At 40.7% G+C, this 278351-nt stretch overlaps 7 protein-coding genes and 2 non-coding genes across 10 annotated transcripts; 4 read left to right on the forward strand and 5 right to left on the reverse strand.

The window, feature by feature from the left end:
- The first annotated feature begins 17613 nt into the window (after positions 1 to 17613).
- On the forward strand, positions 17614 to 17685 carry TRNAC-ACA (transfer RNA cysteine (anticodon ACA)). The gene has a single exon. It is a non-coding gene; the product is annotated as a tRNA-Cys (tRNA).
- Positions 17686 to 40098: 22413 nt separating this feature from the next.
- PPP1R36 (protein phosphatase 1 regulatory subunit 36) lies at positions 40099 to 60138 on the reverse strand. The gene is made up of 10 exons (XM_068992154.1): positions 60089 to 60138; positions 54102 to 54188; positions 53128 to 53225; positions 52962 to 53028; positions 50969 to 51067; positions 46092 to 46226; positions 41603 to 41645; positions 41098 to 41276; positions 40817 to 41008; positions 40099 to 40282 (listed from the first exon to the last, which is right to left on the reverse strand). Exons 1-10 carry the CDS (start codon positions 60136 to 60138, stop codon positions 40099 to 40101), a joined length of 1134 nt encoding a protein of 377 aa, XP_068848255.1.
- Positions 60139 to 68727: 8589 nt separating this feature from the next.
- Positions 68728 to 70714, reverse strand: HSPA2 (heat shock protein family A (Hsp70) member 2). The gene has a single exon (XM_068965615.1). It carries the CDS (start codon positions 70712 to 70714, stop codon positions 68804 to 68806), a length of 1911 nt encoding a protein of 636 aa, XP_068821716.1. The 3' UTR covers positions 68728 to 68803.
- A 4627-nt stretch (positions 70715 to 75341) lies between these two features.
- LOC138074783 (small nucleolar RNA SNORD2) lies at positions 75342 to 75410 on the forward strand. The gene has a single exon (XR_011144591.1). It is a non-coding gene; the product is annotated as a small nucleolar RNA SNORD2 (small nucleolar RNA).
- A 2236-nt stretch (positions 75411 to 77646) lies between these two features.
- On the reverse strand, positions 77647 to 86601 carry ZBTB1 (zinc finger and BTB domain containing 1). Its single transcript, XM_068964789.1, has 2 exons — positions 84691 to 86601; positions 77647 to 77683 (listed from the first exon to the last, which is right to left on the reverse strand). The coding sequence occupies exons 1-2, from the start codon at positions 86586 to 86588 to the stop codon at positions 77647 to 77649; spliced, it is 1935 nt and encodes a 644-aa protein (XP_068820890.1). The 5' UTR covers positions 86589 to 86601.
- Positions 86602 to 112607: 26006 nt separating this feature from the next.
- On the forward strand, positions 112608 to 116892 carry ZBTB25 (zinc finger and BTB domain containing 25). Its single transcript, XM_068965514.1, has 2 exons — positions 112608 to 112780; positions 115758 to 116892. The coding sequence occupies exons 1-2, from the start codon at positions 112608 to 112610 to the stop codon at positions 116890 to 116892; spliced, it is 1308 nt and encodes a 435-aa protein (XP_068821615.1).
- Positions 116893 to 132842: 15950 nt separating this feature from the next.
- AKAP5 (A-kinase anchoring protein 5) lies at positions 132843 to 134129 on the reverse strand. Its single transcript, XM_068992106.1, has one exon. It carries the CDS (start codon positions 134127 to 134129, stop codon positions 132843 to 132845), a length of 1287 nt encoding a protein of 428 aa, XP_068848207.1.
- A 7801-nt stretch (positions 134130 to 141930) lies between these two features.
- Positions 141931 to 203014, reverse strand: MTHFD1 (methylenetetrahydrofolate dehydrogenase, cyclohydrolase and formyltetrahydrofolate synthetase 1). Of its 2 annotated transcripts, XM_068965513.1 has the most exons (28): positions 202897 to 203014; positions 188154 to 188238; positions 177500 to 177559; positions 177030 to 177083; positions 176022 to 176158; positions 175800 to 175900; positions 173739 to 173875; positions 172743 to 172854; positions 167566 to 167693; positions 166969 to 167066; positions 166645 to 166818; positions 165870 to 166006; positions 164016 to 164062; positions 163319 to 163426; positions 163112 to 163186; positions 161394 to 161496; positions 159453 to 159529; positions 158698 to 158838; positions 157185 to 157253; positions 156817 to 156928; positions 156584 to 156723; positions 154083 to 154124; positions 151458 to 151558; positions 150128 to 150305; positions 147687 to 147794; positions 147009 to 147161; positions 143520 to 143613; positions 142008 to 142136 (listed from the first exon to the last, which is right to left on the reverse strand). In XM_068965513.1, the coding sequence occupies exons 1-27, from the start codon at positions 202935 to 202937 to the stop codon at positions 143524 to 143526; spliced, it is 2808 nt and encodes a 935-aa protein (XP_068821614.1). In that variant the 5' UTR covers positions 202938 to 203014; the 3' UTR covers positions 142008 to 142136; positions 143520 to 143523. The 2 variants fall into 2 exon arrangements, with proteins under 2 accessions (XP_068821612.1, XP_068821614.1); XM_068965511.1 differs by lacking the exon at positions 143520 to 143613 and having other exon boundaries at positions 141931 to 142136.
- Positions 203015 to 211428: 8414 nt separating this feature from the next.
- On the forward strand, positions 211429 to 241919 carry LOC138096073 (coiled-coil domain-containing protein 170-like). The gene is made up of 8 exons (XM_068992168.1): positions 211429 to 211566; positions 218369 to 218497; positions 225868 to 226124; positions 229566 to 229701; positions 232322 to 232636; positions 239336 to 239563; positions 240229 to 240444; positions 241758 to 241919. The coding sequence occupies exons 1-8, from the start codon at positions 211429 to 211431 to the stop codon at positions 241917 to 241919; spliced, it is 1581 nt and encodes a 526-aa protein (XP_068848269.1).
- The last annotated feature ends 36432 nt before the right edge of the window (positions 241920 to 278351 follow it).

Consider the following 278351-nt stretch of genomic DNA (forward strand, 5'->3'; position numbering starts at 1 on the left):
AGTCATTCTGTTATTTGTTTATTTCGGCTGGGCTGGGTCCTGGTAGCTGCACAGGCCTTTCTCTAGCTGCAGCGAGCCGGGGCTACTCTTCGATGTGGGCTAGGACTTTGCATTGTGGTGACGTCTCTTGTTGCAGAGCACGGGGCTGTAATTCAATAGGGGCACTGCAGGCTCAGTAGTTGTGGCGCAGCCGCTTTAGTTGCTCCTCGGCACGTGGGGCCTTCCCAGACCAGGGATCCAACCTGTGTTTCCTGCATTGGCAGGCAGACTGTTAACCACTGTACCACCAGGGAAGCCCTCTAGTCATTCTACTGAGTGTGTTATTATATACAGTGTTTTTTATTTAACATTACATCATGAGTATTCCCCATGATAATAAATATTCTTTGGAAACACCATTTTCTGTGGATGTGTTATATATCATTATATGGGTGACCCATATTCAGGTTAAGTAATTCCCTCTTGGTGAACATTCAGCTTATTTGTTGTTTACTCCATAAACAATGCTGTTAAAACATCTTTATCAGAGTAAGTGGTTATTTCCTTAGGATAAATTATTCAAGTAATTCTTTCTTATGGTATAAAAATTAGTAAAATACAGAAGCAGAAGGAAAACATCATCTACAATTTCACCACTGTGAGAAAACCATTTTCACAATTTGGGGTACAATCGTCCAGCTAACCAGCTAGGACTTTTGAGAGTCCAATATTTTTTTTTTTTTTGTTCACTGCACTAAACTGCATCTCGAAATAAGGTTAATTTTCTTCAAAGCTATGTCCATTTGAAAAAGTTATAAAGGATCATAGTGGAGAATGAACTTTTTTAGTACTTGATACATATTGATACATGCATAGCATTTTGGTGCAAGAAAAAGGGATTCTAGCATTTCATCTGTCCACTGGGCAGATTTGGATGTTCTTAATTGAAAGGATCTGGCACCTGGTCCCATCACTTCATGGGAAATAGTTGGGGAAACAGTGGAAACAGTGTCAGACTTTATTTTTGGGGCTCCAAAATCACTGCAGATGGTGATTGCAGCCATGAAATTAAAAGACGCTTACTCCTTGGAAGGAAAGTTATGACCAACCTAGATAGCATATTAAAAAGCAGAGACAAAAAAAAAAAGCAGAGACATTACTTTGCCAACAAAGGTCTGTCTAGTCAAGGCTATGGGTTTTCCAGTGGTCGTGTACGGATGTGAGAGTTGGACTGTGAAGAAAGCTGAGCACCAAAGAACTGATGCTTTTGAAGTGTGGTGTTGGAGAAGACTCTTGAGAGTCCCTTGGACTGCAAGGAGATCCAACCAGTCCATCCTAAAGGAGATAAGTCCTGGGTGTTCATTGGAAGGACTGATGTTGAAGCTGAAACTCCAATACTTTGGCCACCTCATGCGAAAAGTTGACTCATTGGAAAAGACCCTGATGCTGGGAGGGATTGGGGGCAGGAGAAGGGGACGACAGAGGATGAGATGGCTGGATGGCATCACTGACTTGCTGGACATGAGTTTGGGCGAACTCCGGGAGTTGGTGACGGACAGGGAGTTCTGGCGTGCTGCGACTCATGGGGTCACAAAGAGTCGGACACGACTGAGCAGCTGAACTGAACTGAACCTTAAGGATAATCACCTACCTTAAGGGTGTGCGTGTGTGCTAGGTCGCTTCAGATGTGTCTCACTCTGAGACACTATGGACCACAGCCCACCAGGTTCCTCTGTCCATGAGATTCTCCAGGGAAGAATACTGAAGTGGGTTGCCATGCCCTCCTCCAGGGGATCTTCCCGACCCAGGGATTGAATCCTTGACTCCAGCATCTCCTGCATTGACAGGCAGATTCTTTATCACTAGCACCACTTGGGAAGGCCCACTGTAAGGGCAATCCCCTACAAATCTCAGGGCAGACTCTAGAGATATTACCTCTAAAAATCTCAATTGAGACTTCGCTGGTTGTCCAGTGACTAAGACTCTGTGCTCCCAATACAGGCGCACGGGTTTGATTCCAAGTCAGGAAACTATGAATAGATCCCACATGCTGCAGGTAAGACCTGAGGCAGTAAAAAACAAAAATAAATATATTTTATAAAAAGAATGAACTGCTAGACACACCGTCTCTGGACCCAGGGAGAATTTCCTAAATGCTGGAGTTGTACTAAAAGCAGAGAGGCTCTGCTGTACCATGGAGACAGGCCCTGACAAGCAAATGTCTCCAAGCCTTCAGGCTGGTGAGCATGCAGGGGAGGCACGAGGCAAAAACCACCACTCTCCAGAAGGGAAGAGGGAAGAGAAAAACTTTGTGTTTTTTTTTTTTTTTTTTTTTTTGCCATCCAGGGGTTATAGCCATAGGAGTATAGCGACAAGCAAGCACTTAGAAGCAACACTTAGAAAATGTACCTGTGTTGCCCCTGTGACTTCCCTGGTGGCTCAGACGGTAAAGCATCTGCCTACAATGTGGGAGACTCGGGTTCGATCCCTGGGTTGGAAAGATGCCCTGGAGAAGGAAATGGCAACCCACTCCAGTACTCTTGCCCGAAAATCCCATGGATGGAGAAGCTTGGTACGCTACAATCCATGGGGTCGCAAAGAGTCAGACACGGCTGAGCGACTTCACTTTCACTTTCTGCCTTGGTACTTCCTACGTGCTAGGCACTGGATTCAATGCTTTATGCACATTTACTCCCTCAATATTCAAAGTGACTCTATGAAATCATTAATACTTTAACCCCAAGTTTTTAGACAAGGAAATAGAGGCTCAGAGAAATTAAGTCACTTGCTTGAGATCACACAGCTTATATGTATGGCCTGAGGCTCTCAGACCAGAGCCCTAATTATATGGACCCACACAGTCCCGTAATTCCCAGCCCCTCCCCTGGCTCTCGTACTTGGCAGCTCTATGACCTGGGCCACAGTCATACCGCCTCTGCTCTGTTCATTGTATCCATACGTGCATCTGCACTGGTCACACCGGTACTTTAGAAAGTATAACAGCAGGATGGAAGAAATATGAGCGATTCTCCCAGGGCTCCCAGGTGAGGCAGGCAGCATTGTGTGGCACAAAGGGTGCGGGCCTGGGGGTTAGAAGGACTGAGTCCTAACCCGAGACCTGCTGTAACAGCCTAATGACCATGGGTAAGTCACGTAACCTCTCCGGATCTCTGTCAGTTTCCCAGCATCATTTCCCCATTTGATTACAAGGCCTCCCTCAGGGTCCTTGTGGGGACTAGCTGAGACCATGTATTTTTCAGTATGAACCCCCTGGAGCTACTCAGCTGCCAGAGCAAACTGCTTGAATGGAATCCATGGTCTGTCCACTTGCTGGTTGTGGAATTCTAAGCAATTTAACTTGCTGGGCTTCAGTCTCTCCTCTGCAGAATGGACCCACCACATAGGGTTACTGTAAGGTCCAAAGAGATGATGCCTGGGACAGAGTGAGCAGTACATACATGCTGTGATTATATTAATAACACTGTAATCTGTACCTGCCCCTACTTAGGTTGGTTTTTCCCCTGTCATGTAAGCCCCCATTCTGCCTGTGTCACCCATGATGACGGCATGAATTTCCCACAGGCCTCTGGTTCTCTTCAGAGGTTTGCCACAGGGCAAGACATGCTTGGTGTTGTGGTTGGAAAGTGTTTAAACACAGAGCCAGGAAGAGATCTGACTCCTGCTCATTGAGGTGAAAGCCTCCTGTCTCTTTCTTCATTGCTCAGTGATTTTCTTATCATGGGCAAGATGCTGTCCCAGAAATACTTCACAGCACAGTAGTGTCTAGGAGGCTTTTCAGGTGGTGCCAGTGGTAAAGAACCTGCCTGCAATGCAGGAGACATAATGAGAAGTGGGTTCGATCCCTAAGTTGGAAATATCCCCTGGAGGAGGGCCTGGCAACCCACTCTAGTATTCTTGCCTGGAAAATCCCACAGACAGAGGAGCCTGGTAGGCTACAGTCCACGGGGTCTCAGAGAATTGGACATTACTGAAGTGACTTAGTACACACGCACAGTGTCTAAAGTGAAATTCTATTGTGTATGTGTTCCCTCCCTGAAACCAGGGAAGAGCTGGGGCTGCAGAAAGAGTGGGAGCAGGAGGGGAGGGCACTGTACAGACATTACTCATATGCTCTTCATTGTAAAGACTGCTGAAGTCATGGTATCCTTGCCCCTGTGTTTTAATAAAATAGCCTCAGTGGCACATTTCCTCAAAACCTGCAGGCAAATCACACTGATTCAGACCAGATGGACTTTGTAAAATGTCAGCATTTTTGACTTTGCATTCAATTCAAAATATTTTCTAATTTCCCTTGTGATCTCTAGTTTGACCCATGGGGTACTTCCAGCAATCTTTCTTTTATTGATTTCTAGCTTAATTTCACTGTGGTTAGAAAATATACTTTGATGTCAATTATTTTTAAATTGCGAAGTTTTGTTTTTCGGGTCCAGGTTATAGTGGGGTATATTTCATGTGCACTTGAAAAGAGTGGCTAACCACTCGTGAGTGGAGTGTCTTATAAAGATCAATTAGGTGAAGTTGGCTAATAGTTTTGGTCTTCTCTATCTTTCCCACTTTTCTATCTGCTTATTCTTTCTTGCTACTAGAGAAGAGTCTTGAAATCTCCAACTATAATTATAGATTTCTCTAGTCTATCAGTTTTTATTTTAGATATATTCAAGCTCTGTTATTGGGTGCTACACATTTAGAATTGTTATGTCTTCTCAATAAAATTTTTATCTTTACGTAATGTACCTCCTATCCTTGGTAATATTTCTTATTTTTTAATATATCCAGCATTCTTTGGATTTATCCTTCTTTATCCTTTTACTTTTAAACAATTTGTATCTTTATATGGAAAGTATGTTTCTTATAGGCAGCCTACAGTTTGATCCATCTTTTTAATTCAATCTGATAATCTCTGACTTTTACTAGGGTTGGCTTAGACTATTTATACTTGATGTAATTATTGCTATGTTGGATTTACATCTATTATCTTGCTAGTTGTTTTCCATTTGTCACAACTTGTCTTCATTCCTTTTTTCTCTTTTTCTCTCTTCTTTTCTTAATTTAGTATTTTAAATTATTTCATTTTACCTCCACTTAAACCATCTTAATTGAAAGTGTTCTCATACATACTGAAGTCTTCTGACATACTGATTCATTTGATGCATTATATATTTTTTTCAAGCACTGCTGCTGCTGCTGCTAACTCGCTTCAGTTGTGTCCAACTCTGTGACCCCATAGACGGGGGCCTACTGTCTCTGGGATTCTCCAGGCAAGAACACTGGAGTGGGTTGCCGTTTCCTTCTCCAATGCATGAAAGTGAAAAGCGAAAGTGAAATCGCTGTCATGCCCGACTCTCAGCGACCCCATGGACTGCAGCCCACCAGGCTCCTCCATCCATGGGATTTTCAAGCACTAGGTTTTATTTATTCATAGCTGTGCTGGGTTTTCATTTGTTGAGCAGACTTTTGTCTAGTTGTGGTGACTGATGGCTCTAGCTGCAGTGGCGTCTCTTGTCATACTCTTGTAGAGAACAGGCTCTAGGGCACAGGCTCAGTGGTTGTGGCACACAGGTTTAATTACTCCATGGCTTGGGCGATCTCTCCGGATCAGGGATCGAACCCAAATCTCCTGCATTGGCAGGCAGATTCTTTACCACTGAGCCACCAGGGAAGCCCTATTTTTAATTTTTTTTTTTTTTGGCTGCTCTGGGTCTTTGTTGCTGCATGTGGGCTTTCACTAGTTGCAGCGGGGACTTCTCCCTAGTTACTGTGTGTGGGCCTCTCACTGCTGTGGCTCCTCTTGCTGCAGAGCTTGGCCTCTAGGTGCAATGGGATTCAGTAGTTACAGTGCTGGTGTTCACTAGTGGTGGTGCACAGGCCTAGTTGCCTTGAGGCACGTGGGAGCCTCCCAGACTAGGGATCAAACCTGTGTCCCTCGCACTGGCAGGCAGATTCCCAACCACTGAATCATCATGGAAACCGCCCTCCTTCCCGCCCCCGCCTTTTTATTTTAATTGAAATAACAGTGGACTTTGCAATCAACCAAACCTGAATTTGAAACTTGACTCTGCTAACCTGACTGGCCATCTGGCCTCTGTCAGCTTAATCTCTATAGGATTCAATTTCCCCATTTGTAAAAGTGGATAATCATTACTACTCTTCTGAGTACAGTAAAAATCAAATGAAAAAATTTTACAGTATCTAATGCTTACTTTTTAAAAAATGCACAATTTGAGAGTTGTAAGTTAAGTTTTATTTGGGGCGAAATGAAGTAATGCTCAAAATTCTGCAAGTCAGGCTTCAGCAATACGTGAACTGTGAACGTCCAGATGTTCAACTTGGTTTTAGAAAAGGCAAAGAAACCAGAGATCAAATTGCCAACATCTGCTGGATCATCGAAAAAGCAAGAGAGTTCCAGAAAAACATCTATTTCTGCCTTATTGACTATGCCAAAGCCTTTGACTGTGTGGATCACAATAAACTGGAAAATTCTGAATGAGATGAGAATACCAGACCACCTGACTTGCCTTGTGAGAAATCTGTATACAGGTCAGGAAGCAACAGTTAGAACTGGACATGGAACAACAGACTGGTTCCAAATAGGAAAAGGAGTACGTCAAGGCTGTATATTGTCACCCTGCTTACTTAACTTCTATGCAGAGTACATCATGAGAAACACTGGGCTGGATGAAGCACAAGCTGGAATCAAGATTGCTGGGAGAAATATCAATAACCTCAGATACGCAGGTGACACCACCCTTATGGCAGAAAGTGAAGAAGAACTAAAGAGCCTCTTGATGAAAGTGCAAGAGGAGAGTGAAAAAGTTGGCTTAAAGCTCAACGTTCAGAAAACTAAGATCATGGCATCCGGTCCCATCACTTCATGACAAATAGATGGGGAAACTGTCAGACTTTATTTTTGGACTCCCAAATCACTGCAGATGGTGACTGCAGCCATGAAATTAAAAGACGCTTACTCCTGGGAAGGAAAGTTATGACCAACCTAGACATCATATTAAAGACCAGAGACATCGCTTTGCCAACAAAGGTCCGTCTAGTCAAGGCTATGATTTTTCCAGTAGTCACGAGAGTTGGACTGTGAAGAAAGCTGAGTGCAGAACAATTGATGCTTTTGAAGGGTGGTGTTGGAGAAGACTCTTGAGAGTCCCTTAGACTGCAAGGAGATCCAACCAGTCCACTCTAAAGGAAATCAGTCCTGAATATTCATTGGAAGGACTGATGTTGAAGCTGAAACTCCAATACTTTGGCCACCTGATGCGAAGAGTTGACTCATTTTGAAAAGACCCTGATGCTGGGAAAGATTGAAGGCAGGAGGAGAAGGGGATGACAGAGGATGAGATGGTTGGATCACATCACCAACTCAATGGACATGAGTTTCAGTAAACTCCGGGAGTTGGTGATGGACAGGGAGGCCTGGCATGCTGCGGTCCATGGGGTTGCAAAGAGTTGGACACAACTGAGCGACTGAACTGAACTGAGGGGTATAGCTCAGGAGATAATATTTCAGATAGCTCTGAGAAATTGCTCCAAACAAGAAGGGGAAGATCAGTATATATGTGATCTTGATGAAGGGGAAGTATATGAAATCAAGCACATAGTTTTACAGAAGGTTTCTGCTCGTCACAAATATCACCATGAAGGAATTCAGTGCTTTTCTAGATATGAGGAGGTGGTAGAATTGGGCTCATAAAACCAGCTCCTGAAAATATCTAACTATCTTAAGACCTGTCCTGCCAGTTTTTCCAGAACACAGTGTGCCTCATTTCTGCTCTCCACCCTGAACTCCCTTCAAAGGGTGTTGAAAATCAGCAGCTGCAGCAACACATGATTTAGTCCTTGTAGATGACAAGTGCCCATGGCAAGTGACAATTTCCCACTGATTCTAGCATAGGTCTGGAACACAATAAAGGATGAATTAATGTTATTTACTTTCATTGTATTTGTTTTCTACACAGCTCTGTTTCTAAAAGAGATTTGATCTTTATTAAGGAAGCAAATGCATGCATGTGTGTTCAGTTGCTCAATTTGTTCTACTCTTCTCCATCCCATGGACTGTAGCCTGCCAGACTCCTTTGTCCATGGGAGTCTCCAGTCAAGAATTCTGGAGTGGGTTGCGATTTCCTGTGTCCCTGGAGGGAATCTTCCCGACTCAGGGATTAAACCTTACATCTTCTGCATTGGGAGGCGAATTCTTTGCCACTGAGCCACCTGAGAAACCAAAAGGAGAAAATACCTGGCCTATTTACCACCACTCCTGTATCTTCTTCAAGCCCAGCATAGATGTTGCTAACAAATCACAGTGCTGTTCTAAATAAACAGCGCGTCCTTCCTTTTTTCTTTTTAATGTGTAATCTTCCCTACTGTGTCCATCAGTTAGAAATGGGCCAATATAGAATCCATCTACCACCAGGGACTAATCAACCCTAAAGTCTTTTCAATACATTTATCATTTTAGTTGGGTTAAATCCCCTCTTCCTCTGATGACTTTTTATCTTTATTTATTAAACATTTTGCTAACGTATTTCAAGGGAAAACTTTAGTTAGTTCAGCTCCAGTGATTTCAAATGCTGAATCAATGAAGTTTTTATTTGGCGTCTGTGAAACCAGACACCGAAGAAGAGACGGAGGAGAAAGTAGAGTTGTTGGCCAGATGTCAGGGGCAGGACCTCAGGCAGGCCCATCAGGCTCCGTTTAGAGCCTGACACAAGCATGTGATGAGGGCGTGGCGTCTCGTGATGGGCACCAACTATTCCTCCTGGGGCCTCGGGTGTCACTTGGCTACAGATGGACAAAGAACAATCTGTCATTTGCTTTGAAAAAAGCCTTGACCTTGCACCATAGCAAAGCACCCAACAGTCCTCGTTCAGCTGCTTCTCCCCCACCCAGCCCTGAAAATAAAGCCTTCCTGTTAATGGTGCCAGGCTGTGTGCCATTCCAGGGACTTGCTGGTGCCCAGAGACAGATATACAGCTCTGTCCCCTAAGGATCCTGAGTTTACTGGGTGGGGACCAGCCTGGTCAGCGGCGCCACCGCTGCCCTCCTTGTAACCCCAGGAAGGGCCTATCTTATAACAGGATTCAGTTATTATCGAAGAAAACATCAGCAAGAGAACAAACTCACTGCCTGGAGGGAGATTAGGAGAGACCCCTGGAACCCCGGCTCGACCTCACTCCACAAGACACCTGTGTCCTCCTTCATGCTTTTCTTTCTCTCTTATTTCTTCTACTCTCCCTGTCATAGAAGCCTTCAGAATGAAACCAAGCAGGACACTGTGGGGTTCCTGGGGCCTGGAAGCCTTTCTGTGTCTTCTGTTTTTTGTTTGTAGGTCAAGGGGTACATATAAAAATACCTTTGAGCTCTTCTGCAGAACTAAAACCCACAACAAATGGAAGATGCTAACCACTTAAAGTCATCTTCAGAGAAAATCAAGAGACAACCTGCAGTCTCTTAAACCACAGAAGCTCACCAGAAGATCACCTAGCCAGATTAAAAAAGGAAAACACGCCCTGCACACACCCTGATCCTTATCAGCAACCTCACCCTTGAACTATGGCTACTGATTCTTTGCAACCCCATGGACTGTAGCCTGCCAGGCTCCTCTGTCCATGGAGTTCTTCAGGCAAGAATACTGGAGTAGGTTGCCATTTCCCTCTGCAGGGAATTCTTCCCAACCCAGGGATCGAACCCAGGTCTCCTACATTGCAGGAGGATTCTTTACCATCTGAGCCACAATATAAAACTCCTTACAAAATGCCCCCAGGTTAGGACACACAGATTTTGAGGCAGTGCCTTCTGTGTCCCCCTTTGCCTTGCAAAGGAATAAAGCTATTCTTTTCTACTTCACCCAAAATTCTTTCTCTGAGATTTGATTCAGCATCCGTGCATAGAGGTCATTTTAAGCATCAGTAACAGCATGCAGACGGGTGAGATTTCTGGACATTTCCCTTATTATGTGTAGAGTATTCTATGCTTTCCCCAGTTTGCACCATAATGATAAAGGGGAAGAGTGTCTACTCCTCATACACTCCTATGATTGGGCAGATGTGACCAGAACCCTTACAAATAAATGAGAATCCAGAAAGAGTGCCTTCTCTTCTTATTTATCACAGACAGGACTTCTTTCTCTGGCATTTCCTAGTTAAAAATTGTTTTGGTCCAAACGTATAAGAATGGCAAAAAAATAAATAAATGCATAGATGGATGCACACACACAAACCAAGATTCTTTTTTAAAATATTTATTTTGATTTATTTGGTTGCACTTCAATCCTATATTTCAAATCCTAAAAGATGATGCTGTGAAAGTGCTGCACTCAATATGCCAGCAAATTTGGAAAACTCAGCAGTGGCCACACGACTGGAAAAAGTCAGTTTTCATTCCAATTCCAAAGAAAGGCAAAGCCAAAGAATGCTCAAACAACCACATAATTGCACTCATCTCACACGCTAGCAAAGTAATGCTCAAAATTCTCCAAGCCAGGCTTAGCAATACATGAACTGTGAACTTCCAGATGTTCAAGCTGGTTTTAGAAAAGGCAGAGGAACCAGAGATCAAATTGCCAACATCCGTTGGATCATCGAAAAAGCAAGAGAGTTCCAGAAAAACATGTATTTCTGCTTTATTGACTATGCCAAAGCCTTTGACTGTGTGGATCACAATAAACTGTGGAAAATTCTTCAAGAGATGGGAATACCAGACCATCTGACCTGCCTCTTGAGAAACCTGTATACAGGTCAGGAAGCAACAGTTAGAACTGGACATGGAACAACAGACTGGTTCCAAATAGGAAAAGGAGTACGTCAAGGCTGTATATTGTCACCCTGCTTACTTAACTTCTATGCAGAGTACATCATGAGAAACACTGGGCTGGATGAAGCACAAGCTGGAATCAAGATTGCTGGGAGAAATATCAATAACCTCAGATACGCAGATGACACCACCCTTATGGCAGAAAGTGAAGAGGAATTAAAAAGCCTCTTCATGAAAGTGAAAGAGGAGAGTGAAAAAGTTGGCTTAAAGCTCAACATTCAGAAAATGAAGATCATGGCTTCTGGTCCCATCATTTCATGGGAAATAAATGGGGAAACAGTGGAATAGTGTCAGACTTTATTTTGGGGGGCTCCAAAATCACTGCAAATGGTGATTGCAGCCATGAAATTAAAAGATGTTTATTCCTTGGAAGGAAAGTTATGACCAACCTAGATAGCATGTTAAAAAGCAGAGACATTACTTTGCCAAGAAAGGTCCATCTAGTCAAGGCTATGGTTTTTCCTGTGGTCATGTATGGATGTGAGAGTTGGACCATAAAGAACGCTGAGCACAGAATTGATGCTTTTCAAGTGTGGTGTTGGAGAAGACTCTTGAGAGTCCCTTGGACTTCAAGGAGATCCAACCAGTCCATCTTAAAGGAAATCAGTCCTGAGTGTTCATTGGAAGGACTGATACTGAAGCTCAAACTCGTCAATACTTTGGCCACCTGATGGGAAGAGCTGACTCATTTGAAAAGACCCTGATGCTGGGAAAGATTGAAGGCAGGAGGAGAAGGGGACGACAGAGGATGAGATGGCTGGATGGCATCACCGACTCTATGGACATGAGTTTGGATAAACTCCAGGAGTTGGTGATGGACAGGGAGGCCTGGCATGCTGCGGTCCATGGGGTTGCAAAGAGTTGGACACGACTGAGCGACTGAACTGAACTGAACTGGGTCTTAATTGCAGCATATGAGATCTATTTCACTGATCAGGGATCAAACCCCGGGCCCCCTGCATTGGGAATGTGGAGCCTTAGCCACTGGACCACCAGAGAAGTTCCACACACCAAGATGATTACTCTGAGTTGTTAGCGGTGCTTTTGAAATCTTTCTGCAAAGCAGAGGTACAACTTAAACCCATGACCTCTGAGTTCTTTGCCTCAAATACTGGATCATGTTCATGTCTATCTAGAAATGTCACTGATCTGTGCCAACTTGACTTAGGCAAAGTATTAATGGTAATGTATAATGACAATCCCCTTGCCCCTGGATCCAATAGAAACTGTCACTGTCTAGACCTCCTCTCAGCCTCACCTCAGAACTTCTCTCCCCTCCCCTCTTTATTCAAAGTTCACTTAAGTGTCTGGGTTTCTGGGAGCCTTTGGTGATTCCTGGTGGCTCGGATGGTAAAGCGTCTGCCTATAATGCCTACCATGTGGGAGACCCGGGTTCAATCCCTGGGTCGGGAAGATCTCCTGGAGAAGGAAATGGCAACCCACTCCAGTATTCTTGCCTGGAAAATCCCATGGATGGTGGAACCAAGTAGGCTACAGTCCATAGGGTCGCAAAGAGTCAGACATGACTGAGCGACTTCACTTGGTGACTCCTAGGAAAAAAATCATCAATCAGGCTCTGTTCCATGGCAGTTTGCACCTGAAACATGCCTTCTGTCATGTAATATTAAAATGAACTCATTGTCTTCTTTTTCTTGTTAGACTGTGAGATCTCTAAAGGCAGAGAACAAGAAGCAGTTTGTCATTCTAAAGGCCTAGCTACATCCTTAATAATGGTTACTTGAACTGAATGGAATTTATTTGAATTGAGTTAAAATGGTTCATTAACTCAAAATTTGGATATGACTTTATCTGTGGCTCAGCTGATAAAGAATCCGCCTGCAATGTGGGAGACTTAGGTTCAAACCCTGGGTTGGGTAGATCCCCTAGAGAGGGGAAACACTACCCACTCCACTATTAGTCCATGGGGTCGCAAAGAGTCAGACACGACTGAGTGACTTTCACTTTCATTTCACAGTATGGCAGGAAGCCTATATGATAATATACCTGCAGTATCAAAAGAACAAGCAAGGAGCAAACATTCTCATGCGCCGTGTCCAAGTTTGCTGCCCATGTGATTGTACATGCGTACTGTGGGCAAGACGGCCACGTTGAATGCACAAGATTTATAATTGTGAGATACAAGAATGTGATAGAGTGAGGCAGTTTTGAAATGATGGCAAAAATACTGGGTGAGATGTTTTGCATAGACACCATGTGTTGTTCACAGAGTTGTCTCAAACTAGAACCATAAATTTAACCGTAAGTTTGAGACAGCCTCAGAAAAGATTCATGGATCCCCTCCAGGTACATGTTCGAGAAGTTTTACTATCCTTAGTGGTCAACCAGTAATCACACCCTTCTCAGGACTTTGCCTGCATCATCTCATACTGTCCTCCCCACAACCTCATGAGGCAGACAGTATTGACCTCTCGCTTCTTAGATGGGCAAATGGAGGCAGACTGAGGGTAAGTCAGGCTCATAGATATTAAGTGGCGAAGCTGGGATCTAAACCCAAGCTAATTCCAGAGTCCACAGTCTCTATATTCCAGGTGCTAAACACAGCTACCCAGTACAACTAATCTACCTTAGCAAACATGTCCTTGCTTGCATGCATGCTAAGTCACTTCAGTCGTGTCCAACTCTGTGTGACCCTATGGACTGTAGCCCACCAGGCTCCTCTGTCCACGGGATTCTCTAGGAAAGAGTACTGGAGTGGGTTGCTATGCCATCCTCCAGGGGATCTTCCCAACCCAGGGATCGGACCCACATCTCTTATGTCTCCTGCACTGGCAGGCAGGTTCTCTATCACTAGTGCCACCTGGGAAGCCCAAACATGGCCTTAGATTAGATCCAAGTTAATCCAAATTACTGAATGTTTACCTCTTGATTCACCAACTCGATGGACATGAGTTTGAGCCAACTCCAGTAGTTGGTGAAGGACAGGGAAGCCTGGCATGCTGCAGTCCATGGGGGTCACAAAGAGTTGTACACGACTGAGCAACTAAACTAACTGACCTCTTGATTTCCAGTTGTGTCTTTTGTGCAAAAAAGATATTTAGCACTCTATAATCACACCATGAATATTTGAAGAGGGTTCTAAAGTTCTGAGTTTTATTTCTGAAGTTTAAATTAGCTTAATTTTCCTCCCAGAGATTTCCCTTCTTTTCCTGTTTTATAAGTCACCCACATTTTTCAGGGCACATCTTAATTTTTTTTTTTTTTTTTTTTAGGTAGACTTCCAAATTATGAAGGCCCAAACTGGATAGGAATATTTTCCAGTTAAGGCCTGATCAAGGCCATATGTGGGAAAAGTATTCAGTTTTGCTTATCTTTCCTCATTAACATTCCAGCATCATGTTGTTTTATTTTCTCAATAGTTTCTCTACTGCTGACTAATTCTGTGCTAGTGATATAGTTGCTAACTTTGAAAATCTCATCATAATTTTTTCACTATAGCTCTTGTGAGCCATTTCTCATCTTGTATTTGTGGTATGCCTCATTTTTTTATAAAATGTGTCAAGGCCAATTTAAAAGGGTCATGGTGAGTGAAGTTCTCACTATTTAGGATGTTAGCAACTCCACCTAATTTGGTATCAGCCACCAACACAAGATACTTATTCTCAACTCTATCATGTGGGTCACTGATAAAGTATTTATATAAGTCTTTTCCCGTAAATATATTTTTCTGGTTTCCAGATTGCTTGGGAGTGTTGAACTGAGTTCACGTTTTAATCCTTTCCAAGAACTATACCTGATTATCTGAGCTTTTTGTTGACTTATGAAAAAAAAAATCATGATTTACTTCCAAATCTGAAGAAATACTGATGTTTGGCCACTGTCAGTTCCTGGAAGACAACCAGAATTGAATTTATTCTAAATACAGGAGGGACAGCAATGTTCTTTGGAAGCAAAAGCTTGGCCTGTATATCTGGAACTTCTTGTGAGGGCTCTGCTCTCATTTTATTTCTAGATTGGCATTCCTTTTAGTTATTGCTAAACAGAGAAAAATTACAATCTGGTAGCAAGCCAGCACGGAGAAGGCAATGGCACCCCACTCCAGTACTCTTGCCTGGAAAATCCCATGGACGGAGGAGCCTGGTAGGCTGCAGTCTATGGGGTCGCTAGGAGTCAGGCACGACTGAAGTGACTTAGCAGCAGCAGCAAGCCAGGGCAACTATAAACTTAAGGATTGGAAGTCTTTAAACACAGGTTTTTATATTGTTTACTTTATATATTGTGTCCTAGAAAGGAGAACACAGGCCTTCTTTTATAAAGGAAATTTTATGGCTTTTTCTTTGTTTTCATGTTTGCAGGGTCAACTGATGCACGGGTCATGCCAATAAATCCCAGACCTGGAGAACCACGTGGAGAGTTTGGAAAATTCACAGGACCAACTTCTTATATTTCCTGAATCTCCATCTTGTAGGTGGTGTGTTTTTTGAATGTTTCTGTTTTCCTCTAGTTTTATTGAGATGTAATAAACATACGGGTTTCCCTGGTAGCTCAACTAGTAAAGAGTCCACCTGCAATGCAGGAGACCTGGGTTCCATCCCTGGGTTGGGAAGATCCCCTGGAGAAGGGAATGGCCACCCACTCCAGTACTCTGGCCTGGAGAATTCCGTGGACTGTATAGTCCATGGGGTCGCAAAGAGCTGGACATAACTGAACAACTTTTACTTCACTTTCAAATATATGGCACTGCACAAGTTTAAGGTAGACAGCATAATGACTTGACTTACATACAACATGAAAGTGTTATCACAAATTTAGTGACCATCCATCCTTTCATGTAGCTACAAAATTCAAGAAGTGGAAAAAAGTATTTTTCCCTAGTGATGAGAACTCCTAGGATATACTCTCTTAACTTTTACATATAACATATAATACCGTTAATTACATTTATCAGGTCATACATTACATTCCTAGTACTTATTTATCTTGTAACCTGAAGTTTGTAACTTTTGACTACCTTCATCCAGTTCCCGGCTTCAGCCACCCTACCCACCCCCACTCTTCCGCCTCTGGTAACCACAAATCAGATCTTCTCTCTTATGGGTTTGTTTATTCATTTTTGAAGTACAATATTTTGACCTACAACACTATGTTAGTTCCTGGTGTACAACATATTGATTTAATATTTCTATATATTTCAAAATGATAAACAAAAAATAACCACCATGAGCAGTCTAATTACCATGAGTCACCATACAAAATCTCAGGGTCTCTGGCTGTGGGACTGAAGGTCCCAGAGCTATTGCTGGCCTGCTGGTAGGTGGGGTCAGATCTGGACAGCTGGCCACAGGGCCGGGGTCCCGGGACTAGCACTAGCCCTCTAGTGGGTAGAGCTGGGTCCCAGGATCTCTGGCTGTGGAGCCTTGGGAATCCTAGAGTTGATGTCGGACTGCTGGTGGGCATGGCTGAGGCTTAGGGAGGCCCAGGGCTGGTACCCATTGCCCTCTGCCCATTGATGGGTGAGCCTTTGTCCCAATGCTAGTAAGCCCAATGACGGGCAGGGTGGGTCCCTGGGTGGCTGGGGGCTCAGAAGAGCCTGGGAGAGTTGACCTCCTGGTGGGTGGGTCTGTGTTCCAGTCCAGCTAGCTGTTTGGCTTGGGGCATCCCAGGACTGGTACTGGGTAGGTCTGAGTCCTGGGCTCAAGAAGGAGGATTCCAAAATGTCAGTTGCCAGCACCAGCATCCTTGAGACAGATGAGCTCCCAAAATGACTGCTGCCAGTGTGTCCCCAGGGGGAGACCCACTTGTCTCTTGTCTCTTCGGAAGGCTCTCCAAGGTCAGCAGGTCAGATGACCCAGGCTCCTTTCAAATTCCTGCTTCTTCCCTGGGTCCCAGCATGTGAGATTTTGTATGTGCCCTTTAAGAGTGGAGTCTGTTTCTCACAGCCCTGTTGATCTCCTGAGAGTAAGCCCCACTGGTTTAAAGCCAAATGTTCTGAGTGCTCATTTGCCCAGTGCAGAACCCTCTGGCTGGCACCCAAAGCAGGGTTTGGACCCTTTACCTCTTGGGAAGAACCTCTGCAATTGTGATCATTCTCTCATTTGTGAGTTGCCTACCTGCGGATGTGGGTCTTGACTATACCGTGACTCCAACTCTCCTGCCCATCTCCTTGTGTCTCCTTTATATTTTTAGCTGTAGAAGATCTTCTCTGCTAATCTTCAGGTTGTTCTCATTGACAGTTGTTCTATAAAGAACAATTTTGGTGTGAATGTGGAAATAAATGAGCTCAGGGTCTACTTCGGAGAAGGCAATGGCACCCCACTCCAGTACTCTTGCCTGGAAAATCCCATGGACGGAGGAGCCTGGAAGGCTGCAGTCCATGGGGCCTCTTAGAGTCGGACACGACTGAGCAACTTCATTTTCACTTTTCACTTTCGTGCATTGGTGAAGGAAATGGCAACCCACTCCAGTGTTCTTGCCTGGAGAATCCCAGGGATGGGGAAGCCTGGTGGGCTGCCGTCTACGGGGTCGCACAGAGTTGGACACGACTGAAGTGACTTAGCAGCAGCAGCAGGGTCTACTTACTCTGTCATCTTGGCCACAGTTTTGCAGGTGGTATTGAGATATGGGGGAAGGACATCTCTATTTTTTAAAACCTCCCCAAACTGCTTAAATCATTTATAGTTAATCTATGTAATGAAGCAGTCATTTGAAAAGGGAATAAATCTACATGTACATATGCAGAAAGATCTTACATTAGCCACACAGAGTGAAGTAATTTCCCATTTGACATGAAATTTGTCCTAAATTTTTGATGTTTATATATACTTATATACATACACTTCCCTGGTAGCTCAGAGGGTAAAGCATCTGCCTACAATGCAGGAGACCCAGGTTCAATCCCTGGGTTGGGAAGATCTCCTGGAGAAGGAAATGGCACCCCACTCCAGTATTCTTGCCTGGAAAATCCCATGGACAGAGGAGCCTGGTAGGCTACAGTCCATGGGGTCTCAAAGAGTTGGATACGACTGAGTGACTTCACTGTCACTTTCATATACATACACTTACAATGTATACTGTGTACATTAAGATGCATCACCAGAGGTACCTGTTAATCAGAAAGAATACCACATGTAGTACCAGAACACCTGTTCCTAATGTAACCAGTGAGATGATGGGTTGTGGGGAAGAGAGAGGGTCCGTCCCAGGGGAGGAACCTGGAAGCCTAGCATCTCAGGGGGGCTGGGAGCAGTGCTTATTTATCAATACCAACTGGCACGGAAGTATTTCATCATTTTCACAACTGGATGGGGTTTAGTCTCACATTTTCATTCATAAAACAATCCTGGAGGGATTCCTAATAACTTGAAATAAGCAGTCTATCAACCAACGCTGGCTGATTCAAGTAGAAAGAGAATTTACTAGGAGCATATTAGGTAAAATTACCAAGAAGACTCAGAAAATATCAAGAATTAAAGAATGGGCAACCAGCGATAACCACAGACAAGACTACACTGCTGAACCAGTCCAGCGAGCCCCCTGCTGCCACTGCCCCTGGTCACTGGAGGCTGCTGCTGGCACCGCACCGCTTGTAGACTTTGGGATAGGACTTCACACATCATCATTTGACATCACCTTTCCCTCTCAGTGGACTGTGATCCCCATGAGCGTAGGAACAGCATCTTTTTAATCTCCCAATTTCCAGTCCCCACTTCAGTCCCTGGCATAGAGGGAACAAAATGTTGAATGAAATAAATGAGCAAATAGAATTTAATTTGAAACGAGTCGCCAGCCCAGGTTCAACGCATGATACTGGATGCTTGGGGCTGGTGCACTAGGACGACCCAGAGGGATGGTACGGGGAGGGAGGAGGGAGAGGGGTTCAGGATGGGGAACACGTGTATACCTGTGGCGGATACATGTTGATGTATGGCAAAACCAATACAATATTGTAAAGTAATTAACCTCCAATTAAATAAAATAAATAAATTTATATTAAAAAAAGAATTTAATTGCCAGGTATTAGACTAATATAGGCAGAGAGGGTGAGAATTGTATCCACTGTCTGTGTCACTTTAGAGCCTCAGAAACGAACAGGTATACATGCGTTTTTACCCTTCATTCCTCCATTATGGTTGGTTGAATGTGGCTTCAACAAAAACACATGGCTTGGGTTTCATGGTAGATTCATTTCTGCCTCTTTCTTTAAAGTGAGCATTCTTTTTCGCAGAGATTTGTATAAAACCACTGTGTCATGAAGTTGTTATCTTAATTTCAAATGTAAGAGTCCAGACGAAGTGATTTAGGAGTCAGTTGTACACACATGAAGGAATATCCAGCCATATCTCTGAGCCTTTCCTAAGCAAGCAACTCAAAACCAAATACGGTTCATGTCGACCAAAATCCTGGAGAGAGGAAGAAGAAATAAACCCTACCTGAAGACCCGCGCAGTGATTTTCATAGTAGCCACAAAAAGCCAGAAGTAGAGAACACATATCAGAATTCAGTCTCCACTGGACCTGCAAATACCCTATATAACTCTGCCAAGCTTCCAGGCCATGAGAAGAGTTGGAAGATGAAGGATAATAACATGATAACGACAATCACGATACAAAAATAGTAGATGGTCTTTTATTTACTTATGATTGTATACTATCCACTCACAGAAAAAGATCTGATACAATTAATTATAAAAAGTATAAGCTTAGAGAAATGAAAATTTATGTTCAAACAAAAACTTGTACATAAATGTTGATAGCAGCTTTATCTGTAATAGCTCCAAGCTGGAAACAACTCATATGTCCTTAGAAGGATGAACTAAACAAGCTGTGGTACATCCATATCACAGGATACGACTCAGCAATAAAAAGAAACAAATTAGTTTTCTTTATTTTTATTTTATATTGGAGTATAGTTGATTTCAATGTTGTGTTGGTTTTAGGTGTACAGCAAAGTGATTCAGTTATATATTTGCATATATCTAATTTTTTCAGATTCTTTCCCATATAGGTTATTACAGAGCCTTGAGCTGGGTTCCCTGTGCTATACAGTAGGTTCTTATTGATTATTTATTTTATATATAGTAATATATATATATGTTAACCCAAACTCCTAATTTATCCTTCTGTCCTACTTTCCCCTTTGATAACCATAAATTTATTTTGTCTTGTAAATAGTTTTACAGAAGAGTCTGTTTTGTAAATAGTTTCTGTCTTGTAAAAGTTCATTTGTATCATTTTTTTAGATGCTGCATATAAGTGATATCATATGGGATTTGTCTTTCTCTGTCTGACTTACTTCACTTTGTATGATAAACTCTAGGTCCATCCATGTTGCTGCAAAAGGGATTATTCCCTTTATGTCCAAGTAATATTCTATTGTATATATCACATCTTCTTTATCCATTCATCCATCCCTGCCTTGGCTATTGTAAATAGTGCTTCAAAGAATGCGTTATTGATACATGCAACGTCCTGGATGAATTCCCAGAAATTATGTTGAGTGAAAAAAACCAATGCCCAAAAGTTAGCTACTGTGTGACTCCATGTATATAATATTCTTGAAATGACAGAATTATAGAACTGGAGGACAGATTAATGGTTGTCAGGGGCTGAGGGTGGGGACAGGAAAGAGGTATGTGGTGATAAACAGGCAACGTAAGGAATGGAATGTTTTGTATCTTGACTGGATCAATATCAGGATCCTGGTTGTGAAACTGTACTATAATGTGCAAGACACTACCACTGAGAAAACGGGGTAAAGGGTTCACAGGATCCCTCTGTACTATTTCTTACAAATTCATGTAAACCTGCCACAAAATTTCAAAATTTTAAAATTTAATTTTAAAAAGGAACAAAAGAAAAGATATAAGCAACACAAAATTGGGAAGATAGACAAAAAAAAAAATCTGAGAGACTGAAGCTCTAAGTTCTTATGATTAAGCAGCAAATTTATTTCTGTGCTTCCTTGAAGCAAAAGATAAAGAGGAACCCATGATAAGTTAAATAGTCTTGTTCTGTGATGAAAGAAATCACAGAAAAATTTTAGAAGAGACTGTCTTTTCCCTGGCAGTCAATTCTAGAAGAGAAATGAACTTAATCTTAAAATAGAACCTACAGGGCACAAAAAAACATCTACAGAATTGAAGCTGACTCAGAGCTCAGGTGCTGTTAATTTTTTAATCCTTGATGATCCATGACTTGGTTAAGAAATCTTAGAGGAAAAAAAAATGATACAACTTTCCCAGCTGGTCTTACATAGAAGTGGAGTAGATGATCACCCAAAAAGTGTGGCTTCAGGGAAACCAAAAAGACTTCCCAGCGCAGCTATGTATTCCCTTCCTATGCAGTGTCTGAAAGTCCACCATTTAGAATGCACTTTGGCTAAGTGTTTTTGCTAAGTAAGTCTACTGAAAATTCAGAGACTGTACCTTGCTCAAGTAGTACACACAGAAGGGGGCTCTGGGCATCTAAGGTAATCAAAAGAACTTGGGGAAAGAGTGTCACACCCTCTGATTTCCCTCCCGTGACTCCAGGTGCCTTTCCTATTAAGAGCAACCCCCAACCCTTGCTTCACATCCCAGCCCTCAAGGTCTCAGCTCCTACAAACATCCCCTTCCTCTACCGGATAGTCTGTATCAGACACATTCCAGACTCCATTCTCCATCTCCCACCCTCAGCCCATCTGCTGTCTCTAAAAAGCTGAAATCCAAGAGAAGCCAACAATAAAACTGCACCCCCTTGGTCCTGCTTCTCCTCACGTATGCTGCCGCATTTCTTTCCTCCCCTTCACAGCAAACCTTGCATTGTCCATGCTCGTAGTATCCACTATCCACTTTCCCACCTCAGCCCACTTCAAGGGGGCTCCACACCTTAAGTCTGCACAGTTGTCCTCCCCGTCCCCAAGTCTGACGGTCGCCTCTCTCTTGTCCTCTGATTCCTTCTGCAGCATTTCTACCCAGCTGCCTGCTTATTTCATGTCACAATTTTTCCTCTGGTCTTCCATGACTTTTCCTCTTGCCTCACTGGCTGGTGGCACATTCTGAAGTTGAGTTTTGTGGCTGGAGCATGGAAGGGTTTGCTGCATGTTGCTTGCTCCTCCTCTAACCCCTCTCAGCTGGAGAGTGATCTAAGCTGGTCCTTTGTCTTCTCCAGCTTCATTCTCCTTAGGTCATCTTACCCAGGCCCACAGCCAGTTACCTCCAAATCCGTATCCCCAGCTCTTCCCAGAACTCCTGATCTCTACATCCAAAGGCCAACTCATATCTGCATAGATGGCTGGTTGACATCTCAGATTTAACATTCCCAAATAGAATTCAAGATTTTTGCCCTCAACCCATTCCTTGTACACTCTCCCCTGTGGAAGCACCAAACACCCAATTGCTCAGGTCAAAAAGTTTAGAGGTTTCCTTGCTTTCAGTTTTCTCATCCTTGACATCCAACCCACCAAATCCTGTCACCCCTTCCTTATCTGGAACCCATCCCTAGTTCAAGTGGCCATCTTCCCTCTCCAGGGCCGCCTCTGTAGCCTCTAATGGGCTTCCCAGCCTTCACTCTCCATCCTCCACTCCAGCCCCGTTTTCCACACCGTGGCCACAGCAATCCTTTCAAATGAAATTGGATCATATTACTCCTTTGCCTAAAAATTCTCCATCTGATTCCTATCCCAATTAGATAAAGTCCCAACATCTTGCCACAACCCACAGAGCACAAACCATCTATTCCCTGCTGCTGCTGCTGCTGCTGCTGCTGCTAAGTCACTTCAGTCGTGTCTGACTCTGTGCGACCCCACAGACGGCAGCCCACCAGGCTCTGCTGTCCCTGGGATTCTCTGGGCAAGAACACTGGAGTGGGTTGCTATTTCCGTCTCCAATGCATGAAAATGAAAAGTGAAAGTGAAGTCGCTCAGTCGCGTCCGACTCTTAGCGACCCCATGGACCAGGCTCCTCTGTCCTTGGGATTTTCCAGGCAAGAGTACTGGAGTGGGGTGCCATTGCCTTCTCCCTAACTCCCTGCTCACTCCCTCTTAATCCATCCTCTGTCAGGAAGGGCACAGACTATGTCTGCCTTGTCATGGAAGTATCCTTAGGGCTTTGTGCAGAAGTACACAACAAATATTTGTGAAATAATTAAGCAATGAGTTGGGCTTCCCTGGTGGCTCAGACGGTAAAGAATCTGCCTGGGATGTAGGAGACCTGGGTTCAATCCCTGGGTCAGAAAGATCCCCTGGAGAAGGGAATGGCACCCCACTCCAGTATTCTTGCCTGGGGAATCCCATGGACAGAGGAGCCTGGAGGGCTAGAGTCAGACATGACTTGAGTGACTAACAATAAATAAATGCAATAAAATAAAAGCAACGCTTTAGTAAGACAAACTGACAATTCTAAACTGGTAACAACACTTCTGTAACTCAGGATCCTGGCTTGAAAAGCCAGCAGTGTAACCCCCATTCTTCCTGGTTTGCTGTGAGAACTAACGAAAAAGTTTTCTCCAGCTCTAAAACCCACGCACTTGTTCTTTAATGGGTACGTGTTAGTGTGCGGCGCGCGATGGCATTCAGGGCTCCCGGCGCTTTCTTCTCTGTGCACAGCGACACAAGACTGTCTAGTCCTCAAGCAAACGCTCCATTTGTGCCTCATAGGTCTGCATCAGTGTGTGATTATCGGCCATGTTGAGGCATGTGTGTGAAGGAAAAAGGCTGCATGTGGGGGAGGAGATCATTAGTAAAAGCAGCAGCGTGCGGGGAGGAAGCTGCACGTTGATCCAGAGTCGGTGGGCTCAGGGAAGTCACATGGAAGAACTCACGCCGCTGAAGGAGGAAGCAGCTCTAAACCCACTGCCCTGCTGTGGCAGGGTCTCAGGTTGATCCCTGCTGTGTGGGCATGTCATTGATTCACTGCTTTTTGTTACTGCTTTCCTTTTCTGGAAGGTATGTTTTGGTGGTTCACACATGGTTTGGTCTGCACTCATTGTAAAGTAACAGGACTGGGGAAGATGGTATAAAAATCACCCTGCAGTCACATACAGAGTTGATACCTGCTTGTTTTTTTCTCGATTTCCTTTCCACTGCCTGCCTTTTTTCCCCCTTCTATAAACATTTAAGTTAATGCCTCTAAAAATGGAGTGTTAGAAAACAATAACACCAAAACAAATTTACCAAATATTCTTCAATATCAAATATCTCCTTAGTAAATTTCCCTTGTACATGTACATATGTATACACACATTATATATAGTATGTGTTTCTTAAACTGTCTTATTCAAATTAGGATGCAAGCAAGGACCTTAGATGTCTTCTAAGTCTCTTTTTTTAACCTAAAGTTTCTCTCCCCTTCCTTTATTACCCTTTTCATTTATGGAGGTTATTTTTCATGTATATGTATGGCTGAGTCCCTTCGTTGTTCACCAGAAACTATCATGACATTGTTTGTTAATTGGCTATGTGTTTGCATGTGTGCTAAGTCGCTTCAATTGTGTCTGACTCTGTGCAACCACATGGACTGCAGCCTGCCAGGCTCCTCTGTCCATCAGATTCTGTAGGGAAGAATACTGGTTACCATGCCCTCCTCCAGGGGACCTTTCCCACCCAGGGACTCGCACAATCGGCTATACCCCAATACAAAATAAAGTTTTTTAAAAAGGGTATTTTTTTTCTGTAGTTTCATGCATTTAAAATTTTTCTGATGCAAACTCTGTCCTACTATTTAGCATATTTCTCCTCCCTTGAATTTCCTATAAATCAAATGTTAGATATAGAGGCTCAATCTGCTTTGGGTTTTTTTTGGCAGGAACACCTCATAGGTGGTGGTGTATCTTCCCATCTGGGCATCTGAGGACCAGATGTCTCTCATGATGTTAACCACTTCTGATAATCATTGTGGGGACTCATTATTCCATTAAGGTTTTGCAAGATGGTAAGATTCTAACTCTATCATTCCTTCTACATTTTTTACCTGAAATATTTCTATACAGAGAAGTTTTTCCCTCAATCAACCATTTGGGTTGCCCTGAGTTACACCTGGCTTGCCAGATGGTGCTAGTGGTAAACTGTCCCCCTGCAGATGCAAGAGACGTGGGTTTGATCCCTGGGTCGGGAAGATCCCCTGGAGGAGGAAATGGCAACCCACTCCAGTATTCCTGCCTGGAGAATCGGAGGAGCCTGACAAGCTACAGTCCATAGGGCCACAAAGAGCCAGACACAACTGAGCATGCATGCATGAGGTACACTGTGAAAGAAAGCAATGCCTGCCAGGGAAAAGGTCAGTTCAGTTCAGTCGCTCAGTTGTGTCCAACTCTTTGTGACCACATGGACTGTAGGCTTCCCTGTCCATCACCAACTCCCAAAGCTTGCTCAAACTCTCGTCCATCGAGTCAGTGATGCCATCCAACCATCTTTTCTTCTGTTGTCCCCTTCTCCTCCTGCCTTCAATCTTTCCCAGCATCAGGGTCTTTTCTAAGGACTCAATTCTTCACATCAGGTGGTCCAAGTATTGGAAAAGAGGCAAATTTAAATGCAGTAGCTACGCTGCTTGATAAGAGTGTTCATAAGAGTGCTGGTTCAGGAGGAGGTGGAGAGACCAGTGGACGCGAGAAGTTTCCACTCCTCTCCAGGATCCTCATTGTTTCTGCACAGATGATTCTGAGCTGACTCATTGCTGAGCCTGTAGTCTCCAGGTCACAATTTCACCCTACCTGCGTGTTCCCTGCTGTTGTTATTAAGCTCCGTCCTGACTCTGCAGGTCAGCTCTGAGGACAAGGAGTTTACGCTATACTTGAGTCCCTGATAAACCTTGCAAGGCACTGAGCCCTGAGTAGATTATCAGTAAATGACTGACGACCCTCTGTAAATTTAAGAAAAGTTCTTTATTTTATCACTATCATAAGCATCCTTAAAAGCACTTCTGAAGTGTTTATCTGGTCACAGAGTTGCATGGAAAGACAGTTTCACCCTTCAATAAGCTTTTTTTTTTTTTTGTTTGGAAGTGACTTTTTTTAAAGTCCTTATTGAATTTGGTACAATATTGCTTCTCATTCATGTTTTGATTTTTTGGCCAAGAAGCATGTGGGATCTTAGCTCCCAACCAGGGATCGAACCCTCACCTCCTTCATTGGAAGGCGAAATCTACACCACTGGACCACCAGGGAAGTATCCACACTTAAATGAGTTTTAAATCAGTGATGGACAACACCATCACAAGTTGACATGAAGGAGTCAGATACCTGAACCAGCCCTAAATGTATACACAAAATACACAAATATACTCAAAAGGTAATCTGTTACTGCCAAATTGCCTTCCGAAGGCTCATACCAGAGTATACTCTCTCATCAGTGTATGAGAATGCCTACTTCCCCACCCACTTGCCAAGATTAAACATTATCACTTCTTGGACTCTTTGTCAATTCTAGAAGTGAAAATGGAATCATATGTTCTAATTTATACTTCCAATCAGTAGTGAGAATGAATACCCTGTCACATGGGTCATTTGTCTTTCTCCTTTTGTGACTGATTACCTATTCATAACTTATGCTCTAGACACTCCAGAGCACTCTGCACTGTACTCTGCTGGATGAGGTAGATGTCATCACTCTGCAAGAAATCAGGGACACTTTTGGGAAAAAAAAATCTATTGTTAAAAAAAACAGAAAATACATGTTTCAAGAAAAGTCACACATAATCCTACTTCTCAGAGAGAATCGCTATTAGTAATTTAATTCTTTTATTCCAGACTTTCAACATATATAATGATATGTGGTTTTTACACACATGAGATTTTACTATCTGACAGATTTTACTAATGGAAGCAGAAGATATTAAGAAGAGGTGGCAAGAATACACAGAAGAACTGTACAAAAAAGATCTTCACGACCCAAATAAACATGAATGTGTGATCACTCCCACTCACCTAGAGCTGAACATCCTGGAATGTGAAGTCAGGTGGGCCTTAGGAAGCATCATATACGAACAAAGCTAGTGGAGGAGATGGAATTCCAGTTGAGCTCTTTCAAATTCTAAAAGATGATGCTGTGAAAGTGCTGCCCTCAATATGCCAGCAAATTTGGAAAACTCAGCAGTAGCCACAGGACTGGAAAAGGTCAGTTTTCTTTCCAATTCCAAAGAAAGGTAATGCCAAAGAACGCTCAAACTACCACACAATTGCACTCATCTCACATGCTAGTAAAGTAATGCTCAAAATTCTCCAAGCCAGGCTTCAGCAATATGTGAACCATGAACTTCCAGATGTTCAAGCTGGTTTTAGACAAGGCAGAGGAACCAGAGATCAAATTGGCAACATCTGTTGGATCACTGAAAAGGCAAGAGAGTTCCAGAAAAACATCTATTTCTGCTTTACTGACTATGCCAAAGACTTTTGACTGTGTGGATCACAATCAACTGTGGAAAATTCTGAAATAGATGGGAATACCAGACCATCTGACCTGCCTCTTGAGAAACCTATATGCAGGTCAGGAAACAACAGTTAGAACTGGACATGGAACAACAGACTGGTTCCAAATAGGAAAAGGAGTACGTCAAGGCTGTATATTGTCACCCTGCTTATTTAACTTCTATGCAGAGTACATCATGAGAAACACTGGGCTGGATGAAGCACAAGCTGGAATCAAGATTGCCGGGAGAAATATCAATAACCTCAGATATGCAGATGACACCACCCTTATGGCAGAAAGTGAAGAACTAAAGAGCCTCTTGATGCAAGTGAAAGAGGAGAGTGAAAAAGTTGGCTTAAAGCTCAACATTCAGAAAATGAAGATCATGGCATCCGGTCCCATCACTTCATGGTAAATAGATGGGGAAACAGTGGAAACCGTGGCTGACTTTATTTTTCTGGGCTCCAAAATCACTGTGGATGGTGATTGCAGCCATGATATTAAAAGACACTTACTCCTTGGAAGGAAAGTTATGACCAACCTAGATGGCATATTAAAAAGCAGAGACATTCCTTTGCCAACAAAAGTGTGTCTAGTCAAGGCTATGGTTTTTCCAGTGGTCATGTATGGATGTGAGAGTTGGACTATAAAGAAAGCTAAGCTCAGAAGAATTGATGCTTTTGAAGTGTGGTGTTGGAGAAGACTCTTGAGAGTCCCTGGGAATGCAAGGAGGTCCAACCAGTCCATTCTAAAGGAGATCAGTCCTGGGTATTCATTGGAGGGACTGATGTTGAAGCTGAAACTCCAATACTTTGGCTGCCTGATTTGGAGAGCTGACTCATTTGAAAAGACCCTGATGCTGGGAGGGATTGGGGGCAGGAGGAGAAGGGGACGACAGAGGATGAGATGATTGGATGGCATCACTGACACAATGAACATGGGTTTGACTGGACTCTGGGAGTTGGTGATGGACAGGGTGGCCTGGCGTACTGCGGTTCATGGGGTTGCAAAGAGTTAGACACGACTGAGTGACTGAACTGAACTCAACAGCTTTTTGTGAACTGTTTTCCTCTCAGGAGCTTTTGCAATTTCTTCAAAGAATGACAAATCAATAAAAGAAAAACAGAGTCCATTAATAGAAAAATAAGCAAAGGATATTAATAGGTTAATGATCAGGTTCTTGTGTTCATATTGTTTTTCTCCTACCACTACCAGCCTGGGGAGCTTCCCAGGGGACTCAGTGGTAAAGAATCTGCCTGCCAACACAGGAGATGTGGGTTCCATCTTGGGTGCGATAGATCCCCTGTAGAAGGAAATGGGAACTTGCTCCAGTATTCTTGCCTGGGAAATCCCATGGACAGAGGAGCATGGGGTCAGAGTTGGGCACAACTGCACCCACACAGCACAGCAGCATACCAGGCTGGTGGGTCAGAAGTTACTGAAGCAGATGGAACTCCTATCATAAGTACCTAAAAAAGTGTTTCAACAGATTTAACTGGGATCTGCAAAGCATTCTGAGATTCTGAGTCAGAAGATGGACAAATAGATTTTATCAACTAAGAACAAACACCTAGAGACCATTCACCTTGACCTAGAATTTATGATAAGGTACTGTTATTTTTATTATCTGATACTAGAACATAATTCCTTGGGTTGGGCAATGCGTTTACTCTAAGAAATTCATACATCCAATTATTTCTGTGATAAATCAGAAAAGGGGACGCACAAATGACCAGTATGAAGAACTATTCATCCTTCAGTTCAGTTCAGTCGCTCAGTCGTGTCCGACTCTTTGCGACCCCATGAATCGCAGCATGCCAGGCCTCCCTGTCCATCACCAACTCCCAGAGTTCACCTAAACTCATGTCCATCAAGTCGGTGATGCCATCCAATCATCTCATCCTCTGTGGTCCCCTTCTCCTCTTGCCCTCAATCCCTCCCAGCATCAGGGTCTTTTCAAATGAGTCAACTCTTCACATGAGGTGGCCAAAGTATTGGAGTTTCAGCTTCAGCAGCAGTCCTTCCAATGAACACCCAGGACTGATCTCCTTTAGGATGGACTGGTTGGATCTCCTTGCAGTCCAGGGGACTCTCAAGAGTCTTCTCCAACACCACACTTCAAAAGCATCAATTCTTCTGCACTCAGCTTTCTTTATAGTCCAACTCTCACATACACACATGACCACTGGAAAAACCATAGCCTTGACTAGACAGACCTTTGTTGGCAAAGTAATGTCTCTGCTTTTTAATATGCTATCTAGGTTGGTCATAACTTTCCTTCCAAGAATGAAAAATGTAAAGTAGAACAAACATATGATTCCATTTTTCACTACCATAGAATTGGCAAGGACACAAAGGAGTGGTAATGCCCAGGTGAGGGGTGAGTATTTTCATACGCAGACGGAAGTAGCATGCTTTAGGGATGGCCTTGGGGGGGAAATTTGGCAATCATAAGGTCTAGAGAAGGTGTGTGATATTTGAGGCAGCAATGTCATTCGCAGGCCTTTATCCTAAGGAAAAAAGCAGTATGTGTACAAGAAAGTAGGGGAGGGACAGGGACACAGTGACCTATTCATACCATAGACCATTTTTGTTTAGCCACGAAGTTGTGTCCAACTCTTTTTCCACCCCATGGACTGTAGCCGGCCAGGCTCCTCTGTCCATGAGATTTTCCAGGCAAGAATACTGGAGTGGGTTGCTATTGCCTTCTCCAAGGAATCTTCCTAGCCCAGGGATCGAACCCACATCTTCTGCATTGGCATGCAGATTCTTTACCACTGAGCCACCAGGGAAGCCCTACCACAGAATACCACAGGGTAATTAAAATCATGTTTTAAGGGGACTTCCCTGGTGGCTCAATTCCTGGTCAGGGAACTAGGTTCCACATGCTGCAACTAAGACCCAGCGCAACCAAAACAATAGAATATTTTAAAAGTAAATGATTAAAATGTTTTAGATGGGTACTGGCTGACACAGGAGAATGTTCCAGATGTATCACTTTGTGTAGGAGGGAGGTTGCAGACAAGGGTACACAGCATGACCTCATTTTCGTTTGTACATATATGCACACAAATGATTGAAAGGAGGTTTACCTAAACATTAATGATGAGTTATCCTGAGTGATGAGATTATGGGCATTTTCTTTCTTTGTGTTTTCTAAGGTTCTTTTTTTTTGTCCTGAACAAGGATTAATTATGTAAATTAGGCAGGTGGTAGCATTAAAAACCATTCCTAGAAGAAGTACAGGTTGATATGGGGCAACTACAAACAGACTTTGACTCTAAATAGCTCCAGTGTTCTGACACTGGCCACCTGGGGTGGGACAGGTGTTCCCTGCAAAGGTCCTAGGTGTGGGTGGCCATCTTTGTGCCAGGTTTCAGTGTGACCTGAGCTCTTGGGCCCCAGGGCATTCTCCTATTGCTCTGCTCAGGCCTCTGGGTTAGAGACAGGAGAAGTAAAGGAAATGAGATCAAACCATTCTGTACAAAGAGGATGAGAGGGGTCAAGGTACAAAGCAAGTGGTACAGGACATCAAGCCACTTGGCATGGCTCACCCACCTAGACTGCCTCAGGCACTGCCCCACAGACAGAAACTCTAGGCAGAGAACAGCAAACCCGCTGCCAGACACAGGCACCCTTCAAAAACAAGGGCATACTTCACCCTGAAACCGCTTGCTTTCTGCAACCTGAAACTTGCTCAGAGGGAGGAGAGCTGAAGGGCAATGGTCCTGGAAGAGGCATATTTATTTTTCTTTCTTGGTAAAAAAAATCAGCTAGAGTTCTCTGTTGGCATTAGTGATAAAGAACTCGTCTGCCAATGCAGGAGATATAAGAGACACGGGTTTGATCTCTGGGTCAGGAAGATTCCCTGGAGGAGGGCACAGCAACCCACTCCAGTATTCTTGCCTGGAGAAACTATGGACAGCGGAGTCTGGCAGGCTACAATCCATGGGGTTGCAAAGAGTCGGACCCGACTGAGCAACTTAGCACGCACACCCAGGTGGCCTAGTGATTAGGATTCTGGGCCCAGGTTCAATCCCTGGTCAGGGAACTGAGATCCTGTAAGCCTTGCAGTGCAGCAGCAAAAAAAAAAAAAAAAAAAATTAGCTAGAGACCAGAATGCCATATGCCAAGTTCTAAGTAGGGTGATTTGTATCTATGATGGAACTGAAGCTCAAAACAGAGGTAAGGATGGAAATGCTGACATGGTTGGCCAGGCTGAATCCTAGAAGACGGTGACGGTTCAAATGTTACAGGAGCCTGCAGGGGTCAGCCTGAGAACAAAGACTGAATAGAAAACATTTCGGAGCCCTTGGAAAAGGTTAAGAAATAACATGATTTTTCCTACATGAAGAAGTCTTCACTGCTTCCCTAACCAAGCCCACAGCCCAGCTTAACTGCACAAGGCCCCATTGCCACCTGGTTTTCGGGTCTGAACCCTGTTAGAATCCCAGGAAATACCCCCTGATACTCCCACCCCATCTCTGCCTATCCAGACCCCTCTCATCTTCCAGGGGTCTTGGAAGATGTGCTCCAAGACCAATGCTCTATGCTCATCTCCCAATCTCCTGACCTGAAAGGCTCTCTCCTTTAAGACCTATTGATAGTGTTTCTTGATTTCTGACTTCTAGACTCCATTCTGTACATGTGCTTATCTTATCCTTCCACTTTTGTCCAGAAAGCAACCTGAATAAAGACCATATGTGGTCCAGCTCTATGCCCACATGTCAGGTTTGACATAAGTATCTGCTGCTATTTTAAAACAGTTTTTAAATTTTAGAAGAGTTTTAAAGGAAAGTAGCAAAGATATATAGAGAATTCCTGTATCCCTACATCCAGTTTCTGATTATTAACATCTTATATTAGTATGGTACATTCGTTATTACTGTTGCTTGGTCGCTAAGTTGTGTCCAACTATTTTGCAACCCCATGGACTGTAGAGCACCAGACTCCTCTGTCCATGGGATTTCCCAGGCAAGAATACTGGGTTGGATTGCCATTTCCTTCTCCAGGTGATCTTCCTGACCCAGGGATGGAACCCACGTCTCCTGCATTGGCAGGCGGATTCTTTACCACTAAGCCACCAGAAAAGTCCATGGTACATTAAGGAACCAATACGGCTACATTATAATGAACTATAATCCATATTTCATTAGGATTTCCTTAGTTTCTGCATAATACCCTTTTTTGATGTTTGTTTCAGGATCCTATCCAGGATACTAGATTAGATTTAGTCACCATGTAGCAATTTCTCAGACTTTCCTTGTTTTAATTAGGATATAATTCACATACCATAAAATTAACTCTTTTATCAGGGATGGTCTATTGACAAAGTTGTGTAAAATTAGCATTATCTAATTCCAAGACATTTACAATCACCCCAAAAGAAACCCTGCTAGCAGTCACTCCCCATTCCCTCCTCTCCTTAGTGTCTGGCAACCACTAATCTACCTTGTCTTTATGGATTTCCCCATTCTGGACATTTCATACCTTTATAATCACAGAATATGTTGCCTTTTCTGTCTGGCTTCTTTCACTTGGTGTGATGTTTTCAAGCTTCATTCACTTTGTAGCTTTCCTTTTTATGACTATATAATATTTCATTCAGAGAAGGCAATGGCACCCCACTCCAGTACTCTTGCCTGGAAAATCCCATGGACAGAGGAGCCTGGTAGGCTGCGGTCCATGGGGTTGTGAAGAGTCGGACACGACTGAGCGATTTCCCTTTCACTTTTCACTTTCATGCATTGGAGAAGGAAATGGCAACCCACTCTAGTGTTCTTCCCTGGAGAATCCAAGGGATGGGGGAGCCTGGTGGGCTGCCGTCTATGGGGTCTGCATGGATATACATATTTTGTTTATTCATTCACTAGTTGTTGATCATTTGGTTTGTTCCACTTCTTTGTCCATTGTGAATGATGCTTCTTTGAATATCTGTGGGCCAGTTTTGATGTAAACATATGTTTTCAATTCTCTTGGGTATATACCTAAGAGTGGAATGCTAGGTCACATGGTATATGCTTAACTTTTTGACGAACTGACAGTTTTCTTAAGTGGTTGCAACACTTTACATTCCCATCAGGAATGCTGTAAAGATTCTGATTTCTCCACATCCTTATCAGCACTTGTTTTTCTCTAGCTTTTTGCTCATAGCTATCCTAGTGGGTGTCAAGTAAGATTTCACTGTCAGTTTAACAACTAAAAATGTTGAGTGCTTTCTCATGTGCTTAGTAGCCACTTGTACATCTTCTCTGGAGTAATCTCTATTCAAACTTTTTGCCAATTTTTAAATTGAATTACTTTTTATTGTCAAATTATAAGAGTTTATTATGTATTCTTAATACTAGACCCTTATCATATATAGGAGTTGCAAATATCTCCTCCCATTCTGTGGATTGTGTTTTCACATTTTTCTCTATAACAGCTTTATTGATAAAACAAACAATGTATATATTGAATTATATATTACTAACAGCTTTTTAAAAATATAATTCACATGCCATGAATTCATCATTAAAATGTGTAATTCCATTTTCTTAGTATTTTCAGAAATTGTGGTACAATCATTACCCTAATTTTCTATTTTATTATTTTTATTTGGCTTCACTGGGCCTTAGTAGGAGTGTGTGGGATCTAGTTTCCCAAGCAGGGATTGAACCCAGGTCCTTTGCACTGAGAGTGCTGAGTCTTAGCCAGCAGACCAACAGGGAAATCCCCCTAATTTTCTTAATGTTCTCTGAGGCACAAAAGTTATTAATTTTGATGAAGTCCAATTGATCAATTTTCCTCTGGCTGCTTATGCTTTTGATATTATTCATATTTAAGAAGCCATTACCTAGTCCAAGATCAGGAAAATTACTCCTACCTTTTAAGAGTTCTCTAATATTAGCCCTTATTTTTAGGCTTACGGTTTGAGTTAAATTTTACATACAGTGTAAAGTGGAGACCCAACTTCACTCTTTTGCTTGCACATATTCTCTCACTTGTTCACAATGATAAAGTCAGCTGGCATGTTGTAAGCTTCTTTTGGAGGGACTTTCGTGGAAAAGGACCAAGGAAGGCCTCGGGCCAACAGCATGCCAGGAACTCAGTCCTGCCAACAACCACTTGAGTCGTGCTGGAACCAGATGACCTCTCTTTTGCAGCATTCCCCACCACTGCAATCAGTTATCTGAATATTCGATCCCTGTCTTTCTTCCCCAAGACTGTCAATTCCAAGTCAGAACTGGCTATATCATTTCTATACTGAATTCCCAGCACCAAACATGGTACCTAGCACAGAGTGAATGAAAAAAATGAATAAACAATGGAAGGAATTAATAAATGAAGGACAATAAAGCCTCACAGGTCAGAAAGAAGGCAGGAGGAAAAAAAAAAAAAGCCCAGTGCCTTAGTAAGACAGTTATAAAAGTCTCAAAATTTCCAGGATTTACTTTTTAAAATAAAAAAAAAAGAACCCATAAAAATAAAACCATGTCAACATGTTCCAGGTAAAAATTTGTTATGACACAGTGCATTATAACCAAATTCTCTATGTAAATAAAAAATTCCACAAGCATTAGTTCAGGATTTTTTTCTTTTCTCCCTGCCTTTCCCCTGCCCCAGGATCCTTATTTGAGAAAAACGTTGCAATTTTAACAGGAGTAACTGGAGCTGATCTGGAACTTAAGGGATGACAGTGAAGCCAGGCTGTGTGTTGCACAGAAGATGCCCCACACGATCAACAGGCTGGAGCTGCTGTTCCTCTGCTCTTGATATTAAACCTGGGGAACCTTTAGCTAAATGCAAAAAGGAGGACTTTTGAAATTTGAGGATAAACCCGTGGCCACAGGAAGGTAAATTCACCAGTTGTTTTAGTTGGTGAAACTCCTACAGGACTTTTTAAAGGATAATACTGTATACAATCAGCGGTCAAAACACAGCTTCCTCCAACTGGCTCCCTTCAAAGGCACGCAGGGCTCGGCTCCCCTTTGCAGTCCGCTCTTCCTCCTCTCCACCTCACACACCCTCCCCCCTGTACACCCATGACTCTTGCCATCCTTGGTCACAGGATATACCTTTTCATCTCTGTGCCTTTGCACACTGTCTTTTTTTCTGACAGGAGGCTCCTGTTTAGTGCCACCCCGTCCCTGCAACACCAATTTCAAAATCTGAACACTCCTGATTCCTCTGGAGAAGTGAAAACTGACAGTGAAAGTCACTCAGTTGTGTCCCACTCTTTGCCACCCCATGGACTATACAGTCCATGGAATTCTCCAGGCCAGAATACCAGAGTGGGTAGCCTTTCCCATCTCCAGGGGATCTTCCCAACCCAGGGACCAAAACCAGGTCTCCTGCACTGCAGGTGGATTCTTTACCAACTAAGCTATGAGGGAAGCCCAATTCCCCTGGAAGTGAGGGCTCTACTGATCTGTCCTCAAAGGGCACCTGGATTTATCTCTTTAAAGGTCTCTAACTCATTCAATGTTGTATCACTAGCAGGCATGTGTTTTACTAATCCTCTCTTTACTACCCAGACCAGAGGATATGGTCTCTGTCTCGATGATCTTTTTTCCTTACATAAGCCAGCACAAGGCTGTGGATGGAGCAGGGGCTTGAAACATAAGTTTTGTTTAATAAACAAATGAAAAAAATGAATGAAATGTACATGCTAAAAGGCCTTTAAATGAGTCAGATGTACTTTATATCCCAATGCCAATAATAATATAGCCATAGAAAGAGATTTAATGTTAAAAATATTTTATTTTGCCTTTTTATGATATATTGTTTTCAGATGTACCAATTACTCTCTCTCATAAAACAAAATGGAACTCAAAAACGAAGAAACAGAATGTTTCTTCACTAGTCCACTAGAACACTGGCTAAACGTCCTAATTGTTGTTCATTTCCTAAACTGTGTCTTACTCTTTGTGACTGCAGCACATCAGGCCTGCCTGTCCCTCAACATCTCCCAGAGTTCACTCAAGTTCATGTCCATTGCATCAGTGATGGTATCCAAGCATCTCATCCTCTGCCTCCCTCTTCTACTTTTATCTTCAATCTTTCCCAGAATCAGGGACTTTTCCAGTGAATCGGCTCTTGGCATCAGGTGGTCAAAGTACTGGAGCTTCTGCATCGGTCCTTCCAATGAATATTCGGGGTTGATTTTCTTTAGGATTCACTGGTTTGAGCTCCTTTCTCAAAGGACTCTCAAGAGCCTTCTCCAGCATCACAGTTCAACAGCATCAATTCTTTTAAGGTGCTCAGCCTTCTTTACGATCCAACTCTTACATCCTTCAGTTCAGTTCAGTTGCTCAGTCGTGTCCAACTCTTTGCGACCCCATGAATCGCAGCACGCCAGGCCTCCCTGTCCATCACCAACTCCCAGAGTTCACTCAAACTCACGTCCATCGAGTTGGTGATGCCATCCAGCCATCTCATCCTCTGTCGTCCCCTTTTCCTCCTGCCCCCAATTCCTCCCAGCATCAGAGTCTTACATCCTTACATAACTACTAAAAAGACCATAGCTTTGACTATATGGACCTTTGTTGACAAAGTGATGTCTTTGCTCTTTTTTTTCCTTTGTTTTTTAATATGCTATCTAGGTTTGTCATAGCCTTCTTTCCAAGAAGCAAGGGTCTTCTAATTTCAGGGCTGCAGTCACCAGCCTGTGATTTTGGAGCCCAAGAAGAAAAAAGTCTGTCACTATTTCCACTCTTTCCCCTCTACATGCCATGAAGTGATGGGACCAGATGCCATGATCTTCATATTTTTAATGTTGAGTTTTAAGTCAGCTTTTCCACTCTCCTCTTTTACCCTCATCAAAAGGCTCTTCAGTTCCCCTCACTTTCTGCCATTAGAGTGGTATCATCTGCTTATTTGAGGTTGTTGATATTTCTCGCAGCAATCTTGATTCCAGCTTGTAACTCATCCAGCCCAGCATTTTGCATGATGTACTTGGCATGTAAGTTAAATAAACAGAGTGATAATATATAGCCTTGTCATACTCCTTTCCTAATTTTGAACCAGTCAGTTGTTCCATGTAAGGTTCTAACTGTTGCTTCTTGACCCACATACAGGTTTCTCAGGAGCCAGGTAAGAATGATCTGGTATTCCTTCTCTTTAAGAATCTTCCACACTCTGTTGTGATACATACAGTCAAAGGCTTTCATGCAGTCAATAGAACAGAAGTAAATGTTTTTGGGGAATTCTCTATGATTCAGTGAATATTGGCTATTTGATCTCTGGTTCCTTTGCCTTTTCTAACACCGCACACAAAAATAAACTCAAAATGGATTAAAGATCTAAATGTAAGACCAGAAACTATAAAACTCCTAGAGGAGAATATAGGCAAAACACTCTCAGACATAAATCACAGCAGGATCCTCTATGATCCACCTCCCAGAATACTGGAAATAAAAGCAAAAATAAACAAATGGGATCTAATTAAAATTAAAAGCTTCTGCACAACAAAGGAAAATATACGCAAGGTGAAAAGACAGCCTTCTGAATGGGAGAAAATAATAGCAAATGAAACAACTGACAAACAACTAATCTCAAAATTATACAAGCAACTTATGCAGCTCAATTCCAGAAAAATAAACGACCCAATCAAAAAATGGGCCAAAGAACTAAATAGACATTTCTCCAAAGAAGACATACGGATGGCTAACAAACACATGAAAAGATGCTCAACATCACTCATTATCAGAGAAATGCAAATCAAAACCACAATGAGGTACCACTTCACACCAGTCAGAATGGCTGCGATCCAAAAATCTGCAAGCAATAAATGCTGGAGAGGGTGTGGAGAAAAGGGAACCCTCCTACACTGTTGGTGGGAATGCAAACTAGTACAGCCACTATGGAGAACAGTGTGGAGATTCCTTAAAAAATTGCAAATAGAACTACCTTATGACCCAGCAATCCCACTGCTGGGTATACACACCGAGGAAACCAGAATTGAAAGAGACACATGTACCCCAATGTTCATCGCAGCACTGTTTATAATAGCCAGGACATGGAAACAACCTAGATGTCCATCAGCAGATGAATGGATAAGAAAGCTTTGGTACATGTACACAATGGAGTATTACTCAGCCGTTAAAAAGAATTCATTTGAATCAGTTCTGATGAGATGGATGAAACTGGAGCCGATTATACAGAGTGAAGTAAGCCAGAAAGAAAAACACCAATACAGTATACTAACACATATATATGGAATTTAGAAAGATGGCAATGACGACCCTGTATGCAAGACAGGAAAAAAGACACGGCTGTGTATAACGGACTTTTGGACTCAGAGGGAGAGGGAGAGGGCGGGATGATTTGGGAGAATGGCATTCTATCATGTATACTATCATGTAAGAATTGAATCGCCAGTCTATGTCTGACACAGGATACAGCATGCTTGGGGCTGGTGCATGGGGATCACCCACAGAGATGTTATGGGGAGGGAGGTGGGAGGGGGGCTCATGTTTGGGAACACATGTAAGAATTAAAGATTTTAAAATTTAAAAAAAAAATAAATAAATTAAAAAAAAAAAAAAAAATAAGTGACCAATACAAGAGCCAAAAAAAAAAAAAAAAATAAACCCAGCTTGTACATTTGGAAGTTCTCCATTCAAGTACTGCTGAAGTCTAGCTTGAAGGATGTTGAACATAACCTTACCAGCATGGGGCTTCCCTGGTAGCTCAGTTGGTAAAGAACCCACCAGTAATGCAGGAGACCCCAGTTCAATTCCTGGATTGGGAAGATCCCCTGGAGAAGCGATAGGCTACCCACTCCAGTATTCTTGGACTTCCCTTGTTGGCTCAGCTGGTAAAGAATCCACCTGCAATGCAGGAGACCTGGGTTCAATCCCTGGGTTGGGAAGATTCCCTGGAGAAGGGAAAGGCTACCCATTCCAGTATTCTGGCCTGGAGAATTCCATATACTGTACAGTTCTTTGGGGTGGCAAAGAGTTGGACACGACTGAGCGACTTTCACTTTCTTTCACTTTACTAGCATAGGATGTGAGCCCAGTTGTAAGGTGGTTTGGTGTCTCAGATAGTAAAGAATCTACCTCCAATATAGGAGACCCAGGTTCGGTCCCCAGGTTGGGAAGATCCCCTGTAGAAGGGAATGGCAAGTCACTCCAGCATTCTTGCCTGGAGAACTCCTGGGACGGGGAGCCTGGCAGGCTATAGTCCACAGGGTCACAAAGAGTCGGACATGACTAAGTGACTTTCACTTTTAACATTTTTTAACACTGCCGTTCTTTACAATTAGGAAGAAAACCGACATTTTCCAGTCCTGCGGCCAACGGTGAGTTTTCTAAATTTGCTGACATATTGAGTGCAGCACTTTAACAGCATCATCTTTTAGTATTCTAAATAGCTCAGCTGGAATTCCATCACTTCCACTAGCTTTATTGGTAGTAATGCTTCCTAAGGCCCACTTGACTTCATACACCCGGATGTCTGGCTCTAGGTAAGTGACCACCCCATCATGGTTATCTGGGTCATCAATACCTTTTTTGAACAGTTCTTCTGTATATCTTTGCCCTCTCTTCTTAACCTCTTCTACCTCTGTTAAGTCTTTACCATTTTCGTCCTTTATCATGCCCATCCTTGCATGAAATGTTCCTTTGATATCTCCAATTTTCTTAAAGAGATCTCTAGTCTTTCCCATTTTATTGTTTTATTCTACTTCTTTGCATTGTTCATTGAGCAGTATAAAAAGTCAAATGTCCTAATACATTACTCTAAACAGTCATGTAAAGCCAAGGAAGTAAATTATTAAATATAGGAAAATGAGCTTTTCAAAAGCTTCCTAGAATTCTTTAGTCTACTGTTGGAACTTTTAGCAAAATAATTTGTATAAGCTTTAAAGTTTAATAATAAACACTAGTCTTATATAAAGTGATTAAGTCAAAGTAGTTTACTTCAAATATAGGAATTAACTACAGAAGTGGAATGTATAGATTATTTAGGGAATGTTGTTTGAGAGGACAGTGTTCTCATGACTAAGTCCAGTGTATCCTGAATCCTCATGTTATTTCTTTCTATCAGGGAAGACGGTTTTCCAGACTTCATGCTTTCTTCTGGATCAAGGGGGATAAGGGTATGGGGGTTGAACTGACATCGAGGCTCCCCCAAGATGCCAACTCTGTAGAAAGAATTATTGGTATAGATGAATCTTTGCTGAGGTCAAAGACTAAGGCATATGGTTGTGCTTTGTATGTGTATAAAGCTAAGACTGATAAACACACACACACACACACACAGATTTATGCACCTATTTTTTTTTAAGCTTTCCCTATTTCTATGAATCACCACTGTAGTCTTAAATATGGGTCCAAAAACTTGACACCTAGCAAGATTTCATACATTTCCCAAAGATTATTCTTCTAATGGGAAAACCTCAGTCTTACAAAGTCTGCTATTTACTTCACCAAATTAAAACTGTCTGAAGTCTAATATAACTTTCTAGTTTTTTTTCTAGCCTACATGCGTATACCAAGAGCTGATCTGGAAAGAAAACAGATGGACAGGAGCCAGGGATGGTAGGAAGAGTGTGTTTCCACCTTTGTTTAACTTTCTGGCAGAAGCACTGTGTCTGAGCCCCTGCCCCTCCTGGGTCCCAACTAGGAAGTGACACACAACACTCCGTCTCTCCTTCCTCTCCCCTGGGGCCACTTACATTGGCATGTGCAAAGACTCCAGAGTTTCCCTGGGCTCTTGCATCTGGGCTGGGAATTTCGCACCTATTTGGCGGTACTTTTTCTCAGAGACATTCTGAGCTTTTTCTCTGAGAGAGGGCAGCAGAGTGGACATGACTGGAGAGCGCATGTTAATGGCTTTTTTAATCGCTGGGCGTTTTGCCATCATTCTCCTGGCAGGGAGAAGCAGGGATGACATTCAGGTCACATGATCCTGTTTCCTAGCAACGTCCTTGAACTTAGGAGAGTCAAAAGGTCATACCTGAATTGTACGAAAGTCATGCGCTTCTTTTCCCCTCCTGACTCTTCATCCTCACACTTCCTTCGAGGAATGTTGAACATGTTGGAACGAAAGAGCCTTCCTATTTCTTCCTCAATCTCTGTGAAGTGTTGACGTCGGAAGACAATCCAGGCTACGTATGTGCAGAATGTATAAAAGGACTACGACAGACACAGACAAGAATCACAGTCCACAGCTATGACATGAAAAATGACATGGGAAACTCCTTCTATGGAACACTGCTAAGGAGATGCAAACCAAGATGAGCCACTCTCTCCACATGCCTGCAGAGCTGTGGGAACTTATACACGTCCTCACTTTTGCAGGAGGAAAATCAGACCAAAGATTTAAGGAATGGCACACAGCTTATTAGTATCCTTTCTAGAAGATATTTACTAAATATATGTGCCTGAAAAATAACTATTGGTTATCGCTATACTTCATGTTTCATGTCAAAGAGCAGAGTCCCCAAAGGTAAGTGACTCACCTCAAAGAATTTCCAGTCTTTTTGTGTATCTGATATTTTCCCCCTGAAATAAAACAAATTATTTTAAAAATAAATTTTTTTAAAATTATTTTAAATTATTATTTTTTTAAATCCCTTCTTTGAAAGGGAATTTCAATATTTCAGGGATCTAGGCAATCCTTTATCTTCAAAAGGCCTCTTTGCAGATTATTACCAATGGTCTCATAACTATTTACTCACATAAATGCTATCAAAAAGGCACTGTGAGTGAGTGCCAATGTCTTTTTCTTCAACTTCCTAGGTTACCCAGATCAAAAGCCCTAGTGTTTGGTTAATCAATATATCCTGTGATAAATCATAATGGAAAAGAACATGAAAAATGATGTTTATGTGACTGAATCACTTTGTACAGCAGAAATTAACACAACATTGTAAATTAACTACACTTTATTAAAAAAATAAAGTGGGACTCATAAAAAAAGCTAAAATAAATTAATAGAAATTCAAGATATACACAATCAGTATAAATCCAGGATAAACAAGCCAACGAGGAAATGTATTCTTCCAAATATATCTGGTAAAGTGTATGTTAGGGAGGTGAGGAGAGGGGAATGGTGGTGAAGAGGTAACACAAGGCATTAGTAGGAATGGAAATAAAGAACTAGAGACTGAGTTTAAAATAAAGAAAAAAATTCTCAAACAGCGGTTATGGCTATTGGATGCAAAAAGGATCAGAAACAAAACAGACACAGGTTGATAAGAGCGTAATCCAGCAGAAATATACAACCCACAAATGTGACTTAAAACCTTCTAGGAGCCACAGTATAAAGAAACAGGTGATATTAATTTTAATCATATACTTATTTTACCCCCAAATATTATCATTTCAATATGTAATCAATATTGTAAATTATCAGTGAGTTATTTTATTCACTTTTAAACTTTTTGTACAGTGCACATCTCACACTTACAGCACGTACTAATGTGGATCAGCCACATTCCAAGCACTCAGTAGCCACAGGCAGTAAGTGGCTGCCACGCTGGTCAACAAAGAGGCCTTACACTTGCCTGTGAGGGTGGAATCCAAAGAAAAGAGAGGGAAGCCAGGCTGTTGGTAAACTCAGAGGCTGTCATGGTCTGTTATATAGTTTCTTTTTCCTTCCTGCTAAATGAGACTCTTAGCTCTAAACCAAATCATATTTTCAGTCATTCCTGAAGGGGTATAAAGCCTAGAGCCAGACATATGGGGTTCTGGGTTGGGGAGAGAAAAAAAAACTGTTCCCACTAGGCCCCCTGCTGCCTTAGGTTTAAAAGATGGTCGAGGCCTGCTCTGTACAAGGGAAGAGAAATTTCAAAGGCATGTGCTTGGGGGAGGGAAAAGAGGCCTTGGTGCAAGTGACTGAAGGTAAGGGTTGGGGAGAAGGACTTAAAGATGACTTAAGCACCTGAGCTTCAAAGAAACCCCTTTGTCCCCATTCCCATCCCCACCGCCAGTCTCTTTGGTCACCGGTCAGGGGACAGCTGCACTGACAGCAGAGGAGGAGGGCATACCTTCCAGGGTAGAGGTGGGGTTGGAGCCAGAATTGGCCATAACCAAAGATCAGATCCAGTTCTATGGGTTTGTGCCATTTGGGGGTTTTCTTACTTATCCCGGAAAACACAGAGCAGTTTTACTCAACAAGTTCATCAAAATTTTGCTGAAGATTTTGTAATATCAGGATTTCACAGCAGTATTTAGAACAGAAAGACATGTCCTCCTACTTCTCAAGAATCATGAAAGCACTAAATTAACAGCCGCTAAATCACTGGTTCTACTGAAATCTTTATCTCCAGAGATAAACAGTAGAAGGTGTCTAGTCCAACATTAAGTATGCATACATTAGAAAGAAAAGTCAGAAAATACACGGAAGAATAGAAGCTTCTTCACAGCAGGAAGAAGTTAAAGAATGATATGTTAAAATCAGGTCATAACTCATAACTGGCAAAAACATTGTCCTTATCTTCTCTAAATAAAAACAACCAAAAAGAGCAATATAAACTTCATGCAAGGATACAATCAACTCCCATGTCCAATTAACAACTTTTTCTGGTAAAGTCATGTTATAATCTGTTTTACTCAATATTCATTGTTCAGCAATTTGGCCTATATAAACTTTGTTATGTGAATGAGGGTAGTGAGCTAAAAAACTGATTATTCTCCAAAGCAGGTGACATTGCCCACAATGGCAGAAAGACCAACATTTCCAGGAAATGTACTGAGGCAATCACTTATAAACATGAGTTCTTTTAAAAGTTTGTATAAAAAAATACAATGTAATAAAAATGTATTTAAAAATGTTTTTTAGAGTATGTGTTTTTTTAACCTTGTCATAGACAGAATGCGTCTTTCCCCCACCATAATTCATATGTTGAAGCCCTTAAAACCCCTCCAAAGTGATGATAATTGGAGATGGGGCCTTTGGGAGATAACTGAGTTTAGATGAGGTCAAGAGGATGTGGCCCCATAATGGTATTAGTGTCCTTTTAAGAAGAGGAAAAGACACTAGGGAGCTGTCTAGATTTGTTACATTTTCCCTTTCAACTCTAATTCCAGTTCCTATGGGATATTGTTCTTTACAGCATTGGACTTTACTTTCACCACCAGACACAGCCACAACTGAGTTTCTGCTTTGGCCTAGCTACTTTATTCTTGATAAATCTAGAGAGTATATTAAAAAGCAGAGAAATCACTTTGCTGACAAAGGTCCACATAGTCAAAGCTATGGTTTTTCCAGTAGTCATGTACTGATGTAAGAGTTGGACCATAAAAAAAGCTGAGTGCCGAAGAACTGATGTTTTTCAACTGTGGTGCTGGAGAACATTTTGGAGGGTCCCTTGGAGAGCAAGGAGATCAAACTAGTCAATCCTAAAGAAAATCAACCCTGAATATTCCTTGGAAGGACTGCTGCTGAAGCTGAAGCTACAATACTTTGACCACCTGATGCGAAGAGCTGACTCACTGGAAAAGATCTTGATGCTGGGAAAGATTGAAGGCAAAAGGAGAAGGGGGCAGGAGAGAATGAGATGGTTAGATGGCATCACCGACTCAATGGACATGAATTTGAGCAAACTCTGGGAGATAGTGGAGGACAGAGAAACATGGAGTGCTACATCCATGAGGTGGTAAAGAGTCAGACATGACTCAGTGACTGATAACAACAACAACAAAACAGCTCAAATGAACAAAGTTACTTATATAAAGATATTCAATGTAAAAACTGTAAGCGTAAAAACTGAAACTACACAAGTGTGCACAAGAGGAAAGGTTACGCAAACTGGTACATTATATGACAGAATAACCACAGTTGCTATTCAAAGTAGCAGGTGAGATTATATAAGCAGAATACTAGAATAAGGTTCACAGAAAAAAAAAATGTGGAACACAAAAAAGTATATACAATACATATATTGGTATTTTGAAAAATGTGGGGGAATGTGCGGAAACAGAAATTATGTATCGGGTTCTTTGCCAATAAAGTTTAAAAAAATTTTTAAAGTCTGGCCATGACCAGAGATGGGTCTTGAGCCTGTTGTGAAATTAGTACTGTTGTGATGTTGTGAATGTTGGTAACGTTGTGAAATCAGAGAGGGAGATTTTGGGTTAAGGATTGGAATTTTCTCTCCTGTGATCCCAAACTTTCCTGTGATACGACAGTTTAAATTTTTAATTATATTAGTTATTATAAACTGTCGTCCTAAGGTAAAAAATATCCTTCCACAAACGGGGTCATTTCACTACTCCTAGCTTACTCATACCCACAACTGTTTCTGAAAGGCAAGCAGCACAAGGGCAGAGGACACACCCAATACCCCTTCAACACTGGCCCAGCATTCGGCTTCTCACCCAGCACAGCCAAGCAGCCTTTGTCTGGCAACAGGAAAGCAAGATTTCATCGAGCTGATATAATTTGAGAGAATTTTTTTTTTAACTGTTCTTACTTTAATTTTTATTTGGAAGATAATTGCTTGATAATATTGTGTTGGGTTTCTGCCATACAACATTGTGAATCAGCAGTAAGTATACATATGTCCCCTCTCCCTTGAACACTTGTCCCTGCTCATCCCACCCCTCTAGGTCATCAGAGTGCCAGGTTGAGCTCCCTGTGTATACTGCAACTTCCTACTAGCTATCTATTTTACGTATGGTAATGTATGTTGCAATCCTATTCAATCTGAAAGACATTTTAAACCCAAGTGGTAGCAGGCTGTTAAAATATCTGTCACACCTGAAACTAACACAGCATTGTAAATCAACTTTAATTGAAAGAAAGAAAAAAAAATCAGCTGAGATTCTTCCTAGACTCACTTGGCTCTCTTCAATACTACATCACATGAGTTTGGGACAGTCTCAGTTGAGCCCACTTATTCTGTACAACAAAGAATAAGTCTTTCTCAAGGGTACCAAAAGTCAAAGTTAAGGGTCGTAAGGATGTGGATATACACACAAGTGAAGATCTAAATGAGTGCTTACTTTCCACAGCTCATGTGATGCTTATCAGGCATTCCCAAGCCCAGGACGAGGACACAGTACTTCTGTGCCAAGTATTTCTGTGCTGCTTCTAACTTACTGATAATCACTTCTATTTCTTTTTTCTCTACAAGGCCCCTGAAAAGAAAAACAATAATTTGGATTAATTTGGTAAATGTCTTTATCAACTAGTGAAAAGTCAGAAGTATAAACTATTTTGAAACAGAAGTAACACATCTCACTTATCATTTCTTTTTTTTTTTTACTTGAGCTGCAGCAGAGGAAGGTCCTCCAAGTCCTTTGACATTTATCATTGTAATCAGCATCTCAATTTATGCCGAATATTATTAATTTATTTATTTTTGGTTGCACTGAGTTTTCGGTGCTGAACACGGGCTTTCCCTAGTTGCAGAGGGTTACTCTTCCATTGCAGTGGCTTCTCTTGTTGTGGGGCACAGGCTCTACAGCGTGGGCTCAGTAGTTGTGGCTCATGGGCTTAGTTGCTCTGCAGCCTGAGCGATCTTCCCAGATGAGGGATCAAACCTGTGTCCTCTGCATTGACAGGCGGATTCCTATCCAGTGTACCACCAGGGAAGTCCTGAGTATTAATTTTTTAAAGATTCTTTATATATTGTGCTATGTACTCCTGAGTGTTCATTGGAAGGACTAAACTCCAATACTTAGGCCACCTGATGTGAAGAGCTGACTCATCTGAAAAGATCCTGATGCTGGGAAAGATTGAGGGCAGGAGGAAAAGGGGCCGACAGAGGATGAGATGGTTGGATGGCATCACGGACTCAATGGATAGGAGTTTGAGTAAACTCCGGGAGTTGGTGACGGACAGGGAGGCCTGGCGTGCTGCAGTCCATGGGGTCGCAAAGGGTCAGACACGACAGAGTGACTGAACTGAACTGATGTACCCTTAATTTTATACACAGACAATCCTAATTGAGAACAGCTCAACTAACAAATTCCCTATCCTAGTTTCTGAGGCAGTGAGCAGCCCACTTTGCTGCTGTTTTGCTATAACAGCCATGGAGACTTTTCTCCACCTTAGCTTCTTGAGGGTTTTCTGACGTTACTACTGTGTTTGGGGGCTCAATGTCTGAACTGCTCAACGTTTGCCCACCCTCAGTTCTTTGTTTGCTAAAAAGGCACTAGTGAGGAACTACTCTGGGAACTTTGGCATCAATTAGAATCACCTCCCTGCTTCCCTGTAAAACACAGCCCCATCCAATTGAATTGCAAATATACTTTCTAAAAGACAATCTGTTTTTAGGTTACGGCATGTCTGAAGCCTAACTTTAGAAGCTTCGCAGTACAATATAGCAGGAAACAACATTGCCAACAATATATTCCAATGATTGCTATTGAAAGTGGCACTATCTTGTTCTTGCCCTTTTGTTTTCAGAAAGATTTAAACCAAATGAAACGCACTTTAAACAACAGGAACAACATACTGCCCCTTCTGTTGCTAACCACTAGACTAACCACAGGAGGATAAGCTGTGGGGGGAAGGGAGTGGCTTTAAGGATAATATAGATGTCTCCAAGCACAAAACTTTATCACACATGGTGAGAAGGCCTGTGAGTCATCAGAATAACATGAGCTTCTGCAATAGATAAAAGTGGGTTCCAACTTTAAATGCCCAAATATCATATAACCCAACACATACTCTCCCACGAGCACCCCAATGACCATCACTCTTTCCGGCCTCCCTGTTTCCTTCAGAAGCACCACCTGCAGCCTTCACCTCTACTTTTCCAGATCTGCCAATAGTTAATCTCTCCTGCTGCTGCTGAAAACAAAGCAAACCAAACAACAACGAAGAAATGGTTTGAAATGTTTGGGCAAATGGTTCTTAAGTCTTAATAAGTGTAAAAAACTTCACCTGGGGTAACTGCTAGAAGTCCAAATTCCCAATGCCAACTCTTTCAGATTTTGGTTCCATTAAGCCTGGGTAGAGCCTGGCATTTAAAACAAACCCAGGTATAATCCTCTGGAAAAAATTTTGGTAATAATTTCAAGTGCCACACAATTGGTCATAAGTTTTGATCCAACAATCTCTCCTGTAAATTTCTTTTAAAAAAATCATCCAAAGTTAGGGGAGAAATGTAATACATGAAGACATCAATGCAATTATTTATGTCTATCAGAAAACCTGGAGACTCCAAAAATATATAAAATAGAGGGATAATAGGAATAGTAATACAGGCTATAGTAACACAGCCAGTTACTGTTTAAGATCTTGACAAGGATCTAACATAAGAGTTCCTGTGGGATTTAAGCCAGGCACCAAAGTCTGTGCTGTTATCACTATATTACATTGCTTCTTAACAGGCAGATTTATAAGTCACTAACATATAGTGGCTTGAAGGAACATTATGCTACCATTAAAAATTATAATTATGAAGCTTGTAACAACTTGAAAATATGTATGATGTTTAAAACTGCACACATAATTGAACCTTTGTTCGGAAGCTATAAGTCCTAATTACAAATGGATAACCTTAGCAACAGAAAGCCAATCTGACTAGTAAGGGATGAGAGCATACCACACAGACATAGACTGTGGAGTTAAAGAGATGTGCATTCTAGTCTCAGCTCCACCACTAACCTGGCAGGTAACATTCAGCCAGCTATTTAAATTGTCTGAGCCTTAGCTTCATCATCTGTAAAATGGGGATAAGACTTCTTCTTCGGGAATGAGGTCTTTTATTCATCTAAGATCATCAAAGTGTATCTTTGATATCTTTCTCTATCTCTTCCTGCTCTCCTGTCACAGGTTATAGGCTTTCCTTCCAAGTGCCAACCACTAGGTTAGGATAAAATGCATCATCTTATCTAATCTGGACAATAACTGAAAGTGAGTGCTACTATTATCTCTATGTTAGACCTCATTATTTTGACTGAAATTAATTTTTAAGTTATGCCCAGATATCTCAATTTAATTTGCTTCAATTATAATAAATAAACCAATCAACTAGTGGAGACTTGAAAATGAAGTTATGCTTTTATAGAATCACACCACAGAACCATTACTTTTAAGGCTTGAACTTTTCAGTCATTCTGTAACTGATTCCTTCTATGAAAATATACAAATACCACTGAAAAAAAAGTGAGTGTTAGTCGCTCAGTTGTGTCTGATTCTTTGCAACCCCATGGACTGTAGCGCCCTCAGACTCCTTTGTCCATGGAATTTTTCAGGCAACAATCCTGGAGTGGGCAGCCATTCCCTTCTCCAGAGGATCTTCCCAACCCAGGGATTGAACCCAGGTCTCCTGCACTGCAGGCAGATTCTTTATTAGCTGAGCCACAGGGAACCCCCAACCAAATATTAGTGGGTTCTATAATTTTAGCACATTTCTAAAAATAACTAAGAAACCTTTCTTGTCTGTTACCTATTCTTACAGATTAAGAACTGAAACAATGTCTCTGGCTTGAGTAGCAATAACCTGCAGAATTTGAAAACACCATACAAAATAAAAGCTAATATGCTACCAAAGTCTAATAAATTTTGTCTTTGGAAACAGTAAGACTTCTCAAAGTTTCTGAGCCCACAGCTGGCTTGAGTCCCTCTGCTACCATAGAAACACTTCATGATCTCTGGCTGCTCTGGTGGATGTTGCATATTATAATGGCTTTACTGGAGTAGCAATGTTTGAATTATTTATTTGGTTCCTTAGAAAACTGCTATCCCAATACATTCATCTGTCCACAAAATGTTTCTCAGGCTGCTTGTTTATGTGCAAGGATTTTGCATTTTGAAAACATTCCACAGCAACAAACTGATGACTCTTATCCAGCATTCCTAAGAGCTAAATCATTGGGTTGGTTCCATGCGTACTGGGGAGGGCACTGGGAAAGTTTCATGGCTTGCAAAGGTCACCATGCCTGAGAGGCATTGTTCAGCTTGGGATGCTGAGTTCCCAGATTCTTGCCCTGTATAGCTCTGAGCCACCTCCACCTAAAGTGATTAAATTCTTCATATGTAGCCTACGAAATCTTGTTTCCTTCTGTGATGTGGAATATCATTTGGGTCATACCTATTAATTTTTTTTAATTCTTAGTTTTTTTTAATTAGATGCTTACAAACCCTTTAGCAAGAACTTTGTAAGCATGAAAAACAGAAATAATATCTATATCCACATTGTTCAATATGGCTGAGAGCCACCTGTAGCTGCTGAGCACTTTGAGCAGCTAGTGCTCAGCTATTCCTCAATTCCTCTGAATATTATAAAACAGACCTTATTTCAAAAACTTGCTAAATAAAAGTAAAGTATTTTATTAATAACTTCCTAACATTGACTACACGTTGGAATGATTATATTTTTGAGTCATTGGGTTAAATAAAATACCTTGCTAAAATTAATTTCACCTGTATCTTTTTGCAATTTAAAAATATAGCTATCAGAAAAGTTTAAATTACGTACATAGCTCTCAAAAGTTGAGCATACTCTTCTATTTGGCATTGCTGGTCTATATTATTTGGAATATTTCATTAACAGAATACCTGTCTGAATTATTCAGTGAGCGTTAAAACTGGAGAACTCCTCCCTGTAAAATGTTTAATAATAATAACCATTTTTTTTATCTTATAAGAGAAACATTAAATAAACATTTTATCTTAATAACCCAAGATTTCTCAATTTCCATAGTCTCTTTAGCCTACACAAAAGTTAGTTCTAATACTGGCAGTGATAAAGCTTTAAAGTGCACTATGGGGAATTTCCTTGTGGTCCAGTGGTTAGGACTGGTGCTTTCACTGCCAGGGCCCTGGGTTCAGTTCCTGGTGGGGAACTAACATCCTGGAAGCCCCGAGGCTTGGCCAGAAATAAATAAATCGATTTTTAAAAAACGCACTATAAAATTCTACTTACACCATATAGCTTTTGGGTTTCTTTTCCTGTGAGATTTTTTCCAAGTAATAATATAAGTAGTACAACAATGCCATAAGGAAATTGTCAAGATTCTTATTCCTATGAGGAGATTAAAATGAAAATGTCATTAAAATAATGACAACATATTTCAATCATGAAGCTAGTCATAAAAAAATACATGGGCACACAACACAAGAATAAGTAGAAACACATGTCAGCATACCCATCACACAACTAGTTTACATTTAAAATTCTACATACTATAACTGTTGAAAATATAAGAAATCTGACTTTTGTAAACAAAACTTTTTAGGGGGTCACAGTTGAATTACAATTTTGCTTATCAGTTAGTTTTCATTTTAAAAAAGTTTTTATACTATAGGTAACTTTGTTGTTTAAAAGATGTACACAAATGTACGAGGTAAAAAGACTCTCCCCTTGCTCTTTTGTCACCATCCTACTCCTTAATGGTACCCACTGTTAAGAGTTTGGCATGAATCCATCCTAACCTTTCTAGAGCACAGACAATCACATATAAGGTCCTCCCCTACCAACACACACACATATGCATGAATATATGCCTGAATTTTTTTGGTAACAAATGGGACAATGCTGTATACACAAGTCTTTGCAACTTGCTCTGTCCCTTATCTGTGTAGGATGGACCTTTCCATGATACCATGTATAGATTTTTCTCATTTTTTTAAACAGCTGGATAAAGTATTCTGTAGCTCATAATTTAATCCTGTACTGATAGATATTTAGGTTTTTTAAAAAATATAGACATTGCTGCAGTAATCATTCTCATAGCCACATTTTTGAGTAACTTCCTAGAAGTGAAAATGCTAGGACACAGAAATCTGTAAAGTTTCATAAGTTTTGCTTTCTAAAAAGATTGCATTGATTTACAGTCCTACATCATTTGTTTTAAAACTAAAAGCCTTTGTTTTCTTTCCAAATATTCTTACAAAATTTTTGCTGCTTCCTTTCTAGCCCCAGATGGAAATGTTTACTATGGCATGCTTTCCTTAAGCATACCTTGAGAGCAAGATGAAGATGAGCAGTGCAGACTTTTTTTCCCATGATATTAATAATTACCTGTCCTAGGCTGGGTTCTCTCAGAAACGTGCCATGAGACAGATGTGAGAGTAAGTAGTTTACTTGGAAGTGATCAGAGTAAACATCAGTAAGAGAGCAGAGAGGTGAGATAGAAAAGGGGTGCTAACAAGTTTATTATCACTGTGTAGTTCGGTCCCATGGGGGACTCTGGGAGACAGTGTAGAAAACTCAAGAGTTATCCTGACAGGTGGAAGGTGGGCTATTGATCTGCCAACTCTCCCTCCAGCACGTCACTGACTGGAGGCTGCTTCTGGGACGCTGACATCCTAGTGCCCCAAGCTTGCCCTGTAGTCTGGCTGAGTGTGCTCCTGCTATAGAATAAAGCATCAGGCAGAGACTCTCAGATGTTTCCCATAAATGGTCTTCACTGAATGCTGAGGGAATCTGAGGGCGCTCCCACAGTTCAGGATACCCATTTTCCACCTGCAGTCGCAAGTGCAGCTGTCACGTGGAGCACCTTCCACGAACAGCCACCTGAGACAGCAGGATTTCCAAACTTGTATCTGAGGAAACTGACGCTTAGGAAGGACAAGAAGCTGTGCCAGAGTCACACACCAAGTACTTGGGGCTGCCAGACATAACTAGTGGAGAACACTGATCTTCCGAAAGTGAGCATACCCTTTAACTAACATACACACAGTGCATACTCACTGGAACTCTGACAATATGCTCTCCATACTCCTTGACTTTATTTTGGGCTCCTGTGACCTGACTTTTTCTCCCTTTGGTCTCAGTCTTTGAAACAGAATCCTGAGAGGATGGCTAGCACAGAGCCAGCTCTTTCTGCTAAACTCAGATTTTTCATCATTTATCAGATGGAATGACTTCAAAATAAAAGATAAAGGATCTAAAACGTCTCACAAGCATTACATACCTCATAAACGTTGTAAAGGAACAGATACGCGGCATCTCGGTATCTTGTAGCAAAAGCAAAGCCACAACTGAAGGGAGAGAAGATGGACAGTTGAAAGAGGGACAAACTGCTGCCTTAGAGGCTGACACCAGGGAACATATGTAAGGATGATGACACAGTTACTCACATTTAGCATCATGCAGTGTAACGTTGCCCTGCTGACTTCGTTTCTCTAAGCCTCTGGGTGACTTATCGTCTCTTAGAGCAAACCTTTTATCTGTCAACCTGTTAGGGGATATGACAGTCTCTAGTAGTGCTTTAAATTTTTTTTTTTAAATTTTTGGCTATGCTGGGTCCTTGTTGCTGCAAGGGGTTTTCTGGTTGCACAGAGCAGGGGCTACTCTCTAGTTGCGGTGAGCAGGCTTCTCATTGCCATGGCTTCTTTCGTTGGGGACCATAGGCTAGGGCATGCAGGCTTCAGCAGTTGCAGCTCATGGGCTCAGCAGATATGGCTCCCAGGCTCTAGAACGCAGGCTCAACAGCTGTGGCACACAGGCCTAGTTGCTCCACAGCATATGGGATCTTCCCGGATCAGGGACGGAACTCGAATCTCCTGCACAGCAGGTGGGGTCTTTACCACTGAATCCCCAGGGAAGCCCTTTAGTAGTACTTTGAAAGGTTTTAGTTGTATTTAATCTATCCTGAGGCACAGAAAGTATTTACTATAAAGTAAGAAGACCCTGAGTGTTATGCGTGGGTTTCATTTAATATAGGATCATTTTGGAATATATTTTATTAAACATTGTATATACTGTGCTAGGGATAGGAGGAATGCATACTGCCTGACATAAAATGAAAATACCAATTTCACCCAAAATAGAACATTTAGCTCATCTGTTTTTGGCATATCTATCATTTTCAATTCTTTTTACAAGTATAAGAAGCTGAAAATTCATTTGTAGCCAAATTGTCACAAGGATACTCTATTGGGATGACTAGCTCCTATCATAATTGTGAAATAGTGCATGTTCTTTCCTTGATGCATATTTGCATTTCAACTTAAGATGATGGGAGTGATATTTTCTTAAGAGTTTGTAGAGGCTTAAGCCATTCTGCTAAGAGGCGCTATTAGCAACACTGCCATGGTGGTAGTTAAGCTACCTGTCTGAAGCTGGACCATCAATTTCAACAAAGTGAACTGCTTTGCCTTTCTTTCCTCTTTCCTTGGATTCTACTGCAGGTGTAAAACTGTAATAGAAATGAGAAAATTAGGAACTTAATCTTTTTTGGGAGAAACTAATCAGAGCATTGCCACAGCTCATGGAACCTTAGGACTGATACATATTGTGAGTGTCCTGGAGAGAATCAGAGGCACATCCACTCTTAATCCATGTATTCACATGCGGAACAACCACCTAGGAAAAAATGAAAAGATCGGACTTTGTATTCAGTATCTACGTATCACCAGCCCCCAGAATACCACCATAAACAAATCATTTCATCTGAAAATCCAGCTGTAACTTCACAAGAAATAGAAGGCTTGTGATCGATTTGGAAGGATTTTTTTGATTTACTGAGTACTTGTTACATGCAAAGTCCTTTGAAGTATGATCTTATTCAATCCTCACAGCAACTCTATAAGGAAAATATTGCTACTGTCACAATTTTTCCATTAGGAGAAAGACTGAAGTTTAGAAACAGATTAAGTAAACTGATCAAGATCACTTAGCAAGTGTCAGAGCCAGAACCAGGGCCAGTTCTCTAGCTACAGAGCCATGTGCTTACCCACCAGGCAGTCCTGCCTCCCAAGCAGGACTCAGTTGTCATCGCTGTGGACTCTTCTAAAAGCTTGATTATCTGTAAGAAGGTTTCAGGACCCTTTACTTAACTCAGGGTTTCTTAGACTCTTTAGTTTGTGAACAAGTATTATTGAGCAGTAATGGGCCTAACAAACAATGGACCACAATTAAGCAACAATAAATATATACTGAGGCCATACTCTGTGTCAGGCATTGCTGTAATATCAAAAATAAGTGTTGTCTGACAAGAGTGTCCACTTTCACTACTATTATTTAACATAGTTCTGGAGGTCCTAGCTACAGCAATCAGAGAAGAAAAAGAAATAAAAGGAATCCAGATCAGAAAATAAGAAGTAAAGCTCTCACTGTTTGCAGATGACATGATACTGTACATAGAAAACCCTAAAGACAGTATCAGAAAATTACTTGAGCTAATCAATGATTTTAGCAAAGCTGCAGGATACAAAATCAATACACAGAAATCATTTGCATTTCTATATACTAACAATGAAAAATCAGAAAGAGAAATTAAGGAATCAACCCCATTCACCATTGCAATAGAAAGAATTAAATATCTAGGAATAAACTTACTTAAGGAGATAAAAGAATTGTACACAGAAAATTATAAGACACAGATGAAAGAAATCAAAGATGACATAAACAGATGGTGAGATATTCCATGTTCCTGGCTAGGAAGACTCAATATTGTGAAAATGACTATACTACCAAATGCAATCTACAGATTCAATGTGATCCTTATCAAATTACAATGGCATTTTTCACAGAACTAGAACAAAAAATTTCACAATTCATATGGAAACACAAAAGACCCCAAATAGCCAAAGCAGTCTTGAGAAAGTAGAATGGAGCTGGAAGAATCAACTTTCCTGACTTCAGGTTACACCACAAAGCTACAGTCATCCAGACAGTATGGTAATGGCACACAAACAGAAATATAGACCAAAGGAACAAGATAGAAAGCCCAGAAATAAACCTATGTACCTATGGGCACCTTATTTTTGACAAAGGAGGCAAGAATATACAATGGGGTATATTGTATATATACCTCTTCGATAAATGGTGCTGGGAAAACTGGACAGCTACATGTAAAAGAATGAAATTAGAACACTTCCTAACATCATACACAAAGATAAACTCAAAATGGATTAAAGACCTAAATGTAAGACCAGAAACTATAATACTGTTAGAGGAAAACATAGGCAGAACACTCAATGACATAAATCAAAGCAAGATCCTCTATGACCCACCTCCTTGAATAACGGAAATAAAAGCAAAAATAAATAAGTGGGGCCTGATTAAACTTATAAGCTTTTGCACAGCAAAGGGAACTATAAGCAAGGTGAAAAGACAACCCTTAGAATGGGAGAAAATAATAGCAAATGAAACAACTGACAAAGGATTCAGTTCAGTTCAGTCACTCAGTTGTGTCCGACTATTTGTGACCCCATGAATTGCAGCACGCCAGGCCTCCCTGTCCATCACCATCTCCCAGAGTTCACTCGAACTCACCTCCATCGAGTCGGTGATGCCATCCAGTCATCTCATCCTCTGTCATCCCCTTCTCCTCCTGCCCTCTATCCCTCCCAGCATCAGAGTCTTTTCCAATGAGTCAACTCTTTGCATGAGGTGGCCAAAGTACTGGAGTTTCAGCTTCAGCATCATTCCTTCCAAAGAACACCCAGGGCTGATCTCCTCTAGAATGGACTGCTTGGATCTCCTTGCAGTCCAAGGGACTCTCAAGAGTCTTCTCTAACACCACAGTTCAAAAGCATCAATTCTTCAGCGCTCAGCAAAGGATTAATTTCCAAAATATACAAGCAGCTCATACAACTCAATGCCAGAAAAACAAACAACCCAATCAAAAAGTGGGAAAAAGACCTAAACAGACATTTCTCCAAAGAAGACATACAGATGGCTAACAAAGATATGAAAAGATGCTCAACATTGCTGAAAATCAGAGAAACGCAAATCAAAACCACAATGAGATATCACCTCACACTGGTCAGAATGGCCATCATCAAAAAGTCTACAAACAATAAACGCTGAATAGGGTGCGGAGAAAAAGGAATGCTCTTGCACTGTTGGTGGGAATGTAAATTGATACAGCCACTATGGAAGACAGTATGGAGATTCCTTAAAAAACTAGGAATAAAACCACCATATGACCCAGCAATTCCACTCCTAGGCATATACCCTGAGGAAACCAAAATTGAAGAAGATACATGTATCCCATTGTTTGTTGCAGCACTATTTACAATAGTTAGAACATGGAAGCAACCTAGATGTCCATCAACAGATGAATGGATAAAGAAGTTGTGGTATATATACACAATGGAATATTACTCAGCCATAAAAAAGAACACATTTGAGTCAGTTCTGATGAGGTGGATGAACCTAGAACCTATTATACAGAGTGAAGTGAGTCAGAAAGAGAAAGATAAATATTGTATTCTAACATACATACACGGAATCTAGAAAAATGGTATTGAAGAATGTATTTATAGGGCACTGGTGGAGAAACAAGACACAGAGAATAGACTTATGGACATGGGGAGAGGGGAGGAGAGGGTGAGATGTATGGAAAGAGTAACATGGAAACTTACATTACCATACCTAAAATAGATAGCCAATGGGAATTTGCTGTATGGCTCAGGAAACTCAAACAGGGGCTCTGTATCGACCAAGAGGGGTGGAATGGGGTGGGAGATGGGAGGGAGGTTCAAAAGGGAGGGGATATATGTATACCTATGGCTGATTCATGTTGAGGTTTCACAGAAAACAACAAAATTCTGTAAAGCAATTATCCTTCAATAAAAAAATAAAAAAAAAAACATTCTCTGATTACAGTCAATGCACAGACTCTCAGGATTATTAGGAAATGCTTAATAGGAAAACAGAAAAAAAGTCTTTTAAAGACCAGTAGGATGCGGCTCCTGCCTTATAAAGAGTGTATTTTCTAAGAGAATTGTGGTGTCTACCAAATACATTAGTTTGGCAGCCATTGTGGATTATGATGTTTATTTTTCTGCCTGAAATAATGCCACATTGATAACAAGACCTAGAAGTTTAATCTCTGCCCACAGTTACAGGTCTCTTTGTTAAGTTTAAGTGTGGATATAGTAGATAGTAGCACTTTCCCCCAGACTTTAATCATTCTCTAAGCATGCACATACACTCTTACCATATCGTTGTCAACATAAGTTTTGAAACAACTTCCTTTACATTTTTTCTGGCATTGGTTGCCCACAAAGTCATAATTTTAGAGAAATACCTGCCATGGGAATAATAAAGTTAATCAGTTTGGTACTTTCTTCTTCCAGGAGTTTCTGCCAACATCCTGGCAATATTCAGATGGAAAACTAGGTTAGAATCTAAAAGCTTGTATATACTTTTAAATATGTCACCTCAAGGGAATGACTTTTTTCTTTTTTCTTTTTTTTCAGAACATTGGCACCAAGTTGGTTAGCGGATGATTCCTGAACTTTTCATTCTTTCTTGACCTCTTCTTATCACTGGTCTCCATGGATTGGGTATTTAGGGGGAGGGTGTGCTGAAGTACTGAAGGAATGGTGAGAAAAAAAGAAGTGAAAGGATACCAAATGGTGATAGTGGCTATCTCCAGAGAGAGATGGAGATTGGATAGGATGGAGAGGGGGTTTGGTGATGAAGGGAGCTATCTTCCCCAGCTGTATGCTGTTGTATTATTTGAGGTGGTTTTTTTTTTTTTTTTTTGTAATAACAAGAATTTGCGTCATGTGCATCCTGCCGTGTCTGACTCTTTGTGACCCTTTGGAGTGTAGCCTTATAGGCTCCTCCGTCCATGGGATTTCCCAGGCAAGAATACTGGAGTAGACTACCATTTCCTCCTCCAAGAATAAAAAGGATGTACTGATATATTACCTGCATACCTTAAAAAATGTTGATAGAGGTATAGAGGAAGAAACAGCATGTGGTCAATACATTCTATTGACAGACCATTTAGATAGTCTTTAACAAGATGGTCAATTCCCCTAAACATTCAGACATTTTCTAACAGCTCTGTGAAGTCCATTCTGCTTGCTGGATATCTAATGTGCAGCATTGATATTAATATAACCATCTTAAACAAGAACACAAAACTGTTTTCAGTTTTCCCTTGGACCATCAAAGTGTTTTGGGCACTTATAAGCCATTGGCTGTTAACTGTCCCCCCAGGCTAAAGAAATTTCAAGTCACCAGCCCTTCCCAGATTCTCTTCTCTAGAAGATGAGAGAATACAGAAACACCCAATCTCAGTTAATGACAAATGAAACTGTTTCCCTCCTAACCTTGTTTCAGATCCATCCCTACAATTCAACATTTCTTCCCCTATTAGTTTGCCTGAGTTAAACTGGAGATGAGAGAGCCTTATGGTAAGGAAAAGGACCCATTTGTGATCTTACAGATCAGGTCTGTGAACTAAGTCAAGTGAACTTAGAATTATAAAGTCATAAGATCATAGAATTTGGGGTTAGAGGACATCAAAAAGATCATCCAGTACATGGATGTCATTTTACTGATGGAGAACTAAGGCTCAGAGAGGCTGACCATGTCTCAGCATTTGAAACTTGTGGCAGTGCATGCCCTTAGCCAACAGTCTGACATTTACTGCTAAACCTTCATCTTTGTTTTTATGACCTCTGGACACGTAACACCTTCCCACACTTGCCTGAGTGGTTTTTAACTTGACTAAAGTCATCCTCTGGTTCAGATGGTGAGATGGATTCCTCCTTGTGAGTGTCCTGCCATAGCTCTGAAAGCAGCCTATGCTCACAGTGCTTTTGGAATCACTAAGCAGCAGCACTAGTAATAATTGAAAATTGTCCCTTAAATTGCACCTCTGATTGGCTCCCAAACCACAGTCTGACCTAGATCTATACTTTCCTCCAATCTTCACAGTTTCCCCTTCAATCTGGCAACCTATTTAGACCACGTTGTGTTGATGTGCTTTCCTGATATTTCTAGAACAATCATGTCATTTTCCTTTGCCCTGAAACAAATGAGAAAAAACAGTCATATTTTTTCCTAGAACTCATCACTAAGATGCAGAGGGTTGGACCACTCTTGGCTTCCACACCAGTTAGAGCTCTTCAGGGGTTACTAGAGCCTTTTCTTAGGCTATGTTGAAAAATAAATCCAAGGCTTCTGGAGGTGTAGTTTCCTGTGCGTCCTCAGGGGAGTCCATGACCTTAGCAAATACTCAGACAGGGGCTGATTCTCTCTCAGCTGGAAGAAGAAGGCACCTGAAACATGAAACGAAAAACTACAGGCACTCTATCAGAGAGATGCATGTCTTGTGGGCCAACTCACCTGTGAATAAAGGTATTCCTTTTTGTAAAAGATTCTTTGATGTGGACCATTTTTAAAGTCTTTATTGACTTTGTTACAATATTGCTTCTGTTTTATGTTTGGATTTTTGGCCCTGAGGCATGTGGTATCTTAGCTCCCTGACCAGGGATTGAACCCATGCTCTTCATTGGAAGGCGAAGTCTTAATCACTGGATAGCCAGGAAAATCTCCAAGGTATTCCGAGGGAATAAATAAGAAAGAAATGGGCATGCAAGCTGATGAACTACGCAATGCCCTCATTTACTCCTCAGAAGGCATTAATTTTCTGAATAAGGTAACTTATAATTAACAAGGCTAAGTAACTTGACAAATTATGACCACCAAATTACTAGCAGAACCAGGATTTGAACCCAGGTCTCCCTCCAAACTACTCTCCATGGTCTTTTTCTTAAGAAATAATGACCATCCTTTCCCTGCCCATTACTGTGTCATTTCATGCATAGAGGTAATGGGTATACTGCTATATTCGGATACAGTTATCCTCCTCAGGGTATAATCTGCAAAGGTCAGACAAACTCTGCCTGGGAATAGGCCACTACTTCTCTGAAAGGTAAGAGTCCCAGTGTCATTCATCCAGGAAAGATGCCAGGAACTGCAAGGTGGGGGAGAGGGAAAGGGGTCATCTTCTTTTGACCTGAATCTGAGAGTACCTAGATGTCTATGAACTCCTGTTGGCTACTGGGTGTAAAAGGTGGCCTATCTACCCTAGGTGGAGGGAGACCAAAACCATGGAAGAAATTTCCAAGGTCTTAAATTGATGTGCTAGAACTTGAACACTCCTGAGATCAAGCTGTTACTGTGCAAAGCAGATTATCTGGGTACATGACACTCCAAATTCCCTCCCACAGCCCTCATGTCCTCACTACAGTATGCACTTGTTCAGTGCATTTGGTGAATGCCTACTCTGTGAAATTCTGGAGATGGTTTCAGGGATGTGAAGATGATTAAGACAGTTCCTTCCACTGAGGGCTTACAGTCTATTGGAGGGAGATACTGTTTAAAGTAGAAAGGACTTTGGCATCAGATAAATCTTGGTTTGAAATGTCAGTTCTGCTGTTCTGGCTGTGTGACTTTGGCTAAATGCTTAATCTCCCTGAACCATGTTTCTTCATCTATGAAGTGGAGAGGAGATATTAACACTCACTTTTCAAGGCTGTCTTAAGAATCAGAAAAATATGCAAATGCCTGGGACATAACAGGTGCATAGCAGGTGGTGGCTAGTCTTGTTAGTTTAGCAAACACTTTTAACGGAGTCAATATTTTCCCAGTGGAGAATTAAAACTAGTTCTAATCTTCCCTAGCAGCTCAGTTGGTAAAGAATCCACCTGCAATGCAGCAGAACCTGGTTCGATTCCTGGGTAGGGAAGATCCGCTGGAGAAGGCATAGGCTACCCACTTCAGTATTCTTGGGCTTCCCCTGTGGCTCAGCTGGTAAAGAATCCACCTGCAATGCGGGAAACCTGGGTTCCATCCTTGGGTTGGGAAGATAATTGGAGAAGGGAAAGGCTACCCACTTCAGTATTCTGGCCTGGGTCACAAAGAGTGAGATGTGACTTTCACTTTCTTTCTTCTATTCTAATAATTTTACCTTGTAAAATTTGCTGTCTATTGTAGCAGGTATAACATGATCTCATTAATGTAAAACTCTATTTCTATAACTCAAAAAAGCAATTTTATAAAGTAGTTAATAATAGTGTTAACCAAGTAGACCTAGATTTAAAACATCTGAGCTGTGTGATATGACCAAGGCTGTTAGCATTCCTCATACTTCTTACCCCTTTGACATCAGTTTCTTCATATGTAAAAGTGGATTAACATGCAGCTGTTTCAAAGAGTTGATAAACTGATTAGCAGTTTCTGGTACATAGGAAACAGCTGATAAATGTCATCAGAAAGTGATATCTGGAAGGCTGCCAAAATAGTTATCTCTAGATGGTGAGATTTCAGGAGACATTCATTTTATTCTTTGTACTCTTCTGTATTGCTTGAATTTTTTTTATACAAACACATGTAATTTCCATAAAAGCTATAATAAAATTTTGTTAAAATTTACCTTCTGAATTCAAGTGTTTTGGTTTCATCTTTCCAGTACCACATCCCTAATCGCAATCCCAATTGCTGTAAAATGAAATGATTGCAGCAAAAATAATTAAAGGTTCAATTTAAATCAACATGTCATAATGAACTTTTAACAATAATTCTCACTAGTTGCTCTTTAACGCTATAGAGCCTTAAACTTTCTTTTTTTTAACTTGATGCCAGGATTTTAAGTTATTATTTCGGGTTGTAGTTTCAAGTAGACAGTAAGGGAGGAAGGTAGGGGAGAAAGGAAGGAAGGGAAGGAAGAGCGGAAGGCTAAAAGCCTGCAACACCTCAAGGCTCACCATAGCAATTTACCAATTGGGACTTAGACCACAATAAACTGGTGCCCAAGGCAGCCCCCATCTTTCAGAGGGGCTACACCTGTTGTAACCCTGATCCAGGCCTTCAAAAGCAAGCGAGCGTACTACAGGTTCGCACTCTCCAAGGCTACGTAGCTACCAGCTCGGAGCCTTTCCTCTCCGGGGATCCCAGCCGGACCGAGCAGGACTGCTTCCTCCGAGGGTTTCTTATTTTGCAGACAACCCATCAGAGGTGGTGAGGTAGAAATTTCCCACATCTGGATATCAGCGTGGGGAGCCGGAATTCAATTCTGACCGTTTGCTGAACATACCTCCATCATCTGGTTTATCGTAGACCACTTTGCCCAGGTTTCGTCGAGTGCGCCTCGCCCCAGGCTACGGCGGAGCCCCGCCCGGGGAGCGCGGAGGGCAAGGCCGCGGCTGAGGCAGTGGAGGGCGCCGCGGCCCAGCCACCGAGCCCCGTCGGGCGCCGGAGGTGGGCGGGGGCCGCGGGGTGGGGTCAGCCGAAGGGGCACTTACATCCGACAGGGCAGACTGCGAGTCCAACCGCCGCCCCCTCGAATAAAACTCCCCAACAGGACTCACGGTCTCTCGCTGGCCGCTTCAGAGCGTCGCCTGGAAACCGTGACTGGGGGCGGGGCCGGGGTTGGGGGCGGGACCCTGCTTCCTACGCCGCTGCGGCTGATGGACTTAGCTCCCGCCTCTGCTGACACCCTGGGCTGCCTTGGCGCGCTGGCGTCTCACTACGAAGCTGCCCGAGGGTTTTTTGCTTAGGGGTCAGTCCTTCGTGCCTTCCCACCGAGAAGCCAACCACGTCACTGGCTTTTTGAATTAGAAAAACTAGATTCAATTCCACAGGGAGGCTCCCTTTGTTCCCAAGTTTGATAGCACGAAATGAAGTTTAAATCCAGGTTGGAGAAACAAAATCCAGGCTGGGACTAAATTGATTGGGACGGGGTCGGGGGTGGCGTGGCGTGGCGTGAGTGGCGCAACCGTGGAAATCAAGGTTTTTGATGTGGAAGTCGTTTGAAGATACCCAAATGATCGGTGTTTGAGGATTTTTAAGGAGTGCTGCGATTCATGGGGTCACAGAGTCGGACACGACTGAGCGACTGAACTGAATGTATGTAAAGAATCACCCTGAATTAAAGTACTGAGAATTAATGTTGCAGAAAGCAAAGAACCTTGGTTTGTGTCAGTGGGTATTCAACGGTGTCTCTCATTTGTGTACAACTCTTTTGCAACCCCCCCATGAACTGTAACCCATTATGCTCCTCTGTCCATGGGATTTCCCAGGCAAGAATACTGGAGTAGGGAGCCATTTCCTTCTCCAGGGGATGGAACCCCCTCTCTCCTGCTTTAGCAAGTGGATTCTTAACCACTGAGCAACCTGGGGAAGTCCACGTTCAACTTCATTCCTGCATTTACTTTTCAAACCATGTGTCTTGTAATTTCTTCTTGCAACTGAGTTGATAGGCAGATTGTTTGGTATTTTCCCCCTTCTAACACTGATGGTAAGCAATGCTAAATGACACTATATGACTGGGAATGCCTCATATTCTGCTTTTGTTTTAGCCCCACAACTTAATTAGCATTAAATAGATGGTCAGTAAATACCTGATTTTATTTTCATATAAACTTATGAATCCCACATTGGTGGGATGGGTAATACCCATTTATTAGTTGGTCTCTTTTTTTTTTTCGGCTGCACCCTGCACACATGTGAGATCTTAGTGCCCCAACCAGGGATTGAATTTGACACCCCCTACATTGGAAGGTGGAGTTTTAAACACTGAGGAAGTACCTCGCATAAACTTTACAAACAAGAGCAATAGACACTCCACTGCTTCCCCTTAACCCCACCATCCTAGTCTACTTGGTAACACACAATCACTGTTCACAGTAGTATAAAACTGTAAACACCTAGATTCATGATCCACTCGAGTCCACTGCTGCTAACTGCTCCAATTGGCTCAGATATAAGGAAGCCCACCAGTACACTGGCAATGTTGCTTTGAGGCTATGGCCTTTAAGAGGCTGGCTTATTATAAGATGAGTCATTTGAAAAGAATTCACCAAAATATCCCAGTCATCAAAAGCTTTTCTCCAACCTGGGTATTTAACTTTGGGTGGGAACAAGAAGAAATAATGAGTTGAAGCTCCAAAAAGGAACAAGGAAGAACAAGGACTCTCGGTGGTACCCATTTATCACACTTCCAGGCAATCTCTTCAGTTTAGCTAAATGAGTGAAGAAATGCTAATAGAAAACCAAGGACCTTTTATACTTTACCGTGTTTAACTTTAGGCTGTCTAATATGCAAAACTAAAGGCAAAAATAAAGGAATTGAGAACCCGGAATAATGACCTACATAAAAGTTACATGACAAGTTACCACAGCTGTGCTAAAGGGCCATGTTAATACTTAGAGGAAACCCTGGATAACTCTGAAGGTACCATCTTTTATTTCTGTGTCACTAGACCCTAGCGAAAGAGGGAGTAGAAATTGTTTTTATGACTCTAAATAAATCATTATTTTTATTTTTTATTTTTTTAATCATTATTTTTAAAGTGACCCACTCATCTATTAGATTTTCCACCAGTTAGTTTTTTTTTTAATGACATTAGAAACTCACAACCTAATATGGAAATATAATTTTCTCTTAAAAAAAAAGTCATGATGCAATGAAGTAGGGGAAAGGTGCTGTCTAAATATTTAATAATTTCAAATGTCCTATAAGATTTTTTTTTGCCTAATTAAGTTCTCAAGATAAGAGAACTAAGAGCATATGACATAAAACTAAGTTGACTGTCTCAAATTTTAGGCCCAAGATATTAATTGGATATTATGCATATTTATACTATGAAAAAAATCAGTGGACAGATTTTCAAAATGTTATGGTTCTACTTTTAAAACTAATATATAAGAAACAGCAACACTAGTATTCGAATTAGCAACTCCATTTCTGGTGCTTATTTCTCCAATCTTCAATTCAAACATCCTAATCTGTACTAAAAGGGATGGAGGAAGAGTCTGACTTTTTCACTTGTTTAAGAGAAAAACATTTCAACATTAAGTAACACTACTAAATTTTAGAAATACATATATCCTAAAATATCTCCATCCTCAAAGCTGTAAATACTTGTAAAAAGAAATACTGACCTCTTCTTCTAAAGATCTGTAATTTTTCTTGAAGGATTTAAATTTTATATCTAATTTTAATGCTTAAGGATAGTCCTTCAGAACAGTTGTCTCATACATTAAATATACAGAAACAATTGAATATTACTGTTCTATATACATATATTCCTTTAGCAATTGTCTTGTGGTCATATGGATTTGAGATTCTTTAAAACTTCAGTTCCAGTATTCAAAAGCAAGAGAAATATGCCTCCCAACTTTTATAAACTACATCCAATTGAAATACCTTATCATGAGCCCCAGTATTTGATGTTCATGAGAGACCTTTTGATTTCATCTAGATAGTCAGATTATATTCATGTTTAAAATTATACACAGAATAAAGATTTTTAGTTCTCCTTGACATACAGAATATATTATGTATTTTAATATGCATGCTAAATTTAAAGATGTAAAGAGCACTAGTATCTCCTAACGCACAAGTCAGGTGAATTAACTTCCATTATACATATAAATTAATATGATAAATTTAGAGTAATCTTGTTTTGAAATTTCATACAACCGAAATACTCTAAACAATCTGACAGGTGTCTAGATTCATTCCCTCAAAACAGGGACAATTATGTTAATCAGACATTCAAGAAAGAAGAAATTAAGTCCCCGTTCTGAGAAATGTACTTTTTCAATCCCTAAGCATTCTATACATATTTCATTAGCTGTAGTCATGACCACTAGTCCCTAGCATAGTATTACTTTCAAGGGCAAGTGATGTTAATTATTCCTTAAACTGTAATTTAGCCTCATCCTGAACTCAAGTACTTTTTCCATTGTCATTTGACTATGGCTGATCTAACATCTGCTAAAGGGTTCCCATGAGTTATTGAGTTACCAGCTTTAACTGACCCTGGAAACATGAATGGCTACTTTAGTGGCTTTTTATCTTAAGCAATATTTAGATCTAGGTAAATTTGAGAAGACAAAAGCACTCAAGAGTTTTACAAATTACTTTTCAAAATAACAGAAAATGAAGTATCTACATAGATTGATGTTAGTGTTACAGCAAGTTACCAGAGGTCAGGCTATAGGATCAGAGAGATTACCATTTGGCATTTTTCTGATCCTTTAGAAACTAATCTCTTCTAAAACGAGGTCTCAAATGAGTCAAACTAATACCAAACTGCACTTAAAGACCCCCATTATACTTTGTATACTTTAAAGTTAGAGCAAGGGATAAACACTCAATAAAAAACTAACAAAAGGTTAACAGAATGAATATTACCTTGGTAAAAACTCAGGTGAAACGTCACTCTAAGGCTACTAATTACCAAGGTAACTTATCAAATATTTATGTGATGTTATCTGCAGTCAGTGAAATATCCTTAATGCTTCTTTGCTGATAACTTTCCACTCTGGCAACAGCACTGAAAAACTCAAGTTATGTTCACCTTTCAGAGTGTAAGGAACAACTACCTTTTAAAAAAATGTTTATTTTGAAGCAATTTTACAACTGCCTTTTTATCTCCCGCTTCCACCCAAATGAGACTTGTTAAAAGAAAAAAAATTCTATGTACAAAGAGTCAGCTCTTACGTGAGAGGACTGTGACCAAAGCTCAATATTTTTAGGCTATTTTGTTCCCTAGTTTTTATATTTCAAAAATTCCTCTCTGTGCTAGATATGGAAGAGTCCACTACTAAGTTTAAAATTAGCTTCTATATGTCACTGTTATCTTATGAACAACATGAAGTAAATCTACATCACCTGGAAGGAGATATTAAATTGTACGGTGAAAACATTAGATTAACTATGCATTTTCCAATCAGCTTTACTGAATTTCTTCCAAATTCTCCTTAAAGAGAATAAATCAGTACAAAGCAGATGAGTCAGTCCACTAAAATATAAACATGAACCCCCTTCTTCCAAGGATGTGGATTTTTAAAACTTAAGCCCAGGATAGTGGATTTCAAAGGGTTATATTTCTATCTGTAACAATCTCAAATTGGAAATATTGGAAAATGAACAAGTTGCATGTTGACAAAATATAGGACATTGCAGTTTATCTTTTTAAAAAAAATATATTCTAGTGATTTAAGGCAGGTATTGAAAAAGCACTATGATCCTCAAATCAGAACAACAAAAAACTATTATCTTCCTTTACCATCCAAGTAATTTAAGTGCTGAAAACATATTCTTCTTGAATTTGCCATATGCCCAGAATTTGAACTGTTTTACTAGAAAAAGTTAAAAGTTTGACTGAATTTGGGCTCAATATTAAGTGGCTTTAACCTTTGTCTGTTGGATCTTGTTTCAGATACCTGTATGCAGCAGAAACCAAACTTGTTTCATATTATGTTAGGCTATTTTCAGAAGACAACTCCTTTTGTTTACAGAAAATCTTTTTGTACTTAACCCTGGAATACAGCTTATTTTGCTGGAATATTCAGGTGGATTTTCACTTGAACATTTATGCCAACTCTGGTTTCTGTATTAAAAGGAGGGTAAAGTTTACCCAGATCTTCTCCCCTTAAGTTGCTGGTAATTCAAAGCAGGAAGCTCATCTGAGAATTAGATAAGATTGAGTTAGACAAATTTCACCCTATACTAATACCTTACTTAAAGACCTACATGGGTAAAACAGTAAAAAAAAACAAAATAAAAAACTCCAAGACAGTAATTTTTAGATCAATTTCAGCTTTTTACTTTTAAATCTGTATTTATGCGTTTGCAAAAAGTATGCCTTTCCTTAACATTACTGCAATGTTCACCTTTCTCTTCAAGTAGTACATACAAATAAGCAGTTCAAGCTTCTATGTATTTTATTGTTACCAAACTTCAGGTTTCCCCTCTCAAATCTCCATGCACAAACTAAGATAACCAAAAAACATTCAAGTCAGCAAACAAGCAAAATGCATTAAAGAGCTACCTCAAATAATGTTTCTAAAAAATCAAACTTTAGAACTAATCTTTTATCATTCAACTAAGTTGTTGCACCTTTCCTTTCATATGCATACACTGGTTAAACACTTCCAATAACAGATCTCGTATTTGGCACAAGGACATTTCAAAGAAGAAACAGAAACAAAAGGAAAAAGAAAATAGAAAGGAAAAGAGGTTTTTACGCTGTCTTGAGTGCAGGTTTAGTCCACTTCCTCGATGGTCGGTCCCCCGGATGCTCCAGAACCGCCACCGCCGCCAGGGCCGCCTTGGTATAGTTTGCTGATGATGGGGTTGCACACTCTTTCGAGCTCTTTCTGCTTGTGTTCATACTCATCTTTTTCCGCCATCTGGTTCCGGTCGAGCCAGTTGATCACCTCCTGACACTTGTCGAGAATCTTGTTTTTGTCCTGATCGCTAATCTTGCCCCTCAGTTTCTCGTCTTCCACCGTCTGCTTGATGTTGTAGGTATAGGACTCCACAGCGTTTTTGGCGGCTACTCGGTCGCGATTGGCCTCATCTTCCGACTTGTACCGCTCCGCCTCCTGCACCATCCGGTCAATGTCATCCTTGCTCAGACGACCCTTGTCGTTGGTAATGGTGATTTTGTTTTCTTTACCGGTGCTCTTGTCGGCGGCGGTGACGTTGAGGATGCCATTGGCGTCGATGTCGAAGGTGACCTCGATCTGGGGGACCCCGCGGGGCGCTGGGGGGATCCCGGTCAGGTCGAACTTGCCCAACAGGTTATTGTCCTTGGTCATAGCCCGTTCGCCCTCGTACACCTGCACCAGCACGCTGCTCTGGTTGTCTGAGTAGGTGGTGAAGGTCTGTGTCTGCTTGGTGGGGATGGTGGTGTTCCTTTTGATGAGCGGAGTCATGACGCCGCCAGCCGTCTCGATGCCCAGGGACAACGGGGTCACGTCGAGTAGCAGCAGATCCTGTACGTTCTCTGACTTGTCCCCGATGAGAATGGCCGCCTGCACCGCGGCTCCGTAGGCCACCGCCTCGTCGGGGTTGATGCTCTTGTTCAGCTCCTTGCCATTGAAGAAATCCTGTAGCAGCTTCTGGATCTTGGGGATCCGAGTGGAGCCGCCCACCAGCACGATCTCCTGGATCTGACCCTTGTCCAGCTTGGCATCGCGCAGAGCCTTCTCCACCGGCTCCAGGGTCCCGCGGAAAAGGTCGGCGTTGAGCTCCTCGAAGCGGGCGCGGGTGATGGACGTGTAGAAATCCACGCCCTCGTAGAGCGAGTCGATCTCGATGCTGGCCTGCGTGGACGAGCTCAGGGTGCGCTTGGCGCGCTCGCAGGCGGTGCGTAGTCGCCGCACTGCGCGCTTGTTGGGTGCAATGTCCTTCTTGTGCTTGCGTTTGAACTCCTCCGCCAGGTGGCTCACCATGCGGTTATCGAAGTCCTCCCCGCCCAGATGAGTGTCGCCAGCCGTGGACTTCACCTCGAAGATGCCGTCCTCGATGGTCAGGATGGACACGTCGAAGGTGCCGCCGCCCAGGTCGAAGATGAGCACGTTCTTCTCGCCTCCCGCGCAGCCCTTCTTGTCCAGACCGTAGGCAATGGCTGCCGCCGTGGGCTCGTTGATGATGCGCAGCACGTTGAGGCCCGTAATGGTGCCCGCGTCCTTGGTGGCCTGGCGCTGCGAGTCATTGAAATAGGCCGGGACGGTGATGACCGCGCTCTGCACCTTGCCCCCCAGGTAGGCTTCGGCGATCTCCTTCATTTTAGTGAGGACCATGGAGGAGATCTCCTCGGGGAAGAAGGTCTTGATCTCTCCTTTGTACTCCACCTGCACTTTGGGCTTCCCTCCCTCGCTCACCACCCGGAACGGCCAGTGCTTCATGTCTGACTGCACTGTGGCGTCCTCGAACTTCCGACCGATCAGCCTCTTGGCGTCGAAGATGGTGTTGGTGGGGTTCATGGCCACCTGGTTCTTGGCTGCATCGCCGATGAGGCGCTCGGTGTCGGTGAAGGCCACGTAGCTGGGGGTGGTACGGTTGCCCTGGTCGTTGGCGATGATCTCCACTTTGCCATGTTGGAAGACCCCCACGCACGAGTAGGTGGTGCCCAGGTCGATGCCAATAGCCGGACCGCGGGCAGACATCCTGACTGAGACAGGCAAGCGACGTTAGACGAGAACAGCTGGGGCAGAAAATCTGCGGCCTCAACTAACGGTCGCCTAGCACCAGACTCCGCGAACGCAACCAGCGTCTCACTCCCCTCGCTCGGCTCCCCACTCTTATAGTCGCCTCCCCGCCGCCTTTTGGAAACTCTCAGAGCCAATCCGCTCTCGGGACCGCCCGCCACAGGCTTGCCGGGATCGGAGTGACCGGCCTGAGGCCCAACAGACTTCTAGATGGATGAGGGGCGGGATTCCGGGCCACGCTAGGACGCGAGGGGCGGGCGTTATGCAAATGAGACCCCTCCCACGTGTCCGAGGCGGCCCGCAGTCCCCGCGGCCCCAGAGCGGCCTGCAGCTTGGGGGCGTTAGGCTCGCGCCTCAGGCCAGGTGTACGCGCTTTTTCTCAATTTTCACCTTCCCTGAGGCAGGATTCGTCGACGTCCGTTGGATTGGCAGGGCACGCAGGCAATGAGTAGCGCGGATTCCCAAGTAGGGCGGGGAGGAAAGGATTGGGGCGTGGCGCTGGGAGGAGTCGCGGAAGCAGAGCCGGGAGAAGGGCACCTATACGGTTTGCTCAGTTCTTAATTCCTGAAATGTCGATCAATTACTAGTGTCTCGGCCAACCTAGCTCGCTGGGGCGGGGCAATTCGTTCTGAGTTGGTGGCAGCAAAGAACTAGGGCCAGAGCTGGCTTTTTTCTTCTGCCCGCTTGTGGGCGTTGGCTTGGCGGGGCCTGGGCGTGAGGGCGGCTACAGCCCCGGGAGGAGGAGCTGGGTGGAGGACTAAGAAATGAAGATGAAGTTTCTAGGACGGGCCGTCGGCCTCCCGTAATTTAATTTTGCGTGCTTCGCAGAGTCTTGGTGTGAGCTATGGATATCTTATCTGGCGGGCGGGGGCAGCAGGAGACTGGGAGAGCTACGGGAGAGGCTGACCATTTTCCCCTGCGAGCGGAGGCCTACAGCGTGGGAGGGAGGCATGGGCGTGGTTGCAACTCTTCCCCTTTCTTGATCTCACTTTCCGTTTACCCTGCTTGTCTTACCACTTTAAGCTTCCTAGTTTCATCTCCCTGTTCTCTCGCCACTGCTTTTATTTTCCGTTTCAAGTGCTTTATCCGCTGCTTTGAGTTCTCCGGGAAGTCTGTAGTCAAACCCCACACGTTGAAGTATCATAAAATAACCCGGTCTCACGCCTCTCAGGATTCTCTTAACCCAGGCTATCGTAAACTCAGCTGAGTGAGAACTCTCAGAGGAGGTAGATAGAAAGGAGCGCAATTCATTCTGTCGTGTTTAAGAGGAATATGGGATAGGTGATAGAAGCAGGCTCCTATAAATGGGCTCCGGAAGGAAGACAGTAACAAAATAGCGGTAACACTTCACCTTATGTGGGGAAGCTGGAGACATTCATTCAACTTTAACAAGTCCCAGGATGTGAGAGTAAGACGACGAGTGCAATAGTGTGTCTTTATGAGGTTGACAGCTCAATAAAGAGCTAAAAATAGCTCAAGAGAAGTGCTATGGGGAACACAAAACAGGGAGCGCATCCAGTCGGGGAAACTAATGTTCCCGAGGGCTTCCTGTAAGAGGTGACATGACAGCTTCTGACCTTTGTCATTCTTTGCATGGGTTGTAGCATGGGCAAAGATAAGAGCAGTGTGTGCTGGGGGCAACTACAAGTTGAAGGTTGGTGTCAGTACATGAGGAGGGATACAAACAAGAAATAGTCTCTTCAGGTGGACGGGATATGCCATGATCTTTTCCCTGAGGCTATGGAGGCGTGGAGAGAAACATCTTTTGAAGGAAGTTATGAGACAGTGCTGGAGAAAAGCTTTTGAGAGTAACAAAAGTTATCTATAATTTAAAAAATAACGGTGACAGAATCCTATAAAGTTAACCAATGGATATTTAAGTTTCTTTTATCTAGTTGTGTATGTAATTTCGAATTTTTAAAAGTACATTTGCTATTAATTTGTTAATCTCACTTCACAATTCCCATCTCTTTTTCCATTAAAGAAGTTAAGGAAAAAACTTTAACTAGGAAAACTTTTAAAAAATTAGGAATATAGGGATCAAACCAAAAATTTCTATTGAAGTTGCCTTAAATGGTAAGTACGGATTTCTTGATTTTATTCTTAGAAATTCTTGTCTTTTGTGCAGTTAAAAAAGGGAGTTCAGGGAATTAGTGGACTGGAGAGCAATACACAGTCTTTATAGAACTAATGATATGTGATTTAGATATAGGGCCCAACTACAACTGAAAGCAGAAGAGAACTGTGAGAAACACTGACTCTACAGATCTGTTGTATTCAGTCCTCACACACCTCCAACAAAGCAAGATTGCGAAAAAGCAGACATGCCAATTCTTACACACAAAAACCAAAATTAGAGTTTCAGAGGGAGAGGTTCTTTTGTATAGTAACTATGTACCATCTCTCTGCACAGTTATTACATCTTGCCATCTAACTACCACATTCATCATTAATACAACTTTCTGAAACCACAGTAGCAATTTTATCTGTATTTTCATTAGCTGTATGTATTTTTTTGTTCTAACTTTTCACTCAGTAAATTGATGTTTCATACTTAAAATGGCATCCTGAGTTTGTCCCAAAAAGACACAGTGTTTGCATTTTTATTTCATATGAAATAAATTTTTGCAGTTCTGGAGCATTATCATATACTGACCTTTCTTGGATTTTTTAATGTTTTTCTCGTTTGTATGGATTAAAAATTTTTTTTTCTATTTTATGATTGTGACTAATAATTCCTTAAACTTGTGGCACATTAAAAATGATCAAACTTAGCAAACTTAAGATGAAATGATATTCATCAACCTCAGTAATGGTGCAGCAAAACAGGTAAAGCCCTACCTACTGGTGGGAATGTAAATTAGTACAGTCTTTCTGGAGGACTATGTGACAATATTTTTTCTTTAACTTAAATATGACCGTACCCTTCATTTAGCATTACTCTGTGGGATTTATCTTAAGGAAATAATGGAGCATGCAGGTATATTATTTATGATAACAGTGATAAAGGGGAAATGGCTTAAATATCCAACAATAAGAAATAATTATTTGACCTATAGTCATGAATTAAAAATTGTTTACAGGATTTTTAATGACGCAGGAAAATGTTTTTGGTATAATTAAGTGGAAAAATTAGATACAACAGTTTTGTATCATCTTAACCTCTGTGTAGGATAATCATATATATGAGAATTGCATCAAAATTGGTTATCTCTAGAGAGTAGGATTATCAGTAATTTTTCTAAATTTTCTTTTTTACAGATGATTTTTAAAGCTTGGCTATCAGCATTCAACTGAAATACAATTCACTAATCCTACTATTTATGTAGAAATTACTACTGATTTTCAACAGGTGAGATTTATTTGGCAGATTATAAATAGGGTGTTTCAAAATATTTTTAAAATCCAAAGACTGAGATTTTACACAGTCTGAATAAAACAAAAACTATATGTGTGTCAAATTTTCTCTGATGAACTCCCCAAATCCAGAAGAGTACCTGGAACACAGTAGTAATTCACTTGTTCAGTGTTTATTAAAAGTGACCCGAGACATTAAAAACTGGAAATAATAACTTCACTTTTTCCCTATATAAGAGGAAGATTCTTTGCTTGCCTCTTACATTTCTGTAGTAAATAATACTGCAGAGACCAAAAATTGAAACAAATTCACATCTGAAAATACTTGTACCTAGAGTTACAAAGATGAATAAGATGAGGTCTAAAACTGTGTGCTTGTGGTAGTAAGGCCTACCCTAAGGAGATTACCTGAGCAAGAATACATTTTTTCCAGAATTACTAGTAAAGAAATTTATGGATATTCTGAAACCCTCTCATTCCCTACCCAGGCACAACCTTCATAAAGGTTGTGGATTGAAGAGGTAATGTTGCCCTGAAGCGAGGAGTAGTCAGTAGCAGCCTGTAATTTGAGAACCTATCAGCAAACTGGAGTTCAACTTATTATATTTAAGATCTCTATGAATACTGCCATTTTATAATTCTTTGGATGTACCCAGTCCCAAAATATTTCTCCAATCACCTGTTACTAAAATTTCACCATCTGCTTCTTTGAATTTTGAAAAAGTCAGTCTTTAAAAGTTCTATTTGAATTGTAGATACACAATAATTGGAATACGACACTACTTTGCCTTGTATGGAAGGCTAAGGCTCCCAAACCTGGAAGAGAGACTTTTCTAGAAAAGTGAATCTGTGTAATAGCAGACAAATTGTACCTTCTTCAGTTTTGTAGAGTGCTAACCTTGAAGACAAGACACTCTTGTAGAATACTCTGAAATAATTTAAAAGAAGTAAAAGAATAATTTAAAAGAAGTCGCTTAGTTGTGCCAGCTCTTTGCAATCCCATGGACTATACAGTCCATAGATTTCTCTAGGCCAGAATACTAGAGTGGCTAGCCTTTCCCTTCTCCAGGGGATCTTCCCAACCCAGGGATGGAACCCAGGCAAATGTATAGTCCATCGGGTCACAAATAGTCAGACTCGACTGAGCAACTTTGAAAAAAGTGAAGCTGTTGTCTTATATATGGAGAATCAGATTCAATATGCCGTCATTGCTAATACTTACTAACTTCTGTGAAATTATTGCACTTATCTTTCAGAACTTACCCGAAATGAAGAGAAAACTCATTGCTGATCACTTGAAAAAAGAAAAACAATTTTTTAAACTCTCAAATGGAAATTTAACAAAATGAACTACATTGATAACATAGCTATTTCTCTGAATAAATTGTTATTTTGAGAAATAGATTAACCCTCTAAAAGAACTAAATACTATGTCAGTTAATTTTTATAAATAATTACCTATTTTTATATTATGAGGAAACCTAATTTGTTACCATCTGTTTGCCATGAGATAGTACTCTTCTAGTCATTCTGTATTGAAAGAAACCAGGATTTGGAAAATAAGAATTTTAGTTAATTCTTTGTGCACTTCTTAAGGTGCTCAGGAATACTATAATTAGCTATATCAGATACTTTATTATTCTGGTATTATAGAATGAAAGGAACAGATAACTTTTCAGTCAAATAATTTTTTAAAAAGAGCAAGGTTAGAAAAGTATAGTATAAAAAAAGTAATATAAAGACATTTTAAATTCTGAACATAGAGGAGGAAATTTTATTAGATAAAGCGTGGATTAAAAAATGTAACAAAAATTCTCTATATAACCCAATAGTCCATTTTATACTAATATACAGAAAGTAGTCACATTATAGAATGCATTTATATCATTTATAATTATTATAATTTATTACATTTGTAGTTTAGTACAGTCAAAATTTAAGTCATATTTCTGTTGTAAATCTAATTCCACCAGTAATCAAAAATTGTTGAGTTTCTACTATATTGATCTAGCACCTTGAATTATTGATAGTATTCTTTTATCTTTACTGTTTTGTTTACTTGTTAGAAGTCTGCAGTTCCATATGCTTGTTCATATTTCTAGAAGAAACTGGCTATAGTTTTTGGTTTTTAGACTATAACACTTCTCTAAATTTATTTATTTCTCTTAAAGCAGATGAATTCTTATGAATTTGAAGTCTTTAGTGGATTTCTCATCTCCCTTCTCACCGCTGTACCCAGTATCACATTTTAATTAACTTTTTCTGATTTTTTGTTAGTCTAATTATTAGAATATTCATGTTATTATCCTGCTTTATATCTAGAGATGTTAAATGTCTTAAATTCTGCATCTGTTCTTAAATATGCTCTTAAGTTAGATATCTTTGTGCAACTCCCTATTAAAACATTTGAAGGCATTGGCATAAAAACAAAACCATTTCTGAATATATACATCTTGATATTGCAGATGAAACAGTAATGATTATGATGATGATATTGAGTTGACTACGCAGTTAACCAAAACTACAGATATATTCACAATATGCAAATAATATGGCTGTAAGATTAATATGGTTGAGAAATGTATGTATATCTATCTTCAGGTTAAAATATCATCAAACATTTCATTTTCCCATGAAAGCTTTTTTAAACATGTTAACAGTGGTTTCATTCAATACTTAGTTGAATTTTGTCTTGAAATTTGAAAACTGAGAAGCATGGTATTATGTTTTAATACCAAGAATAAATGTTTAACAGCTTATTCTGCCTATTAGGTTACATTGCTAAATTGAGAAGAAAATGTGACTTGATACATTCTTCTTGGTTGTCTGTGATCTGTGAATATATACCACCGTGGAAGTAATACCACTTCTATTTTTTCTCAAAGCAACAGACTTAAAAGGGAGCCTCATTAATATTAATAATCAAGATTTGTGACTGGTTATATACAGTTAAAAAAAAGAAAGGCAAATGTCACATTACAGTAAGCAATAACTAGATTATCTTGTTAAAATATTGGTCTTACACGTAACTTCTTTGTACCCACATCTTTTTATTTATAACCTAAACTACAGAATTGGTATGTAATTTTTGAAACTAACTACCTTTCATGATATATAAACTGTAATTCCATTTAAGTTTAGAATTATATGTGTTTACACAGATAGGTGATTTTCTTACTTTATAATGTATTTCTAGTAGCCTAACAAGCCCTTTTATTTTAGGAGGGGCTCTTGAAGATAATTAGCATATAAAGTTTCATTTCAGTGTAGCTTTAATCACTGATGTTGTTTTCTTTAGCAGATTTTTTACAAATAATAGAGTCACTGTGAATCGATTTTGTCACAACAAAGTGATTCCAAAGTGATCTTTACTGAGTTTTCTTGGATCCTTGCAACTGGAACTTTTGGGGTTGATGAGGTTTGTCAGAAGACAGAAAAGATGGTGTCACTTCAGATCTGATATTCCTGGGTCTGGACTTAAAGATTATCTGTTGATGATTGATTCTTCCCCATGTCCTCTCCAAATTCAGATCTCACTTCTCCAGAGGTTTAGAAGGCCCTATTTGACCACTGCCACACAGAAAAAGACAAAACTCAAGAAAAATAATATTACAAGTTGACTGCTCTACAAGATACAACATAAATCTTAGGTCAGAATTTCATCACTTTTGGCACCAGGCCAGCACACTGTTAATTGAACAAAAAATGAGAACAAAAGCACAGATCCTAAAACTTAATTTCTTCCCTGATGTAATTCACTATACCCTTTAAATATAAGGTATTCTTTTCACCAATATAATTTTTCAGCTATTGGGGCAACTTTTTCTTACAAGGGCTAACATAGAATGGGTAGGACTCATAAATATGAAACAAAGAGGAGGATAGTCAGGTAAAGTAGGGAGGAAGGAAGCAATTAAAAAGTATTTTCCTTCAAATAAAATAATTTTACAGTGTACTTGTTAATATCAAATCTCTGAATGAAACATACATCTAACAAGTTCATGTTCTTTTTATGAGTGCCTTCAGCCATCAGGCTAACATTGTTCTCTTCAAATATTGTTTTACACTCTGCAAATGGAAATAAAGTACACCCATACACAAAAATGAGTGTTCCTTCAAATTCCTAAGTTCATAGCATTCCTAACCTGCCCCAGTGATTCTGGGTAGAATTTTATTTTTTGCAGCAATGATTTGCCCTAATTTTGTAATAAAAGAAATTTTTCATTTTTTCCACATCAAGGAGCAGATAAGCATTTGAAAGAAACAATGACTTTCATAATCGAGATGTTTATACTTCTGTCATCTAAAAATGAGCTCTGCTGGTTCTGCTATAAGCAATTGGTTTAAGTAGAATAAAAACAACATAGTAACTTTCTAAATAAAGCTTAACTGGGATTCATGAAATGTCTACCCATTCTTTTCTCAAATAGGTAAGTACAAAGTTATTCAAATGTTCCCACATAAAATTACTACTATTCCTGACTCATGAAGTCATGTTTTTTTACATTTTTGTCATCTTTCAGTCCTAGAGTTTCCTGTGATTTTTTACTTATTACAGTGGTGATTAGTACATTGATACATTTAATTCAGAGGCAAGTACTGAATTATAATCTTCATAGTCTTGCCAGCAAGTAAGATGATAAAAAAAAAATTATAAATGGCTTCCTGCCCACTAGTGATCTGTGGTAGAATTTGATAGAAAAGATAAACAATTTTGTCACTAATAATGGACCTTAGTGATTTGGTTCTCCTAAATATAGTAAGGGAGCAACTTAAATGGATTTAACTTCTTAATGCTAAGTCAACTAAGCATATGCATATGTTATTAAACTAGTTTAAGATTAGCATGAATTTATAAGCTATTGTCATTTAGTTATTATTTACCAATATTTAGAGACACAGACATTCTAAATCCTTGCACTTTTGCCTCTTGCCAGCATATAAATTTATAAGTAGCTAAATTTCACTTGGTCTAGACTCAACCCATGTTGGGGCTTTCCTGGTGGCTCAGTAGTAAAGAATCCGCCTGCCAATGCAAGAGACACTGCCTCAATCCCTGGTTCAGGAAGATCCCCTGGAGAAGGAAATGGCAACCCACTCCAGTATTCTTGCCTGGGAAATCCCATGGACAGAGGAGCCGGGAGGGCTACAGTCCATTGGCTCACAAAAGAGTCATGACTTAGGGACTAAACAGCAACAACCCGTATGTTACCAAGGAATAAGTCCTTGAGTTTGATAGAAGGCAATGAAAGTGGGCCACCTAAAAGATTATATATTTTGTATGGAATCTTCACCATCTTCTAATCTCACCTTAAAAAAAAAAAATATTTGGCAGAGAGATCATTAAAGTAGTAGGCTTTGTTAAGTAACAGTAAAACCTATTGTATAGGTTTTAGAAATCAGGCAATAGATGCATGAAATTAAAATCTGATTAGATGGGGAGGGGTGTTGTTTCACTTAAACCAGTAGACTATTCCATTTCTTAAAAGTTTGCTGCTAGGTTAGGGTGGACAATTGTTTCCTGAAATTATCTTTCATTTACAAGTAAGGTTGTAAGTTTACACTAGGAATACATAGATATTTCTGGCAAATTGAATTACAAATGGCTAGAACAACTTGTTTTTAGAGATTGCTCTGTAAACTTTAATCCTTACAAAATGATAATTAGGGATTTTGTTTTTTTAGCCAAATAAATGAATTTCTTATCCACATCACCTGCTAAGGCAAAAAGAGGAAAACATTCTGGGGTCCTGATTTGAGGGGGCCACAATGGAGATTTTCAAATGATTTATCACATAACCAATAAAAGGAAATGGTGACTGGTCAGAGGTTAAAACATAACAATCAGGAATAGGGAAAACAGAGGCAAAACATCACAGAGGTAGAAATATAAAGGAAAATTATGAGTATTTAATATTCATTTCTAAAACATCATTCTGAATGATCTACTCAAATAAAAATGTTTTGCTTCTGATATATTTTCACATTATTCAATATGTTCATTAAGGTACCACTATTACCAGCTATCTTACCAGGCACAGTAGATGACAGATGATGAACAAGGAGCACAGAATCTCCTAGGAGCTTTGTCATACGTATTACCTGAACTGAAAAGGCTTTTCTTTGTACTTCTTGGTTGTAAAGTATGTTGCTTAAGTACAGGAATGTAGGAATCAAGTAGGCCTAGTTTCAAATTTCAGTGCTAGTATTTAGTTTCTGTATGATCTTAGGAAAAAGACTCAGTCTCACTGAACCTCAGTCCCCCATCTGGAAAATTATTGATAGAATACTTACCTCATAAGGCCGATGATTCATTAAAATTACATCTGTATCAAGTGTTTAGCAAAGTACAAAAAGTGTTAATGAAATGGATGATGGGATTACTGAGAGCCCTGGGATGGGTAGTTCATAGACTTCCAAATCTGGGCCACAAGTTCTAACACCAAATCTAACTTTACTTGCTTCAGTTCCCTGGCATTCATTCTATCACCTTGTTTACTGCACCTCAGGTATCAGGAGATGGGAGACATTCCACAAAGTTATGTTCCCGCAGAGCCTTTGGTATCCTGGGATCTTAGGCATTGTCAAAGCCTTCTATCACTGAGAAGCATATGTCACAAAGGAGGTGGGGGTGGTGACAAATGATGAGCTAATCAAAGTAGATTAATGGCAAAAAAAAAATGTGTAACTCATAAAACCCATTTAGAATTAAGAAATATACCAAACTACTTTATTCTCAACTATGTATGCTTATACATATTCAAGCTTTTCTCTTCTAGTTGGTACTAATTTAGTGTTTTGTTAACAAGTTTTATGTTTAACTTAAACTGTTACACTGGTTCTTTGGGGAATTTTCCACAGATCTATTAAATACAGAAGTTCAACTAGTGATATATAGGAATATGTATTGTTTAACCAGAGAATGTTACAAACCACCACCAGCTTCTCTTCCCACTTTTTATAAACATTGGAATATTATCTCACATTTATGCATATCCTCGGCATGTTCATAAAAGCTGTTTCATTAGGCATTCTGTAGCTCTGATGGAATTAACCATTATTTTAGCCTATCAAATTCTATTTTTACTCACCTCACTTTTTTTTTACTCAATGTTTTTACCTGGCTCATTTTTATTCTCAGCCACAATTCTTGTGATTTTTACTTAGCCTATAATTTTTCCTTTTAATTGGTGCTGACTGCTCTAGAAAACTCTGTCCTTATTTTAATTCTTTAATTTTTGTATCTAGCCCTTGGAGTGCTTCTTTTTGTTTATACTCAAACTTTAAACATTAGCCATTTTACTCACGTAAGTCATTTCTCTGAATATTACTTTAAAAATACAGGATTAAGACAAATTTTGAGTCATAATCCACTAATCTCTGAGATTCTTAGTCCTGTTTACTAAAAATTATAAACATCTGAGCTGCGCTGGAATTGGTGGCAAGCTTGCTAAGTACTGACTCCATTCCCCCAAGATTTTTTGCTGGAGAACAAAAGGCCCTTTAAGAGACCGTATTTGTAAGAAAACACAATATTCCATATATAACGATCTAGATTTCCCCTTCATTTTCACATTTGGAGCCTAATCACGTAAACTACAAAGACAGTAGGATGGAGGCAACATCCACAACCTTGATTCACTGTCTTCATATCACTGGAGGGCAAGAAGCAGTATTAAGTAGCCACAACTCTGTAGCTCCACTCCGGGAGAGGGAAGCGAGAGAAAATGGCTAAAGAGGTGTCGGATTGATTTCAACCCCCCCCCCCCGCCCCCCCCGCCCAGTTTTAAAAAGAGGCATGTAGTCATTAAAAGAACTCTTTCTTAATGAGGAAAACTGTACATAAAGAAGCTTGTACTGCTGTAGCTGGCTGCAAAACAAAAGGCGTGTGCTGTATAACGAGGAAAACGCATCCTGCAGTGTGGCTTTGTGAAACTATAAACATCTCAGTTATGTAAAATTAGAGATTATCTTTAATGTTTATATATTTGCTTGCTAATTGGCTGTTAGTACATGTGTAAAACTAAACCCCTTTCCCATTGTGTTAGAAATCATTTTTTACAGAGTGGTAGTATTTAGAAAGGCTTCCATTCTTAAAGGCTTCCCAGGTGGCTCAGTGGTAAAGAATTCACCTGCCAATGCAAGAGACATGGGTTCAATCCCTGGGTCAGGAAGATCCCCTGGAAAAGGAAATGGCAACCCACTCTGGTATTCTTGCCTGGAAAATCCCATGGACATAGGAACCTGGCTGGCTACAGTCCACGGGGTCGCCAAAGGAGTCGAACACAACCTAGGGACTAAACAACAAACTTGTTCTTTAATGGTGGGAAAGCCATTGCAATAGAGGCTTTGAAGAGGGTCATGGAAAAAAGTGGTTCCAAAGAAAGTGATGTCTACTAAGATGCTATCTATATACTTTGGAAATTCGGTTTGAGATCTTTTCTCTGTTCTCTGATGGTCTCTGGATTTGTTACAGAACTTTTATCAGGTTTCTATTAGTAATGTATATACATTTTTAAGTTGCATTTCAGATTTAATAACTTGATAAACGAAGAACTAGGATGAATCATTTTTCTTGCTTTTTCTGCTATATGGCTTTTTAAAAAAAATCCTGATTTCTCACTTGTCTTTTTGTGTATTTCCCCCATCTCTACTTCCCATTATTTTGTTCTAATACTGTATGGCTCCTGTACTATTTCAATTCTTAACACCTCAACATGTCCCCACAAATCTCTGAGCACACACTGTGGTCTTCTTCTCTTTCAACTAAATCTATGCCAGTCAATATGTCTCTCAGTTCCCCTGGCAAACTTGTTCTTTTATGCAAATTGTATACAAAAATATGACTTGCATATCTTTAAAATGTGATATAAACAAGAATAATACTGTTAAATTACTGTTCATAATCACAAAATTCTATTTTTAAATATAGGAGTTATTTAAAATCCCTTTCATTATGAGAAGGGTATTACTATGCAAGTAATTTACATTAAAACACATTCTATCCAACAGATGTGCTGATTTGTGGGCTGGTTTTGCCAGTTTTAATTCACATGTAATTCATGTAGACCTCATGTCAGCAACAACTAACAGTAATATTACTTTATCTAAAAAATAAACTTTCCATTTATGTTGTTATTATTTTATAGTCCTCAAATTTTATAGTCCTTTACAGAAAAAAAAAGGCATGTTGATAAACTGTAATTTTCCATAACACATTTTCTCCAAATCTTAGTATAAAACACGAGACATGTTTTTTTTGCACACTCTACTTTTATAGAACAACCAGATTTGTGATTGATTTCTTTATTTTATTAGATTTATCAATATACATGGCAGCTTTCTCAAATCTCAAAGTAAGTTCCAAAAGTATGTCATTTTAAAGGTGAAAAATCATTTTCCTTTAGATGTCATCTTCCTAGAAAGCTATTAAAGTCTATTTATAAACAAAAATAATTGATAAACTAACACACTTTAGAAATCAAAATATTTTAAATTATTTTAAATGAATACAAGATATGCTTTTTTAATTAACTATCATAGTTAAATTTAATCACAAAACAAAATGACTTGTCCCCACTAATTTGTCAAGTGGAGTAAAGTCATTGGGTTTTTACACTTAATATAAGTTTTAAATGTGATTATTAAATGATAATATTTTATCAATTATAGGAAATATTCATTTATAGGAATTTCCTTAGGTCCATCAATCTTTTTAGGCCAAGTTTGAGCCCATGTCAACCTTCAAGGTTAGATTCAGCGCACCTAACCTGCCTACTAAGTTTTCAATTTAAGAATATGAATTTCACTGGTAAGACAGGGAAATAAACAGTGGCTAAATCATTGTTCAACTTACAAAAAAAAAGAAGCTAAAGTAAATGGGATAGTTTTAAATAACTACTTAAAAATTATTTTTTAATTTAAACAGGAATGGCCAATGATATTGGGTTTAAAATTTCACAAGGTAGCCTTAAAAAACAAAATAAAATAAAAATTGTGACATCACCACCTTACTGATTAAAAAAAACAACCTATGCTTCAACAGTCACTGAAGGGGTAACAACCACTTGTAATCTACATTTAAAAGTAATTTTAATCATAGCTAAAACAAACTAAAAACAAATAATTCTATTAAGAAATAACAAAAATGATAAACATTTAATAACACCTAAAATGTATATACTTAAGATCCTAAACAAAAATATTAACGGTAAAAGGGCCTTGAAAATTTTTTTCAACAATTCCATCTTATAAAATCATTTCTAAATAGCTCATATCCTTTGCTTTGGTGTTTTGTCTCCTATCAGCTAAACATTTTACAGTAGAAAATCACTTATGTTCTTTTCAAATGCTTGGCATTATAATGTGATCTCATATCTTTCCTCAAGTTAAATTTTGCTCCACATATTCCACATGTATACAGATGAATATCCATGTGCTGCTCCAACTGTTCATTATTTGGAAATATCTGAAAGCAGACCTGGCATATAGTCTCACCAGCAGATAAATGAGAAATCATATGCCGTACATGGTCATGTTTTCTGAAGTTGCCTTGATCACAAATGGAACAGACATACCTGGCCATGCCTTTGTGCATGTCATTGTGCAGGCGCAACTGACGTTCTCTTAAAAACTGCTTCCCACATGTCTGACAGACAAACTGTTTTTCCTTGGTATGAACAGTATAGTGTTCTCTTAAGTGACACCGCTGATAAAATCCTTTCCCACACAGGTTACAAAAATGCTTTCGTCTGTGATCTCTTTCATTCTCTTCCATGATGGCACTCTTAAACACATCTTGGTCTAGGCAGCTAGACATATGTTCAACCACTAGATTTTCAGTTTCAAATCGCTGGCCACAATTAGGACATCGAAAAGGACAGGCAGAATGTTTAAATAACTGCTTCTTTTGGATACTGTTCATCTGGAAATGATTGTCTCTAAAATCATCCAACATTTCAACAAACATATCCCTTATTTCTGACTGTTCATCAGGATTCTCTTCCATATCCATCTTCTCCTCGGCATTTCCTAACCCGTTCATTGTTAGATCTTGGGGCTCTCCACATCTCTGGGCATGCTCCTGAAGCTGTCTACCCTTCACAAGTATTTGTCCACATTTGCCACATGCACAGATATTTTCGATGTGTTTGGCCAAGTAATGAGATGACAGGTCCTCCTCAGTTATTGTGAGCCCACACAGCTCACAAGAAGCATTTTCAGTATCCTCTTGTACAGGACTGCTATTGTTCGGGGGCCTCATATTTTCTAAACCACCTCTTTCATCAGCATTTATTGACATCCGAGGTTTTAGAGTTTTCCTCCCACTTTTTTTAATACTGACATCTTCTTCAACATAGTATCTATAAAATGGCTCTTCAGCTTCGTCTTCTAACTCATCATTGTCAGTGGACTCATTACAGTCTTTATCAGTAACTTTAATAATGTTAAAGTCTTTCAGTTCATCTGTAGGAATATCCTCTGGTTCCATCTTAATGATGATTCTTTTCCTCTCAGCGGCTCTGCTCTTTTCTTCACTGGCTAGTTCAGACTCCACTGTGCTACTTTTTCTGCTTCCAGTGGTTGAAGCTGAGTCATCAGCAGCCTGGCTTGTGTCTCCTCTGTATTTGTCTGTCTGTGCAGAAAAGGTTTTAGAAGAATCCTTTTCACCAAATTCAGCTTTGATATTACTGTCTTTTCCATCTCTAATATCCACTAATCTATGATAGGATCTTGTGTTTTGGTATGAATGTCTGTTAGTACAGGTTAGCACATGCTCATCTAATAATTTTTCACAGCTAAAGCCAAATCCACAGCTATCACAGGTAAAACTCCGTCCAAAGCGTCGTGATACACGTTCTTTTGGAGTAGATAATTTGGACACAGAACTCTTTTTACATACATCAAATAATGGCTCAGGAAAATTACCTAATTGCAACGACTCTTCATCAGGCTCTCTATTATGTGGTGTATTCACTGTTGAACTTGGCTCTGCACACCACCTATTAGCTTCACTGCCATTTCTAGCCACAGTGTCTTCATACATTCTCACCCCAAATATCATTTTGCTGTTCTGTTTGCTAGAAGCAGAAGATGAACATTTTGAACTAGAACAGTCTGCATCCTGTATGTCTTCTAAGCAGTCAGGAACATTGTACAGCTGTAGGTAGTTCATTGCCACTTTAAACTGTTCAAAACTGGAAGGAGCTGTCATAATTTTTCCTAAATACATGAACTGCAAAATGAGATCAAAACACTCAGCACTAATTTTCATGTTGCTGAGATTCAGTTGTGCAGTACTATGCTGATGGTTCATGAAAAACATTCTAAAATAGGAGCTACAAGCAGCTAGAACTGCTTTGTGTGCTTGAAAGTAAATGTCATCAATTGCAATGCAACAGTCACAGAGAAAACCCCATTCCCTTTGGTTGTTTAGCTGCTGAAGGACGTAGCTGCTGTGGCTGGGCTTTGCCATCTTCTATTAATTAGAGACCTATGTAAAACAAAAACATTAAAATCAGACAAGAAATCAGAAAAGCACTTGAAAAAAAAGAGCTGTCCATTCTAATATTGTAAAACTCAATTAATATATACCTGAATCACTTTTAAAACTTGAAGATACCCAGCCATTTATTCAAGCGTCTCATTTTTAAGAAATACAAGCAAAGTTATCAAAAGCAAAACCCATCATTTTGGTTTCATTACAACTCTAGAAGGAAACATGCAATTTCAAACTAAATTTGAAAAGAAAAAAGACACTAGTTTTAAAGTACTTAAAGAATACAAACAGTGAAAGCAAATAAAATAGCAATTTGAATTGAAAGTAATTCAATTGCTGAATATTAAAAAAAACTCTTCAGGTGATTGATATAAAGGAATTATTGCTCATCCTTAAGTGTGATGCAGGAATTCTGGTTGTGTTAAAAGCATCCTATCTTTTAGATACACATACTGCTGTGTTTACTGATGAAATGATACATCTAAGATATGCTTGAGAATAATCCAGTGGGGTGGGTATAGGGCTATAAATGATACAAGATTGGTCCTGTGGTGATAACTATCGAAGCTAGGAAGTAGACATAATTCTATTTTTGTATGTTTGAAAGTTTCCTTAGAAAAATTCTACTCACTAAAGCTTATTAGACTACATGCAAATGTCACTAAGCAAATAGGTTTGGTCAATGCCTGTTTCTTAATTTATTAGAGAAGGAGTAATTCTGTATAAAGAAACAGGGGACCTATTTGGGAAGGAGTTATCTGTCCTTAGATTGTAAATTTTTCTTCATTTTTCAATCATTAAAAAAAAGGTATACAAAAGTAACACATGCTTACTGAAAAAAATTAAAACATAAAAGTACATAAAATAAAAACACACCTTAGGTCACATACCTCTTTCCAGAGATAACCTCTCCAATTATTTATCTTCAAATCTGTTTATATGCATACATACAGAGTCAACAGCTATTGAGTACCCACTAGATGCCAGACAAATAGTTTTGCTTTGGTTTAAAAAAAATTTTTTTTAACCTAAATGATATTGTACTGTATATACCTTCTACAACTAGTTTTCTTCACTTATCAACATATAAATATTTTTAATATACAGAGCTGATGCTGGATAAAGACAGGAGCACTGTAAGTCCGATTATATTACAAAGCTAAAATAAGATCCAATTTCAGCCTTAATTTTTAACCTGTATAAATAAACGTTCAGAATCTATCTTCTACTTGAAAACAAGTTCCTATGCAATTTGACTGAACATAAAAAGAACAACTGAACAAGCTGTTCATAGAAATAAAACATTCACATCTCAAAACCTTTTAATCCCTGCAATGATAATTAGAAATTATCTAAATTTACTTACTTCTACTTGCTTTTTATCTGTTTGTCACAAATCACATGTGGGTCACATACCCCTTTCCCCTACTGCCTAAAGATCACCCTGCTTGTTTTTTTCCTGCCTGAAATCAGAGTTACACAGTAGGGACGTGCCCCTGGTGAAATGAAGATCGCTTATGAGACCTACAGCCATCTTTAAACTGAAACGTCTGGCCTTTTCTGTAAGCCAGATCAAATAGTATTACAAGTAGGTACAATATTTCAACCTTGTATAACTTAGATATCTGTACCAGAATTGAGTCATGTTCAGTATGTAGCTATATACAAAATGCAATGTATGCTCAGGTATTTATCAGTGTTATTTATAACTCGAAATGCGTGGTAATAAGGGAGTTGTAAGTAAACCAAGGTAAATCCACTTCCTAAAATTCACTGCCATGTGGCCTTTATAAAAATTATATTTATGAATGAAGGCTATAAAAGAAAATGAGAAAAGTTTTCAGGATGGAAAGTCAAGTAAATAACCACAGACTACGAAGTTTTAAAAATTACAGTAACATGAAATAACAACAACAAAACCTTCACACACTCACACACAAATATTGACCCCCTCCAAGCCCATTTTATGTAGGATGAGATCTCTAGATCTATAGACATTTTACAGCAAGGGTCCCCAACCTCCAGGATTTAATGCCTAATGATCTGAGGTGGAGCTGATGAAGTACATAATAATAAAGTGCATAATAAATGTAATGCGCTTGACTCATCCCAAAACTACCCCCCTGGCCCCAGACCTTGGAAAACTTGCCTTCCACGAAACCGGTCCCTGGTGCCAAAAAGATTGGGGACACCACTGTTCTACAGGATTCAGAGAGACCTTTAATGAATAAAGAGGTAGAAGGATAGATATTATCTCAAATTTTCTTCTAATAATAAGAGTTGTTAAAAAATGAAACTCATCTAGAGGATAATGATTGTCCCATTTAGAAGCAGGGGAGAAATTCTGTTAAGGACAGTGCAGTGAACAGGGCACAGGCTGTGGGTCAGACAGGCCTGAGTTCCAACTTAGCTTTGCCACCTTAGATGACTTGTTTGTCCTCACTGACCCCAAGTTTCCTGAACTGTCAAGTGGGGATAATTACACCTCAAAAATGGTATCAAACATGAGGCTTCACAGGAGCCATGTATGAAATGTTCAGTGCTTGGCACGTGACAACTAATGGAAGGAATAGTGGCAGTTGTAATGGTAGTGTTGCTTCCTTAAGCACAGGAGGGAAGTCTGACTGTTGCTGCTGCTGCTGCTAAGTCGCTTCAGTCATGTCCGACTCTGTGAGACCCCATAGACAGCAGCCCACCAGGCTACCCCGTCCCTGTGATTCTCCAGGGAAGAACACGAGTGGGTTGCCATTTCCTTCTCCAATGCATGAAAGTGAAGTTGCTCAGTCATGTCCGACTCTTCGTGACCCCACGGACTGCAGCCTACCAGGCTCCTCTGTCCATGAGATTTTCCAAGCACGAGTACTGGAGTGGGGTGCCACTGCCTTCTCCGGGAAGTCTGACTAGACAGTCTTAAAATTTCCTTCTAAATAAGAGCCCATCCGTATGAAAGCCAGCAGTTTATCTGTTAAAACTTTCAGGTTTAAATGTCTTGTGCTTGAAATATTGACATTAAGAGCTTAAAAGTTCCAAAGACCTTTGTAATCTAAAGGAAAAGCAGTTTTATGGTCAACCAAAATGAATGCAGCCACATAGACCAATATGATAGGCACATCTGTAGCTACAGTTATAATTCACTTAGTGAACATACATTCTGTGTTAAACAAAACACTGAAACAAGTAAGAGAATCAACAGCATTTTAACACACATTAACTCAAAAATCGAGTATTTTGGTGTACCAGGCACTGTATAGAGTACTGAGAATCAGCAACAACATAGGTATCCTATAATCTCAAGGATACATCACTGAGGGCAATTTATTGTTCTAGATGAGTTACTTTGCTCAACACATACGTACTATGCACGAAGGCAATGTGCTGTGATGGACAGAACAAGGGCTCAGGGTCCAACAGACCTGAGTATGAATCCCACCACCACCATGTCTCTGTATTTCTATCTTCCCCTCATACAGCTGGAAGCTGAACAAGTACCTTTTTGTCAAAAATTAATGCTAACACTACAGCTCTTAGGCTGATCTAAAACTGTAGTTTCTACAACAATACAACCACGTTCTGAGTAAAGCTGATTTTAGGGAGAGTAACCTTTACTAGCAATCATTCACACATTAGCATGAACAACTCTCTCCTTGTTACACCTCATTCAGAAAAGCTTTAAGGTGGCTTAATAACACCAAAAAAAAAACAAACAGAAAGGCAGAAGGTGGAATCATGGGTGAAGGATCTAAATTCCTGTGAGACTTTTTAGTTTGAAATAGTTTAACCAGCCTTCTCAAATTCAAAACCAGCTACCAAGCACATTAAGAATATTCAGTAATTTAGATATTCAGAGGCTTTTAGAGCTTAGAGATCTAATCTGGTCCCACAGGCTTATTTCACAGGACAGTGATGTAGTGCTGTTAAAACAATGTATCGAGGAGGGTTAACTGCGGTAAAGTAGGAACTGGGATTCCTGACCATCCAGATGGTACTAACCACTAAACAGTGATTACTACATACTCCTTGCAGTGTGCCCTTCTGCAAAGAACAGTCAGCAAAGATTGGGTATGAGTCCTTAACATGAGATTTATTAAGATCCTTGCACAAAAAAACTACCCAGAACTCCATGTGTAATGTGGCTGTGTCTGTATATGTGCATCTAATCTTATTCAGTAGATGTGTTCCCTAAATTATATTTTAAGCTATTTCAGTAAATTTCTCACTGACATAGTAAGGTTTCAGAAATACTTTTCCTTCATTGCTAAATCTCTTAAATGGAAAAAAACAGTTTTGCTTGATGTTTCTGTTGCCCTGCTGCTGCTGCTGCTGCTGCTAAGTCGCTTCAGTCGTGTCCAACTCTGTGCGACCCCATAGACAGCAGCCCACCAGGCTCCGCCGTCCCTGGGATTCTCCAGGCAAGAACACTGGAGTGGGTTGCCATTTCCTTCTCCAATGCATGAAAGTGAAAAGTGAAAGTGAAGTCGCTCAGTTGTGTCAGACTCTTAGCGACTCCATGGACTGCAGCCTACCAGGCTCCTCCATCCATAGGATTTTCCAGGCAAGAGTACTAGAGTGGGTTGCCATTGCCTTCTCTGATAAGGCGAATAACCACCCTCTAATCTGTGTCACTGACTTGCATTACTAAGAACACTCTTCTGAGAACCATTTGCATAGCTCAGGGCTTCCCAGGTGGCTCAGTGGTAAAGAATCTTCTGCCAATGCAAGAGAGGTGAGTTCAATCCCTGGGTTGGGAAGATCCCTGGAAAAGGAAATGACAACCCACTCCAGTCTTCTTGCCTGGAAAAATCCCATGGACAGAGGAGCCTGGGGGGCTACAGTCCACAGTGTCACAAAGAGTCAGACACGACTAAGTACACACACATACGCAGTTGAGTTTACAGTTCAGCATCCCAATCTCTGAACTACTAACAATTACCTCTGGGTCTCAACGGTAATTGTTAAGTACATACATTCATTTCCTCATATCTATTTCTATGTCTTATATGATAAATGTATATGGACTTGACTTGAGGGCTATAGACTAGATTTTAAGCCTGAAATATAGTGAAAGGATTCTCTTCTGCTTATAAACCAGAATATCAGAATGTATTAAACACCCACAATGTTCCTAACAGCATAAAGCACTGAGGTGGACGGTGGAGAAGGATGGTATACAGTAGAGCTAATTACATATGAGGGATTACATTTTATTTTTTTATTTTGCTGAGCGGTGCAGCTTGTGGGATCTTAGTTCCTCAACCACAGACTGAACCCGAGCCCCCCGGCAGTGAATGTGCAGGGTCCTAAATCACTTGACCACCAGGGAATTCCCTGAGGGATTACGTTTTAAACCAAGAAACAATTTGAGAAAAATACTAAATTATATTCAATAAAGTTCAGTAAGAGTTTAGAAAGAGAAAAGCATGAATTGTACTAGAACGGTGGCCTTTAGGAAGGATTTGACTAAAGTCTCCATAAGTGAGGATAAGAAAGAAAAGTAGACAGCAAGGGGAAAGACATTTCGGATATCTGCATTGGTGTGTATGTAAAAAATTGGGGAGAGGTACACATCAGCAAAAATAAAAGCTTGAAAATGTAATGGGAGGGAAGATAAATTTGTTTCACTAGCCTTACTATCAAGCAGATGTGTGTGTGTGTAACATATATCTGCTTAAACTGGAGCCTGGCAAGTCAATAATAGTAAGACATATAGTATTATATATAAAACATGTATATGTGCATTTAAATATGTATATCATTTTATCATTTAATCCTCGTAACAATCCTACAAAGTATGTTCTAAGACCCATTTCCAGATAAGAAAACAGAACACAATGTTCTCTAACCTTCCTAAGGCCACAGAGTACTTGGTGAGATTAGAACACAAGAAATACGACTCTTGAGCTTGATATCATAGCCTTAATGACTTTGCCACCTATAAAAATAAGGTCACCTTGGCAAAGTTCTTCCTAGAATACCATTTTCCAGGGTATACAGTGCTCCAATCTCTAAATTTAACCTCAGTAAAATTCTTTAGGTTTTCTCCTTGAGATTTCCAGGAAGAACTGGTTATACAGGTTTGTTTCCTAAAGAGAACAGGTTTTTATTCAAGGTACTGAAACTGGACAGTCATGATCAAGTTTAGAAAATTTTATTCACTTTTTAGAACAGGCATCCTGACTGATTATTAGACTGCAAATTCAGTACTTAGTACAGGAAGTTCTGAAATTATACTGGGTTATGTTCCAAAACTTTAAGTTATTTGGAACCTGAAACATATTCCCATAGAAACAAAGCTATAAATGGTGGCTCCATTCTGTCTTCACACCATAAAGTCTTTAAAAACCCCAATGAGGCTGTGTATTAGTTCATCCTAACTGTGCAGTGCATGCCATGCTAAGTCAATTCAGTCATGATTCACTCTGTGTGACCCTATGGACTGTAGTCCGCCAGGCTCCTCTGTCCATGGAAGTCTCCAGGCAAGACCACTGGAGTGGGTTGCCACGCCCGGCTCCAATGGATCTTCCCCCCAGGGATCGAAGCCACGTCTCTTAAGTCTCCTGCATTAGTAGGCAGGTTCTTCACCACTAGCGCCAACCTGTTCTATAGTAGTATTAATACTTGCACCTTTAGCACTAATAGAGGGACTATATAGCAATGCCTACTACACTCAGCTCTCCAAGACAGGGACAAGGCTTAATGGATTTTGTGTTCCCTGTGCCTAGCACAATTCCCATGGAGTTGGCACTTAATGCATGCTTGTTAAATGAAAATATTAAGAACCCAGGGAGCAGACACTGATAGATTTGAATACCAGCCCTACTACTTACCCAACTACAAATTTTCTTCACCTCTCTGAGCCTGGTTTCTCAACTATAAAACAGAGATAACCATACTCCTCATGGAACTCTTATATAAACCAGAGATGAAAACTGTCTTTCCAATCCAAGAGCAATGGAATTTTTCTTAAACATTAGTATCATCATTGTGAACAAAATTCACAGAATTTTACCAAGTGATCAAGTTCAACCTGCTCCTTTATAGATGAGAAAACAAACTGAGGCCCTGAGAAATTAAGTCATATACTCAAAGTCATATCTAATTTTTGTAGATGACAGGATAGGGCCTTGGTCTCTTTAATTCTGGTCTGGGGCTCCTCCTCCAATTCCAACAGCTGCCCCCCACATACAGCAACACCTGGCTGGCTACTAGCTCTTCTGCATCAGTTTTTTCTGAAAAATAGGAACTGTTCAAATTTGCAAGGTTTGTTCGCACCTACACAAAATGGCCTGAGGCTGTTAACACTTTTGGAGAGTATAGTTTGTGGGGTGGTTAGTATTTTTCTGTCTCCTTACTTGTCCAGGCAACCGCTATTACTTCTAAAAGGTCTGTTGATCTCCTGTAGCCCAGCACTTCTGTTATGGGTTATGAAATTCAACAAAAACTCATTGAAACTGAGTCTACAGAAATAATTTAATTTTCTGTGAGGACCTAGGGAAGTGTCCTATGAGTATGATAAGGTTTTAATTCATGCACTTTGTTTAACCTATCTTAATTTTTGATAGGCAACAAACTGCCTTACTCTTTGCTGAGGTTGTCAACCAAATAACTTCTGAATAACTGAGGTGTTACTGTAGTCAAGGTGCTAGGTCTAGGAAATGAATTTATTCACACAGAATGCAAAGGAAACATAGTGACTCCTGAAATTCTCTCTCTCTCCAGGAGTGGAAGAGGAAAAGCATTTAATTCAGTCTACATTTTGATCTGTTCATCCTGAGGGGGCAACATGGCATCTTCTGACCACCAGAGGGCACTGCTTGAACAGAAGGCTTGTCTCAGCAAAAGGAAGCTTCACCAGGAAGTCCCTTTTTGCACGTGGCATTCGTATTCTTAGGGTTCATTTTGTGGAACCTTATTCTTCAACATACTTACTCTGTGACTTTGTCTGGGACCCACCTAAAACGCTCTTCCCCCGCCTCCATCACGCACTAACCACCCAGGATACTCGTGAGTCACCTAGGACTTCTGCCTCACAGTTAACTAAGTCTTGCCAATTTTCTCACTAAATATTTCTCAAATTTGCCCCTCTATCCCATCCTTACCTTTCCTGTCCTTTGAAGCATCTATCTTTACTCCTAAATTATTACAATAGGCTCCTTAACTGGTCCCTCAAATCTATCCTTCACACTCAGATGATTCATAAAGAACAAAAATCAGACCCTGTCATTCTGCTTCTTTGAGTCCTTTCACATACCCTCAGACTGAAATGCAAACTCCTTAAGGAAAGCATACAAAAGCCCTTCCTGTCCACCCATCTAGTCTCCTACGTGGTTACTTACTGCTTCACACTTCAGACAAGCAGCATCAAACTGCTTGCCACCTCCCCCATCCTCCAACTCCATATACTTCACGTATTTCTTATCTCCATATTAATTCATGCTAACTGGTTTTTAACTGTCTGTTTTCAGCTAACTGTCTAAACCCACCACATATCTTTTAAGAATCAATCACCTCCAGAAAGTCCTCTGGAGACCTCCCTCTCCCACTGATTTAGGTTTTGATATTATTGTGTATTATCTCCTTATTTTGCACTGACTATGCTATTTTTTAAATAATCAGAACAGCAACATAAAGCAGATGTTAATGCACAGACTAACCAGACTGCCTGGATTCAAATTCTGGCTCTGTCACTTAGTAGATGTATGAACTCAAGCAGGTTACATCTAATCTGTGCCTCAATTCTCTCATCTGAGAATGGGGATGATAATCCTCCCTAGGGCTTCCCTGGTGGCTCTGGTAGTAAAGAATTTGCCTGCAATCCAGGAGACCTGGGTTCAATCTCTGGGTTGGGAAGATCCCCTGGAGAAGGGAATGACAACCCACTCCAGTATTCTTCTCTGGAGAATCCCATAGACAAAGGAGCAAGGAGGGCCACAGTCCATGGGGTTACAAAGAATTGGACACAACTGAGCAACTAACACACAATTTTCCCTAGGGTTTAGGGTTACTATAAGGAGGTGTGTCATGGAGCAACTGCTAAATAAGAATCAGTTACCACAATTATCCATATGTTGGTCTCCCAACTAGACCGTGAGCAACTTGAAGGCCAGGACTTTGGCGTGTTCGAGTCTCTGCAGCATGGTGTGTACTCAGTAAATGTTGCTGAATGAAAATTGGCGAGGCAGCTCTAAGATGATGGGAGGGACTATCCAGCTTCTTTCTTTCAGCAAGTCCACATATATTTTTAAATTGTATTGTTTTCAACTGTGTAGCTCCAAGTGTTAAATTTTTAATTCTAACCAAAATCCTGAAAACTTCACACACCTTGAAACCAATAAAAAGAGTATCATAAAAAATATGTTCAGAGGCTTCCCTGGTGGCTCAGTAGTAAAGAATACGCCTGCCAGTGCAGGAGACTGCTTCAACCCCTGATCTGGGAAGATCCCACATGCTGCAGAGCAACTAAGACCACGTGCCACAACTATCGAGCCTGTGCTCTAAAGCCCAGGAGCTGCAACTACTGAGCCAGTGTCCGAGAGCCTGTGCTCCACAACACGAGAAACCATCCCAGTGAGAAGCCCGTGCACCACTACTCGACAGTAGCCCTGCTTGCCACAGCTAGAAAAAAGCCTGCAGCAATGAAGACCCAACACAGCCAAAAATAAATAAATTAAATCATTAAAAACAACAAAAAGCACCTGGCCTCCAGAATTTCGAAAAAATTAAATGAAAAAAAAGGTATGTTCATTCTAAGAAGCTTAACTCCATTTTTAAGTCTTAAGTCTATTTAATATTTCCCCTCATCTCAAACTAACAAAGCAAACACCTTTGTGCTTCCATACAAATAATGTATCATTCAAACTGGGATGCTCTATCACCACACTCAATGGCAGGGATTATTATGATGTGGTTCCCCTGCTTCATTGTAGGCTACCTGAGATCAGGGCACTATCTTAGTCATCTCTGTGTCCCAAGCCTCTAACAGTTGCCTGACATTTAGTTGGTATTTGATCAGTTTTTGAATGAATAAGTGTTGAAGAAGGCAAGTTTTATTTTGCTTATGAACTTTTTGCATTATTTCAATTATGGCTACTTTTATATAATAGTCAAAAATTACAATGTGATTTCCCATACGTTATGCAACTGATTTTTACAACAGCCCTGAGGTAGGTATTTTTACTACCCTCATTTTGTGAATGAAGAAACAGGTTCAGTGGTTGATACTCAAGTGCTCATCTTATAAGATGGGACTCAAACTCTGACTCTTGATTCAGAGCCCTAAGTTTCAGTGTTTTCAGCCAGAAAACACTCTTTCTGGCAATGACTATTAACTGAAGTGTCCCTTTGGACATTCTAAGCCTCCCAGAGTCACCCCAGTCTTAGAAAGCCCCATACTGAAGGCAGAATGCCCTGCTCTCCCCATTTCCTATTCCGTCTGCTGACTCCCACTACCCATCAAAGGAAGCCCTCCTCTAATACAAAAGATTTAAAGTGAGGATGATGGAGCTCAATTATCTCTAAAAATGATCACATCTCAAACAGACAACAGAAAATCTGATTGGAGATTTAATTCTTTTAATTTTCCAATTTTATTTTGAAAGTGATTTTAAATTCAAATCACAGAAAAAGAAAAAAAAAAACACCTCATGTCCTCAACACTATCAACCAATGTTGTAATTTAACTTCTATGTACTATTTCAGCAATTTGTTTTCAGAATATCAGCTACTTCACAGCTTACTCTTCTTGAAAATACCAGGCTAAGAAATAAGTGATTCTGTACTTTTAAGACTTCTTATATGTGCCACAAAATGAGTATACTTAGAAATATAACTTAAATATGTACTGTCTCCTTCTAGGCCACATCTGAAACCCACAGTCATTAATCTTCTTCTTTCCTCTAGTTTCCTTTCCTTGATGTTTGGCATGTTACCTCTGAATACAGATCCAGAGGGACCTCTCACCCTGTATCAGCACAGTGGTATCTTGGCAGTGGTCTTAATGATAAGTATAACTACTCCTCCCCAACTATAAATTATGAAACTCTTTACAAATGTGAGGGTTTGGTTTTGCTTTAATGAGTTTGACCAGTATAAATCAACCCATCAAAGGCTTGACACCAACATTAACATTCAAAGTGTGAGAACTAGTCTGCTAAGCTACAGTAAGTACTTCATAAGGACAAATCTAAAATAGCAGCCCTGTTATATTTAAACTCTCATGTCTTGTTACTTAATCATAGAATTTTAAATCACTCTAATGCAAAACTTTCCCTTTTTCTCTACCTCGCCAGTTCTCACCAACCAGAATAGTGAACAGAGAGCATGAGTTCATGAGTCCATGAATCATCACGGCTGTCCCTAGCCAGGGTGAGGTACACACAGCAGCAGAGTATGACCAAATGTTGCCCTCTCTCATTTTACACAAGGAATTGACTGTTAACAGTGATTATCTCTAAGGAGTGGGAGTCAAAATTACTTTCATTTTTGTTTTTTATGTACTTTGGTATAGGTTGAATTTTTATAAAGAAAATGAATTTTATATTTTAAAAAAAGCATTTCTATTCTGAGGGAAAAAAAGAGACATGAACCAGTTTTAATTTGGTTCCCATAAGAGTATTAGAATAATTTCAATTTTTATGTAAGAGATAACAGCACAAGAAAATGTCAGGAGACAAGCTCCTACAGGGACCAAAGTGCCCTCTCAAGCAAATTTTTTTTTGTTTTCAAATGTATCTCAAGTGTTTTGGGCAAAAGGAAAGACAACAGATTGTAGCTTAAAAATAAAATTTATGGAAAATTTTCTGTATTTTTATCTCAAATGGTTCTCTCTCCCCTTTGGACCAGAGCTTAATTGCAAAGGCTTAGCACTTCTCATGGATGGAGGAGAGGCCTGAAAGCAGGCACTTCTTTTCTCTTGCACATTAGACTGGTTATTCTGCAAGGAACAAAGAGATACCCTTAAAAAGCTCCATGAACTATATCTTCCCCAGAGCCTGGCAAAAGAGAACGAGGAAACAGTACAAAAATTTAGCTGCATTAAAACGAAATCAAACACAAGGTCAAGAGCAAGTGTCTGAGACTGCTCTGCCCTGCTAGGGTCCTGGTTAAATATGGTTTCTCTTTACTCTGACAACGATGCATCAGGGCTCCCCTCTGCCTCCAATTTAGGCCATACTGGGGTACGAAGAATAGAAAGGCTTCAGGTAAGATTGCTTAACTCGAGCAGTTATTATTCTATACCATGAAAATTTCATTGTAATGGAGAAACCTGCTTTTGAAATGAATGTAAGATGCTGATTGAGGGTCCTACTTGCAGACTATCATCATTTTATCAATCTCTGGGAAAGTATTTCACCATCACTACGGTTCAATTTTTTCTGTTTAAGATAAGGAAGCCTCATCTAGCTTCTTCCAAATCCATTCAGTTATTACTGAGACTTTATTAGATATCTAGCAAGTGACTCAAAAGTTTTGAGGTTCTGATGGCCAGCCATCATTCAAGCTTCATCGCTTTGTATTCCAAATCTCATCATATCCATTTGCAATGACAAAATTTCCTAATTTCAAAGGAAAATGTCGTGATTGCTTAGTAGTTATCATGAGAACGGCATCCCTCACCAAATCTGTTCTGGAGTGCCTTGAACTTGAGCTCAAACGACTGATTCCAAGTCTCAAAGAGCCTGGGACCACATCTTGGGATCGAGTGTCAAAGGGGAAACATTTCGTTCCTGGCATAGTTTTCCTGACGTGATACATATTGCATGGGAATACTTAGGCCAGTAAAGAACCTGCGCGTGCCTACCAGTTTGATTTAGGAATATTACATACAAACGCCGTACTGTCCCTAGAAAACATCAAGGACTTTCATCTACATCTCCCTGACGCTCCCAGCTTGGAAAATGTCATGTCAGCCTTTCAGATCACGCAGATGCGCTGCTTAGGTACAAAGGAAGACGGGGTGAGTGGCTGAGCTCAGACCCAAACCTACATATTTTAGTGTTAACTGCTCCCGATCTACATCCAACATATTTACCGAACACTAACAGAACTCTAGTAAGCGCCCACCACTGGAAAGGAAAACACTTTCTACCCAGGAAACATCTTTCCACTAAAAATTCCCAAACCCGAGACCTACCACTTTTTACTGAACAAAAAAGCGAGTGTGACGGCAAGAGGGGGTGGGAAAAAGCGTGGCAAGAATTTGCACGGTTCTTACGCCTCCTCCCTCGGAGCGCGCCCAAGTCTGCGGCCTCGGGCTCCGGGACACTTCCCCTCCCACCCGCCAAGGAGCCGCGGCTGTAAGTTGAGAGAAGCGGGCTCTCGGCACGTCAATCAACCGGCTCCTCCCGCCTCCCGTCTACACCTCCCCTCCCCTCCCCCCTCAAAAAAATAAAGGCAGAGAAAGAAAGGGAAAAGAAGGTAACTAATTTGGGAACTAGGCTCCGTGGGGGCTTCGCCTCCGACCCAGGGAGGCCGCACGTCCCCGACTGGGCGCGCTGGCGGGCGGTGGGATCAAGCAGGCGGCCCGGCAGTCACCCGTCACCGGGTCCTCGCCGTGCGCCCGCGGCGCTCCGGCTCCCCGCACGGGTCGGCGCCGCTCCGGTCCCGCACTCCGCCAAGCCCGCCGCCCCCAGCCCTGCGGCCCGGGCCAAAGTTGCGCAAATAGCCCCATAACTGGCAAATACTCACCGGCCGCAGCAGGAACCGGGGCTGCGGAGATTTTAGGGAGTTTAAGGCAAATCGGCAGCGGGAAAGGCAGGCGGAGGCGAAGGGGCCGAGAGCTGCAGTGGCGGCGGCGCGCGGCGCTCGGGCTGGGCTGCGCGGAGAGGCTCTGGCTCTGCCAGGGACTGCGCTGCAACAAAGGACTTCCGCTGCCGCACAGCCGCGCCTGCTGCACCGCACTGAGCCGGCCCCGCTTACGCGGCGACTCCGGGTCTGCCCACCAGTTCGCTGCGGCGTCCGCCAGCCTTCCCCTCCCTCTCGACCGCCCACCCACTCCGCCGCTGGCTGCTAGGGGCACCCGCGGTCGCCTGTTTGTTGCAACAAGTTTCTGCGTCGGGCTCCGAGGAGGCTGGCGCAACCCGCACCGCGGGGGCCGGCGCGGCGGCGGCCTGACCACCCCTCTCGCCCCTTTCCCAAGGGTAGGCTTGGGACCTCCTCCTCCTCCTGTTTGCACAGCTGGATGGGACTGGGCTCCTCCCGGCTCCCCAAGGGCAGGCTGCTGCTTTCCCACTCCGTCCAGATGTCAGAGCCCGGCCCCAGAGGGCCCAGCAGCTGGGACCCTCCCTCACAGTACGTTCCTAGCGTTCGGGGGGCGCCGGAACCCTCGTCCCGTCCCGTGCGCTACCAGTCAGTTCAGGGTCGCCCATTCCCCGCACCTCCCCCACGCTTGCCTTCCGCGGGCCTGTCCGCCTCTGGCCTTGAGTCACTTCCCCCGCCATGCCCCACCCCGCCCGACCGCCTCCCCTCCTAGGCTACCGGGGCTTAAGCTTCCCTGGCCCCGCGCCCTCACTCCTCTTCCCGCGAAGACGCGGGTGCACCCTTTCCCGCCCCCATCTCTGAAATGAGGTGGTGCCTGTGTTTTTGCACACCCTGGGGAAAGTCCCCGGGTCACGCGGTTGTGTGTGTGTGGGAGCCTGTGACGCTCAGGCTGGTCTCCACGCTTCCGCCTACAGAGTCACGACTAGCAACCGTGGCGAAGGCACCCGGAGAGCGGGCCGACCCCCGCCAAGCCAGTTGAGCTGGCGGGCGAGCGGGCGGGACGCCGCGCACGTATGCACGCACGCACGCACACTTCAGCCCCCGCGCCTCTGGTTCCTCAGCTACGAGGGGCGCGGTCACGTGGGGCCCTTCGCCGGGCAGCTGGCGCGGGAAGCCGCGCGAGAGCGGGCCGCGGGGTGCGTGAGCCGGCGCTGCCGCGTGACGTACGCGGCGCGGGAGGCGCCCCTCCCGCACGGAGAAGTCGGCCGCCTGCCTGCCGCGGCGGCCTCTGGGTAAGCGACGCGGCCCGGCCCCTATGGGCTGCCCCGGGCTCAGTCCCTCCCGCCGCGATCCGCCTAGGGCGGCGGCCTGCAGCTGCGCCGGTCGCGGGACAGATGCAAGTAGCTGGGGAGATGGGTGTTTCTGGTCCGTTTGAGATGTCAATCAGGGTACTGGAGGAAAATGGCAACCGTCAGTGAAAGCTGGGCGGAGAATGTCCAGAGCGGCCTTTCTCTGACGCAGGCCGGGACTGGGCTCCGGGGCGCTTCAAAGGGACGGAGACCTTCCGCCTGGGGGGCCCGGGCCGACCCGGCGCGGGAAGCCCCCACGGGCCTGCGGCATTCCCCAGGCTGCTGCGCCCCGGATCCCTCTCGCCAGTGGGCGGGTCTCCAGGTGTCACTGGCGGAATGCTGCAGGCACTGTCCTCCGTCTCCCCTCCACAGCCCCGTTTGTGATTACCCCTTCTCTAGGGCCGGAATTCCCCCTCATCTCCATAATTCTTTTTTCAGATTATGTTAATCTCATTCTAAATCAGTTTTACTTTTTAAAGCCTGCTCCATCTATCGCTGCCTTCTTTAGCACTCTTTATTTGGAGAAATCAAGCTGTTGTCAAATTGCTTAGGCAGTGCCTGGCGCCGTACCTGGAAATTGACAGCAGCTAACATGTTTCATAAATTAACGCCCCGGTTCCCCCCAGTGGCATGCATTCTTTTGAGACTCCTCTTTGGCAAAGCTGTTATTCTCACAAGATTTTGTGAAGTATGTAAAGTACACCTTAGAATCACAAGTCTTAAAGCCGAAAGGGGCCTAATAGAAAATGCAGTTCATCCCTCTCATTTTACAGGTGAGGACACCAGGCCAAAAGACTAGCTTGATCGGAGTCCCATATCTCTTCAATAACTAGACTCCAGGGCTCACCACATCAGGAGTGCGATGCCAGTTTAACCCACTCACTGTAGAGACTTATCTGCTAGAGGTGATTGTACTTGATTCCGGTTATTGAGAAATCAGACTTGGCTAGTGTGATAACTCTGGCCTCTTAAGGAATGTGGTTGGCACTATTGCTAGGTGGAATAGACTGCCTATTAATGCACTTTGAGCTCAAAGCTCGTCCCCCTCCCCCGCACAAAAACATTCAGCTCTGTTTTCTGCAAGAATAACCAAGATGTGCAGCATTAGTTGCTTCCTTGGGTAAAGGCACCAGAGATCACTTTGGCAATCTGAATATGCTTTAATTAAGAGTGAACTATTAATCCATTATCAGACGTCAGCTCTCTAATAGGGAACAAAACACTGATGGGATAGGAAGCAGAATAGGTGACTTCTGATGGCTGGGAGGTTTTCAGGAACCGATAGAACATCACAGGGATAATTAGCAAGATGACAGGAGGGGACCGCACATAACTTGCTACACTTTTGCTCCCAGCGCAGCTCTGAATGTCTTATTTGGAGGTAGCAAAGATGGATTTGGTCCTGGTTTATTGAGTAAACAGCCCAACAGCAACCTGCAATGGCCCGCTGCTCTTTCATAGATGAATTATGAATACTTACCAAAATGGAGATAGTATTGTCTCCCATCTTACAAGCAAGGAAACAGGCTCAGAAAGATTTACCTGGCTTCAGTGATGCTGTCATTTGCAGTAGAACTCAAGGCTAAATCACTTTATCTCCCAAGTTTGGTCAGTGCTCTTTTGCATTAGATCTTGCTACCACTTCAAGCCAGGAAGGGGATGAGTGAATCGCCTGTGGCTGATTTATTGGCGCCTGTGGTTGCCCAGAGAGGCTGAGCAGGACTTTCAGCTGCCCTCTACGCCTTAGAAAGTAGAGCTGAGTGCTTCCACCCTATCTCCTGAGGGGAGTGCGGAGGAGCCAGGCTGTCTAGCTGGGGAGGAGGGGCCCAAGTGCCTTGCCCATAAATTATCCTGGTCAGGGCTGTGCTGGGAAGTGTTGCATAATGCCCTCCCCAACACTGAACCAAAGTGATTTATTTACTATGGTCCGTAGATGGTGCTTGACCATCTTGTTAAAGAAAAACTTGTACATTTTAGTAATAAAGGCCAGAAAAGAGTTGGGGGTTTCATATTATTGCAGGTGTTTTCCTTGTCTTAAAAAGCTGTGCAGGTGCTCTTATCTTGATAAATTATAAAGTACTTCTACACCACTTCCTGTGCCCCCTTTCTGCTTATTTATTCCAAATTGCATGTGCACTTCAGTCTCTTGAGAGAAGAATGCTAAGAAAAATACTGTTTCAGTTTATAGTTACCAGCACAGGCTGTGGAGTCAAATATAGCTTTTGATCCCACTTTGTACTATTTGCTTGTTGTATGTCCTAAGCCTAGGTTTTTTCTTATCTGTAAAGTGGAAATAAAAATAATACATATAGTCATGGTGAGGATTAAAAGAGATAGTGTACATAGAGCATATAGCACAAGGCCTTACACATACTATTTACTCTATAATAATAGCCATTAATAACTGTAACAATATTTCCTCTAGGCTAGAAAAGATATTGCTGCTTGAGCTTGCTTAGGGAGAGTGGAGGAAGAGGAAAGAAAGTGTTTGAAGCCAACAGTTTCAGGATTATTGGTTGAATTTATTAACAAATCTGTTTTCCTTTTCTAGCAGGAATTTTTTTTTTCTTAATCTTACCTGGAGAAAAAGTGTTTATAGTGTTATTTTTGAATATTTTTCAATTCATTATTTCCCTGGTTACAAGTCAATCATACAATAACTCTTTAATTCCTCCTGAGAAATCCTAGGCACTTTAAGCAAAGGGTTTCATTAACGCATGTGGATAATGTGTGTGTGGAACATTGCGTGGCAAAGGAAGCATTGGTTCGCCTATATTCAGAAGTTATAATCATTCTTGTTTGTACTGTGTTCCAGGTCTGTACCAGCGTTGTTGTTTTCCAGTTTTCTCCAGCCCTGTCAGTGGTTTGCTTTTTCTTTCAGAAATGCAGACTTAATTTTTTTTAGTGGACTAAGAGGAAGCTTTTCCTTTACAGGGTTCTGATATTTTTAAGATCCAGTAGCAATTTGCACTCACCGGTGTTAGCTTTCATGTTTGCCTGGCATTGCGGCTTTAGCAGGCATCCCACGTGTTGGTTAGATGAGAGTAGAGAGGCAGCAGGCTGGCTGTGTCTACCAACAGGCAGCAGGCCCCAAACTAACGTTTCCCCTGTTCCGTTAAAGGTTTCTAGAGCTTAACTGCTCTTCCTGTACCAGCTACCGCGTCTGCTCCTTACCCTCTTCTCTTACATTTTCAGAGATAATTTCATTAGCAGATGCCTAGAATTACTGCAGGGTTTACCTCACACAAGAATTTTCACATCTTGAATTTCCATGTCATTTTCAGATATTATAAAAATAGATATAATAGTGTCTGAGAGAGTAAATATACCTCTTTTTCCTAAGTACTTTTGAAAAAGAAGTTTGAAAATGGTGTGTTCTTCATCTGCCCCCAAGACCCATACTACTTTGGGAATATTTCTGTTTTTTGATCTGGCAAATTTTTAGTTTACAGTTAAAATTAGAATTACAGTGGTTGATTTTGGTTCATTTAATGTAATTCGTATAATTCCCACATTTTAAGCCCTTCTTGTGAAATAGCTTTTCTCTGTAATTTTAGTGTGTGAAATAGTCTCTTGGATTCCCTGGGTCCCTTGTTCTTCTAATGCAGTGGTTCTTAATTGAGGCATTATATTAGAATCACCTGTATGTTAGTCGCTCAGTCGTGTCCAGCTCTTTGTTACCCCACGGGCTATAGCCTGCCAGGCTCCCCTGTCCATGAAGTTCTCCAGGCAAGAGATACTAGAGTGGGCTGCTGTTACCTTCTCCAGGAGTCACCTGAGGAGGTTAAAAAAGGCTCTATGCCTCACCCTCAGCAGTTCTGTTTGGGTTAATCTGGAGTAGGACTCAGACATCAGTACTGCTCTGCATAGAAGGTTTTACAGTGCAGTTAGAGCCACTATTCTGGGGTAAAATGATTTCTGCAAACATTCTTTCTCTTGGTTATAAAACATTACACTGCCACAATCATGTGAAGGTAAATTAAAAAGTTAAAATCATTGTATAAAATCTTAGTAAGTAGCACTTTGGATATTTCTGCTTTTACCTTTATATTTATAACCATGAGTAAGTATCTCAAAAAAGCTGTACACATTCCTAGGCCAACTTTCCTGTCTCCATGTCTTAATAATTAATAATAAAGTTATAGTGGTGGAAACCACAAAGAAAATAAGTGTTTTCCAGAGAAATGGATGTCTTTCTCCTTTTGTCTATTCTTTTATTGAAGAGTCTTATAGCCTGCCAGAATGAAAAATTGCACATTGTAGGGCATTATTCTGGCTGTCATAGGTCTGAGAGTCCAGATCTAAGAGTCTAGTCTGTCTATTATAAAACATTTTTTTAAGTAAATTTAAAGATGTTGGATATCAAGTTAACATTGGAACTGTTCTAGCTTACTTAGATTGAGCTAATCCAGAGTTATTACAGTCTAGTAAGTAAACAATTTTTTGTAGTCTCTTAAATATCAGTGCTATTATTATTAATATCGCTTTGATAACAGATAAACTGTTTTAAGATGTAGCACCATTACATTTGGCTATAGCATTTGTAAATATAACAGTAAGTTATTTTACTGCAACCTCTCTCACATTTTAAATCTCCGTGAAAATTTCTCACATGTAATTTCTAAGATGTTTCTGTACACAGAGGAAATTTTGACTATTCCACATACTAAAGAAAATCAAATGAGTAGACAAAAAATGATGAACAAAGGCTATATTAAAAGCCTCTCTAATAATTTGTAAAGTAAGTTGTATTAGAAAACGTCCTGAATTAACTATGTGATGTTTTGGTTCTATTAACATGAGGTAAAGTCTGGTTGTGCTGCCTTAAAACATGAAATGTCTATAATGCAAACAAGTTTGAATGAACTTATATATGTATATATATATATATATGACTTTTTATTTAACAGGTTTGAGTTTATTTCATTTTATAAACTTGAAACATTTATCCCTTTATTTGATTCAATATATTTGCAAAATCTGCCGTCAGTATATATGTTGATAGGTCTAGATGGGGATTTTGAAGAAAAGGTACTGAGTTTGAGGTCAGACGTGAAGTTCTGTCAATACCGTTTAACAGGTAGTTATCTGATTTTGGGTGCCTTTCCTGCCTTCTCTGAGCTTATAGTTTCTTAACCTGAAAATGGAAATAATACAGGATCTGCTTTAGTACCTCACAGGATAAAAAAAAGATAGTGTAGGAGAGAGGTTCTCAAAGTGTGGTCCACGGACACCTTGAAGTTTCCTGAATTTCTTTCAGTGGGTTTATAATTATCTTGCTTTTGCCAAGGCAATTTCTCTTAATACATTTGAACCAAAACATCATGTGGCAATAGATTGATTGAAAAGGCAGAGAAAAGAACCCAGCTATAGTTTTTAAAGCCAGGTATTAAAGAAGATTGCAAAATATAAGTGCTACCCTTCACAGTGGATGAGAATCCATTTACCCAGTATAGGGGACACAAGTTCAATCCCTGGTCTTGGAAGATTCCACGAGAGTTCAGAGTGACCACATAGGTAGAAAGTAGGGAGGAAAATCCTAGAAAGGTTGTTGAGGGGACCCCCAAATACTGTGTATAAATTCAGCTGAAATCTCTTGCCAACCCTGAAATGTATATGTGTGTTGAGCAGCCTCCAAACAGCACACCTAACACACAAAAAAACCCCAAACCATAGTGGAGGCAGAACTTGGGAGTTTAAGTTCAGCCTAGCTAATTTGCCGGAGAAGGCAATGGCATCCCACTCCAGTACTCTTGCCTGGAAAATCCCATGGACAGAGGAGCCTGGTAGGCTGCAGTCCATGGGGTCGCTACTAGCTGGACACGGCTGAGCGACTTCACTTTCACTTTTCACTTTCATGCATTGGAGAAGGACATGGCAACCCACTCCAGTGTTCTTGCCTGGAGAATCCCAGGGACGGGGGAGCCTGGTGGGCTGCCGTCTATGGGGTCGCACAGAGTCGGACACAGCTGAAGCGACTTAGCAGCAACAGCAGCAGCTAATTTGCAAAAACAAAACAAAAAAACATTGGTGCCGTTTGGAAGAATATTATAGTACCTAGAGTCCTTAGTAATGACAGTGTCTAAGATTTTATCCAAAATCATGAGACACATGAAGAAATAGGAAACTATCATCCTAATTGAGATTGACCCCAAGATGACCCAGAGGTTGAATTTAGCTGAGAAGATTTAAAGCAACTACTGTAACTGCTGAAGGGTGTAAAGGAAAATAAGGTCATGATATGTGAATAAACTGGAAATCTCAGCAGAGAAATAGAAACTTAGAAAACATGAGATGAAAATTTTAGTCCTGAAACTATATCTGAGATAAAAAATGGGTTAACAGGAATGATGGTGAACTTGAAGATAGGTAAATGGAAATGATCTGATCTGAAGCAGAAAGAGAGATTACTGTGTGTGAATGTTCTCTGTAAACTTCAACACTCTATATTAACATCAAGGATTAATGGGTTTCTTTCAAGGCCTAAACTGACCTCTTTCCTCTGCATATGGACTGACATCATAGTTTGTAAGTCAGTGCCATTGAAGAATACTCTGAGATTCTTCTCCTTACTTCAACCATGTGCTTTCCACAATCAAAAAAAAAAAAAAAAAGATTTCTTTTCTCTACGGCTCACTGCTGCACTTATACTTTTGATTCTATTCTTTCCAGCTTCTAGAGATTCTACCCCTCTTCAGCCTGGAAGTCTTTGATCTGCCGTTCCCTCAGTGTCCTGTTCTGTCTGTACCTATCCTCAATGGCCTCTGCTTTCTAACATTCTAACATCCCCCTGCAGTCAGATACTCTACTCTTTCCCAGAGTGTTGAGAGAGGTCACCAGAAACCTCGGTCAGCACACTTGGCGGGTGTTTGTAATAGGTCTCATCCCCATGTTTCTCAGCCATTCCTCCCATCAAGGTTCTTGCCTTTTCTTGTGTTGTGTTAGTCGCTGCGTCGTGTGACTCTTTGCGACCCCATGGACTGTAGCCCGCCAGGCTCCTCTGTCCATGAGGTTCTCCCGGCAAGAATACTGGAGTGGGTTGCCATTCCCTTCAGAGCATCCACTTTTTCTTTACCTCCCTCAATAACAATATATGTTCTTATTTCTCTTCGTCTGTCCAGCTGTATCCGTGTTTCTCAAGGATTCATTTTTAGCCTTTTTTTCTACTTTTTTCTTATTTTATTTGGTAACCCCATCCATTCCTGGTGACTTCAGCCCAGTTATTTCAGAGGACCTCCTCTCCAGCACTGCCCATTCTACTCAGATGTCCTAGGGTGGACACCTCAAACTCACTGTGTGCAAAATGAAGCTTCTCTTACCAAGCCAGCTTCTGTGCCTCTCCTCTGGCATTCTGCTATACTACCTGTATATCAGTACCTTGCACATGGCAGTTACTCTGCAAATAGGATCCTGAGGAATGAATGAATTCTTCCAGTTGCCCAAGCTGGAGCTCTGAAACTCACTTTTGACTTGATCTTCTCTGTGACTGAGCACATCCAGTTCTCTGCCAATGCTTGTCAGTTCTCCATCTTGTATATCTTCTTGTATTCCTTTCTTCATTCCCACTGCCATTATTTAGATGTTACAAAAGACTACTTACTGGTCTTTATTGCCCCATGCCTTTTCTTTGTTAATCTTTTATATTTGTTGCTACTAGAGCAGTCTTGATTCTCAGGCCTAATGATGATGATTTTACTCATTCTGGTTTTTTTTCTGCCTGGAATGCTATGTTCACCATTTACATATTCATCTAAATCCAGTTCAAATGGCTTATTTCTCATTGGGCTTCCTGTTTATCTCCCCCTCATGCTGTCCAATTGCTCTTATGGCACTTACCACTTTTGCTTCATGTCACAGTTGCTCTGTTTTATGTTCTGTCTCCCCTATTATCTTATTGACTGCAACATCATTGTAATTTTTTTCTGTCCCTGTGCCTTGTATGGTGCATGCTTTCAAGTACTTTCCTTTATTAAATTTCTCTTCACAAAATATTTGTTTGATAAGTGAATTTAACTGTTACTCAGACCATTAACCACAGATTTTTATATATGTGGCTTTTTAGTATGTACCATTTTCATTTCTACATGGTTCAATAGTTCACTATACTAATGCACTATTTATATACACCATATATATATATATATATATATATATATATATATAGAGAGAGAGAGAGAGAGAGAGAGAGAGAACTGTTGAAAATGTTTATGATCCAAGGGGGGGTGTTTTGGAGATAATTTGTAAGGCTGGTTTAAGGTACTTCAACCTTAACTATCTTATTGAATCTAAGACTTGTTTTTCACATATTGAAATATCTAATATAGAATTTTAATTTGGTTTTTTAATCTCCTGATAAATTGGTGGTATTTTAGAATCAGGGAAATGTGGTAAATACAATAAATAATGACTTTTGATTAAATGGCCTTTTGAAACAATACCCACAACTTGGATTTTTGATTATGTTCCTAGAGGATAGGCTCAGGTCGCTGTAGCTTCTGTTATCTTAATTTCTTATTTTCTTTCTGCTTAAAAGCTTTTAAAAAATAAGATAGAAAGGGATATGTGTTTTGTTTTGTTACTCGAGGGAGGACCAGGGGAAGCTATTATGTTTGAATTAGAAGAATTTTTTAAAGTAGTGTGTGAATATAGAGTTAAAAGAAGTTTTAGGATTCCTAAAGTATAATACTATTCATATAAAAACCTTCTTAAAGGATATATGGGACTTCCCTGGTGGCTCAGATGGTAAAGCGTCTGCCTACAATGCAGTAGACCCAGGTTCAATCCCTGAGTTGGGAAGATCTCAGAGAAGGAAATGGCAACCCACTCCAATATTCTTGCCTGGAGAATCCCATAGATGGAGGAACCTGGTAGGCCACAGTCCATGCGGTCCCAAAGAATCGGACACGACTGAACGACTTCACCTTCGCTTTCAAGGGATATATACATATGCAGTAGAAATACGATGATGTACAGTGGAGTCGTAAACACTAAATCAAGATGGCGGCTGCCTTTGGAGGCAAGGAGTAGGGGGTGGTAGGGGATAGAATGAGGGAGAGATGCAGTGGTTTTCTTCCCTATTTGTGGTTGTTTACTCTCTGTGCCCCGGGCCAGGTGGATGGGAGGTGGGTGCTTGTTACATTGTGCTCTTTATCTACTTATCTGTCTAAAATACTTCAGCATATTCAAACAGGATAGTTCCCCCCCGGCTACCCTTAACGCCCTGTTCTCTAGTTTCCCTGGCAGAAACGAGAGTGGTTTCTTTGAATCTTTCCAGACATGTATACATAAACAAGAATATATTTATGCATAAATTCTCACCCAACCTTTAATAATAAAATAACCACTCTACCACTTTTTCATAAATAGTAGTCTTCTCTACACAATTTTACATTTTGCTCTTTTTTTACTTAATATGTATTGGAGATTATTTCATATTAGTACATTAAATACGTGGTTTTAACTAAAATAGCTCTAACCTTTTATCAGTAATAATTGCTTTTGTCTTTACCAGTTTTAAATGTTTATTTTGCTGTGTCACATTTGCTTAAGTAGCAGGAATCTGGGTTTCTCCCTGATTCTTCTTTCCAGGTATTCCTCTGAGACTTCCCAGGGTACTTGATGACTGTTCCCTCTGCTCCTTCAGTTGGTGGGTTGTGTCTTTTTCTGGGAGGTGGAGAGGGAGGACCCTGGGGGTCTGGAGTCCAGTGGCCAGGTTTGAATCCCCAGCTCTGCATCTCACTAGCAGCATGATCTTGGGTCAGTCAGCTCTCTGCTGATTGTTTCCTCACCTGTAAAATGGATTGATTATTTCCTTTCTCACAGAATTGTATTGAAAATTAAATGAGTGAAAAATTCCTGACACACAGGAAACATTATAAACTGTTGATTTTTATTATCCCTCACTCAGCAGTTTGCAGCCCAAGCTACTGCCAGTCTCCAGACAGCTAACCTCCCACTATCATCACTGACCTCCTTAAGACTTTGATCTGTCTGGTTAGTGAGAAAGCTTCATTCTTTTTTTAGAACCTGCTCTTTTAGAGACGGTTCTCCCAGACCCCAGTGGTGCCCTTTATACCACACCTGCCTTCTCTTTGAAGCACCAGGGCTCTCTGCACAGTTGAGGTGGAGAAGGTGGACGGAGAGGATGGCCCAGCCTCCTGCTTCCAGGGCGCCCTCAAATGTTCTTGCTGCTCTGCTCACACTAGGCTTCTCCACCAGAATTCTTTTGCATGTTCTTCCCGAGGCATGATTTCCGCTCCCCCTGAGACCAGTGGTCCCATCCAGCATTCTACTTCTTCGGGAACTTCCATGCTTGTATGTGTCTGAGTCCAGTTAAGGTCAGGGCTTAGGTTCTTTCCCACTGGGCTCCAAGCCCCATGTGGCTTGACATCTATTTTAAGGGCTTCTGTGACTGATAAGTTCCCCAAACTTATATGATAGTTAGGCGGCCAGTGTCCCCTGAGTACACAGAGGATCCCTAAGGAGCAGGGACAGCTCTTGCCTAGCCAGGGCACACATTTAGAGTTGACATTTGAACAGTAGTTTCCATTACAAGGTGCTTTTCAGGTAACTTATCTCATCTGGCCCTGAGGCAAAGATCAGTACCTCATTCCCATTTTTGCCAGTGAGGAAACTGAGGACTAGAAACATTGTGGTCACATAGATAAAAAAGGACAAACTTCCTCTTTCACATCGTCGGCACCCACGACAAGTCACTTTCTTACCAGATTGTAAAAAGGCCATGTATTACCTTTTCAGTACAGTTGATATCAGTTATCATAATTTAATGTTAGCTAAGTTTAGGGTTAGATTAACAGTATTGAAAAATGTTGAGTAATTTCATTTAGATTTAGGTCTCCCTGTCCTCTGTAGGTTTGTGTGAACTATAGCCAATTTGGTAAAAAAAACAAAACAAAGCAAAAACTATATTGTCCTTTTTCTCAGAGCCACAATGGACACAGCTAGCCATAGCCTTGTCCTTCTGCAGCAGCTGAACATGCAGCGAGAATTTGGTTTTCTGTGTGATTGCACCGTTGCTATTGGAGACGTCTACTTCAAAGCCCACAGAGCAGTGCTTGCTGCTTTTTCTAACTATTTCAAGATGATATTTATTCACCAAACAAGGTAAGGAGGTGCTTTTGTAAATCAGAAGAATTTTTAATACCGTGATATAGTTAAGCTTTATTATGACATCATTTTGGGTATTCTTTTTTATGGGATCACCTTAGGAAATAAAAAAAAAATTATCATTTTTTTACACATCTGTAATTAAGCTCTGTATAGGATCCATGGTGGAAGATAATGAAAACAATAATAGGTAAACTTTATTTATTTGTTTAATCCCATAACCAACCACTAAGAATTTATCTAATGTAAATTCTACCATTATCCATATTTTTTTTAAGAGAAAAAGAAACTGTGATTGAGTTATTAAGTAACTTGTCCATCTAGGATTACACGCACAGCTAATAAATGAAACTCATGCAAATCTGTTCTCTTAGTTACTAAGTTGTTGATTTCTGTTCCTTCATACTTTCATAGCAAGATTTCAATGTCATAACTTCACCCACCTGGTGGCAGCAGAGGAGCCCCGCCGGTCGGTGGGGCAGTCGGTTCCACCCTTCTTTCCTCTCTGGGCTCCGCCTCTCTGCGGGCTTCGGTGTCCTCAGCCCCAGTTTCTCTGGCCATGCCGCCGAATCCGACACTGGGTCGAGTGGCGCCGTCCCCACGGAGGGAGGGCCGATATTCCATATTGTAATTCAAAGGTCATTTGTTTCAAATATTTTTTCAAAAAATTTTTTAAAATTTAGATTAACTCAACATGATAGGGAGAGGGGTATAAAATGGTATCCAGATTCTGAGCTCTTGGTAAAAAATAGCTTTAATGCATGTTAGGTTAAAAGTGATGGAACACTATGCTTTTTTAGAAGACCTTACATTTGGCGTTTCTCTGGCAGTCCAGTGGTTAAGACTCTGTGCTTCCCCTGCAGGGGGCGCAGGTTCGATCTCTGGTCAGGGAACTAAGATCACAGGCCAGGTGGCTTGGCCAAAAATAGAAAAAAGACATTTATAGTCCAAGAGAGAGGTAATGCATGTAAGGAAAATAATTGCAGTGTAATTGATCTCTTTGTGCCTCAATTTCCTTCTCTGTAAAACACTAGAATAGTATATCTACTCCTATGATGTTGAGAAGATTAAATGGATTAATAATATTAAAATGTTTGGAACAGAGCTTTGCACTGTTAGCTGCTGCTATTAAAAGTTTCTATGATGTGTATAGTCGAAGTGCTGCACAAAGTAGACTGGAGTGTCAGCAGCCTTACTTTGAGAGGGTTAGAACAGGTTTTACAGAGGCTCTGAATCTTAAAGGATCAGGAGGAGTTTTTCAGATGTTATAGAGGAGTGCCAATAATTGCAATTATAGGCAGAGGAAAAAATGCAAGAAAACATATGCAGATATGAACCAGGCTAGCACATTCAAAAAATGGAGTAAATCAGAATGATTGGCATATATGATAAAAAGGGGAGAGGAGATTAGAGTCAGGGACAGGTCATGGGTAGGCTTTTCTGTCACACAAAAGTTTCCTCTCCAACTTAAGTGTCAATGTAGAAACTAGATTAGGAACCCTACCTTCACATCAGCCTCATTTGAGAGCAGTAAGTTGTTTTAGCTCTTAAAGCACCTGTTGTGTACTAGGCACCATGCTAAGCTAAATTCAGGAGATGCACAGGTAACAGGCCTGCTCTGTGATATTTCTGCTGAGTAACTAAAATTCCTCATTTAAAAGACCTCTGTGCTGATATTAAAAAAAAAACAACCCTGCCACAGACCATGGCAGTGAGTGGGTCAGAGGTAAGAGTGAAACCCAAGAGGGAATCCTAAAATATCAGGACTAAAGAAATGGATTGCTGGCATTCAGACTGCTTTCTGATGTGTTGAGGCAAACTTGCGTTTCAGGGAAGGTAAGTCCATCGACTGATTCCATTGTTCCTTGTTATCCAGCTTTTCCCTCAGGTTCTTGTTACACAATTATTTCCATCTGTCTTCTGAATCCTAGATTCATATGTGAAAAATTGGGCTTGAGATTAATTTAAAGCTTTTCAGAATTACACTTGTATTCATTTGTGATCTAAAGAGTAGATATATTAATATATTTGGAAGCCAAAATAAGGTGAGTATAATTTAAATTCTATATGGTCCCAATTCCAATAAGCCCTTTGAAATTTTAAAATTATTTTTTATTGTGGCAAAATATATATAAGCATAAAATTTGCCATTTTAACCATTTTTAATTGTACAGTTCAAGGGCATGAATCATATCCACAATGTTGTGTAACTATCGCCATTACCTATTTCTAAAACTTCATCACCCCAGAAAGAAACTAACCATGACATAATAACCCCCCATCCTTTCCACTCTCAAGTTCCCAGTAGCCTCTAATCTATTTTCTGTCTCTGAATTTTCCAAATCTAGATGTTTCTTACAAGTGGCATCATATAGAATTTGTCCTGTTGTGTCTGGCTGATTTCATTTAGCATGTTTTCAGGATTCATCCATGTTGTAGTGTATATCAGAACCTGATTCCTTTTTATGGCTGAGTAATGTTCCAGTATACATATATACTGCATTTTGTTTCTCCATTCATCTATTGGTGGATAGTTGGGTTGTTTTCTGCTTTTGGTTAATGTAAAATGCCATTGGTTTATGGATTTCCATTGGAGTCCTTGATTTCAGTTCTTTTGGTTATATACCCAATAGACTGTTAAGTTCCTTAAGGGCGAGGTATCTGTTTTATTTGTTTTTCTACCCCCTGCATGCAGTTTAAGTGCATATCACTTAGGAGTCACTAAACGTTGAACTAATCAGAATATCTGTGTTTCTTAACTTTAGGCAGTAGATTGAATAAGTGAAGACTTGGTGCTGGGCCATAAAACTGGTATACAATGAAAATCTGAGCTTTTGTTGCTGTGTTTCGTCAAGGCAGATTGTTAAATTAGAAGTTAGGAAGACACTGCTTTAGCCTAAGACTGTATGCTATTAACTAAAAGGCCAACTGGGTTGTTTCATTCTGTGTGGGTCTGTTTTTTTGTTTTTAACAGTGAATGCATAAAAATACAACCAACTGACATCCAGCCTGACATATTCAGCTATTTGTTGCACATTATGTACACGGGGAAAGGGCCAAAACAGATTGTGGACCATAGTCGTTTGGAGGAAGGGATTCGATTTCTTCACGCCGACTACCTTTCTCACATTGCAACTGAGATGAATCAAGTGTTCTCACCAGAGACTGTGCAGTCCTCAAATTTATATGGCATTCAGATCTCAACGACCCAAAAAACAGCTGTCAAAACAGGGCTGGAGGTCAAGGAAGCTCCTTCCAATAACAGTGGAAACAGAGCTGCTGTCCAGGGTGACCACCCCCAGTTGCAGCTTTCTCTTGCTATTGGGCTGGATGATGGCACTGCAGACCAGCAGAGGGCCCATCCTGCCTCCCAGGCCTTGGAAGAGCACCAGAAGCCCCCAGTGTCCATCAAGCAGGAGAGATGTGACCCAGAATCTGTGATCTCCCAGAGCCGCCCCTCACCCTCATCAGAGGTGACAGGCCCCACTTTCACCGAAAGCGGTATCAAAATACACTTATGCCATTACTGTGGGGAACGTTTTGATTCCCGTAGTAATCTAAGACAGCATCTCCACACCCACGTGTCTGGATCCCTCCCATTTGGTGTCCCTGCTTCCATTCTGGAGAGTAATGACCTTGGTGAAGTGCATCCACTTAATGAAAATAGCGAGGCTCTTGAATGCCGCAGGCTCAGCTCCTTTATTGTCAAGGAGAATGAGCAGCAGCCCGACCTCTCAAACCGGGGTGCCACAGAGCCTTTGCAGATCAGTCAAGTGTCTTTGATCTCCAAAGACACTGAGCCAGTGGAATTAAACTGTAATTTTTCTTTTTCAAGGAAAAGAAAAATCAGCTGTACCATCTGTGGTCATAAGTTTCTCCGAAAGAGCCAATTGCTGGAGCACATGTACACACACAAAGGTAAATCTTACAGGTATAACCGGTGCCAAAGGTTCGGTAATGCATTAGCCCAGAGATTTCCGCCATATTGTGACAGCTGGTCTGACATCCCCCTGAAAAGTTCTCGTTTGTCGCAAGAACAGTTAGATTCATCTTGTGCCTTAGAGTCAGAACTCACACAAGAAAATGTGGACACTATCCTGGTTGAGTAGCAGTTTCTCCTTCAGAGTTTTTATATCAGTTCTGAAAAAGGAAATCCACATGTGTTTTTTTATTCATAAATTATTTTCCTCCTCAAGTTCTTTACCATTTATCCAAGTTCTAAGGTTGTATATACTACATCTTTTTATTGTAAAGATATATCGATACATTGCTGCCAAAATGTAACCTTCCATTAGGGCTGTCTTTTCCTCAGTTAAATCACTATTTACAAATGAGAAATCAATGTGGAAGTATGGAAGTTTTTTCAGGTTGTAGAATCTGTAAAAGCAAATTGAATATGAAATAAGTGTAATCTTTTTAAAAGAATGTTCTAAACTATCACTTTTGGTAAATGTTCCACATGAATTAAGCCCCTATGAGGATTATTTTAAAATATTTTCTGCCATATAGGAAATTAATAGTTATATTAGTATATAAATATGTTATAATGTATAAAACATTTGTTTGAGGGCATAACTATACCAAATCACGAGTAGTTTTAAATTACTGTTTATTTGCTAGTTCTGCAGCATCTTGCATGCATGTGTGTGCATGCTCAGTCACTCAGTCAGATCCTGGGGTGTGATTCTTTGTGACCCCACAGAGTGTCTGACTCTGACCCCATGGACTGTAGCCTGCCAGGCTCCTCTGTCCATTGGATTATCCAGGCAAGAAAACTGAAGTGGGTTGCCATTATGTGACTTTATTTAACATTGAGCATACCTCATTTTCAATAAAAAGTATTTTATTTAAAAGACAGAAAAGGAGAAGAGTCAGAAACACACAAAAACTTAGAGAGTCAGTAAGATACGTACACGTAGGTAAGCGTAGATGCCTCCAGTGTTAGAGACAGCAGTTCAGACAGATCTGTGTGGACTGACACCCTGGTGTTGTTACCTTACTCTAGTGTTTTCTTAAAGAAATTAAGAGCAGTTTGAGATTTATATGACAAGAGGTTTATATGAGCTTAAGAGGAAAATGATAGAATACAAATTATCCATACTTCTCTCCAGAGTATCAGAAGATTTTATAGGCTGTTTGAGTTGACATTAATTTCCTTTTTTTCCCCCTTTTTAGCTAAGGAATTTATTTTTTTAATATAAATTTATTTTAATTGGAGGCTAATTACTTTACAACATTGTATCGGTTTTGTCATACATCAACATGAATCCACCACAGGTGTACACGTGTTCCCCATCCTGAACCCCCCTCTCAGACATTAATTTTCTAACAAAAACCTGAAAAGGTACTTTTTCAGTGGCACAGTTTTCATTTTTTCTGGTACATAAAACCAGCAGAGTAGATACAGTCAGTGTACTAGAACTATGTTTAAAAATCATGACCAGCCTTCCCTCTGTGAGTCAACTTAATTCCCCTTTCTAATAGTGAAACTTACAAAGCTAAAACTCCAGAAAAATTAAAACTGATGGACCGAATGACAGATTCTTCTGCTGTGTGTCGCTGGGAAAAAGCTGGTCAAACTTCACCACAGAGGACAGATCTAAATTGTTTCTGATATGTTTAAATTTTAAATCCTAGATAGTCAAGAATAACCAAAGAGAGAGGCTTTAGAACACCCTCGTCTTTTTTGTATGTTCCCCTGTTAAATTCTAACTCTCACAAGTATTTTAGTAAATTTAATAAATTTGGTTTCTACAGCTTAGAATTTAATTGGATACAAAAACTCCTTAATCTCCCTGATGACTGCACACTTCAGAGCTCCTTACGTGTCTGAGTTTAGTCAGGAAGGAGCTCAGAGAGAAATCCATCTCATTTTAAGGGTGCAATGATTTCTCTGAGTTATCAGTGAGTTCAGGTAGATTATGAAGTGGTAAGTTTTCCTTAAGAAGTGAATGAAGAAATCCAATGGGCATTATCTAAGGTGGTTGAACTTCTGTCCTAGACAAGGATGTGAAGCCTCATGGGGTCAGGATTAACGTGCTAAGAACAAAATCTAAGTAGCTATTGATACAGAGTCAATTGTATCAGTCAGTAGTTAAAACAAATGTATTGCTCTTTAGTATCAGAATTTCATCTAATCATATTCTTACAGCATTTCAGCAGTTATTCAAACTTTTGCTGTCCTCAATGACTTCATCACATAAGGTGAACACAAATATTAACATTGATTTCATGTATCTTAGGCTATTCTGGATATATTCCCTAGCCTCCTTCAAGTAAAAATTTTATTTTTTCTTGTTTAGATAAAAATTTTCTTGATTTTTCTGTTCTGTTTTCTTTCCTACTTGCTCAGTCATTGGTCCTTGACACAAAAAGTATGTATAGCTTAAAGGGTGGGATTTAGGGTACATATGAGTTGTGGGTAGGACAGCAGTTCAAGGCAAAGTCTGGATGAGGCAAGAGTTTGCTTTTGGCTGACTATCCATAATAGACAACATTAACTTAAAGCAGACATTTATCTACTTTGTTAAGGAAGGAGTGATTAACTGTATTTTTATTCTTAGTCATAGGGTTCCTTTTAATATTAGGAATTCAAAGCAAGTGTTCTTTCCTTCATCTTCATAGTATTATGTCTGTATTAGGAAGTGGGAAAATGAATACTGCATTTTATAGGAAAAAATCCCCAAACCTGGGTTCCAGAGAGCCAGTGAGTAGTGGTATGGAGAATGGTTCCAGTTTTATCTTTTTCATTTGTTCAACAAGAATATTGTAAAAATTATTTTATAACTAATATTGTGCCCTGAGTATTTTTAAAGACATGATTCCTAAGAAAATCTACCTTGTATAAAAAGGTTCCTCCAGCCAAACACTTTAATTTTGACTACATCGTTTATGAAACGGAGCTGTCATCTTAGCCATATAGTGTGGTCTGCATGATGATTGTCGAACTCTTAAAACTGGAAATGCTGCGCGCTCCTTAGTGGATCAGGCAAGTCCTAAACAGACATTTCTTCTTTGGATCCGCTTAGAATTTTCCCTTTTTCCTAGATCCCACATATACTTTTTTTCTGGAGGAAAACTGACACAGTATTTGTTCTTGTTAGCATCTTGTTAAACTCAGTATCTGATAAGTGCAGTCTGCCTTATAAGAAAACCAACATTTCTGGATTTATCTCTTGAAATTATTATTTCTTTCTCTGAATTATTATTCACTTTCCCATCTGTAAAATGTGTGAAAGCAATCCCTACCTCACAGGGGTGTTGTGAGGATTTGTTTTAAAACTGTGGTAAGTTATATCAGTATTATTGATAAAAACCAACCATATAGGGACTTCTCCAGCGGTCCAGTGGTTAAGACTTCACTTCCCAATGCAGGGGGTTAAGATCCCACATACCTCATGGGTCAAGAAACCAAAACATAAAAACAGAAGCTGTACTGTAACGAACTCAGTAAAGACTTAAGAAAACCAACCATATAAAGAAAATTACATTCTGCATTTTTTATGTAGCTAAACCTTTAACTTTAGTATTCCAACTCATAAATTCTAGAATGTCTTCAGAAGCGGTCGTGTACTATTTAATACTCAATAATTAATTGGCAAAATTTTTACTTTTTACAAACACTCTAGAAACAGCAGAGTTGCTAGAATTCCTACTCTACCTTAGTTTAATCCTAAGTATTTCTTTTTAACCTTTAACAAGAAAGATAGTAATTCTTTGGTATTATTGGGAATGAAAACTTTCCAAGTTCAATGTTATTGAAAGTTCCCCCAAACATATTGTTTATATATAGGAAAAGAAACAAAAACAGTGGAGAAAATACCATTTTCATTTCTTTGATGTAGATCATCTAAAAAGTAGATAGAGACAGGGACTAGAGTAGGGATAATAACATAGTAATTTATTATGTTCTATCAAAATAGTATTGGAAAAGGCTTCACTTAAAACTGAAGGAAATACTTATTAATCATGGGAAAAGATAGTCTGGAAAATGTATAATTCCATTGATGTTTATTTGCACAGGTGAATTCTTGATGTTGTAACTCAGATCCTTGAGAAGTATCCATTTTTTGTCTTAATTGAGGTTAAAAATAGGCAATGTGAAGAAATTTCATAAGGTAACTTGTATCTTTGTATGTTTTAAACTAAATGTAGTTCTGTGGTATTTTATTATAATTAATTTTTAAATTCCTAAGAATGAAATCTGTAAATTATTATTCTTTGCTGTACTTCTGTATTTGTATGGTTGAAGACTGGTGAGATTATACAGTCCTTAGCCTGTCTGTCTTAAATGTAAGGAATTACAAACTGTGATTTTTGTCTTCAAGACCTGAAGAATCCTTTGTGCTTCAGTGTGTATCTGTCCACACTTGATTACTTAGTAGATATTGTTCCAGTGCAATTGGTGGACTGTCATCAACTCTTCTGTTTTATGCCAAATAGTCATTTAGTCAGGTTAAATCAAATATCAGCTTAAAATTCTTTCAAAGAAACTTGGACTTTAAAAAAAAGGAAAAGGGAGATTTCCTGGTTGTCCAGTGGTTAGGACTCTGCGCTTTCACTGCTGAGGGCCTGGGCTTGATCCCTAGTTGGGGAACTAAGATCCCACAAGCTGTGTGGCACAGGCAAAAAAAAACCGAAACCTGTACAACGAAAAGGCCCCTGAAGAAATCGTCAAAGTACTCCTAACACATAGAAACGTATCATGCAGGAGACGGAAATCAGTAATACATTGTATAAGCTCTTCCACCTAATGTATTGTGAGTTTGCTTCAGAAATATTCTTTCAGGAAGTTTTGTATTCTCCATTTGGAATGAAAACAGTGAATTTCATGTATTTTATCATGACAAATAAATTAATGTGGCTTGATCATAAACAAAACTTTTTATTAGCTCAGCTTATAGAATGTGTTCTTATTTTACAGCAGTGTCTGCCAAACATTGTCTTCCTAGTGTTGAGGTAAGTAGTCTCTGTATCAGGTAACATTTTGGATGTGTGATGCAAAAAAATGCATCAGTGGGTCCAATTCTTGTCAACAATAATCTGTGTTAATAGAAAAGTTGTGTCCTCATCAAGTGCTTCCCAGCTGCCATCTCTGGAAAGAAAGATAGTATCTAGTAATTTCCTGGAAGTTTCTTGCTTTGCTCCTTTCTTTCTTCCCTTTTTACTATCCCTCCAGTAGCGGAATCTGCAACAGTGATTCTTAGCTAGGATGTATTAATTGGGGTTCTCCAGAGAAACAGACAGAGAAGGCAATGGCACCCCACTCTAATACTCTGGCCTGGAAAATCCCATGGACAGAGGGGCCTGGTGGGCTCTAGTCCATGGGGTCGCTAGGAGTCAGACACGACTGAGCGACTTCACTTTCACTTTTCACTTTCATGCATTGGAGAAGGAAATGGCAACCCACTCCAGTGTTCTTGCCTGGAGAATCCCAGGGGCAGGGGAGCCTGGTGGACTGCCATCTATGGGGTTGCACAGAGTCAGACGCGACTGAAGCGACTTCACTGTGGGTGAATGTGTATGTGTCTGTGTTTGTGAGAGAGGGAGAAAGGGAGAGAAAGAGATTGATTGACTGGTTGATTATAAATAATTGGCTTATGCAAATATGGAGGCCAAGTCCCAAGTCTGCAGGTGGCAGGCTGGAGACCCAGGGAAGTGGGTGAGGTAGTTCCAGTCCAAACTTTACAGCTCGAGACTCATAAAGGCAGGAAAAGACCACTGTCCCAGCTAATTGGCCGAAGTTCCATTATTCTCAGGAGGGTCAGCCTTTTTGTTCAGTTCAGGCCTTCAGTTGATTGTATGAGGGCTACTCACATGAGAGAGGAAATCTTCACTCAGTCTACTGAATCAAATGTTAACTCATTCAGAAACAGAGACACACCAATAATAATGTTTGACCAAATTTCTGGGTATACTGTGGCCCTGTCAAGTTGACACATAAAGTTAATTATCACACTGGGTGATCCCCCCTCACCATGGTGACATTTAGCAGTGTGGAGGGATTTGTCACAACTGGGTGGGGCTAGAAGAAGGTTGCTGCTGGAATCTAGTGGGTAGATAAATCAGGGGTACTCTGAACATCCTACAGCACAGAGTATAGCCCCCACAACAAAGAATTGTCCAGCCAAAATGTCAGTGGTGCCAAGAATTAAATTTCTATTTGTATTAACTTTATCCCATCTTTTCAAAGATAAAAATGTGATTATTAAAAATTGTAGATGTATTAAGCAACAGGACAGTCTAAAATCTACTCATATAATCTTTGAAAAACAATTGTGTCCCTAATAAGTTCTCTGTGAAATTAAAAATGTGATAAGTTGTAATTTGTATAAATATTTAATTTGGCCAAAAGGTGGCACCAGTGTACCTTTTAAAAGTCTTTCACATAGCTTTGACTAGGCTGATAAAGGTCCCTCTAGTCAAAGCTATGGTTTTTCTGGGAGTCATGTATGAATGTGAGAGCTGGACTATAAAGAAAGATGAGTGCCGAAGAATTGATGCTTTTGAACTGTCCTGTTGGAGAAGACTCTTGAGAGTCCCTTGGACTGCAGGGAGATCCAACCAGTCCATCCTAAAGGAAATCAGCCCTGAATATTCATTGGGAGGACTGATGCTGAAGCTGAAACTCCAATCCTTTGGCCACCTGATGCAAAGAACTGATTCATTGGAAAAGACCTTGATGCTGGGAAAGACAGAAGGCAGGAGGAGAAGGGGACAACAGAGGATGAGATGGGTTGGATGGCATCACTGACTCAATGGACATGAGTTTCAGCAAACTCCAGGAGATGGTGAAGGACAGGGAAGCCTGGTGTGCTGCAGTCCATGGTGTCGCAAAGAGTCGGACATGACTGAGCGACTGAACTGAACTTTATGCTTAAATTTGGCATCACTATTTGTTTAAATCACATTTATTTGGTACTTAGCTTCTTTGGGATTTTGTCTCACTTTATAGAGTCATGATTAATGAGAAGCTTCCTAGCATTCCATAATAGGTAATATATTAGGATTCCATAATAGGAAATATGTTGACATCCTGCTTTGATCAAGATGCTCCCAATTTACCTGTATTAGCAGCAGATAACTTGAAAATATCATTTAGTATGCTTCTTATATCAAGAATTTCTGAGGATGCTTGTAAGTCTTTAACATTAAGTGAAAGTGTTGTTCACTCAGTCGTGTATGACTCTGCGATCCCATGGACTGTAGCCCACCAGGCTCCTCTGTCCATAGAATCCTCTAAGCAAGAAGACTGGAGTGGGTTGCCATTTCCTTCTCCAGGGGATCTTCCCAACCCGGGTCTCCTGCATAGCAAGCAGATTCTCTACCATTAAGCCTTAGGCATTTTAGTCTCAATCACATTTGTTCCTTTTATCAGGCATCAAACTCAGTTTTTAGTGTTCTGATGGGTTAGTAGATAAATCCAGGGACATATGAATAAATACTCCCTAGTTTCTTACCTTTTGTTTCTTTCCTTCCTATGCACAGCGTGAGGTTAGCCTGTATATTATTTTCTGGAACTTACTTTTCCTTTGAACTGTGATTTAACAACTGACTTTCTAAGCTGGTGTTCTTTTTCCATCTTCATTTGCTTCCTTCCAGCCAGTTTCATTCTCTGAGTAGGCTGAGAAGTTCTCTCATAGAGTTCTTGTGCCTTCCAGTGCTGAGTGAATGCAGGCTACCCTTTGCTCTCCACCGACTTTGCTTGCAGTAGTACTATTATCCTCGGGCTTTGTGCCTCATCGCTAAATACTTCTCTTACATTTATTTTACAACCGATTAACCAGCTTGGACAATGAACCTGCTTCCTCCCAGATGAATTCTCTTCCAGTGTTTATTTATATAATGTTGAAACTTTTCTGTTGAAACAACTTGGTGATATTGTATCAAAATAATGGAAATAAAAGATCTTCCTTTAAGCTGCTAGAAATCCTTGGTGTCCTTTCATGTCAGAAATCTGAAGGAATATCAGTGCGACGGGAGGGCTGCTCTGTACAGCTGGTCCTGGCTCTCTCGGGAAGTGGAGAAGAGGCTTGTGCAAGAAGGAGGCCTTCATCATCTGAAGTCACCTGTTGTATGATCTATGTTATTACTCACTTTCGAGAAGGTTCATGTTAGATTCTTGTGGACCAAACAGGCCCTTGAGGAATGAGATCTTACGAATTTAGCTCTGCCACATTTTTCTATAAGGGAAGCCATATGGTACTTGGTCCAAACCATATGTAGGTTAAGTTTCTAATTTTTAAAAAATCGTTTTTTTGATAACTGGCATTTGTACCAAGTGCCTTGTAGGGAGGAAAATCTAAAGAACCTATGGTGTGGTTCTTTAGGAAAAGGATGCAACATTTGCAGAGATAAGATAAAAGGTTTTGAAATGCAGACCAAAGGTTCCAGTGGAGTGCCTCTCAAAAAGATTTTTTTTTACTGGACCAGTTCTCATTTCCCACACTGCCCTTCTTTTACATATGTGCACACAGTCCATGCTATGAGCTCAGTGGTACCTGTCAACTATCACAGCATTTCAAAATTTGGGAGGAGAGGCATATAAATGGAGAGCACCTTTAGAAAATGCTGAACGTCTCCTGTTTCACTGTTAACTACAGTTTTTCAGATTTCTCCAGTTGGTGGTTAGCTTCAGACCCACCATGTAGAGCCATGCAAATTATGCACAATAACACGAATTGCATGCACCACTCATCAAATGCATGCTTCTGGTGTTAGGCTTGCACTTTGCACAGCTGTGCGGAGCAGCCCTGTCTTTCCTTATCCTGGTTTAAATGTTGAATTTAAGAAGCCCTTGTTTTGAATTTCTGCAGCAAGTGACAGTTCTCACTTGTGTAGCCAGGAAATTAAAATACACAGGTGGTATAAAGAACAAGGAAGAAAAAATGAATACTCCTTAGGTGACTCAACCATGTGTCTGTTAAAATTTGTAGAACTGTGCACCTGTAGAACAGGGTGGATTTTACTGTATGTAAATTACACCTTAATGAAGAAAAGATTAAGACCACCCAGATAAATATAGAAAAGTCTTAAAGTTTAATGAGCCATAATGATTATCATTCACTATTAATCCTTCCATGGGTCAGAAAAAAAAAAACACCATCTAGACATTAAGAGTTGGAGAAGGCAATGGCACCCCACTTCAGTACTCTGGCCTGGAAAATGCCATGGATGGAGGAGCCTGGCAGGCTGCAGTCCATGGGGTCGCTAAGAGTCAGACACGACTGAGCGACTTCACTTTCACTTTTCACTTTCATGCATTGGAGAAGGAAATGGCAACCCACTCCAGTGTTCTTGCCTGGAGAATCCCAGGGGCAGGGGAGCCTGGTGGGCTGCCGTCTATGGGGTCACACAGAGTCGGACACGACTGAAGTGACTTAGCAGCAGACATTAAGAGTACAGAGAAAAACTCATGAAACTAAAAAGGTGATTCTGAAATTCACTCTGAAATCAGACAAATTGCTGATGAGGCTGTGGCACATCTGGATAAAAGATCAAAAACTCAGGTTGAGTTTTTCACCTGAATTGAATTGTGAGTGACCAATTATTTTGGCATTTGGTGCATCTCAGCTTTATACAGAGGACAACTAGTCATTCTGATTAGGGAGATAGAAACACTAGTTTCAGTTGACCTGTTTAAAGGAGAGGTGATACTGTTTTTATACTGTTCCACATGGAACCTCTGCATTGTAATTTATATATGAAGATACTTGATTGACTTGAGCATACACACCTGTAGCTGCATTAGTCATGACTGTGACTGATCACAGATGTGGTCCAGAGGCCCCCTTGTCACTGTACTGACCAGACCTTCCTGTGACCTGCAGATACAATATGGATTTGGGATTCAAAGGTTTGAGTATACAAGTGACAAGTATACAAATGACTGCACCTGCTTTTGTCACTCCTAGAAGGAAGAAATGGCTATCCACTCCAGTATTCTTGCCAGGAAGATGCTATGGATAGAAGAACCTGGTAGGCTATAGTCCGTGGAGTTGCCAAGAATGGGACATGACTGAGCATGCACAAACATCTCCCAGGAGTACAAAATTGGAAGACCTGTTTTTTTGGCCACAGTTATAGCTGAGAAAAGTATAGGAAAGGTTTAATCCCTGCCCCAGAATTGCACTGTCATAAAGATCAAGATAGACCTTCCCAGGTGGTGCTAGTGGTAAAGAACCTGCCTACCAATGCAGGAGATGTAAGAGACATTGGGTTCAGTCCCTGGGTTGGGAAGATCCCCTGAAGAAGGACTCGGCAACCCACTCCAGTATTCTTGCCTGGAGAATCCCCATAGACAGAGGAGCCTGGCAGGCTACAGTCCATAGGGTTGCAAAGAGTTGGACATGACTGAAGTGACTTAGCATGCATGCAAAGATCAAGATAAAGCCAAAGTCCTATTTGAGTCTAGCAATGAAACAAATTGTGAAGAAAGTGCATCTGGTCTTGTAAAATGCAGAAACTGCTAGACACTGCTACCATTGCTGTTACGATAAGTTAGAGAGTTTTAAGTTTAGGAGTTTTCCACCCTAGGAGGCATCCTCCCCTCACCTAGGTTTTTCTTAACTGTTTGTGGTATCTGTGCCCAGCTTTGCTGAGGATTTTCTGAATGTATAGTGTGCTCATGTACAGATACATATTTATTCACTCTTTTTCCTAAGTTCAGAAACTTAGCCTCCAATGATCTCAAGCTTCAGGGAAAAAAAGGTATGTACTTCACACAGTGATTGGGGGCTCCAGATTTAGCATAAAGGGCAGAATTGCCTGTGAGGACAAGTGTTGCAAAAGGTTATGTCCTATTCTCTTAAGTTAGAAAGATGTGACAATAAAAAATTTTAATTCCACAAAGCATGAAATATTAAATACCCTATGTACAGTGTACATTAACAAGATATTTTACTTCAGAACAAAGTTTAGTTTTAGGACTTTTAAGATGTTATCCACTTTAAATTGATCCCAAGGTTTGGAATGCACATTCTTTTCTAGAGCCTAATTATTGTCATTGGTCTGTGCTTCAGGAAAACAGGGCTGTCAATGTTTAGGGAAGAAAACTGGTGTCTTAGTAAACGCAGAACTTTTGAAACATCCAGCTTTAGCAGGCACCATCTGAATAAGCTTTTTTTTTGCATCAAGGTTGCTTAGTTATTTGGTAACCATACAGATTATTAACAATGGGTCACTTAATACAGAAAAAGCAACTTGAGAACAGCAAGAGGTGAGGAAAACAAGCGCTTCTATCAGGTTCATAGATGGCATCAAAATCAGAATTGTCCTTTAGGTGGAATTATTTCAGTGAAATTGAATTCAAGTTCAAGGTGTTTTCTTTCTGTTTCCTGGAGGTGGGCTCTTTTAGGCATGTCATCATAAAATCTGGCCAACACTCAGCAGAGCAAAACTTTTGATGGTGCTAACTCAGTTTCAATCTGTGATCTTCATGGTTTTAGGAAATTAATGTACTATATACCATGTTTCTCTTAAAAGACCTGGGTAAATAAACATGAACCAATATAACATTTATTTTATATTAATATTCAGTACATATATTAATTCAGATTAAAACTTTTTTACAGAGTATTATTTCTTTAATATTTGCATCTGATCCACAGTAATATAGTACTAATTTTAATGAGAAATACAAATTAGAACTTTTGCTTTCATAATAGCTCATCCAATTAACATTTTTACAGACAAAGAACTACTATAAATATGTAACATTATGCAGGCTTTTCTTCTGCACCTGTTCACAAATCAGAAGGAATATACTTTAAAACTACTTAGAAACCAAATGCTATCAAGCTGCCCCTGTATTTATATGACCAGCTGCCCGTGCGTTTATATGACCATCTCCCCACACCTGGCAAAATGAATTCCTGTCTCTCGTCTCCCCCGCAGTGCATCACAGTGCTGCGTCCCTGTGGCTCTTTCTTTAACCCCTGTCCCAGTTTCAGTTGCTGCTGTTTCCCAGATTGGGCTTTTCAAGGGCAGACAGCCTGTCCCCTTTATCAGTGTTTGGGATGTGTCATACCCAAAACATTGAATAAATTGAGTTCAACCTAAATTTAAGTAGTTGCTTTCTGTTACATTTTTTGTTAACTAAGGATTACAAAATAATCTTTTCAAAAATGTACCATAAAATGTACTATATACTGAAAATTTGAATTCTGTATAATAAGAAACTAAGTTACACAATAAAACATCACAGGAAGTTTAACCTAAAGAACTCTAAACCTTAAATAAAGATGTTTAAAAATGCAGAAAGGGCAGCAGAGGAGTCTACCCCTAATGTATTGAGTATCAGGTGAAATTAAAAAGCAGACTTCACACATCTGAATAAAGTTGACATTAAAATGATCTTTTCAAACAATGGGATTCTGAAACCTAACAATTATGTTAAAAATTCTGTAAACTGTCCCCCCTTCAAATTAATTCTTAAACTATAAAAAAATAAGGCAACTTGAAGTTAGAAACTTACAGATGAAGTTAACTCTGGATTTTTTGCAGAAGCCAGATTGGACTGGTGCCCTCTCACAATCTGTATTTCTAAAAGCCTTTAGCAGGAAGGTGAGTCACACATACTGGTGAAATAACGTATTCTCTCAAAAATACATCAATCGAGTGTCTAAGGCTTCACTAAATAGTAGACCAATTAAGATCACAAACTTCGTGCTGTCAAATAGATTATCTTCAAAGAAAATTATGCAGACAGTTTTCTGAAGAACTCCATTTGTGCCACATGCTTATTGTTCTTTGAGGTGGAGGAGGTGGCAGGGAACCTAATTTCTACTTGAATGTTCTTTTGTTTCCTGCTGCCTTTACTTAAATGTTACCAGGGACTATTTTTATACCCTATAAAGTACTTTGAGAAAATGTTAAGTGGCTAGTGCTACACCAAATGGAGGATTTTCTTATTCTTGTTGTAAAGCAAACAATAACACAACTCTCAAAAGGGGGAATGTAATGTGCTGAAAAATCATCTGATAAACCAACTAGCCTTGTAAAATTCTGAGTTCAAGAGAAACTGAATCCCAGCTAATTGATGAATATTCATTAAAAGCATTTATACCACAGCAAATTTAAAGGAAAATTAATGTGTTATTAAATTGCATTTTGTGATATTTTAATACTATCAAGTGGATGTGAACTGAATAAGAACATATTTACATTCACTTCATGTCTTACATATAAGGTCAAATTGCTTAAAATAAAAAATATTTTATGAAAGACTCCTAAGTCATCTGATTCTTGATTATTTCTATAAGAGCAAAACAATTTACATCATCTTAGAATTCACAGTAGTAGAATTTGGCCATGTAGCAGAATAATCAGATTGAGACCAGTGCATTTCTGGATTCCTTTTTCAAACTGGAATCCTACTTACTTAATTCACCAGATATTCTCAATAGAAAAGATTGAGGAGAAACCATTTAAGAATGAATGCAAATAAAGTACACATTTCATCACAAAAACACTCAATTATAATACATTCTAACCAAATATGTATTACACCACAAAGGGAAAAAAAAAACAATAGAAACCTAGGACTACTTAGTCTTAAAAAATATTCATTACACATATTTATCTCACATGTTTTTAAAACTCCCAAATAAATATACCTAAACACTTGAAAATATTTTCAGTAACTGTAAGTGCTATACTTTTTGCTCATTCATGAGAAATTACTAAAAACTTACAATCAAGTATATTGGCTTGAGCCATCCTTGCAGTAAATGAAGGCAGGATTCTTCAAAACTGTAAAACGCACCAACTTTAGTCAGTTTTTTAAAAAATTGCTCACTTTTAAATATGTAGTTGCTGGTAGCTGTCCAAGTCCATTAGCACCACATATAGTGAATTAAAAAGTATTTTTAGGGAGGATGACTTAGCAGTCTTTTGTTTACGAATTATATAATTAAAAGAAATTGATCTCTTGGGTCATGTTTTGAAAGATCCACTTTTCATCTTGCTAAACTGAAGGACTGGTAGTTTCCTTCCCTGCGCTCCCCTCCCCACAAGGTTATAAGCATGAAGGGAGGAAAACCTGGGGAAATACTTTTACACTTCAACAAAGAATCTTGCTAATAATATCTGTTATCTGGTTCAGTTCCAAAGTCACATTTTCTGCCAGAGGTCTCAATAGGTACTTAAAGGAAGAAACTAGATTCTAAGGGACAAATTAGCACATACTTTCTGTATGCAATCCATAAATAATGCAGGAAGTCACCAAATCGTTTTAAGTCAACTAATGTACATTCTTTTCTTTAAGAACATACGAATACCTTTAACAAGTACCTTACAACTCAAGTGAAACTTCTTTGCTATTTCATCTACTTTCAGAGTGACACTGTTACTCAATAGGGGACTGTACAATGTGAACCCTGACCTGTGAGGTAGGGAGTGTATTGCAGTCTTATGGCCATTTCACACAAGGAAAGGTTGAAACAATTACTTTTTTCAAAAAATATGGCTATCACTGAGATCAATGATTTAAATAAATAAAACACTAGCCCTTCTTGCTATATTAAGTTCATTTTTTTGTGTAAGGGATTAGCTGGACTAAGTACTGATGAAAAAGTAAATTTTTAATATTTATGTAAAATGTTTACTGGTGTCTCTCAACACATAGGCACAATGAAGGAATACTAGCATTTAAAATATAATGTACTTTAGTAATAACTTTCCACTTTCTATTCAGCTATGTGTTTGGCTCATTCTTGAGCAAGCATGAGTAATATTTTCATTAAATTATTGTGATTTCCTAATAAATCACAATCCAACCAGTCCATTCCTAGAGGAAATCAGTCCTGAATATTCATTGGAAGGGCTGATGTTGAAGCTGAAACTCCAATACTTTGGCCACCTGATGCGAAGAGCTGACTCATTTGAAAAGACCCTGATGCTGGGAATGATTGAGGGCAGGAGGAGAAGGGGATGACAGAGGATGAGATGGTTGGATGGCATCACCGACTCAATGGGAGTGAGTTTGAATAAGTTCCAGGGGTTGGTGATGGATAGGGAGGCCTGGCGTGCTGCAGTCCATGGGGTCTCAAAGAGTCGGACACGACTGAGCAACTGAACTGAACTGAATTGATTGTGATTTCCTAGGACTTTTACTGCCAGGTTGGCTTTGAATCCACTCTCCCCTCTTCGAGGAGAGATTGATGAATATAGTCTCCAGAGATTTAATCTTGCAAAATGAATCCTGTGTTACCTGTGATCACCTGTTACTTGGGAAGTTTGTCTTCTCCTGGATGGAAAATAATATTCCACTTTTTGTTTTTGTTGTTGCTTTTTTTAGGCTTTCAGCAGGTGATCTTGCACAAGTGGATTTACACAAGTCTATCTGGGGTAGAAGAAAGATGGAGAGGGAAAATGCACTCCCTGTTTCCACAAGGTAATTACTTGCCTGTTTGAAGTAATTTGTGAATGGCTTTTGTAAGGAACTTGAGCAAGACTAGAAAACCACTCATGTTTAATCAAACTATATATATATATATTTTGGTTTGCAGTATTGTTTTGAGGTAAGGCTACTGCCTAGGAGTGTAAGTCCTAGGCAGTAGTCTTACTTCTATAAATCATACATTCACAAAAATAGTTCACCATATTTATCATTTCAAATAACATAAAAGTACACTGTAAAAAAAAGTTGTTGAAAACAGAATGCAATATTAACCTATACACAGTGTTGAACTATCAAAGAAAACCAGGCTTTGTGACATCAGAGGACATGAAAGAGCTTACGGCATACTGCAAGTACTCATTAAATGTATCTTCTCCCAAGCACTCTAATCTCCAGAAACCATTTTAGCAACTCCCCTGATGTCACTTTTCATTGTAATTTGTACTGACTTCCTCCAATCCAGAAGTGGCTGCATTTCAGTGGTAGGGAGGGTTTTATAACTTGATTAATTCTTCAGCACTTGACTTCTAGGTTGGAATTGTGTTGGGTTAAATTCCAGATGCTAAATCTCTCATTTGTTGCTGAAAAAAGAAATGCCACGAATATGTAAAATAATTAACCATTAAGCTTTTGTTTTTCCCTCCCATGATCTAGAAATTGTCACTGTAGACGATTATTTATTGTATTATCATCAGAGGCCATTTCATTAACAAGCTGTTCTATAGACAACTGGATAGCATTCTTGACAAGAGAAGAAGCTGTTTCTATTAAGAGTGTTTCATATTGTTCCGAAGTTCTACCCTCAAAACCACTGTCATTAGCAAAAACCCCTACTTGCTCATTTTCAATTGAAATTAAGAATGGCTTAGGGACATTTTTAGATTTCTTAACATCAAATTCACTGATTTCAGTGTCTGTGATAATAATAGCAATTGGCTCCATTCTTTTGCTTTCTTCTGGTTTGGGTTTTTCTGCAGTGATCTCATTTTCTTGAAAATCCAATTCCTGGCTCAATTCAGTATCTTTTGGCTTACTCTCCTCAACAACAATCTCTCTACTTCCATGCTCCTTCCAATCTGGTCCACTTTCTAGGACACCATTTCTGGCTTCTTCCAGAATTTGTTGATCTGGGACTGCAGGCGAGGGAGGAATCTCAGAACCCACTGGGAGCTCCTGTTCTGTGTCCGAAGCTTCCAGTGGGCTCACTTGCTGAGGTTGAGTGCTTTGTTTTTCCTCAAGCATTTCAGTATCTTTTTCAAGGATTAGAGTTCCTGTTTGAATAGCAGAATGACCCATATCTAACTCAAGTTCTACTGAAATCACTTTCTCTCCAGGAGAAGTTATGCTGTTGTTCACATTTGATTCACAGACCTCATCATCCCCTTTCTGTGAGACAGCTTCCCTTATATCCTGGGGCGACTTGCTCTTTGTTGTCTGGTCATCTGATTGGGTCAGAGTTTTTGTAACCAGATTTTCAGCCTCTTGGACTTGGACACTGCGGTCTGAATCTTCTATGATTTTGGAGTGATTACTTCTTTTCTCTCCTTTTGAGAATTTTATGCAGGGAATCTTGAGTCTGGATTTTGCCTTTTTCTTAGAAGGATTAGCATCCTCAGCATTGATTTCCGATTGCAGTTTAGCGTCAAAGGGCTTTTGCTGCTTTGAAGACTCTGACCTTTTCCTGCGTGTTACAAGGCGTTTGATTGAGGCCCAGGCCCCGCCAGGGCGCTGTGGCTGATCAGAAGCTCCTGCTTCTGGAGGACACTTCCTTGTTGCATCAGCAGCTTTAGAGCTGGCTTCGGGCTTCATTGCTTTGGCTGCTTTTTTTCTTCTCTTGAAGCAGAGCATCGATGCATTTTCCTCCTGCCTCTCATCCTGACGTCTAACTTCTGCTGATCTCGTCTCATCCTTGCTTTCTACTTGTATTTCAGAAACTGTGATCTCCATTTTCACATTACACTCTTTCTTCCTCTAGAAAACTATATCGTCTCTTCGTTAGCAGTCTATTATGACAAAAAAGTGGGCAAAAATATCACACTGAGTAAAATTTCTTCCAGATGTAATCACTCCTTTCGTCTTACTCCATATAGTCATTTTAGGTGGTTTCTCCAGTTATACAAATGCCTGCATTCTCTATTACTTGTAATTTTGCTAATTTCTTCATGAAAGCCCTTTTACTGGATAGATTTTTGTTTTATTTAAGGAGCAACCTGATAAGAGAAAAGAGGGATATTTTATTTCACCATCAGTCTATTGTTTTCTATAGAGACTATTTCAGTTGAATGCATATGATTCTACCTGGCATATTTCCCATAAACTAATTTACTGAAATGACTGGAGAATAAAAATTGGGGTTTATTTTTGCCCTATCCAGAAGACTTCAGTGTGAATTTATTTTACTCTCTTTTCTTTGTTAAAACTTCATTTTGAGTTACTCTGCAGATCTGTTATTATTTTATCAATTCTGGAGTTGTGCTGTTTCTTTGAATTATGTAATTCTCTGAATTGCAAGTTAACAAACAAAAATCACCATCACCACAAAAAACAACAAAAACAATGAAGAGTAGGGTGATAAGATAATGTAATTTTTTATTACATGCAATAAAGAGTTCTGAAGTTGCAAAGATCTTAGAGATTATTTGAGATTATTCAAGTTGAACCAGGTGAAAAAACTGAACTCCGGCATGGGCAGCTGGCCTGCTGAAGGTCTCACAGTTAGATGAAGTCAGAGCCAGAGTTAGAACTGAAGACTTTGACTCTCTAATGCTCTTTCCAGTATACCATAAGGTTTCTGTTCTAAAAATGTATGTTCCATGAAGGAGGTGCTACTTTTCATACATGCTCGTGGGAAATTTAACATACTGTCATTCTCTACTTGTAAATTTGTTTGTATAATTTTAACATTTTTTTCTAAGTATCTGCTGTTCAAACATTTTCTATAATGAGCACATAGTTGAAGGTCAGAGTGAATAATAACAGTTGACATTTATTGAGCAACTCCTATGTATTAGGAAGTGCTAAGCACTTTTATATACATCTCTAATCCTCCCACATTACAGAGGAGGTGGTGCTATCACCATCTACAGATGAAGAAATTGAGGCCTAGATAGGTTAAGTAACTTGCTCTAGATTATACGGCTAGTTGATAACAGAGCTCAGATTCAACCCAAGATTGCCTGTTTTCAAAGCTTGTCCTCTGAAACTGGGCTTTAAGAGTTTCATCAGAAAAATGAACTGTTTGGAGATGCTAATCTGCACTAGACTCACTAGTCAAAAAATTTAAAAACTGCTTAATGGTCATGTAACCATAATGTAACCCATCGACTGATAACTGAACCAAGACTCAGAATGAGTTCTTGCTATTTTAAAATCAAGCTTTTGAAATTCTTTGTATTTTATTATCTTGGCTCTGGAACTAATTTGAAAGCCAAAAGTAAGTTGATAAGATAGGCAATTGGCAAACTAATTAGTGACATAAATATAAAGGTATATTTTAAAATCAATCCACAGAGTGGTATGAGGGTACCAATGAACAGAGATGTGAGGTGGTTACCTAACAAAAATCCTATGAATTTTAGATGGATGTCCTAAAATAAGCAAAAGGACTCTTTCTTTGTACTGGTTTTTGTTTGTTTTTTAATGTAAATCCTTCAATGTTGAAGGTTTATTTGGGTAGCCCTTGATTCCATGAGCCACAGAAGGAACTGGAACTCTCAAAATCAGTTCATCATCTAAGTAAATATCCCCTTAGGTTGGGTCTTACATACTCCATTCCTCTGACAGAAAGACAAAGTCATCCTAGAACAATGACGAAACTAAAATATGAACATTTTTACAATGTCCCTCCTCATATGCTTCCATAACACAAGAACCACAGCTGATTATAGCTCTTTAAATCTCCTCCCTTCTTGTGAATTCTCAGCGCCTGGGAGTTTTTATTAACCAGAGGATGTAGAGCCAATAGAAATATTGAAATTAGACCATGTTTAGAAATGTATCATTTGAAATTATCCTAGATTGCCCAAAGACAACTGCTTGAGAAGCTCACTTGAATGTATATCAGATGAAGAAATACAACAAATATCCACATAAAACCTAACTGAAACGGGGAAGGTGCAGGGCAGCAACACTAAAACTTTGCATAACACTAAGCTGCAAATGATTTGTCCTTAACCTGCGCAGACGGTTTTATCGCCTCGGCAATCTCAAAGTCCCTGTTATAATTTCCTGATAGAACCGCAAGTTTACTGCCACAGAAAATACCGCTCCCCATATTCCCGTGAGCAGAGAAGCACAGAGGCAAAAAGCAGCCGCTCTCTGGGGAAAGTAGTGAGTCTCTCCCATCTCCCGGTGCGGACCGCCAAGCTTCCTCCGGGAGGAAGGCGTCTCTCCTTCGGCTAGATTGTGCGTTTGGCAGGAGCCAGAGCGAAGGAGAAAGTACTCAAAACGGAAAATGCTGGGGCGTGGAACAGGTAACCCAGCTTCAAGTTCTCTGCACAACGATAATGGCCAGGAACTCCACAGCGTATTTCCCCCCAAAAGGGCAAGGAATGAAAAAAAGCTATCAGCAACACCTGCTCCTAGGAGATGTAACACGAAGAGGTGGGCAGACAGAGCCGATGAGGGTCACTCTGGCTGAAGATGTCTGCGGGCAAACGACCTTCCTGATTCTCACCCTGGCCACCTTGGGTGGTCAAGCGGGGACCTCCCGCCTACTCTGCCACACAGGCTATCAGCGGACCGGACACCTACCCGCACCCTCTCCCCCGCAACCTCCTCGCCCTCCTCACTTACCGAGGGGTCCCTGGCAGAGGCAGGGCTGGACGCCGGGGCATGCGGGAAGCCACGGTCGCACCGGGAGCGAGCAGCCCTCTGCGGAGGGACCGCAGCCCCGCGGCGCCCCCTCCCCAGAGCGCGGGGACCGACAGGCGGCAGCACCAATGCGCGCGGAGGGGGCGGGCGCGGGGCGGGGCCGGGCTGGGGGCGGCGGGTGGAGAGGGTAGCAGATCCAGATCTAGATTCCATCTAGCAGTTCGCCCGGCCGCCGAGGAGCCGACCGTCGCTCTTCCAGCCTGGCGGCAATCCCCGCCGCGCCGACCTCATACGAGAGTGAGCCGGCAGATGGGGAAGGGACCAGGGTCGAAAGCCTCCTCTTTTTTTCTCAGAGCAAAGTAGTTAAATCCAATTTTAAATGACAGGCATCCCATTATAAATCCCCCCACTGAATATTTAAGTCACAGCATACAGCACATTTTAAAAGTAGGATTCAAAACTTTGCAGTGAACCTTGTTTGGAGAGAAAATGACATTATATGAATTGATAGAGAAAGAGAAAAACAAAACAAAAACCTCATTACACCCAAACCCACTCCTGGGAAAGTTTTGGATATCAAGGTTCACGGCCAAAGGGTTTCAGAACCTTAAGACATAGTAGGCTCTTCTCTCCCTAAATGTCTAGAAGGCGGGTAGAAATGATGCAATCTGTGTGCCGTCGAGTTCAGAACCCAGGAACCCAGCTCCACCCATCATTTATACCTTGTATAGATTTCCAAGATTAAGTGACTGACAAATTACCCACGTTTCCCTTCAATATGTTCCTGCTGCTGCTGCTGCTAAGTCGCTTCAGTCGTGTCCGACTCTGTGCGACCCCACCAGGCTCCCCCGTCCCTGGGATTCTCCAGGCAAGAACACTGGAGTGGGTTGCCAGTGCCTTCTTCAATGCATGAAAGTGAAAAGTGAAAGTGAAGTCGCTCAGTCGTGTCCGACTCTTAGCGACCCCATGGACTGCAGCCCACCAGGCTCCTCCACCCATGGGATTTTCCAGGCAAGAATACTGGAGTGGGGTGCCATTGCCTTCCCTCTCAGTTAAGTGGGGGGTGGAGAACTGGAGCCGTGTTCCTCACAACTCCAGTCCTGATCAGAGGAAGGGTACTGGCATTATCTACTCTCCTGCCTGACTGGAGGGTAGATTCAGCTTAAGTATTGTGTATTTTCACACATTTCGAGTCTTTATTAATAGATTCTTAAACTTTAGTGAAAAGCATCGTAAGCATTTATTTGTACACGTAATCCATTGTGTGCTATACATTAACACCAATGAAAGGTGTTGCAGTGAGTGACTTGCTTTGGGTTTAATACGACCTACAAAGGCACTCCTGGGAGCTCCAGAGCTGAGGTCCTCCAGTATGCTTGGCTCCTCTCTCCTCCTCTGGCCCCTCCCATGCACACCACCCAGATGAAGAACTCATTAAGATGGAGGGAAGAATTTCTGAAAAGTAGTTGTACTTATCTCTTTTCTTTTATAGGATCATGATACTTTATAGGTAAACCTCAGTTACCCATTTGGGAATGTTTTTCCAGGTATATATTTTACCTTTGTTAAGATTCTATAGCTTTATCTGAGACTTATTAAGCAAAGAACTATTAGCACACAAAGGTAAAGATGAATCTTATCTGTCAAGATCTTAGAGACAAAAGCTGTAAAATAGGAAAATCCATAAGCATCCAATTTATAGTAGTTATAATTAAGAATTCAATTTATCTTTGTTTATTCAGCAAATATATGTGAAGATGTCTCAGATGGGTTACTGACCCTGCTGTCACTTTTGAACTTTAAACAAATCAAAAAAATCTATGCCATTCATAACTAACTAAGATGCTATTATTGAGATACAAATTTTCTCAAATCTAGCAGATTTGGGAGTCTGCAGCAATTTCAAGCAAAAATAAGATGAGCTTATCTATATGAAGACAGGGTAGGATAGCTGTCTTATTAGGAAGTAATTGGAAATGAAATAAGCAACAGATTAAAACAATAAAGGTCATCTTAATGACATAGATCTTATTCCATCTGCTTTTCTTAAAAAAAAATTACTGAAAAGTGGTTTGGGGTAAGAGGGGAATTGACTTTGTATTTGAAGGGCAGATTTAAGGTATATTACATATAACTCATCTCCAACCTCCAAGACACACATAGTATAGAATCATAAATAAAATACTGTAGTGTGGTTTTTCTTTAGGATGTAACTAGAACCCAATGCAAAACAAGTTTCAAAAAATATATCCAGTACCTCATACATGAAAGAAACCTGTCATCCTTGAACTCATTTAAGTGACAGTTAGTAAGCTATTACCCATATCATTGTCTGCTATTCCATTAGTAGCTTTTTATTATATAATGAGAAACAGGCTCTAAATATATCTTCAATCTGATGAGAAATTACCCTACCTACAGCTTATCTTGTTAATATCACCAGATACAGTGTGCCAATAAAATCGCTTGCTTATTTATCTGATCTCTACAGATACCATTTCTCCCATTCTAGTCCCTATCCACCCACAGCCTGGGTCTGCAGTTACCAAAAATGGTTTATAACTCCTTGGTCATAATTCTTACATGTTATGAGACTTCCTGGGAATAAGCCCTCCACTTCCCTTCCCCAGTACACCATTAAATGAATATGGCTGCAGCTCTCTGCTGGTCTGATCTGTTTCCAGGCACCACCAGGGTTCCCCCAGCCAACGTAAACTTGACACTAATTCGGCTGCAATCTGCTTTACTTGACAGCACATAAACATTTTCTTCCTTTAATTGAGAATGTATATACATCTTCATTGCACAGCAAGCCTCTGAGGTGCAGATCTGAGGAGATGCAATCTGTTTATCAGTAACATTACGAATATAGGGAGGGAAGCCATTAACCACTCAGGGTCAGAGCAGGGACAGGGAGGTCGGTGATCTTGAAGGATGCCTAGGCTCACTAGTCCTTCTCTGGCCACACCGACTATTCCAAAGCCACTAATGCTTGGCAGTAAGTCTTGAGTTCAGGTCTTCAGAGAGCCTGCAGTTATTTTTTGTTCTTTATGGCTTCTCTTGAGCTTGGAATACTGGGTAAAAAACTATTTATTTATTGTATTCAAAGTAAGTCACTCAGTCATGTCATACTCTTTGTGACCCCATGGACTATAGTCAATGGAATTCTCCAGGGGATCTTCCCAACCCAGGGATTGAACCCAATTCTCCCACATTGCGGCTGAGCCACCAGGGAAGCCCATTTATGTATTAGGGCTTTGCTTATAATCTTTGTCTTCCCACCAGTTGGGTTCAGTATTTCTAGAAATATTAAAGATTAAGCCCACATGGCTGGGACTTCCCTGGAAGTCCAGTGGTTAGGACTCTGTGTCTTCCACTGCAGGGGCCACGAGTTTGATCCCTGGTCTGGGAACTAAGACCGCACAAGCTGCGTAGCACAGCCAGAACACATATATGACAAACAAAACCCACATGGCTTTTGGTGATATGAGAAAGCCTAAATTTTTAAAGATGATCTTCAGGGCACTTAGACAATACACTGCTTTACTCTCCTGTTTACCAACTGAATTCCCAGCAGATCCCATTCCAGATGAGGTTTTATAGGACAAAAAAAAACAAAAACAAAAACCACTGGAAATAGTGAACTCTGTGCAAACGGCCCCAATGATGCTTTCGAACAGGAACTGACAACATCAGTGTGTGTGTGATGTCCCAGGAAGCGTACAAAGCATGATGGAGCTGGGGCTCTTGCTTTGATCCCCTCTGCCATATGCCCACTGCTGTCATTTCTTTAGACTGTGAAACTGACAGTATTACAACACTGATATGAACAACCTAGGGGATTAAAAATAATAAAACCAAGGACACCAGGAAAAACGCTGCTCTGCAATGCTAACTGAGCAGCACTGGCACCAGCGTGGATGTGACATCTTCTGGAAGGGCCCAATGCAGGACGAGAGAGGGGAAAGAGAAGGAAAAATGGCAGAAGAACCGAGATGGACGATGAACAAAAAGAGAAGGGAAAACATTTGAGGGGAAAAAACATCCTGTAGGGAGGGCTAGGGAGCTCAGGCACAGGGCAGAAGCTAAATAATCATTCTTTGAGTCAACAGAGCCATCCTACGGTTAATACTGGATAACCATCCTTCCTGAGGACTTTTAAAAATGAACGGTGCTGGGGACTTCCCTGGTGGTCCAGTGCCTAGAACTCTGAGCTCCCAATGCAGGGGGCCCAGGTTTGATCCCTGGTTGGGAAACTAGATCCCACATGCTGCATCTAAGACCTGGCACAGCCAAATAAATAAATAAATAAATAAATAAATAAATAAAAAATATATATAAAAGAATGGTGCTGAAGCTGTGACAGCAATGGGAATTCTAAGGAAGTTCAGGATAAAAACCTATATAAGTAATACTTTCTCAGAATTAAAAAAAAAAAAAAAAAAGCAATATTTTGGACTTCCCTGGTCAAGCTTCCAAAGCAGAGGGCATGGGTTCAACCACTGGTTGGGGAAGTTTCACACGCATGCAGTGTGGCAAAGAAAAAAAAAAAGTAGCTCCTAAAAAACTAGACTGACTTATTGACCAAGGCAATGAGGCCAAGAACGCATTAAAAAAAAACTATATATATATATACATATATATATATGTACATGACAAAAAGGCATGTTCTCCAAATTCCATTTCTCCCTGAGCCCTCTAAGAAGGTCTCCTTATTACGTGTCCTCCCAGAAACACACAAGTACGCACGCATCATTCCCCCTTTAAACACAACGTATCCTAAGGTACACACTAGGACTTGCTTCTTCTGTTGTGGCAGAGGTCTCCCAGATCACACGGGAAAGCAGAGCTAAGGCAACACAGACTTAATGCTACGATTTCTATTTGAACGCGGAGACTGAAAAATTATTTACTTTTATTCTATGGATTCTGTAAGGTAATTAGACGTGTACATGATTCAGGTTAATTTATACACAATGATGCAAATTAAAACTGAAGAAAGGCTTCTGGGGAAACTCCCGCTACTCATTTCAGAAGACCTTTGGGGCAGACTGACTTCTCTTCATTTCCCCACACTTCCTGACAGGAGGCCTGAATAAACACCAGCCAAACTTTCAAAACAGCTTCTTGAAGGCGGACAATCTAGAAAGACAAAGAGACAAGAAACGCACAGTTTTCTCTAAGCACTGAAATATCTCCTCTTCCTGTCCACGCCACACCATCATCTACCGCTGCTGAAGTTAACAGTTACCTCCTTTCTCACCATCAACACTTCTGTGCACAGACTTGAAAACAATGTATAGGATTTACACCATGGCTGTGCGAATACTGTCTAAGTCCAGACCAAGGATGTGTAAGTCCAGACCAAGCAGGTGCCACGATGACATTTCCAAGGTCACACATGCCTCCTGAAGAACAGCGCTTCCCCAGCACCAAGCCCAGGTGTCTCTGCTTCTGTGACAACCATCCGTACAGCTGCCTGGATGATAGCCATGGTTGGCTTCCACCTGGACCCTGACTTTCTTAGACAATGTGAGAGCCTTTCTTTGGCATAATTACCCTTTTGACACCCTTGTCTTAGCTCTCTCCAGTCTTTCCTCCCTCCTCCTATTCCATGTGGGACTTGAACTCTAGGTCACTTGCACTTCTCGGGACTCCCCTTCATTACAGTCCAGATTAAGATTTGATCTTCTGAAAACCAGGTCTTCCTTTGCCCTGGTATGGTCCTCATTTTGCTGGAGTAAACTGCCAAATCCCTTCCGAGGAAGAGACGTGGGAGCAGCAAGCTTGCGCATGTCTGAAAACACCTGGACAGTTTTAGTGGAGTGTAAATACAGGTGGAAAGTCACCTTTCCTCGTGAGTGTGGAGGGCTTTCCTCCACTGTCTAAAAGCCTCTTACTACTGGGAAGACAGGGGTTCAGTCTAATTCTCACTTCTTTCACAGGCCAGCCATTTTTTCTTCTCTGGAGAAGGGTTTTTAGGATTTTCATCTTTACTGTCTTTGAGATTTCACCTGGTATGTCCAGGGCTGGCTCATTCATTGTGAGGAGTATTTTGGGGCCCTTCATTTAAGACCCCAAGAATTCCTGGACTGCTCCTGCTTCCTTCTTTCATCTACTTTCTAGGACATTTACTCACTCCTGCCTGCCGTCCATTCAGAGTATACAGACCTTCAGCTGCTCCTGCCCTCCAAGGTGCCATCAGCTCCAAGCCCAGAGTCTCCTGGGGGTCCACAGAGGTCTAACCTTCACTGGGGTCCCTCCACAATTCATCAGATGGTGCCTCTCCTCTTGATGCTGCCAATTTGTGATGAACCCTGTTCTTCTTCCAAAAATGTACGGAAGTATAAATATTTCACTTACTGGGTTCTGCCAATGCTCGCTACTACCACCTCTTCTCTCACTGATGTCTGGAAAGGGATCTTAAATTATGAAATCTTCATTTTCATAGCTTTAGATGGAACCTGATAATTCATAAATATGTCTCATAAGGAAAAAGCAAAACTTTTGCCAGTAATAACTTACCTGTTTAGAACAGCCCATTCACCTGCTCAGTTTCAGGGTCCAAATCAATATCATAGAAACAGGGCCGAGTAGGGAGTCCAGGCATGGTGCTCATCTAGATGTGAAATAGCATTAAAAACAAGCTAAACTAGGTCTTTTCCTTCATGTTCCTTTCAGTTAGAAAGCCCAAGACACAATATTATTTTACAGTTGTCCATAAAGTAGCACTCTTCGTGTTATAAATTAAAAACCAAGTCACTGATTCTGTTATGATCTCAAGAGAAAACCCTCGAGTCCTCCAGCAAACCCCTCGCCAGTATTCCCTCTGGGCTCCCACACAGACAGCTGCAACAGGAGGCTGAGGGTGTTTGCACCTTCGTCCCACAATGGCAGGTGCCGGGAGGCTAACCCAGTTATTCACCCCCTTGGTTCTCACACTGGAAGACCAAAAGGAGGTGCAGGCTTGTCTGCTATTTAATTTGTTTCAATGAGTCTTGAGATGATACTGGTATTATTTTTGCTTCAGTAACAAAAGATTAGCAATCAGTATCCTTTAACTTGGGCCAAGATGTTGCTGGACACAATCTAGATGGTTTTACAATCACTGTTACTACTGGTCCAATCGGGCTTTCTAAAACTGAACTTGCAATGCTTGTGGATATTATTTATACTTGTTTCTTCTAAAGAGTTGGCTTTGACAAATACCTACTTAGATATAAATTTCTAAAGTCTTGTCAGTGAAAACTTAGTATATTTTAACCTGTAACAACATCCTTTATAAAGAATACATACATACAAGTTTCAAATCAGATCCAGACAGGAGGCGAGACTAAATGGAACTTCTACAACTTTACTATAAAAGTGTCATAGAAAAGGATGAGTCACCTTCCATAACACAAAATACATATACTTTAGAAAACTTGATTCTGACATCTGAGTGTCAGTCAACACTCCTGAGAACATACTATATGGAGCTCATGTTGGTCTTTAGTCTCAAATTCTGTAAGAGAAGCACGTGCTAAGTGTGGGGATGAGGAAGAAAAAGGGAGCCTGAAGATGACATTATAAAGATGAAGGCCAGGTGCCCACTGATGTAGACACACATGTGCAAGCTGGCAGAAAATTCTGAAGATGTTCCGCCAAATAGTAATTAGCCGGATTTTCAGTACTTTTATTCTTTTCCAAGTAGGACTTTTTACCCTTAGATACTGGTCATATTGATAATCAAAAAACATTTTAAAATAAGATTATATATATACATATAGGAACTTAGGTTAAAAAAAACAACAAAAACCCTCCAAAAAGAAGCCACCACCCTGTGAATTAGTACATAAAATGCTCAAATCCTCTGAGCCTCATTCAGGCCCCAACAGCAATTAGAAAGCAGGAAGAACAGTAATCATCGAGCCTTCTAGATTTTGTGTGGAAATGTGTTGGTCCAAGTGGGCTTCTAATGTGAGTTTGTTCTAGATGAGACTGTCGTGGAGCTGGGCAGGCTGTGTTCCTCTCTGAACTGCAGGCCTGACACTTTCAGTTTTGCTTTTGTCTCTACAGACACCCTTCTGCGTGCACACATCAAAAGTGACAATACTGCTCTGCTTCTTCAGCTGCTGACAATTTCTCCAGAATCAATGTACATTCTACAATATCCAAGGTGCGGGATAAATGGTTTAGAGTTCTTATTAAAAGGGGATTTCGACAAACCCTGAGCACTGATGAATGTCATGATCACTGAGGTGATAGTGAGGCCTCCTGCCTCTGGAGGGGCTGAGGGACACTGGCTTGCAGGCCCGTCTGGCCACCACTGTGGCATGGTGATGCTGCCCAGAGCGCTGCGAGGAGCAGGGCTCACACCTCTTGTTGTTTAGTCGCTCAGTTGTGTCCGACTCTTTGTGACCCCTTGGACTAGCCTGACAGGCTCCTATGCCCATGGAATTTCCCAGGCAAGAATACTGGAGTGGGTTGCCATTTCCTTTTCCAGGGGATCTTCCCAATCCAGGGATCCAACCAGTGTCTCCTGCTTGGCAGGCAGATTCTTTACCACTGAGACTCCTGAACTTTCCTGAGGCCCAAACCAGCAGAGCTGAAAGTGGATTTGGCTTTAACGTTCTGTACTTCTGACTGTAATACTGCCTCCTACCGCCTTCTGACTATACTGAAAGAAGCTCCAAAAGGAGATGTATTGATTTCTTTTACTTGCGTACTGGCTTAGTTCACTATTTCAATCCTGTTATTGCAGGTAAGAAAAAGCTGCAGATATACTGGTGGGCCAGAAAGTTCATTTGGGTTTTTCTGTACATCTCAAACGAATTTTCTGGCCAACCAAATAGGCTACTGGGCAGATCTGTGGGGGAAACCTGGGCACAGGATCAATGCAGACTTCGGGCCAGAGTCCAAACTAACTAACAAAGTCAGTCCAAATCATGCCTGTAACCTTTCCTCTACTTCCCAATTAGCAATTTTCCTCCTAAAACATGTATGAAACCTGTAAGACAGGAAGGATCTGAAAATTAATTCATCTCAAAGCGTAAATAATCAGCCATAAAAAGGAACCCATTTGAGTTAGTTCTAATGCGGTGGATGAACCTAGAACCTATTATACAGAGTGAAGTAAGTCAGAAAGAGAAAGATAAATACCGTATTCTAACACACATATACGGAATCTAGAAAAATGGTACTGAATAATTTATTTACAGGGCAGCAGTGGAGAAACGGACATAGAGAACAGACTTAGGGACATCGGGAGAGGGGAGGTGAGGGTGAGATGTAAGGAAAGAGTAACATGGAAACTTACATTACCATATGTAAAACAGATAGCCAATGGGAATCTGCTATATGGCTCAGGAAACCCAAACAGGGGCTCTGTATCAACCAAGAGGGGTGGGATGGGGAGGGAGATGGGAGGAAGGTTCAAAAGGGAGGGGATATTTGTATACCTATGGCTGATTCATGCTGAGGTTGACAGAAAACAAAATTCTGTAAAGCAATTATCCTTCAATTAAAAAATTAATTAAAAAAAGAAAAAAAGGCAAAAATAAGCCACCTTATCTTTCTTATCTATAGGCTTCATTTACACTTTAAGGGGCAAATTCTTTACTCAAGGATGGTTAATTACCTGAATTTCAGGCATAAGCTCCAGGCCTGTTGATAAGACCCAGGAGGTGCAGAGCCTCAAACAGGCTATTGGGAGGACTAAGTTAGTCTGTAAAAGGTGCCCAATAAAAGTCAGCTGTGATTATATACAACAGTACTGTACATAGCCTATGGATTAGGCCCATTCGGGATTCAGACAAGGTCACACTGCCACCGGGAAACAATTATTATTCAGTACAAGCAGTCATGGCATCATCCTTGAACTGAGACCAAGATGGTCCACAGCAAGACAATTTATCGTAATGGGTCCGACTCCAGCTTTCTCCTCTGCTAATTAGGCATTTGTAATGTTTGCAGTAATCGATTTAAGAAGCACTGATGAACAAGCGGTCCTCTCTGCTTGCAGCACTCACTCACCGTTCCCACCAGAGGGTACAGAAAGCCGGCCCCGACGCTGGCACGGATGTCGCGAATGGGCAGGACGAAGCCAGTGGGCACGCCTTTTAGCTCTGGGTTGTGAGACAAGGACAAGTGTGTCTTGGCCATGCAGATGGGCAGATTCCCAAAGCCCTGGGGAAAGATGGGAACAGAAGTGGGAGAAGTGAAAGGCTGGCAATGCAACGAAGAACATCTGGGCGCTGCGCTTCTGCAATTTACCTGAAACACCCAACTCCCTTTATGTCCATGTCTACGTCACCACTCTCCTCCAGTTTAGTCATTATAAATTAAAAAAAAAAATCCTTGTTGGGCAAAGGAGTGCAGCCCTCACAACTATATCCCACAAATGAATATTTCACTTTCATTTATATAACCGATTAAAATGATAGTATGGAGCAGACGTGAAGATTCGACTCAAGGCAGGCTCTCAGTGCTTTAGTAAGACATTTCATGTTTCCTCATGACTTTTCCACACTCACATACCACCTCAGGGAAGATAAAGAACTTGGGACTGGACCACCTAATCCATGCTCAGTATTTAAGAGGGAAGACGGCTGCCGCCCAGAGAAGGACAGCAGTGCCTGGCGGGGCTGGGAGAATGCAGGCATTCTGCCTCCAAGAGTTGATGTATAAAAAGAGCTGAAAGAACACACCCACCTGCTTTGTGTAGACTTCTGCTTTGTGCTGGGCTTCAGGGAGCAATTCGATGTCGTCAGCTCCATAGATCTTCTGTGCAATAATCCTGATTTTGTCCTCGACTGGGAGCTAATAAGAGAGAGAGGGGAGGGCATGACTAGACACCCGTGAGGACATGAACCTTTACTTACAGTGGTATTCCAGGTCAGAGTCCCCAAAACGGCCACAGGTGTTTATACATATACAAGGATGGGCAAATAGTTCGAGGTTTACTGGATTAGAAATGTTTTTTTACTACAAGGTCCCAGATTTTATAAGTGGAAACTGTCCCCCAGGTGTCAAGTTGCTGTGTGTGTGTGTGTATGTGTGTGTGCGTGTGCGTGCACATGTGTAAGATTTTACTAGGTACATCATAAACAATACTGCTCAAGAGTAACTCTTTCTTCATAAATAAAAATAATGCTCTAATACTGACAATCAGTCTCCCATCAAAGCAGACTTGGGATACTGTTTATGAAATAAGACAACTGATACCCATTCACAGAACCCCCAGTGTGTATAGATGCTACCTTTAACACAAATGACTGTCAACTGCTGTTACTTTGGAAATAGTTATAAAAACAAAATCATCCACATATTTAAACAACAATCTAATGACTTATACGATCAACATACAACAAGGATGGTGGGAAAGGATATGTTTTTCATGGCACTTGTGTAGCGGACAGAGGCCAGTGGTCCAACCAGTGACCTCCGGGTCTAATGAGGAAGCCCAGGGCTGCTTCCTCCAGGGCAAAAACCTTCAGAAGTGGCGTCTGGCCTCTGAAATACTCTTGCAGCCCAGCTCAAGGCACTAAAATTCAAGAGCAAACAGCACAAGGAGAAACTGCCCAAAGGAAATGGGAAAGACAGCTACTCTCACAGGTAACCTGCGTGAGCAAATCACTTAAATTGGGCAGTATGTGACTCCAGGTCCCCTAGCAACTAAGGCTAACATTGGGTGAGTTTTGCTTTCTGAAAAGAATAATTACCTATGAAAACAAGCATTTCCTTTTGAACTAAACTGTGATCATTTACGAGGGGGCTTTGTATAATGGACATGAATAAAGTGAAGCTATTCAATTGTGGCTTTATAAAGATCCAATAGAGATTACTTTCATATGCCTCTTATAACTGGAGCTTTATAAATGCCAAGGTACATTCAGAACTTCTGAAGCAAAAGTACTTTCGTTGAGGAGTGATTTACAACAGACGCTGAATAAGACAAAATGCAACAGCTTCCCGTCTGTCAGATACAAGTTCCAAGTAGAAACGGGTTATGAAGTCCTCATTATCCTACTTCTTCCAGGCCTCCTTCTCACCTCCAAGGACTGGTGTTCCTCACTCAGGCACGGTGGATGCGGGCTTAAGAGAGGGTGTCTATAAATGCTCTGTATTTGTGTGCAAATTTCTCTGTATGGCATTTCCCCCAAAGACAGTTGGTTGAACAGGTTTTCAAACCAGTCTATAAAACTAAAGCTCAACAGGAAAATGTCCATGTCAACAGAATATTAATTAATTGTAATTAAGATATAAGCAGATCAGATCTGCGAGGGGCAACGAAAACAAGAGACTGTTAAAATTCATGAGTAATAGGGTTTGCTTTCTTCTACCTTTTTATGGCTATTTTTGAAAGTCTATCATTATCTTCTAAAAATCAGGCCAAAAAGCGGCTTGGATAACACAAGCAGAACCAGCTGCAACGTCCATGTCATGCTCCTAACGAAGCTGGCAGTTGTTGCTGTGGGCAGACTGCTTAACGTCCAATTGCCTTCTGAAGTACACGGACAGAGAAGTGACAGCAAAGTACAACCCTATAGTAAGAACAACCATTTTGTGAACTAACTTTATTGTATCCCAGAATAAGCAGTGCTTCTGCCTATGCCAGACGTATCATAATTTACTCAGTGACAGAAAGGACGCTAAGCCTGCCAGGGTGCTCTGGTTTCGCGCCTGAGTGCTTCTCTGAACCCCAGGCAGCCCCGTACCAGGCAGGGTGTGCAGAACCACACTGCTTTCCCCTATGCTGGGAAGCAGTCAGACGACACTTGTGAGCTTGAGGTAGCCCAGTGCCAGTTTGCAGTAACATGGCTGGTGCCCTGGTTTAAAGGCTGTGGTTCTCTATGTAAGCCTTTCTCCTGCCAGAAAAAGGGGCTGTACTGTGAGCCTTTTCCAAAGTTAGGACGTGAGCCAACCTCCTGGGGTGTTCTTGTCTGGATGCCCTTCTCGGTCAGAAAGCAGCAATGCACGTTGTTAAGAAAGTTGTCTGGAGTTGGGAGTCCAGGCTGTGGTCATGTAACTCACCTCCACGAGATGCAAACCCACAGGCTGAAGCTGCTAAACATGGCTCCAAACAGAAGCCTAAACAGAAACCTCGTTGTGCTTTTTTTGGTTTATTTTTTTGCATACAGCAGTTAACCCACCTTGAGGTCGTAGAGGAGCTGGAAGCTGCTGGGGGCCGCAGCTGCCCTCTGGACGGCCTCAGCCAGCGCCAGGGCACCCTTGCCCCCTTCTGCCCAGTGAGTGCACTTCACGGCATCAAAAGCACCATGTTCTTTGGCGAGGCGGCTGACGAGGTCCAGCTCGGCCTCTGTATCTGTCCTATAAAGGCAGAACTTCATGTTAAAGCACTGAGGATGGGGGAGAGGACAGAATTTGTCATGTTTTTGGCATAAAAATCCATGTGCATTACCCACTGATAAACAGAAACTAACAGTAACACTGCTTGGGTTTGAACCCTGACGCCACAATTTACCAGCTCATGACTTGCCATGTCTTAGGGTCCATGTGGGTATAATCACTGCATTTCATTGGGATGTCATGAGGCTTAGATGGCAAACACACGCAAGGCAGAACATTCCAGGCACATCATAAGGAATCAATAAATACTAGCGTCTCAAAATTTTTGTTTCCTATTTTGCTGTGGCTACACCATCAGAATAAGATCAAAACCAGCATGAGAATAACTAAACAACCCATGCAAGTTCTCTTACAGGAACATTTCCAGGTCACTATGCTTAACAAACTGTCAAGACACTATCCCACCAGACCTGGAGAAATAATGGAACTATAGGCAGTACTCTTGCCTGGAAAATCCCATGGACGGAGGAGCCTGGTGGGCTGAAGTCCATGGGGTCGCGAAGAGACAGACACGACTGAGCAACTTCACTTTCACTTTTCACTTTCATGCATTGGAGAAGGAAATGGCAACCCACTCCAGTGTTCTTGCTTGGAGAATCCCAGGGACGGGGGACCCTGGTGGGCTGCCGTCTATGGGGTTGCACAGAGTCGGACACGACTAAAGCGACGCAGCAGCAGCAGCAGCAGCAGACCCATGACCTTATCTTAGCACAAAAGGCCTTTAGAGACCAGAAAGAACATTTAAGTTCTGGCCTGTGTGTTACTCACTTCACCTGGTGAGGATGGGCACCCACAGGAGCCAAACCTGACTCCGCACCCTCAGCAGGGAGGATGACAAGTCCCCTGTGACATATGCAGTTCCTGTCATATGGCAGGCTCTCGTCAACAACTCCCAAAGCAAATGCTTGATAACTGACAGCAACAACTGAAGAAAAGAACAAAGCTAAGAGCTGGGCTGCACATCCGCTCCAGGAGACGTCTGCTGGCCATTTCCTACAGTCTCCCTCAACTCTTTTTTTTTTTTAATTTATTTTTTAATTGAAGGATAATTGCTTTACAGAATTTTGTTGTTTTCTGTCAAATCCTGCCTCAACTCTCACACCCCATACTTACTTGAAGGCATTCACGGCCACTACCACTGGCACACCAAACATCCTGGCATTTTCAATTTGCTTCTTCAAGTTACTGAAGCCTTTTCCAACCAGCTCCAGGTCCTGTAGAAACAACAGAGGAAGGTCTGGAAGGTTAGAGAGCAGAAGTTAAAACAGCTGCAGGTTCTTCTTAAAAGAGAAACGATCTCCTTGAGCCAGCAGCCACTTGCTGTCAGGACGAGCCGACAGAGCGCAGGGGCGGTGATGCGTTCCCCAGGTGACCGAGTGACCTGCAACCCTGGAGCGAGCTATGCTCCTGGCCTGGCTGCCCTGAAAGCTGAGGTCTGCCTGTGCATCTGCCTCACCACGCCGCATCTTAAGAGCTTATTTGCTGTTTGAAGGGACTCAGATGCCCTTAAATAAGTTATATTTACAACCTGTTTTATAATAGATTGTACGTACTTCTATGGCACAATGGTACAAACTGACTGTTCAGGATGGCACAGATGCTGCCGTCAGAAGACAGGGCCTAGCATATGGTGCACAAAAGAGTCAAAGTGTCAGTCACTCAGTTGTGTCCAGCTTTTTGCGAACCCCATGGACTACAGCCCCCCAGGCTCCTCTGTCTAAGGGATTTTGTAGGCAAGAATACTGGAGTGGGTTGCCATTTTCTCCTCCAGGGGATCTTCCCAACCCAGGCATGCACCCTGGGTCTCCCCTACTGCAGGCAGATTCTTTACCGTCTGAGACCCCAGGGAGCCCTGTGCATGGTATCTGTCAGAAAACGTGGAGTCATCAGGAATGCTGCAAAGGCTTAAATGAACTCAGCCATAATAAACCTTGTATCAGAAATGAGATAAATATCATCTTTAAGAACCAAATACTATGAAATTGAAAGGAAAGTAATTAAGGAAACATTTCAAAATATGCTTCCTGGAGCACTGCTTGCAGCATAAGACTGCAAACAACACACACCTCCTCCAACAGGGGACTGAGCCACTGAATTATGATATACACACTCAATAAATATGTATCATGCACATGTCAGAAAAGTGAGATAATCTGTATTAGCACAGAACCTCTCAAAGATGTACTAAAACTGTGAAACTATGAAGAGCTTAATGAATGCTATTTTTGGACAAATACAAAAATACATGTGCAAATGCAGGAAATTTTAAATGTTGAGAGAGATACACTAAACAGGGGACTCATGTCATATATATTATAATCTTAATTTTTTTTTTACAAAGTGTATGTTATTATATAAGCTTAAAATACATTAATTATTTTAACAATGAAAATATCATGGTCTTGTATACAAATATGTACCCAAGATCATGGATAAAACCCAGCAGTAGTAGTGCTTGGTTTTTACTCCATAAAACCATGGGAGAAAGGGTAAGATACAAGCACAAAACACCTGAGATCATTATAAACATGATTTATGGTTTTTTTTCTCTTTAATCATTGAAAACTGAGATTAGAATTTAGTTGACATTCTAAAGAGCACAGCTAATTCTTTACCTCTAGTCACATGAAAACCAATTAATATGTAAGACTGATTGAGAACAGTTTTAAATAAGGCGAATTTCTTAAATGAAGACACCAGCTGGGCCAGTGAGGGGCAGTCACTCTAATTAGACACAGGAAAGGCTGCGGGGTGGCAGGAGGGCCAGAACTGTGAATTCCCCTCCTACGCATGAATCACACAAATGACCATAAAAGGCAAATCATAACTCAGAAGACAGGCAAGCTGAAGGCACCAGCAATGCTTTGCTAGCTGCTTTTGAATTACTTCATTTGGGGGCTGAAAAGTGACCCTGTACTGTCTGACAATTTAAAAGCCTCCAAAAAAGGCAGAGCACTTGAATCAATGGTGATAGCCGCTGACCTTACTATCTCACATGGTGCCCCCACCTCTCTTAAGACCACCCCAAACGGCGCCAGAAGATGCTTCTCGATGGTAAATGATACGATCATGAGAAGCTGTATGCTCACAATTCTTAGAGCCCCTGCTTACTGCTATAAACCATATCAGTTTATGAAAACCTTGCTTAGGAAAATAACCAGGGTGCTGATCCTATCTTGGCCCTTGACTATGAATTTAAATCTGCAGAGAAAAAAGCATTTGAGAAAATCCCCCTACTTGCCTCTGATGTGAATGGCATTTGCGAATCAACCGGCCAATGCAGGGAAGACAAGGAAACTTCCACTAGATGAGTGCATGGTTCCTTATTTCTTTGTAGTGGGGGGGTATCCTACGAATCATAGCACCCCTCTTTAGCAGCAACCCTGGCCTCTACGCTCTGAATGCCAGTAGCACTCCCCACCTCCAGTTGTAACAATCAAAAATAAATGTCTCTAGACACTCCCAAATATCCTAGGATGGAGAACTGCTTCTGGTTGAGAATCAACCACTGGTCTAGGGGAGTGGTTTTACCGATATCCTATGTGGGCAACTGTTTTATGAGGCATTTCTTCCCTGTTTCATTTAGTACAGTTGTTCAGCACACTATGGGCCCCTTGCTCCCAGGAACAGCCCTGGGTCATATGACAGCCCACTCATTTCCAGATATGCCAGGCTGAGAAATGCTGATTCGGAATGTGGTGCACCCTAGGACAAGCGATGAGAAGCGACTGAAGTTACCTCCTCTATGTAGGCCTTGGGAAGCGGAAGTCCAGCAGTAACCTGGAAGATAAAGAAGCAACATCAGAGGCATTTTTACTTACAGTAAAATTTTAGCTTCTAACGGTGCTTTGCCATCTGTTCAAAGCCAGAAGCTGCATCCTTGGGGTGGGGGCTGGGGGGTGAGGTGGAGGATATACAGCAGTAGAAAGCGATTTCCTGCCATAAGGATTTAGAGCAAATGACCAAAACTACAGCACAAAACAAAAGTCACCGCTGTGAGCAGGGTGGGAGACCTTCATGAACTGAATTAAAGAGAAGGGACGAATCTATGAAGGCGGGCGGGGGAAGCGATGTGTTTCCCTGCGAGTGAAGCACACAGCAGCGGGGGTGGAAGTAGAGCTGAGTATAGGGAAAAAGGCAGCTGTCAGCCCTGCAAGAGCCACCCTGAGACGTCCGCTGTGGAGTCTGAGATGCGCCCAGCAATGTATTCAGGAGCTGGTCCACCAAGCCAGCCCACACCTTGTGGAGCTGAACTCGGTGCGTGGGGGCTGAACTGGGGCACGTGAGCAGTACAAACAAGAGGGAAACAACACACAAGGATTTTCTTCCTCTACGGTTACAGAGGTACCTGGTGGGACCCACTGTGTGCACAGGGAAGTGTGTGAGGGTGCGGGCACCGGTCCCAGGGACCCCGCTGGGCAATGGACTAAGAAACCTTCCGAGTGCTCTGCTCCCTTCCCTCAGAGACATCACGGTGGTCCAACTCCAAAAGGGGCCTCAGAGAGGCGGGGCACGAAGCTGGGACCTGATCCCACGCTCTGGGCCTCACGTGGCTCCAGGAGGTACAGGAGCAGCGGGCCAGCCTCCTGACAGAGCTGTGTGCAAAGCTCTTCTCTTGGTGCGGCCAGGTGCCACACCCACATGATTCCTCAGACCGTGAGATCAGGAGGAAGGGAGGCGCAATGGCGTGAGGATGAGTGAGGGGATGGAAGAGCAGAAACGCTGGTTATGATGGGGAAGAGAAAGGGAGTCCGTCCTGCAGCCCAGCAGAAAGGGACGTCCTGGGTTAGGAGGGCCACAGGACGCGGAGGACCGGAGAGGTGTGCTGGGCTGTGGCGGTGGTGGTTCTCCCCTTAGTGGGGACCTAAACCTTTCCTGGGGTCCAAGAGGTCAGGACTACTTCCATAACCCTAAGGTATTATGGCTCTTTCACTCTCATTCCTTCAGGAAGTCTACAACAGATTTGCCCACAGATTATGTGACATCACAACAGATCAAATGCTGAAGATGAGAATCCAGCAGTCTTTGATTAAGCCAAACACTGAAGAGATCTGAAAAACATACAATGCCCACATGTTGTTTTGGAAAATAGAGTAACTTAAAAAAAGTATTTATGTAAGCATTTAATTATGTTAATATTTGTGCTAAAATTTAATTCCTACTTTGGTAAATATCAATAGACACAACTCACCTAAACATAAGTTCTTTTAGGCCTTTAATAATTGTAAGTGTGTCAGGAAGGTCTGAGGCCAACATTCTTGAGAACTGCTCTATCAGGAAAAGCCCTGATCACTACACTAAGAAACAATGATTTTCTTCTGCAGATGAGGGAGGTCTTACTGCTCAAGCTACAAGACCAGCTCCCAGAGGATAGGAATTTAAATACTTCATCAACTAATTCCTGAAAAAGAGAGCCACATCTTCACATGTACATGCTGAAGAAAAGGTTACAACAGTGATAGTGTTAGGCATTCAGTCGTGTCCGACTCTTTGCTACCCCACAAACTGTAGCCCACCGGGCTCCTCTGTCCATGGGATTCTCCAGGCAAGAATACTGGAGTGGGCAGCCATTCCCTTCTCCAGGTATTCTTCCCGATCCAGGGATCAAACTGGGTCTCCTCGTTTTCAGGTGGATTCTTTACCGTCTGAGCCACCTGGGAAGCCCGATAATAGAGCAAAAAGTACAATTTCTAAGCAGTGTGAATAGAGGAAAGCACAGTTTCAGGACAGCCGAAGGAAAACCGTGCTCACCTGTTTTCCCCATCACTGGAGGGAGTCCCAGCATACCTGCCCTTCTCCTCCTCTTCTCCCCAGCCCAGGCTGTTATCAGTCCTGCCTGGCACACTGACCTCCATCTCAAGCTAAATGGTTTGGCTGGCTAGCTGCCAGCAGCACCATTAGAGGGAATGGGACTCAGATGTAAAAAGAACAGTCCAAACAGAAAGGAGTTTTTCAGTAAATATAGCCAAGCACATGTCCTTGGAGGGGTTTGGATATCATTAGGTGTTTTCCTCAGAAAGGTAGGCCACGAGGCCAAACTTGGCCCTCTCCAAGAGCTGGGACTACCTGTGAGTGATGAGACGGCCAGCACAAGAGCCATCTGGATGTGCCCTGCTTTGGTACCCTAATAACCATAAGGGTAAGAGCAGCTTAATGAAGGAACAGGCAGGAGTCATCAGCTTCCCTTTAGCCTTCAGAACAAGTCTGAGAATCAGACCCTTCAAATCCCTGATTCTCACCGTGGGGCCACCTCCGTGCATTTTCAGAGCCCTGACAGTGGCGACAAGCACCACCACGTGCGGGCGGAGACTAGAATACCGGCATTTGATGTTGAAGAACTTTTCCATTCCAATGTCTGCTCCGAATCCTGCTTCAGTCACTGTGAGCACAAAAGCAACTGTAAAAATGCTACCCCAACTCCCTTGATGCTGAAAGAAAAATGGTCTATCACTGATTTTGCAAAAGTACTTGCCTACAAACCCTTTGGGACCGACAAGCTTGAGTGCAATCCTGTCTGCAATGATGGAGGAATTCCCATGTGCGATGTTGGCAAACGGCCCAGCGTGAACAAACACTGGAGTGCCCTGTGGAAATCAAGACATCGTGAGCGAAAATGCCAATCCTGCTTCAAAAGGGATCATTCGGTCAAGGGGAACCAAAATCAGTTGGCATCCAAAAGAAAAAGGGCAAGTATGAAGCCACCTCTTTTTATATTTCAGTGAAGTCCCAGTCATAACTGTGAGAAGAATGGGAATAAAGAGACAATCAGGAAAAGAAGTGTCTCTCTAGGGGCACTGTGCTTTCCAACCAGTCCAGGACGGCGGGAGTCATTCTGCTCACCTCTAATGTCTGCATGAGATTGGGCTTGATGGCGTCCTTCATAAGGACCGTCAATGCTCCACTCACTCCCTACAAAACAAAGGCACGAACGGTTAATTCCCGCCAGGAAAAAACCTCCCTTTTGAAGCCAAAATTCAACATTCTTAGGTCTTCCATTTTTGGCCATCTTGGACTAATGATTATTTTTACCTAAACTAGACCAGTCATTCATGTACTTATAAGCTACCAATTACCTTAAAGGAGAATAGAGACTGAAAATGACATTCATATGTAAGTTCTGGAGAAATATGTAATCCTGGAAACAAGCCTCTCAGTGAAGCTCTGGTTACTGATCCATGTGGGGAATCCATTTTAGACAGCATGAAAACGCTAGTTCCTAGAATGCTGAAGTATAGGTAACTCTGTGGTGTCTGGACTGAAATGGCTGTAAACCAAATTTAACGTGTGTCTTGGGGCTTCTCCTGTGGCTCAGTGGTAAAAAAAAAAAAAAATCTACCTGCAATGCTGGAGCTGCAGGAGACACGGGTTTGATCCCTGGGTTGGGAAGGTACCCTGGAGAAGGGCATGGTAACCCACTCCAGTCTTCTTGACTGGAGAATCCCATGGACAGAGGAGTCTGATGGGCTACAGCCCATAGGGTTGCAAAGAGTTGGACACGACTGAAGCGACTTAGCATGCATGCACGTCCTGTACCTTAAACTGAAATTTACCCATGAGTTCAACATCAACTCTTATATATCAGGACCCTCTTTTAAGCCATCCAACCATGGATGAACAAACTGGTATCAATGTAAGATAAAGCTATAGATTTCAATTTCCATGAGTTTGTAAAAATTTAAAGGAATTTTTGTTCTTACATACAGAAACTGTGAAAACAAAAAAATTAGTATTTCCCCCTTTTTCTGAATTCATCTGACATACCACTAACTGTAGACCAACCATTCTGGTGTGTGTCAACACAAATAGGCTTTTTAAAAATTAATCTAGAGATTATCTCATTTCAAACTTCATATTACCATGTAGACAGTTCAGAAATAATCCTGACATGGACAACTAGCCAAGTAGGATCATTAGAAGACCTGGTTGAGCTGTTTCCAATATGGTCATCAGTGTGGATATGGGGCCAATGAGCCTCATGATGAGAGGTCTCTGTGCAAGCAGGCCTGTTGCGGGGAGGGGCCGGGGTGGGACTCTAAGCTCAGCTCTAAGGGACTTAGACTTGGGACTGCTGATGCTCTCTGAAACTGAAGTCAGACACCCTGTCTTGGAAATATTCACAGGTTGAATATAAATGGCTCAGACCACCTGAAAACTGTGGTCTGCTACTGGAGCACACTGCCTGTCACTCTCTGTGGAAGTGTTTTTTATGAACTTCGTATTTATTTACTAAGTAAAAAGATCATATGACTTCATTAGTTAATTGCAGTATCTTAACTACACCATAGTTTGTGTTATCGGTAGCTGCTGACAGAGGCTGGGAATACAGACCCAGAGGAATCACCCCAGGACCCACCAGATCCTCAGTACTGATGGGCTCCCCTTTCTTGCTGGACGCCACCACCATTTTGCCCAGTCTCTCTCTCATGTCTTCTAGAGAACTGGTCAGAGCCAGGACAGCCATGATTTCACTGGCCACAGAGATATCAAACTGAGCCTGTTGGCAGGGAAAAGACACAATAAGGAAAACTGTGTTAAACCCAGAAGCGTGGATTCTCTTTACATCCTAGGCTTAAACAAACAACTTAAAAGGACAGAATAAAAGAACGGCATATGAAGAACTTGATGAAAATAAATAATCCCCTAAGAGCAAAAAAGTTTGTAATTAAATATTCCAAGACTTTGAATAGACAGTTTTTAGAAATAAAAGTCCTAGAAGGACCAACAATCCTTCTGGAGGCAGCTTGTGCTTATGTGATTATGGTTTCCCTAATATACAAGGACTGACACGGAAGCTCTCACACTAAAGAAACGTACTGTAAGAAGGCCACAAAAAAGAAACAATTTTAATCAGTTTGTGTGCAAGGATATTCACTGGGGGCTCTCCACCTCTAGGAGAAAATGCTAGGGGAAAATACACAGGTGACACATGGGATTTACTGCAAAAGCTGTCAAGAGCGCTCAATGCCACACACCTACTTGCTCCCACTTTAAAAGGAAGAAGGCGGAACAACACCCGGCAGAATCAATCGATCGGGAAAGGACGGAGGAGGAGAGAAGCAACAAGGATCCAGTCCCCATTAACTAATCTACTTAGAAAGGAACAGTTACCGTCCGTGAATGCCCCTTCTCCGTTGGAGCCTGTCCGATCGTGATCTTCCTCAGGAATCTATCATTGGTATCCAGCACTACAGGAGAAAGGGAAGACGCAGAAGAAAGATACAGTAGGCACAACAGAAAGGAAAAAGGACCATAGAGTTAAAGGAACTTGCAGAATTGTAAAGCAACAAATCTAACTTAATGACTATTTGATTTCAAATTTTATGGTAAAGCTAGAATATGGGTTCAAGTTTAGAAATGATGTTCACGCACGGTTAATGTGCAGTAATCAAGGACAGGATTATAGAGTGGCTGTGTCTACGCTTTCTAGAGAATTCAAACAATTATTAATAACTAGAAATCTGGACTCTGTTTCAAAGCATACTCCAAATTCCACAGAAAACAGAGCAGGTCACTGTTTCAAAAGGCCAAGGTTTGTGCTGTTCCATGGGATGACTCACTGATTTTACACAACCCTGAGAACCACAAGGGCCATAAACACAGGGCAAGGGCAAGGCCTTTTGAAGCAGGCTGGGTGACACACCTGCTCTTTCCTTAGTATGTGTAGATGGAATAGTTTCCATTCTGATGACACAACATCGATCCAATTGCATACCCTTGGAAAACATGGCTTAGATCAACCTACTAACTACTCTTAATCCCACCGCCTAGGTCTAACTATGGTGAACATTTTAATGTATTCTCAATTTTGTTTTTTGTACGACATGCCAAAAATAGCAACAAAACACAAAATCAACAACAGTGGCAAACCAGTTCATACTTTTAGGGTGGATCAGAGGAGAGGCATTTTTAAGGTACTTGATAACATGCTCAATTTTTTCCCATAATACCATATTTAAACACTAAAAGCAGTGTCTTGTACAGCACTTGGAGACACACACACAACCCCATTTTGACAGTGAAGGATGTCATGAGTTGTTGGAGCTTATCCTTTTTTTTTTTAATGGTGTCAAGTTCCTTGTATCTAATTTCTATGTAGAAAACAACCAATGGATATGATCTATTTTTTCCCTTGTCTATTTCTACCTTCTCAGAAAGCATGAAATTACAAATAAAGCAAAGGAAAAGTGAAGGAGATACCAAATTTTCAAACTGGATCTTTATTCCTCACAAAGTATTATACATAGGGTTAAAGCTACTGAAACAAAGGAAGAGAAATATCAGTGTAGTTTTAGATGTTAAGAGTTACCTTAAAAATGCCATTAGCTAGCACAGTTATTGAGCCAATGACAATGAAAAAAACAGTCAATAAATTACTTGTTAGCTGCATTCTGTGCACCTGGATAAAAATTCCTTCTCAGCAGTGATAGAGTTTGGATGGATGCACTGTTGGTACAAAATAAAAAACTAAGCCATGCTGGCTGATATAAAGAAAGGCAACATATGGCAGGGAAACCAGGCAACTCACTCATCAACTTGCTAAATGTTTAGACCTTCAAGGCTACCTACTTTGTTAAAACAGAGTTTAACAAAATGAGGTAAAAATGAGTTGGCAAGCTCCAGAGCTACAAGAAAAATCAAGTCACTTATGCCAGACAAGAATTCTAAGAATAAAGGGCAACATGATTCAAGAAGTGATTAAACATTACTTCTCTACTTCATGACACCAAAACTTGCTGTATAAAATGAAACTTGCAAAAATGTTACTTCTGGTTTATACATGAACTTCCTTAAAACCATCCTCACACCAATGAACACTGAAGAGCCAGCAAAATGTCCAACTGACCAAACAAAAGGAGGTTTGATTACAGCTAAAAAGGAGAGAGACCGGTAGAGGTGGCCAGGAAAAGGAGTAAGTTGCCATCTTGGTCAGCCCTTAACCATGAACACAAGAACACCCAAGCTCTGGACCTCCCGGTTTACCACCTTTTAGGGAGGGCATGGGGTGTGCAGCATAACTGAACCAACGGGGCGTACGCCCTGCTCTGGTACCTCTTTGCCAAGTAATAGTGTCTGGATCAATGTCCAATCTTGCAAATCTGTTTATCTCTTCATATGTCAGTGTGGCAGGGTCAGTCTTTTCAATGCCCAGCCTCTGAAGAGATAAAAAAATTAAAAATAAGACAAAGCAAAGCAAATAAAATTAAAAAAAAGATTTTTATCCCTAGCTCCAGGTAGGGTCCCCTCTAGGAAATATAAACCATGTTAAATTCAGAAGGGCAAATTATGATCCCTTTAGCTAAATCTTTATTAATACCACTCACACATGTACCAAGGCATTAGTAACACATTTGTCCCTATTACTGAACACCAGAGGCATTTCCCTAAACCAAAGCCTTATGTAAGCACAGTGACCAAAACATGTCATATTAATTCACCATATGCAAACATATTGAAAAGAAGTGCAAAGCTTTTTCAATCAAACAACTGAGAAGCCCAATCAAATGCAAAATCAGAAATGGCCAAAACAAGTAACAATCAATAAAAATCAATGGAAATCACTTTTAATGTTTTTTTAAAATAATAATATGCTAATCTTTTGAAATATATAAAGGCATAAATCATCTTTTCAATGCAGAGGAAAAGACAAGACATCGCTCTAACACAGTACATGCTTTTGAAGTAGCCCTATTGTTTACTGCCTTCTTACTGTTTCAAAAGGTACAAGAAAGCTTTGTCTCTTCCTCCCCATGGAACTTGGAAATTTGTCTATTTACATTGTGTACCGTGGTCACATCCTGAAATGGAAAATTCCTTTAAAACATACTCTCCTTTTCTCATAACTCTTAGTAAAGCTGAGTGGCCCCAGCAAGCCCTACTCCTCCCACAGTTTCCTTCCTATGCCAAAAGGACTTTGTTTTCAAACCTCAGGTGTGTTTTCAGAGTTGGTGCTCACCGGCTTGTCAAACAGCCTCACAAGCCTGGAACATGATATTGTTTACAAGGGTCAGCAAAACCCTCAGTCACTAAGTTGAGAATCTGCTGTTGATAATCCACTCTTATTTATTTATTTGGTTGCATTGGGTCTTAGCTGTGGCATGCGGGATCTTTGATCTTCATTGTGGCATCTTTGGTTGCAGTATGCAAACTCTTGGTTGCAGCATGTGGGATCTAGTTCCCTGACCAGGCATCGAACCCAAATCCCCTGCCTTGGAAGTATGGAGTCTTAGCCACTGGACCACCAGGGAAGTCCTGACAACCCACTATTGGGTTGTTTCTAGATTTTGCAGATTATTAATAGAGCTGCTAAAAAAATTCATGTTTTTATATGAATACACATAAAAGTTTGCATTTCTTTTGAGTAAATACCTAAAGTAGAATTTCTGAGTCATACAGTACAGTGTATGTTTAATAACTATATATTTGCATTAGAGATTCAAATAAAATACAGAAGTAATAATCTTGCTAAGCTCCCAATGCTGCGATGAGTAAGTACTGAAACTCCAGAAGCTGCCATGCTGGCATCCTGACTCCTACACCCATCCTGTAAAGGAAGTGTCATTCTTTTTCTTAGCTGAGGGCAGGCTGTCAGATTTCTGCTTTTTTCACTAAAAACTCACAGAAAAATGAGAAATAACCTCTGCCACCAATCTCCACTTGTATATCATGACCTTATGATTACTAAATGAACCGGTCCCAAATAGGCTACTCTAAGGAGAACATCAATCACCTAATTTCACATAACAAAAAAGAACAAGGAAAAGGCTTACCCACAACCTCCGGATTTGGATATCAGAGAACTTTCTCACTCCATTTACTGATGGCACCAAACGATTAAAAAGAGCCTTAAAGAAAAGGAGCGCAAGAGTTTTTAAGTGAAAAGAACCCCATTGCCTTGCTACCTGCATTATCAGCACCCACTGGCCCAGTATTAATTCAAACCTTCTGCAAGTGTCTGTGGGGTCTGAGCAGCCTACCTTGTCTGTCTGGGTCTCTTCATGGAACATACGGGCATCGATGGCTGCGGCCACAAGGTTATTAGCTGCAGTGATGGCATGGATGTCACCAGTGAGATGGAGATTAAACTACAATAGGGTGGAAGCCACATCAGTCTTAAAACTTCTTTGTATCTTTCCAACAGTCAACCTATCACGACCAAACCTATCCCTATGGTAAAGCCAATGGAAAACTGATGGGGGCACAGCTAGTGGGCAAACACCCAACAGCCCTCGAGAGCAAATGACTATCTGTCCTCAGAGGGAACTGTGACCTTCCCTAAGAGACCTGGGATCAACAGCGACACGGGGTGAGAAAGGACACACTCGTGAGCTTTCAACAGTGAGCAAGGAGTGCACTGGAGCTCCACTCCCGTATGCTGCTCCCACTTCTGTGGTTATCACTTTGAATTCACTGCATGTTGCTTTTCCCCTCTCTCACGCCACATCTGATCGCTTGCTTAATGTTATTTCCACTGAAAGCCAGGCTTTGAAGTCCGTGTCATATCAAAAAGTAAGCTGTTTAGAAGTTTACAAATTAAGATGTTTTTCTTCTACGTGTTGCTTCTGCTGAGCAAATGAGTCATTTGTCTACCAAGATCTCTGCGACAGACTTTAATTCCAAGAAGGAAAAACTATAACAAAAGGTCTGATTCAGCCAAATCCTGGACTGCATTACCTCTTCCATAGGAATGACCTGAGAGTAGCCACCGCCTGCAGCGCCACCTAGAGGACAGGTCAAGGGTGAGAACTCATGTTAAGCACGCTTCTTCACAACTTGAAAATCAAATGAAAGCAAATTGCTTTTTGTAACTGCCTCGCGTATTATTTACTTACTTTTTACAAATATTTGGACAGATTTGAACAAGTGCTTCTTAATTTTCTTTACCAAGTATTATTTGTTTACTTTTTACAAACATTTGGATAGATCTGAACAAGTGCTTCTTAATTTTCTTTACCGTATTATCTATTTACTTTTTACAAACATTTGGACAGATTTGATCAAGTGATTCTTAATTTTCTTTACCAGACTAAACCACTTGCTCTTGTTCATGCTGAATAGTCTCTCAGCTGAAATGTGACTCTAACTGACAAAACCATGAACACATACATACCTACTCATTATCTTTAAAAACAGGTTCCCTGTGATTCCTAACATTTGTTAAAAAAACCCAGCCGACGGTTACATAAAGACAAACCTGTTCAATTTCCTACCCTCATAACTGCTATTCTGGCATTTTAAAAAAAGGAATATTTAAAATACACACACCAACATAAACACAGAGACTGCAGTTCTTCCTAAATAGGACACATATGGTGGAAAACAGCTTAAGTGCTAGATTTTTGCTGGCCCATACTGGGTTCAATAAACAGGAAAAGGCTCATTCTGAGCTAAAAGGGAGTTGTTAAGACAAGCTCAAAAGCAGAACTAAGTCAACGGACTTACAGCTAAACAACAGGCTGAAGAAGGGCAAAGGTGTACCCATATCAACATTTGTAGTAATCATGAGAGTAAGGAGAATATATGATACCCTATCACCAAGCAAATGATGAAGCTAACTCTGAGCTAACCCATTATAATTAATAAAAATATAATTTTAATTATAAGAACATGTTTGGAGTATTGCTGCTACCAAACACTGAAAGTGAAATACAGTTACTGATGTTGTGCTTTCATTTCATCAGAAGAAACACTGCGTTGATGGTATTATCTTAGAGCTTGAGACAGACGTGGGGGCTCTCCCTGGTACTCGATGATAGTGCTTTGACCAAGCGCCTCTGAATTCCAGCTGTCACTGTTGTAAGTGGTGATAAAACTATCTTACAATAGGCATAAACTGCTCAGCAAAAAACCTAGCATGAAGCCTAATACTCAACAAGCGGAGGCTTCTCTTATTCTCTCAGCGTGGAACATCTGTAGGGTTTGTCTTTGTCTCCAGAAAAGTCAGCATGGTGATCAGCAGTTGTGACTGTGTGCTCAGTTGCTGTTGTCTGACTCTTTGCAGCCCCATGGACATTAGCTAGCCAGACTTCTCTGCCCGTGGAATTATCCAGGCAAGAGTGGGTTGTCATTTCCTCCTCCAGGGGATCTTGCTGACCCAGGGACTGAACCTGCATCTCCTGCATCTTCTAAATTGGCAGGTGGATTCTTTACCATTAGTGCCACCTGGGAAACCCCTGGGAAGCAGTTATGATTACCTTTACTTGTTACTATGACAATCGACTATCAGTCATATAAAAGCACTCCTGGCTATGTATCACCCAATCCAGGAATCCCTGTGTGGTGTCAGACAGTGATAGTAGGAATTGGGGTGAAATGATGAAAGCTTTCAGCAGAAGTACCATGATGGAGGTGTATGAAGCCCCATCTAGTGTCTAAACGAGCTGAAGACCACCACCCCCTCAGATGTTCATGGGCCAAGGGGGCCAGAGGACTAAAGGAGAGGCAGGTGCCCTCTGGCCACCCAAGTCCGGTCCCATTTATACATTTTATTCTTCCTCCAACTGAAAATAAAAAATTTTTTAAAAATACCTTTTATCCCAAAGGTGGGCCCCTGAGAAGGCTGTCGCACACACGCAAAGACATTCTGATGGAGATGGGCGCCGAGGGCCTGCACCAGGCCAATCGTGGTTGTGCTTTTCCCCTCTCCCAGGGGTGTTGGAGTGATTCTTCAAGATTAAAGCAGAAAAGGAAAATTAAGTTTATATAAATTAAATTCATGTGTATCAGTAGGTCAGATCTAACAGATCCTAGAGAATGACTCTTAGTCTGAATAATCAGAAAGATGAAAGACACAAAAGGGATCTTTTCCAAGAATCTTAGTTGTAACTTCCTCCCAGTTTAAAAAAAAAAAAAACCTCCTGCATTTTAGCTCTTCTGACTGTGAGGGGCAAATATACTTTACCTTGTAAGAGACACTGCTATAATCTTACATAATTTCTCAATTTTAGTCTCAAAAACTAGCTTTTAACTCAGTAAAACAAAAATATAGATGAATGCTCAACAGATCTAAGGAATTAATGATTTGGGGCTAAAAAGAAAGGCACTTTCATCTGAAGATCAGGTTTTAAGACTCAAACCTCTTCCACCTACTAGATGAATGACTTTTACAAATTTTCTCATCTCTGCAGGGTTATAATCTACTCTTAAATCACAAGGTTGCTATAAGGATCAAAGCAATAAAGACATATGAAAATGCCCAAACCAAATTAAAAGAACCTCCACAAATACACGCTAAGTGCAAATGCAACCTCTGGCAATAATAATCAGTATTAAGATTCAATTGGCAAATGGACAAAAGTCATACCCGGTTACCACCACATATTTCCCATCAGGCTGGTGCTTCAGCCGTTCCAGCGCTGAGAGCCGAACTTTTGCCTTGGTTTCACCGTACAATTCTACCTCTTCAGTGTGCAGACCAATTTCTCGAGCCAGGTTACCAATGGGCTTTGGCTTGTAAGACCGTGATATATCAATGTCACTTAGAAGAAATACAGAAAATACGAATCAACCTTTATTAATCCCATCGTAGTAATGACTCACTCCAACCCCCTTCAGAAGGGGCATACACATTAACCATCAGTTAAAAACCTAACAATCCACGGAGTTTTTAAACAGTAAACTATTTTACCTTGGCACGGGTGTCTTCAGGTTAAGTCTGTTATACTCGATGATCCACTCCCCTGGCTTAAAGTTCTCCAAGAAGCGCTTTGCACTCTCTACTGTGCTCTAAACAAAACGACACAGACGGAACTGAGAAGAGGTGATGATTTTTTAACCTCCACCTCAATTCTTAAACCTGGTCACTCAAGTTCAATCACAAAATGAACAGCTTCATGATCCGATTATTAACACGCTTCAGTTGTAGGCTAGAGTCTACGAGCAGCCGGGACGCCCTGGGCTGTGGGCCTCGACCCCTTCAGCTGGTGTGTGTTACGAAGGGCAATAAGCCGAAACAGACCGAGCAAAGCCAGGGTTTTTATACAGTTTTTTCCCCCCTGAAGTTATCACATTCCAGAGGAAATCAGAATCGTGCTATCCCTGATTCCCTTTATTCATATGCCTGATTCTACTTCTTTGGTCTTTCATTTCCTTTTTTCTTCAAAATAGTCACATCCTTACTCAGATTTTGAGTAGGTTCTATGACATTTCTGCTTGAAGAGAAATGCACTCCCTAGAATTCTATCAGTTTTGTACAACTATTATAGAAACTTGCACCCACACGCACCTGCATTAGCATCGCCACTGTCATGGGCCCGACGCCACCAGGAACAGGGGTGATGAAGCTTGCCCTCTCCTTGGCTTCCTTGTACGCTACATCACCCACAATTTTCTTCCCACTTGGTTTTGTATCATCTGGTCAAGGAGGTTTAAAAAAAAAAAAATCAAAGGCCAGCCTCAGAATCACAATCCTGGTGTTTATTTCTAAGTTATGTGATCAATTATTATGAAAATAGCTTGTTCCAAAAACTTAGTTGAGTTTAGGAGTTGCTGTCCCAGATTCAGAATCGAAATCCTGGTGTTTATTTCTAAGTTATGTGATCAATTATTATTACAATAGCTTGTTCCAAAAACTTCGTTGAGTTTAGGAGTTGCTGTCCCATCTGGGTTAAGTGCCTACTTTACTTTTAAAAAGCTGTGGGGTAACAGGTATTTGCTATTTCCTAGGGAGAGACTTACTCTACCTGCAAAATTCCCCAAGATGCTTAAGTGGTTTTTCAGAACCAGGAGAATCCTTTTGTCATCTGTCAGGTGGCAAATAAGATACCAACTGTTTTGTATTCTTACAGCCAACCACCCAGTATATAATAAGCACCTTTTAAAATGTTAATTTGCCAAGGCCTTCAAAGGAATTTTTTGGGTGCACAAAGCTCCAACTATATCACAGCTGCTAGATACGGTTTCTACAGCAACTGTCAGCATTTGGTAAGCTCCAGGCATGAGCTGGAGGAACAATTCAACATCCAATTCCAAAGACGAGCAGCTACTTAAATGTATGCAGAAAGCAAAAAATATAATTACACTCCCCTTAAAAGGATACAAGAACAACTACGAATCTCAGCAGCAAAGAATAGCTATTCAAGAGAACAAAAATCCCACGATGCATCACTGCTCACACACGAAGCACATCCTACACTTGGCTTCAGAGCACTTCTGGGAGGGGCTGGGGACAGGGCTAGACCTTGAGGCTCTAAGGCTTACAGGCAGGACCTGGTAGGATCTTAGCCATTTCATCTTTTTGAACAGAACACCAGAAATAAGAAAGAAAGCCTTGCTGCTGCTGCTAGGTTGCTTCAGTCATGTCCGACTCTGTGCGACCCCAAAGACAGCAGCCCACCAGGCTCCCCCGTCCCTGGGATTCTCCAGGCAAGAATATTGGAGTGGGTTGCCATTTCCTTCTCCAATGCATGAAAGTGAAAAGTGAAAGTGAAGTCACTCAGTTGTGTCCAACTCCTAGCGACCCCATGGACTGCAGCCCACCAGGCTCCTCCATCCATGAGATTTTCCAGGCAAGAGTACTGGAGTGGGGTGCCATTGCTTAGGTTCAGCCGAAAACCCAGAATTAAGTGATCTCGGCTCTAGGATCAACTCTTACACGAACCTCGAGTCCTCAGCCCCTATGGGCTCCTGACTCATGAAAAGTCTGAAGGGGCAAAGAAGGATGAACACTACCTATTTCAGAGGCTTGTGAAGACTCAAGAAATAGTGTTTCTTGAAACTGAAAAAAAAAAAAAAATTCTCCAAACATAAGGGTTTCTCTTCCCATTCTAGATGTGGCTGTTGGTTTAGTCGCTAAGTCATGTACGACTCTTGTGACCCCATGGTCTATAGCCCACCAGGCTCCTCTGTCCATGGGATTCTCCAGGCAATACTGGAGTGGGTTGCCATTTCCTTCCCCACCCATTCTAGATACATATTTTCTATACATACTCTAAGGAGGCAGGGGACAGAAATCCTTGCAATGGTTTCAGGTTTCTAGATTATAAGGCAACAAGTTATGGCAACAGGAGAACATTTCCTACCATAACCACAAAGGTTGTTTCAAGATGCCAAGGAAATACAATTCAGCACTGCCTTTTGTATAGGTTTCAACTTTCTAACACCAAAGTCAGCTAAAAATACCCCTACACCTCCTTCTATCTATGAATGTTAGTCCCTTTCTTCCTGTGTTTCTCCATACATACAGGAAATGTATCAATGACTGAACAACTTAATGCTGAACTGGGTGAGCTCAGCTCTGCTCCTTCTTCAAACACTATCAGGGCTGGCTTGAGTGCCTCTGATATATGTATGGGCTTCCCTAGCGGCTCAGATGGTAAAGAATCTGCCTGCAATGCAGGACACCAGGGTTTTACCCTGGGTCAAGAAGATGGACAGGGTTTCATGGAGGTTGTAACGTGGTCAGTGGAAAAGTGACGTCTCGATCTAAGCGTACCGCTTCAGTAACCAACACACATTTTGGTTACTTATCCCAGCCCCTGAATTTCTGTTTCATCGGGAACTATTAGCACAAAACTACTTAAGATCAGCTGAGGGAATTCCCTGGAGGTCCGGTGGTTAGTACTCTTGTGATTCCCCTGTAGGGGCACAGGTTCAGTCCCTGGTTGGGGAACTAAGATCCCACAAGCCTGACAGAGTGGAAAAAAAAAAAAAAGACCCAGCTGAACCTTAAGTCCTTCGTGTGTAATTTGGGGATCCTAGTAACAAGGTTCAGCATAGAACCACTACACTAAATAGACTGAGACTGGATGGGGGGGCAGTGAGGAATCTGTTCCCACTTTTAGAACCCTGCCAAATAAAGCACTATTAATCCAGCCCTTCTCAAACGGTCTTTAGTAAGCCAAGCAGAAAGAACACTTTCACATGTTTCTCTGCCCAACACTTTCTTCTCTACACTTGAATCTTAAAAAAAAATATTCCGTAATAAAACAACAACGCAACAGCAAAAAAACACATACCTTAATTCATCCTGAATTTGGAAAATGATTTAAGACATTATCCCTGAATGGACAATGCAAATGATTTAAATAATCAAAATATGAGCTAAGAAGTGGCCTAGCTGTGGAACATGGTGCTTTAAGAATGAACATTTGCAAATGTGGTCACTTTTCCACTGACCACATTACACCCTCCAGGAAACCCTGTCCATCTTCTCGACCCAGGGGTAGAACCCTGGTGTCCTGCATTGCAGGCAGATTCTTTACCATCTGAGCTGCTAGGGAAGCCCATACATATATCAGTCTTTAGGTCCCCCTGCTCATCCATGGATTGGTAACAGCAATCCTGCCCTCCTTGGGGAACAGTAACATCCAGACTTGTGGATGCTTATTCACCTAAATGCCCAGGACCAGAAAAAAGTACAGGCGACCCGGAGGAAAGATACTGCTTTGACTATTCATATTTCACCTTCTATGTGAGGAATAAATGTGAACAGGAGGTAAGTTTCATGTGTAAGTCAGCATTTCATGCCAAACTGTGAGACTCAAGAACCCTACCCAGGTTTTCTTCTTTCATCATCTCTCAAATTCAGTCCAAAACAGAAAAAAGCCAACAGCAGAACTATGTTAGAGAAAATGCAAGGTTTTAAATACAATGAGCCTGAATGTCACATTGCAAGTACTGAAAGTGAGGAGTTATAGGAGAGCAATTTCTTTATCACTCGTCAGATAATTACACTACAAGACAATGAGTGATCAATTGTGAGCTACTGTCTTAAAATCATGGGACCGAGAGTGGGAGGGAGGTTAAAAACGGAAGGCTTGACAGTGACTAATGTTCCTGGCAGCTTAGTGTCAATACTTCAAACTTGAGCTGGGAAGGGAGAAGAAAAGAATATTCTTGCTATAACCCTCTTCAACAATCCAACAGATGAGGGCCTGCTGTCAGCAAGCCCAAGCTGGACATGACACCGCAGAGACCACTGCCCCGAGGCACCCATGGGCAGACAAGTGGAGAAAAAGTAAGAGACACATATGATGAGAGAAATACCAAGTTCTGTGGGACAGGAGGGAGAAGAAAAGCACTTTCAAAGGAGAGATCCTCTTTTGGTGAAGGGAAACCTTCCAAAGGTTTGGAAGGAAGAATGGACATTTCAGACAGAGAAGGGGTGGGCAGGAAGTTGCTGAAAATGAAGATGACAGATGAGTTTTATTTGACTGTGTAGCCCAAGACCTGGGGTGGTGCCTGCCCAATGCACAGAAATGATCGCTTGATTAAAAATTGTTCCTTTTTTAAACTCAGAAAGTATGTACACAAGTATCACTAAACTGTCCTTTCAGCTTTTATGTTTGAAAACTTCATCAGAGAACAGCCTGTTCCACTAAAGACGCAGAGGAGCTGCAAAGGAAAACAGGTATGTGTTGGGGGTGGGGGGCAGGCGGGGGACATGGTCCACTTTACAACAGTTAAGACAGGTATTCACAAAGTGCATGTGAGAAAAAAGGCCACAGAGGTGGCTGAAACTAGCATGGGGCTGAGGAGTCTGACAGGTGACCTGGGAGAAAGAGGCTCACAAGTCCACATCAAGCCCCCAAAACCTGGCAAGAGCACGCAGGTGGACCTGAGTGGGAGGCAGCTGGCAGTAGGGAAGCCAGGGAGATATTCATGGCAGCACATCCGGTGGAGAGGGGGACACTCAGTGGTGACATTGAGACCATAGAAGGGGAAAAAAATTCATAATATTTAAAAATGGGTCCATACGTGGAATGATTGGGAGGGAAACTGAAAGGTTTCAGGCCTGCAGGAAGGAAGAATGGTGATAATATTACTAACCAAACAGGGCCATGGGGAGTAATTTAGGGATGAGGATTCAAGGACAGTTACAGACATGACTATAAAGTTAGCATTATCCTTGGTCTAGAAAAGGTGCAGGTCAAACACCTCTGCAAAGCCCTAACTGGAGGTCTCTGGGCACTATGTATCCCTCTCCTGGAGTACTTTCAGAGCAGTTTGTAAAGATCACACTACACTTTAACTGTCCTTTGCTAAAATCCACTCAAGGTGAGGCTTCCCTGGTGGCTCCAGTCTATAGAGAATCCATCTGCAATGCAGGAGACCCAGGTTTGATCCCTGGGTCAACAAGATCGCCTGGAGAAAGAAATGGCAACCACTCCACTATTCTTGCCTGGGAAATCCTATGGACAAAGGAGCCTGGTGGGCTAGTCCATGGGGTCGCAGGAGTTAGACATGACTTAATGACTAAACACCACCCCACCTCTAGGTCATCTTGGGACTGCACGGCACAGTGGCTAAAACCACAGCTTCTTCCTGCCAAGGGGCAACTATGCCATCTACTAACTTCAGGCACCCAAGGGCAGGCTAATCGCTCTGAACCTTAACACTTCAAGCCTAAAACGGGACAAAAGGTTCTTGCTTAGGCTTCACCTTCCTCCCCGCAACACTCACCTGTGACGTAATTGATTCCACAGTCGATGACTATCGCCCCAGGTTTGATCCACTCCCCTTTCACCATTTCAGGTTGACCAGTTGCAACCACCAGGATGTCACCTTTACTTATCTAGGAAAAGATGGTTCTGACTTCAGAAACTTAACAGTGACACATTAAAAAAAAATGTAGACGCGGAAAGGACACCCCTAAGTTTTACACGACTTTCTTCGTCATCTGCTATTTTATGCAGGCCGCAAAGTCTCTGACAGCTCTTTGTATACTGTGCTCATTCCTACACATGTCAAAACCTCCCCTTTCACTAGATATTTTACTGAATGGGGAACCTGATGAGAACCTGCAAGGTAGGGAGGCGTATAGGCTTAGAGCCACAGGCCTGAAACAACGTCCCTGAATTCCATGCCTCTTCCCCAGGATGTGGGAACTACCACCTTCCACAGAGCATTGCTTGGGGAGGATTAAAGAGATGCAGGGCCTCTCGTGGTCTCTCCCCACGTTTACGAGACTGCACTGTCAATGGGATGTGTCTGTATGAGAATTTCTGAGCCCAGGTGTCAAGAACAAGCTGTGACTGAGGTCACAAGACCACTGTCCACATCCTCCTCTAGACACCTCCACCTCTGAGGCCACCCAGTCACATATCCGGGATCTGGCAGCCAGGGGTCAGTCTCAGTTCCTATCCTGCTAACCGCTATCTACTGCGGGATGGACTGGTGGAGAAAAATAGTCAGAACAAAATCTGTATAAATTTGGGCAAGTTTTAAACTTGAATTTGTTTCTTCATCTTGTAAAATAGACAAGAATCATAGAATTGCTAGAGAGGTTAAATGAGATAATGAGGTAAAGTACACGACAATTTTTGGCACTAAAATGTTAGCTATTCCCACTACGCAAGGACCCCTACCACACATGGGAACATGCATGCAAATGTGAGCACATGTGAGTGCACACACACACACATACACAGCCCTTGTACTCCACTCTGGATCCCTTACCTCCTCGTTCAGATTGGCAGTCTTGGAGTGGCAGGTGGTCACTGTGGCATGGTTCCATAGAAGCAAGTCATGCATTGGGGCACCAACGATTTTACTGCGCCCGACCACCACAGCGTGCCTTCCGGCAATTTGCACCCCTGAAAGACAAGCCAGCGAGCATCAGAGAACTGGGGAAGCTGCCCTCCTTTGCAAGCCACCTAAATGGGAAAATTCAGAATAAGTGCACAAAAACGAGTTCTGAGCATCAAAAACAAATCTTCCTAAAACCATCCCTTCTTTGTCAACTCAGGGTTTCAGCTACAAAATTGGGGCTTGTCCATGTGGCCTTCTTGCAAGTGGGTTTTTGAGCAGGGCTTAAGCCAAGATTCATTTACTGAGTCATAGCGGAGTGGGAAGAAAACCTACACTCAAAGCAGAAAGAAACCCTGACATGCTTAACAGCCATATGGAAGCAGAGAGCAGATTACATTACCTGGGAAAAAGTTATAAGAAATAGGGTGCATGTTAACGGAGTGGAGGAGAGAAGTGAGGGAAATTAGATTATATCAGTAATTCTTTAGTTCCTCATCCAAATTTCTCTTTTGGCTTAGGGCCTGGGCCACAGGGTTATTTGCAGAGAAGTGATAAAGGGGAACCTAACTGTAACATAAAGCTTTCTTTTTGTTTACTGAGCTCCCAGTCTTCTGGCACTGTTCCAACATCCCTCAGGACCAACATACTCTCCGCAGTAGAGATGATGTGGGTGAGGTCCCAAGTGTGGACAAATGACTGTATTTCATCCCCTGGCCAACAAGAGCCGCCCCATCACTCTTAGGCACCAGGATGGAACAGGCTGGAGCTGCTCCGGGAGACCAAGTAGAGCTGAGAAGGAGCTGCCACGCAAAGGGCAGCAGAGATGAGGTCTCTGCGGAGTCCCTACACCCAGTGCCACTGAAGCCAACTCAAGGCAGTCTGTGTTCAAATTATGCTTCTTGTGTAACAGTAACTCTATCCAAAAATAGGGAAGTTTCTATATAATGCTAACATCATGAACATCTAGAAGAAAAGCCCTCAAATTGTGAAGTGCTTATAAGGTACCTTTCTATACTTTTTAGGGTTCAGCAAAGGACTTGAAACTGTACTAGGGCAAATGGTTGCTTCAATATCAACAAGAGGGAATATCCCTGGTGATCCAGTGGCTAAGACTCCTCACTCCCATGCATGGGGATCTGGGTTCGATCCCTTGGTCAGGGAACTAGATCCTACATGCGAAAACTAAAGATCCTATAGGTTGCAACTAAGACCTAGCACAGCTTAAATAAATAAAAATTAATTAATTAATTAAAATCAACAAGAGGAGGTGGAGGCCCTACAGCTGCTGCAGCCTAAGGTACTGATTTCCATTGAGTTGTAATACACTGTAGGCTAAACAAGCCATAGAGGATAAATTTAGTTGTAGGACTGATCAGCAATAGCTGTCCCAAGGGTTATACCTTGACCTTTCCTTGCCAGCCACAGAAAATTTTTACTTACGTTAGCCAACACTTTCCACTTGAAATTTCTGATCCACTTCCTCTAAAAAGGGTACACTTCCTTGTAAAAAAAATAACCTTTGCTAAAGAGTATTCATGATGAAATTAAAATGCCAACATGCTGACTAGGTAATGGGGGGTTGGTTACTCAAGGGATCCATTTGCTAGAACTACAGTGGTTTGGTAGCCCATTTTGGGGTGGGGACTTTTCACCCTACAGACAACATGAATTTGTATTACCAAATCGGTTATTTTTCCACACAAAAATAATCTGCTTTGAACTCAAATAACTCTGAGTTCAAATCTTGGCTCTGCCGCCTCTTGGACGAACTCCTCAATCACTCTGAGAATGTCTTCTCAGCTGTTAAACAGTAAGAGCACCTACTTCATACGGCTGTTGAGAACATTGAGAATTTAGGTCAAGAAGCCCCTAGCATACAGGTCCTTGTGCCAATCAAGCCCGCTTCTTTAGGGCCCACAGCGTATCTCCCCTAAACCTCCAAAGGTATAGACCACGTTCCCCCAAAGGGTGCTTTGTTTCTGTTTTTACCTGTCTCCTTGATGAGTTCCAAGCATCCTTTGGGTGTACAAGGGATGAAACAGTTACTAAGGTCCCCTCTAGCAAGTTTTCCAGCACTGATGCTATTCAGTCTAAAACAAGGAAAGTGATAGGTATTTTTACTCTTTAGAAACAAAATGACATGTTCCTCAAATAGGAATATACTTTAATCGCAGTCAAGCAACGTGGTACAGAAAGCCAAGCCACACTCACCCGTCCACATCTTTTTCGGGGGCAATAGCATTGACCAATGTTTCAGTGTTAATGGGATTCTCTGAATCTAAAGGCAGCTGCACTATGAACCCATGCACAGTGAGGTCTTCGTTCAATGATGTGATGCACTTTAACACCTAAAAATCACACCACATACCAGTTTATATACCATGGAGAAATCAAGAGGGTAGAGAAACACTTCCCAGGTGACCTCATCCCTGCTCCCCTGCACACACCGAGAGTTTAACTGTAGTTCTCTTGCCTTGCATTCTAGAGCAACTCCACCTTAACACAGAATGTCATCTTCAGGTGTCTGGTAAGAAACCCATCAAATAAAAGAGCTAAGAACTTTAATAATCTATTGCTACACAGTAAAATTCATGTTATCATCATCTAAACCAAGACTTTTGTGATGACAGAAATGCTCTATAATCTGTACCTTACAATAGTGGCTTCTGAAGTACTTGAAATGTGGCTAGTTCAACTGAGGAGTGGGAGTTCAAATTTTATTTCATTTTAGTTAAATGAGCACATGGGGTTAGTGGCTCCCCTGCTGGACTGTGTGGATGTAGAACATATCCATGACCTCAGAAAGTCCTTCTTCCCTCCTGTCACGTCACAGCCAATCCCCCACCTACCAGCAACCACAGCTGCGACTTGACTCACCCAAGATTTGTTCTGCCTATTCTTGAACAGCATGTAAATGAAATATATGTTTTCATTTTTAAAGTACACAAAACGACAGGCCAGTGATCAGTTTTTAATAAACATCGCAAGTGATTTGGAAGCAAAATACGGGCAATCACACTGCAAGTACCCAACATTCACAGCTGGCACTGCCCCATTTACTGATTTTCAAAGATTTTCTGGAGGCTGAGTCTGCAGAGAAAGAATTATCTGGAGGTCTCTTGTGTGCTGACTGTATCAGCCCCCAAAGTTCTCTGAAACTAAAACCAGTGAGAAAAGCACTTCAGCTGCCCTCTTAACAGCTGACTCCTAACTGCTCACCTCAGATTCCGTGGCCGTTCGGGGTAACTTAATGTGCGTGGCTTTGATCCCGATCTGCAAGAATGAACATTTAAAATGGGTACATGGCAAAAGGACTTGAGACATGGGCCTGTTTCCTCTGCAGATGTGACTAAACCAAAGCAAGAGAGGCAGGCATCATTCCACCCTCACATGTCCTAAAGAATGAGTCTCCTGCTTTGAGCCCCCCATCCTTCGTTAACTGTCACCGCCGAACTGAGGCACGTTTATGTTCTCTACGCCTGCTCAGATCACTGATTCTAAACACTGGAGGGCCAACTACAGGCTGAAGCTCTGTCACCCATTTCTAACTTGCAAAATAGGTAAACCGAAGTCTGCTGCGGGTGATGAAAGTTTTTGTGGGAGGAGTGCAAGGGGTGACAGACAGGACTCAGAGAAGGGGAGGGGTGGGAGCTGAGGTGGGGTGTTGGCACCATTCTTCTGGGCTTTACCTCCTCAGCAGCCTTCAACTTCACATTTATATAAAGATTAGAGTCATCTCTGTTGCCAACCTGGAATAACAAAGACATGCAAATCGGATGATTAGGGAAAGGCAAACTGTAAGGCAAAGCTTCTAAAATTTCAGTTTTGATAAAAGCAATGTTTAATTATGAGACTCCTGCTCCCGAGAACTTTTACAGGAGAATAAGGAGGATGGCGGGACAGCATGGAGACGCGAACACAGCAGGCAGTACCAAACAGAGCAAAGCACGCCTGACCCCCACAGAAAAGACACTTTAGCACCCGCTCTGGGAACTAAGTGAGGGAGCAGTGGCCTGCCTAAACCACGGGGAACCGCTGCTTGCCAGTAAGCGTATGAGCCAGAGCAACAGTGCAGGGGGGCGGAGGAACTGGCAACATGCAAGAACGCATGGTAGCTCTGATAAGACATCTGCGCCCTCTCCCCACCTCTGGGGGCAGGGCAAAGCTCTCAGGCTCAGCCACAGAGAAGAGGAATCAATGAGGGTGAACCGAACTGTTCCCAGCTCACACACAACACTTGCCTACGCCAGGCAAAGGGCAGTCTGCTGCCCTCAAGACAGAGAGGAAAGAGTACCCAGAAGCCAACTTCTCTGACCCACCATGCTAGGTTTCAACATGGTCCCTGTTTCTTTAATCATGGATATACATAGGTTTTCACTGTAATCACTTACCTAAGAAATTTCCTTTACAAATATTTCCCCACCCACGTATCAGTGCTGACATTTGCTCTTTTCAATAATGAAATGTCCTCTCGGGGTGATTTATCACAATAAGTTTGGTTTCTCCCCAAACTGCAGGGGGAAAAACTGTAGGTCCCTTGACACCAGAGATAAGTGATATGTGGCTACTTTACACAGGACAACTCTGGAGAAAGCAGCTGGCCCTAGGAACAGAGTAGCTCCAGGCTTAGTCACCTGATGCTGTTCCTGGAGGCTCTCCTTAGGTTCACGGAACATAGGTTCACGGAACATGGCCTCACTCTTAGCTGCAGGTGTCTTTCTAGAGAAGTCTCAGTTTTGCCAGTGCTAAACTGAATTTCAAGATAGCCAGAGAAGTCCAGTGAGGGGTATTTGGTTTTCTGCACCTAAATGCATTAGCTGCTTACTGGGAGGATTTCCCTAGGATTTTAGGGAAATTTAGGGATTTTAAGCTCATCGTTCCTGTCCTTTTCACATGTATGACCTTTGCCCCTATCATCCAACCTTCATTGATTTGGTTACCAGATTTAATACCTTCCAGGTTTTTAGATCAAATAAGAAAGGTAGGAGTATTTTGTTTTTCCTTATATTGTAAACAAAGAATGTCTCCTGCCATTCCAGTTCTGTAAGGATCATGTCAGTAGCCACCACAGTCACGGACCTGCAAGTCCACCCTGAAAGGAATGCAGGTTGCAGTATTCCATGTTTTGGATATGTGGGCCCCTGAGACAGTTCAAATGTGTATCTTTAGGAAGAATGTCAATGACCCCAGATTCATGCATCTTCTCACACACAGAAAAGCACCAAAATCACTGAGATATCTGATCCCGGTGCCCGCAGTTAACCTTTCACTGGGATCCTGACTGCCTGTATCCCCAGTCCACACTCACCGATGCATACCGGCTCCTCCCCCGACCTCTTTGGGACAGTTTCTCTGAGCAACTGGAGAGACTACTGCTGTCTCCTGGGGTACTGCCCTCAGTTAGACACTGAGCAAACAACTCACAGCTCTTAGGTTGTACGTTTTTTAAGTAGACCATATTCATAACTACAATTAGTTATTTCGACTTAACTCTGAGATTAAATGGTTTTTTATCACTCCCTGCTGTTTTTTTTAAAATAAATTACAACTGTTCTATATTTTATCTTCATCTCTGATGTAGCTGAGATACAACTGTAAGTCACTTTTCTGGAAAGGTGTGGGCAATTCTCCTGAGTCCATGTGTACCTGAAAATATCTCTCTGCCGTCTCTGCACTCGAAGGACAAATTTGGTCAAGTTTAGAATCACGACATTTTCCTTCAAGGTTGCTGTCTTTGGCATTTAATATCACAAAAGTCTGAAGTCTTTTTGTTGTTGCTGTTTCTGTCTGGATGTTTCTGAAGGAATTTTTCTAAAACTCCAAAATGACCACTCGTTTTTAAAAAAAAGCTTGAGAGTTATGAGCATACATCAAAGTCTGATTGTAATCCTAAGGCAAAGGAAAACACCTCTTAGGATCCAGTTGAAACACTCAGTATAGGCATCTAATAGGGAAAATGGTTACACAATCATTCTCAAACTGGACGCAAAAGGAATGTTTAGTTGAAGAACAGTAGATTTCTTGACTGACAGTCAAGTGGGTGGATGGCAGACTGGTTTCCCAGAACGAATCTTAATCCCATTATAGTTTATACCAAAAAAAAATCACTTAAGCATTTTATCAGAAACACCAATTTCTTCTTTGAAGGAGGTCAATTACATCATCCAAAAAAGGTCCTATTGAGACAAAAGGGAAGGGGGGAGGGCATAACAGTTAAAAGAACGACACAACCGTTAAAGAACAGGATACCACAAAAATCAGTTAGAATCCATTAGGTACAGGATGGCAGTAGAGCCATCTACTTCCAGTAGAGCCTGATTATACGCTCACTGTAATACATTAGCAAGCTAAATGACACACTTACAGGCACCATGACAGTTCCCAGGCTGACCATAAAAGGCCAAAACGTGGGCAGTGGCCCAGTTCCTGGAAATCCCTGCCACTTCTCCAAAGTAACTGGAATAATCTTCCTACTTCCTAGCCTAGGAAATTACCCAGCCCTGGGCGCTGAACAATCGATGCTTCGAACTGTGGTGTTGGGGAAGATTCTTGAAAGTCCCTTGGACAGTAAGGAGATCAAACCAGTCAATTCTAAACAAAATCAACCTTGAATATTCATTGGAAGGACTGATGCTGAAGTTGAAGCTCTGATGCAGAGTTGACTAACTGGAAAAGACCCTGATGGTGGGAAAGATTGAAGGCAGGAGGAGAAGGGGATGACAGAGGATGAGATGGATGGATGGCATTAACGACTCAATGGACGTGAGTTTGAGCAAACTCCAGGAGATGGTGAAGGACAGGGAAGCCTGGCGTGCTGCAGTCCATGGGGCTGCAAAGAGTCAGACACAACTGAGCGGCTGAATAAATCAAATCAAATCATAACAACAACAACAACAGCACATGAGCTGAGAACTTCCAGACGTACAGCTGGATTTTAAAAAGGCAGAGGAACTAGAGATCAAATATCTGCTGGGTCATAGAAATAGCAAGAGAATTCCAGAAAAACATCTGCTTCTGCTTCATTGACTATGCTAAAGCCTTTGACTGTGTGGATCACAACAAACTGTTGAAAATTCTTAAAGAGATGGGACTACCAAGCCATCCTACCTGCCCCCTGAGAAACCTGTATGCAGGTCAAGAAACAACAGTAGAACCAGACATGGATCAATGGATTGGTTCAAAATTGGGAAAGGAATACATCAAGGCTGTATATTGTCACCCTGCTTACTTGACTTATATGCAGAGTATATCATGCAAAATGCAAGGCTGGATGAGCATAAGCTGGGATCAAGATTGCTGGGAGAAATATCAAAAATCTCAAATATCAGATGACACCACCCTAGTGGCAGAAAGCAAAGAGAAACTAAAGAGGCTCTTGATGAAGGTGAAAGATGAGACTGAAAAAAGCTGACTTAGAACTCAACATTCAAAAAATGAAGATCACAGCATCCAGTCCCATCATTTCATGGCAAATGAATGAGGAAAAAATGGAAACAGTGACAGACTTTTATTTTCTTGGGCTCCAAAATCACTGAGGATGGTGACTGGAGCCATGAAATTAAAAGACCCTTGGTCCTTGGAAGAAAAGCTTTGACAAACCTAGACAGCATATTAAAAAGCAGAGACATCACTTTGCCAACAAAGGCCAACATGCTAACGAACACAGTCAAAGTTGCGGTTTTTCCAGTAGTCATATACCGCTGTGAGAGCTGGACAATAAAAAACGCTGAGCACCGAAGAATTGGTGCCTTCGAACTGCGGTGTTGGAGACGATTCTTGAGAGAGTCTCCTGGACACCAAGGAGATCAAACCAGTCAATTCTAAAGGAAATCAACCCTGAACATTCACTGGAAGGACAGATGTTGAAGCTGAAGATCCAATACTTTGGCCACCTGATGTGAAGAGCTGACTCACTGGAAAAGACCCTTTTGCTGCGAAAGATTGAAGGCAGGAGGAGAAGGGGACGACAGAGGATGAGATGGTTGGATGGCATCACTGAGTCAATGGACTTGAGTTTGAGCAAGCTGCAGGAGATGGTTAAGGACAGGGAAGCCTGGCCTGCTGCAGTCCGTGGGGTCACAAAGAATCAGACATGACTGAGCGACTGAACAAGACAAAATGGTCTTCCGATTCCTGTTTTACAACATAAAATATCCTGGGAATTCATTAGTTTTTCTTCAGCTCCAGGGAAAAGATTTTATAGCAAGACTTGGGTTGAGAGCAACAGAGTGTGTGACTTTCTTCAGATTGGTTGGTGGTAAGGAAACAGGGAAGTGCTCTAGGAGTCTTGTGCTCAGCTTGAAGTTATCATCCTTCACTTGTGTGGGGGCCTTAGTTGTGAAGAATAACTCAAAGCTACTTTCATGTATATTCCCTGAGAAGGAACCGGGACCCTGCCCCAAGGCTGTGCTCTACTATTGTTTCCAGACAGTCCCTCTCCTGTATTTCTACATCCCCTCCCTTCCCTGATAAGCAACTGTGTGAATCTGCCCTATGCGAGGCTGAATGGAGCCTATTTCTTACAAATGAGAAATGGGGGACACAGGAAGGATTTGTACCACATGGGACCCCACAGGCTCCTGCTTGGTTTCATTACTGTGTCTACAAGAAGACAGCTCCCATCCTGTAGTCGGGGGATAAGATAAAAATGAGAACAACCAGAAATATATACAAATCACTTGAACTATAGAGACATTACATAAACAGTACTGTCATTCTTTTTGCATAGGATGGGCAGTGTGTGTGGCTGGATTGTGTATGATCAGATTTGCGTTTTGACAAGGGTGGCATCTGTGGGTAAAAGGACAGACTGGAAGCATCCAGATCAGAAGTTTGTAAGCATGTGACTAGTGCCCTAGTGGGGTGGGAGCAGAAGAAATCAAGAGGAGGGAAAATGGACTTTCCTGGTGATACAGTGGATAAGAACCCGCCTGCTGATAGAGGGGACATGGGTGTGATCTTTGGTCCAGAAAGATTCCACATGCTGTGGAGTGACCAAAGCCTGTACGCCACAACTATTGAGCCTGTGTGCAGCAACTAATGAGCCTGTGTCCCCTAGAGCCTGTGATCTGCAACAAGAGACGTCACTGCAATGAGAAGCCTGTGCACTACAACGAGAGAAAGACCAGGCACAACAACAAAGACCCAGCACAACCAATAATAGTAATAACCATAATGATAGTAAATTAAACAAAATGATTTTCAAAATAAATAAATACACAAAAGGAGGGAAGAGATCTCAAGAGCTTATGATGTGGAGAGCAGAGAGGACAAGACACAGCTCAGGTTTCTGCTCTGAGTATGTGGGGAAATGGTGGTGCCAGTCACCAGGATGGAAAAAAAAACACAAGAGGTCTGAGGTGGCACAGATGTGATTACAACATAATCTGTGAGCATTGCATCATAGAATGATATTGCTCCTGGTGCTAAAGTACAAGATTAAAATATTCAACCACTGTTTTATTGGCAAGAGCATAGGAGACAAGTTACAGAACAGCATTTATGTAACAAAAACACTTTGCAATCAATAAGTTTAAAATAGGAGCTTGGAAGCCAATTTTAAAAACAGGAAAAAAAAAAAAAACCTTCGCTACTGCTACAAAAAAGGGCTTTACAGAGACAGATTTCTTGTCTATGACATTTACTCTTCATACAACAAACAATTCACAAGAATAAGCCAAGAAATAACTGGTCCCACATATGTACCAAGTGTACACCCACAACATATACCTTTGATTCTTAGCAATTTGTAAAAATAAAAAAGGAAAATCCACCAAAGCACAGAACAGACCAGGCAGAACGACAGGCCTTTGGTGCTTTTCTTCTCAACTAAGGCCTTTCAGATAATGTATAGCAATGGAGCGGGGGCGGTATTATTCACTCTGAAATTCTTGGAGAACATGGAACAGAACTTAGCAAGGAATTAAACGATATATATGGAGACACACATACAGAGAGAAATGAGACGTGAGGGACCAGGTGTTTCTGAACGGAATTTCAAATGCAAGCTATCAGTTTCTTGTTGTCCCAGGAAACCCTTTAGCCATTCATTTGTACATCTGTCCACATGACATGTATTTATGAAATATCTTCTGCCTTTTTATTGAAGGCCTCTTACGGGATGAACCTGGAGCTCTTGGAAGAAATCTTGGCTAGGAAGTATTCTCCCAAGCAGCCACGGGCCTGGGGGCTCACTTACAGAAAGAATAAGGTAGAAAAGAGGTCTGAGGGCTGAGCATTGGCATTTAAATGGTCAAGGTAACAGGAACAGCAAGCAAAAAGATTAGAGAAGGGAGTGATGTCCTGGAAGCCAACAGTCTGGAACTCAGAAGAAATCCAGGTTTACAAGTTCCTGACCTACAGCTGATATCTGGGGGTCAGATGAAATTGTGCAGGGCAATGGTTCCCAAAGTGTGGATCATACACTCTTGGGGAACCCCAACACCCTTTTAGAAGGCCTGCTAGTGCCATCATAATACTATGTCATTTGCCATTTTCACTGTATTGACATGTGTATCGAGGCTGCAAAAGTTATGGCGGGTAAGACTGCTGATGACTTAGTAAGAATTAAGACAATGGCACCAAACTGTACTAGTCATAAGGATATCCTTCACTGTCACACACGCTCAGTAAAAAAAAGAAAAAAAGAAAACAACATAGACACCAATTTCACTTAGAAGTGCTCTTGATGCAGTAACAATTATTTTTATTAAACCTCGATCCTTGAGTACATGTCTTTTCAATATTCTGCATAAAGAATGGGGAAGCAATCATAAAGCACTTTGACCATAAACAGAAGTGGCTGTCACTAGGAAAAGTACTTGTGCTTTCTTGCCTTGCAAGCAGAACTGGCCAGTTTTTTAATGAAACACCAAATTTACTCGAAAGAACAACTGACAAACAATGATTACTTGGGCTTGAACATTTGGCAAATATTTTCTCAAAATTGGATAAAGCGAGCCTGCTACTGCAAGGAAAGTAACTAATGACAAAATTGGAGCTTTCAAGCAAAAATTGGTATTTATGTACTCCTGTGAGCTTGACAACTTCCCAACACTTGCAGGCTTTTTTGATGAGCTTGTTGGTGACAGTAATGATTATGATTTTTTAAAAATCACGTAATAAAATGTATTAACATTTGGGAGATCTGTATAATTCAGTGAACCATTATTTTTCAGATGAGGAACGAAGAACATAACAAAACCACACACAGGTAAATATCCATTCAAACTGTAACATAAAACAAGATTCCGACTTAACAAAATACGAAGGTTCACTGATAACAGTTTCAGATTTCACACTGCAACTACCTTTTTGAAACTTCACTTCAGTCAGTTCAGTTCAGTCGCTCAGTCGTGTCCGACTCTTTGCGACCCCATGAATCGCAGCACGCCAGGCCTCCCTGTCCATCACCAGCTCCCGGAGTTCACTCAGACTCATGTCCATCGAGTCCGTGATCCCATCCAGCCATCTCATCCTGGGTCGTCCCCTTCTCCTCCTGCCCCCAACCTCTCCCAGAATCAGAGTCTTTTCCAATGAGTCAACTCTTCTCATGAGGTGGCCAAAGTACTGGAGCTTCAGCTTTAGCATCATTCCCTCCAAAGAAATCCCAGGGTGTTGGAGAAGTTCAAACGCATCAATTCTTCGGGGCTCAGCCTTCTTCACAGTCCAGCTCTCACATCCATACATGACCACAGGAAAAACCATAGCCTTGACTAGACGGACCTTAGTCGACAAAGTAATGTCTCTGCTTTTGAATATGCTATCTAGGTTGGTCATAACTTTTCTTCCAAGGAGTAAGCGTCTTTTAATTTCATGGCTGCAGTCACCATCTGCAGTGATTCTGGAGCCCCAAAAAATAAAGTCTGACACTGTTTCCACTGTTTCCCCATCTATTTCCCATGAAGTGATGGGACCAGATGCCATGATCTTCGTTTTCTGAATGTTGAGCTTTAAGCCAACTTTTTCACTCTCCTCTTTCACTTTCATCAAGAGGCTTTTTAGCTTCTCTTCACTTTCTGCCATAAGGGTGGTGTCATCTGCATATCTGAGGTTATTGATATTTCTCCCAGCAATCTTCATTCCAGCTCGTGCTTCTTCCAGTCCAGTGTTTCTCATGATGTACTCTACATATAAATTAAATAAGCAGGGTGACAATATACAGCCTTGACGTATTGAGTCCTTATAGTACTAAAGAAAAACATCCACAATTATGAGAAGAATATCAAAAGAACGCTTCCTTTTACAACTATATGTCTGTATAAGGTCAGATATATATGAAGGTTCTTCACACATTTCAATCAAACCTAGAAGAGCAAGAGACTGAAAAGTGGACAGGAATCCAGCTGTTCCCTATTAAGCCAGACAGTAAAGGGTTTTGCAAAAATGGAAAACAATGCCCCTCTTCTCACTCCATTGTTTCTAAGAGTTACTAAGCCATAAAAATATTACTTAATGGAAAAGGAATACGTCAAGGCTGTATATTGTCACCCTGCTTATTTAACTTATATGCAGAGTACATCATGAGAAACGCTGGACTGGAAGAAACACAAGCTGGAATCAAGATTGCTGGGAGAAATATCAATAACCTCAGATATGCAGATGACACCACCCTTATGGCAGAAAGTGAAGAGGAACTAAAAAGCCTCTTGATGAAAGTGAAAGAGGAGAGTGAAAAAGTTGGCTTAAAGCTCAACATTCAGAAAACAAAGATCATGGCATCTGGTCCCAACACTTCATGGGAAATAGATGGGGAAACAGTGGAAACAGTGTCAGACTTTATTTTTTGGGGCTCCAGAATCACTGCAGATGGTGACTGCAGCCATGAAATTAAAAGACGCTTACTCCTTGGAAGAAAAGTTATGACCAACCTAGATAGCATATTCAAAAGCAGAGACATTACTTTGTCGACTAAGGTCCGTCTAGTCAAGGCTATGGTTTTTCCTGTGGTCATGTATGGATGCGAGAGTTGGACTGTGAAGAAGGCTGAGCACCAAAGAATTGATGCTTTTGAACTGTGGTGTTGGAGAAGACTCTTGAGACTCCCTTGGACTGCAAGGAGATCCAACCAGTCCATTCTGAAGGAGATCAGCCCTGGGATTTCTTTGGAAGGAATGATGCTAAAGCTGAAACTCTAATACTTTGGCCACCTCATGCGAAGAGCTGACTCACTGGAAAAGACTTTGATGCTGGAAGGGATTGGGGGCAGGAGGAGAAGGAGACGACAGAGGATGAGATGGCTGGATGGCATCACTGACCTGATGGACGTGAATCTGAGTGAACTCCTGGAGTTGGTGATGGACAGGAAGGCCTGGCGTGCTGGGATTCATGGGGTCACAAAGAGTCGGACACGACTGAGCGACTGAACTGAACTAAACTGAATGCTAATATATAGTGAGCTTGCTGCTGCTACTGCTGGTAAGTCGCTTCAGTAGTGTCCGACTCTATGTGACCCCGGCGGCCCACCAGGCTCCCCTGTCCCTGGGATTCTTCAGGCAAGAACACTTGGAGTGGGTTGCCAGTGACTTCTCCAATGCATGAAAGTGAAAACTGAAAGTGAAGTCGCTCAGTCGTGTCCGACTAGTAGCGACCCCATGGACTGCAGCCTACCAGGCTCCTCTGTCCATGGGATTTTCCAGGCAAGAGTACTGGAGTGGGGTGCCATTGCTTTCTCCGAGTGAGCTTACTATTGGCATTTTAAAATATACAAATATCTTTAAACTTCTTAGTTTTCATTTCTAATATAGTAAAATATCAATGGATAAATTCATATAAACAAAAGTTCCCTAAGTCTTAAATTTTTTAGTGTAAAGGGGTCCTCAGAGAAGGCAATGGCACCCCACTCCAGTACTCTTGCCTGCAAAATCCCATGGACGGAGGAGCCTGGAAGGCTGCAGGCCATGGGGTCGCTGAGGGTCGGGCACAACTGAGCAACTTCACTTTCACTTTTAACTTTTATGCATTGGAGAAGGAAATGGCACCCCACTCCAGTACTCTTGCCTGGAGAATCCCAGGGATGGGGGAGCCTGGTGGGCTGCCGTCTATGGGGTCGCACAGAGTAGGACACAACTGAAGTGACTTAGCAGTAGCAAACGGGTCCTAAGACCAATGATCAAGAGATGCTGGATAAGGGAAAAGTATCCACAAAGAATAGCCGAGAGCCAGAGCAGGTCCACATGCAGAAGTTGAGCTGAAGAGGAGTAGCCTGCACAGAGAAACTGCAAAGGTCTGAGGACTCACAGAAGCCAAAAAAGAGGGAGAACCTTGATGTGCTTGTTGTCTTAAGTACTACTGAGAGATTGAGAAAGGAAGAAAGATACTAGTGGAAACACACTATCATAATACCTGTAAAATTGCCAGGCCTGGTATGAAACCAGGTACTTCCTCCTTCATCTGAATGACTTGGTTCTTCAGTCTCTCCTTTATTTGCCTGGAGAAAAAAAAAAGAGTTAAACTGGAGTTAAAACTTAATGCTTCAAGTCACAAATAATATGTATTATTAGATACATTGAAATTGAAAAAACACCTTCACTAAACAGACATTAGGAGAAGGCAATGGCACCCCACTCTAGTACTCTTGCCTGGAAAACCCCATGGATGGAGGAGCCTGGTGGGCTGCAGTCCGTGGGGTCGCTAAGAGTCAGACACGACTGAGCAAATTCACTTTCACTTTTCCCTTCATGCATTGGAGAAGGAAATGGCAACCCACTCCCGTGTTCTTGCCTGGAGAATTCCAGGGATGAGGGAGCCTGGTGGGCTGCCGTCTATGGGGTTGCACAGAGTCGGACACGACTGAAGCACGACTTAGCAGCAGCAGTAAATGGTAAGAATGTTTAGTGATACAAGAAGTTAGAACTAGGACTGCAAAATCTTGTAGCTAGTAGCCTTGTTTTTTCAAATCCAATATTCTACAAATCATATGTTCAACACAAGTATCAACTGACTATTGGATTTCTTTTACTGAGATTTTAATGAACAGAGGCACAATTCTGCGCTGACATAAGACAACAGGAAACACTAGAGTTGCCAAGTCCTCCCTGGGCTCCCGCTGAAACTCCCCCGCAGCTCCAGCCAGAGTGGTTTCTCCTGCCCTAGGACTGGAAGTGCTGCCCAGGTTGCTGCAGAGAACAAGTCTCCACTCTCTGCTCTCCCCTTCCTTCCCGCAACCACTGTCATAACTAACACAAAGTGCCAGGCAGAGGCTTCTACTGGTTCTCCTTACCCCTCCCCACCCAAATAAAACCCACAGTGCGGAAGGGAGTCTTAGGAGGGGTAGGTGTTAAAAAAAAACAATTCCTAGCACAATGTGAGACAGTAAGGTGAACCAACAGTGAAAAGATGAACACATCTGAGACTCAATAACCCCCTGCGGTAGGCAAGGGAGAAAAAGCGTTCTTATTCCTGTTCACAGATGCACACACAGGCGCTAAGCAGTCAGGACAGGTGCCTCTCCCAGGGCCAAATTACAGAAAGAACAACAGGTGCAAAAGGCCCCGAGTGGGTAAATGAGGTCCAAGAGGAAATAGTAATCAAATCAGGTAGATAGTCGTTTATTCTGAATGTTATGGGAAGCCATTCAAGGGTTTTCAGTGGGGCTGACGTGATGGAACTCACTTGAAAAAAAATTTTTTTTTTGGCTGTGCCCTGTGACATGTGGGATTCCAGTTCCCCAACCTGGGATGGAACCCTCACTCTCATTGGAACAGAAGCATCTAGACCACCAGGGAAGTCCTCAGCCTTACATTTTTAAAGGATTATTCTTGCTGCTGAATTGGGAATACACCCAAGGGGGAAAGGTGAGAATTAAGGACATCAGCAAGAAGTTACTGCAACTGTAAAATCCAGGCCAAGAGGTGGTGGTAGCTTGGATTATGGTATCAGAGGTAAGCTGGCAAGAAGTATATATTCCAGATATACAAAACATGAAACACAGAGGAAATACCAGGAATACAGGGGACTCTGAAGTTTGAGGGGGTTGTGAGATGGAGCTGGAAAGACTGATGGTACAAATATTTTAAAGACAGGACAGTGAATTTATTTACCAAATCTTATAAGGATTCTAGAATAAGGAAGCATTTGAGACCCAAGGAAAGAATCTAGGGACAAATAAAAATAATACTTAAACTCAGCAGGTAGTAAGCTGCAGGAACCCAGTACTATAAGGTAGTCGAGGTGGAAAATGTTGTTTCAGCCCAGGAAGTTAATAGCAAAGAACAAAATGTTCTTTATTTTCTATGCTATAATTTTAATGGGTCTAAGGGTGCATTTTTTTCCCCCTAAAAGAAATTATAGCTTGAGATCACTTATACTGCCTCCCTTAAACTTTCTCTAAGAAGCAGGATCATTTTAAAATTTGCAGGGATAGTTTTCCAAATACAAAGCTCTGTTGAAAAGTTAACACTTAGGCCTCTTTATGAGACATGATCAGAATATCAATGAGACAGTCTAACATGCACATAATCCACAGTAAGCAAGAACTAGACAGCACAGAACACTAAAGCATCAGGTGGAAAATCTGCCCTGGTGAGGGGGGCGGGGCGGGGGTGGAGAAATTAAGATAGTTGTAATTAGGTCTCCATAAGTCCCTTAAATTTTTTTTTTTCCTGCCTGGCTTTCTTGTTCGGCCAGAAACTGAAGTACCTTAAAATGAAAAGTGGAAAAACAAACCCAAGTGTCAGGTATGTCTGAAGTTGAGACTGTAAAAGAAAAAGATGGAGAGAGAAATTAACATTCCCTCCCTTGTCTACCTTTATTTTAGGGTCATAAAGCTGTGATGAATTAAATAGGGGGAAGCCCTTTACTTTTTATAGCTCATTTTTAGAAAGTTTAAATGTATAATGGAATAACTTTCGAATCACTGAAGCTTCCTAAATCAACAGAAACTTCCTTGATTGCAGATACCTCTCATTTCTATCCATGGCCCTGCAAGTTACATCATCCTGGTAAAAATTTTGGGAGCAAAGCGAGGCAAAAGTGGGCATATGGAGAAACATCTCTGATCCCTGAATAGAACTACACATGCTGGTCACACCATCTTCCATCAGCATACCCTAAAATCTGAGGGAAGACATAGCTCAGTCTTGATGTAGGAAAAATCAGAACTAAACCGCCACTGACATTAGCAGGACAAAGTAGCAGTAAACCATTGACGTCTCTCTGGTCCTGAAGGACAGATACTAGTCCTGAGCCGAGAGTCATAGCCAACTAAACGTGAATAGACACAGATGCAGTTTAACTAAGTTACTACTGGCATCTAGTGGGTAGATGCAATTACATACCCTACAATGCACAGGACAAAGCATAGCGAAGAATTACCCAGCCCTCATGGTAACAGTGCCCAAGGCTGAGAAACTCTGCTGCTGGCCGATAAAATGCAATGTTTGGGGTTACCTTTTCTTTCTAAGCTGCAAAAATCAAGGTGGAATCATTTATAGCTCAACCTGTCAAAATCTGTTTGAATCTCTATGGATCTGCATGACTTATCAGTTTTTTCCAAGCTGATTTCTCCCACACCCAAGTGTCAAAGACCCTAGTTAATAAAAGTTAAAGGTGTACATCCCTATAGAATCTTATTACTCTTGAACAGTCCTAGTCAAAGTCTAACATCCCTAAACAGTCACCTAGATCTCTTGCCTCAAGTCTTGTACAATTACTCTTGAAAAACTCCATTACAAGTTTCAACTCATTCTGTTTCACAGGAGGGCCCATTTTTAAATTTTGGGCATTTTATGCCTGAGAAAAAAAAGCACTGCCAAAATATAACCCTAACAAAGACATTTCAACAGAAGCTATAGGCAGGAAAAGGAGGCAGAAAAGGATATTTAGCTACGTGGCTAAGAAATCTACATGATGAAAAACAAGCTGCCCAGTCAACAAACACTGAAATGTTAACATAGGCTTAGAGGAATTTGCAAATGATCCTTAAAAGGTCCACAGAATAGGCCTTTAGTAGTTGATCAGAGAGAAAGCAAGAACATTCATCAACATGTAGGGCTATTCTAAACCAGGACACACATTTCTCTTTTTCCCCTCAAGGAGGTTGTTGTTTCAAGATTTTACAATGCAATAAAACACAAATGTCTGATTTTATTTGTTTTATTTTCATTTCGTTCATTTGCTGTTTTATTTTTCACTGAACCTCTCATACTGCTAAAAAATTCTTCAAATTTTTGGGAAAAACATAACATGTAGTTCCTTGTAAAAACAATTGAGGCCACCTAGTGTTCCAAGAAAGGTATATACTTCAAATCCCAAATTAGTTTAATTGAATTAAATATTTTTCTTGTTAAAGAACATATTTGCAAATGATGTGACTGACAAGGGCTTAATTTCCAAAATATATAAACAACTCATACAACTCAGTAACAACAAAAAACAATGCAATCAAAAAATGGGAAGAAGACCTAGACATTTCTCTAAAGAAGACATACAGATGGTCAACAGGCACATGAAAAGATGCTCAACGTTGTTAATTATAGAGACGCAAATCAAAACTACCCTGAGATATATCACATCACGCTAGTCCAAAGGGCCATCATCAAAAAGTATAATGAATGCTGGAAAGGGTGTGAAGAAAAGGGAAACTTCCTACATTGGTGGTGGGAATGTAATAAATTGGTGCAGCTACTATGGAAAACAGGGTGGCAGTTCCTCTAAAAACTAAAAATAGAGTTGCCATGTGATGAAGCAATCCCATTCCTGGGTAGACAGCCAGTGTGTGTGTTGTTAGTCGGTCGGTTATGTCTGACTCTGCATCCCCATGGACGGTAGCCCACCACGCTCCTCTGTCCATGGGGATTCTCCAGGCAAGAATACTGGAGTGGGTTACCATTTCCTTCTCCAGGAAGATATCCAGATGAAACTATAATTTAAAAAGATATTCATGCACCCAGAATCTGCCTGTAATGTGAGAAATCCAGGTTTGATCCCTGGGTCAGGAAGATCCCCTGGAGAGGGAAATGGCAACCCCCTCCAGTATTCTTGCCTGGAGAATCCCACAGACAGAGGAGCTTGGTGGGCTACAGTCCATGAGGTCGCAAAGAGTCGGACACACCTGAGCAACTGTACTTTCACTCTTCACAGCAGCACTATTCACACTAGCCAAGATATGGAAACAACCTAAATGCCCATCAGCAAGTGAACAGATAAAGAAGATGTGATACACACACAATGGAATGCTACTCAGCCATGAAAAAGAACAAAATAATGCTGTCTGCAACAACATGGACAGACCTAGAGATTATCATACTAAATCAGAAAGAGAAAGACAAATATCGTGATATCACTTATATGTGGAATCTAAAACATGACGCAAATGAACTTATCTACAAACCAGAAACAGACTCACGGACATAGGACAGACTTGTGGGTGCCAAGGCAGGGCAGGTTGGGGAGGGATGGATTGGGAGTCTGGGAGTAGCAGATGCCAACTATTCTCTATACAGAATGGATAAACAAGATCCTACTGTACAGCACACGGAACTATAACCAGCACCCTGAGATAAACCATTATCGAAAAGAATATGAAGTAGAATGAGTGTGTGTATGTATATATACAGACACATACACACACACACACACACAGAGAACTGAATCACTTTGCTATACAGCAGAAACATAACCCTGTAAATCAACTATATTTCAATAAAATAAATGTAAAAAAATTACCTTGTTGATACATCATTTTTAGTGATAATATCAAGCACTACATTTTATCAGTATACATATCAACCAACACCAGTACTCTTTTATTATGTTTAAGAACAAAATATTTACAACGATTATAATTTTACACAAATATTTACTAAACTTGACAGGTACCTCAAACATATATTTGAAAACTTAATATGAATCTATTTTAGGCTCCAATGAAAATTTAGAACGTAAAATTCTTCCATCCAATTCTCTCAAACTCTCTCAAAGACCCAAGGGAACAGTGACTTACCTGATACTTATGACACGAAAACAGCTAACTGGTGTAAAGTTGTAATAAACCTCCAAATTCTCAGTAAGCGTAAAGGTCATCATTAATCCATATACACAGTGACAAAATAAATGCTTTTGAGGTCTCCAGATCAGGGTTTATGGATCTCAACATGACTGACATTTGGATTGGATAATTCTATGTTGTAGGGACATCCGTGCATAGCAGGATGCTCAGCAGCCCCTGGCTTCTCCTTCTAGATGCCACCAGCAGCCAGCCACTCGCCACATGACAAGCAAAAATGTCTCCAGACATGTCCAAATGTGGCCATGGAAGGAGGGACAAAACTGCCACCATTTAAGAACCACTGACCTAGAGGAAAAGACTTTGATGCTGGGAGGGATTGGGGGCAGGAGAAGAAAGGGACGACCGAGGATAAGATGGCTGGATGGCATCACTGACTCGATGGACATGAGTCTGAGTGGACTCCGGGAGTTGGTGATGGACAAGGAGGCCTGGCGTGCTGCGATTCATGGGGTCGCAAAGAGTCGGACATGACTGAGCGACTGAACTGAACTGAACTGAACTAGAGGAAACAAATGGAGCTACAAACTAGACTGAATTGGTGGGGAAAGGCTTCGGAAAGGGCTTCCCTGGTGGCTCACTCAGTGAAGAATCCACCTGCAATGCAGGAGACCTGGGTTCGATCCCTGGGTTGGGAAGATCCCCTGGAGGAGGGCATGGCAACCCACTCCAGTAGTCTGGCCTGGAGAATTCCATGGACCGAGGAGCCTGGCAGGCTGCAGTTCATGGGGTCACAAAGAGGCGGACACAACTGAGCTTTATAAAAGGAAGGATTTTAAAAGCAGACTAAAATTACATTAACTTTAGAGAAAGGTCACACAGAGGAAAGCACGGTCAGAGAGGGTGCACACTGCCAGGTAGTCCCACCTTCCCCCTGCCCTCACACAGGAGTGGGGGCAGCTTCTTCTCAGACCCAACACATCTGTGATGCTGAATCAGAGTACAGTATTGCTGGACTTTACATGTCTTTCAAAATGTCAGGCGACCATGTGTAATTAATTAATTAATTCTTATGTGTAATTACACACTGTGTTGGGAAGTAATCCAATTTTTAAAAATAAATCTGCAAGCCCAACGAAACACAACTGCATCTGGCCTCCAGGGTACCATTCTGTAATTCTCAGCTGGTAGCAAGAGTTAAGAGATGTGATGGAGTGGCTACAAGTCTCAGGATCTGCAAGCAAGGGCCCAACCCCCAGAATTAGTCCTATTTCAGGACTATCTAACCACAGATCTAAATGTCAGAGCAGATGACATTCAGCAGGCCTCTGGGTCAGCATCTGAGGGGAATGTAGAGAGTGTAGAAAATACTGGGGTCTCCACCAGGAGAAGAGGAGAGGCCAACAGCTCTTAGCTGAGAAAAGGCTCAGAGACCTGGCCTTTCCGCTTTTAGAGAAGACTAAAGGACAGTCTTGGAGAAGGCAATGGCACCCCACTCCAGTACTCTTGCCTGGAAAACCCCATGGACGGAGGAGCCTGGTAGGCTGCAGTCCATGGGGTTGTGAAGAGTCGGACATGACTGAGTAACTTCACTTTCACTTTCATGCGTTGGAGAAGGAAATGGCAATCCACTCCAGTGTTCTTGCCTGGAGAATCCCAGGGAAGGGGGAGCCTGGTGGGCTGCCGTCTATGGGGTCGCACAGAGTTGGACACGACTGAAGCGACTTAGCAGCAGCAGCAAAGGACAGTCTTGGGTAGGAACGGCTTAGGTCCAAAAGGCTTCTTATTTACTAAGCAGGGGTCAACATCCAAAGGAAAAATCATTTATCTTAAATCATGCAAGGCGGTGGACCCTCCTTCCCATAACACTGGCAGGATCATGGCCCCACCTCCTTCAAATCTTTATCTACAAGTCCCTTTTACAATGAGTATGAGGTTAATTTCCATATTCGAAATTATAATCCCTGTGAATCATAAGTCTGCCCCTCTTCCCTGCTCTGGTTTTGAAAGGCTCTGGCAAAACCTTTAACAAAAACACTCCCTATTTCCTGAGGCGCATTAAGCGTCAGCAACCCAAAGCTGTACCTCTCCTGCCCAGGCTTGAAGGCAAGAACTTTTCAGCAAGGGAGGGAAAAAAAAAAAGTTTAGCTAACAAAGGAGGGTGATTTGACTGGTCTTCAACCTGTCAAAAATGACTGTGACTCTGGAAATGATTTTCTGAGGTGACTCAGTTTGATTCATTCAACTCTTAAAAGGGAGAGCCAAATCTAGCCAGTAAAAGATTGTAATTCTTTTTAGCAAGCAAATAAAAAGCCCTTGGAGAGGAAGGAAAATACACTGATGAGGGTCTGCCACTAGCCTTAGAACTCTTGGTCAAACAAGTCACTTCTGGCTGCAGTTTCATAAACTGCAACATGGAGGAAGCGGTGACCTGGGTAGCGGAGAAACCCTGACTGTGGCACGGTTAGTTGGCCTCTCCCTCAAGGTCAAAGGCTTACATACAGGGTGCCAGGAGCCACCTTATGCGAAATCATTAAGGTGGGGGAAACTGCACAAAGCAGAGATGCAATGGCTTTCTGCCCTGTGGGTCAGATGTCAGAAGGTATAGCTGTAACCCGAGAAGCACAAAGGACTGCTTCAGAGAACCTCATATACTCATTTAATCCTCTTGGCAACCTCAGGAGATAAACACCATCATAATTGCCCCCACTACACAGAAGCGGAAAGTGAGGCTGACTGACTTGCCCAAAGCCACACAAGGCTGTCCAGCCTCTCCAGGAGTCAGCTGGAGAAGGGACCCTCCCCTGTGCCAGGCCACTCTGATACCCCTTCTTCCAGAGGCTTCTCCATGCAAATAGGGATATAAACCGGGACTACATACCTCTACTCAAAGCCCCTTGTCCAAATTTCAATCTGCCTTATCACCCCTCCTGGTGGGTGAGGACAGATACATTTTCTGGGATGATAAGCCCTAGTAAAGATTTTGGCTGGTGTCATGGCCACATAAATGACTGCCAGTCCAGACTGCCACAGTCCACCTACAACACACCCAACAGCCTGATTGGGTGGCCTAGTGAAGAATCAGTGGAAGGTCCCACTTTCAGGAACTCCTGCTTGCTCTCCTGCACAGGCTCTCAGACGCAAGCCAAGGTTGAGGTTGACAGTCACCATTCCATGGACCTTCCAAAAGGCCCACACTCTGGAACTCATTATAGGTAAATCTTTCCAAGCACAAAAAGGCCTACAGGTACTTTATCTGCAGGACAAAATGAAAAGCTTATCAATTTCACTGTGGTGAACCAACTCTTCTTACAGAAAATAGTTCTTCTAGCCCTGTAGCTAAACATATAATCAAGGTTCCATTTTATCTTTGAACAGTAGCATACATTCTAATTTTAAGGCTCAAGATGATAAACCAGCATTCACAGGTATGGTCTGGATAAATACAAACACTATCTGTTTATTCAACATGTACTAAGTACCAATTTATTGTAACTTAACTGTGTGTCAAGGACTGCTCTAAATGCTCTACAAGTAATGACTCATTTAACAATCCTATGAATTAGGTGACCAATATACGGATGAGGGGGCTTCCCAGGTGGCATCAGTGGCATCTGAAAAGAATCCACCTGCCAATGCAGGAGACATGAGATGCAGGTTCAATCCCTGGGTTGGGAAGAGGTTGCCCTGGAGGAGGGCATGGAAACCCACTCCAGTATTCTTGCCTGGAGAATCCCACGGACAGAGGAGCCTGGTGGGCTACAGTCCATAGGGTCGCAAAGAGTCAGATACAACTGAAGTGACTTAGCAGGCACTCATGTATACAGATGAGGATGCTAAGGCAGTAGGTAAACCAAGTCGCCCAGTGATCCTGGAGGGAGCACTCCGTGACCAGCTCTGTGGATACCTCCCACAGGAATCTGTGTTACCGGCACATCAACAGGGTCTGCTCCACCCATAACTCAGAGCACCTTCTTTAGGTGGCCTGACAAATGGCAAACCATCTGTCTCTTCACAACCGGCTTTTTTAGAAAGAAGGCTTAATCAAGAGACTTAATCAATCCCTCCGGGGAAGTAACAGGCTCAACTGCAAAAGGAAAGGTCAAACAAATTGTACAACACTTCATTAGCCCCCTTTGAAAAGCGAATGGTGGTTCGCTTCTGGTCTAACAGCTGTTATCAGGGTAGTTTTTCTGACACGGTCTATTTTCCACCCTCTGTATCATTTCTTTAGGAGTTCCTCCCTGAAGCCAGGGGGCGCTCTCACCACCAAGGCCAGTGCACTTTCATTCAGCCTCCCCACTCACCTTCAGCTTCTCTGAGGCCGTCACTGCTGACCCCAGGGCAGTCATTAAATAATAATAACTGGCAAGGTCAAAGTTCCACGGCACAGGCTGTGTTTCTGGTGAAGAATCCTCTTCTCTGTAACACTGGCAGGCTCACAGCCCCACCTCCTTCAACCTCTCCCCATAGGTTCCTCTTACACTCTCATGTTCAAAATTACAAACCCCATATCCCAACGCCTCAGAAATCTCCACCCCCTTCCCCGCACTGGTTTTCTCTTTGGCACTTCTCACTACCTCACACCCTGCTTTAACGATTTTTACCACCTTCATCTACCCATTAGGACACAAATTCTACCAGGGTAGGGATGTGGGCTGTCTTGATGACTGTTATACTCTTGTGGCTTTGAAGAGTGCCTGGCTAGTTGGAGGCCCACAGATATTTACTGAATGAATAAATATCCCCAAAGACACCTTGGTCCCTAACCCTCAGATCTCCCCCAGTGTTCAAATCCAGGCTACAACTTTGGAAACTCCCCTAAGGAAGAAATGGAAGTGTTCCTTCCAAAGAGACACAACTGGCAAACAGATCCAGGTTTCCCACAGGCAGAGAAGACATCTGGAATGATGAACTCTGCCCAGTCCAGGCTGCCAGAAAGGGAGAAGAAGTAAAAGTAGACAAAAGTCTAGGATGGCCTTCTCAGCAGAATGGGAGGCATGGCAATGAGAGGAAGACTGGTGTAAAGAAAAAAAAAATTGCTTATGAAATTCCTTTTAGGAAAAGTAATAAGCACTTGATGGTGAGAAACACCATGTACTGGATGAAGACCCTGATTCTAAATCAACCTCTGCCACTAACCAGTCAAGCAACTTTTGGCCAAATCGTATCACTTTTCTTGCCTCAACTGTTTCCTCAGCTGCAGGATAGGATGGGTGTGAACTCTATTTTAGAGAATTTCTCACCATGGTATTCTTGATCTGCCCCATTCTTCCTCCCCCTTCAAAGAAGAAAGCAAAGTGTTATAATTCAAACAATACATCAGGACAGAATCTGCCCAGGGAACTTGATGTTTTGCAAGCTTGTCCTGAGAGACTCAACAGGAATCTGATCTGCAAATCTGGGGAATGAGGAACCCTTCTCCTGGACCCCAGGAACCCTGGCTGCACTTACCTTTCCTCTGAAGAGTGTCCCTGGCCCAGGAAAAGAGGGAAGGTAGGGAAACCCTGCTGGAGAAGGAAATGGCAACCCACTCCAGTACTCTTGCCTGGGAAATCCCATGGACGGAGGTGCCTGGTGGGCCGTGGTCCATGGAGTCGCGAAGAGTCAGACACGACTGAGCGACTTCACTTTCACTTTTCACTTTTATGCACTGAAGAAGGAAATGGCAACCCACTCCAGTGTTCTTGCCTGGAGAATCCCAGGGACAGGGGAGCCTCATGGGCTGCCGTCTATGGGGTGGCACAGTCGGACACGACTGAAGAGACTTAGCAGCAGCAGCAGCAGCAGGGACACCCTACAGCCCCACCAGCTCAAACTCTAAGACCCACCACCTTCCTGTTCAGGACGCCCCCCTGGGCCACAGCCAAGAGTCCGAGGCCTGGCCCAGCCTCAGCACTTGGAGCTGAGGGACTCCACTACTGCATGAACCAAGCAGGCTGTCCCCCCTCTACAGCTTCTCCTTTCTGCTGTGAGCTCTACCTGCTCCTGGATTCAAGCTCTCCATGAAAGTCAAGGTGCTATGGCTGCGTCTGAAAGAGCCATTTTATGAGTACATTAAAGAAAACTCCTCTGTAAGCAGAGTCCTTAGTCTTAGTGCTTGTTTATGAATTGTATTAGTTGGAACTATCTGATTGCTCAACCATGAGGCAGTGTCAAAGGTCAGCTATGTGACTTCTGAGCAGACGAGGGAAAGGAATCCTTCCAGTACCTGGAACAGTCATTTCCAGATCACTGCCATTCTCCTCTTCAACTATGAAACTTGGATTTAAGAGTTAAAGTGAAGTCACTCAGTCATGTCCAACTCTTTGTGATCCCATGGACTGTAGCCTACAAGGTTCCTCCATCCATGGGATTCTCCAGGCAAGAATACTGGAGAGTGTTGCCATTTCCTTCTCCAGGAGATCTTCCCGACCCAGGGTTGAACCTGGGTCTCCCGCATTGCAAGCAGATGATTTTACCGTCTGAGCCACCAGGGAAGCTCAGCATAAGAGTTAAGGGTTTAGATAAGTGGTCAAGATGCTTTAGAAGCACAGGATGAGATTTTAAAAGATTTTTAAAATGTTGAGTCCAGTGGTTTACTGCTAGCAACTACAATTAAATCAGTCTAGTGTAGGTACCAAGCATGGAGTGGATATGTGGAGGTGCTCAGTTGCTCACTTGTGTCCTACTCTTGTGAACCCATTGACGGTAGCCAGCCTGGCTCTTCTGTCCATGGGATTTCCCAGGCAAAAATACTGGAGTGGGTTGCCATTTTCTCCTCCAGGGGATCTTACTGACCCAGGGATTGAACCTTTTCACATACCTGCACGTGCACAAAACTATCTTGGAAAAGATTGGCAATTTCTACTAAAACTGTTCATATATGTGTCCTATCATTCCGCAATTCTACTCTTAGGGATCTAACCAACAGAAATGTATATATCATATGTTCCACCAAAAGACATGTAAAAGAATGCTCATAGCATTATTCAATATTCATAATCAACCAAAACGAGAAACCAAAATGTACGTGAATAAGTAAATAGTGGCATATTCACACAGAATACAAAACAGCGATGAGAGTTAATGAACTACAGCTACACGTAACATGAAATAATTTCAGAAATACAAGGCTGATTGAAAGAAACCAGACACACAGAAGACTTTATACTACTTGATGTCATTTATATAAAGATCAAAAACAAGCAACACTAATCTGCAGTGTTGGAAGTCAGACAGCGATTACCTTTGTTGGAGGGTGGTGATGGGATGGGAGTGAGAGAGGAGTTTCTGGAGTGCCAACAATGTTATTTCTCGCTGAGTGCTACTGAAGTTTAGCAGTGAAAAACTCATTGAGCTATATACCTATGACAGGTGCACTTTTTTGTACGTGTCCATATGTAAATAAAAAGCAATAACAAAACCAAAAAGCTCCCCAATTGATTTTTATGTGCAGTTTATATTGAGAACCACTAAAATAGGTCTCAAGGCAACTATCACTGTCAAAAGATACTGAATCTTGAAACTGTGAAAAAGATAATGAATCAATCTCTTCTGTATATATTAACTAATTACCAATTGTTAACAGCTAACATGTATTGAACGCTTATTCTGTACCAGGAACAATTCTAAATTCTCTTCAGTTAGAAACTCATTCAGTTCTCTTAATAATTCAATGGCCTAGATATTATCTTTATTTTACACTTGAGAAAATTTTGGCACAGAGAGGTTAGCTAACTCACTTAATGCTAAAAAACTAGTAAGGAGTGAAAGGTTTCCAGGTGTTCTGGATAGACAGAAATAAGATGATGCACATATTGGCCCTTATGGAGCTTACAAACATGTTTAATTTGCTCTCTACTCAGACCAAAACATATCCAGTGAGCACCTATTCTCAGTAGCCTGCCAAGAAGCAAATCTAAATCATCTCTTCAGTCTCTTTAAAATGAAGATTTCATCAAGAAAAGGCTCTGATTAAGGCAATGGGTTTGAATATAAGCAACCAAACAAAAAAGATCAAGCACGAGCAATGCAATTTAGGAAATCACCTGCAGAAAAGAGCTCAAATGTTAAGTATTGCGATTTCTAATCTAGAAGTTCTGGGTTCCTCTTCACCACTGTGAGAGATTCACCATCATCTAAATTACATCTCACCTTCTTTGTTCACTTCTACCTTCCAGGAAACAAATCATTATGGCCGAAGGTGGGTTTCACCACCAGTGACTCTATAGAGTCAAAACCTGTACACACAAAATTAGGGCTTCATGGGGCAATTATTGTTGCCAGCTGCAGCTGTTACAAAATAACTGGTAAAGTCCAAGGTCCCAAGAAAAACCTGCAGGTGGATCACAGAAAATATATCCTTTCCTCTTCTACTTTCATCTCTCCCCCTCACTCCACTTCGGTCAACTCTCAAAACAAAAAGCTGCCAGGTGTTACTCCCAGGGAATTAAGGCTGGCAATCATATCCACTAATTAAGCATCCAGATTTCCCCGTGGAGTAGAAATGGCAGAGGTCAAAAGGAGTGTAAAATATTGTCAGGACTCAAGAGCCAAACCAGAAAGTAGCTCTAGGGTCAGGACACAGGAGATAGCTGTTAGAGGAGCATGAAATTGAGGGGGAAAGAAATGTTTATTAGATTTCACTTAGCAAATGATGACTCTGGTGTAGTAGGAAAAAGCTATGATTTTGGATGGAGACCCTCTGACCCTAATCAGCCTGGTAATAAAGTCTTGCTACCTCATTAATATCAGTCTCCTCCCCTCCAAATTACGGCGGAAGGGAAGTAACTGGATTTCTGAGTGGGATGCTGCAGGCAACTCAAACTACTCTTCTGGCAGCTGCACTTCTGGGAGAATAGTTGTCGGGCTGAGGAAGAGAACTTGTCCCAGAAGCACAGAAGCCAGCAGGAACGGCCACCAGGTACCCCATCTACAAACGCAGATCATGTCCGGGGCGCCTTTTTTTGGTTGCAGAGACCCAGTCTTCAGGTGTGAGGGGTTCAAGACAAAATCATCGCTACCCACTCCGCTGGCCTGACTCTTGCGCTACAAGTCTCCCTCCCGCGAAAAAAAAAAAGTCATTGGGAACCTGCACACCCTGCTCACAGTCCTCGCTTGCAAACCCAACACGCCCTAACAACAAGGACAGGTGCTTACGCGGAGACCACCTTCCCGTTCAGGATTTCCGCCGGGGCCATGACCTTTAAAAGTCCGCCGCTCACAATGGACACCAACAAAATAGAGGTTCGACTCTACTGCTGCACGGAACAGCCCAACACACGTGTTTAGCGACCGCCCAGGCCGACACTTCTACTGCGCCTGCGCGCCCGCCTCCACACATAACGGATGAGAATGCGCGTGCGCAGTCCAGACGGACGGAGGCCCCTTAGGCAAGCTTAGAGCTGAGGAGTAGAGGGTCTGAAGTGCCGCGGGAATATGAGGGACGTCTGTGTAGACTGGCTGGAGGACATGATTGGCTGCTGGAAGGATTTTTTTTTTCCCAGAATGCGCCATCGTGTGGGCGGGGATCCAGCTGAACTGGGAATCAGCCTAGAATCCAGACCTTAGGGGGCGGAGTCCAGGCACAGGCTAGCGGGAGACCAGTTTGGCGGGCGCGGGAGAGCGGCGCCGGCTGAGGGCGTGGAATCTCTGCTGGAGGATTCTTACCGGGTCCCAGCGTAGGGCGCTTGGAGGCGCCGGGCTGGCTTGCAGCGGGTAGACGTGCGGAGTGTGGGGCGGCGTCCGGCGTTCTCGCACCCCCTCCCTCATTCCCCCCCCCCCCACCCCGGCGTGGTCAGACTGGGGTCGCAGTCCCCACCCTTATACTGAACCGGAGGGTCTGGGTGGCGCCCCTGACTGCTTTTCAAGTCTCAGGCGAATCGGATGCTTGGCCAAGGTTGAAGCCCAGCCCGCTGTTTCAGACCCGCGTAGCTGGAGCGCCGTGTTGGCTCCCTCAGGGTCCGGGTAACCCCAGGACAGCCGTTGCAGGGAGGGTGGTCAGCTTTGCAAGTCTAGGTTTTATCAAATGCCCCCACACAGATCTGGGGTTGGAGAAAGGACATGGGCCTTGCAAAACTGGATAGCCTTGTGACCTCAAGGACGGACACTCCCTCTTGGAAGGCAACTGGGATGTTTATAACAGATGCTAAAGTCCGCAAGTGCTTAAGTCCGTTATAAAAAAAACAGCGTAGTATTTACGTATAACGTAAGCACATACTCCTGTGTAAATTACATCATCTGTAGATTACTGATACCGTGTAAATGCTATATAAATAGGTGCTGGTATGCTGCAAATTCAAATTTTGCCTTTGGGAACTTAATGGAACTTGTAAAATTTTTGACCAGGCTTGGCTGACTGAGCAAGTGGAACCCAAAGATACCAGAGGGCCAACTATATAATAACCTAAAAAATATAAGGACCTCTGAAGGCGTACTGTTACGTTATGTTCCATGTGAACAACAGAGATTAAGAGAAAAATATGTTGCCCGTAAATTACGGGTAGTGAAAGTTTGTTTTTATAATGCCAAATAAATATTGACTGCAACTGTCTGGTTTGCTGAGAAAGATGACATAAACCCCGAATTGCAGATTGAGAAATAGACTTTGAAGGATAACTTTTTCAAAACTGCATAGCTGTTGCTGGAATAGGGACCAAACCTGATTGTTTCAAATATGTTGCTTTTGCCACTCTAACAGCCTGGTTTTCAGCTATGATGTATCTGTGTGACCTGTACAATTCATTCACTGAGCAAATAGTTATTGAGTGGCTACTGTGTCAACAACAAAGAGACACTGCTCTAGGTGCTAGGGGTACCACGGTGAACCAATTAATCCCCCCACCCCCACTTCCCAGCTAATATTTTGGGAGTCAATGATCAATTAAAGAAATCTGTACTCTAATTTTAGATATTGAGACATACCATGTTTTACGAATAGGCAAGCTAAGAGGATAGGGAATGGTGGTGGGAGGCAGGAGAGTGCTGTCTTAGAAATGTGCTAAGAGGAAATTCCCTCTGGGGAATCTGAGGTGCAGAAACCTGAATGAAGAGAGGACGTTAAAGTATAAGAGAAAAAAGCAAGGATTTGGTTTGAGCAACTGAAAAAATGAAGTTCCATTACTGAGCTGAAATAAGTTTTTAGATGCATCTTAAATGTCTGATATTTATATAAATGAGATCTGCAATATTTAAATCCATGAAATTGGAAGTGTGCCCAAGACAAGAACGAGTGTAGGTAGAGAGATGACTGAAGACTGATACCTAGGACACTTCAGTGTTTAGAATTCAAGGAGATATGAGGAGAAACCAGGAAGGAATACTGAAAAGAGTCCAGCATGTTATGAGGAAAACTTTGAGAGCATTCAGCCTTAGAAGATAAAGTGTTTCACAGGAAAAGAGGTAACTAATTCTTCCAAATATATTGCAGATTGGTCAAATAAGATAAAGACTGAGAATGGATCATTTCACAGAGAATAAAAAGATAACATATTTTTATTCAAATGCTGTTAATGGCAGTTGCTTGAAAAAAGGTGGATCCTTTCTGCAGAAGTTCCATTTTTACAGAAATACTGAGGGTTATTTGAGAATATCTATCAAAACTTTAATGTGGGCCTTCTTTGATCTTGTAAGTCCACTTCTAGAAATTTATCCTAGAGTAATAAGTACATGTATACACAAAGATGTATATATAACAGTGTTCCTCACAGCATCAGTTTAAATAGTAAAAAGCATATCTCCATCAGAATGGATGAAGTTGTTAAACAATGGATATACAGCTATAGATGCTGTGTAAGATAGATTTCACAAATTATTAAATCATCAAGGCAGGTTATCCAGTAAAATGTGTAATATGATTTCTATTAATATATTCAAAGCAGACTGTCTCTGATTACATTATCAAAAATGACCCCTCACTTAGCTACTTGTTACTTTATCAAGATAGCCTATTTTATTCACAGCACTTATCACTATCTAAAATGATTTCATTTATTTTTATAGCTGTTTGCTATCTTTTCTTTTTCCACCAGAATTTTAGCTTTATTAGAAATTTCGTGTCTTGTTCATGATTATGTTTCTGCTGCTTCGGGATGTAATTTTTAAAATCTAGTTTTGGAGGAAAAAAGGATATTTCTAATTTTCCTGGTTTAGTTATTAACTCTTACTCTCTAACTTATTAATACTACTTATTTTACCCCTACCTCATTTTTATTCACACTAGGATTACCTGTGTAGATTTTTAAAAATATTTATGCTTAGACTGCACTGTAGACCAATTAAGTCAGAACTTGGGGTAGTGTCAGAGTACCAGTATTTTTTGAAGTTGTCTTTGAGATTTTAATGGGTGGACAGGGCTGAGAGCCACTAGATTAGGTGATATTTGAAGTATAATTGTAGTGATTCTAATATCAAAAATACATAATAGGGACATGCTTTCTTCGAATACCAGTTTTTCAAACAAATCATATTTTGCTTTTACTACATTCCATAGTAGATGGAATCATAATTTTTCTCCTCCTTTCAAAGTACTTCTTTCTTTATTAGGTGTAGGTGTTGACCTATTCCAAGAATTTCACAAAAGACAGACCCAAAATATAAATTTCACCTTTGCTGGAATGTTTACTTTTTGTGGGATCACTTTCCTAAGAGTTTGTTAAGTTCTCTCATGCTTGATGAAGCCACTTGATGTTTTTCACTTCATTAATTAGGAAAATAAAGACTAACAGGCCTTACTTTATCACTTTAGGAAGTCCCTTTGCTATTCCCTTGACCTCTGTGATGTGTTGACCTAGCAACAGCTCCTTTGATGTACAAACATTCTTTTGGCAAATAGTACAGGGCAGCCCCTCATATTGAACAATTCAGATTTCTTCTGGGAACTGAACTTGGAATTGGAATTTTCTCTTGTGCCTGATATGGTAAACATTTATGGTTTTTACTTTCTACTAAATGAAGCATAGCATACTGTATTTTTCTAATGTGAATATTGATAGATCTTATGAATGTTGTTAAAGAATTCAGTAGTTATGTACAGACCTAAAATCATAGAATAATTGTGTCATATGGCTGTATTTTATTTTTCACTTCAGACTTCCATTATATTTTTATTATATTTTTGGAAGAACAGTATTATCACTTATATGAGTTAACTTTGTATTTAAGAGTGGTGTTTTGTCTTTTTTTTTTTTTCCTGTTGGGTTATTTAGTTGTTCAAACTGTATTTTGGGGGCCTAGTATGTTCAAGCTGGTTTTAGAAAAGGCAGAGGAACCAGAGATCAAATTGCCAACATCCCCTGGATTATGGAAAAAGCAAGAGAGTTTCAGAAAAACATCTATTTCGGCTTTATTGACTATGCCAAAGCCTTTGACTATGTGGATCGCAATAAACTGTGGAAAATTCTGGAAGAGATGGGAATACCAGACTACGTGACCTGCCTCTTAACAAATCTATATGCAGGTCAGGAAGCAACAGTTAGAACTGGACATGGAACAACAGACTGGTTCCAAATAGGAAAAGGAGTACGTCAAGGCTGTATATTGTCACCCTGCTTATTTAATTTATATGCAGAGTACATCATGAGAAACGCTGGGCTGGAAGAAGCACAAGCTGGAATCAAGATTGCTGGGAGAAATATCAATAACCTCAGATATGCAGATGACACCACCCTTATGGCAGAAAGTGAAGAGGAGCTAAAAAGCCTCTTGATGAAAGTGAAAGAGGAGAGTGAAAAAGTTGGCTTACAGCTCAACATTCAGAAAACGAAGATCATGGCATCCGGTCCTATCAGTTCATGGGAAATAGATGGGGAAACAGTGGAAACAGTGTCAGACTTTATTTTTTTGGGCTCCAAAATCACTGTAGATGGTGATTACAGTCATGAAATTAAAAGATGCTTACTCCTTGAAAGGAGGGTTATGACCAACCTAGATAGCATATTAAAAGGCAGAGACATTACTTTGTCAACAAAGGTCCGTCTAGTCAAGGCTATGGTTTTTCCAGTAGTCGTGTATGGATGTGAGAGTTGGACTGTGAAGAAAGCTGAGCGCCGAAGAATTGATGCTTTTGAACTGTGGTGTTGCAGAAGACTCTTGAGAGTCCCTTGGACTGCAAGAAGATCCAACCAGTCCATTCTGAAGGAGATCAGTCCTGGGTGTTCATTGGTAGGACTGATGCTGAAGCTGAAACTCCAATACTTTGGCCACCTCATGCAAAGAGTTGACTCATTGGAAAAGACTCTGATGCTGGGAGAGATTGAGGGCAGGAGGAGAAGGGGACGACAGAGGATGAGATGGCTGGATGGCATCACTGACTCGATGGACATGAGTTTGAGTGAACTCCGGGAGTTGGTGATGGACAGGGAGGCCTGGCGTGCTGCGATTCATGGGGTCGCAAAGAGTCGGACACGACTGAGTGACTGAACTGAGCTGAACTGAGTATGGAATGATAGAGATAAACCAGAAATAGATTCTGCTCTTAATGTACCTTTAATATAGTAGGAGAGCTCAGATTTTTACTCATACGATACTGAATGAGATAACAGAGGAAATGCATAGATCATATACTCTTAAGAATTAGGAAGAGAGAGAGATTATTCTCACCTTGCATAAATCAAGGAAGGAGATGGTACTTGAGATACTGTAAGATCAGTTCATGCTTCTGTGAATATATTTTGGCCCACACAGTAGCTTGTTTCTTAGAAGCAATATAAATGAAACTCGTAAGTTGTTTTTAAAAGAGCATAAGATTCATAAAATGGTAAAGAAATTTCAAAAATAGCAGAGGATGGAATTCTTAAGAAGACCTTTGTCTCTAGTATGATCCTTGTTCCAGGACTGAGGAGCAGTTTATTCTTCCTTTTCAGTTCACCAAAACTTAAGTCAGTTCAGTTCAGTTCAGTCGCTCAGACGTGTCCGATTCTTTGCGACACCGTGGACTACAGCAAGCCAGGCCTCCCTATCCATCGCCAACTCCCAGAGTTTACTCAAACTCACATCCATTGAGTTGGTGATGCCATCCAGCCATCTCATCCTCTGTCGTCCCCTTCTCCTCCCACCTTCAATCTTTCCCAGCATCAGGGTCTTTTCAAATGAGTCAGTTCTTTGCATCAAGTGACCAAAGGATGGGAGTTTCAGCTTCAACATCAGTCCTTCCAAAGAATATTCAGGACTCAGTTCGTTTAGGATGGACTGGTTGGATCTTCTTGCAGTCCAAAGGACTCTCAAGAGTCTTCTCCAATGCCACAGTTCAAAAGCATCAATTCTTCGGCGCTCAGCTTTCCTTATAGTCCAACTCTCACATCCATATATGACTACTGGAAAAACCATAGCTTTGACTAGATGGACCTTTGTTAGCAAAGGAATGTCTTTGCTTTTTAATATGCTATCAAGGTTGGTCATAACTTTCCTTCCAAGGAGCAAGCATCTTTTAATTTCATGGCTGCAGTCACCATCTGCAGTGATTTTGGAGCCCCCAAAAATAAAGCCTGATACTGTTTCCCCATCTATTTGCCATGAAGTGATGAGCCAGATGCCATGATTTTAGTTTTCTGAATGTTGAGCTTTAAGGCAACTTTTTCACTCTCTTCTTTCACTTTCTTCAAGAGGCTCTTTAGTTCTTCTTCGCTTTCTGCCAAAAGGTTGGTGTCGTCTGCATATCTGAGGTTATTGATATTTCTCCCGGCAATTTTGATTCCAGCTTGTGCTTCTTCCAGCCCAGTGTTTCTCATGATGTACTGTGCATAGAAGTTAAATAAGCAGGGTGACAATATACAGCCTTGACGTACTCCTTTTCCTATTTGGAACCAGTCTGTTTTTCCATGTCCAGTTCTAACTGTTGCTTCCTGACCTGCATACAGATTCAAGAGGCAGGTCAGGTGGTCTGGTATTCCCATAGAAGAATTTTCGAGAGTTTGTTGTGGTCCACACAGTCAAAGGCTTTGACATATTCAATAAAGCAGAAGTAAATGTTTTTCTGGGACTCTCTTGCTTTTTCAATGATCCAATGGATGTTGGCAATTTGATCTCTGGTTCCTCTGTCTTTTCTAAATCCATCTTGAACATCTGGAAGTTCATGGTTCATATACTGTTGAAGCCTGGCTTGGAGAATTTTGAGCATTACTTTGCTAGCATGTGAGAAGAGTGCAATTGTGCGATAGTTTGAGCATTCTTTGGCATTGCCTTTCTTGGGGACTGGAATGAAAGCTGACTTTTTCCAGTCCTGTGGCCACTGCTGAGTTTTCCAAATTTGCTGGCATATTGAGTGCAGCACTTTCACAGCATTGTCTTTTAGAATTTGAAATAGTTCAACTCGAACTCCAGCACCTCCATTAGTTTTGTTCGTAGTGATGCTTCCTAAGGCCCACTTGACTTCACATTCCAGGATGTCTGGCTCTAGGTTGATGATCACACCATCATGATTATCTGGGTCTTGAAGGTCTTTTTTGTATAGTTCTGTGTATTCTCGCCACCTCTTCTTAATATCTTCTGCTTCTATTAGGTCTATACCATATCTGTCCTTTATTGTGCCCATCTTTTCATGAAGTGTTACCTTGGTATCTCTAATTTCCTTGAAGAAATCTCTAGACTTTCTAATTCTATTGTTTGCCTCCATTTCTATGCACTGATCACTGAGGAAGGCATTCTTTAAGTCTATTCTTTGGTTCTTAGAAAAGGAATTGATACAGTAACGATTTTAAATATCAAATAATTAAAATAAGGCAGAGACTAAAGTTTCATTAGAGATATTTGTTCTTTAATTATTGTCTTCAGTATTAATAAATCTAGAATAAAGTAATAGAGGCATTTCAAAATAGATTTCCAGGGTTAGTAAAGAAAACCAGGGCTTCATACTTTCAGCTCAATATTCTTCAGCTCACACCCTCCTGATATTTTTTGTTCTGTAACTGTTCCATTTTCTGGGAGATACCACCAGCAAAGGAAACTCATACCTTATTTGCATGCAGCCCTTTCGGTGCACAGCTTCTAAATACCGGATTTCCCCCACTAGAGTTCATTCTCTGATCTTAAAAAAGAAATCTCCATCTTATTGCTTAATAAAATATATGGATAATAATTTGGAGGGTGTCTTTCTTCTATTTCTCTTATTGAAAAGAAAGATAATATGTGAATTGAACCGGGTAGGGAAAATGGATTTAAGGCAGTATTGAGTTCTTAGGAAATTGAATTTATAAAATTCATAATGTGAGGTTACATTTTATGTTCCTCTGGGACAGAAAGAACACTATGAGCTATCACATGTTACATTAACTCATTTTGGATACTAGCTTTTGACTGAATCTTGAAGGATATAGTTATATTTCCTATAGATTCAGAAATTGAAGGAAATTTGCAAGTCATGTATCTAAAGATATGATTCACAAGTAGCATTTAAGTATGATATTATAAGTGCAAATGTGTATATCAGCAGGCTATTTTCAACCAGGTATAATTTAAGCACTGTTTTGATACTGCGTTTAGAAATTAGATCTGTCTTATCTCCAAGCTACAGGTTCAGCGGGCAGCTTCTTCTGAGGTCTGGCTAAACTGTAAGGATCTGACGTGGAACCTTCGCAGAGACATTGTTGAGGACGCTGGCCAGTCCTCAGCATCTTTTCCTGACCACTCTATGAAAACTCTTCTTGGAAGCACCTTGGTTCACCATTAGTAGATCTGGTTCATGCTTTTATCTCCAGCATGTCAAGCCCTGTCCAGTTTTTAAACCACTCAAATCCAGGGAAGCTGGCTACTGCCCAAAGCAAAGGGCCCCGCAAGGCTAAGCCATTGGAAGTCAAACATATATCAGCTTACACATCTCAGAAAAATAGCTCAGGGGTGAGTTGTACTCTGGCATTTATTTAATTTTTTCCGTTCTCAGGAGGAAGAGGTAAAACAGCCTCTTGCACAAGTGAGAGCTAGCAGAAAGGAAATTCAGTTCTGTTTGCCCCCTTGCCTGTGGAGCACCCTTCGAATGCATGACTCAAGACATGAGTCAAAGATTTCATTTCCACTTCCTGACTTAACTGTAGAACAAGGAGCAATGAAATTTCTGAATCTAATGGAACCTCAAAGTGAATTTTACTTATTTTTTCCTTTTTGGTGATTCTGATATTTCACCAAGGCCAACAATCCCAAAACAATATAAAAAATAGACTATAAAGGGCCTCTGAGTTAATTTTATCCAAGCCTATCATTTTGCAGATTAGCAAACTGAACACTGGAAAGAGGCCACAGTCACTTAAGGGCAGAACTGCGTAGTCTGACTCTCATCACCTTTCTGTTGTCCCATATTACCCCCTTGATATACAGCCTTGTTTTATTAGGGCTGGAACTGATGAGACTGTTTCTGGAAATTAAATACGCTGTTGGGTCAGATGATATTTTTAAAACCATTAGACAGATCCATTTATTCTTTAGCTTGTAACTCCTAGGAGATGAAGTCTGAGCTGTGGGGTAAGGATTGGGGCTTAGGGGACTGGTTTATTTCCATCCCCTATTGTCTTTAAATGAGAATAATTAACCTAGTTTCTTCCCTAGGAAAGGAAATGTATTACATTAAAAGTAAATAAGTCAACAGATGAATGGATAAAGAAAATGTGATACATGTATTCTTTAGAAGAATATTCTTCAGCCTTTAAAAAAAAAAGGAAATCCTGCCATCTTCAACAACATAGATGAACCTGCAGGACATTATACTTAGTGAAATAAGCTGAACAAAGACTGATACTACATGATCTCACTTATGTAAAATCTAAAACTTACAGAAACAGAGAGTGGAATAGTGATTTCCTGAGGTGGTGGGAAGATGGAAATGAAGAGATGTTGGTCAAAGGGTACATTAGTTATGCAAGATAAATAAGTTCTGGAGATCTAATGTTCAGCAATGTGACTATAGTTAACAATACTGTATTGTATACTTGAAACTGCTAAGAGTTTAGATCTTAAATGTTCTCATGACAAAAAAAAAGAAAATGGTAACTGTGTGAGGTGATGGATATGTTAATTAGCTTGATTGTAAAGATTATTTCACAATGTATACAAATTTCAAAACGTCATATATTTTATATATAATTTTAATTTTCAACTATACCTCTATGAAGAAGGGGAAAAGAATTAACTGATACAATGAAGAAGGACATTGTTCCACAACCTCTAACTCCTTTCAAGTGCATAAATGCTCATAAATCCCTCTAGAAATATAAAAAATTGTTTTACCATTTTCACAAATTTTAACACCATAAAATATATATTTAAATATTGGTACATTATGAAATTTATAATAATAAAATTGTCTTATTATCAACATGTCCTCATTTAACTATGAACTTTATTTTAAATCAATTATAAAACAAAATGCTTGAGTTTGCAACAAGTAAGTTTAAAAATAGCATGTTTTCAAAAAAAAAATAGTATGTTTTCTTTGGGACTGTGTGTCTGTGTTAGTTGCTCAGTTGTGTATAACTCTTTGCAGTCCCATGGACTGTAGCCTGCCACGCTCTTCTGTCCATGGGATTCTCCTAGCAAGGATACTGGAGTAGCATGCCATTTCCTACTCCAAGGGGATCTCCCAATCCAGGGATCAAACCCATCTCTTATATCTCTTTCATTGACAGGTGGAGGGAGATTCTTTATCACTAGTGCCACCTGGGAGTGAAGTGAAGTGAAGTCGCTCAGTTGTGTCCGACTGTTTGCGACCCCAGGGACTATACAGTCCATGGAGTTTTCCAGGCCAGAATACTGGAGTGTGTAGCCTTTTCCTTCTCCAGGGGATTTTCCCAACCCAGGGATCGAACTCAGGTCTCCCGCATTGCAGGCAGGTTCTTTACCAGCTGAGTTGCGTAGGAAACCAGTGCCACCTGGGAAGCCCTACGGAAAAGTATAGAGGCTAATACATTTCCCTCCAAATTTGCTTTAGTTGTTCTTTTAAGAAAATAAAACTTCACTTTTAAAATTGAAGACCATTTTGTAACCTCTCATCCTCCAGTCTTGGGTTGCATGCATGCGTGCATGCTGAGTCACTTCAGTTGTGTCCAGCTCTTTGCCACCCTATGGACTGTAGCATGCCAGGCTCCTCTGTCCATGGGATTCTCCAGGCAAGAATACTGGAGTGGGTTGCCATGCCCTTCTCCAAAGGATCTTCCCAACTCAGGGTGTGAACCTGCATCTCTTATGTCTTGTGCATTGGCAAGCGCGTTCTACACTAGCGCCACCTGGGAAGACCCTCTTGGGGTGGGTAATATAAACAAACAGTAGAATCAGACATCAGGCAGTAAGAATCTTTGCCACTCTTAGCTCTAGGGCAGGTCCTGGGGCCTCTGCTGCTGAGCATTAGTCATCTTGGTAAGGGAAGTGAGTGGATCCAGGGTCTGGGGTGTTGAGAGATGAGGATGTTAGGGTAGCTACTATTACAAGTCTATGTGAAAGTACTGCTGGACCATCCTGGACCTTTTTTTTTTTCAGAGATAATTTCTGAAGTAAGTGTACAACCTTTGTGTCCATGTGTTTAATGTTTAGATATATGTGAATGCTTCTTATATTGTTTTGGCCATTTTAAAAATTACATTAATGATATTCTACTAAACCTAACTTTCTACCTTGCTATTTGCACTCAGTCTTTTTGTTGTTCAGTTGCTCAGTCAACTCTGCGACCCCATGGACTGTAGCATGCTAGGCTTCCCTGTCCTTCACCATCTCCCAGAGCTTGCTCAAACTCATGTCCATTGAGTCAGTGATGCCATCCAACCATCTTATCCTCTGCCATCCGTTGACGTCCTTTTGTCCTCCTGCCCTCAATCTTTCCCAGCTTCAGGGTCTTTTCCAGTGAGTTAGCTCTTTGCATCAGGTGACTAAAGTATTGGAGCTTCAGCTTGCATCAGTCCTTCCAATGAATATTCAGGGTTGATTTCCTTTAGGGTGGACTGGTTGGATCTCCTTGCAGTCCAAGGGACTCTCAAGAGTCTTCTGCAACACCACAGTTCAAAAGCATCAATTCTTTGGTGCTCAGCCTTATATGGATGTTTTCTGTTGGTTAGTTTTTTAGTAGTTTTTTTTTGTTTTATTTAATGGACTTTTTTGAAAAGTTGGAGTATAGCTGCTTTATGATGCTGTGTTAGTTTCTTTGTATAATGAAGTGAATCAGCTATACATATTCGTATATCCCCTCTGTCTTGGACCTTGCTCGCACCTTCTGCTCCTGCCATCCTATTCATCTAAGTGACCACATGGAGCCCCAAGCTTAGCTCACTGTGCTATACAGCAGGTTCCCACTAGCTATCTACTTTATACTTGGCTGTGCACATATGTCAATCCCAGTCTCTCAATTCATCCCCTGCCCTGCCCATGTCCATGCATCTGTCTTCTACGTCTGTGTCTCTGTTCCTGCCCTGAAAATAGATTTATGTTTTTGAGAGTAGTTTTTTTTATTCATATAAATTTAGGCTGTGCATGATAATTCCTGCATAGAATTCCATTAAAAATTAATATATCAATTTTTATACATTTTAATTTTTTTATTGTATAAGCAAGCTTCAGCAAGCTTCATATACAGCATCCCTCCTTGTTCATTTCTTCTAAACTATGAAATGAGAAAAGAATTGGAAAGAACTTGTTTATAAAAATTAATTGCAGATTTAATATTTCTTATTTTTATAAATTAAAAGTCTAATGGAACATAATGGTTACTGTTTTTTCTTTTTATTATTGGTGCTTGAAATCTTAGCAATATTGTGATGTGTTAAGAATTTAGCACATTTTAATCAATTTGCTCTTTTGTTTTATATCTCAGATACATTGTCAGGTTAATCATGCTTAGTTCATGGTACAATATCATCTTTCTGTACAGGGCTCCTCTTGCTTTACTTTTTCACCATCTCCATTTCTGTCTCATCTAATATATTTGATGTATGTCTTTGGATATATATATGCATCTTTTAAAAATATGTAGTTTTGTTTTGTGAATGGATTTTTAAAAAATATACATAGGAAAGAACTATAAAACGTATATGCACAGGTTAGGTAATAAAACAAATACCTATAAACCCACCACGCAATATCTTAAAACACTCCAATACCTTAGAAGATTCCTCTTTGCCCCTTACTAACTGAATCCCTTTATTCCTACCTACACTTAAAAATAGTGGGTATTTTGAGTTTTGTGTCAATCATTCTCTTGCTTTTCTTCCTAGTTTTAGCACTTACATAAGAATCCCTAATAAATATTAATTTTATGTTTAAAAGTTTACTTAATGTAATTATACTATTTTTGTCTTTTTGTTACTTCTTTCACTTCATGAGATTTGTGTCACTTTGTGTGCATTCAGTAATGATTCTATTGTATGAATATACCATGAATTACCCATTAAACTCTTACTTGAAATGTGGGTTGTTTTCAGTTTTTGCTTTTTCAAGTAACATTGATAATGTTTGCTTTTAACTGGAAAGTTTAGTCCGTTTACATTTATTGATATTATTGATTATTTGGGTGTCTTTCTATTAGCGTATGTATAATCTACTTGTCCTGTTATTTTGTTTCCTTTTCTCTCCTTCTATCATACACAAAACTGATTGTTTTTGTTTTGTTGTATTGCATTTATTTCTTTTTTTCTCATTATTTTTTTTTCTTCTACAAGTTTAGGAGTTATATGCTGTATGACCATTGTTTTAATAGTATATTAGTTATTTTAAAATATGTACTCAGCAAAGTTAACAGAAGTTTTTATGGTTACTCTTGAGAAATCTGAATTTTCTATTATAATGCTTTAAGCTGTTTTTCTCCGCTCAGTCTATATGCTTTTATTTTGTCCTGCACTGGTTCTATTCTTTATTTTCAACCCCATAAATCACAGTTTTAAAATTAATGTTTATGTAATTATGGCCACACAATATTTACTGTTATTTTTTATTCACTTTTCTTTCTTGTATCTCAGACTTTGTAAGTTCATTTTCTTTCTTTGAAATTCTCTTAAGTAAGGGCCTGTTGGTGGTAAATTCAATTTTTGTTTGTCTAAAATGTGTTTATTTTACTCTTAATCTTGGAACATAATTTAAGTAGAAATTCTGGTTGGCACTTACTTTATATCTTTGATTTGAACAAGTAGTCCTGTCTTAGCCACTATTTTGAAATTTGAAAGTGTGCTTTTGGCTAACCAAGCCATATATGAATTAGAGGGAATTTTAAGATGCAGTCCAGTTGCAGAGATGTGAAAATCTCTGCCTCTTACACTCAGTGAAAGATGATATATTTTTCTTAGTACATTACAGATGTCATTTTGCTGTTTCTCAGCTTCTGTTGCTATTGAGAAGTTGCTCACCTGTCTAATTGCTATTTCTTTGTAATTATGTCCTTTCTATTATCTGCTTTTTAGATCCCTTTGGTGTTCTGTAGTTTCATTATGAGTGTGTTGGTAAAGAAATTTTTTTGATTTACTTTTCTTGGGACTTGCTGGACCACTTAGATTAGTATCTTTCAACAATTCTGTAAAATTATCAAAGCATTATTTCTTCAAATATTGCCTCTTCATCATTCTATAGAATATAGCCTTCTTGGACTCCAAACAGACATATGATAGACCTTTTCATTTTAATCTCTCTGCCTGAAACTCTCTTTCACCATTTATTTGTTCCTGTATGCTCAAAAATTTCCTTCATATTTGAGTTCACTTGTTCCTCAGCTGTGTCTAATTTGCTTTTTAATGTGGTCATTTAGTTTTCAAATTAAAGTTATTATACTTTTTATTTCAAAAAGTTGTTTTTCCAAAATGTTTTCCAATGTTAATTTTTTGTGATATCTTGTGACTTAGTCATATTTTCAAAAGTTCTCTTTATTTTTTAAAAACATTTAAATATAGTCATTTTGTATTCTCTTTTGCAGATCTGCATTCCTAGTATCTTGGTAAGAATAAAATTTTAAAACCTGATAACTTTAGAAAAATGCATTTTGTTCTTTTAATACAATAAGTACCATGTGATACATTTATACACTTCTTAGGGATTTAGATTAATATATTTTACTTGGTTTCATTTGAATCATATAAACTTTGTTCTTAACCAGTTATGCTAATTAAATTTAGAACATTATATATACTCTTTTGGTAAGAGGAGGAGATAGTATAATACAGATAAATCTCCCTAATTTTTACTCTCAGTAAAATATGAAGGAAACACAAAATTGATGTTGATTTACTGAAATCAGATTAAAAAAATAAATTTGTATAAGATATAAGCATAGGAATTTACTTATAATGAAAATAAAACAAATACTGGTAAATCTTTCACCAGTGACCTTATAATAGTTTAAGGCTCTGTAAAGGCTTTATTAGGTGTGAATTAAAATTTTCTGACATTTTATGTGTGTTTTCTTTCCTATACTTCAGAAATTATGTTTATTAGACGTGCTGCATTTACTCATGGCAGGTATTATAAATTGTTAAGAATTTTTAGAGAAATGTAAGGTAGACTTTTAGGTTAACATGTTACTTGCTACCTTTTGAGACCTATTTCATTTGTTAGGATACCACCTCAAAACGAATATTTTGAAGTTGTATTTTAGAGTTACTTATTTGAGTTTGTGAACTAAGACAGTGCGGTTTTTATTACAGGGTACATGTTTAGCTGATTAATTTGAAATTTCTTTTTGTAGGCGTGTCTTAATCCACCTCTTGAAGTGGTTCCCACCAGGAACCCAGTCAAGTGCAACAAAAGGGCAGCTGATTCACTCCATCCTGACCTTGTTGGTTTGTTGGTGAAAAACAAGAATCTTTTAGCTGAGGTATATGGATTACTTGAAAATAAGACTCCATGGGACATTATATCCTCTGTAGGGAGCGAAACATTCTGATAAAAGTCTCCAAGTATTATCTAAACTCAGTTTTGCTTTTTCCCCCTCAGTACTGAGGGGCACTAATGTAGATCCAAATCTATCCTTTGCCAGAGAAATCCCTTTGGAGATGTTACATATTGCTGCTTTTGAGTGACTACTGAATGACGTAGGAACTGCCATGCTCAAAATGTGCAGAATAATAATCTGCCTGTTCATGCTCAGTTGTGTCCGACGCTTTGTGACTCCAGGGGCTGTAGACCACTAGACTTCTCTGTCCATGGAATTTCCTAGACAAGAATACTGGAGTGGGGTGCCATTTTCTACTCTAGGGGATCTTCCCAACTCATGGATTGAACCTGTGTCTCTTATGTCTCCTGAACTGGCAGGTAGATTCTTTACCACTGTGCCACCTGGGAAGATAATAGTTACATGTATTAAGCATTTTTTTTGATGGAAAGGATGAGTTCTCACTTTCAGTAAAGTGCCAAATGGCAAATATCTACTAATCTTATTAAATATTTGATGAAACATCTGAGTAGTATCAACAGATGAAAAAGAAACCACATTTGTAAGAAGTACCTTGACTTTGATACATTTGATACCCTGCAATGAACTAAAGGATACTTAGGAATTTTTTAGCTGAACTCTTGTACCCTAAAATATTTGTTGCAAGAGATTGGTAATCAAGATTGGAATCCCAAGGCCGTTGTCGATGTTAAAGGTAACGTAATGTGGCTGCGAGTCTGTATTGCCACTATGGTTACCTTCAAGTAAAATGTTCTGAGTGCTGATATTGTGGGACATTGAATAATGCCTTTTGAATAAGCAGCTATTTGTTGTTTCTATATTGGTTTGCTTGGGCTGCCGTAATAAAATGCCATGGACTGGTTGGCTTAGTTAACAAAATTTTTCATAATTCTGGAGGCGAGAAGTCCAATATAAAGTGTCAACAGGGCTAGTTTCTTCTTCTTTTTAATGTTTCCCCCAGCTTTATTGCCATATAACTGACATAACATGGTGTAAATTTAAGATGTACAGTATGGTGATTTGATGTACATATGTGTTGTGAAATGATTACCCCAAAAAGTTTGCTTAATAACATCCATCACCTCGCATAATTACTTTTTTTTTCATGGTGAGATGGTTAGTTTCTTCTGAGGCCTCTCTCCTGGACTTGTAGATGGTCATCTGTTTTCTGTGTCCTAACTTGGTCATTGTGTCCAGGGGTTCATGTCTTTGTCTAACTCATAAAAAACCTTTAAACAGATTTAAAGAAAATATGTAAGTTATTCATATAGAATGAATTCTATTCATATAGAATTTCCAAGTACTTCTTAAGAACAATTTTTTACATGCTCACAAAGCATTTGGTACCTATACTTAGTTTTTGTTTGTCAAAGGTTCTACAAGGTCTACAAAGGTTCTACAAGGCCTCATTGTGAATTGATTTTAGAGACTATATACATGAAAAAGTATTTCATAGCTCATATTGGCATTTTCTAAATTTAATAAAAATCAGTGACAATTTAACTCCAAGCTTTTAAAAAATAAAAACAAAAACAATTACCTGGTGGTCCAGTGGTTAGTACTCTGTTCTCTCCTGCCAAGGGTCTGAGTTCAGTCCCTGGTCAGGGAACTAAAATACTACAAGCTGTACAGCCAAAAGAAAAAGAAAAAAAAAAAAACTTCAAAACATAAAGTAAATAAAATAAAAAACAAAATTTAAAAAGGTATATTGATCACAATAGAATACCTTCAGCTAGAGTCAGCTTTCCCTTTCCCAATAACCTATTATTTAATTTTATAGTAACACAATTGTCTTGATGAGACAATTTTTCTATTCATGCATATATTTAAGTCTTTCTGTTATAATTATCTCTTTGTGGGACATACAAAAATAATTACCATGTGTTTCTGTCCAATAATGGAGAAACAGGTGCAAAAAGCTATATTTAGAAAAAGGCAGATACAGAAGGGATAAATATTAAAGAATTCAGTTGGTGATTGGATTGTCTAGTTTAGGGAATATGATATTGAGCTAAAACTCTTTGTATAGTGCTAGGTAGGCTGCTGTAATAATAAAAGTTAAACAGGGAATTCCCTGGTGATCCAGTGGTTAGAACTTGGCACTTCCACTGCAGGAGGCCTGGGTTAGATCCCTGGTCTTGGAACTAAGATCCCAAGAGCAGTGAGGCTCATCCAAGGAAAAAAAAAGGTCTAACAATTTGTTGACTGATAATATGTATGATAAGGCCTACTGTCTTAAATTTAAGATAAAATTAATGTGTTTTGCCAGTATTTTTAATTTGATTTTCAAGGAAACTTCGATTTGTGAGGGCAATATGACTGTTTTTTGCAAATATTTTTCTTCCCTTAGTGTAGTAACAAGGCAAATAATATAAACCTGGTAAATGCACCAGTCCTGGAGGGGGTGAATGGAAGCAATATAAATTTTGCAGCTAAAGAAAAAATCATGAGAACCAGTTATTATTAATTTTAGTTGAATCGTAAAACCAATACAATATTGTAAAGTAATTAGCCTCCAATTAAAATAAATAACTTTATAAAAAAAGAAAACTAAAAAAATAAGCTAGTAAACTAATAAATAGCATTTTAAAATATTGAAGAAAAAATAGTTTTGGTTGAACTTTTTATTGAGATAATTATAGATTCATTTGCAGTTTTAAGAAATAATACAGAGATATTCTTTGTAAACTTTGCACAGTTTCTCCCAAATTTTACAAAACTGTAAATGTAACAGCCTAAATATTGACATTGATGCAATACAATCCACCAGTATTATTCAGGTTTCCCCAGTTTTACTTGTACTTATTTGTGGGTATTATGTTCTAAACAGTCGGTCAAAACACTGAACAAGGAGTTTTAACAGCACAAAGATCCTTCCCATTGCCATTTGATATGCACATCCACTTCCTTCCCATCCCAACTCCTGGCAACCACTAATCTCTTCATATCTAAAATGCTGTCATTTCAAAAACGTTATATACTGGAAAAAAAAGTTATATACTAAAAAGCTAAACATATTACCATGTGACTCAACAGTCACACTCCTAGGTAGAAACACAAGAGAATTAGAAATATATTCACATAAAAACTTGTAAATGAATGTTCATTTTAGCATTTTCTGTAAAACCAAAAAGTAGACATAACACAAATATCCGTTGATGAGTAAATATCCAAATGTGGTATATCCATGCAGTAGAATATTATTTAGCAATGAAAAGGAATGAAGTACTAATTGATGCTCCAACATAGATGAACCTTGAAAACACTATGCTAAGTGAAAACACGCCAGTCACAAGAGACAGCATATTATAAGATTTCCCTTTATATAAAATGTCCAGAATAGGCAAATCCATAGAAACAGAGAACAGATTAGTGATTGCCAAGGGCTGGGTTGGAGGTAACTACTAGTGGGTATGGGATTTCTTTAAGGGATAATGAAAATATTCTGGAATTAGATCACGATGATGGTTGCACAACTGTGAATATACTAAAAACTGAATTGTATACTATAAAGGGTGAATTTTACAGTGTGTGGATTATATCTCAATTTAAAAAGTAAAAAAAAAAAGAAGTTCAATATGGTTACACAATTCTATGAATATACCAAAAACCATTCAGCTGTGTACTTTAAATGAATAAATCTATGAATTATATGCCAATAAAGCTGTTTTTTAAATGTTTTACAAATAGAATCATGCATATACAACCATTTTAGATTGGCTTGTTTCACTCGGTGTAATTTCCTGAAGATTTGTTCAAGCTGTTATATCAATAGTTTGGTCCTTTTTATTGCTGAGATTGTGGTATGTATATACCACAGTTTGCTTAACCATTCACTTGTTGACAAATACCTGGATAACTTCTGGTTTTTTAGTTTTCAAAAGTAAAGTTGCTATGAACATTCATGCACAGATTTTTATGTGAACATAATTTTTCATTTCTCTTGGATAAGTGCCCCAAAATATAATAGCTGGGTCATATGGTATTTGCATATTTAGTTTTATAAGACACTGCCAAACAATTTTCCAGAGTATCTGGACCATTCTGTCTTCCTACCAGCAACATATGAGTGATCCAGTTTCTTTGCATCCTCACCAGGATCTGGTGTTGCCCCTGTTCTGTATTTTATATATTTTAATCTTAATACATGGGGAGTATTATCACACTATGGCTTTAATTTGCATATCCTTAATGGGTGGTGATGTCGAATCTATTTTTATGTGCTTGTTTGCCATCCATATGTTGCTGGTGGGAAGATAGAATGGTCCAGATACTCTGGAAAATGGTTTGGCAGTGTCTTATAAAACTAAATATGCAAATACCATATGACCCAGCTTCCCTAGTGGCTCAGAGATTAAAGTGTCTGCCTGCAATGTGGGAGACCTGGGTTCGATCCCTGGGTTGGGAAGATCCCCTGGAGAAGGAAAAGGACTTCACTTTCACTTTCACTTGCCATCCATATATCCTTTCTGGTAAAATTTCTGTTCAAGTCTTTTGCCCATTTTAAAAATTAGATTGTTTTCTGATAATTTAGAGTTCTTTATATTAATATATTCTAGATATAAATCCTTTGTTGACAGTTTTTATCCACAAGCTGTATCTGAGTTTTGGGGCACCTAAATTTAGTTAAGTTCTGAATATATTTCAGGTTTCATTATGTCCAAATCCAACATCAAACTATTAAAAAATTTGGGTTCTTTAACATAAATGATAACAGGCAGACCTCTTTTATTGTGTTCCACTTTATTTCACCTCACAGATTCTGTGTTTTTTATAAATCAGAGGTCTCTGGCAACCTTGCATTGAGCAGGCCTGTCAGAGTTCTTTTTCTACCAACATCTGCTCACTTTGTGCCTCTGTGTCACATTTTGGTAACTCTTGCAATATTTCAGACATTTTTATTGTTATATTTGTTGTGGTGATCTATGATCAGTGATTTTTGATGTTACTGTTGTAATTGTTTTGGGGCACCATGAACTGTACCCATATAAGATAGTGAGCTTAGCTGGTAAACATTGGGAGTTTTGACTGCTCCATTTACCTGCCATTCCCCATCTCTCTTTCCTCTCCTCTGACCTTCCTATTCCCTGAGACACAACAATATTAAAATTAGGCCAATTTATAACCTTACAATGACATGTAAGTGTTAAAGTGGAAGGAAGAGTTGCACATCTCTCACTTTAAATCAAAAGCTATGGGTGGGAGATAGGAGGGGGTTCAGGATTGGGAACTCATGTACACCCATGGCGGATTCATGTCAATGTATAGCAAAACCAATACAGTATTGTAAAGTAAAGTAAAAATAAAAATAAAAATCGAGAGCTAGAAATGATTAAACTCTGAGGAAAGCAAGTCATAACCCGAGATAGGTTGAAAGCTAGGCCTCTTGCCCCAAACTGTCGGCTTAGCTGTGAATGCAAAGGAAGAATTCTTGAAAGAAATTAAAATTGCTATTCCGGTGAACACACAAATGATAAGAAAGTGAAACAACTTTATTGCAGATATAGATAAAGTCCTTGTGATATGGAGAGAGATCAAACCAGCCCCAGCATTTCCTTAAGCCAGAGCCTAATCCAGAGCAAGGCCCCAACTCTTTTCAGTTCTAGGAAGGCTGAGAGAAGTAAGGAAGCTACAGAAGAAAAGTTTAAAGCTAGCAGAGGTTGGTTCACAAGGTTTAAGGAAAAAGCTGTTTCCATTACATAAAAGTACAAGGTGAGGCAGCAAGTGCTGACATAGTAGCTGCAATAAGATCCAGATGATCTGGCCAAGGTCAAGATGAAGGTGGCCACACTAAACAACAAATTTTCAATGTAGACAAAACAGCCTCTTGTTGGAAGAAGATGCCATCTAGGGCTTTCATAGCTAGAGAGGGGAAGTCGGTGCCTGGCTTCAAAGCTTCAAAGGACAGGCTGACTCTCTCTTAGAGGTTAATGCAGCTAGTGACTTTCATTTGAGGCCAATGATCAATCCCAGTCTTAGAACCCTTGAGAATTATTCTAAATCTGCTTTGCTTGTGCTCTGTATATCGAACGACAAAGCCTGGATGACAGCACATTTGTTTACAACATGGGGTAACTGAGTATTTTAAACCTGCTGTTGGGTTTTACTGTTGAGAGAGAAAAATAGTCATTTCAAAATATTATTGCTCTTGGTCACCCAAGAGCTCTGAGGGAGATGTACAATGAGGTTAAATTTGTTTTCATGCCTGCTAATACAATCTCCATGGATCAGTGGTCTGCCGTATCTCTGAGGTATGCCTGTAATGCAAGAGTGGTGTTTTTGTTTTCTTTTGTAATTCATAAAGTCATGACTTTTTAATCAGAATATTCCTCAATCACAGTTTTTCATTATACAAGCTGTAATTTTTTCAGACTTTCCTGAATATTCCACATGTATCAAACAATCTAAAAAAATTTTTTATTATAGGTAATTTACAATGTTGGGTTAATTTCAGGTATACAGCAAAGTGGATTAGTTATACATGTATCTACTCTTTTTTAGATTATTTTCCTATATAGATCATTGTAGAATATTGATTAGAGGTCCCTGTGCTATACAGTAGGTCCTTATGATCTATTTTCTATATGAAAGTGAAGTCGCTCAGTCGTGTCCGACTCTTTATGACCCCGTGGACTGTAGCCCACCATGCTCCTCTGTCCATAGGATTTTCCCAGCAAGAGTACTGGAGTGGGTTGCCACTTCCTTCTCCAGAGGATCTTCCTGACCCAGGGATTGAATCCAGGTCTCCCACATTGTAAGCAAGACGCTTTACCGTCTGAGCCACTAGGAAAGTCCTATTTTCTATATAGTAGTGTGTATATGTCAAATTCAGTCTCCCAATTTATGCCTCTCCTCCTTACCCCTTGGGAACCATAAGTTTAATGCTGATGAGAATAAAATTACTTATTGCAAACCCTTTGTGTCAATTTGATATGATTTTTTAAAATTTATTTATTTATTTTTGCCGGTGCTGGGTCTTTTGTTGCTGCGCACAGGCTTTCTCTAGTTGTGGCTTGCAGGCTTTGTTGCCTTACAGCATTTTAGGGATCTTCTCAGACCAAGAATCATATCCCCTGCATTGCAAGACAGATTCTTAACCACTAGACCGCCAGGGAAGCCCTGATAAGATTTTTAAAGTGTATTTAATATTGGAATCTACTGTTAGGAGATTCAAAAATCCTCATTTTATTGTATAATGTATAATTTAAATGCTCATAATGATTTAAAATCATGGATTTTCTAAAACCAAAATTATAAATGACTTTAAAATAACACTTTCCTCTTCTCATTAGCTAAGAAATCTTCGAAACAAACTTTTCATAAAAGAAACTTCATTGCAAGAGATGAAGAGTGAGCTAGAAACTTACAAAGAAAATAATGTGCAACAGTCTTTCCAGATAATGTCCCTGAAAGACCATATCAAGGACTTAGAGGAACTTACTGCTTCTCTAACCAGAATTAAATCTTTGAAAAACACCAGTATTCAGAGTCTTGAAAGAGGCAACTGGGATCTAACTGAAAGAATTACAGAACTAGAAAATCTTCTAAGGTAGGACATTTTCTAGTTTGTTTTCAAAAATGTCATTCATTTTTCATAAGCTTGCTAATATTATATGAACTTCATATTCCTGACTGATCACAGAATTTAAATCTAACAAAATTTAACATGCCTGACTCAAAACTAAATTTTCAATTGAGATATAATTTCCATTCCATTAAAATTCACCCTTTTGCAGCATACTAGTAGTTTTTAGTATATTCACAAGGTTGTACAAACATCACCACGCTCTAATTCTAGAACACTTTCATCAACCTCTAAAAAAAATCCATGTCTACTAGTAGTTACTCCCCAATCCACTCTCTCCAGTTTCTGACAACCAGCAGTCTACTGTCTTTCTCTATGGGCTTGCCTTTTCTGGACATTTGTATGGCCTCTGTGTCTAACTTCTTTAATTTAGCACAGTGTTTTCAAGATACATCAGTGTTTAGCCTAAATCAGTACTTAATTTTTTATGGCTGAATAATATTCTGTTATAAGGTTATATCACATTTTGTTTGTCCATTCATCAGTTGATGAACATTAGGTTGCTTCCTTTGCAAGTTCAGTTCAGTTCAGTTGCTCACTCGTGTCTGACTCTTAGCGACCCCATGAATCGCAGCACGCCAGGCCTCCTTGTCCATCACCAAATCCTGGAGTTCACTCAGACTCGGGTCCATCGAGTCAGTGATGCCATCCAGCCATCTCATCCTCTGTCGTCCCCTTCTCCTCCTGACCCCAATCCCTCCCAGCATCAGAGTCTTTTCCAATGAGTCAACTCTTCACATGAGGTGGCCAAAGTACTGGAGTTTCAGCTTTAGCATCATTCCTTCCAAAGAAATCCCAGGGCTGATCTCCTTCAGAATGGATTTGCAAGGGACTTTATGAATGAGCTGCTATGTACATTGTTGTGTGAACTCTTATATGACTGTAAGTTTTATTTCTCTTAGTTAAATGCCTTAGGAGTAGAATTGCTGGGTTGTAAAGTGCTCGATGGACGTGAGTTTGAGTGAACTCCGGGAGTTGGTGATGGACAGGGAGGCCTGGCATGCTGCAATTCATGGGGTCTTGAAGAGTTGGACACGACTGAGAGACTGAACTGAACTGAAAGTAATTCTATGTTTAACTTTTTGATGTTACTTCTGAGTGACTTCCAGGCTGTTTTCTAAAAAGTTTTGATGAAGCTTAAACCTTTTTTTCTTTTGTCATTTTGTGTCTTTGGTGTTATAGCAAAGAAACCTAATCTAGTATCACAAAGATTTACACAAATGTTTTATTTTAATAGTTACTGTTTTAATACTTAAAAATTTATCTTTGATCCATTTTGACTAATTTATTTATTCATTCATTTTTGGCTGGCTGGTTCTTCATTGCTGTGTGCAGGCTTACTCTAATTGCAGTGAGCAGAGGTCACTCTCTAGTTGCGATGTGTGGGCTTCTCATTGTGGTGGCTTTTCTTGTTGCTGTAAGTGTGTGGGCGTCAGTAGTTGTGGTTTATGGGCTGGATTGTTATGCCACACAGGCTTAGTTGCCCCATGGTAAATGGAATCTTCTCAGACCAGAGGTCGAACCTGTGTCCCCTGAATTGGCAGGTGGATTCTTAACCACTGGACCACCAGGGAGGTGCCCACCACTTTCTTTTTGATTAATCAAGTTTTTATTACTATTTTTCTCCTGTGTTATTTTTAAATATCTTTTAAATTGTCATTAACTTTGTAACTTAGACCTTGTGATTACAATGAAAGTCTAGGTTAGTGCTGTCATGTTATCTGAAAATAGAAATCTTATAACAATGTAAGTCTACTTACCCATCTTATGCTCCTGTACTATTGTTATGATACATTTTACTTTTCCAAATGTTATAAATCTCATAAGATATTAATTTTCAGTATTAATTTATATTGACCCACACACTCACTCCTGGTGCTCTTCATTCCTTTCTACAGCTCTGTGTAGCCACCAGGGATCATTTTCCTTTATCCTGTAAAATTGCCTGTAATTTTTCTGCAATTTAATGCAGTTCTTCTAAGGATGAATTTTTCCATTTTTCCTTCTGAAAGGGTTTGTTTTTTTTTTTTAACTGAGTATAGAACTCTAGGTTGCCAGTATTTTTTTTCTGCACTCTAAAGTGTTCTTCAGTTATCTTCTGACTTACATAGTTTCTCTTTGAAAAGCCAGTGTTCAGTCTTATAGCTGTATGTTAGAAGGTAATATATGCTTTTTCTCTGACTTTTAATTGGTAGAAATTTGATGATGATATGTCTTGGTGTGGCCAGCTTTGTATCTATCCTACTTTGGATTTGCAGAATTTACTCAATCTATCAATTGATTTTTTTCATCAGGTTTCAAAAATTCGTGGGAAGTATTTTTTAAAGTATTGTTTTTATCTCATTCTGTGTCTACTCGCATTCTAAGGCTATAATTACAAGGAACGGCCTTTTGAGTGTGACCTACATGTCTCCAATATAATTTTATGGAATTATATTTTCTCTTAGATAATTCAGATATTTTCTCTGACCTGACCCATATTCATTAATTCTGTAGGATGCAAATCTTCTATAGAAAAGAATATAACAAACATGAAAGGTGGACTGAAACTTTAACTTAGCTTCAAGGTAGAAAATATTACCAAACCTATCAATTGTTAATCAAAACAAGAACCAAATAATTAGTTGTTTGTATTTGATAATAAAACAAGTTTTTACATATGCTGTTTTATATTGTACCATTTCTAATTCCTTACCTTTCTTGAAACTCTATTCAGGGATTCAGTTGAAGAGCCCATGCAGGTGTTACTAAAACGGGAATACAGTTGTCCTTCATCCCTTGTGCCTCAGGGTCTGCAGGGGATGGTTCTAGGACCCCTGAGAGTACCGAAATCTGCACATGCTAAATCCCTTGTATAAAATAGTACAGTATTTGCATATAACCTATGCACATCTCTTGTGTACTTTAAATCAACTCTAGATTACTTGTAATAGCTAATCCTATGTAAATGGTTGTTTGTGTAAGACAAATTTAAGTTTTGCTTTTTGGAACTTTCTGAAAAAAATTTTTTTTGAATAGTTTCAACCCATGGCTGCTTGAATCCATGGATATGGAACTTGCAAATACAGACCCGTGGTATTTGTACCCTTGTGGAACCTCCTGATCATCACAATATTATCATAGTAGCAGAGACATATTCCTACTTAAACTTCCTCTTGAGAAAGAGTGGTTTCAAAATTGACTTCTCCCAGGGGAACTACTACATATTTAACAGGGAATCATTCTCTCCATTTCTCTGCCATTTCTCATCTCTTCCTAGAAATAATCCGGGAACTTGCACAGCTCTTTTCATAGGAATACATTTTTACTTGGTACACATATTTAATTTATTTTAATTTATTTCTTATTATTTCAAGTTTGAAAAATTGGTTTCATGATATTGTTACCTACCAATATCTTACATAGAGTACATCTGATTGAAAGAAAAAGAGCAGAGCAAAAAGCAGACCTTTTGGAGAAAAAGTTAGCAAGTGCTAACAGATTCACCCCTTATATGAGTGTGAAAGAGCAAGAAGATTCCTTGGATAGTTTCATGACAAAGGTGAGAACAAATTTTGATTGATTTTTGAAGAAAAAGGATTTTTGTTACTTTATGTTATTCCAGGAGATAATTGGCAAATGTTGAGTGGTTTGTTGGTCCTCTTCTTGTGGAGGATAAAAGGAAGCAGTACAGCGTGGTGAACTGAAAGCGTTTCTGAGTATGGAGAGAAAGTGCAAGGCAGATCTGAAGGTCTCTGTGATACTAAAGAGGAGGTTAGAGGGAATGGACCTGTGAGAGAATTGGGAGGAGGTGGTGGTTAGAGAGTGAAATATTGAAGTTTTAAATTTCTGGTATGGGGTAGTTCCTGCCACTGACAAAATCTGGGTTTTGGATTTGGATATAAGGATTGAATAGGGGTGTAGAAGAAAGTCATTGAAACTGAGGCACAAGGGTCACAAAACTAAACTGGTGGATCATCCACACTGGATATTGAAATCTAGATGTATGCATGAGTTGGGTTTAGAAGGAAGAGATTAGCCTGGTCCCTTTAGTTCAGTTCAGTTCAGTCGTTCAGTTGTGTCCGACTCTTTGCAACCCCATGAATCACAGCACGCCAGGCCTCCTTGTCCATCACAAACTCCCGGAGTTCACTCAGACTCACGTCCATCAAGTCAGTGATGCCATCCAGCCATCTCATCCTCTCTCATCCCCTTCTCCTCCTGCCCCCAATCCCTCCCAGCATCAGAGTCTTCTCTTGATGAGTCTTCATCATGAGTCAACTCTTCACATGAGGTGGCCAAAGTACTGGAGTTTCAGCTTTAGCATTATTCCTTCCAAAGAAACCCCAGGGCTGATCTCCTTCAGAATGGACTGGTTGGATCTCCTTGCAGTCCAAGGGACTCTCAAGAGTCTTCTCCAACACCACACTTCAAAAGCATCAATTCTTCGGCACTCAACTTTCTTTACAGTCCAACTCTCACATCCATACATGACCACTGGAAAAACCATAGCCTTGACTAGACGGACCTTTGTTGGCAAAGTAATGTCTCTGCTTTTGAATATGCTATCTAGTTTGGTCATAACTTTTCTTGCAAGGAGTAAGCGTCTTTTCATTTCATGGCTGCATAATAGATAGCAATTCGCAGGATGAGAAACTTCTGTTTATGGAGGAATATTGAAGGAGGATGGGAGATGAATTACTGTCAAGGAAGTGGTAAAAGTTTATTCTGAAATCCATAGGCTATAATTGTTTATTATATGCATGCTAAGTTGCTTCAGTCATGTCCAGCTCTGCAACTCCATGGGCTGTAGCCCGCAAGGCTCCTCTGTCTGTGTAATTTTCGAGGCAAGAATACTGGAGTCAGTTGCCATGCCCTTCTCCAGGTTTATAATATTCTGAATGTAAAATAAGGTCCATCATGATCCAATTAACGTGAGGGGTTCCACTTTAAAAATTCAGCAACTACTTTCAGAGTTTAAAGTGATTCCAATTTTTAATTACCTCTTTCAAGTAATTCACAGTAACACTTTCTATGTTTTTCACTTCTCTGTCATATCTCTGAAAAACTCTCCCACACCAGTCTGTGTAGCTCTGACCTTTTCTTCCACTGCTCTTTTTTTTTTTTTTTCTGCTACCTTTTTTTCTTTCTTTCTGGGCTTTTAGTGAGACAAACCCATCATTACTTCAACAACTCTAGCTTCCCTTCTATCTTTAAGTTTCACATGACAGAAAGTCCAGAAAGTAAACTTATTTACTCAGTTCTCAGAACTGAAGGTGAAAAGAAGAATTTATAAAGGCAGAATCTTCCTGGGAGAGGTAGGGTGAAGGAGCAGTATTGTGTTATCTTCTATTTTTTCCTGTTTACAATGAAAGCAGGGCGCTTACAAGGGATAGGTTGGGGGAAAGAAATGTGACTTATCTGTGGTCTTATATTATCAAAGCTGTTACTATTAAATGATGTTCTATAATCATAATTAAGTCTTTATGAAAATATCCATTTCCCTGCCAACTTTTCACTTAATAGTCTTAGCATTGATTGATGATCCTTGCCTGAATCAGTTATTTTGTTAGGAGAACCAAATGCTGAGCTGTGATATTCTATCATTCCTTCTATATTTATTAAAGGGCTCTGGTGGCTCAGAGGTTAAAGCGTCTGCCCACAATGCGGGAGACCTGGGTTCGATCCCTGGGTCAGGAAGATCCCCTGAAGAAGGAAATGGCGACCCACTCCAGTATTCTTACCTGGAGAATCCCATGGACAGAGGAGCTTGGCGGGCTACAGTCCACGGGGTCACAAAGAGTCAGACGCGACTTCACTTTCACTTCACTTTTCTATATTTATTATCTCAAAATATTCTGTAAACAGCTCCTTCATAAACTGGAGCAGTTGGTTAGCTACTTGTCTAAGTTAAACTTCCTTTGTTCTCAAAATACTTTCTCCATAACATCAATTTTTTTGCCTTTCCCACATGCCCCCCAAGAGGTATTTTAATACTTGTTGATGTTCTAGTTTACTCCTATGAGTATGCGCTTGTCTCTCTGTAACTCTTTGTTTATATAGAAAGCCTTTTCTCCCCAAGTTCTGTATTATGACTATACTTATATTTCAAAAGGACAGAAATAGATGTCTCGATATTAAATTCTAAATGAGAAGTTTAACACATGTGTTCGTATATTTAGGATAAGGATGAAGCTATCCTGGTCAAAAATTTTGAGAGAGACAACACTTTTCACTCTGAAGGACCAAAAGATGGACAGAAAATTTGGGATAAGTGTCAACAAGATTTGATCCGTGAGGAAAAACAAATACCTGAGTTAGACAGACCTCCACGTTCATACAACTGGGAAACTAAAACAGCACGATCCCACTATCAGAAATTCCTCAGTCAACAGTCTGCTCTTCCCAGCAACAGTATTGAACCCACACCAGCCATAGGGGAAGCTGTGAAAGGCAGCATTCTGGAGACTGGTGCAAATGAGCAATCTTGGAAGTCTGTAAGTGTATCGACAGATGAATTCCTCTTTCAAATTAGTTTTAAGATGTGGATTTTCACGTTAGTCGATTTGGTAAACCCTGTGGCTCTGATTTTATTTTTATTACTATAGTGATAAGAGGGACAAAGATGTCCATTATCTCAATAGGGGTAACATAGTGAGTGGATTTAAGAGCAGAGAGGCCGGGTATGAATTCCAGCTCTGCGATTACCGAATGTGTGCTCTTAGGCAGGTTATTTATGCTCTCTGTGCCTCGGTTTTGTAAATTTTGGCAGGAGTGGGAGTGGGTTTGGGGGGATATAGTTTGTGTACCACAGAATGGTTGTAAGGATTAAATGGATTAATACATAATAAATGCTTAGTACAGGTCAGTGTAAGCTCAATGAATGTTAGCTGAAAAATAGTGGTGTGGTGAGCATAATACTTCTGTCATGACCAAACACTGGTCAGTTTAGTCAGCGCAGTGAAGTAAATTATCAAGTCAGTCATTTGTGTGATTTTACTGGTCAAGTCTATCAAAAGATTGATCCAGCAAGTTCAAGTAGATATATCTCCTGTTATGTTCAAATTATTGTAGTAAAATTTCATCACTCTTCATCCTAACATTCAAATGAAAATAGGTATTGCTTAAATTCAGTGTGTTAGTAAGTGCAGTTAGCTGCATGGTAGTATGCTTATTGTACAGTTACAATCTTTTTACACTCTCTCTCTTAAAATTCATTATACTATTTTATATCTCAGTATTCACTAAAATGTCTTATTTTTGTATATCAAACGTTTCTTTCTTTTTTTTAAAACCAGCTTATACATGTTGAGTCTTCTTAAACATCTTCCCCATTCATCTATTTAGTAACTTAGTGTTCAGTTCAGTTCAGTTGCTCAGTCGTGTCCAACTCTTTGCGACCCCATGGACTGCAGCATGCCAGGCCTCCCTGTCCATCACCAACTCCCCGAGTTTACTCAGACTCATGTCCATTGAGCTGGTGATGCCATCCAGCCATATCCTTCTCTGTCATCCCTTTCTCCTCCTGCTGCTGCTGCTAAGTCGCTTCAGTCGTGTCCGACTCTGTGCGACCCCATAGACGGCAGCCCAGGGGGAGCTCAGGCTCCCCCGTCCCTGGGATTCTCCAGGCAAGAACACTGGAGTGGGTTGCCATTTCCTTCTCCAATGCATGAAAGTGAAAAGTGAAAGTGAAGTCGCTCAGTCTTTGCTACCCCATGGACTTCAGCCTACCAGGCTCCTCCCCCCATGGGATTTTCCAGGCAAGAGTACTGGAGTGGGGTGCCATTGCCTTCTCTGCAGCTTCCTGCTAGTTACCTGTTTTACACAGGGTAGTGTATATATGTCAGTGCTACTTTCTCAGCTTGTCCTACCCTCTCCTTCTCCACCGTGTCCACCAGTCCACTCTCTACATCTGCATCTCCATTTCTTCTCTGTAAAGAGGTGTATCAGTACTATTTTTCTAGATTCCATATACATTAATAAACAATGTACTTCTTAATATACTTTTTTGAAAAGATTAGAGGGAAATGAATTCAAAGAAATGACTCTCTAAAGATGGAATTTTAGCTACTGTGTCAGGGAAGGGGCTGTTGGTAAAATTCCTCAATAATTACCTTATAGACCATTTCCTTTTCTATTTTTTGCTTCTCTGCATCTATAAAGTCAATCCTAAAAGTGGAATGGGAATAGGTAGGATGTTTTTCAGGAGATTTTGATTCTATTTCACTACCTCTTCACAGAACTGCTTGTAATACCCATACCCATGCTATACTATTTCTATACCTGCTGTGCCCCAGAGTATAAATTCACTCACTCACTTTTGAGTCTGTCATTCCATCCATTCATTCATTCATTGATCCCATATAGTTTGATCACTCAGTTTTTAAAACCTTCCAGCACTTGGTAAAGTGGTATTGGCAATGCACTCCAGAGCACACAGATGAATCCAGCTTCTACCTCTGCTCTTGAAAATGTAGTTGACAATGACTCATTTCCACATAAAAATTGTAAAATATATTATGTTAAAATTTAAGAACGTATAAACAGCACATGCTTTCCACAACCCTTGAAACCATGCTAAAATATTTGATGAAAACAATGATAATCTTCTCTAACCTTCTTTCTGCCTATTTCACCTCAGTAACCAGTGTGTCTATATCTTCTATAACTATTGCAGTGATTATGGAAATATATGAGTATATGCATATATGTAAATGTTGACATTTTTACAAAATTGGGACTGTACTAGTCAAAATACTCATCTTACTTGATAAGTACTTCATGGTCTTTCCTTAGATCAAAAGATTCAGGTTTAACTCATTCCTTTACAGCTGCATAATATTCCATACGATATATATAACTTATTTAACCAGTTCCCTATTAAGAACTATTGATGGTCATTCTCTTATTCGTACTTTTTATGCCACTACAAATAATGCTGAAATAAGTCTGTTCATACGTATGTATTTCCACACCGGTGCTTTCTCCCTCTACGGTGGGTGTGTGTGCGCTCACTTAATTGTGTTCTACTTGGCTACCCCAGGGACTGTAGCCCACCTGGCCCCTCTGTCCATGGAATTTTCCAGCAGGAATCCTGGAGTGGGTTGCTGTTTCCTAGTCCAGGGGATCTTCTCTGGAATTGAACCCGCATCTCTTTGCATCTAGTGCATTGGCAGGCATATCGTTTACCGCTAGCGCCACCTGGGAAGCCCCCTCTCTCTATGGGATTGAGTTCTAAATGTGTTCAATTAATGTATGAGTTCAATACAGTATATGCGTATTTTTTTTTCCTTTGGTCGCACCACATAGCTTTCAGGATTTTTGTTCCCTGACCAGCGATCAAATCCAGGGCCCTGGCAGCGAGAGTGCTGAGTCCCATCCACTGACCACCAGGAAGTTTCCTCAGTATGTAAAAGTTTAATGGCTTCCCTGGTGACTCAGATGTAAAGAATCCACCTGCAATGCGGGAGACCTGGGTTCAGTCCCTGGGTCAGGAAGATCCCCCGGAGAAGGAAATGGCAAACCACTCCAGTATTCTTGCCTGGAGAATCCCATGGACAGAGGAGCCTGGAGGGCTACAGTCTATGGGTCGCAAAGAGTTGGACACGACTGCACAGCTGAGCTCACACATGCACGCATGCACCACCTTATTGAATTTACTTATTAAGTCCAATAATTTACTAGAGTTCTAGGGTTTTCTTGACACAGTTGAATATTATATTGTTTCCTAGGAAACAATGTGTTTCTTTTAGGTTTTCAACTTATTGCCACTGAGTTACAAAGTAGTGTTTAGAATTCTTTTCATGTTTTCTATATCTACCCATTCTGTATGTTTCTCCTTTCTAATATTGTGTGTTTTTACTTTCTCTCTTTCCTCCTTAACCAGACTTGCCTGGGACATCTATTTTATCTTTCCAAAGAACTAATGATTCTTTTTTATATACACTTTACCAGTTTAGTTTTGATGTATACATAATGAAAATATATGGTATCTTTATTAAATCTATACCCCTTGTTTCTATTTTTCCTTATGTAAATATGCTTGTTTTCAGGGGGGGATTCCCTTGTTTTAATTCATAAAAACAGCAAAGGCTGTAAATATTCCTCTGTAAGTTGTTCAGTATGTTTTTATATAAAGTTCTTTCACTACATTTTATAAATGTTTATAATTTTTCTATTAATTGTCATTTCTTCTTTGAGCTGCAGTTATTTAGGAGAATGTTTTTATCTTTTATACTTATATATATGTATTATGCATACATATATTAAAAAAATTAAATATACCACGAGTCTCCTATTGAAAAGCAGCAGCCCACATCTGTACTTCCACCTATCCTGTTTCCCAGAGGGAACTACTTTTAACCATTTTAGCTATTGCTTCTGGTAGTAAACTCCATTTTCTTAAATAATTTGCTTATATTGGTGTGTGCTGTGCTGTGCTTACTCAGTGCTCAGTCATGTCCAACTCTTTGCAACCCCAAGGACGGTAGCCTGCCAGGTTCCTCAATACAGGCGGATTCTCCAGGCAAGAATACTGGGGTGGGTTGTCATGCTCTCCTCCAGGGGATCTTCCCAACGCAGGAATTGAACCAGGATCTCCTGCCTTACAGGTGGATTCTTAACAGCTGAGTTATCAGGGAAGCCCTTATATTGCTATATCCTGAGTTATTTGTTTTAGACATTATCTGTTGACTTCCTATTATATGATAGATGAAGGTTTATCTCTTTCCCCCTCCACCTTCTATCGTCCCAGTATAGCTATATCAGTATTTTTAGCTAAAGCCATAATCAGCATTTACTTCACTATGACACTAAATAATGTTTACAAAATGCCAAGTATTATACTCTTGTGACATTTCCTTTCTTGTAGTAATGTGTGTTATTTTTCCTAGAGTTAATAGTTTTCCTGTATTTCCATATGTATAATTTTCAACATTCACTTATTAAATTTTCCCCAGTACTATGTCAGATGATCTTATAATCTACAAAAGTCTCCCATTCTTTCTCATCCAGACTCCTTAATTCTCTTGCATCAGTCTGGACTGTTTGCTTTGTGGGCCTGGGCACAGCTATAATCCTGTGACTTTTCTTCTCCAATCTCTTGGTTAGGTTGCACTGTTTACTGAATCTTTTGTCTTCCTTTCTTTTGATTTACTTTCTTATTTTGCTGGGGCACATCTTCTAATAGATTTCTAAGAAATGGTATCTTGGAGGGAAAAAATTCTTTGAATAAATTACAAGGTCTTTTTTGTTGTTGTTTACCTTCAGGATCAGTTGATAGTTGGGTTTAGACTTTATTTTCACACAGAGAGTTGAAGGCATTACTCCATTGTCTTCTGATTTCCAGTGTGTTATTAAGAAAAATGGTGCCATTCTCATTCTTATTCCTTAATATGTTACTTGTTTTATTTTTTTAATGGATTAAGACATTTGTAATAACATTTTAAGTAACTTTTTTCTCATTATAAAATTAATCTATGTTTATTAGTTTTGTATGTTTCTCTTTCCTAATAGTATTTTCATTTTCTCTTCCTTTTTTAAAAGTTAAAAAATGTATTTATTTATTTATTATTTTTGGCTGTGCTGGGTGTTCATTGCTGGGTGCAGGCTTTCTCTAGTTGCAGCAGGCAGGGGCTATTCTCTAGTTGTGCTGCACAAGCCTCTTGTTAAGGTGGCTTCTCTTGTTGTATATCATGGGCTCTAGAGCAAGTGGGCTTAGTAGTTTCAGCACACTGGCTCAGTAGTTGCGGCTTGTGGGCTTAGTTGCTCCATGCATGTGGAATACTCCAGGACCAAGGATCAAACCTGTGTCCCCTGTATTGGCAGGCAGATTCTCAACCACTGGACCACCAGGTCAGTCCTCTTTTCCTTCTTTAACCAGCCTTGCCTGGAGTATCTATTTTCTTATTGGAGGAACTAGTGATTCTTTTAAATATATTTTATTAATGTATAATGAAAATATGTGGAATCTTTATTAAATTTGCACCTCTCTGTCTCTCTTTTCTGGTAGCAACTTTATAAAGTACAAAATAGTAGAAAGGATACGATTAAAATAGCCACTAATTCTACCACTTTGAGATAACCAGTGTTAACATATAGGTATATTTTACTATGACTATTTTTCATGAATATTTTAACATAACTGAAATAGGCATCGGAGAAGGCAATGGCACCCCACTCGAGTACTCTTGCCTGGAAAATCCCATGGAAGGAGGAGCCTGGTGGGCTGCAGTCCATGGGGTCGCGAAGAGTCAGATACAACTGAGCAACTTCACTTTCACTTTTCTTCCATGCATTGGAGAAGGAAATGGCAACCCGCTCCAGTGTTCTTGCCTGGAGAATCCCAGGGATGGGGGAGCCTGGTGGGCTGCTGTCTATGGGGTCACAGAGTTGGACACGACTGAAGCGACTTAGCAGCAGCAGTAGCAGCAGAGATAGGCATAATTTTTCTTCATTCTGCTTCTTTCATTTAACTATATCATTAGCATTTTCTCTTAGTAAGTATTTTTGAAAACTTGATTTATAAAAAATGTATTAATCTGAATGGAATCCTAGATTTCTAATTAAAAAAAAATTGATATGTAACAGGCAACGAAGGTTCACTGTATAGCAGAGGAAACAGTAGTCAATATCTTATAATAACCTATAATGGAAAATAATCTGAAAAATAATATATGTGTATATGTATAGCTGAATCACCTTACTGTGCACCTGAAATACAGTAGGTCAACTGTAACTTCAATAAAGTGTATATATTAAGGAAAAAAAACCCCAAAAGAAATATATTAATTCTTAATATCTGAAATGTATTAATTAATCACATGTAATTTAATTATTTTTTGACATTTGTATTTCTTCATGTTATAAATAATGTTGTAGAGGATATCTTTTTGCTTGAATCTTTATCTAAATATTTTATTATTTCCTAATCACACCGTATTAGAAAAGTTGAACTAATACATGCTGTCACATGGTGTTTATAAGTTGTCTGCTTAACTGTACCCTTGTTAGCACTGAGCCATCACTTTGACTGTCACATTTTATTTTCTGAATTATTATAAGGCATATTATAATATGAAAACTATCTTATTTATATAAGAATTAAGTCTGTAATTTATCAGTAGATCTGGTATGCTAGTGTGGAATACCATTTAAAGCATAGCTTCTTTTTTTCAATACTGCTGATTTCTGTAAAGGAAAACTCTCAATCTAAGATTTCCCAGGTGGATGAACATGGCAAAACATTCAAGCAGCTAGAGAAAGACAACAAGCAAGAAACATTACTGGATATTCAGCAGAATTTTCAGACTGTTACAACTCAAAGATTAGAGGAGAAAATTCAGAGACTTCAGAAACAGCTCAGTGACTTGAAATTGTCAAACAAAAATATGAAAACTCAACTGACAAGAGTAAATGTCCTTAAAGTAAGTAAAGGACATGAGGCTTTCAAAGATTCACTTAAGTTTTGTTCTGTTACTGTTTTTGCTGTATGTTTTTCATTGAACTTTAAAAATTATTTTACACCCATAAAATGATATATATAATATGAAACATATAGGATAATAAAGTTAGATGTTGTAAATCCACCACTTATCTTAAGAATCAGAGTATCTTTGGATCTTCACGACATCAAGCTTCTGTTGTAGTATTTCGAAAGTACATTTTATGCCTGAAACCAAAGATGCGCTAGACACTTACTGATCAACTTTTTTTTGCCAGTTTATCAAGAATATTTAATCTTACTGTATCCAGTTATTCTCTATTTCTGTGCTTGATTACCACAAACTAAGACTCTTGGGGACATGGAATGTGTGTTAAACCTCTTTAAATCCCAAATGCCTAGTTAATAAAAGTTCTCATTAACTATTGGTTATTGATGAACATAGTGGAGAAATGTCCTCTTAATTCATAAATTGTGGAATTTTCTTTTTCTACATGGCCAGCTCATAAAAGAAAAAGAAAGAAAAAAAGAAAGAGAGAGGAAGAAAGTAAAAAAGCATGCATTACCACGCATCAGGATCGCCTGTTACTTAGACTTCTGAGATCTAATCGTAGTCTTCTCCCTTTCCCACAACCTCTACCCTCATAGGACAAAACAGTTGAGAAGCTCAGGGAGTCTCTAACAAAAGCTGAAGCAATGAAAGGGAAGGCAGCTATGGAAACAGATCTGAAAACTACAGTAGACTCTGACGAGCAAGAAGCAAGATGGGATAAAAAGAAGATCCATCAGATGTTAGAAACTGCCACTCCTGAGCTCAGCACAGCAAAGAGCACACTTAAAGAAGTACCGGGAAAACAAGAAGAGGTTTGTTTTCTTTGAATACTATATTAAAATTCTTTAAGTTGAAGTGATAAACACCCACCTCAATTTAGACTACCCTAACTTAGACAAAAGAAAATTGATTGCCTTGTTGAATCAGAGTTAAACAACCAGAGCTCCGAGAAGGCAGAGATGCACCTGGGCTATGGATCAGCACCTGGAATCTTCAATATAAGGTCTTTGTCACCATTTCTTCTTGGCATCTGTCAGTCAGCTTCTGTCTGACTGACAGCCACAGGGTTAGAGTTTCTGTGACAGGAGAGAGAATCTCAAGAAAGGGTCTTAAGAGCCCTGAACAGTTTGGATGTTAGTGCTTTTCTATTTCCTTCTCATCACAATTTTGAATGCATATTTGCCGTTTATCTATTCACTTTAAAATCCCTTTAATTGCCTTGCCTTCTCAATTTCAGGTGTTTCTACTTTAGGGTACTTAGGGTGCAGGGTTTACATACTAGGTTTCTTAACTCAGTACCACCCTCTTCTGTTGACGTGGTGAGTGCAGCTTCTTAAAGTTTACTTAGGAAGTCAAGCCTTTTATTTTGGGGTGGGGTTTATGTGATGTCTGTTTCTGCAGTACTCTCTTGTTTATGTAAGTCCCTAATTTCCATTGCTTGCTTTTTCCTTTTCCTTTATCACTAAGCCTCCTCAGAAACCTTGCCCTCTAGAGCTGCCTTTTCTGCTCTCACGCACCTTTCTTTTCCTTCCACAGACACCCGGTGCTCTGATCCACCAGTTCTCAGACTTGTTTTTAGTATTTCCTCCTTTGTGAACTGTCCCGTATCTGGGACACCGGAGGAAACTAGCTGCATACTCCAGCTTGGGTTCTGAACTAGCCTTTGTTGGTTTAGAATATTTATATCCCCATTTATATGCAGAATGAAGTCTGTGGTAGTCTCTACTTGTGCCTTAGGCATGATTTATGGATAATTTTATCTGCTCTCCTGTTGATCACTATAGAGAAAGGGCGGAGAGATATGTACTTAAGGGACTCTATTACCTACAGCAAATCAGAAGCCCCCAAAATAATTACCTCACAGATGAAAAAAAAGCAGCAATAAAATTAAGTTTATCCTATAAAATTGTAAAACTAAAAACAAATCTTAAAATACAAAAGTAAGTTTAGATTTCTTATAAAAGAGTTTTTTTAGGTTAAAAATACATTTGAATGTAGAATATGTTATACTTCATAAAGAAATGTTTAATAAAACTAAATTTCTTAATATTTCATTGTACATAGTAAGGTGATCAAAACTCATGACATATCTTGATTTTGGGGGGTGGGGGTTGGTTCTTTGTAGCTTGTTGACTTTCGAGAGACTATTATGAAGATGTTGGGCTTTAACATGAAAACAGCAGACAAGAAAATAATCAATCACCTAAGGCTTATTATACAAGTATATGAAGCATCTGACAAATCAAAGATGGCTTCTGAGTGTGAGACTGGACAGGATAATGAATAAAGAATTTCTGCCAACAATAACTCACAAATATGGACATTTCTTCTAGCATCTTGAATATGGTTACATTATGAATAAAATGCATTTGAAACTTTTCAGTTAAATCTGTTCTCTCCTTTGATATTTCGCAATTCACTTTTCTTTGTTGCAATCATGTTCTGTACATTTATTTGTGGTCTAGTCTGGATTGTTATTATAATGTATAGTGTCTAATTATATTTATTAACTGTATTTTAAGCAGAATTAACTCTTAGTTAGAATATTCATATCTACATTAATGGCTTGTGTCAAGAATGAATGGTTTTTTGGGCTCTGCCCCCTTATGAATCTAGGTAAAGTTACAGTCTATAATCTGAATCTATTTTATCTATTTGATTAACTGAGAGTTTGAAAATCAGATATGAAATGTTGAAAGGTAGGAAACTGATTAAGAATTATTAATAATGTGCAAGACTATATTGTTTATTTTTCTTAGTTAATAGTGTCTGCCAGTGTTTTCCTAATTGTAGATAGATCTCTTAAGTTAATGATGTTTTAATATATATTATTTCTAAATTTTACTTAGAACAGGAAACTGTTCATCTTACAAGATAGTTTTAGATTTATCCAAGATGTCCTCTGTAGGAACAGGTCAGAATCTGGACAGGCCTGTGGACGCCCAGTGCCTGCTGTTTTCATTTGAAAAGATCTGTGGAGCTTAGTTTTAGAGGGATCTTCAGGGTGGAAGAAGTGACATTACACTGGACCTTATAGTAGTTTTGGAAGAAATTATTCTCTTGAATACTCATTCAAGGAAAAGATGAGTGAACTTCTAAAATGCTCATATCCATGGTTCTCAAATGTGTGCCAAGGCACTCTGGAGTACCACAAGATCTCAGCATTCCACGGAGTGTTTAAAATTTTAAAGGGAAACTGACATTTGACACTTGTCAGGAAAGTACTTGAACTATTAGCTCCTACTAGCTTATAGTTTGAACACTGGCTCACTCTTCATTCCTTTTGATGACATATATTTTTAATAAAAACTGCCCAGGGCTTCTGAGGACTTTTGAATTTGTCGCCAAATGGGGATCAGCAGTTGGTGGTATCACTACCAAGTAAGGTGATTCCAGGATCCCTGGAGGCAATGTAAGAGGTTCACTTACTCTTTTTTCTGAAGAATATCCTTAAGGAAAGGTAGGGACACCCTGCACAGAGCCTCCATCTACAGCCCAACCTGCCCAAGCTCTAAGAAAACCACCTTCTTGTTCAGGATTCTCCCAGGGTCAGTGGTCGGCGGGTCTGTCGGGTGACTGCTCCAGCCTCAGCTTCTAAGAGCTGGAAGGATAGCACAACCCCATGAGCCTGACAAGCTGCCGGACCCCTTCCTCCAGCTCCTCCTTCCGAGAAACTGCAAGTACTACCAGCTCCAGGGTCAAGTTCTCCATGAATGTGAACAGTGGCAAGGTCTGGCAGTCTCAAAGAGTCAGTTCATAAGCATGTTAAAGAAAATTCATCTTTAAGTACAGAGTCCTTAGTCTTAAGGCTCCTTTATGAATTGTGTTAATAGAAACTTCAACCACAGAGCACTGTATAAGGTCAGCTATGTTAGCTCTGAGCGGAGGAGGGAGAGGAACCCTTCCAGTACCTGGAACAAGTCTTTTCTAGAACTGCTTTTATCCTGTGACCAAATTGCTGCCGCTCTGTTCTTTAATGAGAAATGAATTTAGACTTAAGGATTTAGACAAATAATTTTCAACCTTCAAGATGCAGCAAAATTATCTAATTTAAAATAATACATTTTCTGGACCTATCTGGAGATTCCAGTTCAGTGCATGTGGTGTGGGGTAAAATATGGGCATGTTTTCAAAGCTGTTTAAGTGTATGAATTGGTAAAACTACTTTGGAAAAGTTTGGCAGTGTATCAGTTTCCTACTGCTGCAGTTAACAAATTATCACAAATTTTGTGGCTGAATCAAATGTTTATTATTCTACATTTCTGGAGGTCTCAGAGCTATGTTCTTTCTGGGGAGGGGAGAGAATCCATTTCCTTATCTTCCCCAGCTTCTAGAAGAATCCCACAGGCTATGCTCATTGCCTTCTCTCTTCAAAGCCAGGGTCTTGAGGTTTGCCAAGTCTTTCTAACATTACTATCTCTCTTATTCTCCTTCTGCCTCCCTCCTCCTCTCTTAAGGATTCTTTTGATTGCATTAGGCCCATCTGGTCAATCCAGAATAAAATCCCTGTTTTAAGGCCAGCTGATTTGTGAGTTCAGCTCCAGATTCCAGGCATCCCCGATCGTGGCAGAAACACTTTCGGGCTAGTTTAACGGAGCTTGTGGCCACATAAGTATAAGAGTCAGCAGGTACAGCCACCAGGCACTTACTGCCCAAGGAAACTTCCTCACTGCAAGGCGCCTGTTGTCCTCTTCCCAGAAGGGCTTTTAGTGCCCCTTCCCTACTCTGCGGAGAAGGCAATGGCACCCCACTCCAGTACTCTTGCCTGGAAAACCCCATGGATGGAGGAGCCTGGTAGGCTGCAGTCCATGGGGTCGCTAAGAGTCGGACACGACTGAGCGACTTCCCTTTCACTTTTCTCTTTCATGAACTGGAGAAGGAAATGGCAACCCACTCCAGTGTTCTTGCCTGGAGAATCCCAGGGACGGGGGAGCCTGGTGGGCTTCCGTCTATGGGGTCGCACAGAGTCAGACACGACTGAAGCGATTTAGCAGCAGCAGCAGCAGCAGCAGTCCCTACTCTGAGCCTTTGCAGCGCTCCAACACACCCTAGCGACAAGTGCAGCTGCAGAGGCGACTTCACCTTCCAGTGCAGCATTTCTACTCAAGATTCCACTGGGGAACGTAGCCAAACTCCCTCTCCAATGCGTTCAGTTCAGTTCAGTCGCTCAGTCATGTCCAGCTCTTTGCGACCCTATGGACTGCAGCACGCCAGGCCTCCCTGTCCGTCACCAACTCCCGGAGCTTCCTCAAACTCATGTCCATTGAGTCGGTGATGCCATCCAACCATCTCATCCTCTGTCGTCCCCCCTTCTCCTCCCGCCTTCAATCTTTCCCAGCATCAGGGTCTTTTCAAATGAGTCAGTTCTTCGCATCAGGTGGCCAAAGTATTGGAGTTTAATATTCAGGACTGATTTCCTTTAGGATGGACTGGTTGGATCTCCTTTGGAACCGTCCATTCCACTACCGCGCCTGCGCATTCCTCAGCGGCAGGAACGCCGGAAGCATTTGTTTTTGTGGTTATTTCTCTGTGAAAGAGAAAAGAGGGCGGGGGAGATACGGAGCTGATGATGACTGGCTGAAGGAAATGATTGGCTGGTGGAAAGACCATTCCAAATCGCACCTTTGTGTAGGCGGGGAACCAGTTGAACTGGGAATCAGCCTAGAATCCAGCCGGTAGGTGGCGGGGCAGGGGGCGGGGTCGAGGAGCGGGCTCGCTGGAGAGCAGTCTGGCCCGCACGGGAGGGCAACGCGGGCTGCGGGCGCAGGTCTTTTCCTGGAGGGTTCTGGCTAGGCTCTCTCGTGGGGAGCTTCAGAGTGTGGGGCTGTGTCCAGCGTTCTCGGGTCCCGGCATCCTCAGACTGGTGTCGGGGTCCCCAGCCCGATACTGAATCGGAGGGTCTGGGTCGTGCCTCTGACTGTTGAGAGAGTCTGATACTTGGCCAGGGTTGAAGCCCAGCCCGCTGTTGCCCGCCGGCGGAGCTGGAACACTGCGTGATTTCCGTCAGGGTTCTAGTTAACCCCAGGTTGGCCAGTCAGGTGGTCAGCTTTGCAAGTCTCGGTTTTGTCCTATCCCCCACGCAGATATTGGGGTTAGATGCCACGTGACCAACGAGGGCGGACACTTCTTCGTAGGCGTCCACACTCTGGAGAAGTGAGACTGGGCGTTTGCATAGATAGCAGGGCTGGAGGACTGGGGAGCATTGCACCGGTCCTGCAAGTTGAGTCCGTTGAATGCTGTCTCTGCTTGAGGAACTTGGCTAGTTTCTTGGGCGCTCAGATTACAAACGGTTACCTTGATACAGTTATGTAATTAATCTGTTACTTTGATCACGTTGCACCAAATATCTGGGTTTCTTTTACAGACCATTTCTTCAGTTCAGTTCAGTTCAGTCGCTCAGTCGTGTCCGACTCTTTGCGACCCCATGAATCGCAGCACGCCAGGCCTCCCTGTCCATCACCATCTCCCAGAGTTCACTCAGACTCACATCCATCGAGTCCGTGATGCCATCCAGCAATCTCATCCTCTGTCGTCCCCTTCTCCTCCTGCCCCCAATCTCTCCCAGCATCAGAGTCTTTTCCAATGAGTCAACTCTTGTCATAAGGTGGCCAAAGTATTGGAGTTTCAGCTTTAGCATCATTCCTTCCAAAGAAATCCCAGGGCTGATCTTCAAAACGGACTGGTTGGATCTCCTTGCAGTCCAAGGGACTCTCAAGAGTGTTCTCCAACACCACAGTTCAAAAGCATCAATTCTTTGGCGCTCAGCCTTCTTCACAGTCCAACTCTCACATCCATACATGACCACAGGAAAAACCATAGCCTTGACTAGACGGACCTTAGTCGGCAAAATAACGTCTCTGCTTTTGAATATACTATCTAGGTTGGTCATAACTTTTCTTCCAAGGAGTAAGCGTCTTTTAATTTCATGGCTGCAGTCACCATCTGCAGTGATTTTGGAGCCCCCTAAAATAAAGTCTGACACTGTTTCCACTGTTCCCCCATATTCTATTTCAGTTAATAATTATTAGTTCAATTCCTGAGAAAGTCAGTTTCTCACTGCCTGAGGGTTTTTTAAAAGCTCATTTTATTATATTGTATATTTATTTATTTTGGCTGTGCCAAGTCTTGGTTGTTGCGTGGGCTTTTCTCTAGTTGTGGCAAGTGGGGGAGCTATTTTGTAGTTATAGAGCATGGGTTTCTCACTGTGGTGGCTTCTCTTGTTGCAGAGTACAGGCTCTAGGGCACACAGGCTTCAGTAGTTTTGGCTCGTGGGCTCAGTAGTTGTGGCTCCTGGGCTCCAGGGCACAGGCTTAATAGTTGTGGCCCACACAGTGCTTGGTTTCTTTTCCTTATGTGGCACATATAGTACATGGTTTCTTTTCAAAAACTGTTGTGCTTCTTTGGCACATTTTCGTTAAATTACATGACATACATCAAGCTGTGGTTTAGAGCATTATGTCAGGATTTAGAAGTCTTGTATTCTACTACTCACCTCTATCATGAACTGTGATTGTCACCCCAAACTTGTAGTTTTGTTATGTGTAGCATAGAAACACAAAATCTTAGAAGTGTAAACAATATTAAAATTCATATACCAATTTTTCAGTCAACATTCTTTACAGGTATTTCTCTATGTCTATTTCTACATTTATAGTGACAAGGACTTACTGTCCCCCCCACTGAAGCCATTACATTTTCAGATAGCTCAAATTGTAATAAAATTCTTATTTTTTTTAAAGCTAAAACTTACTTCCTTCTAACTTTCATCTTTTTGGTTGCCTTTAAAATTTTCCTTCTCTATGCTCAGTTACTGAATTCTAGAAATGATTTCCCAATATTATCATTTCAAAACCTGTTAGCATTCTAGTTTGATGACTCATAAGTCTTTCTTTCTATGTGGGTTTTTTTGTCCTGAGTTTTCATACTATGACTGTATTTACATTTCAAAAGGAGAAAAATAGATGTCTTCATATTAGATTCTAAATGGGAAGTTTAACATGTATGTCAGTATATTTAGGAAAGATGAAGCTATCCTTGAGACTTCTCTGACGATCCAGTGGTTAGAACTCAGCACTTCCAATGCAGGGGTGCAGGTTCAATCCCTGGTCAGGGAACTAAGATCCCACATGCCATGGGGTGCAGCCATAAAAAAAGGAAAAAAAAGTGAAGCTATCCTGGCTGAGAACTTTGAAAGAGACATTTTTTACTCCAAAGGACAAGAAGATGGGCAGAATATTTGGAATCAATGTCATCAATATTTGATCCATAAGGGAAAATGAATATCTGAATTAGATACACCTCCTTGTTCATTCCACTGGAAAACTAAAACTATGTAATCCCACTATTAGAAATTCCTTAGTCAGTTGTCTGCTCTTAGCAAGTGCTGCCCCATACTAACAATGAAGGCAGCTGTGAAAGAGAGAATTTTGGAAATTGGTGCAAATGAGCCATCTTGAATGTCTATAAGAGTATTGACAGAGAGATGAGTTACTCTTTCAAATTTGTTTCTTTTTAAAGATCTAGATTTTGATATTAGCCAACAGATAAACTCTGTGGCTCTGAACATTAAGTTGGATTTTGTTCCTATAAACATAAGTGATAAGTATCAGGAAGTGTTTTTTTCTTTTGCTATTGAGAAAGGACGATTTTCAGTAGGAAATTCAGATGCTCACTCAGCAAATGGAGCAGCTGCACATCTTTATGAATAAAATGTTTATGAATCATTCCAGGCTGAAAAAAGTAAAGGGAATAGAAAAGACCCTTGAAATATCTGAAAAGAAAAATTTCTGAGAGTTTTTTTCAAGAAAGATTTGTCTTAGTTTTCAAAAAGACTTTTCTGAATGATAGATGTTAATTTGGGTAAACAAAATGATATATCATTGTAATACTGATAACTAATTTTGTTTATTGTAGAAAGCTGATAAAACTATTTCAGTTCAGTCCCTCAGTCGTGTCCAACTCTTTGTGACCCCATGAACCACAGCATGCCAGGCCTCCCTGTCCATCACCAACTCTCAGAGTTTACCCAAACTCATGTCCATTGAGTCGGTGATGCCATCCAACCATTTCATCCTCTGTCATCCCCTTCTCCTCCTGCCCTCAATCTTTCCCAACATCAGGGTCTTTTCCAATGAGTCAGCTTTTCTCATCAGGTAGCCAAAATGTTGAAGTTTCAGCTTCAAAATCAGTCCTTCCAATGAACACCCAGGACTGATCTCCTTTAGGATGGACTCGTTGGATCTCCTTGCAGTCCAAGGGACTCTCAAGAGTCTTCTCCAACATCACAGTTCAAAAGCATCAATTCTTCTGCACTCAGCTTTCTTTATAGTCCAACTCTCACATCTATACATAACTACTGGAAAAACCATAACCTTGACTAGATGGACCTTTGTTGACAAAGTAATGTCTCTGCTTTTTAATATGCTGTCTAGGTTGGTCATAACTTTCCTTCGAAGGAGCAAGCATCTTTTAATTTCATGGCTGCAGTCACCATCTGCAGTGATTTTGAAGCCCAAAAAAACAAAGTCAGCCACTGTTGCCACTGTTTCCCCATCTATTTGCCAGGAAGTGATGGGACCAGATGCCATGATCTTAATTTTCTGAATGTTGAGCTGTAAGCCAACTTTTTCATTGTCCTCTTTCACTTTCATCAAGAGGCTCTTTAGTTCTTCTTCACTTTCTGCCATAAGGGTGGTGTCATCTGCATATCTGAGGTTATTGATATTTCTCCCGACAATCTTGATTCCAGCTTGTGCTTCCTCCAGCCCAGTGTTTCTCATGATGTACTCTGCATATAAATTAAATAAGCAGGGTGGCAATATACAGCCTTGACGTACTCATTTTCCTATTTGGAACCAGTCTGTTGTTCCATGTCCAGTTCTAACTGTTGCTTCCTGACCTGCATACAGGTTTCTTAAGAGGCAGGTTAGGTGGTCTGGTATTCCCATCTCTTTCAGAATTTTCCGCAGTTTATTGTGATCCACACAGTCAAAGGCTTTGGCATAGTCAATAAAGCAGAAATAGATGTTTTTTGGAACTGTCTTGCTTTTTCGATGATCCAGTGCATGTTGGCAGTTTGATCTCTGGTTCCTCTGCCTTTTCTAAAACCAGCTGGAACATCTGGAAATTCACAGTTCACCTAAGTGAAGAAAGTGGAGTGAATGAAGGTTGCTCAGTCGTGTCCGACTTTTTGCAACCCCATAGACTATACAGTCCATGGAATTCTCTAGGCCAGAATACTGGAGTGGGCAGCCTTTCCCTTCTCCAGGGGATCTTCCCAACCCAGGGATCAAACCCATTCTTTACCAGCTGAGCCACAAGGGAAGCCCTAAATGAAGAAAAGCAGCTATAAATCCTTAAAGTGATGCTTCTATCTTCACCAAAAAGCCTTCCCTTTTGTGTATCTTATGCTTTTTGATTGTATACATATTTGATATTTGCTATGAGAGCACTTATATATAATTCTTAATGTACTTATAAGGATGATTATAAGAAAAGGAACTCAAAGGAATGACTCTCTAATAGTGGAATTTATGTGCTGTGGTTCCTAGATATGGTGGGTATTGGGTGCCGGGGCCTTTGATGATATCCCTTAATAATGACTGTGTAGAATATTGTTTCTCTACTTTCTTTTCCTTGCATCTACAAAGACAATGTCAGATATATCACACTTTAAAAAATCAACAGACTATTCTTTAGAGCATTTTTAGATTTACAAAAAAACCTGTACAGACTAATTTCTCCCGTTAATAATGTCTTTTTTTAATGTGATATATTTGTTACATTTGATGAGTCAGTTTTGATACATTGTTATTAACTAAAGTTCTTTGTATTGTCTTGACAAGTAATGATATGTAATCACCATTCTTGTACCATACAGAACACTTTTACTGCCCTAAAAATGTACTGTGTTCCATCTGTTCATGCCTTCATTACCCTCAAACCTCTGGCAACCAGTGATCTTTTTACCATCTCCATATTATTGCCTTTTCCAGAATGTCCTATATTTGGAATAATATGGCAGCAGCCTTTTCAGACTATCTTCATGCACTTAGCATTTAAGCTTAGCATTCACAATATGCATTTAAGCTCACTCCAAGTCTTTTCATAGCTTGATAGTGCATTGCTTTTTATCACTGAATAATATTCTATTGTACAGGTACACTGGTTTTGTTATTCATTCACCTGTTGGTGAATCTTGGTTGCTTCCAATTTTTGGCACTTATGAATAAGCTACTATAAACATTTGTGGGCAGGTTTTTATATGGACATAAATTTTCTACTCATTTGGGCAAATGCCAAAGAGTGCTATTGCTTGATTATATAAAAAGAGTATTTTCAGTTTTTAAAGAAACTGTTAAAATGTTTTCCAAAGTGGCTGTTCCATTTTGCATTCCCACCAACAATGAATGAGAAATCCTGTTTCTCAACATCCTCACCAGCATTTGGTGTTCTCAGTGTTTTGGATTTCAGTCATTCTAACAGTTGTATAATGGTATTGCATTATTTTAATTGAAGTCCCCTAAGGATATATATGCAGAGTACACCATGAGAAATGCTGGACTGGATGAAGCACAAGCTGGAATCAAGATTGCCAAGAGAAGTATCAATAACCTCAGATATGCAGATGACACCACCCTCATGGCAGAAAGTGAAGAAGAACTAAAGAGCCTCTTGATGAAAGTGAAAGAGAAAAGTGAAAAAGTTGGCTTAAAACTCAACATTCAGAAAACTAAGAGAAAACTAAGATCATGGCATCTGGTCCCATCACTTCATGGCAAATGGATGGGGAAACAATGGAAACTGACAGATTTTGTTTTTGGGGGCTCCAAAATCACTGCAGATGGTTACTGCAGCCATGAAGTTAAAAGATGCTTGCTCCTTGGAAGAAAAGTTATAACCAACCTAGACAGCATATTAAAAAGCAGAGACATTACTTCTGCCAACAAAGGTCCGTCTAGTCAAAGCTATGGTTTGTCCAGTAGTCATGTATGGATGTGAGAGTTGGATTATAAAGAAAGCTGAGTGCCGAAGAATTGATGCTTTTGAACTGTGATGTTGGAGAAGACTCTTGAGAGTCCCTTGGACTACAAGGAGATGAAACCAGTAAATCCTAAAGGAAATCAGTCCTGAATATTCATTGGAAGGACTGACGCTGAAGCTGAAACTCCAATACTTTGGCCCCCTGATGTGAAGAACTGACTCATTGGAAAAGACCCTGATGCTGGGAAAGATTGAAGGCAGGAGGAGAAGGGGACGACAGAAGGTGAGATGGTTGGATGGCATCACCGACTCGATGGACATCAGTTTAAGTAAGCTCTGGGAGTTGGTGATGTACAGGGAAGCCTGGTGTGCTACAGTCCATGGGATCACAGAGTTGGACACGACTGAGTGCCTGAACTTACTGAACTGAACTGAAGGATATATGAGGTAAGTATATTTGTGTTTGCTTCTTTGCCATATCTTCTTTGGTGAGGTTCTCTTCACAACCTTTGCTCATTTTAAAGTTGTTTCCTTACTGTTGAGTTTTAAGATTTCTTTGTATACTTTGGATACCAATCTTTTATCAGATATGTATTTTTGCAAAGATTATCTCCCAGTTTGTGGCTTATCTTTTCAGTTTCTCACTAGTATCTTTCACAAAGCAGAAGTTTGTTTAATTAATACTTTTTTTAGATGAGTTTAAGGTTCGCAGCAAAACTGAGAGGAAGATAAAGATATTTCCTACCTACCACCTGCCCCACATATGCATAGCTTCTTCCATTATCAACATTCCTTATCACAGTGGTACATTTATTATAACTGATGAATCTACATTGATACACCATAATCATCCAAAGCCCACAGTTTACATTATAGTTTACCCTTGGTGTTGTACATAAAGTAGAAGTTTCTGGTTTTAATGAAATCCAACTTACTAATTTTTTCTTTCATGAATTATACTTTTGGTGTTGTATCTAAAAAGCCATTTCCAAGCTTAAGATAACCTGTATTTTTCCCCATGTTTTCTTCTAGGAGTTTTAGAGTTCGTGTTTTATGTTTAGGTCTGTGATCCATTTTGATTTATTAATAATTTTTGTGAAAAGTGAAAGTCCTGGGTCTAGATTTATCTGCTTATTTTTGCATGTTGATATCCAGTTGTTTCACATTATTTTTGAAAAGATTATCCTTTCTCCATTGAATTGTCTTAGTTCTTTTGTCAAAGATCAATTGACTATTTTTACATGGGTCTATTCTTGGCCTCTAGTAAGTCCATTTTTTCACCCCTACTACATTGTCTTGATTACTTTAGCTTTATAGTAAATCTTGAGTTTGGTTATTATTAGTCCTCAAACTTTTTTCTTCTCCTTCAATACTGTATTGAGTCTTTTGCCTTTTGATAATAACTTCAGAATCAGTTTGATGATATCCACAAAAATAACTTGCTAGAATTTTGATTGGGATTGTGTTGAATTTAGAGATTAAGTTAGAAAGAATTGACATTTAATAATATTGAGTGGGGTCTTTTTATGCATGAACATTGAATATCTCTCCATTTATTTAGATCTTTGATTTCTTTCATACAGAGATTTCATTTTCTTCATTGTGACCTTGTACATGTTTTGGTAGAGTTATACCTATGTATTTTATTTTGGTTAGTGATAAATAGCATTGGGCTTTTAATTTCAATTTCCAGTTATTTATTACTGGCATATAGGAAAGCAATTGATTTATGCAATGTTAACCTTGTATCCTGTGACCTTGCTATAATCTCTTACTAATTCCAGGGTGTTTGTTGTTGTTGTTGTTGATTTGTTGATATTCTCATACAGACAATAATATATTTCTGATCTGTATTCATTTTATTTCATTTTCTTGTCTTACTGCACTGGCTAGATCTTCAAGCACTGTGTTGGATGAGAATGATGAGCACAGACATCCTCTTCCCAATGTTAGAGGGAAAGAATTCAGTTTTTCAATATTAAATATAATGTTAGATATATATTTTTGGTAGATACGTTTTATCAGGTTAAGGAATTTCACTCATATTTCCATTTTTCTGTTTTTATCATGAATGAGATTTGAATATTGTCACATATGTTTTCTGTGCTATTGATATGATAACATGATTTTTCTTTTCTAGAATGTTGATATGATAACTATACTGATGTTTGAATGTTGAACCAGTCTTGTACCCTTAGAATAAACCTTACTTGGTCATGGTATATAATTCTGTATATATTGCTAAGTTTGATTTGGTAATATTTTGCTAAGAATTTTTGTGTTTATTCATGCTGTATATTGGTCTGTATTAGGTTGGTGCAAATGTAATTGCAGTTTTGAACTGTGAATTTTAAATCATTATAATTCAATTCAAACACCTTTATTAATCAAAATAGGAACCATTGTAATTAACACATTTTAGCCAACAAGAAATAAGTTTGTTTATTCCTATAGCATAAACATCCATGCTTCGGGATTCAGTGAACACTTGGAAAGCATTTTCTGCTTCCTGCTGGTTGTGGAAGCATTTTCCCTGCAAAAAGCTGTTGAGAAGTGGTAGTCAGTTGGCAAGAGGTCAGGTGAATATGGTGAAGGCAAAACTTCATGGCCCAATTTGTTAAACTTTTGAAGCATTGGTTGTACAGTGTGTGGTTAGGCATTGTCGTGGAGGAGAATTGGGCTCATTCTGTTGACAAATGCTGGCTGCAGGCATTGTAGTTTGCAGTGTATCTCATCGATTTTTGAGCATACTTCTCAGATATAATGGTTTCTCTGGGATTCAGAAAGCTGTAGTGGATCAGATGGGCAGCAGACCACCAAGCAGTGACTATGGCATTTTTTCGTGCAAGTTTGACTTTGGGAAGTGCTTTGGAGCCTCCTTTCTGTCCAACCACTGTTGCTGGTTGTTGTATAAAGTCCACTTTTCATCGCACATCATAATCTGATTGAGAAATTGTTCGTTGTTGTTGCATAGAATAAGAGAAGATGACATTTCAAAATGACAGTTTTTTTGATTTATGGTCAGCTCATGAGGCACCCACTTACTACCTTTCCAATTTGCTTCAAATGCTGAATGACATAGAATGGTTGACACTGAGTTCTTTGGCAACTTCTCTTTGGGAGTTGTAAGAGGATCAGCTTCGATGATCCTCTCAATTGATCACTGTCAACTTCAGTGGCCAGCCACTGCATTCTTCATCTTCAAGGTTTTCGTCTCCTTTGCAAAACTTCTTGAACCGCCAAGTTTGGTTCACTGTACCAACATGTATGTTGGTTAGCAGTTCCTAGTCCACACGCATTGTTGATGTCGCAGGTTGTTTCTGCTGCTTTACAACCCATTTTGAACTCAAATAAGAAAATCCTTTGAATTTACTGTTTCTTTAACATCATTTCCATAGTCTAAAATACAAATAAATAAGTAGCAAGTAATGTCATTAGCAAAAAGACATAAAGCAAGAAATGTGCATTAAGATAATGTATAAGATAACCACATTTATTTAAGAACCACGTTTATTTATGTATTCTAATACCTAGTGGCAAAGTTCAACAATGCAAAATCACAATTACTTCCGTACGAACCTAATAGTTTTCTTCTTTGCTATTGTCTTTGTCTTGTTTTGGTGTCAGGATAATACTAGCTTCATAAAATGAATTGAGTCAAATAAATCATTGTGTTGTACACTTAAAACAATGGCATGTGAAAATTTCATCTCAAATTTTTTAATAAGATGGAAAAATACTTTAAAAATGAATTGGGAAATAGTCTTTTCCATTTTTTTGAAGATATTGTGTAGAACTGATGTTAACTCTCTTTAAATGTTTGGTAGAATTCTCCAGTTAAGTCATCTGAACCTGAAGCGATTTTTGGAGAGGAGTGTTTAAATTATAAATTCAATTTCACTAATATTTATAGGGCCATTATATTATCTATTTAATATTTGATGAGTTGTGGTGGGTTTTGTTTTGCAAAGAATTGGTCCAGATCATCTAAGTTTACACATTACTTTACACATGGACATCACCAAATGGTCAATATCAAAGTCAAATTGATTACATTCTTTGTAGCTGAAGATGGAGAAGCTGTATACAGTCAGCAAAAACCTGGAGCTGACTGTGGCTCAGATCATCAGCTTCTCATAGCAAATGCATGCTAGCCAGGTACAACTTAAATCAAATCCCCTATGAACATGCAGTGGAGGTAATGAATAGATTCAAGGGATTAGAACTTGTAAACAGTGTGCCTGAAGAACTATGAACAGAGGTCTGTAATATTGTACAGGAGGCAGCAAACAAAACCATCCAAAGAAAAAGAAAAGCAAGAAGGCAAAGTGGTTATCTGAGGAGGCCTGACAAATAACTAAAGAAAGAAGAGAAGCGAAAAGCAAGGGAGAAAGGGAAAGGTATATCCAACTAAATGCAGATTTCCAAAGAACAGCATGGAGAGACAAGAAGGCCTTCTTCAGTGAACAGTGCATAACACTAGAAGAAAACAACAGAAGGGGAAAGATGAGAGATCTCTTCAGGAAAACTGGAGATATCAAGGGAAAATTTTGCCCAAAGATGGACACAATAAAGGACAGAAACAGTAGAGACCTAGTAGATGCTGAAGAGATCAAGAAAAGATGTAAAGAATACACAGAAGAACTGTTCAAAAAAGATTTTGATGAACCAGATTACTGTGATGGTGTGATCAGCCACCCAGAGCCAGACATTCTGGAGAGCAAAGTCAAGTGGGCCCTAGGAAGCAGTGCTGTTAATAAAGCCAGTGGATGTGACAGAAGTCCAGTATAGCTATTTGAAACCCTAAAGGATGATGCCAACAAGGTGTTGCATTCAATATGTCAGCAAATCTGAAAGACCTAGCAGTGGCCACAGGACTGGAAAAGGTCAATCCTCATCCCAGTTCCCAAGAAGAGTAGTATAAAAGAATGTGCTAACCATTGGACAGTTGCACTCATCTCTCATGCTAGTAGGGTCATGCTTAAAATCCTGCATGCTAGGCTTCAGCATTATGTGAACCAAGAATTTCCAGATGTCCAAGCTGGGTTTAGAAAAGGAAGAGGAACCAGAGATCAAATTGCCAACATTTGCTGGATCATAAAGAAAACCAGGGAATCTCAGAAAAACATCTACTTCTGTTTCATCGCCTATGCCAAAGCCTTTGACTGTGCGGATGATAATAAACTGTGGAAAGCTCTTAAAGAGATGGGAATACCAGGACATCTCACCGTCTCCTGAGAAACCTGTATGCAGATGAAGAAACAAGAGTTAGAACTCGGCATGGAACAACTGATTGGTTCAAGATGGATAAAGGAGTACAACAGGACTGTCTGTTGTCACCCTGCTTGTTTAATCTCTATGCTGAGCACATCATGAGAAATGCCAGCCTGGATGAGTTACAAGCTGGAATCAAGATAGGCGGGAGAAACATCAACAATCTCAGATATGCAGATGATACTGCTCTAATGGCAGAAAGTGAAGAGGAACTAAAGAGCCTCTTGATGAGGGTGAAGAAGGAGAGGGAAAGAGCTGGCTTAAAACTGAATATTAAAAACAACTAGGATTATGGCATCCAGCCCCATTACTTCATGGCAAATAGAAGCGGAAAAGTGAAAGTACTGACAGATTTCCTCTTCTTAGGCTCTAAAATCACTACAAATGGTGACTGCAGCCATGAAATCAGAAGACATTTGCTTCTTGCCAGGAAAGCTATGACAAACCTAGACAGTGTGTTGATTACTCCGCCAACAAAGGCCCATATATACAGTCAAGGCTATGGTCTTCCAACTGGTCGTGCATGGTTGTGAGAGCTGGACCATAAAGAAGGCAGAGTGCTGAAGAATTGATGCCTTCAAATTGTGGTGCTAGAGAAGACCCCTGAGAGTTCCTTGGACAGCACAGAGATCAAAGCAGTCAATCTTAAGGGAGATCAACCCTGAATACTTTTTGGAAGGACTGATGCTGAAACTCCACTATTTTGGTCATCTGATGTGAACAGATGACTCATTGGAGAAGTCCCTGATGCTGACAAAGGCTGAGAGCAGAAGGAGAAGAGGGCGTCAGAGGATAAGACGGCTGGGTGGCATCACCGAAGCAGTGGACATGAACTTGGGCAAACTTTGGGAGATGGTGAGGGACAGGGAGGCCTGGCGTACTGCAGTCGATGGGGTCACAAAGAGTCAGACACGACTGGGCAACCGAATAACAACAACAGGAATTCTCCAGTTAAGTCATCTGGATCTAGAAGGTGTTTTTTTGGGAGGGATGTTTAAATTATTTATTCAATTTTCCTAATACTGATAGGGCTATTATATTATCTATTTAATATTTGATGAGTTGTGGGTTTTGTTATTCAAAGCACTGGTCCATTTCACCCAAGTTTTCAACTTTATGTGTGTGGAGTTGTTTATGGGGTGAATGTTTGCATCCACCCCCAAATCATATGTTGAAACCCTAATGCCAAATGTGATGGTACTGGGAGGTGGGGGCTTTGCGAGGCGATTAGGTCATGAGGTAAGAACACTCATGTATTGGATTCGTGCCCTTATAAAAGAGATTCCAGAGAGATACCTCATCTCCTTCCATTGTATATGGACCCAACCTGGACTTCCTAGTCTCCAGAATTGTGAGAAACAAAATTATGTTGCTACCCAGAGTGTGGTGTTTTGTTATATCACTCAAATGAACTAAGAGAGTAATATCCCCTTGTTATTTTTCAGATGTGGGCATTTCTGGGCAGCTGACTCCTTCTGTTCCAATTCTGGGATATATGAGATATAAAAGAAAACCCAGGCAACTAACCATGCTGTTCCTCAGGGCCCAAGGTCCCCAGCTGGTCTGTTTTATTCTCTCAGTCTATTAGAGTCTCCTTATGGTTTGTTTTATATACAATATCCAGAGTTTTAGTTTTATTTAAGTAGCAGGAAGAATAGGAAAAAGTATATCTACCCTACCTTCCCAGAGTGCAAGTCTCCATCTTCAGTTCTTGGTATTATTGTGTGGTTTGTCTTGCTAAGGTATTGTGGCCAAATTATTTTTGACAAGATAAAGTGTTACCATTACTATAAGATCATTGTTGTCCATTTGGCAAATCTTAATTACATTCAGTGGCCTGAGATGCTTGGTGAATATGACTTTTGAACGTGTGGAAATGTTTTGAGTATTGACTTAGAGCAAACTATTTATATAATAGTAAAAGTTTGCCCTAATTTCATTTGTGAGTAGATATTTGTGCACAAAACTTTATTTGACAAATAAAATATGATAATTTAATTCTTCAAAGGCAGTTTACAGGCATATCTGCTTTTGGTTAATTATAGGTGTCTCAACCTTGTATTTGATTTCACAGATAAATGAATAAGTAGAAGCAAAACACTGCAAACAATTGAGTATAAATGTGCACTAAGATAACAACTTTAATAATTAAACTTATGCCTTTAACTCTTCCTGACAAGAATGTCTTATCCATTTCTCATTGTTATATTGATTGGTCCAGTAACCTGAAATAAGTGTTCTGAGATTGTTAGTCTGTATTTAAAATCTTTCCAATTTAGTCAGAGGGAGTAACCAAATCACACTCATATCTTTTTCTGTGGAATAAATATGGCTATTCTGGCCTCTGAAAAAACCCATGTTCTGTTTTTGCTAATAACTTCCCCTTCTGTGTTCACATAGCTTTTATTGCAGTGTTTTCATAAATGATATATTATCATACATCTAGAATTGGTTATATATGTTTCACAGACAGTTGTGAGACTTCTTGACACCTTCAATGTTCATCATCACTGATTGTATCATTGTAAATGAGTAGTAGAGAATGTAGAAACTTGGAAAAATGTTGGCTTTGAAAACGCAAAGCAAAAGTGTTATACTAGTTGGCAATGTCAAGAGGCCCAAATATGAATTTAAGTTAGAGTTTTATAAAGTAATATAAGTTCTCCTTTTAATGCATTTTAATATAATTTTCTTTAGTATCCCTTAACACCCTCTAAGCCAATAGTTCTCCATAATTATTTTAAAGTCAATATCCTTTCTCTGTAATTTTACCATCCTCCATTCTTCTAATAAGCACAGCTGTAAGTTGAAATGATTTTAGAGAACTGTGAGCAAAAATCTAATACCAAAAAAAAAAACACCTCTTGTCATTTTGAAGAGACGAGCATACTAGGTAATTGACAGAGAATGACCAGGAACGTGGACATGGAAGTAGGTCAAACAGATTGAATTGTTAAGTATTTTGAATGCACTGTAAATGAGATTTTGAAATCAATATGCCATTTTGGTTGCATCCAATATGGACTTTTAAAGATAGAGGCAGCGTAGAAAGATATGTAACACTGCTTTGTTCAGCCTTGCTAATACAAATGAAAGTGCTGTGTGTATTACGTTCCCCAGAATCTCTTGAAAAATGCAAACTGCACTCTTCTATAATTTTCCCTTTAGAACAAGGTGTTTACAATTGTATATGAGATAATTGTATGCTAAATACTGTTGCAATATACACAATGCTAATTTTCATCTTGTAACATCTGTCTTTTTATTGTTATTATTTTGGGGTTTTCCTTAACAACTCTTGACTGGATACAAACTTACTGAGGTTACTCCATCTTTTATTATGCTGCATTCAAATGTAGGGATTCTAAGTAGCCCTGACTGAATCTCAAGGAATTGATATTCTAAGTGTAACAGATACTTTTGGTTTCATACCCAGTAGCCATTTCCTTTTTGTTGTCTTCTAGGGTCCCATACGCCAGGCTGGATGAAGCACAAGCTGGAATCAAGATTGCCGGGAGAAATATCAATAACCTCAGATATGCAGATGATACCACCCTTATGGCAGAAAGTGAAGAAAAATAAAAAGCCTCTTGAAGAAAGTGAAAGAGGAAAGTGAAAAAGTTGGCTTAAAACTCAACATTCAGAAAACTAAGAGCATGGCATCTGGTCCCATCACTTCATGGCAAATAGATGGGCAAACAGTGGAAACAGTGAGAGACTTTATTCTTTGGGGCTCCAAAATCACTGCAGATGGTGACCATAGCCATGAAATTAAAAGACACTTGCTCCTTGGAAGAAAAATTATGACCAACCTAGACAGCACATTAAAAATCAGAGACATTACTTTGCCAACAAAGGTCCGTCTAGTCAAGGCTATGGGTTTTCCAGTAGTCGTGTATGGATGTGAGAGTTGGACCATAAAGAAAGCTGAGCACCGAAGAATTGGTGCTTTTGAACTGTGGTGTTGCAGAAGACTCTTGAGAGTCCCTTGGACTGTGAGGAGATCCAACCAGTCCATCCTAAAGGAAATCAGTCCTGAATATTCATTGGAAGGACTGATGCTGAAGCTGAAACTCCAATAATTTGGTTACCTGATGTGAAGAAATGACTCATTGGAATAGACCCTGATGCTGGGAAAGATTGAAGGCAGGAGGAGAAGGGGACAATAGAGGATGAGATGGTTGGATGGCATCACTGACTCAGTGGATATGAGTTTGAGTAAACTTCAGGAGTTGGTGATGGACAGGGAGGCCTGGTGTGCTGCAGTCCATGGGGTCGCAAAGAGTCAGACATGACTGAGCAACTGAACTGAACAGCCCCATATATGTTAGGGTGCCACCCTTTCTTTGCAGTCTTGTACTCAGTGAAGAGGTAAAATCCCAATAGGTACAAGCTAGTCAAAGTGGCCCTTTCCCTTAGCCAGTGATTGGCTTAGAGGTTGAATTTGAACCAGTTTGGTCAACGAGACATGAGAAATGTGATGGAGAAACTGTTTTCCCTTGCTCTCAAAAAAAGATGGAGGGTAGAGATAATCCTTTTTTCTACCAAATGTCCTGTCTTATTGTGACCCTTGGGCTGCCACTGTTGTCTAGAATCCGAGAGGAGCTGACCTGAGGACAAAGTGAAGCACGCCAAATATGGCAGAACAGAAGGTGAAAAGATCAGACTTGATGACGACATTGAGGTTCCGATCTGGAATGAAAGTCACAGCTGCCCTATACCTAGACTTGCTAAGTGACACTGCCCGTTTCCAGGGATTCATCCATTTCTTCTAGGTTTTCTTTTTTTTTTCTTTTTTTCATGGTATTCTCTTACAACTGATATCTCTGTGATATCAGTTGTAATTTCTCTTCATTTCTTATTTTGTTTGAGTCCTCTTTCTTACCACCTTATTGACCAAGGGATTTTTGCAGAAAGTGATGCCTGTGGCCTGTCTCTGGTCAATAAGGTATTAACGAGCCTGGCTAAAGACTTGTCAATTTTGTTTATCTTTTCAAAAAACAGCTCTTGGTTTCCTTAATCTTTTCTGTTATTTTTTGTCTCTATTTTATTTATGTTCTCTCTGATCTTTATTATTTCTTTTCTTCTACCAACTTTCAGTTCAGTTCAGTTCAGTTCAGTCGCTCAGTCACGTCCGACTCTTTGCAACACCATGAACCGCAGCATGCCAGGCCTCCCTGTCCATCACCATCTCCTGGTGTTCACTCAGACTCATGTCCATCGAGTCGGTGATGCCATCCAGCCATCTCATCCTCTGTCGTCCCCTTCTCCTCCTGCCCCCAATCCCTCCCAACATCAGAGTCTTTTCCAATGAGTCAACTGTTTGCATGAGGTAGCCAAAGTATTGGAGTTTCAGCTTCAGCATCAGTCCTTCCAAAGAACACCCAGGACTGATCTTCTTTAGCATGGACTGGTTGGATCTCCTTGCAGACCAAGGGACTCTCAAGAGTCTTCTCCAACACCACAGTTCAAAAGCATCAATCCTTTGGCGCTAGCCTTCTTCACAGTCTAACTCTCACATCCATACATTATCACGGGAAAAACCATAGCCTTGACTAGACAGACCTTTGTTGGCAAAGTAATGTCTCTGTTTTTGAATATGCTATCTAGGTTGGTCATAACTTTTCTTCCAAGGAGTAAGCATCTTTTAATTTCATGGCTGAAATCACCATCTCCAGTGATTTTGGAGCCCCCAAAAATAAAGTCTGACACTGTGTCCACTGTTTCCCCATCTATTTGCCATGAAGTAATGGGACCAGATGCCATAATCTTCGTTTTCTGAATGTTGAGCTTTAAGCCAACTTTTTCACTCTCCTCCTTCACTTTCATCAAGAGGCTTTCCAGTTCTTCTTCACTTTCTGCCATAAGGGTGGTGTCATCTGCATATCTGAGGTTATTGATATTTCTCCCAGCAATCTTGATTCCGCTTGTGCTTCTTCCAGCCCAGTGTTTCTCATGATGTACTCTGCATAGAAGTTAAATAAGCAGGGTGACAATATACAGCCTTGGCGTACTCCTTTTCCTATTTGGAACCAGTCTGTTGTTCCATGTCTAGTTCTAACTGTTGCTTCCTGACCTGCATATGTTTCTCAAGAGGCAGGTCAGGTGGCCTGGTATTCAGAATTTTCCACAGTTTACTGTGATCCACACAGTCAAAGGCTTTGGCATAGTCAATAAAGCAGTCAATAAGGCCAACTTTAGGCCTTGCTTTTTTCTCATTTCTTTAGGTACTATGTTAGGTTGTTCATTTGAGATTTTTGTTGTTTATTGAGGTAGGCCTGTATCACTGTGAACTTTTTTCTTATAACTATTTTTGCTGTGTCCCATAGATTTTGGAAAGCTGTGTTTTTATTTTCATTTGTCCTAAGGTGTTTTCTGATTTCTTCTTTGATTTCTCTGGAAAATTCTCAATCCACTGCTTCTGTGAATGCCAGTAATGGCCATCCTCACCCCCTTCAGATGCAGTACCAGGTCCAAGCCTGCTCTGACTGCCGCAAATGAGCATGCTCTTTGGCACTGGCGGCTTTCACTCTAGTGGAGAGCTGCCCTAGAATAGGGGGTGGCAGAATGGGCGGTCAGCATGGGCTGAGACATGCATGAGGGCAGTCATGGGAAACTGACCAGAGTGCTAGGTGGTTTCAATCTGCTTCCTCCACCTGCTTCCTCGGTGTGTATGCCCAGCAGTGGGATTGCTGGGTCGTATGGCAGTTCTATTTCCAGTTTTTTAAGGAATCTCCACACTGTTCTCCATAGTGGCTGTACTAGTTTGCATTCCCACCAACAGTGTAAGAGGGTTCCCTTTTCTCCATACCCTCTCCAGCATTTATTGCTTGTAGACTTTTGGATAGCAGCCATTCTGACTGGCACGAAATGGTACCTCACTGTGGTTTTGATTTGCATTTCTCTGATAATGAGTGATGTTGAGCATCGTTTCATGTGTTTGTTAGCCACCTGTATGTCTTTGGAGAAATGTCTGTTTAGTTCTTTGGCCCACTTTTTGATTGAGTTGTTTATTTTTCTGGAATTGAGTTGCAGGAGTTGCTTGTATATTTTTGAGATTAATTCTTTGTCCATTGCTTCATTTGCTATTATTTTATCCCATTCTTAAGGCTGTCTTTTCACCTTGCTTATAGTTTCTTTTGTTCTGCAGAAGCTTTTAATTTTAATTAGGTCCCATTTGTTTATTTTTGCTTTTTTTCCCAATATTCTGGGAGATGGGTCATAGAGGATACTGCTGTGATTTATGTCAGAGAGTGATTTGCCTATGTTTTCCTCTAGGAGTTTTATAGTTTCTGGTCTTAGGGAAGTCAGGTTTTGACAGTGAGAGGGAATTAGGCTTTCTGTAGAATAGCTAAGAGAGGGCCTTGTTATGCTGATACTTGAAAACACGGGCTTCAGACAGATGAACTCAAATCCATCTGACACATTTTTGCTATCTAACCTTGGACAAGCTGATTAATCTGCTTGGGTCTCAGTATTATCACTTGTAAAATTTAGCAGAATAAATTAGGACCTATTTCATAGGATTATTCTGAGGATGAATGAAGTGTCATTTGATAAGTATTTGCTAGCATGCCTAGCACATTCTAAGTAAATTACAGTTATTAGATAATTTACTCTCCTTTCCAACAATTCATTTGACTAAAGACTCCATGAATTTTCTTTAACCTAAACTCGTGCAAGCCTATTTCTGTTCTTACCGCCCAGACATTCTGACCCTTCGAAGCAAGAAAATTACCAAAAAGGAGTCTGATTCTATTTTGCTCTAGCCTAGACTTCACCAAATCTTCCCTCAACATTGCCACCAGGATGACCCTTTAAAATGTGAATCTACTTTTTACTTTCCTGCTAAAGTCTTCTGGTGCATGGGGATGACCCACAGAGATGTTATGGGGAGGGAGGTGGGAGGGGGGTTCATGTTTGGGAACACATGTAAGAATTAAAGATTTTAAAATAAAAAAAATAAAAAAAATTATTTAGGTATTTCAGAACCAAGAACATTATTGATTGACATAAATTATGTATATAACTTTACATTAACTTTCTCTTATTTTTAAAAGATGGCTTTTAGTGAAAATAAAAATTTTGTGCAGAAATATTATATATCTATAAATAAAAAGCAACATGAATCTATAAAAAAAATAATAAAGTCTTTGAATAGCTCCTTGCCTCCAAAACAGAGTGAAAGCTCTTTAGCTTGCCATAGCAGGTCTGGCCTCTGGTGATCTTCCCTCTGTTTTATGTGTATGTGAATTTCCTCCCAAGTAACTGAATACAGGACCTGCCTCATTTATTTCTGTCTTTTCAGTGTTTCGTTTTGATTAGGAAATATCTTCACATGGCTCATTATGTTAAATATGTAAAAGAAATACACTCTCTTACCTCTGTTTTCTAGATACACTGTTACCCTAATAGAAGGAAACCAAGTAATGTTAATAGTTTTTTAACATCTTTTGGGAGATAATTCATGTGACTGTGTGTGTGTGCGCGCGCATGTATTCTTTCTTCTCCCTTTTTAAACAAATGGTAGCATATTATTCATATCATTCTGCACTCTGATTTTTCCCCTTAATATATCAGCAATCTTCCTATCTCAATATACAGCACATTTTCTCAGTCTTTTTTTTTTTTTTTTTGCCTTTGCATGGTGTTATTCATATCTTTATACCTCAACATCTGGCACATAGATGATAAATATTGAGTGAATGAAAACAAAAGGACACCTTCATGCCACTCTTGGAACTAACTGAATAAGCATTGTTCATTACATCCCATAACTATAGGTTGTTTCATGTTACATGAATCGCGCATGACAAAGACAAACCATAGAAGTCTTCTAACAACAAATAGAAACAAGTAGAAATCTGACTTGTCTTATTCTTTCCCATCCATTAGAGGGAGACATGAACCTGTGTGTGAAGCCAACATGTAGATTCTCTAACTAGGAAATCTGAACCAACTCTATAGCAGGGGGTCCTTCGTAGAATCTTAGCCCTGAATAAAGCTACCGAGGACTGCAGGACCTGGGATGATAAAGGAAGTCAACTGCCAGAGGAGAAAGCATAATACTAGGAGGGAGGACATAGGTGAGTTCTGCTCAGTTACTAACAGCAAGACAAATTCATCACCTCTGCCCAGTGCTGTGCTAGTAAACCAGCTCTCAAAAAAACAGTCCTGCTTTTTTGTAATAATGTTTATAGAGTCCCTATGGCATCCCACTCCAGTACTCTGGCCTGGAAAATCCCATGGATGGAGGAGCCTGGTGGGCTGCAGTCCATGAGGTCACTAAGACTCGGACACGACTGAGCATCTTCACTTTCACTTTTCACTTTCATGTATTGGAGAAGGAAATGGGAACCCACTCCAATGTTCTTGCCTTGAGAATCCCAGGGATGGGGGAATGTGGTGGGCTGCCGTCTATGGGGTTGCACAGAGTCAGACACGACTGAAATGACTTAGCAGAGAAAAAGATAATACTCAAAGTGAGCCAGGAGCCAAAAACCACAGAATAGTCAAGAAGCATCCACATCAGTCAAGTTCTAAAGGAAACAGACTGGAGGACCCCTAAGGGTTTCTCTGACCAAGAGATATCTGTAGTGTAACTACTCACCAGGCTGGTTTCAAGCTATTACTGGTTAAACAACTGAATTGCATATTCCTTGGGCATTTAATAATAAGCTCTCCTGAGTGTGACCAGGCTCCTGCCTACTGTTTGCAGTGCTTTGTTGGGCCATAGTTATCTTGCCTGTAAAATAGGGACAATAAATCACCCATTATACAGTGGACACACTAGCACTTTGAACACTTCAAAGTGGTGTTCCCCAAACACCCTAGATTATAAAATCACCCAGTAGCTTTTGGAAAATGCACATTTCCAAGACCTGTCCCAGAGCTCCTGGTTTAGAGTCTGCTGGGGAGGGAGGGACCTGCGAGTCTACATTTTCTTTTAAAATTTTAATTGATTTATATTAACAAACAATATTGTGTTAGTTTCAGGCATACAGCATAGTGACTCAACATTTTTATGCATCATGAAATGACCACCACTGTAGTTTAGTTACCGTTTGTCACCATACAGAGTCGCCACAATATTATTGACTAAGTTCACTCTGTGTACATTACATCCCATAACATTTATTTTATAGCTGGGGATTTGTATCTTTTAATTACCGCCACTGGATTTCATCTGCCTCCCCAAACCCTGTTCCTTTGGCAACTGCCAGTTTGTTCTCTGTATCTATGAGTCTGTTTCTGTTTTGTTTGTTCATTCGCTTTGTTTTTTAGATTCCAAATGTGAGGTCATCCAGTATTTGTTTTTCTGTAACTTATTTCAGTTAGTATAATATCCTCTAGGGCAATCCATGTTGCTGTATATGGAAAGATTTCACTCTTTTTTTTATGGTTGACTAATATTCATGTGTATGTGTGCATATATATAACACATTTTCTTTATCCATTCATCTACTGATGGACATTTCAGTTGCTTCCATATTTCCATATCTTGCCTACTGTAAATAGTGCTGCAATGAACATAGGGGTACACGTATCTTTTTGAATTAGTATCTTCATTTTCTTTGGATAAATACTCAAAAGTGGATTTGCTGAATCATATGGTAATTCTATTTTTAACTTTTTGAGGAATCTCCATACTGTTTTCCATAGTGGCTGCACCAGTTTGCATTCCTGCTAACAGTACACAAGGGTTCCCTTTTCTCCACATCCTTGTCAACACTTTCGCTTCTTATCTTATGGATAATAGCCATTTCAACAGGTGTGAGGTGGTTTCTCATTGTAGTTCTAATTTGCATTTCTCTGATGATTAGTGATGTTGAGCACCTTTTCATGTTCCTGTTGGCCTTTTGTATGTCTTCTGTGGAAAAAATGTCTATTCAGGTGCTCTACCCATTTTTCAAATGAGCTGTTTTTTGGATATTGCGTTGTATGAGATCTTCATATATTTTAATTGACTCCTTATTGGGTATATCATTTGCAAATATCTTCTCACATTCAGTAGGTTGCCCTGTCATTTTGTTGGAAGTTTCTTTCACTGTGCAAAAGCTTTTCCATTTCATGTAGTCCCATTTGTTTATTTTTATGTTGTCCTTGCCTGAGGAGATGTATCAAAAAATATTGCTGAGACAGATGTCAAAGAGGTCATTGCTAACTTTTACTTCTAGGAGCTTAATGGTTTCAGGTCTTTTTTTTTTTAAATTTTTTAAAAATTTGTTTATTTGGTTGGTTCGAGTCTTAGTTGCAGCACACAGGATCTTCCTTTGTGGCACACGGACTCTAGTTGTGACATGAGTTTAGTTGTTTCACAGCATGTGGGATCTTAGTTCCCCAGCCAGGGATCAAACCTGTGAGCCCCTGCATTACAAGGCAGATTCTTAACCCCTGGACCACCAGAGAAGTCCCATGCTTTCAGGTCTTATGTTTAAGTCTTCAATCCATTTTCAGTTTATTTTTGTATTTGATGTTGTAAAGTGGCCCAGTTTCATTCTTTTGCAGTAGCTGTCTAGTTTTCCCAACAGCATTTATTTGTCTTTTCCTCACTGTGTTTTCTTGCCTTTTTTGTTGAAGATTAATTGACCATATGTGTATGGGTTTATTTCTGGGCTTTTTGTGTGTGTGCCACACCACATGGCATGTGGGATCCCAGTTCCCCGACCAGGGATTGAACCACCCCCCTGCCCCCACAGTGGAAGCATGGAATCGCGAATGCTGAACTGCCAGGGAAATCCCTGGGCTCTGTTTTGTTCCAGTACCATACACTTGATTACTGTAGCTTCATAGTATAGTTTCAAGTCTGGCAGACGATCTATCCAGTTTTATGATTCTTTTTCAGTGTTGCTCTGGCACCCAGGGTCTTTTGTGGTTCCATACACATTTTAGGATTATTTGTTTTAGTTTTGTCAAAAATGCCATGGATATTTTGATAGGGATTGCATTGAATCGATAGATTACTTTGAGTAGTGTGGGTATTTAAATGGTATTGATTCTTCCAATTCATGAGCACAGTGTATCTTTCTATTTATTTATGTTGTCTTCAATTTCTTTCCTCAGAATCTTATAGTTTTCAGAGTACAGGGTTTATACCTTCTTGGTTAAATTTATTCCTAAGTATTTTATTATTTTTGATGCATTTGTATAATAAATGGGGTTGTTTTCCTTACTTCTCTTTCTGATGGTTTGTTATTAGTGTATAGAAATGCAACAGATTCCTATGTATGAATTGTGTATCCTGCAATTTTACTGAATTCATTTGTTAGTTTGAATAGTTTGTTTGTTTGTTTGTTTTGGTGGAATCTTTGGGGTTTTCTACATATCATAGCATTTGCAAATAGTAACAGTTTTACTTCTTCATTTCCAGTTTGGATAACTTTTGTTTTTCTTGCCTAAATGCTGTGGCTAGGACTTCCAATAATATGTTGAATAAAGGTCGTGATAGTAGGCATCCTTGTTCCTGATTTTAGAGGAAATGGTGTCAGCTTTCCATCACTGAGCATAACGTTAGCTGTGGGTTTGTCATAGATGGCCTTTATTATGTTGAGGTATGTTCCTTCTATACCCATAGAAAGTTTCTCTCGTAAATCAATGTTGAATTTTGAATTGTGTTGAAAGTTTCTCTCATAAATCAATGTTGAATTTTGTTAAGTACTTTTTCGGTATCTATTAAGGTAATCATATGATTTTTATCCATTTTGTTAATGTGATGTGTTACACTGATTGATTTATGGATTTTAAGCCATCTTTGGCTCCCTGGAATGACTCTCTCTTGATCATGTGTATGATCCTTTTAATGTGTTATTGAATTCAGTTTGTTAATCTTTTGTTGATTATTTTTTTTCATTTATGTTCATCAATGATATTGGACTGTAATTTTCTTTTTTGTGTATGGTATCTTTGTCTGGTTTTGGTAGCAGAGTAATGCCAATCTTGTAAAATAAGTTTGGAAATGTCCTTTCCTCTTCAATTTTTGGACTTATTTGAGAAAAACAGATATTGACCCTTCTTTAAATGTTTGGTAGAATTCACCTGTAAGCCATCTGGAGCCAAACTTTTGTTTTGGGGGAATTTTAAAATTACCGATTCAATTTTATTACTAGTAATTGGTCTATTCAGATTTTACATTTCTTCCTCATTCAGTCTTAGAAGATTGTATGTTTTGGTGAATTTATCTGTTTCTTATAGATTTTCTGATCTGTTGGCATGTGATAGTTCATAATATTCTCTTATGATCTTTTATATTTCTGTGTTGTTGTAAATTTTCCCCTTTCATTTACAATTTTATTTATTTGGGCCCTTTCTCTTTTTTTCTTGATGAATCTGGCTAAAGATTTGTCAAATTTGTTTATCTTTTCAAAGAACCAACTCTTAGTTTCATTGATCTTCTATTTTATTTTAAAACTTTAGTCTGCATTTCATTTATTTCCAGCCTGCTCTTTATGATTTCCTCGTTCCTACCAACTTTGGACTTTGCTAGATATTTTTCTAATTTCTTTAAATGTGAATTTAGGTTGTTTATTTGAGATTTTTCTTGTTTATTGAGGTAGGCCTATATCACTGTGAGCTTCTTAGAACTGCTTTTGCTGCGTCCCATGGATTTTGGAAAGTTATGTTTCCATGTTCACTTGTCTTTGGGAATTCTTTTCATTTCCTCTTTGGATTTTTCAGTAGCCCATTGATTGTTTAATAGCATGTTGTTTAGTCTCCTCGTTTGTGTTTTTTTTCCAGTTTTCTTCTTGTAATTGCTTTATAGTTTCATACTGTTTTGGTCATAAAAAATGCTTGATGTGATTTCAGTCTTCTTAAAATGATTGAAACTTGGGCTTCCCTGGTGGTCCAGTGGTAATGCCAATGGAGGGGACACAGGTTCAATCCCTTGTCTGGGGAGATTCTACATGCTGAGGGGCAACTAAGCCTGTGCGCCACGGCTACCGAGCCCATGCTCTGGAACCTGTGAGCCACAACAATTGAGCCCGCGGCTAGAGCCTGTGTTCTTCAACAAGAGAAACCAATGCAATGAGAATCCCTCATTCCGAAATTAGAGAGTAGCCCCCACTCACTGCAACTAGAGAAAGCCCACGTGCAGCAACAAACACCCAGCTCAACCCCAAATAATAAATAAATAATAAAAATTTGAATAAAAAATAAGTGAATTTAGTAAGGATCTAAGGTTATTAGAAAAAGGTTTTATCTCTGAATAATATCAATAAGTAATTTGAAATAAAAATTTGAAAAAAGTGATTGAAGCTTGTTTTGTGACCTATGTGATCTATCCTGGTAGCTTTAACAGACCAGCTGGGGCTGGAGTGGATGCAGCTCAGAGAAGTCCCTGGGAAGCAGCACACTGAGGCCATCTTAGGAGCAGTCCTAGAACTGGTGTGAGCGCAGACCTGGGACAGTACTGGGGTACACCACACCCAAGGCTGCCTTAGTAGGGCATCTGGAGCTGAAGCAGGCACGAGGGGTTCCTGGGGGAACTTAAACAATGGCGCTTGCCAGCGCCTCTGACCCCAGAGAGGGCTGCAGCAGTCCCCTGCTTGTTCAGCAGAAGTTCTAGGCTTAGGCATTGAATTTCCTGCTAGTGTAGTCTAGGGGTGCTGTAAATTGACAGTGTTTTGCTCTGTCACAGGATTGGCCAGTTTACGATTGGGTCCCTCAGTAACAAACCTCCCCACTGCAGGTTGCATGTGCAGAGGATATTCCTGTCTCTCCATCTTTTCTGCTGGTTACTGTGGGGTTCTTCATGCAATTGCTGTTCAGCCAGCTCTCAGGTCTTCGTCAGGAGGAACTGCTCTACATGTAGGTGTAGATTTTACACGGCTCTGGGAGGTGAGCTCAGGGTCTTATTAGCTGCCATTTTGGACCCCTGCTGGGGATCTGCATTTTAAACAAGTGACCCAGGTAACTCTTAGGATACAGGAAGGTGGGGAAATACTGCTCTCAATTAGTCTGCTATTTTGGCCACCGGTCAGTAGGTTTTTCTCTGACCTCCTTCACAATGGGGCTTGCCTGAAGAGATGTATTCAGAGTTCTAGGACTAACTCCAGGTAGGTCTGTAATTTCTGTACTCCTCCTCCACCCTCTGAGCCTATACATTTCATATCAGGAAACTTGCTCCTTGCACTTTCCTAGGCCAAGGCTCCCTTATATCCAAGAAGTCCTTTGTTCGAAAGACTGCTCTGTTGTTTTAAAGCTGTCATTTATTGGGAATTTACCAGGTGTCAGGCATGTTACGACTCATTCTTTCTTTTCATGCATTCAATAAACCTGTGGAATAGGTTCTTAACATGTTCTTCCCATTTTACGGAGGACAATCAAAGAGGCCAGGAAAGTGTTCAAGGGCAAATGACTGGAAGTGGTTAGGCTGAAAACCTGACCCAGGACCCACTGACCCCAAACCTGGACTCCATCCTGTTGAGGGCTCTTGTGGCCTGCCTACACAGGTGACTTTGTGCTGACTGTCCTATCTCTGGAAGTCCTGTGCTCTGAATGCAGATGCCAGAGGCCAGAGGAGAATAATGAGGGATTCTGAGGGAAGGTTGCAGAGTTGGGCCTGGGCACCTGCAGAATTTGAAGGAGACCCAAGGGGAGGGCAGTGCCCTAAGTGTCTGAAACTCAGTGAGCTCTGGTAATGAACTCTGGGGGCAGGGGGTTAACATAAATCTCTCTCTAAGAGGAACTCAAACACTCAGGGAAGAGAATTCTCACCCTCTGAATGTCCACAGAACTCCCGCTCTCCAGCATTCATTTGTCATTTATTGTTCATAATAGTTCTCATAGGCCATTCCTTAGGCATTTGTCTTCTTTACTTGTTTTTCAGTCTCTAATTCGTGTCCGACTCTTTGTGACCCCTTGGACTGCAGCACACCAGGCTTCCCTGTCCTCCACTGTCTCCTGGAGTTTGCTCAAGTTCATGTCCATTGAGTCGGTGATGCCATCCAGCCACCTCATCCTCCTTAAGTAGAGTATAAAGCCTTAGGAAGTCAGCAGTTCAGAGAGAATAGGCATTAGACTAAAGCAGATCTAGTTTCAACCCTCTGTCCTTACTTCACTAGCTGTATGATATTGGGCAGGTTACTTAAACTTTCTGAGCCTTAGTTTTCTCATCTGTTAAGTGGGAACATCAGTCATACCTACCTTGCAAGATTGTCTTAGGATTAAATGAAATAGTGCAGATAGAGTGTTTACAAGAAATTGCTGAATAAATGGTAGTCACAGCCTCCTCCATCTCCTCCTTCCTTCTCATCATCTGAGAGCAAACACCTTCATATGCCTTTGTGTTTCAGGCAGGCTGTTAAAGCACTATTGTTCTTCAGCGTTAATGGGGCATTTTCACAATGATACAAATGCACAAGGTCAAGAAGCATTATAAAAAAAAAGTGTTTTATGAAAGAATAAATGTAATGTCGAGTGTCAGAGTAATTTTAAGGTGAAAAAAACACTAAAGAAGCTGTCAGTGATGTTCTTTTCCTTGAATGGAATTTTAGACTGACAGAGAATGGGAAGGGCAGAGGAAAGGAAAAGGGTCAGACTGACCTAAGTCTGGAGACGCCAGCAGTAGCAGCAAGGAGGACATTCAGAGACCCCAGTACTTGGAATGTGGGAAATGAATCTGCTGATGGGAGGCATATATGGACCTATATGATGAGTCAGGTGACTGGGGTTCCTGGAACTATAAACCTGGAGAACTTGCTTCAATTTCTGTATCTGCAGAATGAGGATGAAATCATTGTCTCAGAGCTGGTGTGAAACTGAAGCATTACGTGGACACTTAAGTGATCTATTAACTGTAAAGTGAAAGTGAAAGTGTTAGTTGCTCAGTCGTGTCCAACTCTTTGTGAACCCATAGACTGTAGCCCGCCAGACTCCTCTGTGCATGGGATTTTTCCAAGCAAGAATGCTGGAGTGGGCTGCCATCCCCTTTAGGGGATCTACCCGACCCCAGGGATCAAACCTGGGTCTCCTGCATTGCAGGTAGAGTCTGTACCATCTGAGCCACCAGGGACTACTATTAACTGTAAAAGTGATCTGTAATCTGTTATCCTAGGGTAGCAGTTCTTAGTAAGCTGTGGCTGGTGGATGGAAGAGTGGGTGGGAGCAGGCTGAGGAATGCTATGGCCTGGACATGGGCAGAACCTGAAGGAGAGACAAGTGAGCAAAACTGCCTGGATGGATAGGGGAAAAAGTGTAGACCTGTAGAAAGAAGAGGGAAAAAGGGGGAAAATGCAAGAATTCTAGTACATTGGACAACACTGATAAGACCTCAGAAGCTGTATGAACTATCTGGAGAAGATTTTTTTCCTGGCTGTAATTCCCAGCAAAGGAGGAGACTGAATAATGGAGAGGACCATTTATTTCTCCCATTAGGCTCGTCAGATCAGGTAGTAAGTAACATATGTGAAAGCACCTTCTCTCTGTACACAAAAGACAGGATCTGTAGTTTTATAAAAGCCACTACTGCAATGTGCATCACTGGAGTGTTAGTTGATGTGGGTCTAAAGGACAATGTGAGACATTTCTAGTAACTTTCCATGATGTGAACAAAGAATTTGAACATGTCAAATACATTTACAAGAAATAAAAAAAACAAAATTAGTTTTTTTGAATTCTAAACTCTATGGAATCAGATAGTCTTATTAGAATCTGTGGCTTCTTAAGCCATGTATGTCTATAACCTATCTCCTTTTGACCTTATTTCTGGGACTATTACACTGGCAGACCTGTTATTATTAATAATACATTATTCTAGAACCGTGAACTTCCAGATGTTCAAACTGCTTTTAGAAAAGGCAGAGGAACCAGAGATCAAATTGCCAACATCCGCTGGATCATTGAAAAAGCAAGAGAGTTCCAGAAAAACATCTATTTCTGCTTTATTGACTATGCCAAAGCCTTTGACTACGTGGATCACAATAAACTGTGGAAAATTCTGAAAGAGATGGGAATACCAGACCACCTGACCTGCCTCTTGAGAAACCTATATGCAGGTCAGGAAGCAACAGTTAGAACTGGACATGGAACAACAGACTGGTTTAAAATAGGAAAAGGAGTACATCAGGCCGTATATTGTCACCCTGCTTATTTAACTTCTATGCAGAGTACATCATGAGAAATGCTGGGCTGGAAGAAGCACAAGCTGGAATCAATATTGCCGGGAGAAATATCAGTCACCTCAGATATGCAGATGACACCACCCTTATGGCAGAAAGTGAAGAGGAGCTAAAGAGCCTCTTAATGAAAGTGAAAGTGGAGAGTGAAAAAGTTGGCTTAAAACTCAACATTCAGAAAACTAAGATCATGGCATCCAGTCCCATCACTTCATGGGAAATAGATGGGGAAACAGTGGAAACAGTGTCAGACTTTATTTTTTTGGGCTCCAAATTCACTGCAGATGGTGATTGCAGCCATGAAATTAAAAGATGCTTACTCCTTGCAAGGAAAGTTATGATCAACCTAGACAGCATATTGAAAAGGAGAGACATTACTTTGCCAACAAATGTCTGTCTAGTCAAGGCTATGGTTTTTCCAGTAGTCATGTATGGATATGAGAGTTGGACTGTGAAGAAAGCTGAGCGCCGAAGAATTGATGCTTTTGAACTGTGGTGTTGGAGAAGACTCTTGAGAGTCCCTTGGACTGCAAGGAGATCCAACCAGTCCATACTAAAGAAGATCAGTCCTGGGTGTTCTTTGGAAGGAATGATGCTAAAGCTGAAACTCCAGTACTTTGGCTACCTCATGCGAAGAGTTGACTCATTGGAAAAGACTCTGATGTTGGGAGGGATTGGGGGCAGGAGGAGAAGGGGACGACAGAGGATGGGATGGCTGGATGGCATCACCGACTCGATGGACGTGAGTTTGAGTGAACTCTGGGAGTTGGTGATGGACAGGGAGGCCTGGCGTGCTGCGATTCATGGGGTTGCAAAGAGTTGGACACGACTGAGTGACTGAACTGACTGACTAACTGACTGATGCCAAAGAAAGTAAGGAAGTTGCATTTCTAGAATTGCATTCGAGTCATTTGTGAAATTGCACATTACAATTTCCCACCATTTCTAACCATTCTGCAAAATATTCTTTCTCAGCTGGGTTTTCAAATTCATGCCAGTGACCTCCAGGGGCTAGTTACTTTTCTAGCTCAAGATGGAATTTCTTCAATCAGAGTTGAGGCTGAGGTCAGGAACGTTTATTCTTCACATTGTTTGGTTTCAGTGGATAAAAAACTAGAAACTCAAGGTCTGCGAGAGATTTGTGCAGAATTTAAGTACCTTCCAGAAGAAGAAGACAGAACAAAAAGTTAATTACCTGTATATTTGCATATGTCAAAGACCAAGACTGAAAAAAATAAGGATGACTTATGAGGAATTGGCTATACATGCTGACTGCCCAGGTGGTCCATTTCAACTGTGGTTACAGTAACCTTGTCCTCTGGTCTGGGTGCCCAGGTATTAGGTTAGGTCTACCTTGCAGCTTATGTCCTTGGTCACCTTACTAGAGGCTCTAGTCAAACTCATGTCAATAAGGAATAAAGTTATGTAAATATGCACACAGGTGGTCAGGCCTAGAAAAGAACTTGCAAAAATTCATTCAGCAATATCCGAGTTCTTCAGGACAAATATCCCTCAGTTTCTACAACAAGCAAGAAAAGCATCACAGGATAGCTGGAGAAAGTGAAGTATTATCAGGTAGATGGTAGATAGATGGCACAGGGCTGGAACTTTCACTCTGCCACATGCACTTGGGTGATCTTACCAAAAAATCATCTCTCTGTGCCTCATTTTCTCCATAGTGAGCAGAGATGGCCACAGGGATGTTATCTGGATTAAATGAAATAAAGTGAGCCAATTTGTGGAGGCCTGCCCATTGTATTGGGGCTAGAAAGATGGCATAAATATTAGGTTCACTTTAATTTCTACAGAAGACCTAATCATGAAGAGCTCTGTCCAAATTCAACTTTCAAATATCAAGTTCTATTTTACAAACCCTGATTTATGAGCAGCTGTGGTAACCTCTAATACATTGCATTAGTAACACCACCTTCCCAATTCATCGCCATCAAATGAAAATGTTATTGCTGGTTTAATGAACCTTTCCCTTCTCTTTTATTAATGTCATCACTTTAGGGTTTCATCTCTTGGATCCTCTTAAAACAGCAATTTATACCCACGTAATATGAAAGTGCCTGATCCTATTATACTTTGGAACACGTAAGAGATCCCAGAATCGAAATCCTCCCACCTGCCCTCAGGCTGAGAAGAGAAAGAGTAATAATCCCAAACCATTTTGTAGCATGATACTCTTCAGGTCATCGATAAGTCTCCTTCCCCTTTACACTTTTGCACATCAGCTTTTGCTTTGTCCTTGACAGCATTTATTTATTTAGCCCATTGGTAGTTTCTTTGCTACAGAAAATCTCTCCCCTTTACCTCTGATCTTTCCAAGTTGAAGCCTTCATGAAACATTTGTTGAATGCCTGGGTTGTATTAAGTGGGTGCCATGGGTGGGATGCTGCTGTGGTCGGGGGTGCTGCAGATGCAAGACGGGCATGGTGCAGTCACAGTGCAGGCAGCGTTGACAAGTAGGCTGAGTGCTAGGGGAGGTGGTGTGGATGTTCTGCTGGACTTTCACAGTCTTCCCTTTACTTAGGCTCTTGGCTTCTCCAGACAGAGAAGGGCTGGGATGAGAAGATGAGGGAGATGCACCCCACTGGACATGCTTCCCTTTTTCCTACAGCAAAATGCACCGAGTCTTACTCTGACTTCCTTTGCTTTTCCAGGTGACATTTAGCTCATCTTGCAAGCTCATCTCATGAATGTAATTATAAATGCTAGTAAAATTAATATTACACATCTTATATAACTGAATTGTAACAATCCAAAGCTTTAACCCCAAAGGAAGTTAAAGGACTGAAGTCCTCACCATTCAGTCCTTATTGTAGGATATTTGAGAGAGGGAAAAGCCTTTCTATGTTGTACCATGTGGGTGCTTCCTTAGGTAGGTCATAGGTGAGGTGGAAGTGAAAGACCCTGCTGAAAAAAGGTACATCCACAACGCTAGATTTCAGGTGCTACTTGGCCTTGTTAATGGCATTAACTGTTTCAAGAATTCCTTCTTGGTTTTAGCCTTGGTTCAGGGGGAGTGGGAACAGTCACCTTCCCCACTCACTGCATTCAGCTAGGCAAGTTTTCATCCCTAAGATACTATTATCTTTCTTGATCCACAGGGTGAGTCAGAAGGAAATGTACTCACTCCCATTCATTCTCTTTGCTTAATATTTCCTGTAGTGAGGTTTCCTTGAGTGACAAACAGCTTCTGTGGGTGTTTGAGGGTCTTTAAAAAGAGAACATGTTGTTCTGGTGAGTGGAATGACTTCTGAAGGAAGCATCACAGCAAACAGGGAGCTCTAGTTCCCAGAGTTGAGCAGAAGCTTTTTTCACCGATGGCAGGAGCCTTTAAGGTG

Source organism: Capricornis sumatraensis, chromosome 2, assembly GCF_032405125.1.
Source record: "Capricornis sumatraensis isolate serow.1 chromosome 2, serow.2, whole genome shotgun sequence".
Lineage (NCBI taxonomy): Eukaryota > Metazoa > Chordata > Mammalia > Artiodactyla > Bovidae > Capricornis > Capricornis sumatraensis.

Excerpts from the sequence above, each read along its gene's own strand:
- PPP1R36 (XM_068992154.1), bottom strand. The coding sequence starts at position 60,138 with ATGGTCCACATCAAAGAATCTTTTACAAAAAGGAATACCTTTATTCAC. Across the intron at positions 54,189-60,088 it reads AGGAATACCTTTATTCACAG|TTTTACACCTGCAGTAGAAT; the intron begins GTGAGTTGGCCC and ends TTTCTATTACAG. Across the intron at positions 46,227-50,968 it reads AAACCCAAAAGCTATATGGT|GGGCCTTGTAGAGAAAAAAG; the intron begins GTAAGTAGAATT and ends TTTTCTTTTCAG.
- HSPA2 (XM_068965615.1), bottom strand. The coding sequence starts at position 70,714 with ATGTCTGCCCGCGGTCCGGCTATTGGCATCGACCTGGGCACCACCTAC.
- ZBTB1 (XM_068964789.1), bottom strand. The coding sequence starts at position 86,588 with ATGGCAAAGCCCAGCCACAGCAGCTACGTCCTTCAGCAGCTAAACAAC. Across the intron at positions 77,684-84,690 it reads ATGCACAAAGGCATGGCCAG|TGGTCAAATAGGGCCTTCTA; the intron begins GTATGTCTGTTC and ends TCTGTGTGGCAG.
- ZBTB25 (XM_068965514.1), top strand. The coding sequence starts at position 112,608 with ATGGACACAGCTAGCCATAGCCTTGTCCTTCTGCAGCAGCTGAACATG. Across the intron at positions 112,781-115,757 it reads ATATTTATTCACCAAACAAG|TGAATGCATAAAAATACAAC; the intron begins GTAAGGAGGTGC and ends TGTTTTTAACAG.
- AKAP5 (XM_068992106.1), bottom strand. The coding sequence starts at position 134,129 with ATGGAGATCACAGTTTCTGAAATACAAGTAGAAAGCAAGGATGAGACG.
- MTHFD1 (XM_068965511.1), bottom strand. The coding sequence starts at position 202,937 with ATGGCCCCGGCGGAAATCCTGAACGGGAAGGTGGTCTCCGC. Across the intron at positions 177,560-188,153 it reads CAGGCCTGGCAATTTTACAG|GTTGGCAACAGAGATGACTC; the intron begins GTATTATGATAG and ends TTGTTATTCCAG. Across the intron at positions 175,901-176,021 it reads CCCGAAAAAGATGTGGACGG|ACTGAATAGCATCAGTGCTG; the intron begins GTGAGTGTGGCT and ends TCCTTGTTTTAG.
- LOC138096073 (XM_068992168.1), top strand. The coding sequence starts at position 211,429 with ATGTCAAGCCCTGTCCAGTTTTTAAACCACTCAAATCCAGGGAAGCTG. Across the intron at positions 232,637-239,335 it reads ATGAGCAATCTTGGAAGTCT|GAAAACTCTCAATCTAAGAT; the intron begins GTAAGTGTATCG and ends ATTTCTGTAAAG. Across the intron at positions 239,564-240,228 it reads CAAGAGTAAATGTCCTTAAA|GACAAAACAGTTGAGAAGCT; the intron begins GTAAGTAAAGGA and ends CTACCCTCATAG.